Here is a 281,958-nt window from a genome sequence, read left to right as displayed (position 1 = left end):
GTGATTCTGAACCTCAGCAGATTCAGTACGAACAGACCGCAGTGGCATTTGACTTGATTTGGTTGGACGTCTTGACGCTTAGCTGGTGTGTGTGTGTGGAATCTCTTGAAATATTTGTAAGAAAGATGAAGATTCACAGATTTATGATGTTTCTGCCTGTGGATGTCATACTGTAGTGTAGTTCCTGATCTTAACATTCCTCTTAGCGGTGAACCATCCATCAATAGAAATCCAGATGTATTGTGTTAATAACAATGAATTTAAACTGAAGTGAGGAATTTCCCGTGTTGTGCTCGTCTGAAAACCGGAGGTGTCTTGACTGAAGGATCCTGAGGAAGAATAGCAGCAGATAATTACAACAGCTCTTGTCAGTAAATGATACTGTTTTATTAAATTCCCATTCATTCTTCCTCTACTCTGATCCAACATACAGGATGTTTAGTTTAATGAACTTCTTGTTCTTATTCTGAGCAGAAATGTGTCCTCATCCTTTGAAACTGTCCATCAATACAATAGGAAAAGGATGCAGACACGTTTGGAGCTCTGTGGGCTGATCCTCGTGACAGCAATGCTAACGTGTTTGAGTTTTTAGTATAAAAAAATCGTGATCGATAAGTCTCTTATTTACAATTTATTACACAGAGAAGGGATTTAAAATAACTAGCTCACAATGACGTGCTTAAGAGGTATAACGCTTATCAGTTTCATCTTAGTTTAATGTTTAGCAGCTAATATTTTGCTAATTAGACCAATTCAGTGTTTAGAGTTGTGCAAGTGAAGCAGACAATGGAAGAAACCTGAGGGGGGCACCAGAGGAAAAGTCAGGGCCTCAATAGGAAGTCAGTAGGTTTCATTCTTACTATGGATTTCAAGTATATACATCAAAGCTATCATCTGTTGAATTATTAATTCAGAGTTGGACAATGTGGTGATTCAATTGGCTGACTGAGAGAGTGACATTTCCATCCCAAGATCACGGCCGGTATCTGGGGAAAAAAAATACAGAAATTAAATTATATGATCATTAATACAATTTTTTAGAGACAAGGTGTTTTTGATTTCTCAGAGAATAATTCATGGATCTTGATGAAAATCTGATGTAGAGAATTTAAATGTCATTTCATAAGGGGACCGTCAGGCCTTGGCAGAGGTGTACGCTCTACTGAATACCCTTCTAGTTATAGTAGTAAACTAATAAACTATCTTGCCCACCCAAAACAAAAAGGATTAAAAAATCTATTTACATATGTCACAATGAATAATTATCAATTATACAGTATCGCCTCAATGTCCTTTGTTTGACAAATGCCTCCCGCACCTCTATTAAAAGGTTCTATTCTATTCACACTGTATTTGACGTCCTCAATAAAATACCTGTGTTTGACTTCAGATCAAATCATTAATAGAATAAGAAGAACTGAAGGGAACAAACACCTGATGCCCCCGAGTCAAATGAGTGAGTTCACCAAATTTTAATGTGAGACTTGCAGAGGAGTAATTACTGACTGTGCCTCTATCATCATCCTCCAGGTAAAATACAGGCTGGTGCTGCACAGTTTATCTTTTTCAGAAGAACAGGGTCAGTGAGGGGTAGCCTGCCAGAGAGAAGGGGTTGGTGGAGGGAATTTCTGAGGCGTTATATCACCTGTTCCCAGACTGCCTGTAAAGTTTCTCAGCACACACTGGAGCAAAGTCACTTTCCTTAACTCACTGCAGTTATAGCTTCAAATATACATTTGAAGTTCTTGAGGGGAAGGCTGAGGTTTGAGAAGGATCAATGTGATCAAAGTGTCTGTCACATGGCCCAAAAGTGTGGCTACAAAGCGGCCTTTGTGTCTGACAAAGACTTTTTGTCCCAGGATTCTCAAAAAGTGACAATTTTCTCAACGGACTATAGAGAGAAGGACGAGAACAATCATGTGAAGAATACAAAAACGCGAGGAGATGTTTAGAGAATCGATTTTTCTTTTGTGCATTTAGAAGCAAGATGTTATTACAAGGTATAGTGCACACTGACATAATTGATATTTTTGATTTGGCATGAGGAGAAGGGATGAGGACAAAGTATTTAATAGCCTTCCTCCATTTTGTTGCCGCAAATGCAAGTGTCTTTTACTTGACAGGAAATTATATGGCTGGTAGAAATCTATCAACTAATTTCATCTGTTTGTGTGTGAAATGGATTTCTTGAAAACTGTTCATCTTATCTGCTTCACTCTTGACATGTATATTGTGCATTGTCAAATTTGGTGTGATTTGGGCCTGCAATGCATTCAAGAATAATAAATATACATGACAACATTAATGCTGTTGTCGATCATGAAAACATCATTAAATCCTAATTGGTATTTTTGAATTGCTTTGAGCAGGAGGAATGAAGCATTTAGGAACCTTCCTACTTTCTTACTGTACTGTACTGCCACAATTCTTACTTTTCTTGTACTGAACAAGATATTAAATGGCAGGTAGAAATAATTGGAACAAGCATAGCACTCAGAGAAGCACATACCTCCATTTTCTTTTTTTATCCAGATCCATTTTTTCCCCTTGGAAATTAGTGAAAACATCGAAAGAGACCTCCCAATGTTGTTAAAAAAAGTAAACAAAAATTCCTTCAACCACCCCCTGTTCTGGACCCCTACCAAAATGTAATGGGGTCTTCCCTGACCCATACCACAAAGAGTTTACATTTACATTGAGGGCATTTAGCAGACGCTTTTGTCCAAAAGGACTTACAATAAGTACATTTGTCTCAAGAGAGAAACCACAACACATCACCGTCGATGGAATAAAACGAAATATAGAAACAACTGCCAAGCACGCATCTGAGGATCGTAACTGCTGTTTAACAAGTTAACAACAAACTAACAGTTTCGTGGTAATCCAATCAGCAGTTATTGTGTAATTCTTCTAAGTAACAGGCAGACAAACAGATGAAAAAAAAAGATAACCTTATTACATTAACATTATATTCTTTACATAAAAAACATTCTCTCCAGTCCTACTTTTAGCAAAGACTGGTGATATTAAAGTGTCGGATTAGTTTCAGTGTATCATGCATGCAGACCCATTTTTTATAAAGTCTGAATAATCTTTTTTTATTCCCGGGTGGATAGTTTTTCCTTGCTCTAGAGCTTTGTCCTTTTCTGTCTCAGTCTGTGGGTGGTACTTTCATAATAAGAGGAGCGGGTTCATGCACAACATGTGGTTGTTTCTGTCTGATAACTTTATCAGTCTGTCTCATGAGGTCAGTGTCTGTGCTTGTGTGTGTGCATAAAATATGCACACTTAAAATGGAAAGAGGACAAATAAGCTAGGCGACTCTCTGATCACTTCCCCGGAATTCTTATTTTCAGCATCTGCCCGTAGGAGTGACTTAGCCTGCCGACACGATTTCAATGACTTGGCGTGGTTGTTATCTACAAGTGAAATAGGCATGAAGCCAAGCTATACATAACTATCACTTTATCTTTCCCTGTAATTTTTCTGTGATTAATGTGTTTCTGTCTGTTCGGGTCTTAGTGGCACAAGGCAAATGTCTGAACTCTCCTTGGGAATCCTGGCACTCTGCCTGGGAACCCTTTTTCAGTGCAAGTCAAGTCAAAGCCAGAGAAATAAGACACAAAATGGATCAACTCACCCCTCTATGTGCAGAATATCATACCACAGCCTTACCAGATACACAGAGAGAGAAATGGAACATAAATGTCTTGTCAGTGCTATAAAGTCAGCCTCACAAAAATGTTTTTCAAATGATATCAATGTTACTGTTATGACACTTCTGATGGCATAATGTCTCGGGATACTAGAAGGGCCTAACACTGCACAGAGCAGGGTGTGTGGTGTGGCAACACAAGTAAACAAACCAAAGTTCGGGTAAAAGGAAGAATAATTTATTATTGAAAAATAACGCCACAGGTAACAAGGGAACTAAGAGCGGTGCCCAAGCAAAGAAATCATAAATCAAAACGTGCAGTCCTAATCTAGTGCAACAATACTCTATGCTATCAGATGGGACCAAATCTACGCATAATAAATACATGGTGTGGCACTTACTCCTTACCTAGTGAATTGTAACAGGTGTAAGGCTACTTGGTGGAAATGTATACCCATGGGTGTCTTACCTGTTCGCCTTTCCCCTGTGCGTGAGGCAAAATCTGAACAAAAACACTACACCGAGTACAGACCGCCAAACAAGGAAACAGAAACAACAAGACACAACTCTGTACTCATACAAATCACCCTCCAGTGAACAACACAGAAACCAAAGAAAACCAACAAGTAAACCAATGACAGTACCTCTCCCTCTCTCTCTGGCTCGGAGGAGAAATTTCTGCAAAACCCACGGTAATAACCAGCCATACCCAGAAAACGGCGCAACTCACGCCAGGTGGTGGGGACTGGAAAAGTCTCTATAGCCACTACCTTGGTCTTGACAGGACGTACCTGGCCTCTTCCTACTTGTTTTCCCAGGTAGGTGATAGTGGCCTTTCCAAACTCGCACTTGGCCAGATTCACGGGATGAATGCACAACAAGATCATCAAGGTAAGCAGTACAGTTAGGGATGTTTTCTAAAACTATGTTCACCAAGCGCTGAAATTTGGCTGGAGCATTTCGCATCCCAGAAGCCATCACAGAATACTGCAGGAAATTATCAGGCGTAACAAATGCAGAGAACTCTAACACATGAGCAGTAAGGGGCACCTGCCAGTAACCTTTCAGCAAGTCCAACTTGGTCTCACAGCGAGCAGAGCCTACTGTGTCTACACAGTCAACAAGCCTGGTTAGAGGATACGAATCTGGTACCGTTACTTTGTTCACCTTCCTATAGTCAGTACAAAACCGAAATGTGGAATCTGATTTGGGAACCAGTAGACATGGAGAGCTCCACGTACTAGAGCTTGGTTTTGCCAACTGATTTGTCAGCAGATACAAAGCCTCCTGTTTCATCACTGACAGTTTAAAAGTATTTACACGGTATGGATGCTGCTGAATAGGAGTTGCTTCACTGACATCAATATCATGCTCTAAGACAGTAGTACAGGAGGGTACATCATTAAAAAGACACAGGAACTCATGTATCAAGGATATGATATCAGACTCTTGTGCTTTGTCCAGGTGAACTGAAAGTGAAGGAAGAGCCTTTAACATCTTAGAATTCTCTAATCGAGGTGTCACCTGAGGAACATGTCTCAACTCAACATCGTCATCACCACCACAAACCTCACTTAAGCATGTCAGCAAACCCACAGGCACAGTATACAAGACAGTGGGCCCTTCAATCTCATCTTCTATATCTGTTTGAGGGTCTTCTCTAGGATGGTACAGCTTCAGCATGTTTATGTGGCAAACATGAAACTTTCATTCAATAAAGTATGGTCCGGAAAACTACGCAGAGAGTGAAGAACCAGCAATAGGTAACAGAACCAAAACCTGGTCTTCTGCTTTCAGAGAACGGGGAACAGCTTTTTGGTCAAAATGATGCTTCATTCTCTTTTGTGAGGAGGAGAGAGCCTCCTTAGCAAACGTGCAGGCAGCGTGTAGCCATTCACGGAAATGGCTTACATAGGCCAACACACTCTGCTTCGAGTCAGAACCACCTGGCTTGGCTGACATAAACTGATCTTATAAGACCTTCAAAGGTCCATGAACTGTGTAACCAAACACGAGATCAGCCGGGCACTCCAAAGGTAGAAAATAACTTGACTAGGGCCTTCACCACTGACTGAGCAGTTATTCTCGTAAGTGGTATAGCCTCTGGATAACAAGTAGCAATGCACATGATAGTCGATAAAATCTCATTACCAGATTTGGACTTAGGTAATGGTCCAATGCAGTCCACCAGCACACGCTCAAACGGCTCCCCCATCACTGGTATCGGATGGAGTGGAGCCGGAGGAATAACCTGATTTGGTTTTCCTGTAACCTGACAGGTGTGACATGTACGGCAGAAGTGGGCAACATCTTTTTTTAATCCTGGCCAAAAGAAGTGCCTAAGAACACGATCATAGGTCTTTCTGATACCTAAATGGCCAGACCACAAGTTGTCATGAGCAAGGGACAAAACCTGCTGACAATATGCTACTGGGATCACAAGTTGACGTACCACACTCCATTTTCATCCGTAACGAGGGTGAGAAGTTAACTTGTGCATCAGAAGGCCTCTTTCCATAAAGTAGACAATGTTTTATTAACTCCAACTGGAGTAACAGCAGCAAAACACTTCTCAAGGGTAGCATCCACTTTCTGTGAAGTCACTAGATGATCATGTGTGACAGATGTGCCCAGAGCACCCTTGCTTTCAGGGCACTCCCTGACACAAGCAACATTGTCATCAACTAGCTCTGATGTTTCTGATTGATCTGTGGCAAATACTGGGGCTAAGAAAGAGCAGCCAGGTCAACAACATCAACCAGCTTTCTTGACTGAGCATGTGTGAAAGCACAGGCTGGGAAAACCCAAGGGAAACTCCAGCCCAAGTCATCGGACTGAGTCTCTTGGTTCTCCAACAGCTCTAGGGTAGGCAACAATTTCCCTCCTGCCAGATCATTCCCCAATATAAAGGACACTCCCTTCACTGGTAGGGAAGGTTGTACACCTACTCTAAACACACCACTTGCTAATCCACAGCTTAAGTACATATCTTGCAATGCCACTGGTACACATCCCATTTCTATTCCCTGAATCAACAGGAAGGAGCTGTGGCTGACACAGTATTACATTACACATTGTTATTAGTATAAATTCCCTCTGCTGTTCCGTCAAAGTGTCAATGTGTGATAGAAAAGTGAATGTTACTTGTAGTGAAAAGCAAATTGATTAGTCAGTAAGACGACAAAATAGCTATAAAAGCTAGCTAGTTGTTTTTAGAAATTGAACGTAAGAATAATACAGATTATGATTTATACTGTGCAGAGGATGTGGTTATGTTCATGTCAGCTGGACCAAAGAAATGAACCCTTAAAACAGCAATATGTGCTGTAAAATGATATGCTGGGTTTTCAAAGCCTGAATAAGCATAAAGTGGGACAAGCATGTGTGTTGAGTGATGCCAACACTCTGCATGTACATATTCTGAGAGACAGTTTGGGTTGCATGGCAGAAAGAAACACAGTAAGAAGGGGTCTATGGAGGATTTGTTAGTCTCTATGTTTGATTAAAGGTTGTATTTCATATCTCAGATGCAATCAGGTGCAATTTTGGATCAAAGAGGGGGCGATGTGCAATTGGTGGTAGTGTGAGCGAGCACAATCAGTGTAATGGACTATTTTGGTCTGGTCACATTGTATTATCTGAGCTGCAGAGGCCGATATGTGGAGAAGCAGAGCTGTGATGTTGTGCCAGTGGAATGTCAAAGGTCCAGTGAGGCAGCCTCTTCAAAGACAGAGTCATGTCTGGGTATTGTTTTCTTTTTCTTGCCCTGCGAACACTTTGAGCGGCGGTGCGAAAATAAGATCGCAAACAGGGGAATTCAAGGTCCTGGGGGATTACGTCCAAACTATTCGAAAACTCAGGAGCTTCCAGGAAATAACACTGTAGTTACATCAGTGACCCTTGACTCCACCAACCATTTCTATACGTGCAGTTTGCTTTTTGATTGAAGTAAATGTCAACTTGCACTGGTCAAAAGCACAGATAGAAGCACACAAGTCGACATAAAAACAAACAGCATCATTAAAGGATCTGTTCAATAGACTGGTAGAGTACATGCAATTGTTTTTGTATATCCAGAACAAACATCAGCAGCATGTAATGTCTCTTAAGTCATGGAGACATGATTGTGTGTGCATGTGCGTGCATGCTGGGGGTTTCAATTCACACTTGTGTGAGTGGTATCCTGGCCCACAATTGGCCCCAAACTTATGAGGTCATTAATCCTCAGCAGAAAAAATACGAGAACAGCTTTCTAGTGTCAAACTCCACATCATTCTGCTCAGCGAAGGTCAAGCATCCCATTGAGGTAACTGTAAAGAAACATATTGTGAGAGGCACTTGAACATGTGACAAGTCCCAAAATGTTGATACTGACTGTATCTGCCAAAGGTTCACCCACCCACCCAGTATATTTCCTTACCTTGCAATGTCCAGCCTTGGAATTAAATATGGTGGGCCAATGTGACTCACCATACAAAAATTACCCGTTGTCTTGACTACAGAAACATTGTGTAAGTTTTGTACCATTTAGTCCAGTTACATGTTTCCTACACGTCCACATTTTCCATTTTTCCGTGTTTCCTTTCATGTGATCACATGAGATGGGAAACTACATGGGCTTCACACATTACATCTTCAAATAATGTCCTAAACCTCACCTTATACATGTTTACCACAAATGTAATACTCATCAAATGTTCACATGGAATTTAATTTGGTTTTTCTGTCAGGATTAAATTAAATAGGGTGAATAACTAAAATATTTTAGAGAAAACTAAATATGTGATGTATTTTAAACAATCAATATAAACAGAAGAAAGAAAAAAATGTTCTCATGGTCATAACTCATGCAAGTTCTGAGGAACTCCCTCACATGAACTCTGCTGTTTGCTGTTTCGGCTAATTAAAATATCAATATTTATTTTTCTACCTCTTTCCTATTGCATTCCTATTTTTTTACTCCCATTCATCCCACTGTGACCGGAATTATATTTATTCAGTTACAGAATATGTTGGGTGACCTCTATTTCATACTTGCTCTTCCAGTTTGTTCATGTATTCTTCCATTAGCACCATGCCTCCGAACCCAGATCAACATCTCTCTGCCCAATCAGTTGTAAGCGCTCACCACAGAAAGAATATCTGTGTCTTTTCCTCTCTGACCAGACTCTCTGACTGGTCCTGGACTGTTATCTACAAAACACACATCATTTATATGTGTAATGTTACATTAGACATGGGGATGCATCTGCTCTTACTACTTGAACAGCAACCCTTAGGAAATCCTGGTTGACTGTATATAAAGATGGAGACATGTCAACTTCCAACAGTGAAGCCAAATCATCTTGAAGGCCCCCTGGTGCCTGGCTGCAGTATAAACCTGGCCTCCTCTTTGTTAAAAAACTTAAAATAAAAATGTAGATGGCTTTTGACATTTTAGTTAGTTCTAATGACAGTGATGAATTTTCATGTGTTTATGTTTCTGGTAAGTTCGGTAAAATTTCATGATTGAAAGCTTAGACTGACTCATGATTGGTAGAGTGTGTGTACTGATGCAATCTCACGACTGTGGCTCCATCCCCTGATAGTTTGCAGACTCTGGAAATGTGCAACATGGTGGAGACGTGTCATCTATCTTTATAAACAGTAATTAATTGCACATCAACTTTCAGAATGGTTCATATCATAAAAAGTATATAAAGTTGGACAATGGTTGATCGCCCACTGGTGGCTGGCTGCAGTACAAGTCATAAACCCTGCCTCCTTTAAAGTCAAATTACATGTTAAATAGAATTTTCTCAAAGATGGTTTTGAAAAATGACACTGACACGAGAATGCGTGTATCTGCAGGCCACTCGGAATTATGGGCCCTTTGAATTGTCCTAGATGGTATGGCATTGGCTCATCTGCACCTTCTTCAACTAGTTGAAACACTTCATGACATGCCATAGCCCTGTCCTGGCATAGACATGGGGATGTGGAATTACTTCTTGTCAATGGCCATTTGTTTGCCTCTGAATGTATGGTATGTCCTTCTGTGTGGAACTTGCATCCATTTCCTTTAAAGTTATGACACAATTGGTCCACAGAATGCACCAGGCTCCATTATACTGTCACCTGATAATAGTTGCTTGCATGGTCTCTGGTCCACTTTTGATTAGTTGGCTTGATCTGGTATGGTTCACATCCCTGTTTTAAGCAAGTGGTGAAATGTCCACTAGTCTTGTTCAGTCAAGACGACGGCTGCACATTCTCAGAGAACTTGGGTTACATCCAGTGAGCATCTTGGCTGTGTAGATACAGCAGCATTGTCATTTTTGAGGACAAGAAACTACCTATGACTAATATCTGATTGGATAAAAATTACATAACTGACCATGACTATCAACACTGGAAGAGTTTCTGCAAATGTCAAGTGTTAAATCAGTTTGATCCATTTTGGTTACTGAACATGAGGGGAAAGATGAAAGTGAGCTTGATGCTAGATGCTGGCCAGCTGGAATGTCATGATGCATTATTATTGTGGAAGTGTTTTAAAGAAAATGAGTCAATGTTAAACAAAAATCTACTAAATGATGGTGCATATTTGGTGAGATGTAATGTGGATGTAAGATATTTTGGTATGTTTGCCTCATTTAACAAGCTTGGAAAATATGTGCACTGTCCACTCCTTTTTTGGAAAAACAGATGCAGATAAAAATGAAAATCTCTGGACACTGGTATATCATAAATGCTACTTACTGTTACTGGAAGGACCATTACAGTCAGAGGATCTGGTTGTGTGTCTGTTGTAATTTTAATAAATAATTTTAATTTTATAAGTACTGATCACTACCAGCAGTAATTTCCTGTTATATTTGGGTTAGCCAAATTCAACACACACATATATATTTGTATCTCTGTTTCTATACAAAGATATAAAATATTACCTGAGAATAATGCAGTAAAAAAATAAACACCCTTCAGGCTTTGGTATATTGGCTTTAACAGTGAGACACATTTCAAATCGTAAACTTGGGTCAGTTTTATTCTAGGTCAAATGCTCTAAAAGTTATCAGTCTATTAAGAAAAGGAAAAGGACTTGGTGCATCAACCTCTGTCATTATTGCCACTCACAGGGTCTTTGGGATGCAGCTTTGTCTTTGCTAAATATTCCCATTTATATGCAGGTGAGCGAGCAGATGGATTCTGATCTATTATCCCTTTCATTCCTACTTCATAAACACCACGTCAGAGATGATGGTGGAGATGGGGAGCAATGGGATGCTATAATTATATTAACTCTCTTCCGGAACACAACGTTAATATTAGAGGTTCTGGTAATGCATCTTCCAGTTGAATTAAGAATTAAAAAGCTGCATTATTTATCACCTGCAATCTTGGCAAAGCAACCTGGGTGAAAAGACGGGGGCTTATCGTTCATTGCTTGATAAAGCAGTTTGCCGAACTGAATAGAGTTTATACAAAGCGAGGTATATTTATGCTTTACTCTTAGATGTTACATTACATTACATTTCACTTAGCTGACGCTTTTATCCAAAGCGACTTACAATAGGTGCATTTAACCATGAGGGAACACACCCAGAACAACAAGAATCAAGTACAATTTGCTTAAAAAAAGCCAACTATGAGTGCTACATGTAAGTGCCGTATAATTGCAACTAAACTGAATATATATATATATATATATATATATATATATATATATATATATATATATATGTATAACACCAGAGTTGGCGATTGTTTATTAAACATCATCTTAATGTGAAATCCCTTTCTCACTCACTTTGGAGTGGCTTAAAAAGTTACCAAGGAAATGTTGGTTCTTCCTTCACACTCTTCATTGTAACTGAGAAAATCATGGGATGACTGAAGAATGATCTAATGTCTACATACCAAGTAAATGTGAGGAGAAATGATTTCACAAATGCAACAGGAGATAGGCCACAAAGAGATTTCACTGCCAGGTCATTGAACTCATTAATATTTAAGTTGACAAATGAAAGAATTACAAACATTCAAATGGATTAGTGCCTAGATTGTTAAACTTAAAGCATGTCAAGCTCTAATTAATTTCACTAATTCAGAAAATAATACATTAAAAAAGCAATCCTCTTGATGTTCAATGACATCATGGTATTCGCAAGATGAGAGAATACTTCAGTACATTTTCATTAATTGGGGCACAGCTGCACACACTGCAGCACCCTCAGCACAGACCTGGTCCAAGCAGCAAGGTCACATTGATCATATTTAATGTAAAGTGACAGGCAGTATAATAAAACAGCGCCTCATCGCTAATAACACATGACTCTGCTTATCTGAGCCTCAACACAGAACCTCTTTCTCTGTCTCTCTAGCCATACATAGTGTTACCACATTGTTGCTTCAAAAAGTTTCAAGCAAGAGCAGAAGTAAGAGGTTTTATGATTTCAAATCATGATCTTTCAATAAATAGGCAGAAAACATGGCAATATATTGTGTTTAAAGAAACCGTGACCTAAAGAAACTGAAGATCACGAGTTGTAAAACTCTGTAATTGCTGCGGGGGATGATTAACACTGCACATCAGCTTTATCCTCTTTAGTGAGCAGTGGGAGTAATACTTAAACCATAAATCCTTTTTTACAACCTAGGTCTAATTCGTTTTGGCCAGTATTTAATTTATCAGCACAACAGTCTGATGGGTCAAACTTGCAAATATGCCAACCAAGATATGGACTATACGCCATTGCCCAGATTTCATTCCATCCTATCATCTGTTGGATATGTTGGAAAAACAAGTCTGATCCATGGAGGCCCCATTTAGCAATTTAGAGGATTTAAGGGATCTGCTGCTAACGCCTTTGTGCCAGATACCACATAACACCTGCAGAGCCAGTCTAGGCCCCAGTGGGTCACAGCCGTTTTGGCAGCCCAAGTGCGAACCTTACAATATTATGCAGGTGGTTTTAATGTTCTGGTAAAGATCAGTTTGAGCCATTAAAATGATGTTCAGATGTACAATTACAGTCAGAATGTCTGTCTGTGAATTGTTTTCTGGCTGCTTTCATTTTCTCCTCCAAAGAAGTCTGACGACCCTGGTTATTTATATAAAATCCTCTGATGTGTTACTTACCCTGTCAGACTTCATCAACCCCTAAATGGCCCCTCATAGATGTTGAATGCACTAATTGGAAGTCGCTTTGTATAAAGGCGTTCGCCAAATGAAATGCAATGCGTCACAACATTGGTACATAAGTGTTATTATTAGCATGAATGAAAGCCAAAACTAACTAAATACTACCCATTTTAATGAGCATCAATTATCCTCTAAGTGATCAACATTGCAGCATTGGTCAGTGACGCATTTTCTATTGTTTTGACTCTGTCCTCCAACACACTAGATGAGGACTCAAACAATGGCTGTATCTAGGTGTAGCTATAGGTTACTCCTACGTTACTGTTCCTGCTATTCATCAAACAGATTGGAGCATGGCCTCTTTGAGGATGTCCCATTGGCCATGCTTTGTCAGAGATTTATTGATGTCCATTCTGTCCTGAAATGTGTGTTATGCAATTGTTTTAAGTGGCATCACAGTGCACAGGAAATTGTAGAGATCTAGATCTACTGGACTTTAAAAGAGCAATGATTAGACCTTGGTGACTAAACACATATTTATCCAATGTCCTGATGTGTGTGGTCCATCCGACTGGTGTATACTAGATATCCTGACTACTTTGTTAGCTAGATAGAAGGGCAGGAAAGAAGGAGACATCTCTGTCAGGCTTTTTGTGTAAAGTAGTGCCAGATACAGTGTATTGTATTCAAAGAGCTAACTTAGAGCTGAACCAAAGATGTTCTGAATCCACATTTTGATCTTGGTAGATGCTGTTTTAACAGGTTTACACAGACAAGTGGAGGAATGTACTTCTCTTGCCTATTTTTTGTTTTACAAATCATCAGATCAGAAGACAGTCAGGCTCTTATCTGTTACATAAATATCCTGTTTCAGGATGTGTTGCCCCACAGCTTTCAATTTCAAGATAAACATACATAAATTAACCTTTTCGGTAAAGAAGTTTCAGGACATGTTAGAGGGCCAAATTAACCACCATCTCACTCAAATGAATAGTAGACTACAGAAAAAACTGTCTTTGATATTTTTGAAGCAGACTTGTGTTCAAATTGCTCCGAGGCCAGAGCAGAAAACACTGTGTTGTCTTTGGTCCTTTACGTCGCCAATGTTTATAAACTGATTATACATTGATCTGATTTGTCCACTTAATTCACTTGTAATTGTACATTTTCTGAGGAATGTGACTTTACCGTTACAGTACAAGGGACTCATACGAATATCCTGCTTGTGGGTCATTGCTATGAATTACATTCACCATGAGAAAGTGACTGGTGCTGGTTGTACATTTTTTTACCATTTGTCTGTTTTTTTTTTTTTTATGGGTTAGCAGGATTACACAAAAACTACTCAACTACTCTGACTTTCTTGAACGTTGCAAGATAAGGCATTTTTCACATTTGAATTGATTTCTATATAATATATGTTATTGATCTTGATGGAAACAAACACAGACATATTTAGGGGATAAATGTGTATGAATGTGTGCAGTTCCATTTAAAAATCTTTTCATGAGGTAACTGTTTGGCCTTGGTTGAGATGTGCACGCTACTGAGCACTATTCTTGTTTCATTTAAAATGCATTGCAATCTAAAGCTGCACATTGTGATGAGCAAGAAGTCACTGTCTTAATGTACTCAGTATTAAAGTAAATTATTATAACGGTTGTAATCTTGGCTTATTATTTCTTTGGTGAAGAAAAGAAGAAGATGATGAGGCAGTTAGAGAGCTAGATGGTGAATCATGTTGTGCCCCTCATCCTGCTGCTGATTGCAGCATTTAAAAGAATATTGCCTTGAAATGCAGACTGAGGCTCCTTTTTCTGCACTCTGCACAGACTGTCTGCTCTGCCCAGGGAATCTTTAATTGTTGCTCTTTTCATTTGGCTTTTTAGGCTCCCCCGCTACGTGACGGACAAGACCGAAGCTTTTCTTTTCTGAACCTCCTGCTATTTGGGTGCATCTGTGTGAGCATGGCAACCAGAGAGAGCAACTGAGTAGGAAAGGTGAGTGAAAATGAAAAGAGTGAGTCATCTTTATCCCAAAACACACATCCAAATAAGTCAAAAGCAGCTCGTGGAAGAGTTGAAGAGATCTCAACACCAGAATAAACACTTTGAAGAAACTGTCCCTAGAAAGCAATATGCTTGCACACGGTTTAATCATTTTATTAAAATAAAAGGATGCAACTGCACTGTTCTCTCTGAAATCTTCCACGTGTGTCAGTCACCCTGCATAGTCTATTTTACTTACCTTTAAATGGCGTATCTGTATTTCCAGTCATTATTGGACTGTTTATACTGAGTCAACAGTCATGTCTGCAGAAAGAAAGAATTTCCTCCAGCTGATTCTCATCATTAAACATTTGCTAGAAACACCAAAGAGCTCAATGGGGTGTCGGGGAATAAAACACCCACATTAAACCAACTTCTTCTTGTATGAGTCATATCTCACATCCATTAAAGGTTCAGTGTGTAGGATTTAGGTGAAAGGGATTTATTGGCAGAAATTGAATATAAAATAATCCTAGTGGTGTTTATCAATAGTGTGTTTCATCTTAATTACACAAATTGTTGTTTTCTTTACCCTTTCTTTGTACCTTGAATACTTTATATTTACACCTGGAGCCTGTCCTCTCTATGGAGGTTGCCAACTGAAGGCTACCTCAGGTTTTCTATCATGTTTGGAAGGGTGCAACATGCAACCACTAGAGGTCACTAAATTCTACACACTGAACCTTTAAAAAAACTTTATTTGCACATGGAAGTTCTCATTTGGCCAACTTCTTGTTTGTTGTTGAAAGAAAAAACAATTCTCAACTTTTGTCCCTAGTGACAAGTGTAAAGCATCCCTAGGTCTCTTTAAAGGCGCTATATAAAAAGTTATTCTAAATATTATGAATTACAATGTTGAATGGAAATGTGAGCAATCTAAAGCTTCCTTGCTTGACACCTGCAGGAAGCAAGATAGCAGGCAGTAAGAGAATATCTCTGTAATGCAATTACCAGAGCACTCTCCAATTTGAGAGCCTCACTCAGGCATACATTCAAAGCTGGCTTCATTAAATCAAGTACAGTTGCCAGTGCATTTCTTTTAATTTAACCTCAGTTGGGAGATGCAGCTGTTTATGAATTTGTGAGCAATGTCGCAGTTAAAACAGTTGAAATTTGTTGACTTTTGCTTGCAGTACATACATACATACGGTACATTTGTGCAAATATGTACAGTTTGTACACAAGCCCCTACACATGGCCTCCGCACACCTGTCCCATGTGCACACAGTTGAATGTTCCAGAGGTGTGTGTTTCCTGAAAGCTTTGTTATAGTATTTTGGGTTCTTGGAAGACCAGCCAGACCTGTCCTGCCTGCTGGCCCCTCACATAGTGTTCCAGGTTATAAATACTAAAATGAAGCCTTCAGACAGAGGTGGTGACTGAGAGATATATTTTTATCAATAATACACTGATGTAAGATGTAAGTCAGACCCTTACTTGTTAAAAATATATAAAGGAAAGTAACACTCAAGCCCCATAGGTCTGGGACAAACAGTAAAAGGTGCTGCCTTTATTTCAAGGCACTTTAGGTTGCAGTAAAAGAAAATGTGTTGTTAAACATTTGCGTGAAAGTGCACCTAAGACCATGAGCAGATGTCTTCCTACTGCATCTGTGCCAAACATTCTTTTAAACATTTCTATTAATATTTCATAGCCGTTTTTTCTTTTGTTGTAGGTGGATAAATAAGGAGCCCAAACTAATAAATTGCTTTTAGAAACTGATTCAGGAAGAAAAAAACACATTACCATTACTGAGCGTCCAGATCTTTCACCTCTGTCATAAATAAATAAATGATGATGATAAAATAAATGTATACACATGTTTATTTGATATGTGTGTATATACATATGTTTATATATATATACTTGTGAAAATACAGTATATTAACATATGTATTCATATATAGATGTATATACACATGTATATGTATATAAATATAACTGTGTGTGGGTTTGTGTGCATGCACATATATGTGTATATACTGTATATATTACACTATTTTATTTGATATAATTCTTTTCATAACTATTCAGGGTTAAGGAAACTCAACCATTGCATTTGCTCTTCAAAGTGCAAAAATCAGAGGAACTATGTAAACGTGCTGTCATGTGATAAGGAGGGAAGCGGTCTACAGTATAAATAGTATGGCTTTCTGTCTGTGTCTGTGAGTAATTCTGGCCCCATGCTGTCCTGGACTGAACTGCCAGCTATCTGGAACACTCAGGAGTATTATTTCATTGAAATTCATAGGGTATCTGTTAATGACGAACTAGTATCACGTGCCCAGATATTTGGAGATACGATGCTATACACCACTCAGATGCAGGTGTGTAGACACATAGACATACCAACACCCAACCAGGGGCCAAGCATGTGTCACGAATTTGCAGTGTTAGGCAGACACACACACATGAAACTCTCACATGGCTCAGCCAGAGCTCCACATGCAGCATAGCTCCTCAGCCTTGCCTCACATTGCAAACCCTTTTTCACTGACCTCATGTGGGCGTAACATTGTCTCTGGAACATAGCTTGACTACCAGTTGATGCTACATCTGTCATATCTGTCATTTTTGCACGTGTGACTGTGTCCCGTTGATGAAGGCAGGGGCTTGTCATGCAGGGGAGGAGTAAAATTTTTATGCCTCCTTGGTGGAGAAAGCCAGTGGTCACTGGCATTGTGTTTTTGGGTTTTGTCTGTCAGCCTTTGTGTCCGTCCCATTCTTGGAAACACAATACCTCAAGAAATTGCCTTTCAAATTTGGTACAAATGTTCATTTGGACACACGGATGAATCATTAGAATTTGGTCAAGCTCAAGAACAAGAGAATCCTTTCACACTTGGCACAAATTTCCCTTTGACTGTTCTATTAACTAATACAATTTGGGTGGTCAAAGGTCAATCTCACTTTGGCCACACAAAACATGTTTTGGCCTCTTTGTCATGATATCTGAAGTCTGCCTTAAGGGAATTATTTCAAAAGATTCACCAATTAAATGTCATCGGTCGGAGGTAAAGGTCATGGTGACTTTGTATTATTCTGAATGCTGTGTGCCAGGAACACTGGTTGGCTGAGGCAGACAAACGCAGGGCAGTAATCCTATTTTTTTGACTTTTTTGCATGGGCTGATGAGTGACTAACTATAGCTAGCTGCTAGACAAGTGTGTTTATCAAGCCATGTTCCTGCAGCTAAACAAAATCTTAAAGGAAACACTGAATCGATTTAAGTTGTCGAGCTAAGTAACTTGGTCAACATGTGTAATGAAAGCTATGGTTGAGGCATATTGAGGCAGGGAAATACAAGATTCTGCATTATCATTGGAACGTGTCATTGGAGTGTGTTTTGAAGATTACCATTAAATTCTCAGTTCAAATATTGACCCTCTCTCAGCCAAATAGGCGTAGAGAATGGGTTGATGGATGGGGGTGGATAATTGATTTCTTGGGTCTACTTGCCTATCTGTAAAATTAACCGCATGCCGCTGGGTTCAAGTCATATGGCATTGGCTTAGATAACATGAAAGCTTGCATTGAATTTAAACCAACAGAACTCCTGTAAACTTAGTGAAGTTTTTTAGTAATGAGAGAAATGTTTCTTTATGTTGATTGTACAAAGTGTTTCTTTTCTGCGCATGGCCCAAATTAATCGGCACAAACTTGCTGCTCCAGGGGACAGTGGATACATAGGACAGTGTGGGGTTGTATCATGCTCATCATGAGGGTCATAAAGAATTCATTTTTCTGTTGATCCATGCAAAACACAAATGAAATGGATCGTATTCCCATTTCTATGTGTAGATCAGCAGACCTAAGCAGAGAAGATAGCAGTCTACATGCGTTTCTGCTTACTTTCAACCGGTCAATCAGTTCATTATAGTCACTATACATCCAACACAGTATTCACTCCCTGCATCTGTTTCCTCAAACTCACTTTCACCAAATTTCTCACAAAAGGGTCCTTCAAGACGCCTGGGACCTGAGAGAGTGTTAAAAAGCTGCCCAGTGTTGTCAAGCTTCAATCCAGCTGTCTGACCCATTGTTGTCAACAAAACCTCTCCCAGCTCCAGGGTGCAATGGTGGAATACAGTATCTCTTGCTGTGTTGTTATAGACTTAAGTGTATAGGTCACTAAATCTATTCCAGGTCCCTCTGTGATGCTGGTTTCCATGGCCGCCCGTCATTACAGAAAGATGCAAAACCTTGTATAGGAAGGAAAATATGTTAATTTCCTAAAGGAAATGTTTTGGAAAAATTGCTGAGAAAATTATGGCGTTAGCGAAAGGGTGGAGTCAGTAACAGCACATGCAGCATACAATTCTGACCTGTTAGTATCTGACCTTAGGATATTAATGTTTGGAAAGGGTTCATCACTCACACTCAAAGACTTTATTTTCCCAAATTATACCTGCAACATCTGCAACCTGATGTGATAAATAGTGTCATGGTTTGGTTTGTTTTGGTTTTGTGTTGGCTTGTGTTGGTTTTCCTCCCTTCTCTCTTTTTTTTCTTTCAGTGAAAGTATGTGTGGTGACGGGGCGGAGCTGACCCACTTTCAGGTTGCACACGTGCATCTCATTTCACCTGCATCAAGCCTCTCCAGAAAAACCCCTCCACCAGTTCACCAGGCTGCCAGATTATTCCGTTCTGTCCCATGTGGTAGTGCACCTTAGCTTTCGGTCTTGTGAGTTTTTGTCCTTGCCAGTGAATCTTAATTAATTCCCCTTTTGTTTTTATTTGTATGCAGTGTGCCACGATTTGTGTTCCTTCGTGCCTCGGGTCAGCTCATTTCCCGTCGCCACCACCTCTTTAGTTGTTTGTCGCCACCACTTCTTTTTTCCCTCAGTTGGTAGTTGTTTTTTGTCCGTTTATGGACTTACCTTTTGTTAATAAACTCTTTTACCTTTACCTCCGTGTCCGGCTCCACAACTCGGGTCCAAACCTCACGCGTAACAAAACAGTCCATTATGGCGATATACATTAAGTTGAAGCATTGGGAACATATGGGCTAAATAAAACTAAATAAATTGATTAAAAATAAATATATTTTTTTATATACAATAGTTTAAGTTATTACCACAAATAATACTACTAATAATAATAACTTTATTTGAATAGCACTTATCTAAACAAGATTACAAAGTTCTTCACAAAATCTATTCTTCCCCTTGTAGAAAGTAAAAGACCAGTGTGATGCAGTCGTCATAGCAGCAAATCGGTAAATAAATAAGTAAAAAATGTGACCAGACTCTAATCAGCAGCAGACATGTAGGTTGACCTTTACCCACTTCCTGTGAGCGGGAGCATATACATTTTTCTTCCCTATACAAGGTTTTTTTTTGTAATGATGGGCGACCATGGGAAACCAGCGTCACAGAGGGACCTGGCAAGGTATTTAGGGGCGGGTTGAACCCCTCCACTTACAGTCAGGGCCGCTGTGATAATTATAGCTCCAGCGGGGACAATCTCGAAAGGTTATTTCCATCTGCTGAAAGGCTTGTGGTTGGGCTTCCGCTTGGCCCTCATTGAAAAAAAAAAAAAGGTAACAGGCAAGGCTTGAAGGAAGATTTATGAAGTTCATAAAGAGATACTTTTTATATGAATAAGATTAAATTAATAATTCCTATACAAATAATTTTCTACTACTATTGAAACCTGATGTTAAGATCAGTGTCCAGGTGATTGAATTTGTTTCCATTAGCATGTACCTGTGGAAAAATGGACGACCCTGTTATTTGTTATCACTGAGATATTGAATGAAACATTTTTTTTAAATGTTCAGAAAAAAATTATACGTGTTAATTGTCACTTTAATAATGTTAATAGTGTAAAATGTAAAAAAAAGCACTAGATTCATGATCACCTTGATTTCCTAATTGTTAGCATAACTGACTACATTTATCTAAATTTCTAAAGGGTATAAAACACCTCTGGTCATGTTATGATGATTATAATTGTGAATTATATTCACACAGGGCCTTTTAAGTCACTAGACAGATGGTTTGACTTGTAATAACTGCTTCTTATGGAGGTTCAGATGCCATTAATCTGCACATGTATTGATCAAGTGTTTCCTGCATCATTGTGAATTGCCAGGTGGTGATATTTGCTGTGAAACTAGTGAAAAGGTTAATGATATATAAAACAAATTGTACAACACTTAAGGAGGTGAGGTTGAACGAGCTGCCGTTTCCCTGCTCACCCAACACAATAAGTCTTTTGGATTCTCAAGGTAAGAGATAATGATGATTTATATGGGCACAAGACGATAATGAAATGTACTTGTTAATAACAGTCAGAAGAAGAGACACACAGTCCCTTAAGAGAAATTCTTGTGTTAACAGGGTAAGACATAATATGAATTCTCCTATTTTAGATGAAGAGAAACAATCACAGGCTTAAATCAATAATGTAGCCAGTTACAACAGTAATAGTAATTTAATTTCCGTTGTTTTCTGCACTGCTTTTATCTCAAGCATTAAACTGTCTCTCAGTTCTTTAAACTTGTAATAAATAATTATATAATAAATATGATAAGCTATCAATGGCTGGATGGATGGGCAATGGGCTCCTGGGCACAAATAAGGAAAGGCATACATGGGGGCAAGACCAAAGAGATTTTATTCTGTGATTCTGTGTCTCCTCATAGCATCTGCTCTGGTGGCTTTGTGGTCATTTTTCATCTCTTTCTAGTTGTTTTCCTGATAGGCCTGTTTAATAATATGTCCTTGAGCAGATCCAGTGTTATAGTTCATGGATAATTAATTATCATAAGTTAATTTTGAGCCTAGCTTTGCATTGTATAGATCATCACATTGGTGAAACAGAGAGTCTCATGTGATCATTCTGTTACAGGCAGTGACTGTAACAGAATGATCACATGCATCACCCTCATTTTACATTTACATGGTGGGACACCGCCTGTGGAAAATACAGCTTGCAAGAAAGAGTTGTTCATAATTCTCAGGTTTTCAAGTAAACCTAGAGTTCTGTTGGCATTAGTCCATAATGTTCATACATCAAAATGCTAAGGTGCAAAATCTAATTCATCTATGGCATGATGACAGAGCATTAGGAGATATTTAGTTTTTTTCAAGCAAAGGTTAAGTGGTTATAAAAACATTGTATTGTGTTGAGATTTAAGGAACAATCTTGTCCAGTCAATGTTTGACCTGTGGATGTATAACACAGAGTCAGTAGAGAGTGCAGTTGTGTCTGACCAGACAGGAACTGTGACCTAACCGGCGGTGTGAATGATGAAGGCCAGAAAACAACAGAAGAGGGTGGGTCTAGGAACTGAGCGTGGCCTAAAGGAAATAGGGTTATGGAAAAATTGATGAGAAAATTATGGGGTTAGCAAAAGGGCGGACTCAATTCACACAGTCAGTAATAGCACATGGAACATACTATTCTGACCTGATAGTATCTGACCTTTTCAAAGGGTTCATCACTAATACTTTATTTTCTGGAATTATACCTGCAACATCTGCAACCTGATGTAATAAATAGTCCACGATGGTGATATTCATTTAGTTGAAGCATTAACACATGGGTTGAAAAAGTTCTCTTGCTTGAATAAAACAAAATAAATTGAAAAAAATACAAATATTTTTTGATAACTTTGTATAGCACTAAACAAGGTTACAAAGTGCTTCACAAAAAAAAATCCATGGCAAAAAGATGAATGAAAAAGTACTCAGTTCAAATCAATTTAATTAACATAATAAGGTCAAGGTCTTAAATATAATAATATGAATGGTTATGCAATCCATGTCTTAGCTGTAGTTGAAAAATATGAGATATGACAGTTAAAATATATTTTGTATATTTTGTTGGTGGTGGTATTGACAATCAAGTTCATTTTAAAATGTCAGTGTAACACGTGCTTTTTAACACAAGATATCAGTAACAATGGAGTTCATTCACTGCTGACAGATGGGTACGTTGGCAACTGTTGCAAGTGTTGATGTACCTGCTTTTGCAATTTACGAGTGTGTGACAAACAAGTCTATCATGTGAAAAAAAAACATGAAAATGCACAAATTGTCATTCTGCTGCCTGAAGCACAAGCCTTGAAAATGTTAGCTGCAAAATCTTAATTCTTCATAACAAGCATAGCTCACTTAGCGCAGCGATCCCACATTACTCAATATAAAAAGATACATATCAGAAGTAGATAACCCAATGTTTTGATCTTGAATTTAGCAAGGCTATACTTCTAAAAGTCAACACTTTCAACTTGACTAAAAATCAAAACTGTGAATATTTTGCATTTACAGTGCAGTGTGTACTACACTATTCAGCATAGTAAATCTGTCATAAGCCTGTGAGCAAGCAGGCACACCCATTCTTAGATTCTGTGCTTCCTCTGGTGCAAAGACATTCGAGACAGAAACCTGAATGTATACATAATAATTTACAAAGTCTACACGCGCTCTCCTCAATTTACAAGCTTTTGCGTAGAGTGCAGACTTAATAATTAAGCTAAACCAGTGCAGCCTTTCAAAGTTTTAACATTCCACAGATTTGTAGCTGCTGCTGTCATCCTGCCATCCACGGTCATGTGTGCACTGTGTGTTCTTGCATGGGAAAAATGCATCTGAAGCACTTGAAGAACCTGCTTCAGCTGTCCTACTATGCAACCATCACATTATCTTAGGATCCAAATCTAAGAAAAACAAGGACATTGTCATATCTATCTTTTGCTTTATATGACAAGCCAATTTTTTTTTTTAAGCTCTTATAAAATGCACTGATGTTGGCAATCCTCATATATTTATGTTAACATCTAAAGTAACTAACATCTGTTATTTCAAACAGCTCATAAGGGTAAGAGGATACTAAGTACTTATTTGTTAACAGCTTTCAGTTTCATCGACAGGAATAATACTTAGACTAATCGCTGAAAGGTCCAAGCTCATCTGGTAGTGTTTGTAATGAGGAGAGATGAGGTTTGTAATAGGAGAGGGGAGCACAAAAGGCCACAGTGTCTGATGCCCGGTTATGATTTGTCTCATAGAGCAGTATTGATCATGTTAGTGTGGTGGTGTACAGGATGGCACACTCTCTCAGTGGGTAAAACCACGGGGCTCAGCTGTTCCTTGAAAGATGGGATTGGAGCAATATTTTCTAATGCAACCTGTACTTACTGAGGTCAGAGGGAACAAACGAAGTGTAGAGGAGCTCTCAGAAGGGCTGTTTGTGATTGAAGCTCAGTTTTCTCGTCGGTATACACGATTACAGTGGAGACCTTGATAAAGTCCCCAAGCCGAAATGCGTCTTTTTATAACAATAAAGTTGTTCTATACATTTCACGTGTTGCTATAGACATCTCATCAGTGTTTGTTTTATGTCTCTTATTGTGAACCCAAATCACGGAGCACACTTAGGTCAGTGGGATGGGCCGAGGTGAGCAGATAATCTACAAGTCCCGTGGGACAAGTACTGGTTATTTAGCGAAGTAGCTTTAAGAAATTGTGTTACACCATACAACATTTACCAATCGTACCAATGCATTAGCATGGACTCTATCAGAGCACACACCAGATCACTGTGTGTACTGTTTAAGAATGATGGAGCTTAGCTATCATCTGCAAATGGTATTAAGCAAAGAAAACAAAGAAACGTATTGATATCGTGTGGTGTTCCACAAGAATCCATTCAAGGGCTTGTATTTCTGACTTTAATGTGTCAATAACATTGTATAATATAACATGATTATAATTTGATGTAAAGTTAGTCAATTGACCAAGAAATACTCAATATGGGGTTACATTTCTAACCTATACCATACATAATTTTAAATGTTATAATGTAGAATTACCTAAATATCTGTCATAATTACAGCAAATGACAACCTGCATCCATGCCTCCATCAAATTTTAGTTTTAGTAGTCAAGTGTATCTGTTGTTTTAGAGACTGCAGTGGCCTTTTGTCAGGCCAGACCATGTCATAACCATTTTACTGCTGTGCACACACCACCTGACTGCAAATTAGTTGCATTGCATGTTTAAGTATTTGGGTCAAGATTGGGTTGAGATGGTTTTATGATATATGATATGCTTCCATAAAGTATCAGTGTCAAATGCTTGAGTTTTTTTCTAAACACTCAGTAGAGGATAAGGGAGAGACTTTAAATTAGCATGTGGGAAAAATGCCTGAGGGAGTGTTACCTGACAAAAACTAGTTTAAACTAACTGACTTACGACCACAGTTGTCCTCGGGTTATTGATCCTATATGAAGGCAGCAACATTGGTTTTTACTGTTACTGACATTATCATAAATGCATAATAAGATCACATAATCTTTACTATATATGTGTGTGAAACAGAATGACTGAGGGGAAGTGATATTTTAAAGCCTTGTCTAAGGTCTTGGTCAATGCACATTTCCAGTCACTGCACCAGAGCTAACATTAGCAGCTAACTGTGATCCTTGGGGCAGCATTTACAACTGTGAGTGTGTGTGTGTGTGTTTGTGTGTGTGTGTGTGTTTGTGTGTCTGCCTGCCTGTGTGTCATATGTTAATATTTCCGTCTCCCAGGCACATCAGCGTTTGTACTAACTGTTTTACGTCACCATTCTGCTTAATATGGTTTCCAGTTACTGAGGCTGTTGGCTGCCAGCAGGAGTTTAATACAAGGCTCCGACTGCACCCTATCTCTCTCCAAACAAGGAGAATAATCAATGCTGTGGTCAGAGTGCAACCCAGATGGTGCTGCACAACAAGAGAAACACAGGTTGACGTGGTACCAATGTATGGCAGACCATTGAGATAATGAGTGTTCATTCCCTTCCCAAAGGAGTGATGGAATGTTGTCACATGTTGTTTATCCCTGAGAACTGAAACCTGACATGAGTTATAAGATCTGTCCATTCTTTTCGTCTGTCTCTCTATTCTTCCAATTGTCTTTGTGTTTTTCACTCGCACAAACACACTCACACACACACACACACACACACACAAACACACACACACACACAGCTCCACCTCAAAGCCGAGAGTATCCAGGGTTCTCACTTCTGGGAACAATGTTTTGGCTGATAAGCTGAACAAAGAGAAAATAGTCATGCATAAGAGATTCTAAAGCAGAGGTCACCAACCCGTCGATCACGAGTGACTGGTCGAATCTGACAGTCTTCAATGTCGATCCCCCTAACTCTCTGGACTCACTGGCTGTGGTTGAGCTGCAGCTGTGTGTTGGTTGTCTGTTGTTCACATGCGGTGTGTGTCCGCTACTGGAGGCAGAGCTGCAGGTTTATCTTCTGCATTTCTGTCAATGCAAGTCGGATTATGTACGAAACCACGATGTGAAGACTTGCATCTTCCAGTCTGTCAATAACAATCAAAGCCCTGTTAGAACAAATGAATGGATTCAGAAGATGAAATGCTGGAGTGCTTTTACTTTGAAACGGGTTCAGGAAGTGTTGGAAATACGTGTATGACATAGACATTGTGGTTCACAGTAGAATAAACAGAGAAAATGATCTTTCACCTGAGTTTTAGTGTTTATCTGTTGAATTTATATCACCAACATTAATGGTTGCAACACTTTCTGTTGCCCCCCCCATAATTTGAGTACACAGGACTACTTTTATACATGTACACATAAATAGTCATATTTATAGACATAATCCCTGCAAAGCCTATGCAAAACATTGAGCTGCAGTAGCATCTCCTCTGCAAAACATGTAGTTGAACTGAGGCTAAATATTGTGCATTGAACAGATGCTGTAAATATGAATTGATATTTATGTAAATATGTGTGCATGCATTGTGCATTGAATAAATAAAGTTGCATAACTGCCTTTCTTTGTGTATATTTATGCTCATACATTTAGCATTTAACAGAACATAATGAATATCACCCTCCTAAGTGGGTTTTTGGAAGATATCAGGGTGGTAGATCTCATTACGTTTGGAATTAAAAAGTGATCATGGGCTCGGAAAGGTTGGTGATCACTGTTCTAAAGATACAAGGAGGTTAGAAATTGACAATTTAGAATTAAGTTACACACACTGTGCACATGCACCCTGCAAAAAGTAAATCAAAAGTCATCTGGAACTTTAGAAACCTCTGAAAAATGTATGATGTACACTCACATTTTCCAATCTTGTCCTGAGCTGGCCCCGTACCAATCAGATCAGTTCAAATAATAATGTCTTTCATTGCCACCTTGAAAAATTGTTTCCCAGAGCTTCTCACCTGTCATGTCAAAATATGATGTTCCTACCTGTATTTGTGTGTACACTCTTAATGGTGGGTTGAGTTTGGGTCAGAAAATCCATTATGGAGGACACAAAAACAATCAAATCATGTGCTGTCAGTACTATTTTTATTCTCTGCAGATGGCGTTGTCTGTAGATCCATGCCTGTTTGTTGATTTTTGTCCAGAGTGAAATATCCCAATAATTGATATTCATGATTTCCAGATGTTGAATCCTACTTTCTTTGTCCATCCTCTGGCTTTTTCTGTAGTCACCATTAGATGTGTTTTTTGTGAAATGTCTCAAACTACTGGATGAATTACCATGAAATTGAATGCAAACATTCATCCCTTAAAGATTATTTGTTATTATATATGAACTTATGCTGATGCTGATCCCTCAACTTTTCCTCTAGGGCCATCATCAGGTCCAATTTTCCATTTTTTCCCAGTTGTTCAGTTTATGATTTGCCAATCAAATGACAATCCCATCAGCCTGAGTGCTGCTGTGCATAAAACACCCTCATATAGCAAATCACATTGCTGTCTACTCTCAGCCGTGTTGTATATTATGTTTAAATCAGTTTATTGCCGTCAACTTCAACATTGTGAACAATACATTCTGGGAACAGATGGTCACTAATCCTCATCTTAACAAGATGAATAGCTAGACACAGCACATAACTTTATGTTTTGGTCATTTACCTTTTTATATGATCGTCTGGTCAAATAAAGAAGACGTGACAAGAATAAAAAAAGACATGTGAGTCGAGAGAGGGACTATTTGACCTTGTGACTCCGTCTCAGCATTTCATTATGTTGTCCTTGTTCGATTGCATCAATTGTTTATCGGGTATTCAAACACAATTGTCTCTCCTACCCTTTGACCAAGTAGAAGCAGAGGTGACAAGAGAGGATAAATGATTGTTAGTTTTTCCTGACAGCCCCCAAGTAAAATGTTTAGAGATTTCTCAGCAAGCAAGAGGTTGTGTTGATAGCTTTTTAATATTTGCTTGATAAAACAATAAGAATACAAATATCTCAGGATGAAAAAGAGAAACCATACACATAGAAGACAATAAAGAAGATGTCCACTTAGAAAGAAACATTTTTATATTTTTTGGTGATAAGGGCTGACGTTGCTGCTGATGTACTGTCAACAAAATCACCTGATTTCTGCCTTCTCCATGCACTACCAGGACGTCACTTCCCCTGAATATTCTGTAAATGTTCCTGTTGTTGTAAATGAGTCTGACCCCAAAAATCTCCTGCTGTCTCTATTGTAGTCTTTATATAAAATGCAAAAAAATGTATATCTGAAAATGGCTTAAAATCACAGATGAGGAGCATGTCAATGTAAAAAGTGAAGCAGCTTTACAAACTCCACTGAATAACCAAGCAGATTAAGTGGATGTTCGATCAAAACATTTCAAAAATACTATAGCACAGAAATGTATTCTGAGCATAATAGAGAAATGTTGAGCAAATACACAGACTGGAAGACAATACATGTGTTGTAAATAGCAGAAGTTACACATGTTCCATAAATAGGTGATTTGAGAACACTGGGCGTCACTCCACATAATTGCTGTTTCTATGGTTTTGTGTTGCCCAGTAAATCTCTTGTGAATTACCGAAGCGAAGCTTTGCAGCGAGGTGAGCATGAAACTGTGGTCTCTTTGAAACTGACATATTTGGGGTGAGGAGCCTGTTGCCCAGGGGTTTTCCAGAGGTTGTGTGAGACAGACTTCAAACAATCATATCTACCACATTGTACCTCTGGTCTGGTGTTGATGTTCTCAAAAACACAGAGCCATTTAAATAATACATACTACATTTGCATTAGTTACAGTTTCTAATATAATAATGCTGCATTGACCAGTCGGATGAATGAAGGAGTTTAAGTAAAAAAAAGCAACAGTTGATTGACACCAGCCAAACTGTTGCAACAAGTCACTGACCTCATTCATGGCCCCTTAGTGGTTATGCAACCTCAATTTGCTTCTTCCTCTGGGTGGTATCTGATAAGTGCTGAACAGTCTGTCTCCTGGCAGCAGAAAAGAGGAACTAGAAGTGAATGCGAGGCAGAAAAAATAAAGAACACCTCCCAGTGGCATGGTTTAGCAGCCCAAGATTAGCAATCAACGCTTCCTGTGTGCTTTGAGAGGGAACACACATATGTCAGAAAAGGTCAGTGAAGTCTTTCTTGACAGAGAGAAAGTGAGTGAAAAATTAACTGTTCAGATCAGATTGTATGTTGAACCATGAAACAAGGAATGAGACATCGCAAAAGAAGTTTTATATTTAGATTTTAGAACATTTTATTGTGGGATCACACCTACTGTGTAGGTCCTGAGAGTCATTACTACATTATTACACTATGGGTAACACCATACCCATGTTTGAACACAGCCTTCATCTTGTTCTCAACTTGACACCTGTAGAGTTGTATCTTGCTCGATTATGATGCATTTGCATCCACAAAATCTGACATATACACTCCTGAAGTGATCCAAAACACCTCTGTGGTACTTCTTGCTAAAGTCCATTTCTTCAGACCACATTGATATGATGGCATTAAGTAAGTAAATTCCAGCTCTTGCAGGTCGTAAATAGAAACGTCTTGGAGAAAAACCTAGAATCTGATCGAATGCATGGACTAAGTTCTGCCAAACAACAAAAATTGTAATGATGAAAGACATTTCAGAACAAGATGAACTACATTTGCCAAAGTTTCTGGAGAAAGTACAGGATGAAAGAGAGCGATTTGGAGCTGCTGCAGAAACCATTAACACACATTAAACAACATGCTCATCAGTTTTATCTCCTGCCTCTCTCTGTTTGATAGTGAGTCAAGTCACAGCTGGCTTACAAGGTGGGAGAGAAGGCGTCTTCACTGAAAAGTCAAAAGTTCAGCAGTTCCACAATAAACTGGGAAAGCTCAGTGAAAAGGTAATCTAAGGATATCTGGTGGTCTGGTGGTCATCAGCTAAGCTCACAGTAAACAAAATGTAACTGTGCAGGGACCTGCAGAGTCAGTGTGTTTCCTGGCTGTGATGCTTCACTTGTTTTCAACTCTGTTGCTATTTTCTCTCATTTTCATTATGGTCCAGACTTTGTTTTTTGTCCTAAATATAACAAAACAAATGCAGCGGCCTTCTCTTCATCTGTGTGTGTGTGTATGTGCATGTGTTTGAGTGCGTCTGCTGTCGGATGGGTCAAAGATTAATTAATAGCATTTATGATGAGGTAGACAACATGTTGTCTTGTTTTGCAAAGATGTGTAACCTGAAGGAAATGAACAAAGCTGAGTCTTTTTTCAGACAGGAAGCATTAGCATAAATTCACCAGAACGCTTGTCTTCCCTCAGCGATGGACACAAGCCCTGTCTAGTTTAACCTGTGATGTACAATTGCAAAGCTGTGCTATTGTACCATGAAGTCATTATGGTGATAATGGCCTCTAATTAGCCTCCTCCTGCAAGCTGGTCGCATCCTTCTCATGCTAAAATTACAGAGGTTCAGCAGAGGGGGAGCCGTTATTTTACCTTTATCTCCTTTACGTTACACAGGCAGGGTCGTTGAAGTGAGTCGGCTTTTATCAGCTGCTCAACCTCATCTTCAAAAGCTGCATGGGGTTGTTGACCTGCAAAGTTAGGGTCAGGGTGCGCACTCATGTCTGTTGGCTGCTCAGTCAATTCTGACCCTCTGGAATGGCTGAACGTGCACGATTACCGCCGACCTGGAGGACAGACAAGCACCTAAACGGTAGTCGGCACAGCACAAACAATCATTAGTGCGGAAACAATACCGAGACTTAAGTTCCCTGTTGTCCTAATCTGCAATATAAACACGGCGGGATGCAACAACACAGACGGCAGATGGTTTTTAAAGAAGCACTTTTGCCTTGCATCCCAACACTGGAACGCACGGTTGAAAATAATCAAACATTCTGGTTACTAAGTGAGTTTTACAATCTTTAAACAGGCAAAGATATCCTTTCTTAAAACATCTTAGGATGAATATTCAGGCCTCAGTCAGAAGATTTGGTGCAATTTGCTCGTCACCAGATTGAGTGGCTGTAACTATGCATGGAAAAAACCCAGTGACAATTTCACACATAGTTGCTGTTGTTGTGCCTGTCGCCCAACCACGCAGCACAGAGGACCCTCTGACCCTGTGATGATGTCCATAGTCAAAAAGTAAATATAATTTTTTTTTTTTAAATTCCATCTTATGTCACACTGTTGTTGCTGATTGTCAGCAACAACAGTGTGACATGAGACAGAATTTTAAAAACATATTTTGTGTGATTACAACACGGTGAGACTCAGACCTCACTCTTCATGTGTGTTTCTGTGTTGTTATTCTTGGAAAGGCCTTTAAAAGTGATTTGATCAAAAGACTCGCTGCTGGCTAATTTCCATTAGATTTGGTTAACATGGAAAATTTGCATTATGACTGTCAGTCAGATCAAATGATGTTGAGACTTTACCTCATCTGTCGATGTGTGTATGTAGAGTGTCGTATAGCATTATAGATTATAGCATCAAAGTGTAGTGTGTGCTATGTTCACCTTATATATCTCACTCAGGTCAACTAATCTCCCTGTAGTGGGACTAATAACAGATTATTTTTTTGTCATTTGCTGCGATTGCTGTGATTGACACTAATAGATTCATAATTTTATTCATTTAATTTAGTTTGTTTTTCAGTTTGTTGACTTAAAACTTATTCATGGCTCCATGTCTGGTCCCTCTCTTGGGAATCACAGTCACAATTAATCCATGAAATCAAAAAGAGAGCGAACACGGTCATTGGCCTTAATGGGTTCCATCTTGAGGGATTCCTAAAAAATTATCCAACCACCTCTTGTGGGAGAAAAGTGTTCTTAATGAAGCGTGAAAGGGAGTAAACATTTCTTGTTATTATCTTATTGATTTGTTGTCTCCTGACAGATTTACAATTCTTAAACTAAAAACACAATTAATATAATTATATATCCATGATACACATTTGAGATGAATACCATGATATAATTGTTCTCTCCTTCTTATGAGGAAAGTTTACATAATTCTGATTTCCATGCATATTTTCACAAAGCGCTCTCGACCTACAGTTGTTTGATATATGACCCAGCATTGGCTAATCCTGTGTTTCACTGACTCAGAGAAGCAAATATTTTATTGTAGTCTTTAGTAGCTTTGAGTGAAAAGAATGAATTTATCCTCATATAAATGTAGTGCTCTTTACTTTAACTGTTTAATTATGATTAGTAAATCCATTCTGGATTCCATGGATGTTCTTCCATGTGCCGTACACGGCGCTGTGGATGATGCAAGACAGCTGTGCTAGCACGTCTAAAGCCTACACAACAGCTGCTGAAATGAATAGTCTCTATGTCATAAATGCACACAATGTATGTTGCAGGGGAGAGATATTTCAAACTCTGTGCTTTGCTCTTTGTATCACAGCGAATATGTGTCTCCATAGGCCTGTAATTACTTCCAGATAAGTATAACAATTATTAAATGCAGCTTACTGTAGATCACAGAAGAATGACAGGGCAAAGATAAATCATTGTGAAATGAATACGTAGGACGGCTTTGACTGTCTGGATTCTTGGTAAAGTGTCAAAATACTTAGAAAGCAGCTCTCAGATTTAGTATGTTCATGTTGTTACCTAACATGTGGCTGTAAGATGAAAAATATAGGGATGCAGAAAATAAAAGGCCTGGTGATAGCAAATTGACTACACTTTTTGACAAAGGCCTCTTGTAATACCATAATGATAATGATATTATGAAAGTCCGTCAGAGGCACGGATATATAGGTATAGGTAGAAGCAGCCCACATAGGTGATGATGGCTGTGATGACGTACATATGTCATACAAAAGTCTTTTGTGCTCTCTAAATCACAAATTGAAACCAAAACTAACACAATCAAATGTCAATATGGAAACAAACACATGAATCTTGCTTTAAACTATATAACAATAGATCTTTGAGTATATCTGCCAATCTATTAAAGTAAATAGCAGTGAGTAGAATGTCAATAGATGCATAACAGTGGAGTTTAGTGTCTTCACACATGCATCTGTCATGCAGACATGTACACCCCCCAACACACTTTATAAATTCATTGTGGATTTTTCATTTGTCACTTTTTATGGGCTTGTTAATAATCTGAGGCTGTAAACGAAAGACTGGCAGGGTTGGGGATGGCTGACGCTGCTATTTTAGCTTATTTGACACGGACATTGACACAGGCCTTTTACAGTTGTGTGTCTGTCTGTGTGTGTGTGCGTCAGACTGAGGTGGTACATTCTCACAGCTTAATAAATTAGTGATAAATTATTGTGCTTGCTTTGCACACTGACAAAGGAATGGTGATTCCCTCCACTTGAGTGTGTCACTGAAACATAAAGATGTCATGGAAGCAAAACCATTCAAGAAAGTGGCTATTAATATAAGATGTATATATGTTGAAGTTACAGTCACTTCTTTAAGTGATTGAGAGAAAATCAGCCCGTGCTTTCTTTACACTCTCATAAATCACTGTAAAAGTGGGAAGAACAACGAACTGTAATTCCATGGGTCCTTATTTCCCGTTTTCTCGGTTTTGCAGATTTGCACACCTTGAGATACAAGAATTCCTAATTTAGCAGTGCACATGAACACAGACAAGTATCAATTGGTAGGTTACAGTGATGAAGCCATAAGGGATGAAGCATACGCTTAACTCACATGTGTAGGGAGCAGCCCGCTCTGAAGACTAAAGCAGGAGGTTTGAGGAGAAAAAAAGGTGAAGCATCCTCATTTCCATTCCATGAATACTAATGGCTTCAAAAACTCATAAAGGTGGTTGATAATATTGGCATATATAGTCCACCACTTTCACTCGGGCAGATATCAGAGGCGGCTGTTAATTTATTTATATCTCTATCTCTACTGTTCCACTGCCATCATCTGTCCCCCATCAAGAGTCAATGAGAAACCACAATCATCTGGAATGGAATGGCACCATGGACGTATAGGTGTATAAACCCCTCAGGATGCTGCAGACGTTTCTTTTTACTTGTATTAAAGTAGTTCACAGTGGAATGACGGGTGCTTTTTACACTTTGATGCTATAATCTATAATGCTACATAATAATGCTACACTTTACACTGACTTTTTGCTAATGTTACATATTTGTAGGCATTAATTAAATCCTCACAAGGACAGTGATGCATTCGTTTTCTTCTCATAAGGGTAAAACAAAGGTGAAAATTCAGACTACTTCACACTATCAATCAAATCATAAGTCTGCTAATTAATGCAGAATACCGTCTCTTCCAACAGGAAATTCTGCTAAACCAAAAAGGTCAGTGGGTCAATCCCAGCAATTGACCTTTAACCTTTTCAAACGTGTCTATTAATAAGCCTAATTCTATCTATGAGTGTTTCTCTTTGTGTGTCACAATCAATAAGACAGTCAAGTAAAGTGATTCCCATGAGACCAGTCATTTCTCTGTCAAGCGAAGGACTTTGGGATTTTACCCTCTCTTGCTGACTTCATCAGAGTTTACTGACCCTTGGCATAGATATTATTTTCAATGCCATCAATGCCACGCAGGGACATGTTTAATCGTTTTCCATGCTGAACTATAGTGCTGTTCCTAAAAGAGCAGAGTAGAAGAGGATGATGAAGCAAATTGAACCCTCAAACATTCATACCTTGTGAAACAGTTTGATCTGTTGTGTTAGGACACTTAAACATGACAGTTTATACCTTGTAATATCTGTGTAATATCTGTGTTACATTGATCCCACCCCTTTTTCTTTTGTTTATGTTGAGCTCTGTCTGAAAGCCACAGCCCAGTTTGTTGAATGGTACATAAAAGTAATTTTACAACCTTTTCCTCCGGCTGAACTTTATTAGGGGCAAACTTGGTGAACAATGACTTTACCCGATCCTTAACTGCTTAGTTTCACTTTACTGAAATACACAAAGTAGTTCTCCTAAATTTACATGCAACACCAACTAAGATATTTTGCACTTGCAACAGGGAGACGCGGTATTGTGGCATTGCTCTAGAAACATTTGGATTTTTAAGGTCATACACTCATTTGTTTTTGGCAGACCCCACCCACAGTCCCCCAGGGGCCTGTATAACAGAACCAATTAGTGGTCCCGGCTCAGGATTAATCCCAAGAGGAATGCATTGTTTCAATGAGGCAATGATTTGCCTCAACAATAACTCTTTGAATTGAACAGAGATTGAATGGATAGCTGACAGATCAGTTAGCAGCAGCGAAAGTATAATCACAATTAATTTTAAAAGCATTTTCTGATGTTTTCATTCATTTTTGCAAGTTTTGTCAACTGTAGAAGACGTTTAGTTGTGAGAAAATAATGGCAAATGCACCAACAGGTGAGCGTATAACATGAGAGTAGAGCACATTAGATGACAGACAATATAGACATTTTCTTATACATTTGTATATACGGAATGTATATCCAAGTAAAATCTTGAGTGTGTGCATGATTGTGTGTGTTGACAGGCACAAATACAGAGAAACATATGTGTGCCTTTCTCTTGTCTTATCACTTTTTGCTAAGTGCAACCCAGGTGCATTTATACAAGTACTGTAATCATCTTCCAGGCTTTCACTTTAATACCTCAGGATACTTTCTGTCTACTAGTGAACTTAACAGCTGTCACATTGTCGGTGATAGTTCAGCAAACGTAAATGTGTTTGATTAACTCTTTTAGCATTGACTATAACATTTTCATTCTTTTATAGTGTAATAATGTATTAGTTGTTCTTCTTAATTTAATAGTTTAACATTTTGGAAAATACTCTCAATCTGTGTCTTTATGAGAGTTTGTTTTTCAGAGAAAGAAATGTTGATGCCACTTTCATGTTTATGTGCTTTTTATAACAATAGACAAATACTAAATGTTTAACTCTGCTTCAAGGCTTTATGCTAATTTAAGATAGTTAGCCGCAGGGCCCAGGTTCATATCGACTGCATAGACATTAAAGATCAATACTCTCATCTAACTCTGCATGAAAATGAGTAAGTATTTCTTTATTTTTGCAAATCTGGCACCTCAGCAATGGTTACACCAGCGCTGACAATGGAGAATGTAGAGTATTTAGATTTTCCCCTCAGGCTCCTGAAGCTTTTCCATGGACGAATACAATGCCTCCAGGTATTGTTCCTTTCAGATTACAGGAAAAATATACTGAGGGGAGGTGGGAGGTGCTGATGGGTCAACAGGTCAGCATCACAGCTTTTTTTTAAGAATAAAAGGAAGAGTCCAACTGGAGATTTTGTGTTGAGGAGATATTATATTATTGGAAGAGATCCAAACAGAGCAATATACAATATCCAAGAGCAGACAGGATCCAAGACAGTGAGAGAGGGGGGTTATCCAAAGTGAAATGGTTTTGCTCGGGAGTATCAGGATACAGGAAGACAGATGTCACAGACTGAGGAAACCAGTCGTGATTCATTGAACATGCAGTCTCCCACTTTCCAAAACAGGACATTGAAAAGAAGTTACATTAATATTACTATGAAGGTGCATGCATAATTTTTAGCCAGAGTGATTTAGTGGTCGACTGACGTGTTTTCCAAAAAGTACTATTAAGTTCCAATATTAGTGTAGTTTGTTTTTCTTTTATGAAAAAGACAGTCGTTGAATCAATATTATGTTTCAATGTATCTATTATACATATATCTTTTGCTTAAGTAGGTAAATGCTCAGTTGTTAGCTTGCAAAGCACAGCAAAGACCCCACAGCAATCTTCCTAATCCAAGTGTTTGATGGTGCATCGCCATTTTTCTGGTCTATTCAGGGGTGAGGCTAAGCATGTTGGGTTTTACCTGTGGGGTTGCACAGGAGAGACTTGCACAAGATCATGGACACGTGTGAAAATCCCAGTATACTGGTTATGATACAGGAATAGTCAAGAGCTCATCAAAACATCTGAATTCATTCTGAGGTCTCAAATATTCATGTCCATGGAAACCTGCTAAGATAAGTAATAAAAAAGAACTAAAGTCACAATCAGAAGAATTAGAACATAGAATCTCTGTAATGCATTTTATAGTGAGACTTTGACTAAAGAGCTCTTTAATGGGTAAAGTCACAATTCCCCCAAAGCAGTAGTCTTGAGATGAGAAATCATAAGAGGAGGCAGGACACGATCACAGCTGTATTTCTTTTTGTTTCAAAGCGCATCATGGAAAATGATTTGCACCGGAACATCTAACTGACTTCGGGGTATGGAGGTACTATATGGATTTACTGGTTGGATTTGTTGTTGCGTCATTGGTCATGTGGACTGTGTGAGAGCTCATTGTGCAGTTACATGGATGAGGCACCGTGCCTGTGGCATCTGCATCCACTGAAGGTCCCAGCTGTGGGAACTATCTTCCAGGTGAGGTTGGGACAAACACACACACAGTAAAGGCTCCACACAGAACTAACAACCTCTACTTATATATCTCAACGGCTTGTTTATGATTTAGCCTCAGTACCACAATGAAGACATTATTCTTAAACCTCGCTTGACCCAACACAAACTATATTGCAACTAAACTGCTGACAACTCGTGATTTTTATCAAAGGGAACATCACCGAAATGCCAACTCAACCAGAGATGATTAATGAACATATGTTTATTGGTTGATGATGACTGAAGGGTATTGATCATTTTACTGCAGTAGAGTGAGTCACATTTTGTTGCATGGTGTCAGAAGTGAGGGACTTAACTTGTTGTCAAATCAGTGGCAGATCTAGATTTTTTTCTAAATCAGGGGCCATAAAGGAGACATTATTTACTAAGGGGCCATGTATATGTCAAACATCCCTGCACAATTCCTGAATCAATAAGGTGCACATTGAAGTCATTCCTCTTTAACTGTTAGCTCTTTCAACAAAGCCACACTGAATATATTTTGAAAATACCTCCTTTCATTAAGCACATAGTTTAAAAAAGCTAAGAATATATATATACTTATCAAATTGTCATATTTATTGTTTGTAACTAGTTTTAGTAAAAAAAACCCACACACTTCAGTCAGATTTCAGCTGGGGCCAGTTCCCCCCGGCACTGGGTTCACCCCTGTGCCCCAAGTGTGTTTGTATCAACATAGTAAATCTATGAGTTCAATTTTGGGCATATGTGATAAGCAAACTTCCCACAGGCAGGTTCCCTAGTGAATCTCCAGTCTGTTATATCCCTTTATTTTAGATGATGTGGTTTGTAGATACAAACTCAGTTCATATTTGCACACAAAAACCTGTGACCAGACATACTCATAGTAATTTAGTGGGGATGCGTCTTGCTGACTCAATAGAGGCAGTGATGAAGCGCAAAATGATGAGAGAAAAAAACCCTACTTTACATTACACAGTGGCTGATCTGTTCTTGTTCCCCTTGCAGTCTGTCAAATAATTTGAATAGGATTTCAGATACAGAAACAGAAACCACCATATCAATAGCTGAATGTTAGACAATTAGCATAAATGTAAATTTGTCCTCAAACCTAAAACTTCTTCTCTCTTTTTTTTAATGCAGTATTTGTGAAGCTGTAATATCTGTAGATACACCTTTAATGTTTTTGATTCCATTTACAGCATCTGCAAAGGCTAACCTGTTCCCTATTTGTATGAGTGCTAGAGTATTTTTCTATGAAACAACATGAATGGTAATAGTTAAATTCTCATTAAATCATAGATTGTAGACTAAAGATGGTTTAACTTGCCAGTTGGATCACTTATGCATTCAACTGTTTCCTCATACAGTCAAGCAAATTCTTTTAATATGATCCAGACCAACAGACAAGAGCTGTAATGCTCCCTCACTGCTTGGGCTGCACAACTGCACATAATACACACATTCTAAATGGAGACCTTTTAAGCTTATGTTGTTGTTATTTTTGTTTTTTTTAACAAGCATGTAACAAATGTAAGAGGTCAATAAAAAAGACATTTCTTGTGTTTGCAGTCTTTGTCCCATGCAGCCCTGCAGCAGCAGCAGCTGCAGGGACAGTGTGTTCAAACTCTCTAGAGCGCTCAGCACCCTCCGCAGGCTGGCTGTGTGATTGGCTGAGCACTGACCGTGATGTCATCACAGCACATTATAAGGGCTCTGACAAATAGTCTGGGAGACACATTAGAGGAAACACTGCTCAACAGAGGCACTGAGTGAGTGAGGCACCCAGAGATTAAGAAAACAGGGTAGACCAGTTCAAAGAGAAAGTCATAGTAGAGTGGATAGAAAATAAATTGAAGTAGAAAGAAAGGACATGTGACATGGAATACTTTACAAGAACGACCTGAACAGTCACATTTCTACTTTATATGGGAGGCACGAAACAAGACAACCTGTGGAGGTTTGTACTTTTTATTGGTTGGCATGTTTTTTTGAACAGGATGTAATAGATTTGTTTTGTGGTGTAATTCTGTTTCTTCTCTATTTTGAAAAATAAAACTAACAGCAGGCAGAATACTGCACATTTGTTACTCCTAGTTTTATATACATGTGAGTTCTGTATGAACAGTGTTGATTTCTGTTTTCATCAGGCCATTTTTACATTTTGATCTTCACCTCTTTCTGTGTGTGTGTCTGTGTGTGTGTCTGTGTGTGTGAACACATGGTGTCCTCAGATGGGAAGCACAACCCCCCCAGTGTACCTCAATGTGAGTGCTGAAATGATCAACTCATCGTCGGGCTCTGCAAAGCATGAGGATGGTTACAGTGAGCCAACAATGATCCTGCTGGGCATGATCATGTCCTTACTCGTCCTGTGCATTGTCTTTGGCAACATCCTGGTCATCACGGCAATCGGCCGCTTCCAGCGTCTCCAAAATGTCACCAACTGTTTCATCACGTCCCTGGCCTGTGCCGACCTGGTCATGGGTCTCATCGTAGTTCCTTTCGGGGCCTGTTACATCATCTTTGGCACCTGGCATTTTGGTAGTTTCTGGTGTGAGTTCTGGACAGCGACGGACGTGCTCTGCGTAACTGCAAGCATCGAGACCCTGTGTGTCATTGCCATAGATCGTTATTTAGCCATCACTTCTCCTTTCCGCTACCAGTCCATGCTGACCAAGTGCAAAGCTCGCATTGTGGTCGTGCTGGTGTGGGTGATTGCTGCTTTGATATCTTTCCTGCCCATCCACATGAAGTGGTGGATATCCGACGATAGGGAAGCTAAGGAGTGCATCGAGAACAGTGACTGCTGCGAGTTCTACACCAACATGGCCTATGCCATCACCTCTTCCATAATCTCCTTCTACATCCCTTTGGTCATCATGGTTTTTGTCTACAGCCGGGTTTTCCAGGAGGCCAAGCGCCAGCTGAAGAAAATCGACCAAAGCGTCGGACGCTTTCATAACAGCGACAACAGCACCCTCAAATGTCTGGAGACCAATAACGGACGTGCCCACAAGAAGGCTAAGTTTTGCCTGCGTGAACACAAAGCTCTCAAGACACTGGGTATCATCATGGGGATCTTCACCCTGTCCTGGCTGCCCTTTTTTCTGCTCAACGTGGTGGTGGCCATATGGAAGGTGGAGGGCATTGACCTCACTTTCAGGATACTCAACTGGATAGGTTACGCAAACTCCGCCTTCAACCCATTAATTTACTGCCGGAGCCCTGAGTTCAGGTATGCCTTCAAGGAAATCCTCTGCATGAAGAGGAACCGTCTCAGCAGCCCCGGGCCCGTGAATGGATACATCTACGACAGGCACAGTTGGCAGAGCGAGCAACAAGGGAGGAGTAAGGGCAGTTCGGAAGACAGTGACGCAAATGACGGGTGTGTGGAGCAAGGTGCGGGGGTCTGCAGTGTTGTGGACAGAGAGATGGACCCAAATGGGAATTGCAGCAAAGGCCAAAAGACTGCTACGACTGTCCTTTAAGCTTGGAGCCCTAACACGTCAGTTGATCCAGACACGTTTACACTGCTTTCATAAACTTTTCCCATTGACTAATGAAGGTAAGGCCAGTCAAAGTGACTGGCAGAGAATGTGCAGACTGCTCTAAACAAACTGTTACAACTATGTTCGGCAGGGGAAACTGTTTTTCCTCTTTGAACACAGCAAACATACTGTAAGAGATCACATTTCCTTTTGTTACATTTATCAGTTTCATTTTACATCTACCTCATCACTTCTTTTTCTTTCTTAACTTACTCTATGTACTACTTCACACAACTCCACAGGACTTAAACCAGGGCAGTTTCTCATATGTTCATTTACTCAGATAAATTAGTCTGTGGGTTATGAAATTGCAAATTATCGAGCTCCAATTGGATTTGTGTTTTTTTTTATCTTGGATTTTTGGTGAAAGATCTCACAATTTAGTTAGTATAAAATATTTTGAAATTCAAAGGGGTGTTGTGATTCTGTAAAATCCATTTAAGCACACCAAATAGGTATGGATATTAAATAATTTATTTTCATCAGAAAATGGACAAGGAGTAATGAAGGATCAAATATAGTACGATTGATGCTTTCTGTTTTTTTGAAGAAATACATTCCGATTCAATGATTATAATTTGGCTTCATTTACTTTCCAAGTCAGTTTTATTGTAATGGTTTTCTGAGAAAAAGATGTTCAACAAAAGGTGTGGCAGAATCTGTCTCTCTTTCTCTCTCTCTCTCACTCTCTGTCTGTCTCTCTCACACACTCTCTCGCTCTCTCTGTCTCTCCCTCTCCTTTCTGTTCAGTGTCGTGAGGCCCGCCTCATGATGTTTTCCAGCCTGTTGCATGGTGGGAGCATCTGCTGTCAGCAGATAGTACCAGATATATGCATATTCGCCGTTATCTACATCTCACTGGTGCAAGCTGAGAAACTGCTGCAAGCGTTTTTTTCCCTTCTTGAGCATTTGCATCTGTGCATCAAGTAAAACTTATATTTGGTACATTATAAAAGCCATCACATAAGTGTAAGGCAAACTAACACTCCTGTCCTCACTTGGTGCCAGTAACAGTTGTTCCTATTGCTAAACAAACCATGTTTGTTTATTAGATTGTGTGGTTGCTGTGTTTCAGCTTGAACAGTGTTTACTGAAACCACAGAAGCTCCTTCCTTAGCCATGGCACAAGGGTACAAACCACAAACAATAATAAACAGCACGTAGAGTCAGCCAAATGATAACAAAATTCCATGCCAAGACATGGTGGCTATGATATTCAGGCCGATAAACAGAAATAAGAAGAGCAGACAAAAAAATGTGCACCTTTGTCACCGCGCCCGGACATTTCCCAGAGTCTCCTCACTGTAAACGGATGTCTGGATATTTATGAAATCCGTCTTAACGTTTGAATAAGACACTCAGGAGTGCAATGAGCGGTCCGCTGAGTGGTGCCGCAGCTGTTCCAGTTGTTTCAGTCACTCTGCTTTAGACGCCTCTCTGCGTGCAGTCTTCAGGAAATGCTCCCAATCCAGCTGCGCCCAGCCCACTAAACACAAATAAATCCATTATCTCTGCTGTTGAGCTGGAGAATGAGATAAGTCCCCAACAAAAACAATACTAACGTGCAGGTTGTGATGAGACTTTTTCTGTAATCACCTGTCGATCTCAGGCTCCTGGGAAGGTCACTTCTTGACCCCTGCAAACAGCATGCAGGGCTTTATATGTCATTCCACTTTTCTCACACTAAATGGTCCGCAGTGACATTACTCACCAGAGGAGTCATGAAGGTGTTACTGTGGATGTGACCCCCTTCCCCCCCCCCAGACGGTTTGGCAACCTCCATGTTCTGATTAAAGTGACAGCATGCTAAATGTGGCTGCTGGGAGTTGGGGGCTGGGGATTCTCTGTCAGTCTAAATCGGTGTTAGTGACCTGTGTTTTCGTCCATGGTGCCTCTGGAGTAAGATCAGCTGACACTGTCAAAACTGTGAACTTAGTTCCCTCAAAGGAATCTCTATTTACTGTATCACTGTTTAGTCAGCGCGGTTGTCACAGACCTTAGGGACAGACGTAAATACAGTTTCATCATACGTCAGTGTTGCTCTGTGAAAAACAAGCTTTCCAGCTTTTTGATGGATTTACAGCAAAGTAAATGCAGGGGTGGAGCGCTTTTACCCCCTCCAGCATTTTCATTGTACAGTAAAGCACAAAGCACAAAACAGATTCTAGACCAAGGTTTTTGATCCATTGTATTTATTCACTCTGAATTAATCAATGCATTGACACTATTAATGAGTCACAGGATTAAAAAAAGAAATCTGTATTTAAACCATCTGTCGTTTTTAGAAGCACTTCCCAAGCTATGGTTCGCATGTCTTGCTATATATTTGTGGTGATGTGTTTTTTGTGGATTTTGGTGACACTTTCTATCAAAAGTGATCTGTTGTCATCCAAGTGGAACCGGTTGTGAGCTATATATTCACACTGCTCCCTCCTGGCAGTGGCCTCTCCTTGCATCTCAGCTGTCCCACAGTGATTCACGGTTACTGTTTCATCGATAAACCTGTATAATAAGGAATGTAACTCATGTCTTCACCTCCTCCCGCTGGAGGACACAGCGTACTTATGTGCAATGAGTCCTGAATGATTAGCTTACACTACGACATTCCAGTCTTAGAGAGAGTATAGAAATGTGGAACTTATGTGTCAGTGTAAAAGAATTTGATCTATGGCATTGATTGACACAGTTTGAAATGATAAAGGCTCAGGTTGGCTAAAGCTAATGCAATCCTCACTTATTCATCTTTGCTCCCATTGAACACGATCAGCTCCCCCACAGCGTAGATCTGATGGTTCACTCACCTACAGCAGCACTGTGTAGCACTTTCATGAAACATCTGTGGTATTTTTGAAAAAAAATGTTTGAACTATAAATAATGGCTGAAGAGATACTCTGGTTGACTTGTAACGTAATATTTTTCCCTGTTTGTGACTCAACACAAAGTTGACATGAGTTGTCGCTGCGACATCTCGTGTCGTTGATTCTGGACTGTTCTGGTAAATCGATGTATGTAAATGTGAATCTTCTATGAAAGTTAAATATCGTTACAGCCGTCACATGACAAGTCAAACCTATAATATGTGAACTTCCTTTTTTGTGGCCAGAGTGAAAAAGTCATCACTCAGCTAAATGTTTACTAAATGTTTGCAAGCTATTTTCGCACAAGTTTTTTTTATTTTCACTGTAAAGGTAACGAAGCCTGTTACAACATGTGGTGTCCTGTGATATTTATGAAAAAGCAAATGTGTATGTACTGTAACATTTGTGTTGAAATAAATTATGAACATGTTGCATGTAATGTCCTCATACATGTGTCCTTTATGACTGTTAGTAAGGAGAATACAAAGCCATTTTCAGACATGAACTAAATAAATAATACAAATCAAATCAAATTATAATCTGGAAAATGTCCCAAACATTGGGTCTGTACTTATTAAAGACATTGAAATTACGAACAGAAACATGTACCCAAAAATATGGAAAATATAAAAATCCCTAAAGGTGGTCGCAGACATGAAATCCAGATAATGTACATACAGTTCTGGTCTGGCCACATGCACAACAATGGGAAAATATCCAGAACATTCAGGCGAGGGGTTGTGCCTGTGTAGAGCATGCACCTGCGTCGGCCCTTATCACATCTACACATTAGAAAATGTCATTAGAGCACCCACTCACTCGCTATGAATTTTCCAAACATTTCCCTGACATTATACTCAAGGATTGGCAGGAGAAGATCCTGAATGTTCTGAGCAACTGACTTGGACATTTGTGTTCTCACATAAAATGCCCCTCTGGAAAATCTGTGCATGTCTAAAAGCAGCTCCATGAAAGCATCAGGATTAGGCCTGTGCAATGACATCCTGTGTCACAGTCCTGTGTCCAGAATATTATCAGAATGTTAACATCCTCCTCTTGATATTGGATGCAATGCTCCAAATAACCATAGATTATAGAGATCACCTCATTCTAGCCCAGAAATACAAGGGAGAGTGACAGTAGAGATATACAGAGCCATAAAAATCTCCGAATGTTTGGCACTTAGTCGCAGGAGTAAAAAGCTTTTTTAATGTTTCTTTCAAGCATAAAATATGAACACCGGTGATCTTAATATTAACAAGAATAGATCAAAACCTAGTGTGTGGCTGGAGCTTGGTCAGTGTGTGAAATTGAGGACGTAACGGGTCCTTTTCATGGCAGTCATGTTCACATGTCAAAGTAATACAAATACAGGTATTATTAATTACATAAATGGTGGTACTTTGTAGTTTAAACATCTCAGTACTTTAAACCTGTGGCATGTTAAAATGTGCTGTAAAAAAGCCTATACACAAAGATGTTTTTTGGTTTTGTGTGTTTGCTTGTCAGGGAAATATTAGCAACGTGAAGTCTGTTTAATGTCCGGTTCAATTGATTCTGACATTTGTGTCACAAGTGCAGACTTTCCAGATAATGTCTAGAAAACTTCAGTGTTGCAGAGCATGTCTTAATGCAGTCTGCTTAGGAATGCATTGTGATCAAAGACTAAAGGCCAAATGAGTTCAACTAATTTTGAACAGAAAATGATGAAAACTTACAGTATTTATTTTCTCTGATCTGCTTTAATCAGCCTCGCTGCTCTTTTGTCTCTCCTCACGTGAAGGATGCAGGTCCAAAAAATAGGTCATTTGGCAAAAATGACTTTACAAGACAAGTGATGACTGTGTATGTCAGAGGGCAACATACCTTCTGTAATATTTGTCTCTTTCTCTTTTTCCCTCCTACAGTTTTGACACACAAGACTGAACAGAATGTTGTGAATTTAGACCGCCAAGGCTTGCACGTTGCTGTGAGGAGAAGTGAGACTCATGTACAATAGTTCACATTTTTACGTATTTTCCCATAATTCCTGAACTTATATTTATGAGAAACTTATGTAGAACAACATGTTTTTCTTTTAACATTATAAGTGGACAAGCTTTTAGTATGAAAACTACAGACTGTATATAAAGATGGAAGACGTGTCTCCACCTCCTCCCCCAATCCAGAAATGAAGCCATAAAATCTGGAATCCGATTGCTGCATCTTGCTGAATCTAGCATTTTGAAACTTATGTTTCTCATATCCCAGAATTCCTAAACATAAGTACCTCAGCTACAATTGTTAGGCTGCTCAATTACATTTCCAAACTAACTGGTACAGCAAATCCTCATCATGGACTGTGAATAAAGACTGATGATATGACAGCTCCCCAGAAGTGAAGCCAAAGAGTTGAGATCGCTCCCTGGTGGCTGGCTGCAGTAAATTCAAAATACACATCAAGCACAATTTTCTCAAAGATTGGTTTTAATGTTTGTTCAAGTTTGGTTTCATTTGAAACGCCATGATTGACAGCTGAGACTGACTCATGAGTGGCACAGCCTGTGTATCTGCAGGACCTCGATAATGCAGCTCCATCCCCTGATCAACACTGTGCAGATTCTGGTTCAAAATGCTAGATTCAGCAAGATGCAGCAATCGGATTCCAGATTTTATGGCTTCATTTCTGGATTGGGGGAGGAGGTGGAGACACGTCTTCCATCTTTATATACAGTCTGTAGTTTTCATACTAAAAGCTTGTCCACTTATAATGTTAAAAGAAAAGCATGTTGTTCTAAAATATGAAGGATAAAGCATAGAACTGACCTTTTGTAACTAGGTAAGCTAAATATAATTATGTAAGAATGCTACAGGAGTCCTGATTTCAGCCCTCAAGGATATAAGCGTGGGAGATCAGGTATGAAAGTGCATCACAAAGTGCTTGTTAGCGTGTTGAGAGAGGAGGTGCTCATAGACTTTAGAAGTTTAATGGACACCAGAGTTCTGACAGCATTTGGCAGCTCAGTCTGCCACCGGGAAACCAAAACAAGAAGTCTGGACTGTGACTGCCTTTATGCTCAGGGATGGCAGTGCCAGACAAGAGTTGTGATTTCAGCCAATGAAACTACAGCTTTTGGCTGAAAAGACAACCTGCGTGTGTCTGCCTCTGTCTGAAATCAAAGACGTATTATTTCAAAAAATCACTATGAATTTTGACAGATTTCAAAATCTGTCAAAATTGTCATCGCAGCAAGCTGTGCTTTAAGAGGGTCAAAAGCTTGACAGACATAGCAGTGATTACAGAAAGCAGTCTATGAAAGCTGTAAACTGAAGCTTCAGCTTTGAGCCCTTTTTTGATTCTTTACACAGTAAACAAGCAGCTCATTATTCATGCCTCCCTCCTGCAGTTGAACTTCACAGCTGAACATAGCATGTGGCAGATTTATCTGCAGTGTGAATCCATCCACTTTTGCAAATCTTACGTTTACATCATCTAAAGTTCAAGTTTTCCCAAAATGCAGTTTGTGTAGTATGTACTCCAGAAATATTTTATTACAGTAACCAGAGTGAGTGTCTTCCCTGCAAATAAGCCCATGCATGGTAATATCTATCATGAAACTTTAAGGAGTAAGCTTTATGGGAGCATGACAAACAGGCAATAACTCCTTCAGAGCATGGCTCACGGCTTTCTATTCTCATACATGTTGACTGAAACATAGTAAAAAGTCAAATTAAAATGCACCAAATGGGGAAAACTGTCTGGAATGAAGGGGACTGTTTTGGTAGTATGTTCTCAGGTATGCGAAGCATGGCAGTGATATTCTGCATACAGGGTGTGAGCATGTGAAAATTTCCCCGTCTCTTTGGTGACTACACTTACCGAGGCACCACAATGTCTGCAGTCCCCTCACTCCCTAGGGCCTTAATATCACGTGTATGCGTGTGGATTTAAGCACACGCATATGGGCATCTCAAATCATAGCTTGTCCCCATCTGAAAAACTAGCTCCACCCGACCTGAGGTTATAAAAGCAAATATGTACTCAAGAGATGTGCTCCACTCAGTTTTTAAGGCCAAAGAAAATGTCTTCATGTCTTCAAAAATATTTTACTTCTCACACATGCAATGCTAGCACCAGCTTCGTTGCTACCAAAAACCAAGTGCAATTATCCCAAAGTTCTCATTTATCATTGTGTCAGGTTAATTTTTGTTTCCTGCCTGCAGTCGGCCATATGTAAGCTCAGGATATAAGAGGAAACTGCTTCTCACAGTTGATGCTCTGTTCTGTAGGAGTGAATTGTGCAGTGAATTGTACAGTTTCCCTGACAGCCTTCTCAAAATATTGGCAATGAAATACATTAAAGTTAAAGAAACACATCAATGTTCATATGACATGCAGTGCGAATCAATTCACAGAATACCAATATATCAATAAGATTTAATCATGATAACTCTGGGACAAAAGCAGAATGCCTCCTTGTTGTTCTCCAGATTGTACATCATTTAATTCATAACCTTTGTTTCCATGGTTACAATAATACACTCATGGTTAACGTCATCAAATATTGACTGTTGGAAATGGGAATTGAACAGCGGTGTCCCAAAAAACCACAACAATCCCAGTTCATCCATCCAACCTGACCCTTTGTGGACTTTGTTGCTGTATAACAGTGATGGAGAACATCTGTCCTACAATCCACAAGGAAATTCATAAATACAAAAACAGCAACTCAGAAAAACTATGAAATTCTCATAACAGTAATTTGTTGGGGTGATAAAATAAAATAACATCAAATAGTAGACTGACATGTCCTTCAGGGTGGTCCCTGTAAGCCTGTCAGAGAAAGTCAGGGAGAATTAAATACTCAGTAGATCTGGAATGTCTGGTTTACAAGAGAAATGGACAAATGATTTTTTTTTTTGTTGTAGAAAAAGACAAGTTGATGTTTGCAGTTTTTGGAACACACTAACTGATGAAAAAGCAAATATACTGCATGAGTTACAAGGACAAATGTGTCATAACATGTCCAACAAGCAGCTTTCACAAGTCTTCATTCTGACAGAGATAATATTACACAGGCAAGTTTTGTTTCAAGTGATGTGATAAGTCAAAACCTCAGTCACAGAATTTGTGATGGAGCCTTGTTGATGCTTCAGAGCTGCTAAACCACAATAAGGAAGATTGTTCCAAAGCTCCAGTTTATTCCAAAGAACTTTTGAGGAGATTACTGATATGGCTCATGACACAGATAAGGACACCACAAGGAATTTCCAGTTTTCTCACTGGCCTGCAGTTAAAGAACATATCATAGATTGCTGTTAGTGTCTATGGCCCTGATAGGGAGAAGGTACCCCTGCTATATAACAATGTCCCCTGACCTCCCCATTCGCTCCTGTCATAATTACTATGGCTACGAGAGGGCTTCATTACTTATTTTCCATGTCGTCTTCGTTTTTGCTAAAAAGACAGATGATGGCTCAAATGGTTACCACACAGAAAAATCTAACTTTAGCCCCGATTCATCCAAGTTTGTAGAACCCAGGCACTTTTTTCAAGGAAATAAAAGGTTCTTGCAAAATATCCCAAGAACGCCTGGAGGGAATTTCTACAAACTTGGTAAAAATATTCAGTTAGACTCAAAGATGAACTGATTAGATTTTGGTGGTTGAATGTTGAAGGTCAAGGTTACCTCATGTTCTTGTGAATTTGATATATCAGGAGCTCCAATAGGGAATTCCATTATATCTGACACAAACATTCAATTGGGCTCAATGATGACCTGATTAGAATTTGGAGGTATAAGGGTAAAGTTCGCTGTGACCTCACCAACTCTTAAGCAAGCCTCTTGAGAATCTTTCTAATTTGGCACAAATGTTCACTTAGACTCACAAATTAACTGATTAGATTTTGGAGGTCAAAGGTCATGGTGACATCATATGAGCCTGGCAAAAAAATGTAGGTAGGCAGGCCATGTAACCACAGGGCAGTAATTCTAGTTGTGTTTATTTCTTACTTTTCTATTTCTCCTCTCATACCCACTTGTTCCTGCTGCATATTTAGACATTAATGAGGTTTAAGTGGCTCCTGATGTTTTAGACCAAAGGAGGATAACACATGTCCAGTGTATTTGTGTAGAGTGGTGCAGCAACTCAAAGCTTACACTCAAAGCTGCATACATCTGTTGGTGGTTTTCTATGATGACAAATGCATTCTGGCTTTGGTTTACATCAGGTCAAGATGATTTTTTAACTGAGTGTAAGGGTGGTCACAGAATACGTCAAGTGCAGACAGTCCGTTGTAAGCTAATACTTTTAGCTCACAACACACACATTTCAAGTGTCAACTTCATGTTTCTAAAAGTATTAACCTATTTTCTCCATGTTGCTGCTGTCAGTAGCTGACTTTGGGCACGTCAACACCGATGAGACAGAGTTTGCAGTGTAATAATACCATTTAAAATGTGCCTATAATCTCTGTCCTCTTCTTTCTGTCCTATTATGGCTCAATTATCTGACAAAATAACTGATGTAATTTATCTACAAGTAATCAATTTGACTTAGACCTAGCTCCAGTGTATTGTATTCTTAATGGTGAGCAATTTTATTTGTTGCTTTGTCATTTTTACACCTTTCTGTAGCCAACCCTAATGCCATGTAATACTGCAGTATAGGGCTGTTTGGTTTAAGGGGTGTTTACTACTTGATGCATATTGTGCACAAAGATTCAGGAAACTTACTTTTGACGAATTTATCAACTGACACCATCCCTGCTTTAAAGTTCCATCACCGATTGGGATTCTTTCAATGGAAAGCTTATATTAACCTTGCCCCTCTTTGTTATCTCAACTTCAAACACTGCTGGACTATAATGGGAACAGTTTAGGTCATCACTTCCTCATAAATAAACAGACATGGGCTGGTTTGATCGGAAAAACGTTTTCGTCTAATGTAATGGGAAATCTTACAGTTTGTAACAATAAAAAAAAACACAAATGCAGAGATTAACGATAGTATGATTTTTTTGCAGTGTCCCATCAAGTGCAGAAATTCCTCGTCCTGAACTGTCACAGCCATGTAAATGCTCTTTATCTCTTTGACACCACAGTCATCTCCCCCAGAATTCCTTGTCATGCTCCCACTGTTAGATAAGAGACATAGATGCTTGTCAGTTGAGTAACCTAATATGGTGCCTTGGATATGGATGTAGTGTCAGGCTTGAGGGCAGAGGAAACAACAACAAATGTGTCTAAGTGTGTGTGGTCTCACCGTGGGCTTATGGTTATTGTCCAGTGAGAAAAGAAGTATACAGCAGTGAAGTCCTGACTCAACAGAGGAGCACAGCATGTGAAATGGAAGCTTTGAGTTGTGTTTAAAACACATCTTACTCCAGCGTGGCCAGTGCATTCCATCAGACTCGTGTCAGCAGCTGACACCGTATCACACAAATGGACACAAATTTCTCGATTTACGATGAGGTGTTTGCTCATACTTGTCATGGCGCCATTATTTTTTCAGTAGAAAGCCAGACTGCAGTATTTTTGCAATGCCTGTGTTTTGAATTAGATAAAATTGGAGCAAAGAAAATCTGATTCAATTTAATAAGCATTAACCACATTGTAGATAAAATAAAAAGGTTGAATACTTAAAAGATTATCCGTTATCAAACCCATGTAACAGTGCAGATATTTACAGCTTCATATTGAGGTTAGGGCTGTTGAGGAGAGACAGATGCTATCAACTTGAAAATCTGTAGTTAATACTGTGATACAAACATTAATCACAAGCCCCTGTAGTTTTTCACCTCCATCTCCAGGAGGTTATACAAGGGCTTGGCCAGCATAGATATACTGTTTGGACAGTAACCTTTCCTTAATATTACAGAGCACTCACACACTCTCCAATCTCCCATGACAGGATGAACCAGAAACTAAGCAGTGTGTTGATGTTATAAATCATTTATGTATTAACACAGTGAAGGAGTCAGTTATTATCTTCAGGGAATGAGAGGAGTGATGGAGAGGGGCAGAGCGTGGCAGAGCATGTCTCCTAAACATACGGGATATAAAGATGGACAACATGACGGCTCCAAGACAGTGAAGCCAAATCATCAGTATTTATAAACCCAGCCTCCGTCATGTTAGGGGATGGGACATGGACCAAACTAAAAAGTCAAAGTACACATTTATTAAAGTTTTTTCAAAGATGGATTATGTCTTCTCAGGTCTTTCTTATTGTTCTTATTGTCTTTCCAAATGTATTATTCAGTTATTTGATGCTATAAAAATGAAACATCATGGTTGAGAGATGAGACTGAATTGCAAGAAGGCAGCACACGTATCCGTGAAATCTCTTTTGTCCATATTTAAATACCCTCTATGGTCCTAAACTATGCAGCAGAGCATTTGTCACAGGACACTTCAACACAGTAACCAAAGCATCGTAAGTCAGTGTTAGTATCTTGCCTGTTGAGTACAGCACATTCCATTTTCGAGTCCATCCAGACACAGCTGTGGCTTTGATTCTTTCCATCATGTTGTTGGATCCTCTGTCATTTGTCACTTTCCTTTTTGACCCTCTTCACCTGCTGATATTACTCCTTCTTCTGTCATACTGAAGACAGTAGTGGCTTTTCCATTTAACCTAAAAACAATGTGGTGTGGTCTTTTTTTGTCATTCCTTATCTGGCTAAACTATGAAGTGAAGCACTGTTGTAACTCACTGATGTCACCAGGTCTTTGCTTTTGTGTTGGACCCTTTGTTCACACCTTGTTGCTTGTAGGACACACACACAACTCTCCGCCAGCACATCTGGTGTGTGTAATAATTCAGGGGATGCATCCTTCAGAGGCATTTGAAATCCGATTGCATCACAGCAGTGCTATTAGACTTTCCCATTTTGTAGTCTCCATCTAATGCAGCCGAGAAATGCGATCTTTTGTTTCTGAGAAACTAAGGCTGCATCAGGATATCCTTCCTGGCCCAACCGATCCCAGGATTCATTGTGCTTCAGAACTGTTTTTCAGAAGGCCAATGGTGCCGACAAGCGACACTTCTACTTAACCAGCTTGTAGAACACATGTAAAAACGAGACAAAAAAAACCCAGGGGCATTTAAACTTTCTACTGCAACTGCAGCTCTGTTGCCAGGCAACAGCAACAAGCTGATGACGTGATGGCAGAAAACCTCTGTAGACGAGAATGTCTCATTTCAGCTCTGCCTGTGCGTCCCCTTAATGAAGCAGACACTGAATTGGGACATAGTTCTGGAAAATTGACACGATTCTGTCCCAGTTTGGAGACTTCTTGCACCTTTTTTGTGAACTTTGTTTGAAACTGTTTCTGTTCTGGAACGTTTTGAAAGACTTTCTGTTGAATGGGCTTTTTATTTTGTGTCTTTTTCCTTGTTTTCCTTGTATTTGCATTTATATCTTTGTCGGCACGCTGAGTTATTTACCTGAGTACCTGTTTACTTTGAAGCTTTATTTCCCTGTGTGTCTTTCTCACTAAACTAGCTGTTCTTGTCTGGTTTCCCTCCTTTTTTTGTTCACCTTTCGCAATCTTATTAGATTCACCTGAGTCATAGCAACATGTGTATTTAATCTCTGTGTTCCCTCTTACTGATCGCCAGTTGGCCTCATCAGTTTTTCTGTGAGTGTTCCAGTGTGTTTTTTCCCTCTCATTTGTTTTGTGTCTTTGACCTTGCTTTTTATGTTTTGGAACCTTTGCCTTTTTTGACTGCCTTACTCTTAGGCTGACTTGCTAAGTCAAAATGAATAAACTTTGTCTCCTGTCCTTGTGAGTTATCAGCATTTGGGCTCTGACCTGTTCCTGGTCAAGAAAGAAAAAGGTCTCTCTCTACCATTTTTGTAGGATTAGCAGTTTTACACAGCCAAAATGGAAACTTTATGTAACGAGAGCTCCTATGTGTTTTTGCACTAAAGAAGAATGAAGAGAAAGCAAGTTTCTCAAATACAAAACGTATTCTAAACCTGACATGCTGCCTTCTTGCTTGTAGCTCTCTCGCATACGTGCTGTTTTTTTAAATTTTTTTATCTGACAATGTTATCTCAGAGAAAAGGAACAAACATTCCCTTTGTTTTAGGAGGAAGTCATAGGAAAAACTCTCTCATGAAACAGACTATTCATGAAGTCACATTACTGTTGGGTTTCCTGGCAGTTTTTTTTTTACATTTGCTCTCTTGCAAACAAATGAGAGTTAAAATGGAGCTGTATGCTCTCAGGGTTTCACACATAGTGTTTATGGGAATTGTTTTTTGGGATCACGAGAGAGAATTTCAGCTTTTTTGCTGCTGATGTGAAGGAGCTTCTGTGGCTCCATTCAATTATTCAACAGAGAGCAGAGCATAAACTTGTCTCCACATGGTTTAACAGTAACCATGTGAAGGCTTACACAGGAGGAATAATTCAGTGCTTGTTTTGGCACAACTGGACTTTTCAGCCTGTGTTAAACTAACGCCTGTGGGCTGAAGGCAGGAGCCCTTCAACATTAACATGCAGATCATGCATGCAAGCATTCCTTCCTTTGGCTCATTGGGTTACAACAATCTAATCCACAGCAGTCTCTCTTTTTTCGCCCTCGCCTGAACTCTCACTTTTACTTCCTTGCTTTTCTCTGCCATTTCAATTTGTGACATCCCAGCAAACATTTTGAAGTTGAGGGACTGTTGTTTGAACTTCCTATCACGACGTCACATAGACCTATGTTTCAAAAAGAGTTCCAATGTGAATGTTTCCTTCCTGGATGTTCTGGCGAGGTCAAAATATGACATTACTGTGAGTGATCTATTCTGCTAGTCTACGTACACACGTCTGCTTTCCGCAGATTAAAACATTTTTATTTTCAGATTAATGATTTAATATTTAAATGTTCTGGAATGGTGTAACACATGTCATGTTTGACCTGGACGTTTCTGCTAACATGTAGTTTTCAAGATAATCATGTTAAAAGGTCACAACCATTTTACAACCAAAATAAATCAAATGTTCTTTTGCAAAAAAAAAATCACACAGTTTTTTCTGTCTTTCTTTCTTTTTAAATGATATGTTTGAAAGAGAGGGTCTGGTTGGATCACTATTGGACATGAAAACAGTTGTGACCATTGTCTGCTGCGTACTGTGTATATACAAAAATCCACCATATAAGGAAATAAGTGAAATATTAATATAAAACTTTGTCTTACAGGTTCATGCATGAGCTTTCTGAACAATGGGAAGCTCTGTGTCATTGTTGATGTTGATTTGAACCCAGGAACAAAATGGGACTGTCCTCATCTTTTCCTCTTTGCGCCTCTCTCTCTCTCACCTGTTTTAAGAGGCTGCTGCAGCTTGTGCAATGCAGGCTGCAGCCAGATGTTGTCTTTCACTGCCCACCTCTGGCTCAAATGAGGAACAACACCACATGACGGCTTTCACAGCAAAGCACAAAATCAATGTAATGGCTCTCTCATGTGGTACTTTGAAGACATGACCAAACTAAACTCATGACTCCTTAATATCTCTGCTTCATACTCTGGGAGATCAGATTTCTAAGTCTAAGTCCTGCAGTACAAACAGAACCAAACGTTCTCTCAGCTTACTTGTGCTCTTCTCCAAAATGAGGTTGATCATGTCTTCTTCGGTCGCCCCATGGCAGTTTGTTCTGCTGAAGTTTATCGCCTTCCTTCAAGAAACTCTGTTATTTACTGTGTATCACAACACAGATACAAAAATCTGTCAAAGCTACAACCAAAACTTCACTGGTGAATGTTTGACCAGCTGAGAGAACTCAAACAGTTAATCCTCCCTGGCACAAATGTTGATTGTGTGACTCTAAGTAAAGGTACTCATGTCATGTTCGGGTTGGTCACCAAGGAAACACTTTTTGCAAATAACCTGTTAAATGTGTGTATTAAGTATAAAAAAACTTTTAAAATACTACTGGGAAATGATGCAAACTTCACATAAAACAATTTGCTCAACACATCTTGCAATTGCAACGTATAAAGCTATTAATTATATATCAAAATGTTATTGTACACTGTATATACATTATTTAATATAAACAAATTATTTAATATATATTATATTTCATTATTATAAATAATTTAAATTTAACAATGAATTGATCTCAATATTTCCTGCAGTCAGAGTCTGGGATAACTCATGACTCTGTGTCCTAGAGCGCCACTGTTGTCCAAAGTGATTAAAAACACAGCAGCGAACAGGTGACATCTTCCTTTATTACTCTGAATGTGGGAAGTGACTTTCTTTTTTAAGTCGAGTCCACATACACCATCCTGCTGTCTTTAAAACTAGCTCACACAGCGAATGTGTAGATTTAGAAGAATACAGTCCCCAACAAATAAACCAGTTTTAGTAATATGGATTTAAAACTACACATATCAAAGTTTATAAACTATTAATTATATTAGCTGCCAGTAAGATTGTTTTGACTGTTTGGTCAATGTGTTTTCGTGAGGGCCACTATTTGTCTCACATTCAAATGAACAAAAAGCACTCAAAATAACATTCTTTATGTTTGAGTCATATCTTCCAGAGATACAAATAAAATAGAGAAATCATATATTAGGAGCACAGTGCACTGTGATAACCACAGCATATCTCATACAAAAAGGCACATGCTTTGAATCAACTAAATCTCTGACAGTTTTACAGTATTGACATCATCTTTAATAAGTGCCATGTGGCTGGAACGTTGTAGTCAGGTCGATGGTCAGGAGACGTGTGACCAAACGAAGGAAATGTCAGCGAAGAAGAGAAAGTGCAGTTATATGTAGACGACACCTAAGTCCACGTGTTTGTGTCTCCAGACTCAGAATGATCTTTCTCTGTGGAGTCCTCCACACTCACAGTCTGATCTGGATTCCTGCTGACAGACTCCATGTGGTCAGCATCAGGCTGCATGTCTGTAGCGCTGACATCTTTTTGAACAGGATCTGCACAAGCATGTGTGTTTTGTTCACCCTGAATATCAGGATCAGTGTCTCTAGCATCCATGTGTCCTGTGATGTCACTGGTGGGATGAGCAGGTATTTGACTGGGCGTGCTGTGGTCAGTATCAAAGTTCGGAGTTTGCAAAGTGTCGGTGGAGCTGCTGGAGTCAGAGATCTGCTCCTTCGCTGTATCAAAAGATTCAGTAAAGGTACTGTCGCTGTACGACTGACTGGCAATGGTGTCTGTCTCACACTTGTCCACATTAGGGTATGTGTCAGGGAGATGGTGATTGTGATCGTCTTTCCCATGAGCATCTCCAATATTAGTGTCTATACAACTGATATTTTTGTCCACATGCCTCGTGCAAGTTCTCGGGGCCGAGTTTAGTTCATACATTTCTTCTTCAGGTATAGAATCGAAGATGTAGTTTCTCTTATTCAAACTGTCTTTACGTTCCAAGTCCTGCTCTCTCTGTTGACCGGCCTCGGTGCCTGCATGGTCCCCTCCCTCCTCTCCCACCAGCACTCTCTTCAGACTCTGGGCTCTGTCTCTGTACACTTGGCACAGCTGAGCGTCGGGCATGTGGTTGCCGTGGATCTCTGCAAGCTTCATGTACACCACATACAGGGCCTCTGGGTGAGTGCCATCCTCCAGGGCTGCTGCCAGAGCCAAATGGAAATAGCCCACTGCATCAAAAGCATCCTGGACAGAGAGCACAGTCAGAACAGGTCTCATTGAAATCAAACGCTCATCTTTAAATATGAAGGTTTACTTTTTGATCCCCAATGTTTTCTGTTAAAAGAACCAGATGACAGTAAAGACAACGACGCTGTTGCTCTGCCAAGATCTAAAGCCTTTCATTAGGACATGCAAAAAAAGAGTGTTTTCTTTCTTTTTGGCCAACACAGAAAAGTTCATGAATGCATCATAAAGGAAAAGTACCCTTAAAAGAGGAAATAGCTCACAGTTTAGTGAGAATATATTTAGTACCTCTACCAAGTAGATTATATTTTTGTGTGTGTTTGTTAGTTTATTTGCTGGATTAGGAAAAAACTACTTGACCAATTTCCATGAAATCCTGAGGAGGGGGTGAGGCTTGACCCAAAGAAGAATCCATACAATTTTGGTCCTGATTGGGGGCAGATCCCAGGATTTTGGAAGATCAGGCGATTTCTCAGAGAATAATTCTTCATAATAATTAAAACATCACGAGTGTGCAATTTGGTGCAGATTCCCAAAAAATAAGGGGACTATTGGACCTATTTGAGTGCCATTGTAGTTCATTCATAGTTTTCTGTTGTGTTAATAAAAAAGAAAATATTTGCTTAACATGTATTTTCCTTTTAATCATATGAACTAAATATATTTACTTTTAGTCAAGAAAAAAATTATTTTAGTTTTAGTTCTACTGAGCATTTCCTTAAGATTGTATTAGATCACTGACATTAAAGTAAAGGCATCTAATGCCTGAGATAAATTACATTCAGTTGATTTATCAAATTTAAATCTTGTGATTATATTTGTGCAACAAAAAATGTTTTGCATGTATTCTCTTTGCTCATACAACTCTAGCTCAGAAATATAATCATCCCCTGTACCTTCAGTTTGTGCAGGGTGATATTTCCCAGTCTGCAGTAGAGCTTGGTGTAATAGCGAGCCTGTGTGGGGTGCTGCAGGACTGGGGGGCAGAGGGACAGGGACTTGAGGTAGTAGTTTTCTGCCATCTCATACTGCTGCAGGCTGTAATAGATTGTGGCCAGTCGGTGGTAGGCTGTCCTCTCATTCACACGCACAGCTAAGGAAAAACAACGAAAGGCCTATATCAGCTACACCAGGTAGCTCCACATCTTCTTTGAACTAACAGACCTAATGTGCTGACTCTACTTGAGGCCACGCTTCTGTTTGGTACCTGTGTTGCTGGCGACCTGAACGGCCAAGGTGGCGTACTGCAGAGCCTCCTCCTGCTCCCCCTGGTTCATCAACAGCTCAGTCAGTTTACTCAGCAGTCGAAACTCTGAGTGGATGTCCTTGATGCTGCGCGCAAATGGCAGACTGCCGTCCTGAATCATATGTGAATAATTTGTCGAATTAGATCAGCGATGTCAAGCGGCGTTTGACATTGTAGGTTTCAGATAAATATGTTGCGTCCTCTTACCCTGAAGAAAGGCAGGGAAGCCATCTGATTTCTGTGGCCTTTAAAGTAAACGTCTCCCGCCTCCTCATAGATGCTCATGGCAAAGTGAGGGTCGTTCATCCTCAGGGCTGTCTTCACTGCTGCCTGTCAATCACATTGCACTGTCAGTCAATATAGAATGAAAGTCATTGCTGCTAAGAAACAAGGATTGTTTTTATGAACAATGCTCTTATCCTTCATGTAACTTCATTCAAAGAGTGTGTATGTATATATATATAAATGGAATACATGACAGCTCCCAAACTTGCAGCCACCTGAGATATTTTAGCTTCATTTTTGTACAACGAGAGGAAGTGGAGACTTGTCTTCCATCTCCACATACAGACTGTCATCTATTCCCTTCTCCTCACCTGCAGGTACATGTCAGCAAGCTCGTCTTCCTGAATGAGATAATATATACGTCCCACTTGTAACCAGGTCTCTGACTCCTCCTCTCTCTTGCCCAAATCGATAGAAATCCTCAGGCTCTGCTTGGTGTAGTCCAGCGACTTACGAGATGATCTGCAACACACAAAACAGAAAAAAAAATGGATAAAAATCACAGATAAGAGGATGAGTGCTAAGGAGAGGCAGACACTCACCTTTCTGTGTTGAGTGACAGGTAGAGGCTGCTGAGGATTTCCAGGTACTCCCCCTCCAGCCTTTTGTCCTTCAGCTGCCTGGACACAGACACACAGTGCTCGTAGTAGACGATGCTCTGACCGTACAGCAGCATGTCGGCATACAGCCGGCTCAGCACCTTGGCCACCACCATCTGACCTATGAGACGTAGAGCAAACGTGTCACCAATGGTTCCTGAGAATTGCATCATCATCAGCGTAATATTCTTTCTTAAAAAAGAATTGCAGTAAAAATTTAATTTGAGAGAATTTGGAGATGGTGTCACAGTTACATTGTTACATTCCACCAGAAATCAATTTTTTTTTCCAAAGGGTTTAAGGGGAGGCCACTGTTTTAGTTCGATTAGTCAGAAGGAGTAACAATGTACAGTGAGGGAACTTTAATCTGACTTTACATGTACAGTACTTACTGTGCAGGTTTCTGGCTTGTAGTGCAATTAGCAGTCCCATTTCATAGCACGCCCTGATATCCTGACTCCTCCCCCTGTCTTTGTAGCTCCGCCCCAGCCAGAGGTAGGTCTGAACGTGCTCCTCGTCTGTGGGGCTCTCCCACAGCTCATGAAAAAGGTGCATTGATCTGGTGATACAATTACCATCACAGTGAATAAGTGTTTGCGCCCCCTGTCTACATTTACTCTGACACACAGTAAGGCAGATATCTGACCTGACGAGGAAACGCTCTGCTACCCATGATGCCCCTACATCCAGCGCTAGGCAGCCCAGGTTGGCAAGAGCCAGGGCCTGGTTCCTCTGATTCCCACTCTCCCTGGAGATCATCAGGGCTGAGTGGAGATGCCATCCTGCCTTCGGGACACGGCCCTGTCGCCTCAGACACAAAGCCAGGAGGTTGTGGATCACCCCTCGCTGCGTGGGGCTGTCTGTACCCTGGAGAGAGATGCACACACATGGCGTTCATTTAAAGGAACCGATAGTGACAGTTTTTTCTGTGATGTTTGTGTGCATTAGCTGTACCTGAAGTGATGTGAGCAGTGGCTGCAGGACACTCTGGGCCCTCTCAGCCTGTCCTGTCAACACCAGCAGCCACCCAAGCAGCACAGAGGCCTCAAAGCCCTCCTCCTCATTAATGTAGCCGCCCATCTCCACAGCTTGTTGAGCACAGCGTACCGCCTTGTCCAGAGCATTGTACTGCTGGTAGACTGAGGCCAAGCCCAAACACAGGTCCCTCTGGGTCTTCATGTCCTCCCCTTGCTCAGCTAGAGCCAAGGCTTGCTGAAGGTAAACCACAATCTGGGCGGGGAGCAAGGAGGTTCCTTCCTTCCAGCACGGATTCAGGCGAACAGAGTTCCTGATAAACAACTCAATCCTCTGGAAGGCGTCGTGGAGGGAGTGGTCTTGTCTGGAGTCCAGGCTCAGAGAGGCCAGCGCTAAGTAAGGCATGTATTTACGATGATAGAGCCAGCTCAAGAGCCAGTTGAGGTCCAGGGGGACTATGGGTTGCCCCTCAACAGCAGAAAGAGAGACAGAAAGAAACTGGAGTCTCTCAATAAAGGGAAGAGCGTCGTCTGTTTTCTTGAGGAGCAGGAAGAGGCTGGAGATGAGGTAGCAGACACGTGCCTCCAGGCTCTTGTCCCCCATCACCACCGATCTCCTCAGGAGCAGCTTGAGCAGCTCCACCTCATCTGTGGAGGTAAAGGTGTGGCCAGGGAGACAGAGGAGCAGAGCGCTGGCCTTCTCCAGAGTCTGGGGCAGTTTGTCTGTCATGCGCTGTTTCAGGTAGATGGAGGTGAGGTTTGTGAAGAGGGCGACAAGGAGTGGCATGTCGGAGAAACTGTCCACACAAATGCTCAGAGCCTCCTCATAGTATACCCGTGCCTGAGGGAAACACATGTAGGGTCTGTTCAATCTATTTAAGACTGCTTTTCAGCACAGACTAAAAAATAATTGAAATATGACTAATAATAATATACAGTACAGTCCTAAATATTCTTCACTTTATTGTCCTTTATAGGCAAAATAACCTGCAGTAGTCATTGATATATTACACATCTATTTTATTAATATTACCTCAGTGATATTAATGGCAAGCTATTGCATATTGATAATTTATATTAACTGTCAGTTCAAACCTGTGAGAGCTTTAGTTTTCTGGCACAGAGCCTTCCCAGGAGAAAGCATGCCCGGCGATGTGCCCAGTGCATGCCCATCCTTTTGGCGCACTCCCTGACACTCTCGAGGTGACCCGAGAGCTCGTCCTCCGTCTTACCACTGAAGGTCACCCACAGGAAGGAATACTGCAGGTCATACAGAGGCAGGAAGTCCTCCTGGAAAAAATAACAAACAGGCAGTGACTAACTTTAGTGCAATTATAGCTATCCTTAAAATAATCCCAAAGATGCTTCTCTTAGTGAGACTGGAAATGTAAATTTAACCAAAGTGGAAATAGTGGTTAATTTCAGTGGTGAAGCTGAGATTTTTTTCAAAGATTGTAAAAATGTGATCTGGTTGACAAAACGGGAAAAGTAATTAGATAATTGTATGATGACTTTGATGGATAAAAAGAAGTGGGCTTCTGTTGGGACAAGACTTGTTTTGTCTTTTCACTGCATAATTAAATTACACATTAAAGGAAAATGCTTTTATTTGATTAGAAACTGAATTATATAAGTCAAATTTTCCACATAATATTTTTAAACTGTTTGAGGACCTAAATACTAAGAGAGAAATGTTTTCTGGTAATTAAAAAGGTTTAGGAGTTACAGGCCATACAATTATGAATTAGTTGAAAATAAGACTGAAGGTGGTGCTGGAGAGGCTGTTGCAAATGTCTAGGACAGACATAAAATTAAAGAGCAAGAAAGAAAAAAGTATTTTGGCTTCAATTATTAATGAGGTCTTGAACTGAGATTCTGCTGACCTGGAAGTGTTCACGATTGAGCAGGGTCAGCGTGGGGTCACTGATCTCAGACTCCTCCCCCTCCCAGCTGTTCTCCTCTGAGAAGAGAGGTGGATCCTCCTGGAACTCGTCCAGCTCCCTGAACGTGTCCTCCAGGGTGAAGGACAGGTGCTCGCCCTCATGGGGCAGAGGGTTTTGGGAGCGGTAGAGGGACAAGCGGGGAGAGGAGAGAGAAAGAGAGTTACGTGGGGAGGAGTGGTACGGGGGCGTCCCTCCGCTTCTCTCACTCCGCTCTGAAAGGACACTCTGACGCGTGTTTGAAGAAACCTTATGATCTATGAGGAGAGGAAAGAAACAGTATATATGAATGTAAGTGCAAAGCAAAGACATCTAGTGAGGTTTTTACAAACCTCTATGATTTGTAAAGCATTACCGTGTCTTGGTTGATTCCTAATATACAGGAAGTCAGTCTCGTCCAGTCTGTCTGGAGGCACACAAGGTAAATCAATTTAAGCATCACTTTTCCAGTTGGCAGTGGAGCTGGAAACACTGTCCAGTTTCAGTCACTCTCAGAATAAATGCAGCAACTATGTAAGAAACAAACATCAGCTGCACATTAAATACAAAATGTGACCTATGATTCAGTTATGGTTCTGGCACAACCCCGTCCTTTGAGTATCTCTTGATCAGTTGTTGTTTTTACCTAGCCTGTACACAGAGCTGATGTCAGATGAGAAGAGTCGTTCCAGCAGGCCGCAGTCACTTGGCTCAGAGCTGCACGGGTTAACCTGAGCCAGGCTGGCCCTCTCCTCTGCTGTCAGAAAGACCAATTGTTCGTCTCTGTGCAGGAGAAACAAAGGCAGCATTATCATCTCAGCTGTCTCCCCCAACGTCTTCGCCCAATTCAAAATGTCCAGACTGCAGCTACGGTAAATGGGATTTCATCAAAGATTAGTGAAAGACAATAACTAAGAGGTAGCTAATGTGGATTTGATCAAGATAAAGCGCTTCAGAGTTGAAATGATGCACAACATCATCAGACCAGTGTGCTAATGCTGCATCATGTATTATACAACAACAAAAAAGGGACATCTTACAGGGGCATGGTGTCCATAGGCTTGACGTGGGCCTTCTGTATAAAACCAGTGCGTCCTGTGGATGTGTTCGTTCCTATGAACACGCCCAGACCTCGGACCAGCAGACCCTGGACCTCTACAACGTCACCTTGGTTTAGCTGGAGCTCATCCGGCCCCGGTGGACAGTAGTCAACCACTGCTACACAGGAACCTGTGACTGTGATGTATGATGAGGACAAACACGAGATATGAGACTTCTTGAGGAGCAGAATCACACAACAGATTGTCTGATCAGGAATGTGTAGATACGATTCAATGCTTTTATACAGTACCTTATTTATATGAATTTTTTAATAGTACATTTTTATAAATTCAAAACAGCTGCCTGTTGTGACACTTTGATAAGAGCATAACTGAGATAAACGTTAAGGCTGCAGCCAAACCAAACCAAACCAAAGACCGTAAAAAGGCCAGAAATTAAGCCAAACTATACCGGATACAAGCGCTGCCATCTTGCACCTTTTGAACCAGAGGTTGTGTCCGAAATCACTCACTAATCACTATATAGTGTAAATGTATATATCTAAGTATTTATAAATGTAATTAGATGCAGAGCAGCGCATCACAGCACAAAATGGGGAAATCAAGTTTATTTCTCCATTCATAGATGATCATTCATTAAAACCAAACTCACTGGAAGAAAACTGTGATATGAACTACTGAAAAAGACGAAGCCATCTATGAAAAAAAGTTGTTTGCTTTTTAGTTAGTTCCAGGTCCCATCGATTAACACGGATGAGTTGGGATATATGACCTATGCTGTAGCCAGCCATCAGGTGGTGATTGAGACACTGGCTTCACTTTGGGTGAGCCATCAAGTTGTCTCTCTTTTTATACAGTCTGTGGTTTTTCATGAGCCAAACCTGTCTTGTCACACATTTCAACAGCTTACATTGCAGTGCCTATCCAGCACAGTGAGTCTTCTCTGTAAACATATAGTTCTGTATATGTGTGTGCGGCATTACCGATTGGATGTTCAAATTGTTCCTTTTCTGTTGGCGAGCATCCAGCAGAGCCTGGATACTTCCTCAGGAACCACCTGACCAAACAGGAAGTACAGATTAATGATTCTGTGCCCATTGACGTTTATACATTTCTGTTCAGCTCAGTTCAATCAGCCTAACATTTTGACAGGAGAATGTGTTAGTCTTACTGTTTCTAAATCAAGGAATGTAAGGAACACAGTGACTCACTGGTAGAAGGGGTAGGGTAGTGGCTGCATGGCATCAACTGGCACCAGACCATGGTTTCCTGTAGAGAGCATGGTGCCCTCCCGCATGTTGTCCTGGCCTGTGTCCTTTACCATGAGCAAGTCATTCTTTTTGAACGACAGCTGTTCTTCCTCTTCTTCATACTGCTCACTTCTCGTAAATAGCGCCTTTGCAAAGAAGGATCCTGCGAAGTGAATCACATAAACACACATCAGCAGAGAGACACAGCCAACATGCTTACCCAGACACCTGAAGTGTTTTCAAAAAGTGGTTTAGCAAAATGGCAACAGCAGAGCTGCTGCACCCTAATTCAGTCACTTGCAAATGATGGATGTTTTATGACCTCCCATAATGTAATTCCCATCACTATTTGCCAGCACTGCAGTCCTATATACATTTCCATGAAGCTTTTTGCCTCTGGGAAATGCTCAGGCGAAATAAATCTGGGTAGACCAGGCAGGAGGGAATCAATACTCATTCTAGGAGCCACAGAGGTATAACAGTTTTGCTTTAGCTGTTAATTTTATAGAACAGAAAAAATAACTAATTACTCAAATTCAGTGACATCCAGTTCTAACTTATTCAATTATACAATCATAAGAATAAAGTAAAAATCCAATCACATACCTTACTTGTAATTAGAACTTTACAGTAGAGTATAATAAAGCACATTTCATTAAAGCATGGGCTTTACATTAAAGCTCCTACAAGGAACTTTTTTCGTTAAATTTTGGCGCCTCTGTGGACAAAAGCGGTATTGTTTCCACTGTCACCTGTCGTAAAAACACATGTAGGGAGCATTGCCTTAAGCCTAGCGCGTAGCCCTGCTCACTTCCTCCGCTTCTGTTTCCTCCCCCTCTGCCTGAACATAGGCTTTTCCAGCTTGACTGCCAGAAAACGTTTTCTGACCTTGCCGGTAATCCGACTATAGACATTCAGAATGGTTTATAGTAAAAACAGTGGATCTGTCGTAGTGTTAATTGGGGTCAGTGAAAAACAATTTAATAGTAATGGGATCAAAGCAGCAGCTGGTTTCTGTTAAATGCTGCATGGTCCCTGTCATCAATTGTCTGCATTTAAAGCCAAGGCAAAAAAGAGACATTGTTCAGATTTGAGTCAGAGAGATGACAACCTATTTGGATCACAGATTCAGTGACAATAATTAATTCAAACTATTCCTATAAAGCTCTTCGATCTTCCATTATTTGACTGAAGTAGTATTACTGACCTTCCTGCAGTAAAAGTCCCAGGTACAGAGTAGCCAGATGTTCCTCATCCACGCTCACATTGATCTCCAGGTCGCTGAGCAGCTCTGGGTCCAGCCAGAAGGACTGATCACTCAAGAAGTTCTCCAAGCAGCGAGCCACATAACCTGAGAAAGAGCACACACAACTCCACAGTAAATATAACAACCCAACAACCAAACCATGTTACACAATGTGATGATAATAGTGATCAAATGAGCATCGATCAAAGTTTATCACAAGGAAGTATATTTACACTTTAACAGATTTGAGTGACAGTAGCTTTCTGAATGCTTATTGGCCAAAAGAATCACCTTTTCTCAAAGTACTTCCAATCTTTGAGAACAGCAAAGACAAAGCTTTCTTACCCAATGCTAGGTATGTTGAAAACTTCCAGATTTCCTCCACAGTCTTAAATGTGAGCACAAAGCTGTCTTTCTCAGCGTGGACAGACACCAGCCGTGCAGACAAGTCCTGCAGAGACAAAGCCTCATTTATCATGTACTGAAGAACAATCCATATCCATAAAGAGCACAATACATAAACACACAGTTTATATATCACATAGCATTATATAGACGCTTATCAAATCATAGTGCACCTACTTCTTTATTATGACATCAGAAACTAGTACATGTCTAAATATTGTCTGATTTGTCAGCACTCACTTTAAAGAGCTGGATCACGTCCTGGCTGTTGCTCTCCACCACTCGCAGTCGTGTGCGCAGCGCCTCCTGTAGGGTTCGGTCAGGATCCACACTGGAGCGCCTCCGCCCAGTGAACAACAGCGCAATTTCTGAGGAAAAAGACAAGAACACCTCTGTTAATTTAACAAATCCAATGCAAATAATAGTTGATTAGATTAGATTTGAAAAATAAATATTATAGAGTTGCATCATCGACCGTGTGAAGAATACAAGAATAAATAGAAAATACTGGTGATTCTAATCACATTTTTAATTAATTCACCACAGTTGTACAAATATGTTATTGTATTTTCTGTCATCACAGAGAAACAATTTAAAGATTTTCTTCTCTTAAAACAAGAGACAAAACTTTTAAGAGTTCATAAAGATTTCCTACGAGCACTTATGTTTCCTTCATATGCTTTGTGAGCACAATGTTGGTCCCTGGAGGAATAACGTAGCTATTAGGCCTCTAACTGGACTCTCAGTGTGGCCAATTAAATCCATTTGAGAGGAAGAACCTGGGGGAATGTGATGGATGGAGCTAAACTGCTGAGTGAGCAAAACATTAGTAGACAGGGAAATGTGCTTCATCATTATGCAAAAAAATAATAGGCATTGGGAATAGTTCTGTGTACAAAGTGTAACTAGTTTAGACTGGCTGATGTATGTACGCTGCAGGGGGCAATGGACTGTGGCGAGAGCGTCATTAAACTAACCTGAGGAGAACTTGTCTCCCAGTGACACAGTACTTCCTCTAAAGAAAGCTTCTTTCTTCTTCCAGTAGCTGTCAGGCTCCACCTCTCCTTCACCTGACTCCACCACGACACCATCCTCCTCCTCACCTCCACCTGGAAGGCCAAGTGGAGAACATACGGTACACGCTGAGGTAGAAAACTCACACTCTAAGCTGGTTAAGCCAGTGTTTGCTAAACAGCAACTGTATTAAGGGGTGTTTTTTGTTTGATAAAGACAGGTATATATAATGTGGAAACAATTTTATCAAAATGGTCATCTCAAGGGAAAGGAAAAGGTTGAATCTATCTATTCAATCTAATCTATCTAGAGCAGTGGTTCCCAACTTTTCTCGCCCAATGTACCCACACAGAAATCAACTCAAGTATTCTTTCACTGAATCCATTGATGCTAAAATGTTCTCATTTAATTCTATTTTAAACTGCATGTTTTGTAATCAATACATGTGGGAACTGTTGGGTTTCTCTATATTAAACAAGATTTTAAGGTCTTGACCAGAATGGTGCTCAGTAGAGCACATACCTCCGCCAAGGCCTAACAGTATTAAACCACTTTTGAATTAGATGGTCTTGATTTTTATTTAGATCTGCACCAAAAACATCCAACCATAATTTAGTGGATTGTTCCCTGACTCATTGCACATCGTTCACCAGGTTTCAAGATAATCCGTCCATTGTGTAATTTTGTGTTATCTTGCTCAGTGAGGAACAAACAAATGCAGATGAAAACATAACCTCCGAGGCAGATGTCAAGATAGTTGCACTACATAGTTTGATTTAACTCTGTCACTGTGGATTTGTTAAATCTATTATGGTACAATTTTACCTCCGCACATTATGATCTCAATAGTTAGAAATCTATAAATATCAGTCAGGTGGATGCCTTATAATATGGTTACAGCTGTAAAGAGGCAATGAACTTCCCCAATTGTTCCATTGTGCAGGGAGGATGTCCCAAAGACTTCCTCAGTTTGTGACCACAACACAGCTCCGTCCTACATCAGCCTCACACTTGGACTTTGTGGTCCAAACTAACAGATGAGTCGTCTGTGATAATATAAAGTGACAGAGGTTCCACAATAACCTTACTGTGTAAAACACGTTACCTTGAGTCATGATGTCATTCCCTGAGAAGGGATCATTTGTTCCCCCAAGCGTGTACGGTGGTTCCCTCCAGAGAGCGTCCAGCTCAGCAGGAGAGATGTCTGTCAGAAGCAAATCAAATCAGTGTTGGACCTGGACATAGAGAGCGCACTTACTTCCTTTTAATCAGTTCATCATGACATACATCAAATTTCATACAGTTCAAATATTGTGTAAATATATTAAAGGAATAGTTCAACATTTTGGGAAATATTCACTGTGTTGCAGATATTTAGATGAGGAGATTGACACCTCTGCAACGTTTGTACTTAAATGAAACTAAAGCTGCTTTACTACAGCATTTCGGCTTTGCATAATATAAGTCAGAAGGAACCTAACTGGGTGACAGAACTTCCGAAAGCACATTAAAGCGATGTAGTATAAAAGCACAGTGTCAAAAAGTCACTTGATGGGGGTTAGCCTATGCTAGAATGTTTCTTTGGTGAAAGTCGAAAAGTTTCACAACTAAGATTTTCCAGCACGTACAGTGAGTCCTTGCAAAATAGTAGTCATAATTGAAATACTTTGTATACAGATACAGGAAACACAGAATATATATATATATATATATATATATATATATATATATATATATATGACTTTATATATATATATATATATGACTTTATATCAAAGCAGTAACAAAAGACCTAGTTTGATGATGTCATGAAGCACCTCAGGATAATGGGAGTAGTCTTCACAGCCAATGAGAATCTATGAAAACATTAAAACCTGACACGACTCAGGTGCATGTTTTAAATTTGTATTCATTTAACGCAGCTAACAGCTATTAATAATTGTGCTCCATCACGAGTGACAAATAGCTAGCCCTAACTAATTAGCTAGCAGAGTGTTTTTCCTTCATCATGTGTCATTTGTCTAAAGTTATAGAAGACACAAGCAAAGCTCGGAGATTCCTCTGGGTTTGAAAATTGTTGGAAACATTTTGGATAGTATAAATACACATGTCAACAAAATATATAACGTAGGTATGATCATTTTTAGACCTTTTTCTTAAAAAAGAATTGTTACATATTATGTCTTTAACTTGTGGTATTTATCGTTTCTTGTAGCGTTGTGTTGTCAAGCTGTGTGCATGTGTGTGTGTGCTGACTTCCAGTCTTTAGCTTTGCTATGCTAGCACTGCAAGAGTAAAGCTCCTATTGAAGGCATTAATTTCCTCTCATTCAAATGTTGAATTATTCTTTTAAAGAAATTAGACATCCAGGAAGGGGAGAGAGAGTTAATCACACTGGGGGGATGGGTGCAGCAGTTTATACTGGGGGTCTGGGTCACTGGTTAGTTTGAGTGTTAATCGGGTATGGGGAGGTAAAACAGTGACGTTGAACACTCACACACACACACACACACACACACACACACACACACACACAAAGACACACAGACACACCCACAACTGCAATGACATCAGAAAATCCTCCGGTCTCTGTCCTGCCACTGACTCGTGAGAGCACAGCGACATGTTTTCAGACATACAGTTTCATATGTAAAGGAAACATTGTCCATAAAATGATGCCCATCATAATAATAATTTCATTAATATGGCTCATTTCTCTATTGTCAACATGCTTTGTCAGTGCACAACCACAACAGTGTTATCTTGAGGCAAAGCATTCACAACAAGACAATGGGGCACACAACTTGGTAACACAGCAACATGACATTAGGGCTGGAGAGGACAACAGCCTATTCTTGTTCATCCTACTACACACAGCACAGTTAGCACCAACAGGACTGCTTGGGTCAACACGAGCACAGTTATGCTGCTATGGTACAGTTACACACCATGCCCTGTTTACCTTCTTGGCTAAACATGTTACCCATGTTGTATATACACATAGACCTACGCTCCTGTCTATCTGAGCGCAGGGGACCGTCTCATGACGGTACTGTGGTAGCACAGAGAGCAGGCTGGGACCGACCTGTGAAGGAGGAGAGGCAGACTTTGATGAGCGGTCCACAGCAGGAAGAGTTGAGCAGCGGTCTGCAGCAACAAGACGCCATCTGGCCCAAGAGCCGGCAGCTCCCAGAGATCAATGCCATCCAATCAGTCCCCCCACCCCCCCAGCCTCTTTAACAACAATTCACTCTCTTCCTCTCTGTTGGACAAGCCCCGTTTTCCTTCCTATTTCTGTATTTCCTTTCCTGCCCTGCTCACTCCACCAGTTAGTGTTTACTGAATGAGTCTCTTCTTCTGTCCCCCTGCAAGCCTTATCTCTTCTTCTTCTATACCTGCCTGAGTCTGCTCCTATCTGTAATCCCTCTGTCTCTCACTGTCTGCATCTCCCTCCTCCCACCAGCATCTCTCTCCTCGGTAGCTGCCCAGTTAGTCAGTCAATGCATAAAGCACTCGCTGCGACTGGTATGAGTGTGTGTGTGGGGGGCAGGCCTCGGTGAGAGTTGTGTGTGTGTGTGTATGCGGGTCAGGGAAAATATGCACAGAATGTGTGTCACAAAGACAATGAGTGAGTCTTTAGCTGGGAGAATGTATTGCTGATCCACTGTAAGGCAATGCTACATGGGGACAGGCTGCAAGGTCACAGGGAGGGGGGGGTGAGAGTTGTGGCACAGATCAAGGATCGGTTTATCCACAACACACTTCAACACATCTCTGCCCTCTGCCATGAGAGGGGAAACATAAAGAGAGATAATAAGACATCAGCACACCAGGAGACCATCACATGACTAAAAGGAGTATAGATCCTTTATGCTGTCAATGACGAGGGTCAGCACTTTAACATGACTGTGAAATGTGCCTTCACTTCTCTTATGTGACACTTCATTTCTCTAAGGAAACAGCCTTATCAACAATGGCTCCTTTCAGATAGTAAATGTCTTAGTTTTATTTCAGAGAGAAAAAAACAGCTGATATTATCATGTTCTCTTCGACACACAGTGTGTGCCTGTGGTTTGATGACAGTACTCTGTAATTGGCCGGTACTGCTCCAGCACAATGTGTTCACTCAGGCAGTAACAAATCATCTGGTTAGTGCTAGAACATGATGCCACTTTGGGAGCAATGTGTTATGTTCTGGCTGTGGCATAATAATAAATTAAAGACAGTATCCATGTTTAGTTAATGTATTACAACCCATACACATAATGTATTACAACCTAGGCAATTAGAATTAAATTTTTTAACACAGCAATGACACATCATCGCCTTTGAAATCGTCTTTGTGAACTTATAGGAAACAGTTGCTTGTTTACAAATCCCTACAGACACAGACATGTCTTGTTTCTGACCACTTGTCACATGTAAATCCAACTTTCACTCTTTTTTTGCTCCATTGTGGGTCCCTACCCTCACATGAAGGAAGTCCCTGGCCCTGTAGCTGCTCATTGCTCACAAACTAGTTGCGATATTTGTCAATGTGCAGCATAATCCTGAACTAGATGTGTCCAGTGAATGTTGAATGCTTTTCCAGTGAACACAGCTCAGCTGCCTGCTGCGGCCGAAAAAACGCTATGAGTGCGGTAAGAAAAACACAGGCACTTAAGATAGCAGTTAAACAACTGAACTGAAACTCACTAAAGGTCCCTAAAGCGGAAAGGAACTGCAGTTTCAGGTGATCAATCTTTATAGTTTTATCACCACGAACTAGCCCCTCACAATTTCACTTAATTTATTCTTATGATCCAATTATCGGCTACAGCCATTTTAAAAAAGGTCTGGATGTGCAGAAGGAGTTGAAAATGATTATATTATGTTATTTTATAAAAGAGTTAAAAGATAAAAGAGTTGCAATTACACTACTCTGTGATTCAGCTTCTGCTGCATATTTAATGTCTTTATTCTGGGATGATTTTAACCTATATGAAATGTTGTAATCTTTTAGCCTTGTCCACTATGTCACTGCATTTTACCACTTTGTAGAAATATTATGATTTAAAGTCATAAACTAACAGATTGTGCTCCAGAGGAAACATTTTAAATACATTGTACAGTAAGGTTGTTTCCCTCAATCATAATTATGGCATCTAACAAACAAATTGAACCAGTAGACTATCAGGTGATGCTTTGTATGTCATGTGAATGGACAGCAGGAAGCTGCATCTTCACTGCTGTATCAGAGAAAACACCTCCCTCTGATTTGAACACAGAATTCAATATTGAATATAAAGCTTTATTATTTTAGCTGGAAGAGAAAACTGGAATACAATAAATAAGTCACTTGAGCTAGTTTAAGATAGACAGATAAACCTTATTTTATCAGACTGTAGAAGACAGAAGTATCTTAGTGTTTTCTTACATTTTTCTGTTCAGGAGATGTATATTTAGCTGTTTTTTGTTATGGTTAGTCATTCTCAGTGGTGGACTGACACCTAACTGATCTGAAAAACTCTTAATGAGGTTTGTTTATGAGTCAAGCTACAAAAACACTGTATCCTACAGGTCCTATAATACAGCCTGCCTCATGAAGGGCCCTAAAATTTCACACCCTAAGTTTGCAGCACTTTGCCTATAAAATCTAATCTTCCAACTAAAGGTCATAACATTTTACAGGGTTCCATTCATTTCAAGGAATTTTATATACTCTTCCAAAATTGGTTAAACCCATGAATCAATACAATAAAACAAAGACAAACCAACTGATTTGACGTGGTGTTGGAAACAACATACTTTAACCCTGAGACAGAGAAGCTCTACGCATGAGGCTTTTTTGTGACTTGCACACACTTGGCCACTGCATAATAATCGCTGAGCATGCTGGGAAACAAAATGCATTACGTTTCTCCCTCATCCTTCTTCTGACCGTTCCGCTGCTCTAGCACGGCGGAGACAAAGTGGCTCAAATCCTTGTCTGAGATCAGTCTCTTCATCTTGTTTATTTGTCGGCTGGATGGCCATGACTGAGTCTGAGCTGCAAACAGGCCGGAGTCATGTCGGAGCATTTCACCACACTCTGCCAGACTCCCCTGCGTGTTTTCTCATAGCGAAAAAACAGATTGTCTAATCTAATAAATACAGACCGCTCAAGGCTGATGTGTGTGGTCACATGCTGATCCTTTGTGAGCACCGAGAGCTGCACAAGGGGCAGCGGTTGTCCTCAGTGATGACCACTTTGAAACATGCAGAGATTGTTGAGCAAACAGTGCAGTCTGATTTGTGGTGATGCTGTGTGAGCTTCTATCATCTTGGCTAAACACCTGTGGCTCTACCCGTTGTTTTCTTGCTGCTGGAGCATCGAAACGTTTCCTCTCCAGGACTGATGCTTTACTAAAATCTCATAGAAACAATGTGATTACAGACACGTGAAGCCACAGTACGGGTTGACGAGTTCCTGCGACCGCATACCATAACTGACCTCCACACAGTCTGAAACCACAGCAGAAAGCCTGCACTGAAGTTGTGACACTCGGCCGTCCATGACAATAACATTCAACCCTAATAAGAAACATATGGAGTCAGCGGTATCCGCCTGTGTTCACATGCATGCCAGGCATGGATTGTTTGAGGTGTTTGTGACTCTGTAAGTGTGTATGTGTTGGTCTGTGAGTGCAGTCTGGGTTTTTTAGATTTGGAGTATGCAGTACAGGACTTAGTGGAGAGTAATATGAGACAGGGGTTTGGGGCTCTAAGTTTAGACGAACCTCCTGTTAGCTCACTCGCATGCCTGTGTGTCCAGGGCAGAGCTCCCTGCAGGGAGATTCCCACACTGTTGCTTACCGGCATTTGTGCAAAACATTTTACAACCATAACTGCAAATTCATCAGGCTTCATGGATCATTTTTATTTCCACATTATAGCTTAAATTCAATAGAAATAGAAAAGTCACTTGTATAAATCTATTTGTTTGCTCTTCAGGAGACTTTGGAGACATTTACACAAATTAACTAGTTACTGACGAGGAAACTACATAGTATCTTTCATCCTTCAACCTGGTGCCTGACAGCAACTTTATGGTTATGTGACTAAGTACAAAGTACAGCAGTATTAAACCATACAACAAAGTTCAAACAACAACAAACAACAGCTCTTACCTCTGTGTTTCCTTCAGCTCTCCCTTCTCAAGTCATTCCTCAAGTGTGCGGCAGAATGTGTGTGTAATCTGTGTATCTGTGTGTGTGTCACCATTTAACCGGTGAATTGTATCTCATGACAGCTGCTGAAACTGTCGCCATTCTCCACTGTCAGCCAAAAGAGCACAGGAAGGGAAAAGCAGAACAAGAAAATATGAGAGTGTAAGTCTGTGAGAGTGTGTGTGTGTGTGTGTGTGTGTGTGTGTGTGTGTGTGTGTGTGTGTATGCCCCTTCGAGGGCTGCAGAGTCTACCCCAGACAGCATGTCACTGACTGAGGAAGTTTAGCACTTAACTCCTCCCATCATTTCTGTGGGACTAGGGTAAAGCCCCCCCCTTTTTTTTCTCTCCACACACACACACACCCTCTCACTGTCAGAATGTGGAAACGTATGACTCTACTGGACTGAAGTGGTGCAAACAGGCCAGGTTATTGTTACCTTATTTTTTTTATTTTTTTACCTTACCCAGGTAATTATTTGATACCCATTCAGAATCAAAAGCACCGTAAGCACATTTCCTCATTCTACAACACCAGTCACACCAGTTTCTTCTGACGCACTGCAGGGGAGGACAGCAGATTACTGCTAGGCCACAAACAATCAGCTGGTTCATACAATTGTTCTGTCCATACCTGAGGAATCACTCTTCTTCATTCCTAAGGTGCAGAGCCTTTACACTCACAGCTCTGCCCATCGAGTCACACTCACAGCACTAACATTTCACTCAATGTACTAAAAGAGTTTAACCCTATGTGCTAGATGACAGCACAAAACAACAGGATATGGTTGTGACCCCCTTTTTTCAATCTTTGACACTCTTTTATTTTCTGTTTGTGTGAGGGGACATAATAATCCCCAGGCCAGTAGTGTTTCTCTTTCTGGTTGGGTTTTTTCCCCCCTCTGCTTAGTTAAATATAAACTCTGGAACTGATTGTGTATCCCCAGCCTCCAGTGCACCGTGACAAAGTCACCCTGAACGCAGAATATCAGCCCCGCGCTGCACATGTGATCATGCAATTGGCTATGCACGGCTGCAGGACACAGACCATTTATTCTGCTCTGTTTGCAAAAGTGTGAGTGTGTGTGTGCGAGGTAGATAAAGCCAGGGGAATGTGGTTATATTGAATGGCAACAAATTACATATAGACAGGAATGGGTGGAGATAATAGTCTAGCATTACACCGTACCTTCCCCAGGCCATGTGGCAGGACAAAGGGCAAGGATTGAGAGGGTTAGTGAAGAATGCAGCCTATTGCTGATCGCTGCAACTGATAGTGGACACAGCCTGAGCAGAAAAACACAGAGTGGACGATCGGGCCGCACAGTGTGGCAGTAACATCGTCGTGTCATGTGCTCAGTGGGTCAAAAAAGGTTGTTATTTGTCCTCAGAGTTGCTGTTTTTATAATGTTTGTTGTCAGTGCTAATCAAACAATTTCCATTCAGAGGAGATGGGGTGATGTCAACAGTGTGGGAGTTCATTCCAGTAATAACACACACCAGGAGATGTTTGTCTCTCTTGTCGATCAAGGGGCACTGGCGCCCTTGCATACGGTGACAACACTGCGTTGACCCGGCGGCCTCCTGCTTTCAGTGCACAGGAAAGGAAGCTTCCTGTTTTTCTGCCCCATCAGTTTCACAGGACAAAAGCACAACGCAGGGCTGCCACAAGAGCACAATCAGCAGCCGGTGCACGTCAGCCCCACAGGGCACCTACATACACCCGGGTGAAGACAGTTTTTATCTGTCAATCATTATTCATATTGACCATAATCATCTTTGACCAGGGCACAGCCAGTACAACATACACTCTTCCAGGAGACTCATTCGGTTATACCATTTAGTTTTTCATGAAGGTGACTGTGTGTCATTTGTTCATAGAACAGAACACAAATCCTCCCATACTTAATGTTTACTTGGCGGCATGATTAATTGATGAGAGAATGATGACTTGATCTTGAGCCTGTCAGGGACCTTGATGTTTGCTGTGAATTTATAAATAAGCTTTTCCTATGTAACATCGATACCTTATCCTCACAGGTGAAGGTGATATGAAACAGTGAGGGAGGAGAACAGATTAAATGACAAACAGAGGTCATCTTGAACCACGAAGATGCGGAAGTCAGGAGGTAAGATTGAGCTGGGCAGCAGAGAGAGAGAGAGAGGGAGAAGAAGAGAGGGAGAGAGTGAGGCGGTCGTCACATCCCTCTATTGTCCAGCTTCCTCCAAGCTTCAAAACCAGGGCTTCCTCAGGACACGGGACAAGGTATTTGGTAAGTTTAATATAATACACATAAACACACACAGACACACACGAGTTTGCACAGCTCTCCTTATGAAGACTTTGCATTGACCCATTTATTATGAACAACAATTCACATTTAACCCTTAACCTTAAACCTAAGTCCTAAAGATGATACAAACCAACACAGAAAGACAGTATAACTATGACCTATATTACTTATTATGTATATTTGATTTCCTTTATTCCATTAGTATTATTATCATTGAAATTGATTGTACTGAAAGAGAGAGTGAAACTAATCAAACAAAGAAGTGCTACTAAACTGCATGTTGTCATCCTAATGATAACATCTAACATAACTTATGCATAGATAAGAAAATGAGTCTCTTTCTGAGTTTCTTTCAGTTAGAAATCTTTTCTATCTTTTTTTCAAATGTTCTGGTGCTCTCAGATGTCCCCTTCAGTCTTCAGAACCTCTCATCTGTCAGGTTCTTGTCCTCCTGAACAAACGAGGTGAGACTGGACTAAAAGACAGAGCAGCTGCGTGTTTGACCATTAGATGGAGATCTATCCACACTGAGGCCACTGAGCTCATCCACTATACACAGCCCAGTCTTCTGTTCAGCACAGGGTCAGAGTGGAGCGTGTCCCTCAACACTTTCTCACTTCCTCACTTCACCTCCTCCCCTGTCTGCGGCTCCAATAATCCAATTAACTAATTTGCTGACGCTGATTTTCCAGAAGGGGGCGGTGTCATGATAGTTTTAGCAACAAGCCCAGCCTAGCAGCACAACTGAAACACACAGTCCACTCAGAGAGAGAGCCACACTCACACAATACATATGTTTAAAGGTTCTCAGTGTGGTCTGTATTTGTATGCACACATCTCAAGTGACGGTGTCTTTACTCAGATTTAGTTGAAGTTAGAATTCTGCAGATTTTGTGAAACTGTGTCTGAGCTCTCACCTCATGTCAGATATGAATTAACACTGAGACTAATGACTTTTGGGCACTTCCCACTTCTTGCAGTGTGATGTAGGCCATAGTGTCCTCAGAGCGTTCAGCAGCTCAGAGTGACGTCGACTACTCAGGATTAGATGAGAGAGGAGTCAAGTTCACCACACATAGACACAGTAATACCGGAAGTACACCCAGCCTTACTTTCACAATAAAATCAATTTACCTTTTCATAATTGACATCAAGTAGATAACTTTTTGTCACTTTTATGGAATGACATATTTCATGATCAGTACAAGCGTGTACTTGACTTGTCTGCTGTGACCAGTGGCTGGTGTTGCAATGCAGATTAAATTTGTTGACAGAAATAAGACAACAAAAGTGTAAAGATAAGATCAGATAAAATTAGATATGATAACATAAGCTTAATTGATTCAATGCTGGAAAAATCCAGTTGTTACAGCAACACACAGTCAAAAAAGGAATATGACATGAAAACATGTGAAAGTAAAAACAATAGAATAAAAACAGGCAATGAAATAAAATGAAAATAAAACATTTGAATCAAATATAAATACAGAGAATATGTACATGTACACCTCTCACTAAAGATGGAAAAAAGTATTTGAGGAGAAAACTTTCCAACTCCCTAACATTGGATTTTATGTCATAATTTGTAAACTAAATAGACAAATGCAACCTCAATCTATATATAGAGATAACATGAGTATAAATGGCTATTTATGTATTTTAAGTGGGGTGTTATAATCTCTTATGTGACTTAACAATCGATTGTAGATGTCTAAATATTTCAAATTGAAATTGAAAGACTTTGTCTTGTGAGTATCCATATGTTGGGCTTAGCCTATATATAATAACTGATAGTAAATATTTATGAATTTATGAAGTATTTAAAACCTAATGTGTAAATTATGTAACATTAATGTACCATTTGAATTGAATTGAATTATGTAAATGTAGGATCGCCTCGAGATAACATGAAGTAAAATGAACGAATTGCTATTCATGTATTTTTTTAAGTGGGGTGTTTTGATATATATATTTAAATGTAACTAAATAATTAATTGTTGATGTCTAAATATTTCAGTTTTACGTGTATAGTGAAAAGCATTGGTTTTATCTTGTTTTTGTCTTGTGAGTTTCTCTAAATTAGGCTTAACCGATATAATAACATCTGATAAAGAACATTAATGTACTAATTGAATTGAACCGATTCATATAAATGGGGGTTATTCAAATTGGTGTTTTTTGAGTGGCTTCGGTCTGGCCTTTTCAAAAATAATACACAAATTTGGAATATCTATTAAACCTAGCTCACACCTTGATTGAGATATGTGTTTATTTCGGGGTATTACAGGCTGTTCTATATATAATCTATATTACATAGATTAAATGTTGTATATTTTCATGGATAAAGTCCACTATGAGATCGACTTGAGCGTGTTTTATTTTAAAAGGGGAGGCCGCGGAGCGTTTCCTGTGAGTGTGTTGACGGCGCGTGCGGGGCGCACGGTGACAGCGCACACGGTCAGGAGGAGCGCGCGCGGCGGAGCTGGCGTGAGCCCGGAGCGGAGAAGGTGGAAGTGAGCAGCGCTGTGAGCTGGTGTGTGTTGTGATGTGATGTGTGTATCTGCACCACTGAACAGAAACACAACAACTGGAGCTTTATCTGGATTTTACCTCCTCTGGAAATATCCCTTCATCTTTTCTTTTATATTTATATTAGTAAACCGTGTGCCTTGCTGCATGCGCGCACCTCCTCACAAATAGACTGGGAGCAGAGTGAGGAGCATCATCTGCGTTTTGCTGGATGTCCCCTTTATAATTAGCCTCCTTGTTATTTGCGAGGAGCAAAGTGCTCCGCGAGGATCTGCTCCTGCTTGATGGGATTATTTCCACCGGAGCCGCTTTGTTTGAGATAAGAATCATCATGAGTTCCAGAGGTAAGTCCATCCGTGCGCGCTTTCCTCTCTCCACTTGACGCGCAGGGACAATACAGTGTAGGTGAGAGCAGAGGGGAGAACTACTACAGAACAATGGAAGCATATCACCCAGTGTGCAACGACAGATTAGAGATGATGAACCTTTTTAAAAGAAAGATTGAATTCATTTCACCTGTAAAAAAATATTAGATTTACAATCGTATAGAATTTACCAGTTTATCCAAAAACAAATCCACAAGGCCGATGTGAGAATCCGTGTGAGCCAAGTGGAGCAGGGTTGGAGAGGGCACAGGGGAGCCAAGAATATCTGGAGGTCAAAGTAGCATTTGAGTTCAGGTGACATATTTGGGATTCCTCATCCACATATGACAGCTGTTGCTCAGGCCCTCTAAATGTCTCCTTCTTCTCCTCCATCACTCCTCTTTCATCTTCTTCCCTCCTTCCACACCCTTTCTCTCTTGGTGAGACCACCCAGACTTTCAGCTGCTGCCTCTGCGTTAAAGTCCATCTGTCTGTCCCGTCCTCATGGAGTATTGGCACATGGGTGACGCAGCACATGGCAGCCCCAAGGGCCCCTGTCATACTTTACCCCAGAACGGCCAGGGGTTGGGTGGTGGTGTTGGCGGTGGTGGGTGGGGGCAGCAGTGATGCTAAGCTGACCTTGTATCAGCTGACTGTGACCCTGATCCTCTGTCAGCTGAATCAGGGCTTTCCCCCGGCAGGCCTGTCTGGCTCAGCTGTGTGTGTGCGCTCACATGCACGCCTCTACTCTTACAACTTATCACCAGTTGATTCACGTCAGAGTGCTTGGATCCTGCCAGGTTGACTTTTTAAGAACCAACCCACCCTCCTTACTCCCCCCAACTCTGTCCCTCAGCTGTCAGGAAGGCAGTTGGGAGCTGACGTCTTCCAGGGTTCTCAAGGAACTGATGGTGTCAGGGCACCATCATTCCCGCTCCTTGTCCTCCGTGTCTCTGTCAACAGGAGAGAACTCGGGTATCACTGCATCATTCATAATCTCGCCTGTCGTTGTGTGGCACTACATTATTCATCCACTGCTCTTAACCCTCTGGTACGGTGGCCATGCCTGACTGCCGTGTTGTGGTGCCATGCTGTGCGTGCCGTCGGGGAGTGGTGGTGTGGCGTCGCAGCTCCGAGATTGTTGGGGAAAATGTGTAGAATTCTTTTGTTAAGCCTCAGAACGCTTTTCTCAGCTGACACCCGGCGGAGGAGGAGGAGCACGTGGGGCCATGTGTGTGGAGAGCACTCACACGCTCATGATTTAAAAGCATGTGCTCAAACAGGATCCACACAAACACACCCGCATCACTCATCAATAACAATGTGTCAACCTGTGGTTTACAGTGTGTGTGAAACTGTGTGTGTGTCACAGCAGGCAGATGGTGGTGTGACATGTGTCCATACTCTGGCTCGAGGCAACACAGCTGAGGAAAGAACATCCTCCTCTCCTCTTCCTCTCCTCTCAGGCAAACATATGTTCCCCTCCGACGCGCTCAAGGTTTGGACATGAATGGGCCTGTTAGGCTGTAGTGTGTGCCGCGTTTTCCGCTGCATTGGCTGTGATAGCCCAGAGGCCACCGACATGCACAGAGTAATTACAGACAGCACTGACTGTCTGTCTTCATCTTCTGGGCCTTCTATCTCTCATGGTCACTGGGCTTTCTCTGTGTATTTGTGTGTGTTGTGTGTCTGGTCACTCTCTCTTTTTCAGCTGTCAAACAAGAACAGGTGGAAAGGACCTTAGTTTAAAATACTCATATATTCCCACTCTAAGAAATACTGATAGATGCTATTTCACAAAATTTGTCCGAACTGATAAATCAGAGCATTTCCGTGATACAGTGAAAGTCGAGTATGTGTGTTTCAGGGGAGTGATAAAACGCATGTTGATCAATATACTGATCATTGAGCTCAGGGACCTAAAGGGAACTACAGTCATACATCACAGGCAGCACTGCCACCTCTCTCCTCCTGTCTCCTTCTCACTGTAGAGCGCAGACTTCTCAGGTGTCACAGAGATTGAATGCTGTAATCAGGACTTTAAAACTTCTTACACAAAAAGTCTTATCACCAACTTTACACTCAATAACCTGAATTATGATCTGCCTTCTCGAGTTATAATGTAGTGCTGTGATTGATACCCTGACTCAAACCAGCCTGGCCTTTTCTATTTGCACCATTTAAAGCTCGACGTGATTTTGTTTACTTTTTTCCCTTCCACTGTTTGTATTGGTCACTCGTAATGGACCAAGATTATTTGTTGCTGTTTGCTGCGTTATGTTAATAAAACTTTCATACATTACCTCATCCGTGAACTTGATTTGCTTCTGAGTCTATTCAGGGAGATTTTATTCAGAAATGATCCAACGCTGCTTCATGACATCATCAAACTATGTCTTGTGTTATTATTTTGATTGAGAGACCCCTAGCAACTGAAGTTAAATGTGACCCCCTCGTTCACCTCTTTATATTGTTTGCTGGTTTTACTATATATTTATTGTGTTACTAAGTGATCACAAACAGATTTTTCGATGGCCCAACACTGCCACACATTGAGTCCTGTTTTGACTCCTGCTCCTCCTCCACCATGCTGCTTCTCACTGTTTTTCAGATGCCTCCTGCATGAAAGAAAGCCTTTGATAGGGACATGTGATATGAAAGGGAGTTTTGTGTCTCCACTGTTGCCAATAGGCTTGCTCATTGAGGGAAATGTTGGGTTTGTCCATAATGTCATGAGGTCTTGGTCTTACGATGTAAAGAACCATGAGATGATTTAATGTTGTAATTTGATGCTTAAAATTAAATTGAATTGATATAATACAATTTGACCTATCTGCACAGCCATCTAGTACAATATTATTATAGTATTATGCTTTTGGTTGTATGTAGCATTGATCCATGTTTTAGGGTAAACCAGGTTTAAATGTCATAAAATGTCAAAAACTCTACAATTCTCTTGCAAAGTAGATTGGGGATTTTCCTCAAGATTGATCAGTCGTAATTTTCCTTAAATGTCACCTTGAGGTTAACATTCTCCAGCAGTGGTAAATAATACCAAATACCAAATACCTGCAAAACTAGACACTGAGCTGTGCTTTTTGTTCAGAGCTAATGTGCAAATTTTATCTCATTAAAGCCGTTTTCAGATATGATCTCCATCAATTGTTTGGACAATTGAACCTGGAACATTCTCCAGAGTTTGCCTTTCACATATGAAGAAGACAGCAGGAGATTTTGCGAGTCAGACGTGTTTGCAAAAACAGGAACCTGTCGGGAACATTCATGTGGCTGGGTAGAGGTTTTGCATCTTTTGTGTGTTGGAAACGTCATCAACATGCCCAGTCAATCTGGGACATTTTCCTGCTATATTCCTATATGAGCTCACTCAGACATTCTCAGAGGGACTGTATGTGACAATGCAAATGTCTGAGTCAGTTGCTCGGCACAGCAAAAACGTTTGCATTCTTTTAAACAGTTTCTCTGAAAAAATTCTGGAGAGTGTCGGGAGTTTAGCACATGAAGCTAAGATGGTTGACATGGCGAACAATACTTGAAAAACATCAGTGTGTTAGCGTTGTGAGAATATTTGCATGTTTACATTAGCATTTTGCCTGTTGAAGATGGTAAAGGAAATATTAGAGTCACAGCACTATGGTTGTATGCCTCCACCGACCACTGCCGTTTCTGTGTATATATTTCTACATACTTTATTTCCAGATTCCTATAAAGGTCACTGTGACCTTTACCATTGACAAGTGAAACATAATCACTTTATCTTTGAGTCAGAGTGACAACTGATCAAAATTGGAAGAAACTCACTCAAGCACTGTAGAGACCTCACATTCAAGAGGGCAAACACGTTTTCTGAAGCCACTGTGACTTTGACCTTTGACCCCTGTAATCGAATCAATTCATCATTGAGTCCAAGTGAATTGTAACAGTAAAAAAATTCCTTACATACAGTCCTAATATGTCACATTTACAGTCACTGTGACCTTTATCTTTGGCTACCAACATGAAATTCAAGCTCAAGTAAATGTTTGTGCCAGATGTGAAAGAATTCCCTCCAGAGATACCACATTAAAAGGGGAAAAAAATTGCTTTGTTAGGTCACAGTGACCTTGACCTTTAACCTTTGACCACCAAAATCTAATCTAAGATCACCCTTACTTCCACATGAATATTTGTACCAAATTTAAGGAAATGCCCTCAAGGCATTCTTGAGATATCACGTTCATAGGAATGGGACAGATGGACGTACAACTCGAAATCATAATGCCTCCAGCCACTGGCTCGTCATAAATTATTTAAATAAAATTTCTCATGTTTTGAGAAGTGTCAATAACTTAAAATAGAATAGAACCAAATAAATCGATCAGCTTGTCCCTAGAACTGGCAGATGGATCAATAAATGTCAACTGATTTGCTGCATATTTAGTCTGCAGCCATGTGACCTTTGGCATCAGTGAGTGACTGCAAGTAATATGATAATTATTTTAAAAGGTTTTGCTAACATGTCGGTGGACAAGATGTCAGGGAGTCCAGTATATCACCAGAGAAGGTCCTCTGGGTACCATGAATATTCATTTTGAATATCATGGCAATCCAGTGAGAGGAGTAGTTGGACGAGTGTGAATGAATGGACAGATGACCCACTAACAAACATGCTCTAGAAGAGGAGGGGGGTGCTGCATGTATGATTCCTGCTCTTCTCCCTCATCAGGTGAGAAAAGGTGGGAGCTGCACAGATGCAAACACAGATGCTGGGATGAATATTCATGCAGGCTTGTACCTGTGGTTATGTATTTACACACCAGCATAAAATCATGTTATTCAGTTGCTGCTACAGTCCTGTGGTTACTAAACCGGTGTTTGGTAAGATTTTAGTGAAAATTTAAGTAAATTTAATTTTGGAGATTGCATAGAAATATCATTGGCAGTTTCATCTTTAATGATTTGATTTGTTTTTTATTCTAATGAATAGAACGAACAGTAGCCGTCATTCATCATATACTGTATGTTGTGTCCTCGAGGTTGCTGTCTCCATGACCTTGGCTTCTGGTAGGATGGAGTGATCATTCAGACTGTCAGCAGCGGTCTGACCCTTCTCTCTCACCATAGAGTGACAGTATGTTTGTGATGCCGCTGGACACTACCAGGGCTCTGATGAATGTTCCTGCCCAAGGTCCTGACAGAGATGGAGGGAGATAAAGAGAGGACAAGGGACTGGGGGAAGTGCAGGGGGAGAGCTGATCTTTGGTTACGTTAGATTACACACAGGGAGGACATGGTTGTTGTGAAGCAGATCTCATGCTCCTGTTCTGTTTCAGACTGCTTGTCAGGGTTTGAGTAGTATTGAGTAATGTTCCTCTGAGCCCGACTGACCCAATGGATGTAGCATCAGTGGTGTCGTCCATGATTCTCTGAAGGAATGTTGACTGAATCTCTCAGTCACTGGAGCCAATAAACCTCAAGGTTTGTTGTCACAGGAGGTTGTGTCGAGTCATCCATCTTCATCTGACTATTCAAATACACTTGTGTTTGAATCAATCCTGCAGTCTACACAGGCTACTTGTGTTTTATGTTTACTTTTCACACGTAGAAATGCTAAAGTCTGCTTTAGTCCATTATACCTCAAGTGATTACAGTGATTGTGTACTGAGCTCTGAACGCTGCCGACACAACTGTCACAGTGACTGAACGCATCCTGTGTGCCAATACAGATGGAGGAATGATGATGTTGCTGATCTGTTATTGTTGTGCTTTCACTTTGTGGGTTGTGTGAACTTTGACATTAAGGTTGACCCTGGGTGGAGTTGTTAACATATATAAATATATTTTTACACAAGTTTTTGGGGGGTTACCCATTGGGTATCCGTGGTACCGGACCTGTTGCAAAAACTTCAGTCCTACTGCTGAACATGTGTTGTCACAAAATAGTCTTCTAATAAGTTGCTCCTGTAATAGTCTTATGAATACACAGCCTTTATGGCAGAACTCCTCCACTTTGGATTGTCAATATTAGATTGTGAAAATGTAAGTTCTTTATTCCAATTGAATAAGAAGCTTAATTACTGTGACTAGGTTGAAAAGACATGATTTAAACCTGGTGAAATCTTTCTACATGAGATCCCTGTGTCCAGAATTCATTCAGTTCATTATTATAACTGAAGATGTGTGGACATGTGAGTAGAAACAACACAAAACTTTAGAAAAGCAAACCTGTGTTAGAAAGCAACAGATTTTTTCCTCTGATAATTCATGGCCTTTGCTTTGCTTCCCCTTTGAGTCTTTGCCCTACTCCCCTCACTCGTCACCACCAATCTCCCAGCATCCCTTGTGACTGGAGCTCCCGGCGGGCTCTTCCCCAGGGCTGTCAGATCAGGGGCAGAAATAGCAGCAGCCCTATCAGTCCCCCGAGGGATGCTGGCAGCCTCTCTGACCCCAGCCCTCTTCTCATCACCTGTCTGCTGGAGGCTGTATTCTCCCGGTGCACTCGCCACTGATTTGGAGTCAGTGGATTACACCTGTAGTCTGGTGGCTAACATTGGAGGAATGACTCAACACCTCAGAATGGGGGTTGGGATGCAGGGTTGTTCGAGAGGTTCCTAATAGGATGGGGAGAGCTTGGCTGCCTTCAATGAGAACAACCACTCTGACACAATTAGACAGAGTTACGTAATGCTTCAGCTCCTGAGCTGATTGTGTACCTGGATCCTCTGCTCCGTCATGGCCTTTTTGTCATGTGGGTTCAACAAGTTACATAAGCATCTCATTAATTAGAAGCTACTTGTTGGAAAATACCTCGCCTCTGCTTTGAAGACTACACTCCTGTATAACAATGCCAGAGGTTTGTTTTGATCCAATTTAGAAGGTCTGCATTGTAATAAATGTTGTGTGTTTCGACTAGGTGTTGGCACAGAGGCAGTCAGACATACCTGTTGGGATCAGTGTTGCTCCTTTGGTTTTAATAGACTGCCTTCCTTTATCACACATAGAGAAAAACTCAGTTTGAAGGGAGTGTCATTATTGGGACCAGTAGCACTTATCAGGCAGGGCAGTGTGTCCCAGCGGAGCTGCCAGCATTGTGGGTAAAACAATGAACTAACAGAGACTTGAGTGTGGGAGATTGGGAGTGGGAATTAATCATGCCTGCATATTTCCATTGCCCACAGTTCTGTTTTGTTCAGGAAAGTAAACAAGTGCACTCATGCAAACATTTCCTTCTGCTCTCATGGATGTATGCCCTCACACTGAGCCTACACCGTGCGTATAATGCGGTCGGGCTCGGATAATGCAAAGGCTTCTCAGACTTTTTTAAGTGCCGAGAGTCCTTTGAGATTAGCCCAGTGAAAGGGAATCAGAAGGATGAAGCAGGATATGTCATTACACCCCTTCCTCCAAGTGTAGGATCGCTCAGATGCTCCTTCAAGAAGGGGCTGAATAAGAGACGTTGGGAGCCTGGTTGCAGGAGAATTTATTGCCACAAGGAGAAGATGAACTACTAAAGAGCCTGTAACAGCCTAAGAAGTCTTAGAAACATTTCCCTCACTCGTTTAAGATCAAATGAATTACTTTGACCTTAACACCTTGTGATTGCATTTATTCCATTAGCCTACTGATAAAGCTGCATGTGAGAAATTCCCTTCCTGACAATGTGAAATCAATGACATGTAGTCTAATGCATAATTAGGTAAGGGGATCCATCCACTCTCTGACATGATGCAGCAGTGTGTGTGTCTGTGTGTGTCTGTGTAATTGTGTTAGCGCAAATGAGTATGCGATAAATAGAGAAAGTGCGAGCGAAAGCCTGGAGCTTACCCAGCTTACATACTGTAGGTGTTAGACCTCCGTTTCACAAGAAGTGTTAACAGAGCTATTCACTGATCTCATCGTGTGAACTGCACACGGTCTCTAGTGTATCATATCGCTGCATTCATTGGAGAAATGTTGGGAAATTAAAATCTGTTTTGTTAAGATTAATGGGAGAAACCGTTGTCTTATCAGGTTCACATCTGTGTAATGATAGATACCAATATCACTTTATTACAATGCAATGCACTTTATCTGTTTCAGATATTATGATATGCCAGAATATACATTTCTATATATGTATTCCAATCACTGGATGGTACTGGAACCTTACCTGCTCCATGTTAGTTTATAGGACATGGACCGAACTAAAAGCACACATGGAATATATTTTTCTCAGAGATGGTTTCTGTCACTTTACATTGGTTTGTTCTTATCACACTGATGTTGGTTCAAGTGCTTATGTTTCTAATAAGTTTGCTTCTAAATAGTTGTTTGATACTAAAAACTGGGATCAACTTAATGATTGACAGCTGAGGCTAACTTGCGATTGGTCGAACACGTGTATTGACGGGACATTAGTTACCACTGCTCCAACCCCTGATCGCTACTGCGCAGACTCTGACTCCAAATGCACAAGCTTGTGTCGGCATATTTAAAGTTTTGGCCTCACTTCTGGATGGTGGGAGGAAGTGGAGATGTGTCATCCATCTTTATATATAGTCTGTGTTACAGACTAATGTTTATAGCTCTGTCCTTGACTATTTCATTAGGAGAAGTTCACATTTTAACAACACAACTTGTTGCCAGACAAACTAATTAGTCCTCATCGTAAAAGCCAAGTGAAACCTTGTGTTTCTTTGTAAGCTGAACACAAAGCAGTTTATAATGTATGTTTTTTTTTCATTGCAGAATATTAAATGTTTATTTTTCTATCATCATCAAGGGTCGACCGGTGGTGAGCGGAGCTCTGGGCCGATCCGGTGCCAACGATGTCGGGAAATCTGTAAAGGAGAGGTGGTGCGAGTCCAAGAGACCCACTTTCACGTCAAGTGCTTCACCTGCACCGGTAAGAAACGGCAACTCGATCCCACAACACAGCAAACATTAGAGTTGACAAACAGCTGTAGTGATCAGACAAAACGAGTGTTGTCTCGCTAAGTCCTCAGGCCTGGGTGGCTCTGGTCGGAAATGTTAAACGTGGGACTCAGGTTCCAGTGGTAGAATGCAAACAAACTATCTTGGTCTTTACAAATACACACACACTGACACATATACTCAGCGTGCCCTCATTCATCCGTCTCCTACTGTACACACTGAGTGCTACTATTAGCCCACAGTGGGGATTGGAGAGGATCAGAGGTGCGTTGCAGGGGACTTATGCTCCTGCTAAGTTAGCTTGTTATTGCCCTGCCAGCTCGGAGCGGATTTTCCCTTGTATGCTATGGTCTAATGAGACTATCTTCACCAGCTTTGCAGCGCTACAGGTGAGCAGGTGGGCAAGTGACCTAAAGTGGTGTCACTGTGGGAAATACATGTCCAAGAAATAAAACTTGATTAGAAATAACAATGGACCTCTGTGACCAAGATGGCAAAGGTTAAAATAACTTGAACTTCAAATCAACCTTTGCTCACATTTGTGTATTTTGTATGCAAAATGTATTTCATGCTGCGAGTTGTTGGTGTGACTATCAGAGTAAATTATAGGAATCTGGTGGATGAGATGATCTTTTGTTTTGATTCAGCGAGGAAAAACGTTTGAAATAATAACTTAGGGTCCTTTGTGAGCACAGAGCTAACGTTCAAAATTGCTGACATTTGCACAGAGTTAAACGCCGGTCTGAAAGGGGCTCATGACAGTCATGTATCTGAGCTTTGCAAATTGTGAATCAAAGAATTGAGAAATGTTATTTGTCATGCTGCTATGTGGCCTGAAGCAAGTGTTCGCGTGCTATTTCTAAAGGAAGGAGAGTCATGGGATGCTTTTCAGATGAGTTTGAAAAAAACGTGATGACATGTGGACTCAACAGCCATCTTTAAAGAATGGTTGGTTTGTTTTCAGTGAATCATATGTTTGCTTGAAATTTAACACACATCCAGATAACCCTTGTGCATACATACTAAAAAAAACAGGTTTACAGCTTTATATCAAATAGATACTACAGACTTAAATGTGTTTTTGAGCTGTAAAATAAATAGCATGTCTGTTTATTGATGAAATCCGTGCTGGTTTTAATATCACATTTATTACCAAAGGTATTCAAATCTACATTTATGGGTTAAACATAACGCTATCTAGGGTTTTAAACCATTTTGGACCTTAAGGGCCAATTCTTATGTAGAGACCAACATTTGGGATGTCACTACATAATAACATTTATATGTATTTAAAGAAGTTAACGCCCTTTAACAAAAGATACACGTTCACCCTGCCTCCAGCGTCCGCTCATGAGTGGGAATCCTGAAAGCTGAGCTAATTTTTTGATCTACGTTGAACCCTAAACCACTCCATCATCTACCATTCACGGACATCCACCGTCCTATCCTGCCCCTCGCCTGTCTCTCACACCGCTGGCAGAGACAGGTGCCTGGGCCAGCAGGTGGAAAAGCTCGAGACCACTGGTCCACTTAAACACTTTAGCCCCAGCTCTCTCTGCACTTGCTGCCTGCGTGGTGTTTCAAATTGCTCAAGACGACCGTGGAATGACATTTCTGTCGCAAAAGTGTGTGTGCTGCTACTGGAGTCGTCGCTTGACACCTTAGACAACTTAGCTCTAGCAAGCTGTGTTATGATGTCTGTGTGTGAAGTATACTCAAAAATATTTTAACAATAACAAAACTGTTAAAAATTATCTATTATTTTATTTTATGCTTTTTAGGGCCAATTTTGTGTTTTTTTCACAGTGTTTTTGTGTAATTTATTGAAATGTATAATTCAGTCCCATATGAAGTATTATAATCTTTGGAAGTTTTTTCTCCACTTGTTTGTGGATAAAACTTAAAAATGACTCAGTCACTGTGGGCTTTTTTCAAAGCTGTTTTTTTTCAATAATTTAAGTCTTCAGCAGCTGTTGGAGGAGAAGAAGCTGAGTGAGTTGGGTTTGTGTCATTGTATGAGCATCACTCCACTGTCGTTCAGCACTGAGCTGTTCTACACTCAAACTCACTGAAGTCTATTCATTGGAGGCTTGTTGTTGTTACATGTTCCCTACGTGTCGCCACAACACATGAAAACACAAGCTCATAGAGCGCAAATACACACATGCATACGAGCGTGCGCAGCCATACGTGCATGCATGCTCGCTGTGAGTTGTGAGGGGTTGCTGTGGTAACGGTGTGAAGGGGGCACCCGGGCCCTGGTTGGTGGATATTCTCAGCATCTCTATGGTGCTATTACCCAATCAGAAGGCTGTATTCTGTGCCCTGGAGAAAAAGGGTGTGTGCGTGGGGGGGTGAACACAGGAAGCGAGCAGACAGGAGGAGAAGAAGAAGGGGGATGGGGGTGCTGTTTGTCGCCTAAACATTACATCATCACTCGAATGTAACACTAGTCTGCCTCTCCTCTTCCTCTCAGCCTCTTCGCTCGCAGCCTCGTTAAAGTAATGGAAAACTGTCATTGACCAGCATCACGTTAAACACACCTATCAGACAGCCCTCCCCCCTCTCCTCTTCCAGAGAGCTCTCCTCTTCCCATGAGGCAACGGGGCGTTATTGTGCGGCCAGGCTCTGCCACATCCCTGCCCATAATGTGCTCTCCTGCATGGGCCTCTGCACAGCCAGCAGTTTTCCAAAGCTTTTATTGTAAACCCACGCTCAGGCACACAAACGTGTTGCATGTTGTTTTGAACTTCATAAACTCCATCAACTCTGTTTTGTCTGTGTCACTATTGTCTGCTTATCACCAGCTCCTCTTGTATATTTTCTGAGGCTGAGTAGCAGGATTACTCTATTTTCTATCTCTCTTTTTTGCTTTTCTTTCAGTTTTTCTCCCTCTCCCTCAGTTTTTTTTGTCGCTCCCTCCCCTCCTTCTTTCCTGGTGACAGTCACCCAAGCATGAAATCAATTTCTCATCTCAGGACAGGATGACATTGGCATGCAGGGTGTGCGATTTGGAGGCTAATGGCTAAACTGTATTATACAGTCGCACCAGAGTGACAATCCACTGTCACCTGTCAATTGTCTTATCTGTCTGATGTGTTTATAAACTCTGTGATTGGGGTGTGTGTCAGCATTTGATTTCCTTCTTGGGGATCAGCATGTCTACCCAGGTTACTGACCTTGACCAATGATATTGTGTCCTCCACAGTTCATTCATGCATGGTTTTTTTCACCATGACATAAAATCTTAGTTATTTCCCCCTTTTTCCTTCCTCTCCTCTTTTTTCTTTCCTTATTTCTGTCTCCTTTTTTCTCAAAAGGGCTGACTCTGCCCCACACGATAGATCACTTTAACTAAAGCAGATACTCTGTGAGCGCACACGTTCACTTAGCATGTAAAAAACACCTACATCCATCGTGTCTGCTCTTTCTAAAGCCACATCGCCTTCCGGATGCCACATTATCATAATTTCCCTCTCATGCATTAGTCAGAAGAAGAACAGATCACTAATCATGTGCGTTTAACCTCCCATTTGAACCCATTATACAGCAGCTGATCATAATATGAAAAAAAAAGCAGCCAAGCAATCAACTCAGAAGTCTGTGGAAAAAGCTGGAGACAGAAGCCGTCTCACAGCTTGATGCATCAACTCCAGACACAGAGAAGGCAGTGGGGGTGCATTTTGTGATTTTATGTAGATCCCGTAGCACTTCTCAGTGAAGCAACGGGCTGGTGGCGTACGGACGATGTGGTGTTGTATTACCAACAGACAGGCTGACTCGTGCATACTGGCCCAATGACATAGTGACCACACTTACCCGGCCTCTGAAGCATAATAGGAGCTTGTGGATTCCAGCAGACACGGCCAGGTCTGTCAGCGGCACGAGTGCAAAGCTTATTCGCTTAAACCGAAGGCAATATAGACACGTGTCTCCTGTGCAAGTTGGCTCACATGCTTAAAAAACACAGAGGCAGAGATATGTGAACTCCCAAGCACCCTAGACAGAAAAGATCATGTCTTATAAAACAGTTCTAAGGGGAGTTTTCTCACAAGGGCTCGTGCATCGTTCTCTCTTCCTCCCTGGACCTGTTTCCATCAGTCCAGCCTCCCTTTGGATGCTATTAGCCCCCATCACTCATCATCACTGTTAATAACATGAACCCACTGTGCTGTACAGCATTTCTGAAGGGGGGGGGGGGGTGGATAGAGGGGAACAGTGGGAGGAAGAGAGGGAGAAGACAAATAGTATGAAGAATAAAGAGAAAAAAGAAAGGCAGAGAGGTTATGAGGAGAAACAGACAGAAAGACACAGCATAGAGAGAAAAAGTGGGGGGTTACAGGGAAAGGGGAGCTTCCTGTAGCTATAGCAACCGCTGGTACGCTGGTCCAATCACCACACCAGTGCCTGGTTGCTAGGGAGAGATTCCAACAGACAGAGAAGGGAGCTCGGAGGGCAGCAGTGCTTTTACCCGACAACTCTCCAGGATCCAGGACAGATGACAGGGATTATTCCTCCGCTTGTGTCTCTGAAGCACCACCGTCCAGAGGGATTTTCACACGCCGATGCCCTGCCTATTGTCTTTAAGTGTCTGTGTGTGTCTGTGTGTGTGTGTGTGTGTGTGCCACGGTGAGTTGGAGCAAGTGTCTCGCTCAGCGAAGGAATGATTTCTGAATGATAAAGAGGATCATTAAGTGACAAACCATGCTGTGTTGAACAAACACACATGCACACACCAAACCAGTGCATGTGTACACAGATCCAGAGGTGCACAAGGCCCCATCTCTGACAGTGTGGTTATCTCTGTGTGTCTTTGATCTCATTGACGCCTACCTTCCCCTCAGCTGAGTCTCTTATCAGCCCTCAGAGGGTTAAAAGCTGAAGGCCTCAGCAGCAGGGCTGGTCTGCTGGTATGAATGGACTCCACTGGGCAACCATCTGTCTCCATCAGCCACCATAGCCAAATGCTGGGGTAACCCTGTCACTCATGCACTATTTCTCTCTGCTTTAGCCTTTAGCTGCCCCGCTCTCCCGCTCTCTCCCCTCTTGCTCTTTTCTACAATCACATCTCCTTATGCCTTGTGTCACTGTTCTTCTTTTAGCTGTGCGATGGCAGTGTCAGCTATTACCTTTGGGTCCTTTTGGTCCCCTATTGGTCCCCAGAGGATGAACTCTATTTGAAATGTTTATACAAAATATTTGAAAAAAAATATTTGAAATGAAATTAAAATATAAGGCAATACAATCTAGTACATAATTTAATAATCCCCAGATGATGAATTCTAATTACTTTGTTTAACCACTGACATTTGCTGTTGTGATGGCACCAAGTCAAAGTTTCTGTAAATCAGTACAATAGGTTGACATCAACATGAGGGATTGACACAGCTTTAACTTTCATGGTCCCCAGACAATACATCCAACTGTCTTTCATCAATCCTTTGACCCCTTCGTATGGCGACACCAGCAAGTAAACTTCTTTGATTCATAACAAAATGTGTTTATATCTATTGAATGGATTTGCATGAAATTTGGTGCAGGCAGACGTCTTAGTTTCAAAGTGGAATTATGACATGACATTTGGTAATTTTAGATAATTTGGCATTCATGAGGTTTATTGCAATGACTTTGATGATATATTACCTTTTCAACTGTTGCGTTATCAGGTCTATACTGTATTTATCAATCCATTAAACTAAGCTAAACTTAACTAAACTAAACCAAACTAATGAAATGTAAGTCCTCCATAGTGCTCATTGTCAGATGTTACTTTGTCAGGATAAACATGTTGCTGTCATTGGCATTTATCTCAGAGCACCAGGTCAGCTTGAACAGGTTCACAGGGCTGCTGCAGTGAGGACTGGAGGACTTTTGTTTCTCTTCCTGTCCGTCTGACCATTTCTTATCCCACCCTGCGTTTGGCACAACCTGTGAAAACACATTATTTACTCTTGGAGTGTTTCCTCTGGTCGGAGGGGCTTCAAACCAGGGGGCAGGGGGAGCTCAGAGGAGCCCAGGCCCCATGTTGGTAGCGCAGATGTGGGGGTGAATAGGTGAGCACCTCCCCTGCTGAAACTTGTCACTGCTCTGCTACATACAGTATGTGTCCCCTATGTTAGATTGTATGTAGCTGCCTCTATTACCCTGAAAAAAGCTAAAAATTAGCATAATGTTGACAGCAGCACTAAAACCATTAGGATATGCAAAAGGGCTGCGCTGACGAACTGTACAAAGCATGTCCATTTACCTAATAGCACACGATGAAGACCTAACAGTATCATAATGAGCTGAGGGAGAGAGGGGAGACTGGAAGAAAGGGGAGGTTGCATGGAGGTGCGCGCTGTGATAGTGAGAACAGACGATGCAAATTAAGATTAAGTGGACATCATTTGCTTCAGAGCCACAAAGACTTGGAATCCGTCTTGAAACGAAAGGACAGAGAAAGAGAAGGGGAGGAGGGGGCAGGGGTGTCAGGACTATTTTGAGGTTCTGGCCCGGGCCGACTTTGAGATGGGAATTTTAATTGCGTCTGTTGGCTGGAGATAAATACCCAATCATGCAGACCCCCTGTGGGTGTCTAATCAGTGTGGTTCTAATGACCACAGCTGCAGGCACTAGCATACATGCTAGCCTCTAATCATCAGACTTATAATCTTTAGATGTTAACTTCCTGTGATGCCAAAAAAAAAATCCCAATTCCTCAAGGAGAATCAGTATCTTGTCGTTTCTCTCATTAGAGCTACATTCACGGAAAGATCATAAAATGAGCAAACAGATGAAATGAAGTCTTTCAGTTCAGTCTTTTAAAGCTGATTATGTTTAGTTTAGGATGATGTGTCTCTGTAACATTAATTTCTCATTCAAACAAATCTTTTCATTATTGAAATTCTACATAGCTATGATTTGTGCGTGCTTTCCCACGAGAAGCAACAGTATAAATCCCTGAAAGTCAATCATGGGCCAGCGAAACCAACTCTTCTGAATCTACATCGGTTGTATTGGGCTGTTGTTTTTATGGGTGGGTGTCCGCATCATGTGGTGCTGGTTGTGTGGCTGCAACCAAAACCTTTCTTCTCAGGGCCAAGCTAAACCACATCTCTGGAGCAGCGGAGGAGACACTGAGTTTCAACCCAACTCCACCCTCTGTGCTGGCAGCTGCAACATGTGGAGGGATACGTTTAAAGCTTCTGCTTGATGGTTAGGACTGAAGGGAGTGAAGCTGAAAACTAGAGGGCTTGGTTGAAAGCAGGATTCAAAAATTGGAGGCTCTTTGAGGGAGATTTGAAGAATGTAATGTAAAAGTTTGCTCAGTCAATCTTCCCTTCATTGCTTTATTATTACTGAATTAATATTGCACTATTATTTTTTCTGGCAGATAAATTACAAGTCACTTTGCAACTGTTCAATTAAAACATTTAATGCTTCATAACCTAAGGTGAATGCCGTTCTCTAGATTGTGATGATGTATTTTTTTATTTGTGAATAGGCAATTTTTTTTTCTTTTGGAAAATCTGTTCGGGGGGGGGGGGGGGGGGGGTGCAGCAGGCAGATGCCGGATGTAAAATATAATTTCTGCTGCGGAGAGCACGTGTTTTTGTTTATAGCACATTGAGACTTCAGCTCTCTTGACATCTTCATCTTTGTCGTCTCGGGTGTGGCTCTGCTTTTTCATCCGAAGATATGATAAGGTTTCTTTTTTTAAATTTCTGCATTTGCATTTTCCCCCCACTTGCTTGTAGTGAATCCAACGGGGGATCCCCTGCTGTGTGCTCACATCGGATTCTGCTGACTTGAAACCAGGGGGCCAGGTAGAGAAAGTCCGCAGAAAGTCTGCAGGCTCTCTCTCCGACATTTGCGCTCACGCATACACCTCCGGAGTTCAGTGCATGTCTGAAAACAGCTTACTATATTTATAAATACATTTCATAGGGTATTATTATGTACTGTCAATGCCGTTAATCAGATCTGAGAATTATTTTAGGGTTTTACCCACATTAAGTAAAAAGTTAAAAAGTAAAAATTTGACTCTAGTGCTTCTCACAAACACATGAAATGTGAAGTTATCATTCCTGAAACATTTGGTATTTACAGCCACCAGTTTAATCACACCCCATCATTCATATTGGGACCTGGCTGTCTCTAGGGCAACTGTGGAAGGTTTACGTCTCCTATAGCAACTGAGGAAGGGGGACGTCCTTTGCGCTGCATCCATCCAATCATCCAGTCAAAAGAAAACAATGCGATAAGCGTTAACAGGTGAACCATCCAGCCGGAGCAGGTCCAGTCGGTCGGCTGTGATGTGGTCAAGCGTCTGAATGCTAATGAAGTGCATTAGGCTAATTGTGCAGTCATTTGAAAATTAGTCCGAGCACAGATTAAAAAGAGAGAGAGAGAGAGAGAGAGAGAGGGGAAAAAATCATAGTGGTATATCTGACCTCAATTTAGTTTTCCACAAATTATTGTTTTCGTTAAATGAACACTATGAAGCATTTCTTGTCACATGATTTTTTTTCATCGCCAAGAGCTCAGTATATGTGGAAATATTTAGTCCTCCATTCCCTTTTTCCATTAAGGCATCAGATATCCTGTGATTTGGGTTTCTGGTTAGAGCCTGAGTTAGTCTGGTTCAAACTGCAGCAGAGCCACTTTTTCAAGCTGTGTGCCATTGTTCAGCAGATCTGGAAATGTGGTCGTCACATGCGCACACTCACATGCATGTGCACAAACACACACACTTTTATAAACAAGCTATTTTAATCTATCGTTTTTCACATTCCTCCCTACTCCTGCACTTCTGCAGACGCCTCGCCTCGAATCCAATGACCCGTCACGATGATAAAGATCCATCATCATATCTCACCATACACACACTGTCTCATTTCATCATCCAATCTCTGCGTACGCTCTGTGCCATCTCATCGGGGATGGATTTATGTGTCTCCGTCCTCCTGTGGGAGCTGAGATTGTTTTGTTTTTAAGTGAGGGCCCATTGATCTTTTATTACGCCATTAAGTCAATATGCTCCACTCATAAACAGCTTGAGATTAAATGAGCTCCTTTGAAGGGTTTATGTGTGTATGCGTGTGTCTGTGTGTGTTTGTGTGTGTCTTTAAATTCGGCCTGCCAGCGAACACTGAAATCTGGTGGCCATAGGGAGCCAAGTATCGCCTGTAGCAGCAGCAGCTCCAGTCAAACATGACCAGTATGAAGCCATGTATCCGCAGTATGTTGTTGATATTCGAGGTTATTCATTCCTCGACAAGCAGAATGAGGATTTGTGTTTATTTACTAATTTAATTAACTGGCGTGTGTTGAGTGTTAATCTCATGAATAACAGTTTTTCTCTGTTGATTATATTTCCATTTTTAATGCTGTGATAATCGTTACTGTTTTGGATTCAGTAAAGAGACCGTTTTCAGGATTGTTTATTTCTTTATAGGGTATGACACTTCATTACAGTCCAACTTTTTGGAAAAAAGAAAAACATGAAATCAGTTGAGGATTCAGACTATATCCATAGTACTACTTTGTCTTTTGAAAACTGTGTTTCAAACTTAAACGATGATCTCTGTCCACACTAGCACCTCGGCTCTGTATCAGTATTAATCCACATCCATATTCACACAACTGAAAACCCATAGCACATGACCACTCACGTACACTGGACAGGCCTGTGCCTGTGTACACATGAAGCACTTTGTTGTTGCTCAAAAACAAAAGTTAATCTCTTATGCATGTAAGCAGTTGTATAAAATGCAGAATTAAACTGAACAACATCTGTTATCAAAAACAACAGGGTCAGCTAGGCTGGTAATTGATTTTCCATGTTGTGTTCTACACTGGGAGATGGAGAGGAGGAGATTTTCTTATCTTTAAACAGAAGCAGGGTGAACCAGCTCAATTCAAATAGCCTCTTTAAAGTCCCCTAGTTTGCACATATCTTCTATCTAAGTCCTACAAATCTAGATCCTTGGGCCTATTTTGTTGCCATTGGACAGAACCAGGCTAGTTGTCCTCATGTTTGTGGTATGTACTGTATGCTAAGTGAAGCTAATCCAACCAATTTTTTGGCTCAATTAAAGTTGGCCCACACTGCTGTGATTGCTCAACCGCTACCAGTGCATAAATGAATATACAGTGTATAACAATATTTGCAGTACTTTTCATTATAATATTTGCAGTACTTTTTAGGTGTATAGTTTATTATATTTTTTTGAACACTTTGAACTTTGAACACAAGTTTTATTTAATTTTCTATATTCTATTTTATTTTTTCTTGTGTAACATTTTGAGCATGACTGAAAGCAAGCGTGTGACCCAAACATTTAATTGCCAGCGACTGCTAAATGGAATTGTTGTGCACATGACAATAAAGTCCTGAATCCTGAATTGAAACTTGGATCTTGAGATGTCAGACTCCACCCTCGCTTTACCTGGCCTTGTAATTGAACATGACTAGCGGCTCAACATGCATTATGCAGATGATGTCACATCACTTCACATTGAGGTCCAGACTTTGGGCTTTTTAACTTTGCTGAACTATTAAATACACAAAAACCTAAACCCACCAAAGGAAGGAGAAAACTGAAAAAAGATCATAGGTCTCCTTTTGACACTATTATAAAACTTAGCTCTTAATGCATGCAGGCACGGATTTGTTTGACACAGCATATGACCTTCATCAGAGCCCTGTGTGTGTCAGCTCACAGCATTTTCTCCAGCCGGAGGTCACAATAACTGTCAACTCTTCCTCTTTGTAACCGCAGAGTGTAGGTAGAAACCAGACACCAGAAACCACATTGGCCACTGATCCGTGAAAATGCCTTTTAGCTATACTGTTACTGTCACTGGAATCCACTCTCAATTACACGGCAAAGTGCTGTAGCACACATTGTTTGCTTAGGGTATACAATATAGAGACACACGCACAAGTGCACAAACTACATGCTCATCTTTCACGTACACAGCAAATGATTTCCGCGTCTCTCCAATTGCTACGTAATGAGCCTGTAGTCGATGTTCTGATGATGCTGGGAACTTGCGTTTGGTTGTTTTGTCTACTTCTTCACATTATTTATCACAAATGACTTTTCCACTGATTATATCATTATATTCTCATCAGAGCAAATTGGCTCAGCACTGTCTGAAGCTGAATAACTTCCCAGCAGCTAACGTGTCAAGACACACACAGCACGAAAAAGCACCAGTGCACATGCACACAAACGTGAAAAGGAGGGTGTTCACTCTGAAAAAACACAAGACATGTGGTCTGAGGCATGTAGTAGTAAGACACTTATTACCACTGAATGTTCAGTTACTGAACTTTATTTTGAGAGCACATGACAGAAGATCTTGATTTGTTTTGACATTTTAATGCCAAAAATACCATTTCTGATACCCACAGATTTTTCCATATGTTTCAACTTTCCTGCTCTCTCTCTCTCCCCCCCCGTTCTCTCCACAGTGTGTAACTGTGATCTTGCACAATCTGGCTTCTTCCAGAAGAAGGGAGAGTACATCTGCACAGCAGACTATCAGCGTCTGTACGGTACACGCTGCGACAGCTGTGACAGCTTCATCACAGGGGAGGTGGTCTCTGCACTGGGACGCACGTACCACCCCAAGTGCTTTGTTTGCAGTGTTTGCAGGTATACACGCACACACACACCACATATATACACTTATGCACACGCTAACAAACACACAATCCTCCATGTGCAAAGCTACAGCTGGTTGGGCAACACAGGGGCAACATGAGCATTATTTGGGATTGTATTTTGCTACATTGAGACAAATTCATCAATTTGCAGCATCCTTTATTCTGTGTGGTTATTATACCGTTGCCAATACTCCATCACATGTTTATCTGTACTGTCCTGTAGTCTGTGACAAATGTCTTACTGGAAAGATGAAGCAGTCGTTTTGCTTAGTCTTGGCACAATCCAAAGAGAGAGAGCTGACCCGGTGTTTCGCACTGTTGGAGTGAGGAGAAGTAGGCCATCCCTCCTCTGACCCCCGTCAGTGTTCACTTTAAGCTGCTCCTGAACAAACTAAGAGTCAGCACCCAGTGTGGCCTCTCTTCCTGTCTCATCGTTTCACTCTCCTTGTCACTCTTTCGAGTTTCATTCAGAAAAAGTCAGATGTGTCATGTGACAAGAATGGTGTGTGGGAACACCTGTCTTGCTCGCGCTCTACCTCACTGTCTGTCTGTGTTTTTGTCCCCATGAGGTTTACATAAGAGTGATCTTATCCTCCCTCCCTCGCTCCAGGAGACTAGTGTTTGCTCGACATTGGCTGATAAACACACAGTCATGCCCAGCAGCCGTGGGCAGAGAAAACTGAACTGACACCAACTGGCCGGAGACAGTCAGTGGAGCAGTCCTGGCGCTGACAGTGATGTGTGTGTGTGTGTGTGTGTGTGTGTGTGTGTGTGTGTGTTTGTGTGTGTGTGTGTGTGTGTGTGTGTGTGTGTGTGCGTGTGTGTGTGTGTGTTTGTGTGTGTGTGTGTGTGTGTGTATGTGTGTGTGTGTGTGTGTGTGTGTGTGTGTGTGTGTGTGTGTGTGTGTGTGTGTGTGTGTGTGTGTCAGCTTATGTGGAAGAGACAGCAAGGTGCCGAAGGGTGAATCTCCTCCTTCCTGCTCTGACTGCCCTCTGTCACATCCCTCACAGCCCTTTCTTGTGCTGCCTCTCATTTTTCCCCTTCATCCTCCCCTCCTGTCTTTCTTCTCCTCCTCTTCATCTACCTCCTCATTATTCCTGTCATCATCTTCCTACTCTTAATCATCATCATCCCACCTCCTTCCTTTACGTCTCCATCATCGTCCCTCTTTTCTCTTTGTCATCACAGCCTCAGCTCCTAACGAAGGCAGAAAGCAAGTTTTACTTTTCCCTCTGTGTTTTGAAGAAGCAGCGGTGATCAAAGCCATAGGGCATATCTCTAAACCCAGAAATAGTTTCACTCCTGTAGACAGTTAAAAAAAAAGCAGGCATTAAATATGTAAACAGAGTGAATTTTTAAAGCGCTGAGAAAGGCTGACAAGGCAAGCGGGTCTTGAGGGAGTAAGGGCAGCACACAGGTAAAGACAGGTCAAATACAGACCTTACTCACTTTTCTGCACCATCATGATGTTTTGTGCCCTCGGTTTGAGCTGCAGACTGCGATAGCTACGATCACGCACTCAGATATGTAAAAGATTTAGCATGTCATGGTTGAAAGTACACGCGGATACAAACCTCGAAAAAACAAACTCGGTCTGCTCTGTTTTTCTATGTTTAGCTTTTTCGAAAAACAACTGAAGGGCTGAATTCAAAATGCACCCTTAATAGAAAATATCTTATTCGATTTAAATATACTTTATATAATCTCAATATCAATTTCACTAGAGACATGATCCTTTCAGTGTTCACCAGATTCAGATTTTGGTGGTCAAAGGTCACTGTGTCCTTTTTTTTGAACAAAGATTCATACAACGTATATATTCACTCTTCGTATGAAATTGGAATAACTTGGCTGGTGGTTGGAGTCTCTGGACGCTCAGCATATGTTAACTCAAACTTTGGCTCAGATTTTGGGACATCTGTCCTCCACAGAGCATCTGATGCCCGGGGTCTGTAAGAGTGTTGTGACAAGAAGCAGTAAAACCAGAGTTTTATTTGTTGTATAATTTGTGAGATGCTGAAATGTTGCTGCACACTTGTTTGTCCTTTCTGTTTTATGCATGGTTGTCCCTAAAATTAGAAATCACACACACACACACACACACACACACTCTCATGTCTTCAGAGGGAATTACATTGACTGACATAGATTTTCTGGAGAATTACTCTAACCTTAAACATTAGTGTTACTAGTTGCCTAAATACCCATACCTTAACCTAAACAAAACCTTAACCCAAACCTAACCCTAACCCTAACCCTAACCTAACCTAACCCAAACCTTACCTAACATTAACCTAAATGTAACCTTACTTTACTTTACCTTACTTAACCTTAACCCTAACCTAACTCTAACCCTAACCGTAAACATGTTGTCACCTTAATTTTCAATGATCTGCATTATACTTGATTTTGTCACTTAATCTTGATTTTTGTCCCCATAATGTGACTGTAAACAGATTTATGTCCCTTCTATATTAGTAATACTGGGACCCCAAACACACATTCAGACAGAATCTGATGTTCTAAGGCCTCCACAGTTGCACTGTATACATTGCCCAAGCCTTTACCCCTGCATGTGTCTGTACATCTCTCAGTGTGTTCTGCTCTCCTGTGAGCTCTGCTGGAGACTCCAGCCTCCCTCTGGGCCTTGGCTCCAGCTCCAGGCCTCAGCAGGGGAATAAAAGGATTACTGCCATCTATGTCTTTTAAACAGCCTTCCCTAAGCCTTTTAGCTCCACATTCATTCTCACATCCTCCCCTGGTCATAAAGAAATCAATCTGTCGTCGCAAATAAGCAGAGGGAAGAGAGAGGCAAAACAGTGTACCATGATGTGGTAAATTAAATGTTTGCTTCGCTGTCGTGTTGTCTGCCTGCCTGCTTGTGTGTGTGTGTGTTTACTTCTCTTTGCTATATCTTAGCTTTTAAGCGATGAGGAAAACGGTGCCCTGGTGGCAACAGCTGTGTGAGGAGTGAGCTGGGCGGACAGACGGATAGAGAAAGAGGCAGTTAGGATCAGTATGCATGCCACACAGTCTTCCTAATAAGTTTTCATTCTCAATGAGAGAGCCAGTATTCTTTTCAGAAGCCCGTGGCAGCAGCACATTATCGTCTCTTTAATCACAGAGCAGCCAGGTGCTCCTGCCACAGTCAACGTCCTATTAACCCGTTGACTGAAATGGATTTTCATGTTCATAGAGGAAGTCAGACTATATGCAGCCTGTGTCTGCAGGATTGTGGCCTGTCTGTCACCCTATCATGTTTCTGCCAGTACCCATTTGTTATTTCCATGTGTGCACTACCATGTAATGTAAACACACAGAATTGCTGCAGGAATTCTACATCCTATTGTGTGCAGTTTTTCTAATTCTCTCTCTCTCACTCTCTCTTTCTCTCTTGATTTGTTTTTTCCCTCCTCAGTAAACCCTTCCCCATCGGAGACCGGGTGACGTTCAGCGGAAAGAACTGCGTGTGCCAGCAGTGCTCGCACAAACTCGTCAAGTCAAATGAACCGATCAAGATCCACGGGCCCAGCCGTAAGTCCCACGTCCGCCTTGCTCTGTCCGCTCTGTTTAGGACCACCAGGCCTTGCAGCGCGCCGAGTTTAATGCGATGTGTCCACGGGGCCCATTTAGCTCATTTAGCTTAATCAAGTATCTGTCAGATCAGTGGTCGGACCTGTCGAGCTGATGTGCCAGCTGACAATTACGCAACACAAACTGACACATCATTCATTCATTACTGTCAACACTTAACATGCAGAGGATCTGATGCACAACTGGTGGTATATTATATTGTATTATAAATATTAATTTACATAATGAAACAAATATCCTTATAATACAGGTATGTGCAGCACAGATGTCTCCTATTTGGTGCAAAGCAGGAAAAATGACAAAGTATTATCCCACAACAGAGCTATAGTGATTGATAGTGAATCATTTGTGAAGTGTGGAACGCAGACAGCAGGCTGCCGCTCACTAGCTGTGCAGTAATAACAGATGGCAGAGAGACAGTGAGTAACTGTCCTTCCAGATCGCTCTATTCAGGAGAATAAAATCCAAACAGCTCCCCAGGTACATGTTCAGCACTCCGACTTATGAGGAGGCAGTCGATGAGACGGGACACAGAGTGCAGACACTTAATGTAATGCACTGGCTGTTACTGCCTCTTCCTCTATAATTTTGTGAAACAAGCAGAATGCAAATAGAAGCCGAGGATAGAAAAGTGTTGGAAATGCACTTTGCCAAGTGCCAAAGTTATTATTTGAAGGGATTTGAATGGAAGAAACATACTGAATTAACCTGGTGGAAAAGATTCATAAATCAAGGTTTCCTCATTTAAGCAGTTATGAAGCAAAGGAATTACATTTTATAACCCTAATCAAGTTTCATGTCCCATTCATGTGCTCGTACTAAGGATGACTCTCATCTCAATTCAAAATTTATGTAAAAATTAAATATATATGGATTTTTGAAATTATGGATAATGACTTGCTGAATGTAGTAAATCTGCAAAGAATTATGCAACACACTGTTAAGGCCTGGAATTCTTCTCATTTCATATCATACATTTTATATTGGGGGCTTCACTGTGGCCTGAGGGCTAATTGTGTTAACATTGACTGCAACATGATTGAATGCAACTACCGGTATCTACCTAGCAACATCGTTAAAGCCTAATATTTAATAATTAACATGCTACATCTTGTTTGTATCATCCACTAATAAACCAGGAAATTGTGGTTTTGTGGAAACAGACTTTTGTTGGGCAAAAGTTCACAGTTCACCCTGTTTGTTGGGCTTCATGCTAAGCTAAGCTAAGCAGCTGTTGGCCATAGCTTTGGATTCAAAGACACAAAATCACAAAAAGCAGGAAGTTACTGCTGTTGCATAGACATGCGGAGGTTAAACCTTTCCAGAGCAACTTGCAAGTATGAGAAAGCAGTGAACCAGTGAGTAGGAAAATGATGTTGAAATTATATTTTAAAACAATGCAGTTATATTTGCACTACTGTGACTGCTGAGATTTCTTTTTGTGAGAATTTTGTTTCCGCATTTTAAACAGTGACGTTGGAAAGGACGTTGTACTGTATATGGGAGAACAACCAAAGTAGTTTTTACATTAGTACATTCTCAACCTTTATTGTAACTTGGAATTACATTTACAATATGTCCAAGTACATATAATAGAGAAAACATTCCAAGTCAAGGAAGAAAACACAAATATGAAACTGCAAAATTTGCAAAGTACAAAAGCATGCGCAAAAACCTTAGGAATAAAAACATGTAAATAAATTTAAAAAAGGAATAAATATGGAGGTCAAGAGGTTGAACATGGGCCACATCTGGCCCCACCTCCTTTAGTGATGTAATACTAAAGAAAAACTCCTGCTGTATCTCTATATTAAAGATCCTGTGAAATGCAAATCAGGGTGCAATATGATCCTTAATATTTATGCCTGCTCGGAAAAAACAAGAAGCTTTAGGGAATTGATTGGCATTCAAAGCAGCAACCATAGTGCTGTATGTGTGTCAGAGTTGACAATAACCAGCAGTTTAATATTGACAGTCATTATGACTGTTTTCTGTTGTCAAGGACTTCTCACTGCTACCTTTGCCTGCAGATTTAATCAATGAATGGGAAAGTGTAGGAGTGCCAGGGGAACAGAATTTATAATCATAGGGAGGGAGCGTTATCATTGAACACCCCTGAGAACAGCATGAGTCATAAAACAGTTTGATTTGTAGAAAAAGAATACAGGGATTTCTTTAAACATTTTAATATAAAAATACTTTTTTTTTTTTTTCCATATTTGGCAAATAAAAGATAAATGAACAGTTAACACAAGAGTATTTTTCTTGTCATGGGGCCTTTAGGGTGTGGCCAGCAGTTATTTCTCCTTCAATGTGAATTGTTATGTATCATATAATGTCAGGTCACAAGCTCTGTTACATAACTGCAGAGGATCCAATACTGATATCATTCTGTGGCTTAAACAGGAACTGTATACTGACTCAGTAGTGTCTCTCAGTCTGGAGCTGAAACCCTCGCCCCATAGACTCAGCACCATCACCTCAGACTGACACTTAGATTTATTTAGTCTGTGCAAACTTTACTCAGCACTGCAGTTTTTCTTTTACTGCAAACACAGTTTGTCTTGGCTGACAGCGCCAAGTGAAGTGCTGCCTCCCTTGTGGCTCCAGGCTTCTCACAGGGGCAGTGGACCGGGTCAGAAAAGGTTGAGCTGAGCCAAACATCTTCCAAATAGAAACAAATGGACCCTTTTTTCAGAATTTTGACACCCTGAAGCCGAGCATCATTTTCAGCCTCGTCGCTGTCCTCGGTCAATAAATCTTGCCGGGGTGTCGTTCTGAGGGAAATGGAATGTGGAGTGTGTTTGTATACAGTGCATGTGTGTGTGTGTACACATTAGGAATTTACTGACTCTTCCAACATAAACACTGATCTTGTCAGGACCAGTAGACCTCATGGGGACCAAAGCCTGGTCAATAGTGGTTCTTTACATGCAAGAGTTTGAAAAGCACTGATTAAAGGTTGAGCATCTCTAGGTGCCAGGCCAAGATGGTTAGGTTTAGGCATTTAGGTTATGGGCAGGGTTAGGGTTTGGTTTAGCTATTAATTTATGAAGGTTAAGGGGCAAGGGAATGTAACACAACGATGAATATCCTCACTCAGAGAGAGGAGCAAGAGTTAGTGTGTGTGTGTGTGTGTGTGGACACAGAGACACATTCTCATATGAGGGGGATTTCATGCCCTGAGGTTGTTCCACTGATATCTGCTTCCTGCCTGCACTCAGTCATGTTAAACGGTGCTCACAGTGGAGAGAACACACAGCTCAGCAACCTCTGCATTAGACCAGCTATTGATTAAGGAGGTGGTTGTGTTAAAGGGGAAGAAAACTACACTTCGTAGCACAGGGGCTGTTTGAAGATGTACAATTACACTGTGGCGCACTCAATTTCTCTCTTTCTGCTGCTTCTATATGTCCTCTTTTCTTTTGGCATCCTTCTCCTTTTCCTTTCTTTACTCATTCATCCTTTGGCAGAGATATGATGTTAAGAAGTACAAATACTTTGTTACCTTACTTAAGTGAATTTTTCAGATATTACTTATAATTTTGAAGTTTGGTTGACTTTATATTTTCCTCCCTATATTTTAAAACAAATATTTGTATTTTCAAAATAGGCTCGTTGTTTAGGCATTTGAGGGGGATTATCTGTTTTCTTTTTTAAATTTCGCATCATCGGGGCTGCCTTACCAACATCAAGGCAGATTTCAAGAAAAGACGATTCCTTGTCATTGCATATCATGCGCAGCCTTCGTAACGGGGAGGATACTCAACCGTGGAAACGAGGCGTGGCTCTTATGTCAGTGACCTGGCATAAGAGCCAACTCGTACAACTCGGAAGAAAATGAGGAAAGCTTATTTTTAGTTTATTGTTTCTATTTTATAATAATACATATTATAAAGGTAGTCTAAGTCAAACAGTGTTTTCCATTATCTGTACTTCTGCTTAAGAATTGTGTACTTTTGCCACCTCTGTCTTTTGGTCACTATTCTTTTTATCGCACCTTCATTTTGGTTCTCTCCAGACTGTGCTGGATGTGGAGCCGAGATCAAGCAGGGTCAGTCTCTCCTGGCGTTGGAGAAACAGTGGCACGTGAGCTGCTTCAGATGTCGGACCTGCAACATGGTCCTCACAGGAGAATACATCAGCAAGTGAGTTGCAAAAAAACGATTATCTTTGATATTCTTCATATCTAGTTTTTCTCCAGAAGTGGTAAACTGTGCGTTTGACACGCTACGGCAGCTTCATTCATACTTTCTATATTACAGAGATGGAGTGCCATACTGTGAGGCAGATTACCACGCCCAGTACGGGGTGAAATGTGAGACCTGCAGCAGATACATCAGTGGAAGGGTTCTGGAGGTGAGCGTGGATTCATACATGAGATGGTTCTAACATAGATTGAGCTGCACAAAAATAAAGGAATCGAAACTGCATGGACTTTCGTAACCGAGCGTAAATAGTGTTATCAGAAATGAGCAGTCGCATTTCATCCTCAGCTCAGTCTAATTCTCGCTGTGCTTTGGGAAGGGAGCGACTTAAGATTGGGGGGTGATAACAAAAAAAAATGTCTGTCCTGCTTTTCTAAACCAAAACAAGTTCAGCTACAGTTTGTAAGTGTGATCCAGCAGAGGTCCACAAGCACAGATTCACTGTGAACTGTTCACCGGTAAGTGGACTGTATTTTGTATAGTTATACAGTTAAAGCACAAGATGCAGTTCATTATCTTGCCCAAGGACACTACAGAAAGCAGACTGGAGGAGCACCACGGTCGAGCTGCAGTGAAAGCAGGCAAAAATATGTGAAAGCCGTTGAGAGGAAAAGAAGCCATAAAAAGAACTGAGAGGAAAGAGTGAAGGGGAAAACTTGGAAATGATTAAAACTGAAAATCACATTTGCACATTGCATGCTGTTACACTGAAGCAATTTTTAATGGAAGATCCAGGAAGAGGCCGAGATGGACGAAGGGAAGACGTGAAGGGGAAATAACGATTGGAGTGATAAAGTGCAGATGATAATTAAATGTTTTGGAAGAGTCTCTGGATGAAGTCTTCTGTCAACTGCATGGTTCCTGAGAATAGGACATATAAAGATTTACTAGACAGACGGGAACACACACACACACACACACACACACACACACACACTGGGCCTTGTTGTCCCTGCACTCCTCTAGCTTGTCAGAATGTCTGGTGTAAAGTGCTTTGTTCCTGACTGTCAGCCTCTCTGGACTATTTATAGACATGGGACATTTCAGCCTTTATCTCTCTCTCTCTCTCTCTCTCTCTCTCTCTCTCTCTCTCTCTCTCTCACTCACTCAATGTGCAAATGCTTGTGTGCGTAGCTTCATTCTTTTTGCCTGTCAAATTGTGATATCATAATGATATCACTTCTTTAAAATCCAGCGTGCGATTGATTTGACACGCTCCCTCCTCAGACATTTACATTTAGGATGAGAATAATATATAGATGTCATGTGTTGGCACTTTCCCAGCTGCATTTCTATTAGTCACATTTTAACTAAAACATTTTTTGACTTATGGATTCTTCTCTGACTTGTACTGCATCCTTCCACCAAGTTCTGAGGAAATCAGACAGGTAGTTTTTGCGTAATCCTGCTAAATAACAAACAACAAAAACTAACAAAAATAAACGCAGACGAAAACAAAACCTCCTTGCCAGAAGTGAAAACCTAATAGAAAGAAGGGGATTCTCCTCTATTAAATATTTTGCTTGAAAAATAACACAAACCATTGTCATAAGAGTTGTCAGTCAGATCAATAAATCAACTCATTGTTTTAGCTCTACCTGTTTATTGCATGAAGTGACAGTACTTTAATTGTGCTTTTCAAGTTTGAGGTGAAAAAAAAAACTTAAAATATAAAGTCACTTCTCAAATTCTTAAAGTTGTACCCCTGTTGTACTAAAGTACTGTACTTCAGTAAATGCTCTCAGTAACTTTCCACTACTGAAAATCCAGACTAATCTGTCTGTGTTTGTGACTCTGTTGATGATTAGACTTGTTCCCTCTTCTGCCCAACTTTCCAGAGCCAAAAGTTGTTAGTGTAACAAGCTGTTTTAGAAAAGGCGGAGACAGGGAGACAAAAAGAGAGGAAGTAGAAGACAGAGCAGCACAGAACCTTTCTTTCTCTTCTTTTCTCCTCCTCCTCCTCACTCCTTCATTGCCAATAAATATAGCAGCCAATTAATGTCAGCGGGGAGAATGGGCGCCTCATTAGAAATGGTAACAGCAGTCGCTGAGCTGATACCTATGCGACCACAGACGGTAAACACGCTGCTGCTCGGAAGGCAGGAGACGGAAGTGCTGCATCCTCTGCTGGCTTTCCTTTCAGGGTAACCTGAGACAGACAGGGGGAAAATGACATAACACCACCGCACACAGTCAGACACACTGGTTCTGTTCGGGTAAAGCCGCTCAGGTCTCCTTGACACACCTCTTGTCAGCGGTGCGTCTATTAATAGAAATTCTCTAATGGTGTGTCAGGGAAGGTAGAGGTGATGGGACGGGGGCCACGCCTCAGTCGTCGGACACGTGTGAGACATCTCGACAGTGAAGCTGACTAATGGACAAGCGCATCTCTGTGACATCACACTGCATCATTTCACGTGTCCATTTCCACTGCGTCCATTGTTTTTGGCTTGTGGTCCCTCGGGGTCCCACTGAATGTCCAAGGACATGCATCAGACTCTTATGTCCTTCACTTACATGGCTACCTACTATCTCTGCTTCTCCCACACACACTCCTACATACTCTCCAACACTCTTCTTCATGTGACTGACCTACAGGGATCTTTGCTCTATTTATGGCGTGGGGGAGAATGGATAGTGGGCACAATCATGTGATTGCTGCATGCTGATGAAACAGCTACAGGCTGCACAATAATGTCTGTATATATAATTAGGCCAGTGGTGGTCAGGTGATATACAGCAGAAAAGATATATAGATGCTGACCTGCTGTTTAAAATGATAACACATGTTCAGTCACACCAGCTTCTTTTATCTTCTGTCCTTCAGGCTGGAGGGAAACAGTACCATCCGACCTGCGCCCGCTGTGTCCGCTGTAACATGATGTTTAAAGAGGGAGAGGAAATGTACCTGACAGGTGAAACTCGATGCCAATGCATCCGCTCACTGACACACACACTCATACACCCAGACATGTTTGTACTTCTATCTGAGTGAGGACGCTCATTGGCATAATGCATTCGCTAGCTCCTAACCCTTAACCTAACCTAAATCTAATTCTAACCTTAACCCTAAGTCTTAACCCCCAAACAACCCATTAAAGGTGGGTCCGAATATGAGGAAAAGATAGCTGCACACACACACATGCACACATACACACCCACACACACACACACACACACACACACACACACACACACACACACACACACGCCAGTGTAGACAAATGTGTGGTATGTAGGAACACCCAACACCATGTCTCTCTCTTCTTCAGGATGCGAGGTGTGGCACCCATTATGCAAGCAAGCAGCCAGAGCAGAGAGGAGACTGAGGGTGAGACAGAATTTTAAATTAATGTTTGAATAAAATTAAAAAACGCGCGCTTCCCCCACCTCTACTTTTGTGTGTTTGTATCTCACAGCACAGACGCCTGTCAGAAACCTCCATCTCTCCACCGGGCTCGTCAGTGGGCTCTCCCAGCAGGGTTATATGTGTAAGTAACCTGTGTGTCTGCAGCTTTCAGCCCTCTTTTGAGCTGCCACCAGCACGAGCTTCCCCTTAAAAGCACAACTGCTACACCAGAGACACCAGCACTACCCATAGGCGAGAGTGGTTAGGCAGCAACCTGAAACACTGCTCACTCCCTTGGCCTGTTCACTTGTCTGTGTTCTTCCTGCTCTGTTGTCATGTGATGTGGCTGGGGTTAAAAATATGTGGGGAAATTTAAAACACACTAAGACATATTGGTCTCCTTCTTTTTCCCGATTTTTTCTCATCACCAAATCAAGATTAACAAAATACAAATGTGTTACTTAGTAATTATGATGATCATCTCTAGTCATCAATGTATTGATATTTGCAAGTCGTAAAACATTCAGAAATTGAGATTCTAACTCGGCTGAATCTGGATTAAAATGAAAGTTTCTGATAGTGTGGCTCTGGGGATGGCAGCATCAGACTGAGACTTCTCTACAACTGTTGTTGTACCAAAACTCAGAGTCCCACAGAGGATGTCTCCTGTTAACTTTGTTGAACCCTTTAGTGCCACCAGTGGGTGAAATGTATCAAACACCAAGCTGGTAAAGTAGGCACTCCCAATGCACTTGCAGTTTAAATACTGTCTGTAAGGGAGTGAAATCATCAATGAAATCACATTAGGGTGCTTTATTAAAGTGCAAGATATAAATAAATATACACTACCAATTCTACCAGACCAACATGTGTTGTCTGCAGGATGATCTTCCTCAGGGTTTTGGTCCTGCGCTATTAACGTTAATTGGTTTTCCTGAGGATTGGAATTCTGAGGAAGAACTCTGTGGAATTTTTTTTAATTATAAAGCTTCAGTGATAAAGGCTTTTCATTTTTTAATTCAACTTTTATATTTCATCAAATGTCTTCTTAACATACGCACCCTGTGTGCATGTGTGTGTGTGTGAGAAAAGGCACATGCCAGGTTTATGAGATTATCAATCTGAGCACACCAGTTAGACCAGTTCCATTTCAAAAACTAGAATGCAACTCAGTGGAGTCAATACCTCCGCCAATGTTCAAAAGTCAACATTCAAATTCACTAGATCAGAATTTGTATTTGCATCCGCACCAAGTTACTGAATTATTGAGAAATTATTGAGAAATCAACAAACATTTTAGAAATCCTGCAGTGTTAAAGAAAGTGAAAAATAAAATCCCACATCGGCTCCTTGGTTTGAGTCTGATGTACCAAAACTGAATGGGCTCTTTCTGGGTCCATGTCCCATCCTTCCAATGTGTTTCATAGTAATTCATTCAGTAGTTTTTGTGTAACCCTACTGACAAAGAAACAAACTAATAAACAGACAGGGGTGAAAACATTAGTTCCTTGGTGGTGGTAACAAAGCTTCAGTCAGATGTGGAACATGGTCTAATTGTATTCTGCTGGCTGAGTGTTAATGCACGTCTCCAGTATTAGCATGTCAAGTGTTTTCTGCATGCGAGCAGGAGTCTGCTCTCTCTGCTCGGCCCTGCCCCGCTCTCGTCTCATAATCAATGACCTTTCTGTTTAAGGTGATGGATGAGGGAGGAATGCAGTGTAAGCATGCTCTCGTTTATCCTCACTCTGCTTTGCTTTAGTAAATGTTCATACATGCTGAGCTCCTGAAGGTCAACAGCTACTGTCAGGTTCTACAGCATACATATGCAATTTTGGTGAGTGCACACACATGCCAAAACTGCATATGCATGTGCAGCCGTGCGTGTGCTTCATCACTAAACTGCTAGAGTTTCCATTCTACTTTGTTACTGTGCATCGTCCATGTGGTTAATGTTGGGTGTTGTTGCTCTGCTTGATGTCTGTGGTGGGTGTATGTATTGTGTATTTGTCCTCTCTCCAGGCCAGAGTGGAGAATGAGATCCTAGATTATAAGGACCTAGCTGCCCTGCCAAAGATCAAGGCCATATACGAGGTCCAACAGCCAGACCTCATATCCTCCTCATACCAGCCCTACCACAGATACACGTCTGATGACAGGCTAGACACTTACAGCTATGGGGAGGTACTACTGTCACACACTCCAGGCCAAACATTGGTCTCAGCACTGCAGAAGAAAGTTTTTTTTAGGTGCAGTTGAAGTGTATGTGTTCATCACACTTAATTATGTGGTATTTGTTATTAATTGAGAAGAAAATCTCTTTTATTTTGGTAAATTGCGATTCAGACAAACTGGAAATTGTGATGGAAAACTGATTGAAAGCATATGATTTGCCAAGGTACAACATTTACTGGAAGTATTTACTCAGCTATCAACTTGAGAATCTTGTTGTCCATAAAACATGGTGAACTTTGTGCTTTTTGCTAGAGTGGACATAATCATTGGGATTTAAATCAAGAGGAAAATTTTGTTTAACTCAACTTCTGTTAAAATAGTGGGTATTTCTTCAAGAGGTCTGGTAAATAACTTTAAATAATGAGCTTGAACTTTTTGTGTATATTTTCTAGTCTTTGTTTGAATTTACAGATTATGGACTTTTGCAATATGCAAATAATTCAGCTTTATATCTGACTCATTACAAATGGAATAATTTGACTTTTTTGGAGATGTACTACTGAATAAAAAATACATCTTTACACACCATCACCTCTAAATCTCCCTAATGAAGCCAATGTATCCACTGATTAAACCAAAGAGATTTAAATAATTAAGTAGTGAATTTAACACAGACCTTAGAATAATACATCTTTGTTCCATGCAGCAAACTCCAACAAAAATGTTGCATTGAAGACTGTTTTTTTCTTTTTCTCCTGTTAATAAAGATGACATGTGATGTATAATATTTCATCCCCTCCTTTGCAAAAGTGCAAATAACAATTCTATTCTCTCTGCTGGTTCTCCAGTCGCTCGGGACGCTCTCTCCGTACTCTCAGGTAAGCATTCTTCCTCCCGGGGTAATTAGCAGAGCACTTACAGGACGAGTTTAAACAAGTGAGCTCATTTTGACCTGTCACTAAGCTCACTGTCTCCCCGCTGCCCCTAGCTTTTCTCTCAAGACTCATATTTCTTCTTTGTCTTTATAGGACTATGACAGCCTGGATATAAAGCAGAGGCGGTGCTCCAGTCCAGGTTACATTGACTCACCGACGTATAGTCGTCAAGGCATGTCACCCATCATGCCTCGCTCTCCACAGCACTATGTCTACCCTGGTGAGTCGAGGAAAATTTCTGCTTATAACCTTAGCATGAGTCTGTTGAATTAACATACTAAATCAACTGGATCATGACATTTGCAATGTGAGATGTACATTTAAAAAGGTTAAAGCACCCACCAAGTTTCTGAATTTTACTTTTATTTAAGAGAGGTCAATAAAAGGATTATTTAAAATGTTGTGAGAGAATTAGATGAGATGATTGATACTACTCTAAAATCTGTCCATTTAGCAGGAAGCTAAAGGCAGCAGCCACTTAGCTTAGTTAATGACTGAAAACTGGCCTGGAAGCTAATGTGGTTCTGGTTAAAGTTTACAAAATCCAGTTACTTACCAGCACCTTTGAAGTTGTGTCGTGAGGTTAAAATTGCTTTTCATGTCCATGAGATTGCCATTACCTCTAGTATAGGCAACAAATATGCCCTTATATCAGTATCAACAAATCTGCCATATTAGGGCAGAGTGTCGTTTCACTTCTCCTTAAATACTTGTTTGGCTAACTCATACGCTCAGTTGCTCCGTTGCTGTCATTTCATATAACTCTTGCACATGTGCATTGACACTGTAATAACCACAGGCAAGTCAATAACCTGTCATTACACAAGTGGAAAAGTTCCCTGATGTCACTTTTATAATATGAGTGAATGTTTAGGCTGTTCAGTTTTCATCTGCATGTATCGAGGTCCTCTCTTTCCCGCTCACGTTTCCTTTGCTGTGATTGGCTGTGGCTGGCTGCAGGCTCTGAGAGTGGCAGGAGTTCACCTTATTACAGCCAAGAGGGCCGGTCAAGCACACCCACCACAAACCAGCCCCCTAAACATTTTCATGTACCAGGTAGGAACTCCTCATCCCCTCATCGCCTTACACACTCTCATGTAGACCTATACGGCCCCTGGAAGATTTCATCAGCCATTACTCACTAATGCAAATTATTCAGAAAGGTCACTTTAAGTTCCGTGGGAAGGCGGGGGTGTACATATGTGACTATCTCGTATTTTTATACAGATCATAATTGCTCTGGCATATTCTTCCCCTCACACTGCGTCTTTACCTTCCTTTAAAACAATCTACCTCCACCGTCTCTCCTTCTTTCGTCCCATCACCTCGCCAAAAACTCACATCACCTCCTTCTCTCGCTCCTCCACGTGTCACCTCTTCATCTCCTCTTTCTCTCCTCAGCCACAGGGGACCCCAACATCTACAGGAAGCCTCCTATCTATCAGAGAACGGGTACAGTGCAGTTAGCCCCGCCTTAGCCTGCCTGTCCTGCTGTCAGTTTAGTCATGCTGTGTTTGAGTTCTCCGTGTAGATGTGTTCACAGACCTGTCGATGTTCTTCAGCAGCCCCTTGTGCTTCAGCATTGATTAGTATTGATGTCCCACTTATGATTGAAATTGAAGCCGTCAAACAAAACTAGATCAATGGAATTGATCTAAAATGTGCAAATGAAATAGAGTTCGACTCGTGCCACTTGTTCTAAAATTGATGATAACGATTAAATGGACTTGTTGCACTAGGAATGTAAAGGAGCGACATTTAGCGTGCATGCCTGCTGCTGCGTGCAGACCCCACACAGCACGACAGGTTCAGCAAATAGGGCTGGAATAGGCCGTGAATGAAGGAAAGGTTGCTCAGGCGTGACAAATGTTGAGTACTTTAGACTCTGAGGACCCACAATTCTGCAGGATAGAACAAAGCAGTGCAACAAAGCGCAGTGGAATTTATAAACTTGAATTTATATTTACTGTGGAGACTTCTTTTTATTTTCTAAGTCTAACCTGGTTAGCCAGCGACCAGTGTGTGTTTTACTGGATAGTGTGGTTGTGTTTTTAAAGGAATTTGCAGAGAACTGTTGTGCTCAAAAACAGACGAGAGCATGCGAAAGGGGAAGTCTGATTTCTTAATTGTGTGGATTTTGTCGCTCAGTCAGACAGCATGGCAGCGCTGTTAACACAAGACGCTATTTTTGCCTCTCTCCTTTTTACAAGTCATTAAACTTAAATGGAGTTCGGCCATCTTGATCGCGTGCATTGAGTATAAACATTTATAAGAAAAGATTCACTATCCCCTTGTCACGTTACAGTGGGACTTTCAGTTCAGTCACAAGACTTCAGAGCCCCTGATGGAGGATAGTTTATCTTTGTTGTTGTCCTGCATGTTGCTCTGTACCGTGTGTGTTCGTATTTGTGGGTTAGTTAGTGAACCATGTCGATCTGTGCATAGACACCCTCACCCTTCGTTGTTACTCAGCTACAATTAGTACATCACTGGCCATAATGCGTCATAGGAAGTAATGAACCTTCAGCATCTGCTGCAAACAGCAAGTTCAACAAACCTTGTTAAAACTCTGACATTCAGCCAACACTTCTCCATCAGTCAAATTGATCCCTGCTTGTACTTAATGTCTTCCTGAACGGACCTGATAATTATTTCCTCTTGTTTCAGCACTAAACATGATTGATTTAAATTCACAACAGACATTTGGAGTTGCTGTGCACATCAATGGCCCGTTGCGTACTAATTAGTTAACAAGTTTGCTACCTGTATAGGAAAGAGTCTTTATAACACCACCACGGTTTTGCTGAGTGTGTCCTTGAGCTCTGTACGGGTAGCAAATCATTCACATTGTCACATCTCCCTCTGGGACTCTCCAATAATATTTCCCTTTTTCTTTCTTACCTCTTTTTTTATTGCACCCAATCACTTTTATTCACTTCCCTTCACCTTCTGCTCCACTTTACCCGGTGACCTTGCCGCTGTAAGTATCTCCTTCCTCTCGCTGTTTCACTCACTGTCCGTAGAAAAGATAACTCACATGTCCGTCTGTACGTGTTCAGTGTTTGTTATCCCATGTGTCAGTATATTGTACAACCATACGCCCAGTGAAAGAAGAAGATGGGAACATCTGCCGCTGGTGTCATGGTGCATCATGTGTATAGGAATTCAATGGATCATGGACTGGGGCCGGCATGGCTAATGGCTAACAGAGTGAAGAACGATCTATCTGGAATTACATTGCATGTCACCCCCATTGACTTCCATTGACTGTGCTTTAGTGCAGAGAGGCATCAATATCATCGCCTCACACCACTCATGAAGCGACTGAATGCCGCAGGCTGAGCAGTAACTGAACTCACGTTAATACTGACTATTTTCACACTGCTGGCTGAAATATTGATCTTCTCTGACAGGAATGGTGGGATGATGTAAATCTCTCGCTGTTGTGATGTTCATTGTCACATTTTTACTCCTGAACACACTGCAGTGACAGTCTTATGACAATAGTTTGGTATTTTGGGAAATACACGGATTCGATTTCTTGCTGAGAGCTTTGTGAGAAGATCAATACCACTATCATGTCTCTCCATTAATATGAAGTAATATGGAGTCAGGATACGTTGAGTTTAGGTTTGCATAAAGTCTGGAAGCAAGGGAGCAGTGTAACCTTTGAAAATAATAACTAAATCCATGTTGCAATACCTGTAGTGCTCACTGGTTGACATTTTATATCTTGTTATACAAAACCAGGGTGATTGAAAATATTATGGTGCATAAATCTTTTAATTTTTCAGTTCAACATTTTTCTAAAAAGTTAAACCAACGAGATGTGAACTTATTGGTAAGAGTTAGACAAGAAGATAAATGCCACCGTCATGTCTCCCTATTTATGGAAACTTATAATGAGTCAGAATACGTATAGTTAAGGTTAGCATAAAGACTGGAAACAAGAGAAAACAACAAGTTGTGTAACAGAAACCTCTGTTTCAAATGTTTTATCTTGTTGGTTTAATCCATACAAAAACCAGGATGACTTGAAATAGTCTGGCACATAATCACCAGTAAAATTGTATCTCATGTTTGTCCCTTAGCATGAAAACTGGAAACAGCAAGTCTGCCCGTATTTAACTTATTCAAATCTGCCCATCATCCCCTCTTAAAGTTCGCTGATTAATCCAACTAAGACACTATATAGAGTTGTTTAATATTTTCAAAAATCGAGCACAGTGACTTCATGCAACTTGTCAGTTTTTTTCGTATGAAATGTTGCTTTACCTGTCTTTGTTTGAAGGAATGACGGACGTGCTTATTGGAATACATTTTTCTAATACTTTTACAATACACAAGAACCTACACACGATGCACACGGAAAAGAAAAAGCATCATGTGTCTCCTTTACACAAACATGACATGTTATTTACAGAGCTTCAGACGTGCTTGTGTTTCTCCGTTTCCTTTTACAGTAGCCTTCCTCCTCCAGCTTCCTCCTCATATTTCCCAAAATGCCAAACTATTCTTTTCCAGAATTTGGTCCTGTCTGCTTTTCTTTTCTCTCTTAACTCATCCCTTTCTTCACAGACAATCACTTGGATGCAGCCACCAAAAGCAGGACCAGCGAGGACATCCTCAGATCCTCCAGGCTGTCCACCTACTCTCCTGAGCCATACACCCAGTCAGAGTGTGACTACTACCCCTACAGCAGCTCCCCCAAGGGTAGGAAGGATCATTTCAATGAGTTTAGAGTGACAAGCTGAGCAGTTAACTCCCATAATTTTTTTTCATTTTCCACTGGACCAAACACAGACATACTGTAGGAGTGCAGTTGATTTTGTAAGTCTGTGTTGTCATATTTATTCACTCACCCACTCTGTTACTTCGTTCCACTCTGAGCTCTATATTCAAACAAGGGAATCTCTTTCATCTCTTTGCTCGCTCAGCCTATCGCGCTCCGAGAAGACGCTTCTCGACAGGAGGAGATGAAGAGAGTTGGAGTCACAGTCTTCAAAGAGTAAGAACTTCATTATTTTATGTCTCACTTTCTCCAACATGAAGAAAAGCCCCTCCTCAGAAACACCCATAAGTAACGCACCTCCTTTTCTTTGTATGGCACTTAAACAACCTTCCTTTTTGCTTCTCTCACCAGCTTTGCAATCACAGTACATTAAATTAGTAGTTTTCCCTAATGTATCCCTCCATTTTTTACCCCCTCCGTCTCCCTCTTTTCCTTGTTCTTTTTGCTCTCAGATTGGGAGTGGCATTGGGAGGATGATCCTCAAGGAGGAGATGAAAGCCAGATCTGGTTCCTATGACAATGACCCCTGGGGCAGTGCGAGGAATTCTCGTTGCGGGAGCAAGGAAGCGCTCAACACCACAGGCTACGGTACCACGGCGTACAACAACACTGTCAATGGCTGTAAGGATCCACCCTGCCCCCTATGCCTCTCCCTCTTTTGTCTGTTCCTGCAAGTTGATGAACAGCACGTCACGTCACGTGCAGCCTTTTTATGAGCCTCCACATATACTGTCATCAGGGTTTGAGGCAAGGGCGGCGGGGTTGTGGATGCAGGTCAGACAGGGTCATGGCTGCTGCAGGCCGGGTGGTTTATTGACGTGGAAAGAAGCTGTGATTGGAGAACAGCTGCTGCCAAACCTGTTGTGGCCCGGCAGCGGCAGCAGCACCAGATGTGCCCCGCCATCGTTTTGAGGATATCTGATCATTCTGAGCGTTTTAAGCTACGGAGCGTTCAACCAGGTGTTCACACTTGCCAGATGTGAATCCACCAGAGTTGTTTCTGTTCGTAAGCTTCGCTGGTCTCGCAGCGTAGTGGGGAAGCTATTTCTTCCTCTGACGCTCAGACACCAGTCTGTCTTCATCTCCATCCAACTGTCCCCCCCTTTACATACTTGGTTTCACTCCCTCGCTCCATCTCTTTCTCCCATCTCTTTCTCCCATCTCTCATCTTTTTCTCTTCTTCCACCCTCTCCTGAAATTGCCCTCTACTTTCTTACCTCTCCATCTATGCATCCGTCTATCCGTGTATCTATGTGTACCTCCCTCTCTCACTCTCACAGCTGGTGTCCCACATCCTGTTTTATTTATGAGCGGTAAGATCTCTCATTAAAGCTGTTTCTCAGATGGGAGGGAACACAACCGAACAGGACTCTGCTGGCTGCGGTTGAAAGGCAACAAAGGCTTGTAACCAGACAAGCTGTGTGGTGCGATTAGATGGTGGGAGTGTGTGGTCTGTTTTTTTTGTGCTGGTGTGATTGTATGTTTTTCAGTTTTTTTTCCCCCTGAACCAGTCTTGGCCTCTTTCTGCCTTATTGCCACTTTGATGTTTTGTATTCCTCCCAGGCCTTGACGGGAGCCCAACTTGCTCCTCTTCTGTTTCTTTGTTAAGCCTCAAACTCGACAGATGGCTGTCAAATCTCTTCAGCAATTTTCTGAATATATTTTAGGGAGTTTAATCAAAATTACAGAGAAAGATGGGGAGAGCAGGGAAGATTAGAGATGCTGCAGCTTTTGTGTTGTTGTGCAATAAGGAAGATGCCATATATACATAACTGTATGATTTCTTTATTTCACAGCTCCACGCTCTCAGTACAGCACTGACAGTGGTGAGTTTATAATTTATATGAATATTCTATAGCTGCTTTTAAATGTTTGATGAACTGGTTACTCCAGTGTTATGTGCACGCATCTGGAACATTGGGATATTTTAGTTAGTCATGAGCGCCATCTTCTGGCATTATCTAGTCACTGTTATCTGAGACAATCAATTGTAACAAATTGGATGAAGATTTTAGCAACTATTTCGTTAGTATTTTACATCTGCTTTCTGTGTTTTAGATTTTGTTTGTAAGTCGGCCTCACTACCAGGATATAGACGCAATGGCCTCCAGAGGGTAAGACTGCAGCGTGTAACACGTGACATGATAAGCTTTTCATTTGTTGTGACTTAATGTATTTCTGATCCAACTTTTACTTTTAAAACGGAATGTCTTCTTATGCATCTGCTTATCTTTGTCCTACTTCTGGCTGCTCTTATTGAACGGTCCCATTTTGCATGTGCAGCCTCAGAGTGCAGACTGCTACCAGTACCAGTACGACAGTGGCAGTGAGGTCAACTGGGGAAGCAGAGGTAATTTAATATACATTTAAATCACCTAACACTTATTAGATTGAAGCAATTAATTCAAAGCTGCTTTTCTTCTCTTGTACTGACTTGACTCTGTTTTTTTCTCTCCCAGCAGAGTACAAGGTAAGGTTTTAACATAATTACTTAATTATTTAATTCCATGCGAGCATGTCAGCCAAGTCTTGTTGTAACCTTGTCCCTGAAGTCTGATTAAGCATTGCTGCCTCTCCTTCCCTGCAGGTTTACCCCTATGAAGCCCTCATTGTCACCACCAGGGGGCGCAACAGGCTGCCCAAAGACGTAGACAGAGCCAGACTGGAGGTGAGTTATGAATATGTCCTCAGGCTCAACTGTGCTGCGAAGACGTTGGCCTGGGTCCAGTTTCAAACTGGTTGCCAAGGTTTTAGAGACACTGAAGTCCCCAGCAGAACCACACCCATGTAAGAAAGGACTGACAAGCCTAAAACCAAAGTCTTCTAAAATGAAAACAGAACAATTCTAATTTAACTTATATATTTAATAATATTTGTTGTTAATTTTAACATATAGACACCTTTGTATATTCTCTTTTTATCTTAATTTAGTTTTTGGCCTTAGAAAACTGACTTAAAGCTAGCAGTAAATTATTTACTCCTTACCCCTATAGAGGGAATTGCTGTACTCAGTGTCCAGCAGTGGAATTAAATAAGATAAAATGTACTTTCTTAACTCAGCTGTCGGCTGTTTAGACATGTAGAAACTACGTGGAATGACTCTCAGTAGAGAACATACAGTACCTTCAGTCCCCTTGAAACCACATTTAGATTCACTTCATCCAGATTTTATTTGGGTCTGCACCAAATTGCACAAACTCTGAATATCATTCTCCTAAACAAGACAGATTTTTTTCATCAAGATCCATGAAATATTCTTTGAACCGAACTGAAATGTTAAAAACACCCTATCTCACAATGTTTTGTTTTATCTGCCCCCTGACTTCACACTAAATTCACACAAATTGAAATGGATCTTCCCTGACCCACACCATATCCTTCCACCAACTTTAGTGCTAGTCCTTCCAGTGGTTTTTGTGTAATCCTGCTAAATAACCGACAGAGAGACAAAGTAACACAAATGACAACATAACCTCCTTAGTGGAGGATTGACCATCCAGACAGTAGCAGAACTCCAGACGTCCCAGTATGGAGAAACAACCTCCATCTCTAAAAGATAAGTGAGTCCTGTGGCAACATTTGCAAATCAACCAACTTTGAAATTAACACAGTGAACAAATCGAGCCCCAAATGAAGCATGACTGGGATGAGTAGCTGTTGCAATGACTGGACTTTAAGTTAAGTTGTACTCCCTCACACTAAGCATTAATGAAAAAGGCAATCACATCAGTTTAAGCTGAGGAGTTCTTTGTAATGCATGACTTCATATTACATATTGAAGTCATCAGTTACTGCCCATCACATATGTAAAATCACTGAATGTTTACTTGAACAAATATTAAATGGGATTTAACCTTGATGTTCTCAACAGTATCTACCTGTTGATAAAACAGTGTGTGATAGATCAATGTTGGACCTATAACCGTGTGTTGTCTCTGTGTTTTCAGCGTCACCTGTCCCCAGAGGAGTTTCTGCAAGTGTTTGGTATGACAGTGGAGGATTTCGACCGTCTGGCTCTGTGGAAGAAGAACGAGCTAAAGAAACAGGCTCGACTCTTTTAGCGATGCACTCACATCCACTGAACGCCGCCATAAGCAGAGCGCAGACTTTACTGACTGTAGGAAGGAGAGGGAGCGAGAAGAAGACTTCTACTCAGTGTCACTGCCATGGCTGAGAACCTGTTCTAGAGCTCCTCATACGACGAACCAAATTCTGGTCACAGCAGCGTGGACTTGTGGGATGCCGAGGGAGGGCCGCAGAGACATGATGCACGGACTGCAACTGTGGCTGTGTGCTGGGGTGGAGTGTTTGCAATAGAGACTGCAGTGTTGTGCTTTGTCCTGAGCCTGCAAGATGAAGGAAGGCCTCACGAGGGGACGTCTGTGACCAGAGCCGCAGTACTTAAAACAAATTGAGGAGAATTTTGGTTTTGCCTTATTTGTAATGCTCTCTTAGTTATGAGTGTGCAGCACCAGCAATCTGAATGAGTAGAATGTAGATACAGCATATCATTTCTGACACTTTATCAGTGCGAATGATTAGATGAGAGGAATGAGTATGTGAGCCTACAGCATCACTTTGCTTTGGTTTATAAGGATGCGTTTTGTTTACCTATTCCCCCGCTTTCGCTTTCCCACATTTAATACTGTGTACCTCTGGTTTAGACTAACTGATACACACACACACACACACACACAAAATACACAAAGCAATCTGAGGTGAACGTATACAAATGTTTGTGTGACCTGCATAGATTTGTGTGAAAATAAAAAATAAAAAACCAAAGTGAGGATGCAAATAAATGGATTAGCAGATCACTTCCATGTAACGTTCTGGTCCAGTAGTGAAGGACCATGAGTAGATGCAGTTCACTGTGCAGCTGTGTGGTAAAAAGAATGTGCAATCCATTTAATGTAATAGATGAAGGAAACATCAGTTCAGTCCTGTTCCACATTCTCCAGCTCATTGCAATACAATTATGGCTCAATGTTTTATAGGATGAGGACTGTAGTCATTCATACATTTTAATTCACTATTATTTATATTCTTTTGATTTTGATGATAATCCAATAATTTTGTAACTTCAGAGATTATATTCACTCACGGTAAAAATGCTCTGCAAGGTATTTAACACACTGACAAAGATCCAGGGTTGTTGAAGACTTTACTTCCTTTGAATACTGTTATTTTTGATTTTGTCACTAAAAATTAAACTTTGAATCAGAATCTGTCTCCTCTCATTTATATTTGTGAGCCATTCATTTCTACTATATTTAATTTAGACCACTCTCGTGTCTGTATGGTAAATTAATCCATCCTTCATGTATAGAGAGATGGATTGATGGACGGACAGTCAGAGAGATGGATAGAACTCTTTCAGGGAGGATGGTGAAACAATACTCTGTGTGTGTGTGTGTATGTGTGTGTGTGTGTGTGTGTGTGTGTGTGTGTGTGTGTGTGTGTGTGTGTGTGCATGTGCACGTGTGTGTGAGTTTAGAGCCTCCCAAACCATGGTGACAGACTCTTCTGTGCAGAATAACTTTAAAAGTTGTCTCACCTGCCTGTTTTTTCTTCAACTCTTGGGTGATTCCCCTGAGATGTTCCTCCAGGTTCAGTTTTCTCCTGATGTTAATTTTCATCTTCCCCTACAACAATCCAGCTACACCACAAATACGCTCACAAAACAAATATATTATGCCAAACACTTTTTACAATCTCATTTTTGGCATCATAAATAGTTTTTCTGTCTGCATCCCTCTTGAAATTGTTAAATTATAATAATTGTATAATTTTTTCAATAAATTACACTGTGCTTAAAAAAATTACCTGTGCTTAAAAGTAAAATATTTAATACTTAAATAATACAAACCAACACTGTACTTCATATTTAATATTTAAGACAGCATGAAGCACAGGTGCATCTCTAAATGTTTTATGATTAATAGTCATTACTCCTCTACACCAGGTGGGGGCAGTGTAGCGCCAGAAAACAACACTGGTTTTGGTAAATAAAGAAATATTGATGGAGCAACATCATACAAAGACGATAAGATGATATTTGACTGTGTGTGCTGTTCCATGAGTTTGTTGACCTGTAGCTTATATAGAGTGCAAAAAAAAAAAGAGACCATTACTCGATTCACAGGTGCAATTCAACAGTTCAACAGCCTTTTCATAAGACAGGGTTACCTGAGCTCAAACTGATGAATAAAAATATGTTTTCTTCTTCAGCATCACATAGGATCCTTAGTCTGGCTCTGGTTCAAGCCTATTTCACACCTCTTCATTATTTAGTTGCTGCTATACACAGAATTCAGACTTCTACAGGCTGCTTGAATCTTTAATGGAAACACAAATTTTGCATTTCATCATCCCGCAGTGCACTAGCAACTCCCTCTACCACAGCTCACACTGTTCTCATCATGTGTTAAAGACTTGATACTGTCCATTTGAGGAAAAGTCAAATTTACTGCTTTTGATTACATCTTCCAAAAAGTATATAACCATATAAGCCAACAGGTTTCCATTGAAAATTACTATGTAGAGTGCTTTTACATAATGTATGTTATGTATATTATGGTTTGGCTCAAAAATTGAAATGAATTATATGGTTTTCACACAGTAAATGATAATGGAATGAGAACAAAATAACACCAGAACTACACAGACAGACAGTGGTGTTGCCTCACATGGTCTCTCAGAAATAGAGACAAAGTTCAGGAGTCAGGCTGCTGGACTGTAGCTTTCACAACACCATTGTCTCAAACAGAAAAAAAGGAGGACACTGTATTACGTTTGGCTAATCTGTGAAGGTAACGCTAAAGAAATGGTGGAGCATTCCTGTGGTTTGTTGAGACAAGTTCTGTGTGTGGGTGAAGAGGGAGGGCTCAGAGTCTCAGCTGTTACACCACGGTTCACTGAATCTGAATGCATCATCTTTCAGCAGGTTCCGGTAAAAAGCATCAATACATATGCACTTTACACATGATATACAGTATGTTGATGTAATGGTATTGGTGCGTACAGTGTTCGCGTGTCCTGCTCACCCTTTGGTTTGTGACCCTTCAGGATCTAAAGTTGAGATATAGAGAAAGCTCCACATCAGCAGCTTTCAAACACAGTAGACTGAAACCCAGATACTTCTACTGAATATAAGAAAAGTCCGAGCAACACTTGTAAAAACAAACACACAATAGAAAACTAAGATCAAACATTTATTACAGTTGATAGTTATTATTCCATGTGGTGATGAGTAAATTCTTGGTCTACGTTAAATGCAATTAGACATATAACTTCTGATAAAAAAATATTATTCAGTTTAATCTTTGAAGAACACAATCATCGGTTCTTTCTGTGTTTGTGTTCCTGTTGGAAGTGTCTTCACTTTACATCTCCACATCCGTCAGACACACATACCTATACTCCTTTGTTCTCGTCCTACCTGTTTTCCCAAAAAGTTACCAAGCAATAGTTTCTTTGGCTTAGAAGACGAAGACATTTTATACACAGGAGAAAAGAGAATAAGAAATGCAGATATTGATAATGTAGGGAAAGGTAAGTAAATGAAACACTCTGCAGAATATAAGATGGGAAATCTTCGGAGAGATTACAGTTGTCCAACTATGAACTATAACAACTGCGATATGGAGGAGTCAAATATTTTGTCTGGTTTGGTTGTTCTGATGTCATTCAGATATACAGTGGCTGTCCACTCATGTGACCCCATTCATAAAGCTTACATTCATTTTTATATTGTTTATCTTATTGTATCCCTAAGCAGGTTCGAGTGTCAGTTAAGGCTTGAGGTTGTGCAGTTTCCATTTTTAAAATGAGTTTCCCAGTTGTCAGGTTGTGATGTTCAAGATCAGAAATTCAAATCAGTCTTTCATTTCTATTATCTTAGCAAAACCAGTGAGGTCATCTTAAAGAACATGAAAAACAACCGTCTACTCTACCAAGATTTGAAGAGGACACCTCCACGTCCATTGAGAAGTCCATCATGCATTCCCTTGATAATGACATCCAGAGTTTCACCATGAACACAAACGTAATCCCAACTAGCATTTTATGTAATTTTTAAAGCTCTCTTTATTCTATTTTGCAGCTTCAACATATGTACAAATAGCACATTCTAATAAAAAACACCATCTATAACACAATGTGTACTTTATTTCCAGTCTTCAGTCGAGTTAAACTTTATTGTCAATTCTACCATATATGTACAGGACATAGACAGGATCGAAATGCCATTTTGCTCTGATCTTATAAGTAGACAGAACATATAAGTATGCAACATATTAAGTATTCAAAACACAGTACAACATAGTACATAGTACAAAAGGCACACAGTGGATAGGATGACAGTAGAGCAAAAATGGATTAAGAGTCCAGAAGGTAATGTAACATACATCCACAACAACAGCCGCAGCAGCAACAACGGCAGCAGCAACAACAACAACAATAACAGCAGCAGCAGCAACAACAACAACAACAATAACAGCAGCAGCAGCAACAACAACAACAACTACAACAATTTCATGGTTTGTATGTGAAATGCATGACTTCATGAAACTCTAAACACCAATGAGATTGACGCCAGGTCCAAAATCATCCCGCCCACAGCTGTCAGTCAACATGTCCACGCCCATATAGCCAGGCAGGGATGTAATCAGAAAACACCTGCGTGTGCGCGCGCGTGTGTAGTAGAACATGACGGAGGATTAATGGAGGCAGACTGTAGGACCCAGCGGAGAGGCAGCAGCAACCACTGTATACACACACACACACACACACACACACACACACACACACACACACACACACACACACAGGACCAAAACACACACACACACAGTTTCAACAGCCTCTCACTTCTTCACCGGCGGAATGGACACAAGCGGCCACACATGTAAGTTGACTTTTCTTGATAAACGTGTGTTTGGACTGGTTTGGCTGGTTTGCGTCTCTTTGTGCAGTTTGTTAATGTGGTTCTAGAGATGCACGTTTGTCATTATGTGTGAATGTGTCACACAGACGATGACCTCTACCCTCCACTGGGTTTACTGGGGAGATAGCTGGCATTTTGTACTTTTCATCTTAAAGTTAAAGTTTGAATACGTTTCTGACATATTGCACAATCTGCTTCAGAGATATTCTGGAAATGTACGTTTTCAATCAGAAATCAATTGTCTGCCACTTCATTTGAAAAACATAATGGTGGTGCACATTTTTAAAAGTGAATGTTGCTTCTACTGAAGACCTAAAGCCACGTTCTGATCCTTGACGGATTATTGTGTTGAAAAGTAAATCCCACTCCTCCCCAGTCAATTCAAATATCTGGATGAAATGATATGTAGGGTTGTCATGGTAATCTGTGATATTTTACACCATTTGCAGTGAATCGTCCATGCAGGCCCATGGAGGATACAGTGTTTTTGTGTTTTAAAAGCTGGGAATAAGAAATGTTTTTATTCTGCTCCATGTGGGTTTTTATTCTGGGAGGGGTTCATCACATGCAGTACAACATTTTTCCTCATTGTCAAAGCAAATAAATGGAATTAGCTTCCTTGTGGGCTTTTGGCAGTAAGATTAGAAATGACAGCAGTGACAGGATGAGGTGTGGCCCAACGCAGCGTTTATGAGGATTTCAGTTTACAGCTGATTAAAGCTGTCAGATCAGTTTTTTTTGTTACTCTCAGCTGATGTTGCTGTATCATGTTACTGCTCATATAGCTGGAAACACTTGTGCGCCTCTCACAGACTGGCTGCGAGTCGCCCGGCAGGTAAACATGTGGTAGTGATTATGAGGATCAACTTTATGGACAGTTTAACTCGACTGACTGGAGGTGAAAGGAAATGGAACGAACTGCACATGGTTCTTTATCTTCTGTCTTCTTATTTCCTGCAGCTGTTTAATAGTCTCATTGCATACATGAAATAAATTAGAGACTTTATTTTTAGTCGTTTATTTCCTGTCTTTCCAGCATTGGATTGAACTATTTTCCATCCCTCCTCGGATCGTCAGTGTATGTGGATGTTAGCCGTCTGTTTAGCGTAACACAAAGTATCCAAAAGAGGATGTGTCTTTAGCCATTGTCCATATTGATAGAAACCTTAGTCTGTCACTCTCATCCCTGTCAACACACTCGCACACACAAACACACACAGGAACTTCGCTTGACTAACTTTCTATCTGAGCTTTGTGTTTTAAACCCTGCAGGAGAAAACACACGGTGAGGGCTGGTGATCCCAAGGGAGCACCCAACTGTTTGTATGCTCTTTAAAAGAATGGATTAGCTATTGTCAATATTCTTAGCCTTTGTTTTTGTTCAATAGAGCAGTGAGTAATGGTTAGTTCAGTCATCAGTAAATATATAAATGAATTACAAATAATAACAAATACTCTTGGCAAGCTCAAAATGGGGCTTTCTTCTTGTTTACTTGGTCTGAGCAACAATTATTGAAGCAGCATTCATTGACATTGTATCCACCTGGGGGCAGCACAATGAGCTGAAACTTGACTCTGACATATTGTATTATCATTATATACAAATTAAAGATGATATGGTGAATGTGGCAGCCTTATATACACCTAGCAGACATGTGCTTTGTCCTAATTCAGTGGCTACATCCTTCGGAGGCTGCATTTGAGGATGCGCTATCATGTTTTGACTAACCTGTCACATTGCAAAGGCTCCTTCAAGTGCAAATTTCAGTCCTTAGTAACGAAGGATACAACAAATGAATCTTTCTCTGGCCGACTTATTCAAGGAGTCATTACACGTGAAGCTAACAAGCTAGTTACGCAGGGGACTAAGCTGCAGTAAGTGCAGTGTCTCAAGGTAGCTGACAATTCAACAGCAAGGCTGGGACAAGCTGGTGAGGTAATGCTCTGTAGACCAGACTGATACATTTTTCATGGCATCTGCAGTTGATTCTGCCTATGAAGACCCTTCCTTTGTAGGCCGAGTTCTCCAACGGAAATGACTCCTGAATTGGGATACAGAGCATATTAGTTTATATTCAGAACCATGGTTGTGTGAACCTGATGTTTGTCCTGTATTCAATCTACATTTTTGTTCTTCACTAACACCTGATAGAAGTGTGGCTCCTAAAGCTCATTTATGCTCAATGGTAGATATATATGGCAACGTACAGAGCCTTCTGTCCGTACTCTGTCGTTTTTTCCCTTATTTGTGCATCTTCTGAAAGCTCAAAGATATGGACAAAATAGAGTAGTACCACAGGAAATAGTGGGGGCAGGGTAGCCAATAGTTCAACTATAAAACACAAGAATGACATTTCAACGATGACCGAACTTTTCCGAGGAGAGACTTTGTGAGTTGGTAACAAACTACAGGCATCTTTATGATGTAACTTCACTGGGCAAAGTGAACAGCCACTAATATCTCTTTCTAAAGAGACGCATCGTCAAAACCTCCTTCACCATCAACATGTTATTGTCAGGCCCTCTTGTCTCTGTGCTGTCCTCTAAGAGATGTATTGCTCAAGAGACATGCCAACATAAAGGACATGTGGAACTATGTGGGCAGTGATGTTGCATCGTTTTAAACGGGCATATCTCGTTTGGTACATAAAGGCAGCACGAATTATCCTCTTAGAATGCTAATGCTACATTGTAATCACTAGCCTTGTCTGATTTTAGCTACAAAAGCTGAGATAAGGTGTTAATGAGAGTTAACCGAATAAATAACTACCTAAGTCAGCATTTGCCTCAAAAGTTACGTCTGGTATTGCCTTGCTGTGTGGAGTTATACAACTTCAAGCTTGGTAAGTTTGATGAGAGGCAGGTATGAGCTTGAATGGTGGGAGACTTTTAATATGCGCTCTGCAAGCCAGCTGGAGCAGCAGCGTAATAAAGGTTTTGTTTCCACCGTCACCTCATGAGAAGCTGAGCATCAGGTGGGTGTGAGAGGGGAGAGGCTGTCCCCACTGACATGCATTGCAGGGCTGGGATTGTCTGTGATTTAGCCCTGCAGATATGATGAATTGCAGCTTTTGTCAGGATTATTTAGGTGCATACTTAATATGTGGATAAAACGGTGATCTGCTGTGGACAATCATGTGTAAATTAACCATACTGCATGGATTGAAATCCCTTTTCAATCCATGCCTTTCTTCTAATGAGATGGTTGGAGTGCTCCACATATCGACATTCCTCTGAGAGATCTGTAAAAAGAGAATCTGTGCATGTCATTTGAGATAAATAGGGAATTCATTTTTATTCAGCATAACGCTGAGTCTTTAGGCTTGTTAAGAGCTTCATTTGAATTTACACGTGTTTTCACTGGGTTTAGATTAGGAGGTCAAATGAGCAGGATTAAAATGCATTCTGCTGTCGTCATCTATCCCATGGTCAGTGAGTGACCTCACTGTGTGTGCATGTATAACACATTTCTCATTATGTACACTGCAATCTGCATGTTCATGCAACAAAAGCAGCGTTTGTGGAAATGGTTTATAACATTGTTAAAGACTGATACACTATGTTAGAGGCTGAGTGTTAAGCAGTTTTAGCTAATCTAACTACAATGTCATTGTCCTGATTGTGGACAAAAGTTTCCAGTCAGAAGAAACTAGGGCTTCAATTTGACCACATTTACATCAAAGTAAATTAATTCATATCAATCATCACTCAGTGTTATATTATTATTGCATTTAGGTGTAAAGACAGATTTTTGCTCCTAAGTGATGGTTAACTCTTCTTTATGAGCAGAGAATAAACCGCAAAACATTTTACAAAAATGAAGTTGATCAATAATATACATCTGCATCATTATATTGATGTATATCAAACTTTTAATGTATTGATATTGATGAAAAATATATTCAGATTCATATCGACATAGTTAAATTGCCCAGCCCTTGAAGAAACTCTTAAGTTTCATTGTTTTGATTTCTCTAACAGATCAGAAATTCAGACGTAAAATACTTGTGCAGACTTGCTGACACTCCTACATACAGTATTTTTGTATTACTTATATTATTATATATTTCTATATGCCCCATCATGACATTGAACTGTAAATCATGCATGTCTGCGGTGGACCAGCCCTATAAGAATGGAATTCCCCTCTGTAACCCAGTAATGAGTAGATCACGATGATTCATGTGTGTGTGTGTGTGTGTGTGTCTGTGTGTCCGTGGCCGTGTGTCTGTGTGTGGTCGTGCACATGTGCACCATGTATAGACAATGGTCATTCTCTGCACAGCTGTTTATGTAGAGTGTCCATGGAGATATGCTGCACAACATTACAGCAGGGGTCTATAGAGTGTATGTGACAATGTGGTGTTTTCTTGTGTTGCAGAGGGTGAAAAGTGACGCTGCCTGGGGTTCATATGCACACAGGTATGTACTAGCACTAATAAGAGCTGTTATTTGTTAGTTTTAATGTATGTTACTTGACAGCTATAATTTAGCACTGATATATGATTTAGTTATTATACATGTATAGAAATTTTATTTTTTTAGGCGAAAGGGAGAATCCAGGTAGATGTTCTAATAGAGCAGTGAACAAATTGTACTGACAATGTGATTCTGGACTTTTATTGACAAAACTATCTCTCTACTTACCCCACAGGCATAACTGTGTTAAATGCAACAACAAGAAGTTAAAGTTTGTAAAATGTCCTCCCTGTGTTCATTTGTAATGCAGAGATTATTGAAATGAAAACATTTTCATGAAAATACAGTTATTGAGCCCTCATCTTCACACTGCCCACACTCACTCTTTGTCTTCTATGTTCGTGAACTGTAGAGACTTTTAATCTCCATAAAACTCTCTTGATGTTGTTAGCTTATTGATCCAACAAATAATTTTTAGTATTGATGATTCAAACAAAGTTAACTACAAATACTGTCTGCAACTACTACTACTTTAGTACTTTACAGTAGTGAAACTGTGCTGAGTAAATTCTGTGATAATTGTTTAAGCTTGTATTTGAGCTGTTGTGTATTAATTCAGAGTAACATTCATCTTTTTCAATTAGGGATATACAACTTACCCTTTCAGCTTCATTGTGTCCTTTGTTGTAAGAATATTTGAAAATTGTGACATAATACATCCCCTGTTCCATCATCAAACGCTGCTTTAAAAACTGACAGTTTACATGATTATTGATTCTGGAGATAATTAACTTACTTTAAGAAGTGATTGAACGGTGGTGAAAGGGTGTTTAGTCTTAAGAAAGTGTGCAGATATATGAAACCACAACAATAAGTTAGAACAGCATTGATGAGGAGCACAGTCACTACTTTATTCTTTCTAAGAATTTGATTATATTTTGGTGGTTCCCCTTCGTATTACTAGTTGGCACAAAATACAAAGTGCACCTCAGATAATCACTGAGAATTTGTATGAAGAATACAAATCAGACAACAGCTATAAGATTTCAAGAGTGTCCTAGTTTTCTGCTGAATGACTGAAGACGTTGCTCCGGTCAAAATCCCATTAACACAAAAAATCCCAAATCGAGACAAAGCAGTTCCTTTTCCCCTTTGTGCTTGTGTGAGCCTGTAAGTGTGTGTTTCCTGGCCTGCGTGCATGTGTGTTCTGTGTATATTACCAGAGTCTGCGCAACATCAATGTAGAGCTGTACTTCCACTTGCAGAATAGCATCTTTCTCAGTGTGTGAATACTTTAGTGTGAGGGAGACATAGCATTGTGGTGATCTCATAGGACTCAGGGCAGATACAGGATCTGAATAATACTGTAGAGCCTTTGTCTGGCAGCAGGCTGAGTCAAGCCCTCTGTGCCATCCCGGACTTGAATAGATTAGATGAAAAATGGGGGAGAAGGAAGAGAAGTTGAGCAGACGGACATCGCCCACACCATGAGCGGTTTTGTGACCTTTGACCATTGACCGAAAGCCATGTTGACAAAAATGCAGATGCACATTTTGCCACCTGACCAGCTCTTTGTATATACAGTCTTGTGTGCTACTATTCCAAGATTACACCACCTCCACCTCTTTCCATGATTTACCTGCTTTTCTTTGGTATGTGGGTACATGAGTATGTCTCAGGCAGAATGAATGAAAAGACGAGGGAAAAGGAAGGAAAGACTAGGAAATCCCCTGGAGGCTTCCTGATCCTATCGGAGCACTAAATTGGCACACTGATCAGCTATTAGCACGATAGGCAGGAAGTAAAGGATTAACAGGGGGCATAAGGTTTTTGGGAGGATGAATGAGCACTGTTGCGCGAGTAATGGAACAACTTATTCTGACACAACTGTCTTTGTTAAATCATGAGCTTTTAAAGATTCCTTAGTGTGTGTGTGTGTGTGTACGTGTACGTGACACACACATCAAAAGCGTCAGTGCTCTGTCGCTGGCCTTCAAAAGCCTGATAATGCTAAAACAGGTGATCAGGGACTGCACCTACCCATAATTCTCCTACCACGTCACCATGGAAACGTCTCAGCCATCTGAAAGGTCTAATGACTTAGACTAGATTTGTCTCCCTGGGACGAGCTCAGTAGATCGGCCTAATTAGAGGGAGTGAGGATGCACGTTCAAGCTAGATATTTGTTCTAGACGTAGACTGCAGGATACATACAACCTTAATTTCAATGATGTATACAAATATGTAAAAAGCCATACAAGTGGATGCTTTTAACAAAGCCATGTTCAATCAGTTGTACCAGTCAAAACAAGGAAAGAATACTACCTGCAGTATTCACAAAACAATTCAAAGCATCTATATATCCATGGACATTTCTCATCTCTAGTATTACTATACTCTCTACACTGATTAAAATAGAGTGTAGGATCTGTAGACTGTTTTATGATAACCTGAAGCATCTCCCCGTCTACAATAAAAACAGTGGGCATAACATGTTTTTCCTCCTCTCGCCTCAATTTGTGTAACTTTACGACTCCTCCAAACCAAATAAGTTTTTCCACATGTGCCCCTCACCTGCTGCTCGTCTCCGGCATGTTATGTAAAGGGCATGTGCTCTGTATGTTTGTCTAAAATGTCCAGCAGCATGATTAATGTCCATATCAAAGCTATAAAAATGAAATTCACACTCTTGAGGGGGACTATACTGCAGTAGCTAAATAAAGCTTCGTAATAATGGCGCGTTTTAAGAGCTCCATTATATTGTCACACCTTTGAGATACAGTTGTAAAAGTAGACAGTCAATTGTATTGAGCTCAGGATTGAGACAATGCATTGAGAATAGGGTCACCAGAGACGGTACCATAAAAGTGGGAGTGGGTCAGCTGACAGGAAGAGGAAACAGACGGTTGGAGGTGATAAGTGATGTCATCAACAGAGGGAGGAAGCTCCATCTCTATAGGGAGCACATGGGGCATCGCAGTACAGTTGGTCAGTCCATTAACTAATGTAGGACAGGAAACAAGTTGGTAGCATGCTCAATGAGACTGAAATCAGTTGTTAGCTGATCAGAGTTAGCATGACATTTAAATGTCCACTCTGATGGTCTCAGCCTTATCTCTGCTTATTTGATTGTTTTATAAGACTTGGAACCGTGATTCTCCATCCATATGTGTTCGCCATTTTTTGATGTGCTTCCTTTTTCTTCGTTCTCCTGGGAATCACTGTAATTTGATTCATTTTCTCGACCCACATATTTTCATTTCTTCAAATCCAGGCTAAATTGATGACTATACTGAGCAAACAGTAGCCAAGTTTAATGTCAGTCAGGTCAGAGATGTAGTCATGCTGATTCTTATCATCTGACCATTGAACCAGAACAGTCTCTGTTTAACTTTCATGGGCTCCGCAGATATCAGAATGCCCAGACACGTTTAGTGCTGGGGGAGAGGAGAACCGTCACACTTAGAAAATGCCTGGAATCTGTCGACTGGGAGGAGATTTCATCATGATGGGGCACAGGCTGGTGAGAGAAGACATCTTTGGCACAGCTCTTAATATAATTAAATGACTGTAGCCATCTGGTTTGGCTCACCTTTGTTAGTGTGCTGGTTCCACACACACCTCAGTCATCTAAGCAGAGCCAGAGGGGTGTGATAAAGCCTGTGGTTTCTGAACCGGAGATATGACATCTCCTCATCTGTGTCTCTAAAAGCTGTGATTCAGCTTCATGTCCCAGCTTTGATGACTAAGTTGGATGGTGGTATTAAGATAACCCTCACACGGTATGAAGATAACATTCAAACCTCTCCTGTGACTTGTTAACATGATGGGAAAGTCGCGGGGTCATATTGTTCATCTGGCCTCTGCAGTGATGAGACAAAGAGAGTCTCACACTGTGTTTGTGGACACCTCAGAGTCTTCGACCTGCAGCGCTCTTTCATGTCAGATCAGGTTGGGAAATGGCTGCACTGTATACCTAACATGTCCAAAGACAATAAGGAAGAGGAGACTTCCCAGAAAAACCCAGCAGTTTTCATTAGACACTGATCTCTTGTGGAGTCACAGATGGTACTTTGAGGTTCTCACAGCAGCTTTGCCAAACAGGATTTACCTCTATATGGTTACATTTTTGTTTTGTATAACCTCTGTGAAGGAGGTTATGTTTTTATCCGTTTGTTTGTTAGCAGGATTTTGCAAAAAGTATTCAACCCATTTCTATGGGGGTGTTTATTTCTTATTTCTTTATTTGAGGATCATAATGAAAATAATCACATGAGTGTGTGCAGATCCAAATAAAAATGTTAATCTAGTGAATTTAAATGTGGTTTTATTATGGGACTGTTGGGCAGAGGTATGGACTCTACTGAGTGTCGTTCTAGTTGTATAATCAATCAAATTTCAAGTTTTATTCATTATGCAAGTTAACACAGGTTCATCAGCAGTACAATGAAAAGTGTTGGAGGAGAAGGACAGGTCAGCTCAGCAATGCAATAAGTTAATTTAAAAAAAGGACATTTAATTAAAGAAAAAACTCAATATGAATCTATTTTCTTTAGAAATTCCCAAGTTTCAAATGTGTTTCTACCGCCTATCCGGAATACTCAAATGTTACACAAACACATGAGTGCTACAGTATTTACCAAGTAGTTGTAACGAGAGGTGTATTTTTCAGTGTTGTGTGTTTCCCCATCTCCTCTGTGTATCCACTATCCTGTGTGAGTTAACAACTTTCCTGGCAGGGTCACATTTAGAGGAGAGGTTTGTCAGGGTGTGTCTGTGGCATCACGGTTAGAGGGGGTTTTGGAGAAGCTGGAAAATGCCACACGAGCCTCAGGGAAGGTCTGGTCCATGTATGAAATTAGACAGTAGGAGGACGTCCTACGTACATAATTAGGAAGTTAATTTTCCATCATCTTCACTGACAACCCTGGGATTTTTTATCCTCTGTATGACTAATGTATTATTTCGGCATTGTTCTTGTCAATGTTCATAGTTAATTCTGTATCATGTCTCTTTCTTTGAAAGGTTTTTGTTTTTTTGTTTTAAATTGTCTATAGTATAGTATAAGTATAGTAGGACAGGATGTCAAACCTTTGTTTAAAGTACCAATATGTGGAATATCTGGTCACATTAGTAGTCTCTCTTTACTTTTTTGAAATTCTTTGGTGTCTTTTGTGAAGAGTTTTGCAGAAAAACATGTTTATGGTTTTTAAAATGAGGCATCATTAAAGAAAGGCACAAAACAATGGATGGAGACAACTTTGCTATTTTTAATTTAATTACAATTCATCCAGTTGGAACCTTACAGCCCCTCTGCATGTGGGCATGTTGCAATCTTTGAATAAAAAACAGAAATGTCTACTTAGTAGGCCTGGCCTGTGAGTGAGGGTTGCATGTACGCAGTTTACTCTGAGCACAAGGCAGTGACTGTATGCCTGTCACGCTTATACGGACAGCTAAAGCTAAAAGTAATGCAGATGTATACTTCCCTAAGACATTAAAACAGGTGTCTGTTATTGGTTAGAAAAACATTTCTAAAATCTCTTTCCTTCGAGAGATGTATAGTCTACTATACTTTTATTAATTTTATTGCATAATATTTATCTTTGACATGAACTGGAATTGTGTAAAAAAATGGAGATAATTACATTGTGTGTGTGTGTGTGTGTGTGTGTGTGTGTGTGTGTGTGTGTGTGTGTGTGTGTGTGTGTGTGTGTGTGTGTGTGTGTGTGTGAGAGAGTTTGCTCTGTTGTTACACACTGCTGTGAATTTGTCAATGTGCGCTTGAGGCTTTGTTTGTGCAACGCTGGTGCCAGTGTGATTGAAGGCAGCATGTCACATCGTGCTGGGACACACGAGTCTGCCCTGAGGCAACAAGTTATCCACATGTAACTCCTGAAAAGTCTCAACTTGCCTTTACCTACATTGCACTCACTCACTCCTTTATCATTCACATTGTGTTTTCAATGCAGTTACTATACTGAAATGATCCACTGCAGCTTGATTTAAATGACTGTGATAAGGCTGCTGTACCAAAGCCTTACTGGTTGTGTCAGTGGGTTCACTGGCATCTTGTGGACGACCGACTGTGTGTACAGCTAGTTAAATGTTAATAATGTGCACTGAGGGGAAGAATGTGAAGGAATAAAGAATGTGAGTTAGCTATTAGTCCACATGTGTGTGTTTACACAGCAAGCCTTTCCCAGGTGCTATACGATCCCTGGGATTACAGCAGAGGGGGAGGGTTCAATAGAGCTTCACAGTACACACACACACACACACGCGCACAGAGCACCACCACCTTTCTACCCCACCAAAAGAAAAGAGAGGAGGGGAGATGAAGTGTGGGAGGGGATGGAGGGAGATAACAGATCACAGGGAGGAAGAGAGAGGTAAGGGGGAGTGTATATGCAGCAGTAGCTCAGCTTCAATACAAAGACTGAATAGGAAACACACACAGTGAGAGGCTTTGAATGTGGAACATCTCCTGCAGTATCTGTGTGTGTGTGTGTGTGTGAATTAAAGTTTTTTTTCTCCTCCGTGACCTCGGAAAATGGTGGGACTGTCATCCACTGCTGTTGAGGGTGAGTGTAGAAAGAACGTTTTTATAACTCAGTACATTAGAGCTGTAGGTAAATTAAGCTAAGGAAGGATTTTTGAAGATATGGAAATGTACCCAACAACGTAAAGACGTAAAACATGTCAGGTGATGTTGACTTTATGCCTTAAGCATCATGCCTGATTGATGAAATGTAGAGAAAGGCTGTAATCCTGAATTGTTGAGAACAGTTTTCCACCTAGACTTCATAATGCAGCATTGTAATTGTTTAAGGCTCTAAAGACCCGTTTTATTTTCAGTTTCATGTGTGGTTAGCTGGAATGTCTGCCTTCAACAGTATTGTGAAACGGGGCTGCAGAATGACTAAATGTTGTCACTTTAGACACACATGGGAAACTGTGTGTCTGCGTGTTTGTGTGTAAGAGAGATAAGCTTATCATGCAGCAGAGCCACATCTGCACATCTGATTGAGGTGGCATTACGCTTCATATTATTGGACATGTTAGCACAGGTGCTCAACTCGCTGACATTATCCTCCTCCACCCCCTCCTCTCTTTCACTCCCTCTTCTAATGTAAGCCTATTTTAAAACTCTGAGTCTGCAGTGTTAAACTAACTACTCCCTCTGCTGCACACACACACACACACACACACACACACACACACACACACACACACACAAGCACAAATGCACTTTGCAGAGTCTTGCACTTTTAACAACGTGAGGAATGTGTCTGGTGTTTAACAGCTATTGTCAGGGATGTGTGAGGAGGGAAATGTGTCAACCCTTTGAAAAGCTTTCGACATTCCCGTACCCATCTTTTGTGGTGTTTTTTTTGAGTGGAATATCCCCTCATAATGTTTTTTGTCAAGGCTTAAAAGAAGCTGTAATCAGAGCTCAGATTAAAGTCATGGTTTGTCCTTGGTGAAGCTGCAAACGTTTCAATTTCACCTTTGTATGTCTTTGATTAAACCTTATCCAACCTGCTTTTATGTAGTGTTATCATCATATGGGGGCTTGTGTGTAGTCTCCCTCAGGTGCTGGGCTCACAATCTGTTTAATCTGGCTTTTGAAAGACATCAGAGGGAAACACACACACACACACACACACACACACACACACACACACACACACACACACACACGGTTCCTGCAGCAGAGATTTAAAGGATCATGTGCTGTTTGAGATGTGTGGGTACCCATGTGAGAAGAGCAGTGTTGATTATACATGCATGACTGAAGGGTAGTCTTAAGTGCCTCCCATGCCAGACTTTTTTCTCATTTCAATACTGTAAATGTCAAAGCAGATAATTGGCTTTTTGGACCTGCAGCACAAGTGGATAGTTTTTTATTAGTGTGTTGTCCTACTTCATGCTGACTCCTTAAAAGCACTGCAGCCTAGATTTCTGTGAACGATTTGATTTAGTGCTGAATGGTGTAAATCTCTCTCTCTGTGCAGGGAGTGAGTCATGCTGTGGATAAGTTTCCTCCACTAGGGTAGGGGAAGCCCAGTGGTGCACTCGAGCCAGGATCTGAACAGCTGAAACATCTGGCAGAAAGACAGCATTCACTAGGCCAACAAATCCCTCGCTCATGAGTTTTCCTCCCTGAACTCCTCTTCCTTTTCTGCTGCGTGAATCAGATCTTAATTAGGTAACATCTCAGATCCCTGCATGAAAAGCACATTTATTATTTATTTCAATGGATGGAAGCTGCTCTAGTTGAGAAGATGAAGTGGATTAACATGCACAGACAAACACACACCTATTGTGTAGCTTTAACTGGGCACTGTGTCGGCCCATAGGAAGACCCACCTCAGGAAAGTATGTCTCTCTTCAAGGAGTGGGAGCAGTCTGTGTGGAGCATGTGTGTGTGTGTGTGTGTGCACACACATACACGTCTCCACGACTTCAGAGGACATTATATTGACTTACATTGATTTCCTGGAGACTTATTGTAACCTTAACCAAAGTAACTAACCTGAACCTTCGCTCTATCCTAAACCTAACCTTAAAACATGTCTGTACCTTATACTTTAATTATTTAGGTTATGAAAACTTTCTTTTTATCCCCATAAGGAAGACAAGTCCCAATAAAGTGAATGTAAACAGATTTAGGTTCCCACATCGTTTATACCTGGAACACACACATCTTACCACTAACTTTAACCAGGACTCATAAGGACTTCAGTGCTTTTTTATAGACAGGTACACTGATGTTCATTTTAGACCCACCTCACTAAATACACAAAATGTAACCCTTCCTGTGTGTTTTAGATTTTTGTGCACTTTTGTGTGTCTGTGCACGCACTGGAGTTAGTGTAGTGTAACAGGTCTTGTTTCCAAATGACCGCCCACCAAACAAAAAAGCTCTCTGACTCAGTGGCTGTCCTGTGGCTGACTCCGGGAAGATGCACGGGTCAGTGGCTCTGATGTGGTTCAACTGTGAAAATTGGCAGAGGGATTGGACATAAAAATATGAATAGTAGGACGCAGCAGTAGAGAAGAAAGATGATAAAGCCTTTTTAAATTATGGAAGAAGAAGGAAAAGATAAGGAGACGGACTGGTGGCTTTTGCTTGCGTCTGCCATGAAATCTGACAAAGGAGGAATTCAGACACACATCAGCAGCAGCGGCAGCAGCAGCGGGTCTGTTCTCAGGGTGTCCCACTGCTGTCAGAGGGAGACAGTTTATTTAAGTTTATTAAGCTGTTCTGAAAACAGGGAGTGGATCAATCCCAGCTCCCAGATCAACACATGATGTGAAGGCTCGCTGGAGGCCGGGGGGTCTGAGTCAGCTCATGACTTCAACTGTTGGATAAAGATCCCTATGAATTAAACTGCATGCTGGTTTGCTCTGGACTTTTTGGGTTTGTGCCCATTATGTTGAGCAAACATCATGTCAGAGGTGCAGCTGAACTATTTTCATGCAGGATGTTCTGTTCAAATGCTGCATAAGATTCTTGTTTTTGGTGGCTTTGTGTTCACTTTTCTTTGCTTCTGGGCTAATGAGCAATTAGCAAACCTGTTTCCTGTCACTCCTCCCTGATGTTGTTGTTTAGTCTGGTTAGTAACAGGCATACCACAGTAAGGTGTCAGATTGATATCAACAACCTGTGAAGCAAAGTGACAGAAAACACGGGAAGCTAAGCAGAATCAGCATCTTTGACATGACTCCTGGGGTTTGTTTGGACTTGTCAGCCTGACCTTTGCCCTCTCTGCCGAAACGCTGAACTTGCGCCCCCTCTGACATTTGCCCCCTGACCCTGTGCAGCCATGGAGGGGTTGGTGAATGAGCTGGGAGTTCTGCTGAAGATGCTGGACCAGGAGAACCTCAGCTCCTCCACCCAGGAGAAGAAGACATCAGTGTGGAACCTCCTGCAGCAGCTACAGCCATCAGGTCAGAGAGAAATCACTGACACAGTGACTGTTCATGCAGTATCGTGGGGAATGTTTGTGCATTTCATTGTACTGAAGTTGTTCACTAAATGTGGACTAACAGCCTATCACACAATGTTAAAGAAAATGAAAAAAAATTGGTGGATCCGCCCCCTGACCCATATCACATCCTTCCAAGTTTTGTGGTAATCCATCCAGTATTTTTTGTGTAATCCTGCTAACTAACAGACGTTGATAAAGACTCCTTCTTGGAGGAGGTAATGATTGCAGCATATGCATAATCCATTTTTTGTTTTGCATTTATCAGAATCATCTGCATCCATTCATATAGATTTGCACCCTTCCTATCCTCTAATGCTGATCATGTTGTTACCACGCAGGAAGTTATTTAATGTTTTCCTTTTTCTCAGTGCCAGGAACAGACTACATCTACATGAACTCAGCAGTTTACAGAAATGGCACCAGCTTTGTCGAGTCCCTCTTTGAGACATTTGGTGAGTTTAAGTTTCAGCACAGTGCTGCAAAACACACAGCATTGTCGTCATAGAAGCTGCACTGATTATGTTTTCTTCATAGAGAAAAGAAGTGGGAGTGTAACTGTATGTTTTCATTTATAGACTGCGAGCTCGGAGACCTGAAGGATGATGTAGATGATACCAAGGAAGACAAGAACACCCAAACTGACACTTTAAATCAGGCAAGTTGCCAAAAGTTCCACACTCCCTCTCCCTTACAATATATATCAATTACATATGAAATCCTGGAGGTTTGACACTGCTTGTGTGGGTTTGTGTTGTTTGATGTCCATCTTGTCAGCAGTCAAATCCAACTTTGTATGAAACTATTACACCTCTAAACAAATGACTTATGGAGGCAAAGCAAATAAAAATGGGGAGAGTATTCCTTGTTGTGGGGGTTTCCCGTGCACATGTCACTCTGCCAGCTGTTGGAAGTGTTAAGATGCTGGAATTCACCCAGAGTGCATGTGTCTAATTAATGGATCTCATTTTTAGGCTTTTACTCTCCATTTCTTTGATGATGCATTGTTTTGGGTGTGAAAAAACAAATCGTGCATGGTTGTGGTGGAAATTTGAGAGTTATGTTTTTGTCTCCTTTTTACAGAGCTGTGCAGACTCCCCGGCCCTACACTCAGCGGACTCTCCTCCCCCTCTGCCCACCACACCGCCTCCTGAGGAGTATTACGAGGAGGCTGTACCGCTCAGTCCTGGCAAACTGCCGGAGTACATCATCACACGAGGTCAGCATCCTCCCGCCTCACAGCCATCATGTCATTTTGCTGTAAATACCTCAAAGTCACTGCTCAGCCTTTAAAGCACACACAGGCAGAGGCAGGACGTAACGAAAATTGGTTAGGCCTGTGACGTGTTTTGGTTTACAGCCCATCTACACTGGCATCTGCCATTATCACCATAAGCTCTCTTTTGACGTCTTTGTTTTCTGTTTGTTTTTTGAATCTGTCACGTGTTGGTTACGTCGTCAACACGCCTTCTCACTTACGCTGAATCCTCCGGTAGATCTCCCTCTGTTTTCTCACATGGGCTCATTTGGACGTTATTCAGTTTAACCAAGTTTTTATTCGGGGCCTGGCCGGAGAAACTTGACAGACAGTCTGGAGCCTCTCACTTGGACATAAACGTTTCCACATACATCCCCTCTGGATAATGTCAGGAGATTATCCTGTGTTCAGTGCATGTCTCAAAGCAGCTATATTGACATACTGCACTAGTACAAGGGCACAATAAAACAAAAGCACTAATTATAGATTTTTCTCTCCCATTTGCAGTCAGGTCTAGTCCTCCCAACTCTATAGAAGACGGATATGAAGATGCTGAAAATAACTACCCCACCACCTGCATAAATTCACACCGTAAAAACTCTTGTGAGTCTTTAAGGAATTAACCCTGAAAAGAATCTGATTGCAGGATAAAAACAGACAAGAGATAAACTTAACTTCATGTTTTCTGTCGCTGCTCTCACAGACAATGATTCTGACGCTCTGAGCAGTTCATACGAGTCTTACGAGGAGGATGAGGAAGAGAGAAGCCCTGGTGTCCAACTCACTCATCAGTGGCCTTCGGATGAGAGCTCCATGCCTCCTGCCAGAGACTGTCGCATCTGTGCCTTCCTGCTGCGCAAGAAACGCTTCGGTCAGTGGGCCAAACAGCTCACAGTCATACGGGAGAACAGACTGCAGGTTAGAATTTAGACACTCATAGAAGGATAAATGCTCTTAACTTTCATATTTCTATCCTTAAACCTACAGTGTCCTATTTGTCCTCCTTTCTGCAGTGCTATAAGAGTTCCAAGGACACATGCCCGTATGTGGACCTACTGCTGCCCCAGTGCACTGTGGTCTATGCACCCAAAGACAGCAAGAGGAAGCACCATGAGCTACGTTTCACGTTGCCTAATGGCGATGCACTGGTGCTGGCAGTACAAAGCAAGGAACAGGCCCACAGATGGCTTAGAGTAAGCTGCGCTCTGCTCTGTATTCCAGCTTAGATACATATGTATGTAGTTATACAGTAACACAGCCAGGAGTCATGCTGACAATCACTGGAAGTGGGTTTGGCAAACGTCTAAAGGAATTTACTGTTAAAGGTTGACACATGTGAAATATTCCTGCAGGTTGTTAGAGAGGTGTGCGGTCAGAGCACAGGCCCTGAGGAGTCTGCATCTCCCATCAGTCCAAGAAAAACGGAACTTGACAAGGTAAGTGTGGCAGAGAGGATGTTTGTGTGAGTTAGATCCTGTCGTTTTTATCCTCAACACAATAATTCATCTTCACAGTCGAACTGAGAAAAGTCGGGAGCAGGCTGCAATTGTGTTGTCACCATCAATTTCCTTAAACAACAGTTTGGCTTGACACAGAGTGCAGTTATACCTGTGTTTGGCATCCAGAACAAAGAGGAGATGGTGTGATCGGGTGTTAAGACAGAAATTAAAGGGGTGGCAGGGAGTCGGAGTTGGAACAGGCAGATCCTCTTTTAAAATGTTCTACCTGTCATAACTTAAACTGCAACAATCACAGAGTGAGGAGAGCAGAGCCGCCATTAATTTGGTCAGAGAAACGGCAGCGGATGTTTGTGGTCATGAGAGAATGAAAGAATCCAGGATGGGTATGTGTCCCAGCTCGTCTCAGGGATAGTAATTTAGTTTTAATTCTGAAACTGTGTTTGTGTGTTTCTTCCTCAGAGGTTATCAGCAGAGAGGAACACATCAGATTCAGACAGTGTGGGTGTGTCAGCTGGAGATAACTGCAGAGAGAATGGTGAGACAGACACACACATCCTCAAATCCATACCATTTACCAGCGTTTTCCCCTACTGCGTCTCTCTCATGGTCTTCTTCAGCAGAAGGAGTTTGCTCATGTGGTCAGCTGTGGCTCAGGAGGTAGAGTGGGCCATCCACTAACTAGAGGCTCAGTGGTTCAATCCCGGTATCCATGGGCAACACACTAAACCCTCAAAGTTCTTCCAGTGTTTTAATTGCCTTTAACACCAGATCCTAATCGTCCTTGTCAATCAGTTCTTCTCTCATCATGTGATACGACTTCATTACTCTGTGATGTGACTCTGAAGGTATGTGAGGGGTTGGGCTGGACACCCGCTCGGTCACTACTCGGTTGGGCTTGGGTCGGCCAGAAACAATTATTTCAAATTACTCTCTACCCAGCTGCTGCACAGAGAATACACTATCACAAGAATTGATAACTGGTGATGTTGGTGCTACACAAGATGAACCAAACAAGTTGTATGTCCTAATGTCATAAAAATGAAACTGATGATGTTATGTAATCTATGTGTGCCTGAACACCCTGTAACACAGGCAGTACCTCCTACCATGGATACCTAATGTGTGATAGAGAAGGCACTGTGAATAGTTGCGCTGTATGAATGTGTGTGAATGTGACTTGAACTGTAAGTGGTTGATAAGAGTATAGATATATAAAAATAGTCCACTTAACATTCACACAACATGCGTGTGGAATGAGTGGAGAAGATGGGTAAGTGTTGATGTTTATAGCTCAAGACAGTTGTATGATTGCAGAATTGGATATGAGAATGTTTAAAATAACAATCTGGTTTAATCACCTCGAAGAAAAAAGCGTTGGCTCACATAAGGCATCCATATTTATTTGGATTTCAGCCACATCTTTATTATGAGTTGCCAAGGCGGATATACGAGGGCCTTCAGAAACCTCTGACTCTCCCAGTCATAATTATCACTGGGATGTGGATGTGTAGGCTGTTTACATGTCAGAAAGATAAATGCAGCATTAAGTCACAGCAAAGTTCAACACAGTTGAGTTTTCTCCATGAAAACTGAGCATTTGCTGATGAAGACCATGAGATGCAGTTGATGGCTCTGGGAAAAAAAGCTCGTATTTGTATCTTGAGTTGGGATTAGAATTTTCTCACGGGCTTTCTCTCATGTTTGAAGTAAATTTCAAGTTTCATATTCTGACCAGATGAATTTGGACAAACAGTGGAATCCTTTTGCATGTAGGCAAGGTGAAACGAGGAGCTATCGCTGCAGGACGCAAAATCACTCGCATCATCAGCTTCTCCAAGAAGAAGCCCCCTCGGCCTGGTGATCCCCGGACGCCCTTCGGCGACCCTCGTCAAGGTCAGACCCTGCCTCGCATCACTCTTCTGTTGTCACAAGTTTGTAGAGGCATCATTCTTATTTTCCCTCCTCACAACAAAGGCTACCTGTCGGTGCTGGTGAACCAGATGTGGCGGGAACAGTGGTGCTGTGTGTGCAGAGGCTTCCTGTACTTCTACCTTGACAAGGCAGACACTCGAACCTCTCTGCCTTCACTTCCTCTACACAGCTGTGAGGTGGTGCCGGGGCTTGGACCTAAACACCCTTTTGCATTTCGGATCCTACGCAACAGCAAAGAGGTTGCTGCTCTGGAGGTAGAGTACCTTGATTTTCTTAGTTCGTAGTTGCAGTACTCAGTATTTTAATATTACTTAGAGTCAAAGGACTGTGTGTGATTTGATAAGAGCTGCCCGTAGTAAATAACAGAGAATTATCACTGGACTCCGCAGATTTCCTCAGATTTACAAAGCATTTTATCACCTTTCAGCTCATCGTTTCCCTTTAGCAGGCTTCAACTTTATTGCTCTCATCAACCTTATCTTGAGCAGCATCAGCCAACTGCTTTCAAGAATGAGGCTCTGATAAACGCACTGTAAGCTTTCTGCCCAACACCAAACAGCATAAGCTGCAAGCCAGTCATTGTACATTGTACTTAGCTGCTAAGATTCAAGACATTTCCTCAGGAGGTGGTGGAGACCAAAAACTGAGCAATGGATGTTTTACTTGCCTTAATTTAGAGGCCAGAAACATGAGTTCAGAAGTTGTTTTTAAGGCTTGTTTCAGTGGCCCCATGTCACAAAAGACACTGTTTTCCCACCTGTAATGTTCAAATTCTGGAATTTCAAAACTGATTCGTCCTGTCTCCTTTCAGGCTGGCAGCTCTGATGAACTTGGACGGTGGCTGGGTGTCCTTTTGGCAGAAACGGGCTCTACCACAGACCCAGAGTCACTGCATTACGACTATGTTGATGTGGAAACCATTGCTAATATCCGTGATGCAGCACGTAATTCCTTCCTGTGAGTGAGACTGTCTGGGGGAAAGGGGGAAGGGGGGGGGGGGGGGGGGGGGGGGGGGGGGGGGGCTGGTGGTTTGAGATATTTGGACGAGGTCAGTGCAAGGCCACCAACCAGACTGGGGATGCTTTGACCTCTCTCTGACTTCCTTTGTCCCCTCTCTCTGATCCTAGGTGGGCCACCTCCTCCAGCGGTGCCTCTATAGACTCTAGAACATATGATGAGGTCCCTAATGAGGACATGCAGGTGGGTTGCATGTGCACAGACCTGCACACACTTTCCCAAAATTCACTTAAATCTCCTGTGTCATGCTTTGCTCTAATATGACAAGATTAGAGGCTGTGTGTCTGTGTGTGTGCAGCTGTTTGGGATGGTCCACGTCTGAATATGACACCCCATATCAGTCACCCACACAGACAGACAGTGCTCTGTTACACGCCTTTCAATGCCGGCTTTTTGCGGGTCAGAGACAAAGTACTGTGTGGGCACAGCAGAGAAAAAAAAGACCCAAAAAACAATCAAACTGGTGACAGCAAAGCAAGAGGTCAGGGCACTTTTACAGCCTGTAAACCTCTTTCTTAACCTCACTGCCCCGCACTTAAACACTCACCCCCTCACATCCTACAGACACAAACATACACACCTCAGCGGCCTTAAACCAATAAATCTAAAGATTAGTTTATTGCTTTGCCTTTTTTTTTTTCTCCCTCCTCATCCTTTTTTCACCCTTCTCACATTTGTCATGTCCTCCCTCCGCTCCTCTGTACTCCACCCAGTCAGGGGAGAACCGCAGGCCGCAGTCTGGGAATCAAGGGAAGCGGCGCTCAAGTTTCTCAAGCAGTGACTCCGACAGAACTAAACCATTAGTTTCCCTCAAGCGGACTGGCTCAAGTAAGTGTGATTGGTTGGTTTTCCACTGCTGTACTTCAATTGGTCTTTTCTTTAGCAAAGCCTCATGCACAGTAATTACAGGAGCTTCTTATTCAACTGGTGGATTTCAATTAGAGAGACTAACACATTAGTTTGTCAGGGAAATGTATTCTATGTCTAAGGTGCATAGAAGCTAAATGCAAATTTACCTAAGGTTTTAATTCTTGAGGCTTGTTCTACCAGCCTGCAGCCTGCACATGTGGGGTTTAGCATCTTTGTTCTTCTAGACTAGACGATGATTTACATATGCAAGTAGCTGTTGCAGTTATATTTCACAAATAAAAAAGGGGACAGTGTTACTCTCATCTGTGGGATATATGTTTTGTAAAAAATGCACTGATGTGTAGAATGGCTCTTACAAATGGATAAAAGAACGACAGTGTCTACTAGCTTCATGAATGTTTGTTGTTGTTTTCTGCCCTTTTATATGGATTGTTTCTTGTAAATGAGCCACGTTTTAGTTTAAAAATATAAAATTTAACATGTTCTTTCAAACGACAAGGCCTGTGTTATATATTTTGTACTTACTTAAGTTTTTGTCCGTTTCTGCTATAACTTCTGGGGCAAAGAAGTATGACGAAGGAAACACACACTGCTAGCCAGTCAGTTTCATGAAATCTTATTAGATTTGACTTCTCAACTTTGCGCCCCTCCATTTCCATCTATCTCTAAATACATAAATAAATTGAAACTATAGCAGCCTGCTGCCCTTTGAAGGAAACAACTAGTTTTACAGATGATCCATTATAATATAGTTGTGTCACACAGCAGTCATATATTCCAAAGCTCTAGTTTTATTGTAACTTACACTATTCATACAGTCACTTCAGTGGTGTGCCAATTCACTGACAGTCGTAAAATCTAAGCTCTCATCCGGCTCAATATTCCCTCTTCTCTCTCCTCTCAATCATCCTCTTATTTTCCATCTATAATCTCTTCCCTTCTCTCTGTGCGCTCCCATTAGCTTCACCGTGTCAGTCGGACTCTAACATTACAAATAAAGCAGTTGAGCGTCCAGGGTTTAGGAAAGTGATATTGGTGCGGTCAGACAGCTCAGTGCTCTTCTCTGCGCTGTTTCACAGCCCTTCACTGTGACACATCAAAGAGCCGGCGCTCTCCAGGGCTGAAAGCTTCAGGATGTAACCTGAGATTTATTGGACACTCACATTAGATCCGCTGGCTTGCCTCCTTGCTCTACAGGAGACTGCATGTGTTTATCTTTTATTTGTGCATCATATCTTTGTTCCCTCACAAACATTCTTGAATAATGAAAAAGGTCACATTAGAGTGCTACAGTTTTGTATGACTTGTAGAGGTGGTGTCACTCCCTTCATGTAAAGAGTTGCATATTAAACATAACAAGAAGACTGAACACCATGAGACGTTTTGTCTTCTTCCCATAACCCCTGCACGTCTGACCTCTCACCTTTGCTCCCTACCAGATGCCAACCAGTATGGAAGGTATGGGAAAACACGAGCGGAGGAGGATGCCAAGCGTTATCTTAAAGAAAAAGAGGAGCTGGAGCGGGAGAGAGATGGGATACGAAATGCACTGGTGACCCTACGACAAGAGAAGCAAGAGCTGAAGGAAGAGTTAAAGACAGCCTCTGGTACGGAGATTTGAAACAACAGATGCTACTCATATAGTTTTTGGTCATCTCTGGATTTCACTCCGAATTTTCGAAAATCAGAAAAAAGTGAACCTTTTTATGTGTTGACTGTTCTCTTTTTTGTATTTATGACATATTTGAAGGATACTCTAGTATTGAATAACGCCTGTGCACAAAGCTTGAATATCAAATGCAGACATCTCTGCTCTGTATGCGACATTGACCTCTGTTATTAAAGGGCCATGTGAGCGGAGAGTTTCCCTACAGGCCTCAATAAACCATCTAATTGCTCTTATTAAAACTAAATTCCTTCTAAATCTAATTAAATTCATCTAGTTTCACATAGTGCCACATGTACACTCTAATTTCAGATAAGCTCTATTAATTTAATATTATCAGTCAATTGTTTCTCAGTTTCTCAGTAAGTATTTGACGCTTTTATTTGTCTTATAAGATAGTAAACTGAATGTCATTGAGGTTTAAATTGTTGACTGGACTAAACAGGCGATTTAAAGAAGTCACTGTGGGATCTGGGGATAAGCACAGTAATCAATCATAAAAATAAAAGTTTGAGCAATTGATTTTTTATTAGCACACCTGGTTGAGCTTACCTGCAGCGACTTGACCTTTTGCTGCATGTCTTTGCCACATTCTTTGTCCTATAAATAAAGACAGAATATTACAAATATTAAATATTTGAAAAAAGAAACTATCAAGTCAATCACTAATATACTTTACTTTGAAAGCCATCTTGTATTTAGAGGACATGTAAATACAGATTCTACTGTCGTAGTCTTAGTTTGTCTCATTGTGTTGTATATATGTTTTATACGTCCACGTGTTTGCAGATAAGAGGAAGTCCTCCCTGAACAAACGTGTGTCCCATCTGGAGGAAGTGTGTCGAGCTAAGGAGGCAGAGAGGGTGGACCTGGAGCTGCGACTCACTCAGGTCAAAGAAAACCTGAAGAAGAGTCAGGCAGGTGGCGCGCTGGGTGCACCAGTCGAGGCTAAACCACCTGTTAAGGTATATTTTGTTGTTGCATGTGGAAAGATTTGCTTACAAGCACACCTGTGAATACATATTTCTATTTTCCTCTTTACTTTTTTGTGTTCAGGCCTCCACCAAAAAGAAGCAGAACATCTACAGTGAGTCACTGCCAGTAAATTGTGCCTCAGAAATACGCAGGAGACCTCCCTCTGTCTATGCTTCTTCTACAGGAACTGTCATGCAGAAAGCAAAGGTAACAATCATCCAGTTCTTATTTGTCTATTCTTCTTTCTTTATCAGAGAGGATGAAAAATAGAACAGCAGCATGTTTTTATCATCGAGTGAGTTTTACACAAACAAATTATCTGTCTAGGTTTGTGTGTGTTGGTGCTTTTTCATTTTGGACATTTACACCAAAGTACCTGCATGTGTGAATGTATTTTATGTGATTTTAATCAAATTGGATTCTCTCACAACACGTGGATGTTTAATTATGTTTTATTCAGCCACTATTACCTACATAACAGCAGGGCTGGGCCGTTTTTACAAGTGAATACGATATAAGAGGTATTCTCTTTGGAGACGGCAGCTACATACATCAATGGAATAGAATAGCTGTCATTTTCACAGTGATTGTACTGTTTTTCCAGATGTTTACTTGGAAACTTGAAACGAAGTCAGTGTGATAAACTACTACATTATGTTACTTGCTACTTGGGCGTTTTGAGTACGTGTAAACAAAATAACTTCTGCGACTGAGTGGAAGCCAAATGTATTTATAATTATATGTTCTCATTATTGAGTAATGCGGTGATTGCCTTTGGCTTACTTGAGTGTTGTGATAATGGCTGTAGCTTGCAGTGCTACACAGCCATTAGTCCATAAAATAAATTATTTAGCCTCTTGATTTGCCTTTTTATGTTATTATATGTAAAAATGTTGCTGTTTACAAAGCTGTGTTGTACTATTGAGGATTATTTTTATTTAGTTTGAACAATAGTGTCTAGCACAGCCATTTTGCTACATTACTATAAATTAAAAATTACTTATTTAGCATTTTTCTATATAGTTGTTTGTAGACACATTTCTCTATTACATACGACTATGCTAACTAAAATTGTTTCATTTGTTGTTATGTATATTCAGTATAGCTTATTACTACACTTGTTTGAAATTCATTTCTTGAAGTAAATCTCCTAACCTTTCTATTTCTTCAGGAATGGGAGTCAAAGAAAGGAACCTAAAAGAAGCATCATAAAAAGGACTGATGCACCAGGGTGGGACTTTTTTCAACCTGTTATCCCACAAAGGACAACATCCAAAGCACAGAAATTGACTGTAATGAAATAATTCAGCCACTAGGTGGAGGTACATCCCACTGAATACTCTCTCCTATCTTCCTCAGAGGACTTCACATTATTCATATCCAAATATTTTCATTGTCTGTGGTTCAAACAGAAACAGAGAGAAGTCGTATGTTGAAGAAAGACCCATGAAAAGTGTATTAAAGAGCACAGCAAGTGTATAGAATGCACCGTTGTCATGGAAAAACAACAGAGGATTGTGTTGGAACCAGTGTTGCATTAAGTAAAATGTGAACGTGCCACATGGGTAAGTTAAACTAAGACATGTAATGTGTTGGAAAAGAAGAGGATTAGAGGGTAGTTTAAGCCATGATGTGCCTTTTAATGTGACGTATTGTTTTTATGTTCTGCCTGTATATACTGAGCCACGACTACTGTTTTATATACTTTATTCTGTTCTACTGGACAATGTTTTCCTTCTCATCATCATGATGATTTACCCGTTATGAGTTTTCAGCTGCAGTGCTGTGGATCGATGGTGCATTCAATATTTTTTTATTGCACTCAGGTCCTCTGACATTTGAAGCTGTTCAGTGAATATCTGCCTAATTATCTGGCTGAAACCAGACCCTACATCTTCTTGACCTCGCTATAGAAAACTGATTGACTAACAAAGTGGTGCTATCAAGTGATACAAACCATCTTTCTGAACCTATTGATGTCTTTTGCACTTTATCGTTCTTCCACCTGGATAAGAGAAACCTTTTCTTATTTCCTCCTCCATAAATTACAATAGAGATTCCTTCATTAAAATTCACCAACGCATGATCAGCTACTGACTTTTAATTTCATATGAGATGCTGTGAAGTAAGTATATAGTATATGATCTCATAAAATCACCATACGAAAGCTAAAACAAGCAAAAAACACATCTACATCAGTCACTTAATGAAGGCAACTCAATGGACCACAATATAGTGTGGTGCTGTTCAGGCAGCCAGGTAACTTATTTGTTATATGGATCCGTCAGCAGTCATCACTTTTACATGTTTATCTTTTGGTAGCCATCCATTCACATGACAAACAGCTTTCAATACTGAATATAATGTAAAGCTGGTTCCTCAGCCCAAGCAGATTGATTTTCATTAATTTGTAGCCCTATTGAGGGACAAGCAAGTTTTCTATGTATGGTACAAAAAGGTTGCATGGTCAGTTGTGATCCAGGCAGTGGTGACTGGTATTGGGTCTCGAATGAGGAGGTAGATCAGCTTCACAATGGTGACATTGACTAAATGCAGCAGCTTGGAACCAGCGCTCAGAGAAAGAGATAGTACAGCCAATAGAGGATATTGACAAACAGGAACGCAGTGGGGAAGACTGTGCGGGCGTGGCGATCAATGTTGTGTGGGTTTTCCACAATGAAGACAGACGCCACCCTGCGAGACGCATCCTTCACCGAGGACAGGCTACAACCCTGTCCCGACACCTTCTCTTTGGGTCCAGTGTCGCTCATGGCATCACTCTTCACTGAGTGCTCCGTGGGCTCCACTGCGGTGGAGCTGATCACCACAGACTGGTTGGGTTGAGTGGATCTGACGATGGGGATGGAGCCATTTCCGTTGGACTCGATGAACTCCTTCAGAAGGTCCTAACAGATGGACAGAAAGATGGACTTAACAATGTCTTCATCATGTAACGTGAAAATAATGCTTTTTCATCTCATGTTTCAGTTCAAACGTTCTCACTCTGTGTAAATCCTCGATGGTCTGGTGCTGCACGGTGTAAAAGTGAGCACAGGCATACTCCAGCAGTGCGCCAAATATGAAGGTGAAGCAGATGCCAAGGTAAACATCTATGGCCTTAATGAAGCAGTTGGCATTGGGCAAAGATGTCCGGGCGCCCATCATCAGAGTAGTCATGGTCAAGACTGTGGTCACGCCTGTAGAACACATTACAATGTTGTCTTATACATAATCCTTCTATGGTAGTCAGTTCAGACATTTTTTTGCAGCCCCTCCTCATCTTTGTCAGATTTTCCACTTCCCCTTATTTATCTAGCGGCTCACTAATCCAGTTTCTGATCGGCCAGTGGTCTGAGTAAACAATCTAATCATCAAGATGCGTGTGGTTAACTATGGTTGCACTGAGGTAGTGATGTGTCAAATCAATGCAGGATAGTAGAATACATCTCTGAGCTTGATTCACTGAACTGCATCATTGGTAAAAGCTGCTGCCTTAGTTTCATAACTATGATGTATGACTGCAAGAGCCGTAGAGTTACTGGGATTAAGACAAATTTAAATGCAATAAAATTATTCTCCATTAGATGAGGGGCACAGTGGAATGGTGGTGTCTTGGTTACAGGTTTAAATCCCAGTTCAGCTGGGATCTTTCTGTCTGGAGTTTGCATGTTCTCCTTGTGTCTGGTTGGTTTTCTTTGGGGGGCAAAGTCTAAAATGTATGAATGTGGGAGTGAATGGTTGTTTGTCTGTGTGTGGTGGCTCTGAACAGAGTGTGCCTCGCCTCTCCCCAACTGCCAGCTGGGATTGGCTCCAGCTCTTCCAGTGTTGTTCTACAGTTGATTGATGCATTAGCATATGTGAATCATATATGACCAAATAGGGACAGTATGAATCACTACCTAATTCGCTTTATGTTGTACAGTGGAAGTTATTCTTCTTTTTGTGCCAAAATGATATAACCTGAACATACAATAGATTAAAAGTAATATATTGTACTGACCAATGCAGGTTCTAGCAGGCACAGAGGACTGGCTAATCCAGAACGAGACCCAGGATAGAACCACGAGCAGAATGGAGGGAACATACGTCTCCAAGATGAAGAACAACACGTTCCGACGCAGCGCAAAATGCAGCACCAGCTTTGGGTATTGTCCTGTGAAGACACATAATGAGATGTTGAAGACAGTGTGTTACATATGTGCTTTACCTTAGGACCCTTCTATATAACTCCATGGCTGAGGTGAATTCTGGGAGTTGAAGTGTTGCACCTGTTTCATACACAGCCTCCGACACTGATGTATAGTAACTCTCGATGCTGTACTGAGCCAGACGCAGCGTGTTGAGACCCTTCACTGAATCATTCCCTCTGGTCCAATAGAACACCACGTCCTGCAGGTTGTAGCCCCCTGATCACAAACAAAGAAATGAAGTCATGTTGAATCTGACCTGGCGAGCAAGACATTGTCTCTTAAAATTGATACTCACGACACTGATGATGATGAGATTGATGAAAATGGTGATGAGGAGGTGATGAGGTTGTGGTGGGGGGGCTGATGGGGGCTCACAGGTATTACTCACAGCTCTCCAGCTGCAGAGTGCACACCTGTCTGTCCATGGGATACTTGGTCAGGTCCATGTTGCAGGCGATCGTAGCCGTGATGCTGTGGTGTGTGTTCATAGAAAAAGAGAAAAAACCACATTGGCAACCTTCAAAAACTCTAAAATCGTTTGATGTACAACAGGGTAATTAATAATTGCTGAGCATGGAAAACTCTCTGCCCCTGAGCAGATAAAGACTCATATCTGAAGTGCCAACATTTCTGTGCATGAAGCATTTATTATATAATGATAATATTTTCAGGGCGTTTGAATCTAAATTCTTCTGTTCATGTATTATTTCTTACAAAGCAAAAATGTAGGTTCCTGATGTGTTGCTGCAAAAAATGTGTTATATTGGAAAAAGTCTGAGTTAAGTCAGGAATCAAAAAGCTTTCCTACTAAATCCCTCGCAGTTTCAAAAATGATCCTCAGTTCCCTGCAGAGAACTGACCTCAGTGTCCTCAATAAAGCTGTCTGGTCACAATAAGGCTTTCAGTCAGTAACACACGATAAAAGACGTCATGATACATTTCTACTTTGGCCTGGAGGGACTCTGCAAACATTCACTAACACAATCTGAACTATTTGAGGGACATGAATTCAGAGAAGTTAAACTTTATGACTGAATGATGATAAATAAGAGTTTCTTTTAAACCCAAGGCCAATTCACTGTTGATTAGTATGACAATCACGAAACAAAAAATTAGAAGAATATGTTGTTGTCTTCTTATCTTCCAACATTCTCAATGACTAACCTCCTTTCATTTTCTATTCTGTCAGGTCAGTCTTTCTCTACGAGCTCAGCCTAATCTAAAAAGCTTATCTTGTGAGATAAGCAGCATCAAATGTCAGTAAATGTCAAATCAATACATTGTAACCTCTTAGAAAAAGGTACCGAAGTGCGTATAGAACAGTCCCATTGCTGAAGATGCGTATGAGGCGGTTTTCCACCGTGACGTCATGCAGGAAGGAACGCTTGGAGTCTGGGATGAAGGTGTCCGGGATCCAGAGGAGTGACACCAGACGTCCGTCCAAACTGACGCTCTCGTTTCCAGGAAACACCAGCCTGGAATCACGCCAGCGCTGACGCAGGAAGATGGTCGCAGTGTAGTCCTGAAAAGATGATGTAAACCACCAGTCATTTGTCAAGTCATTCATTCATCTTCCCTCAGTGGCACAGAAAAGCTGATAGGGTCCCATACCATATTGATTTCGGAGATGGCATCGATACTGGCGATATCAAGGCTCATTCCAATTTCTACAGGACCCTCTTTCAAAGACAGGGAGAGAGCAAATCAGTAAATTTTCAATGAGGGGCCTTGAAAGAAGAAGGCCACTTAAAGAATGTTAATGAAACAATCACTTTTCCAGCTCCTTCCTACCATTAAAATTAGGTCTGAGGTAGCGGTTGTATCCTTTCATCAGCTTCTGAATGGTTGGCTGAAGCTGAGAGTCATTCCACTCGCCCCAGTGATGGTTATGGACCATACAAGCACTGATGCAAAAGAGAGAGAGGGACAAGAAAAGGGTGAAGGAGGAAAATGGACAAAAGCCGTTTGTATAGAGTGTTTGCATTTCCTGTCAATATCAATATCGGTGTGTGGTGTTGGACCTGAGGTCACTCACTCCTCTGCGATAGTCAGGCAGAGGATCATCAGCGTGAGCGGCTGCACCGACATTGTTGATCAGCAGGGCAGAGGTCAGCAGCTCTGGCCAGGAGACACAGGTCCACAACATGAATCACTGACCACAAATCACACATTTTAATGGGATAGAGCAGTGTCACCATAGTGTGGCAGCACCTCAACCAATACGATCACAAACCTCAGAGGAAATCTGCAGCAGAACCGTTCTCACCTTTGGGAGTTTTAATACTGGGGGGTTCTCCCTGCACCAATGCATGTCAAATTTACAGGAAGCTTGTATCGATTTCCTCCCCCGCCTCTATGAATGTATTAATGACTTCTCCATTTTGGCACACGCACTCAATGATCCAGAGGACATGGTATTTATTTTCTTTTAACTTGCGCTAACCGTAACTATGACTCTACTTAATCCTAATTTTCCCTTAATCCTAACATTACCCATGGCCTACTTTAATCCTAATCCTAACATTACCCTATTCTTGATATTGCCCTAATCATAAATTTATCCTAATCCCAGTTTTTTCCTAATCCTATTATAACCCTAATCCGAACATTATCCTAGTCCTGATATTACCTCAAAACCAACTTCACCCTAATCCTAATATTATTTTATTCCTATCCTTACTTTTCCTAATATTTATCTAATCCCAAACCGACCCTACTCCTAATATTACCCCAATGATTTACATTGTGTTGTTGTCTCTGCATGGAAGACAAATCTCCCCAATTAGACAACAGGTTTAGTTCCCCACAGAATACAGAATACCTTAGACACACACGGCAATAACCGCAGTGTCTAGATAAGGACACAGCTGTTTTTGTGTGTTTCCTACACACAAGTGTGTCCTATAGAGTATGTCACCTGCTGATGAATGTGTCCACTACCTCATGATTTATTCACAAAGCCTCACCCATAACTTTTCCTGTATGCAGCTCATCAAGTATTTCTGGTGGTTTCTCACCACCTCCCCTCTCTGTTTCAGATGTCACTGCAAGTGATTAACCCCATAATGCTGTCATACTTTCCTCTCACTAATCAGATTCTATTATGCATGTCTTTGTGTCTCCAGCTATTCCCAGAGCACAAACATTATATTGACATGTTGCTAGAACCTTAGAAAAGCAATACCATTAAATATTCAATGTATTATTTACACAGCATAGAAGAAAACTGATTGTTTTTCCATCCTAATGGCTGAAATGACAGTCACAGAACATAAGTGATAGGATATAATTATAATTTGTTTGTCTCCACATTGCAGTCATGATTATTTCATGCCAACATATTTTTCTTTTTTCATTAATTTTCCTGTGTACTACTTTGTAATTTACATGTCAGGTGATTTTTTTTTTCTTCGCCTGTTTGTGCTTCATCTTCTCTCATTCCTCTTTGAGTCCACACTTCATCAATCTTTTGTTTGTAAGTCATGTTTTCGCAAACTACAGATTAGTATATTTGTCCGCAGTATCTTTTTTCTTTTCTTTACTTTGGCGAAAAGTGGCATGCACACACTGAGAAACATCTCATCGTCTTACAAGTGCACCATTCATTCATTTTCACATTTTTCTATTTCACCTACCTGTTTCAGTCCTCTTGTTTTCTTTCTCCACCTCAGGTCACTCCTCTTCTGGCTCTGTTCCTTCCTTTGTTTTCTCCTCCACACTCCTCTGTTTTTTCCCTCTGTGATTGTTCCCCTTCCTCTACTTACCGATTAAATCTCAGCGTTTGCTCCCATTCACCAATGAATCACAGCTGCCTCTGTTATTTGGTCCTGGTGTGAGTGGCTACTGGTTGTTTCACTGTTTGTGCGTCTGCCTCTGACTCTGCACATCTGTATTCCTCTCCCCACAAAGCCACTGTGCACCCCCACAACTCCCCCTCCTCCTCTTCTGCTCTCTCCCTCTCTGTTTATGCCATTCACCCTCTCACTTACGCTGCATCTCTCCCCCTCTTTTTTGCACACACATTAACGTCAAGTTTGATTGCCTTCACCACTTCTTTATTTTCTCATTCCCCTCCTCCCACATCTTCTCCCTCCCTTTATCTCTACCTACCTTCGCTTTCCTCCCGGTTGCACCGACACCAGCACCTCCCTCTGGGCTTCAAAGCTCCCCTCTCTCCCATTCCGACATGCCCTCTCCCTCCTCACATCCAGCTCTGCAGCCTTATCTGGATAAGTTTCCTCTCCTGCCTTCGTCTTCACTTTCATGAAATACCCATGTGGCTTCTATCTGAGGTGAAAAATCCATTTTCCTCTTGCTTCTCTGCTGTAGTCCCATAAGTATAATTTCCAGATCTAACCATGGTGGTACCCACTCTAATGTCTCTTTTGTTGCTGATGTTGATTATTGGACAGGAGCAATATTGTGATATTTGAAGTGATGACTTTCACTACAGACTTAATCTCTTCTATCTCTTTGCTCTCTTTTGGCTTGGTAGCTTCAAGCTTCAATTTAAACTTATAGTTTACAGCCTGAGCCCAAACGATCCACTAGCAGGGGCTGCAGCATGCGTGGAGAAAGCCTTGGGGGTATAGTAGCATATAATACCTTATGAGATTTCAGTGCAGGCACTCAACCTGCTGCAGCCCATTCTCCAGTATAATGATTTAACTGGTCACTAACAAGCTGATATGTTGCTTTCCTGGTTTATTCAGTGCCGCAGTAACGCAGTGTTCTCACTAAGCTCTTCTATCCTCACTTCCATTCGGTGGCACGGCTGGTTCTATTCTGGAATAACAGGTCTTTTAGTATTAATGGATCAAAAGGCTGAAAAGCACCTGGAAAGAACATGAGATAATCAGAGATGCATCCACCTCCAGAATCATGTGAGTGCACACACCATCCATGACAGTGAATGAGACAAATGTAGACTTTATTGAGGCACCTGCGGGTGTGTGTAAATGATTGATCTGTGAGTTAGGGGGCTTAAGAATAATTAGACTCGGAGAAGCAGTGTCTCAGAGGCAGACAACTCAGTGTTAGTCAGCATCCACCTGGCTGCCTCTGTCTAACTGCCTCCTCCGTCAACCCAGTATCAGTATGTTTTCCTTTTTCTCTCACCACAGCGTGCACATGATATCCTTGTTCATCTATCTGTCCACCTGTCCGTTTCTCATCTATTAGCCAGCCCACTTTCCAGATTCACTTGTTTGAAGTTCCGTCTCTACCTCTTCTCAAATCATCTGACTATTTGGTATACCCAGTAGTGTGGTGACACTTTTATTTTACTTTATTTTATTTTTACTTTATTTTATTTTATTCTACTTGATTGCTTTTATAATTTTTATTGTTTTTATTTGACTATGTAATTGTAAAGCACTTTGGTTCACCGAAATGATTGTTGTAAAGGGCTGTATAAATAAAGAACATTTACATTTACATTTATTTATGTGCCAGTTTGTATTCTGGCTGCTTTAGCTTCAACATCTTGTCAAACCCAAAAATGCTTGAGGTTTGATTGTGTCTGAAGTTAAATCTGCTTGTCCAGTCTTTAGACATGTGCCAAAAACCGATGGAGCCTGGCTGAGCCTGGTTGGGACACAACTGGCAGCGTGTATGTGACAATTTGTTGTATTATTTCAGTTAAGAACAGCACAAGACATAATTAGACAATGACAAAATGTTGAGTTTAATGTATTATTTGGCTTCTTAAATTGTTACTACAGTTTTCAACAAGTACTACTGACTGCACTTTTAGCCAATTGGGAGCAAATCTCATCCATCCATGCTTTCATCCATCCACCCATCCATCCATACACCCATCCAAGAATTCCATGATCCTTCCTACATCCTCCCTTGTTATTTTCTTTCTGGCCAACACCCAATGCTCTACATATGTTTCTTTCCTATAAATCCGCTGCTTCTCTAAATCTCTTCACCTTTGTTTTGAATATATCTTTCTCTCCCTGTCTCTATCAACGAGAATTAGCATTTTGATGATACCATGTCTCAGGTAATGTTCATCTCCAAGGGGGGGAACAGAAAATGGAAATGTCATGTGCCTGCAGTTCGGTCATGTGACAAGTGGAAATGCCACAGGACTGCCCATGAGAGGGACAGAGATACATCTCTCTTAAATGACAGTGACGGCTGCCTTGTCCAGAAGGAACGAGTATGAATCAACATGGCCTAGAATTTGATCCCTCTGCGCTAGACCCCGCTCTGAGCCGGCTGTCATATCTCAGTGATTGTTGTGTCTACTTGAGAAATGTGTTCCTTCAGATAAAATGGACATAAAATTGTAATTTATCATCCTTTGTTTCTGAGAAGATTTACACACAGGCTCTGTTGGCTTGATCCTGAGGCTTTTCCTGTGGTTAATCTTTTTTTTTTGACTCTCAGTCTGGTAGTTTTAGGATAAAGCAAATGAAATCCCACCTCGCCGCTGAACTTGCTGATCTCAAAGCAGTCGACTGTCTTTATTTCAACATCCTCTTACAGTTTCTCTGATTTTAAGTATTTTTAAGTGTTTTCTAAATAAATAAATAAATCTGTGATCTGTCTACTGTGATATTAGGTGTCTGTTCCATGAAGAACTATGTATCCACTAAAGTATAATTAAAATGCTTTGAAGGCAGTGTTCGTATAGCATGACACAGCATTCTGTGTGGGACTGGGAGCAGAAACCTTTAGGAATACAAACAACCGCATGCGGTACATTAGGAAAGTACCTTATTAAAAGTACAGAACCTCGGGGGATTAGAAACAACACGACCAAATAAGAGCTGGAGGGATCGTCTGGTTCAGACGCCCCAAGGCTATTTGCATTTGATCAGTGCTCGGTGCTAAAACCGATGAGCAGTTCAGTTTTAAACATCACTTCTGAACCAAGACAGGCAAAAGGATCTGGAGTGAGTACTCAAGATGTTCCAGCATCGGAAATGCACCTAAAAAGTTCCAGGTCGGGTATTGGTGAGTATAATGTGCTGATCTGATGTCACATCTTTATGTCTTTAAAGTATATTATTATTAGAGTTTATATTTGTTGCATTCAGATAAAAAGGGTGTAATACAGTGTAATGAAAATAATCAAAATGATCTGGTGTGTGATTTTGTTCCTGACCACTGCTGTAGTTTAACCAAGGACTTAGAAAGAAATGTTCAACCCTGCTACAGAGCGCTGGTCGTCTGTTTATTCAAAGCTTATTATTAAATGTATCAATTGTCCAAATCACACTAAATTCCAAAGTGCACTTCCCTGTGCCATTAACAATACACACACCAAGTGTGAAGCCGATAAGATGAACAGGTCACAAGATATCCAAATACATACAGACAGTTGTGGAGTTAGTAGGTAAATCAGGCACATCAGTCTGTCAGCAACAGTGATACACAAAATATTAAAATAAAGAATATGGATTCTTCACGAAATCAAACTTTATCCAATGCACACTCGGTAAAGATAAAGACAAGGCTGAACTCCCAAGGATAATTTGATTCTGAATATTGAGTATTCAACATGAAAATCTCCAGCAACACCGTAGTTGAGGAAAACAGGATAAATTAAAGACAGGTCACTGCATGTTTTGACCCTAAATCCCTGTGTGCACAATGAATTCTATACAACTTGAGTGATAAGACATGCGTTAGTCTGTGGAGGAGGATTCTATCCTCTTAGCAGTTAGAGTCACACCATAATATTTTGGATTCATTAGAAGAGCAGCTGCTTTGCCGCTTTCCCATGAGGACTTGGGGATTTGGAACAGAGCCCAGAGAGGGTGAAAATCAAATAATCTAGTGCAAAATAATCTCTTTACTCCCTTAATGTTAACATCTCATTTTCCGTCTTCACCCACCTGCTACTCGAAATGGTTGGCAGCTTCAAACTTTTGAATCTCTACAACAACATGATGTGTGGTGGGATATACTGTCTGCAAGCAAATACAGTTAATTTTTTCCCCAGCTTTGTGGCCAAAGATGTGAGATCATTTTCTTGAGCAAACTGACATTGTGAATTGCTGTATACCTGAGTGAGTCAATCATTCACTGTTTGATCTAAAATATAGCTGGCAGGGCAGAGAAAATTTGCATGACTTTAACAGACTGTTACAGTTAGTCTCTAGATAATAACACCCATGAATATCTGCCTCCAATCCCGTCTTTATCAAACCATCGTTCTTTTTATCCCCAGGGATAAACTCTTACATTCTGTAATAGGCAAATCTTGTGTTGATACAATAATAATATGGATTTCACACTGTATTACATTAATCCACAATGGATTTAGGTTTTCTGTCTGCAAGCTGGAAGGAAGAAAAACTGTATGACACTCTCTCGTGGTCATGGAGCTCCTGCCTGCTCTTCCCTCAGGTCCAGCCGGGCTGTTATTAGAGCTGTCAGTGGCAGAGAAGACTGAAAGATACTCTCTGTGGACACAGTGCATCTAGACCCACCAGGAAGGAAAGCCTATCTATAATATAAGAAATTCTTTTTTTTTTACCTTATCCTAGCATAGCTTTGGGACTTCGCTACCCCCTTAGCCATTACACTTACAATTCACTTGGGAATGTGAGGCACTTCTCCACCAATTAGAGCTCACGACAATCTCAATTTCTGTCAAGGGATCATTCCACGAGCAAAATGTCGAACCAGGGTTTTTCCATTTGCAGGGAAATGCTTTTTAAATGCACATGTACATTTTTTAACACTAAGGGACTAGTGGGATGTGGGCAGGAGAAAACATCGAGGCTGAGATGTAATGTGCAGGATAATCTCCAGAGGTGCAGTGCTATACTGGAGCACACCTACGATGCCATGTGCCGGTAAATTGTGGTTTGTTTCGAAGGTTGTGGGACCAATGCTTCCGCTAAAGCAACTTTACACACATATCTGCCAACTGTAATTAAATTCACAAATACAAGAGTGACCTCATGAATAGTTTCAGGTGAATGAACAAAAGTGTTACGCCTGTTCCTTGAGCTAATTTTTTTCTTCGGTTTAAGCTGATTTTCAGTTTATGTCCTGTTTTATTTTGTTACTTACCCTCTTCTCTGTTTTACTAACAGCTGTTGGTTTGCGTATTAACACCTTGATTTCCCCTCCTTTAGAAACAGTCTGTCTTATCAGTTGACCTGTAATCCAGCAATTGTGGGGGGTAAGAGAAGATAAACTGCAGCTAATACTCTGGCTAAGAATTTAGCTACTGCTTTCAATTCAATGTTCTTCATCCTCAGATGTTCTGCTGCCTCTTCAAATCATTGTATTTCCTAAAATGCTTGAAAGGCAATCACAACATGACTGTTGTTTACTGTTGAACATTTTAAATGCTTCATGCTTGCTCTGAACCAATTTTTTTAAACCCTCCTTTCTCACACCATCTCTCTGTTCGCCATTTTCCTTTTCTCAGTTGTCTCCATCTTTATCGGTCAGTCGTTCTTCAATAAGTGCTTCAGTCTATCGAGCAGCTGAAGTGTGAATCCATCAAGCAGCCTTGCAAGTCCCCAGGATGTCTTGCTGATGCAGGTCATTTCATTGACCATAACCGTGGTAAAAGACGGGTCAAGGGTATAAGCGTATGTTAACACTCCAAGTTTGTGCAGAAACGTATTGCAAGTGAATTCCCTGTGATTCTCAGGTTCATTACATTATCATACAATTTCTATTCAAAGCATTAGCTTTGGCACCCTCCTCTCACTCCTATGCAATTTCTTGGCTGTCTTCTGTTTATCATGGCACCTCCTGCCTTCGTCAAATCAGTGTGTTGACCCATGGTCCCTCCTCCCAGAATTACCCTGTCCCCCTGGAGCAAGTCCTGTCCACTCGGCCTCTCTGCTTGAAATTCAGATGAGTGAAGTGAAGTGTCGGGAGTGGTTATCGTCTGGATCAGGGTGACATCTCATTTAATTCCACAGGAGGGAGGAGCTGGACAGGGAATACGTTCCCTGTTTTACAAGAATTGTTTATTTTGACGGTTTTCTTTTGTTCGAGAAAATCTTGATTGTCTAATACTGTTTTCGGACATTAGCTTGCCTTTCACGTATGAGAACGCAGCTGGAGATTGTCTGGGTTAGATGCGTTTAGAACAACAGGGAAATATCCGGAACAGTTAGACGGGGGTTGCGCCCAGATGAGCACACAGGAGGCAGAACATGACGTATAAATAACTCTGTGGAAATCACAGTTTGCAGATGGTGGGAGAATAAGCTATTGATCAACAGTAATGTTTATTTTCCTGCATAATAAAATGATGAAAAGTGATATACAGTTTTGCCACTGTTGCGTATTAGAAAGGTCATCATCACATCAAAAATGTTCTGCTGTATTTCAAATAAACTCACTCAGACATTTTCTGACATATTTCAGAAGGGGGGTTGGCAGAAAATTGACCTGGGAAATTCAGGAAAATGTCAGCACTTCAGTGCATTTCTGGAAAGCACTAAAGTAAATTATATTTATGGGTCAGTTGTGCATCCGTTTTTATTTCTTTCCTAAGTTTTAGTCTAAAGGATTAGTTTGTGCAGATAATCCTATTCACTTACTTGCCAACATTTTGAAGAGATCAGATGAATAGCTTAACAGCACAATCTCACAGACAGGGAACAGGAGGAAACAGCCTGCATGGCTCTGATAAATGGAGCTGACAAAAATCCTCATATGATTATTTAAAGATGAATGTTGATTTAAGGCCTGGGCTGCATTAGGAAGAACATAGTATTTACCTCTTTGAAGAGTGTGTGCATGTGTGTGTGCTTGCAAGTGGATGGTGTCTAAATAGAACCACTGCACTGTCAAATCAAGGATTTCTCCTGAAGCAGTTGTTAGACCTGACTAATTTACATGGTCCAGCGGAGACTCCTCCACCCACATACATACGCATACACATGCACACACAAACTGGTCCTCCTTTTGCCACAGGGCTAAAGACACACCAATTACTCTGCACCAGTTGATTTAACCAGGAACTGGAGAAAAGCCCAGTGGGAAGATAAAGGATCAGAGGGCTGAGGCTCTGAGCCTGCAGAAGGAATAATTAAGCACACAGTTATTTCTTTGGTGTGATGACTTCTGAGGCAATTCCAGCTAAATAGCCAATTATTGTGTAATGGGCATTAAAACTCACATAGTAACCGTTGTGGCTTTAATGCTACAATTCTTTTTCCATGATGATAAATCAATGCACACGTGAAGACACAAACAAATGAATTTTCCCTTAATAGTCAGCTCAATATGTACATTCTTGGTCTAACGGATGGTGCAATCTTCTCACGATTGAACAGAACGCTAGCTTTCGTGGAAAAAAAATAGAAAACCTTAGTTTCTATTTGAAAGCTATTCATAATTTATTCCAAAGTTCTATGTAGTTTTTCAGCAAATCAAACTCTGCTTAAATTTTTTATGAAATGTTTCCAACACCAATTGTCACTGTGCAAATGAGAAATGTACTCCCCACATATAAAGAATATAACATAATAAATTGCCTCATGTAATTTTTCTAACTTTCAAATTTGATGAGGGAGGATTTTGTACAGTTTTGACATATCCAATATTACATGGAGGACATTCTGTATGCAGATTTCCCAGTACAACAGTATAATGGCTAACTATACAATATACTGAAATACTTAGGTGAGCAGTGGAGTCCTCGTTGGATTAGCATCTTGGGAAAATATATTCTGTTTTAATGGTTATCAAGTGGAAAGTAAATTCATTTATTCCTGCCCTGGGAATCACTTGTTCTCCCCGATGTTTTCCGGGAGGGTCCCGCCTCGATGGCTTTCTCAATACAAATTATCTTTTGTTTCTCCTTGTTTTCCTTTTCTGTTCCCCCATTCCATCTCTCTTACACCTTCTTGGACACTTGTGAATAATTCTTACTCCAACACCCACACTTGTTATTCCTCCAGCCTCCTCTGTCTTCCTCTCTCATGTAATTTCCCTCATCGTTTGCTTCGTACAACCCCTCAGAGCAGAAGATAGCCCACCTATGGTGTATTGTTCTCTCCATGTTCTCTTGGGCCTCATGTATATGGAAATGAATATGGGCCCAAGTATGTGCATGTGGTGAGGATAAATTCGGGCACACTTTACATGTGATGTGGACATGTAAAGTATGTGCCTGAGATTTGGCCAGACACACTCTGGATGATTAGACAATTAACCATAACATCAGTCGCTGTACTTGCAGAGTCTAATCCTACATCTCCATTCGACAAAGTTACAGTCAATTATTCAATCGTTCCCGCTTGTGTTGTGATTATAGACCCTCTAATTGGCCATTATCAAGGAGTACAGTCCCCCAGTGGATTGATTATCTATGCTGTTCATGTATAAAAACCCTAATTTTACTCGGACAAAGCAGGTAATTAATTCACCATTGATTCTCACTTTGACCTGCAAAGATCAGCACAGTAATGAAATATCAGATGAACATGCAATTAAAAAAATGCCGGGTGGCTTTGGTATCTTCATTAACAGACCTACAGGATCTTAGTGTGGTACCTTTCTGACGCAGTGCAACATTTCATTAGGTCAAAGATGTCAGAGGTCAACACTCACACAAATGCACCACTGCATATGTGTGTGCTGCTGTGACTGCTAAATGTAAAACTGAGATTTCTTTCAGTGTCCACTAGATGGACTCTTTGCTTTCAGGATACTGCAGCTCATGTCACACCCAGTCAGGTTGCTGCTCCCTCAAGGAAAGGCAAGAAGGATCTGCTGAACTCAAGTTGTCTAAAAATACTGGAAGCATTTTGAATCATTCTTTGTTGAACACTTTTACAACTTAAGGTTTGGACATTCATTCTGCATGTGCAGACATGCTGCAGGTGTTGTTTCTTGGTTTAGGGTCAAATGCATTTGCCAAATCACACTCCATTGCACTTGGGGCCATTAACACACCAGAAAGTTATTTTCCGGCTGCTATAAAAATCAAGAAATAGAGGAAGTTCTCCAAGGCAGTTGTCCACAGCACAAGCAACATGGGCTCATGAGACAACTGTGGGGGGTGTAACATGGCAACAGGCAGTTGTAAGAAGAGATGAACTGAACTCATGAACCGTATCATCAAAACAAGAATCCAGTGCATATCCAGCTGGTGTTCTTGATATATGTGTATGTTCAGTGAGGTCAAAAATGTTGTGCTGCATGTGGACATCCATAAAGGGGCACAGGTGGACCATCACACAAACCAAAGCAGATCAGCTCACACTTGCAGACATCAAGCATAAACTTATGTTGTCGTGATACTTTCTTATTAACCTGAGACTTTTTACAGCTGCCTTAACTGGATTTACCGAGCACCAACATATTCCTTCCTCGTGTTTTTTTTGAGTTGAGAAAATGTAAATTGTGAATTAAACAAAAAATAATCCATATTGCTACTAATCCCAGGACTATTGCAGTTATTGAAGTGTGCAACTCAATTTTTATTAATACTTTATGTTTGTTCTGTCAGTTTTGTCAGTTGGGGGAAATTTGTCTTTCAGCCAGGTAAAACAGACTTGACTGATCATCCTAAGCTTTTAACAGTTTGATGGCATGACAGAGACAAACAATTTGTCACCTTGTTAATTCTTATATGGGCTCATAAAGTCCTGTCAATCTGTTTTCACTACATCAAACGTAGATCATCATAAAATGCTGCTGTTCTTTGCCAGTTGAGCAAAACTGTGGGAAAATGTCAAAAATTCGGAACACTACTTTTTCTCTCTGAAACAAGACCTGGTTCTGGTTCTACTTTGTGCCGCTGCACATATAAAGCAAACTAGTTAAAGGTTCAGTGTGTAGAATTTAGTGACATTTAGTGGTGAAGTTTCATGTTGCAGCTGAATACCCCTCAAAATAAATACCCCAAACCTAAAAGAAAACCTGTGTTAGACTTCAGTTGCCCTTAAAACTTAAAAGGTGTAAAAAAACAAAAACAAATGGCGACGTCCATGGAAAGGACCCACTCTAGATGTAAATATAAAGTCTTTAAATATTGGGGTAAAGAAAACAAACATTTGTACAATTTAGATGAAACACACTAGTGAAACCATCACTAGGATTTTTTTTTTATATTCAATTTGTGCCAATAGATCCCTTTCACCTACATCTTACACACTGAACCTTTAAGTATCAAAGACATATTTGCCTTAATCGCTCTTTGTGCAAGACTCCAAATAGCAACCGGAAAATCCCTAACGGCACCTATCTAACCAGTGGAGTGAGGACCCTTGTTTTTGTCCATGGAGTCAGAGCAGTGTGTCACAACATGCAGGTTATGCGGGTTTGGAAGACATGTCTGTCTCTTACTGTCTTCTGCTGTTATTCATGTACAATATATGTGACATGTAATCCATCATAGGTAAACTTCAGGCTCTGGCAACAACAGACTAAAGGCACTAAGGCACCATGCACTTTAAGGTGAGATGTATTGTGTCTAGCTCTACTGGTAAATTGTGGGAGAAGACTTGCCAATGTGTGTATGTGTGTATGTGTGTGTGGCCTGTTAAATCTGAATGGCAAAAATAGAGGGACATTTCTCACAGCTCAGTATTTTCCTGCGCAGCCACAAAACCATACATCTCTCCCTCTGCTCCAATGTAGAAGCCTATATATCTCACTCAAAGTGAGTGTGTGAGTGAGTTGCACCTCTGCTTGTTTACAACATAATGGAGTGTCAGTGCTTTCAAATGGCCGATGCTGCCGCAGCCTCAGTCTGTGTCAATACATCTTCTGCATGTGTGTGTGCAGCATTTACACCTGAAGCAAAGTACAACTACGCTATTAAATCAGTTTTTATAAGAGCTTTGGTGGGTCTATACATGACCATGTATTGATGAGTAAGATGAGTTCAATAAAAATCAATACAGCATTGGACCACCCACTTTTAGAACTGCTCTAGTTTGCCTACGTTTCAGATAATCCTTTTAAATATTAAGTGCTATGAGTTTCAGTTCCAGGGTGACTAGCAACAAGATGAACCATGACCATAAATTATTTCATTCTGGGCAAATTTGTACCCAAATACAAAGACAAACAAACTAGCACTTGTAAAAAAGAAAACATTAATAAACAGTGATTCTTGTGTTACATGTCCAACACCACTGCTTTGCATAATTATACTGTGTGTGAGTGATCTGATGTGACAATTCTATGAGACACTTTGTTTCAGTTCCAAATAGGCTTCTATTACAATACTAATGCAAACAACCATTCTGCTGCCTGAGGCAGAGTTGAAGGAAAGTCGAAGTCTGAAGGTTAATCGACCCATTTGCAGACAGAAACTTGATTTCTTGCTTTAATTGCTTTTGGTTTCAGTTTACTGTTAATTAATATACTGTTAAGCAATTTATCATCAAAGTGGACAAAGTTTGAATGCAAGTGCTGCTGTCTCATCCACTCTCAGACCTGGTCAATGGAAATAAATGTGAGTCTCTTCCATACAGAGTGTGTTAGTGCACACCCTGCATGCTGAAATACAGCCTCATAAAGTATGTGTGATTCAGCATCTAGAAGACGTTGATGTAATCCGCTTTAATCTGATAAAATCATTTCATTCTTGGTTTCATCCAGGAGGAATGATATTAGATAAAACTCCCTGGGAATAACATATATCTCCACTTTGCCTTTACTGTATCATCAGTGGCAATAACTGAGGTAAATATAAGACAAGACATGACAAGATCTTATTTTCACATAAGCTTTGACTGATTAATATCCTCCCAAAAAATCTCTGGACTATGCTCTACAGAATATTGTAGTGTATTTGCTTTGTTAGTCACATTATGCTGAGAAGATTATTTCTACCTGCACATGTTTTACAACCAAGGATAGAATCCTACACTGTTACCTATTGTGTATTGGGTAAAAACATATGGCTGAAAATTAAATGTTTATGGTTGGGCAACAGTGGACAGTAAAAAAAAAATCTTGGGAAATCTGAAATTAAAATTATTGTGCCATATTTAACATCAAAATCAATTCATATGAAATGTAGTCAGCCGCAGGGGGTTATTGTGAAAGCCTATGACTCAACCTCTGAGCCCTTCACTTCTACTCAAATAACTGTCACTACTGACACCAGACTAGCTGAACACATCAAAATGGATCACATGAAGACAAAAACAGCCAGTGGTGAATTTGTTCTCAGCAGCTGTCCTGCTTGTAAAAACTGCCACCATGTGTTAGTCTTTGATAGCCGCTAGCTAGACACCTCAACACTGAGGAAATGCAATGAAAGCTAAGTGAACAGAAGAGAAGAAGAGATACTTTATTGATCCCCCAAGGGGGAAATTCTTTTTACACTCATTTTTATACATGCAGTTTATTAACCCACAATCCCCCACACACACAAAGGGCTCATAGACATGCAATATATGGAGAGAGATGGTAGAGTGATGTGCAGCCACGGAGAAGCACCCTGCGAGCAATTGGGGGGTTTGGTGTCTTGCTCAAGGGCACCTCAGCAGTGCCCAGGAGGTGAACTGGCACCTCTCCAGCTACCAGTCCACCTTTCATACTTTTTAGTCCATCCTGGACTTGAACTGGCCACCCTCCGGTTCGCAAGCCAAACCTCAACCACCAAAATGGGAGGAAAAGGAGGACATAACCTATTTGAAGTATACGTAGCATTTAATGACGGGTGATGATTCGGGTCATGGGTCATATGTTAATAGGTCTGGGCGGATTCGGATTTGACTTGGAGAAAATAGCAGGTAACAGTTGGGTCTAGTACGGAGCTTTGTAGATGCGGGTTTGCAAAAATGGACCTGTGCAGGACTTTGATCAAGGTTATTTTTAACAAAAGAGTCAACGGCAAAATGTAGACAGAACTCTTGCAGGTGGCGCTGGAGAAAAGGTCAGGGATTTTATGACACATCCTTTGGTGACTATGAGATTTGTAAAAATAATTTTGTGCCAGTGCAACAAGTGGACATGTGGATATACTGATGATGGCACCAGGGGTTAAGCCAAAGTTTATAGGATACATCCTCTGGGGATCATGATACAGAATTTCATGGTGATACAACCAACTGAAATTAACATCCTCTTGGCCACACTGCTACCATTTCTTTAGAACTGACTTTATTCTCTCAATTACATCTACACTGACACAGAGCAACAACTCTGACCTACTTCAGTACTCCATATAAGCTGTTAAGAATCATTAGTCAGTACACAGGAAAATGCAAAACATAAAACAAGGAAAGAGAGGGGTTTACATAACAAGAGGGTTCCGACGTAAAGACACGTTATACCCCCCTTCTTCCTCTTCCTTCTTCTCCCTCCCTCACTGCAAAGCCCTCTTCATATCGTCATGTTTACTGCATGTTGACATGGAAAATATTTTAGGGGGCAATAGCAATGATTCATATATACACACACTCTCACTGTGCGCTGTTTGTCTTTAAACTTCACTTTTCTCCAAATCGTGTATATAAGCCATGTTTGGGAAGGGGGAGATCACTCACTGCCTTATTGTCTGGACTGTGGGACACTGGGATGCACTGCAGTATTTAACAAAGAAGGACCTGAGACATTTCTTTTCCTGTACGTGGAGAGATTTGATGAGATGTGGTGCTAAGTGGGACGTTTTTCTTTGGACAATGGCTGCTCGACATTCGTGATGGAAATGTAGGCGAGCGTCTGAATATATGGGGATTGTGGACAAGTATTTTGTTGAGCAGTTTTAATAGGATCAATAGCTTCTTGATTGGACAGCTGCTAATTCAACAACAATGTGGTGATTTTCAAAGTAACAGCATTTCATGTGTGTCTAACAGCCAGCATAGCCGAGGGGAAGCGTACCAATTCCAGGATTTTCCACTGACCTTTACAGGACACACAAAAAAGAAAAGGTTGTTCAATGACTTCTAGACCAAGAGCAAGGTGTTTCATTCTTTCTTTACCTCCATGCGTGTGTCTGGATGTTTATACAATAACAGCAGGTTGGTGATGCGGCGCTGAAGCACTGGGCATGACGACATGTCTCCAGGCTTGATGTTCTCTGCTGTCGTTTACTAAACAGCCTTGATAGGACATTACTGTTTTAGTAAATACAGAAGGCGCGTGTGTGTGTGTGTGTGTGTGTGTTTTGGGTTGATTTGGTACCAGAACAGTTAACTCTCCATTCAGGTAGCAGTTATCCAAAGAGTGAGGGAGTGCTCTTCGATCACTTTTCGAGGAATCAACCTGAACAGATTTACAAACGTCTTTTTCCGACACACAGCGAGGTGTGACATCTTTTTTCTTCTTCTTACAGAGATATAATCACAACAGTTAAAAACACAGATATCCCTCATACATAACAAACTCTCATATAATCGTTCCCTGTCTGAGTTTATATTACAAACATCATACCCTTTTATGCCCTGCACTGCACCAACGCGTACACACACGCACACATAAACGAACATGTGTGTGTAAGCCTGCATTCCGTTAGTCCGACAGGTGTGTGGAAGACTGCCACGAGCCAGGCGGCAGGTGGAGATGAGGATTTATAGATTTTAATCGTATCACCCTGTTGAGCAATAATTCCACTGCCCGAGGCGAGGAAGGTCTATAGCTACAGTAACATGTGATTGATGCTGTGCTGGGCTCCCCTCAGTCATATAGATACTGGTGTGCTCCACGCTACATGAGTATTTGTTTTCACTAGAATCCATTTTTAGTGCTCTAAAAGGGAAACTTGGGAGCAAATCAAACAGCTGAACAGGTAAGACTGTTGAGACAAAAGAGCGTAGAAGAAATATCAGGTGGAAGAAAAGATACAATACCTTGATTTTCTATCAAATTTAACAATTTGTGATATGGGTGAAAGAGGGAACCATCTGCATGAAGAAGAGATCTGCTCCAAATACAAGAAACTGACAAACAGATGAAGGGAAGTTCCGAAACATCAAGGTGTGTTGTGAGATACAAGAAAAGCAAATTGACTTAGGTTTCAGGGAGTAGGTAAGGTAAATCCCTCAGGTTTTTTTTCACACGTCTTATCAGCAAATCTCCATCTGGATTAGAGCTTTCTTCCCCCTCCTAAAACCTTGTCATCCCCGTTTGTGGCATGATTAACAGTTACAAATTTGCATCCATCTGAAACTGTCTGAATAAGAGAGCAGAAGGTGATATCTGCTGTTAATGAAGACAAAAGCCCTGTGATGTTTCTGTTGGCAGATACGCTCCAGGATCGACAGAAGCCAGAGGCCACCCCTGCTCTTTATGTCACATTTCTCACCTGCCAGTCAAAAAATTGCTGTGTTCACGTTTCATAGTGCCAAGACTATTTCAGATGGAGTGATGATATGCTGTAAAGCTAAAATCCTGTACTTACTGTACTTTCACTTTTGCCCCCCCTCTTCATACTAATCCCCCCTTTTCTTTCATCCTCTGATCCGCTTTGCAAGTGTCATGTCTGTGGCTAAAGACATCGTATTTGCTTATGAATTTGGCAAAGAGATAATCATCTGAATTAGCTTTGAGATATGGCACATTTTGAGACAGGACACTTCCATCAGAGATGTCTGCAAGTCTGGCATGGCCAGTAAAGCAAAACTTATGATCTAGTCAACCTCATCACTTGCTTTGAAATCAGTTATGCAAATGTAGACAAGTTGGCCCCCTAATCTCCGACTAATGCACTATTTATTTTCTACCAGGATGTCAAATTCCACTTGGTCTGGCTCTAAAGTGCACATGCTTAATTACTTTTTTTTCTTTCTGTCTTTCTTTTTTTCTTTCTTTCGTCCCCTCTCTCTGTGTTTAGTGTAAATGGCTGTCATGCTGCCTGTGTTTCAGGGTAAATAAAGGCCTAAGGCTGACACCAATCCAAGCATTTATATTTATTTTAATAACATGCACAGGATAACTGAAGAACTGAATGGAAGGAAACCTGCAGAAAAGTGAATGTCACAGTTAACGCACTTTGGTTATTCAAGAAACCAAAGTAACTAAAGAACTAAACTAAAGCTTGGTTGATGACAACACACATAACTCTACACACACATGGGCAATCACTGATTCACACACACTCCAGACAGTTAAAGTGGTTACTACATTTGTAATGAATGTCACACTGCACCTTTGAATGTATATAGATTTAGTTTTGTATTGTTATGTACTTTTTTCTCAAAGTAAGCTCTTTCTGCTATTGCACTGCCGAGCTGACCTGTTTCTGCTCGTCCAACACCTTTCATTGTTCTGCTGACCCTGTGGTAACTTGCACATGTCAAATAAAAGTGACTAAATATACCCAATACATATTGATCAGTGGCTTAATCGTGGACTGTAGTGTCTTTTAGTGTAATGAATATATTCTATAATGTTATGTGTACAACATATTTTATATTATATGTGTAGGATAACTGAAGAACTGAATGGAAGGAAACCTGCAGAAAAGTGAAAGTCACAGTTAATAAGTGTTTGGTTATTACAGTAACCAAAGCAGAAGTAAACTATACTCAACGTTGGCGTGTATGTATTTTTAGTGATGAAATCTGGGACTCATGTATATGAAATATAATCTTTAGATTACAGATTACAGATAGATTATAATTGCTGTATCATAACATATAGTTTTTTAAGGACCTGTGGCGTCTGCCTTCAAGACCAAGTTAAAAGGGAACTAAAAGAGAATTTAACCAAGTTCAATATTATCATGTGCAATGGCACTGAAAACTTATACTCATCTGTTTTAAAACCCTTTGTTTTATTCTATTTATTGCTTGTGTTTTCATATTTATGTATTAGACTGTAATGTGCCTTCTTGTGTGTGTTACCCTCTGTATCACTGGGACACTGCATATTGACAATAAAGGCATTTAAATGAATAACAGAACACACCATATTACTATGGATACATTTAAATATACAGTACAGGTTCTTGTTTTTTAAAGTGAACCTGACTTATTGTTGAAATTTACACTACTCCCCCAAGTCTGCTTTTACAAATGTGTATTATTATTGCTTATACTGCATATTACTTTACATATTCTCCTTTAATGACCCTTTTTACGATACATTTGTATAATACACACGTTTCTCTGTGCATATAACAATAAAGCTATTTCATTTGACTGAATTCACGCCTGTTGCTTGAGCTGGATAATGTTTGTATTTGATGCACAGTTTGGACTCCCCACTGTCAGATAACCATGTAATGGTGAAACTCATTGAGTAATTATAATACATGCATATAATATAATATAATACATACATATTATGAGCCATGTTCGGTCACTGTGTTTATTCAGCACTCATTTCACACTGCAGCATCTTTACAGCCTCTTTTCTTTTTTACAGTTGGTTCCTTTGCCCTAATAAAGCCGCCTGCATCCAGTCAGCTATATCTGTGTGCAGATCGTGTGACAGAGATGGAGCGCTGTGTTTAGCGTAGCCGAGAGACAGGGACAGGGTGCATGGGAATGTGGATTTTCACTGTTGAGCAGAACCTGTTAACTATCAATCACACACGGATCAGGTTTCACCGACATGCAAGATCTATGCTGCTGGTCATCGCTTTTCTGGCAGGACTGTTTTCTGTCAGTAAGAACTTATTGTCTGTAACTGTCTCTCTCTAGAAGGGTGGGGGACTGGTTGAGGGAAATCTTAAAGTAGCATCTTCTCCTGTTGACTTATTAATACTTCATATATGATGAGGCAAAAAATGCAATAGAAGACCTTTAAAAGCTTTTATTCATAATAAAAACACAAAATGAACAGTATACATCAACAAGGCATTTTGTACACCAAGAAAACAACAATACAAATGTATAACGTTACACGACACATAAACATATTTACACTTATTCGTATGTCAAACTACAAGACTGCAAGTTCATCGGATAGTTGAACTCAGCAGGAAACTCATTTTTATTTCACCTCCTTTTATTTCTAGGAAGCCACTGACTACACAACATGTTGTAGACAATGGTGTAATTTAACTACTCCTCTAAATGTGCTGCCTGAGCATTGTATGTGAGATAACATCAGAGAATCCCAGATAACAGTGTGGAATGGCCTGGTGTCAGCAGATCAGACCTGGAATCTGTTAATAATGAGTCAGATCTGATAGAGAGTGCCTCTGGATGGAATAAAAGCTGACTGAGGATCTGATAGAGAGGCTGAGTGTGGTTTCAGGGAGTGACACTTGTTGCCCCGCTGCGGCTGACTCGGCTGTTCCTGTGAGAATCAAAGTCTTTTTACTCTGTCACACGCTGTCGTGATCTCAACTGTCGCAGTCAGCGCAAACATAATGTTGTATACATACATTGTGTGTGTGTGTGTGTGTGTGTGTGTGTATTGTCTTCCACTGCTCTAAAAAAACACAAGTAACCAGACAGGTACACTTTCCCATTGGGTCTTTTCAAAACAAACTTTTTTCCCTTTTAATTGTCTTGTCAAACTTCTGTGCCCTCGCGATGGTAGATGATCCCTGACGAGCCTAGCATAGGGTAGAAATGCCCATTGGAGCTGTTGTACTGGCTGAGGATAGGGCTCGTGTACCCTAAGGAGGAATGGGTGGGTGAGGAGGACAGCACAGGGGGAGCAGACACTTGTGGTACCCACTCTGAGCCGACCGAGTTGGGGGAGTAGCTGCTGAAGCTTACTGGCTGTGCGGGCCTATGAGGCCCATCTAGAGGCAGGTTCATCTGCAGCGGCCTGCTCAACCCATCACCTCCCCCCTCATTAGCTGCACCGGAGGTCACTCCAGACATCTCAGACAAGAAGCTGCTCAGACACGGTGCCGGACCCGATGACGAGGGGGACGGGATCCTGTCCGGTGAGGGGGAGATGTTGAGGGCAGGGTTTCCAGAGAGTTTGGGGCTGCCCCTCTCACTGTCGCCTGACTCTGGAGCCCCCGAACTGCCTTCCCCGCCCGAGAGAGTGTCAGACTTTCTCTTCCTCTTGCGGCGGAAGTTTCCATTGTCAAACATCTTTTCGCAGTTTGGGTCAAGTGTCCAGTAGTTGCCCTTTCCTGTGATATCAGAGAGGAAAGTCCAGATTCAGTTAAGATTTTAAAACTGGGCAAACAGCTTTACAAGATACATCACACCATGAAAATGACAGCAATATAATCAAAAAGCAATGGAAATTAAGCGAATGAATCATATAAGCAATTTTCTGTTAGAAAGAATTATTTGAAACAGAGTAATAAATAAAAATAATTTTTAAATATTACCTGGGTCATCCTCGTCCCGGGGTACTTTTTTGAAGCAATCATTGAGTGACAGGTTGTGTCTGATGGAGTTCTGCCAGCCTGCTTTACTCTTGTTGTAGAAAGGGAAATTGTCAGCAACGTACTGGTAAATCTGACTCAATGTCAGTCTCCTTTCAGGCGCTCCGTGGATGGCCATGGCAATGAGAGCGGAATAGGAGTACGGGGGCCTGACCAGCTTCATCAGGTCTTCTTGTGAGGGCAGAGAGAACCAGCTCAGCTCCCCTCCTGGGCCCCCAGCTCCGGCTGGACCCAGGTAAGGCCTCTGCATGCCGTAATGCTGAGGCACAAAGGGGGGGCCGGGGTTACCAGACGGGCCGGCAGTGGCCAGGTACGGCGGCGTGTTGATCCCGGAGCCATTGAACCAGAGGTAAGGGTTTGGAGTGGATGTGGTGTAGTCGTTCAGGTCGTAGGAGGTCGGAGTCGTGCGCTGAGGACTCGGCAGTGAAGGAGGAGGGTAGTAACAGTCGCTGTACATGCTGAGCTCAGGGGGCTCCTGTCCGAGGCTGGGGAACTGAGGGCCACATCGAGGAGGAGACTGGCCCTGGGCTTCAAATGAAGACATTGTCAAGTTCTTTCTCACCTTTCTGCTGCGGAGGTTCTTCCTTTTGATATCAAACAGACTTTGTGGAAACTCTGTCAGACCCTGAGAGTTCCTTGTCCAGTCCTCTCTGGGTATTTGAATGTGAGTTGATCCAAACAATGCTCTCAAAGCTTCCCAGTGGTAGACTTCTTCCCCACCCCTTGCTTGTCTGTTTGCCCTTGGTTTATGTCAAGAAGTCACCTGTCACACCGGCTTTATCTGTTTCCCTGGAAACGCCCCATCTCTTTTGATTGGCTGCTCTCTCAGGTGAGCTCTCATTTTTTCCCCTGTGTCAGCTTACTTCAGTCACTCCACAGGTTTTGTTCACCCCCAATCAAATAATTGTCCACAACATGCTGCTCCTTTCACATTAATCCAGTTCTTTAATATGTCTTTACTTTTTAAATAATTATGATAAAAAAATTAAAAGACACTCAAATAAAATATTTATATACATATTTATTTGTTTGACTAATTGAAAATGGATAATAATTACTAGTCGGTGTACTGTAAGTGGAGGCTGTATGTTTTTACTTTTTCCAAAGAAAATGGTAGGAGAAATATTACTGAATTATTTTCATTACACTATTCAGTACCATTGGGAATACTATTGTATTATTACCTGTCGATGTAGGGGACTATTTAACTTGCATATATGTTAGATAATATTTTTCCACAATTTTAAATGTTAGCCAATATCAAATAATATACTTTGATCATAATATTATTGGCAATCCAGTGTGTCTAACTCTAAATGGTCCTGCTTGTGTCTAAATGGATTAAAACAGTTGCGTGGAAATCCCAAGACGTGACTTCCGGTTACAGTTAAAATAGAGAACGCGCAACACGTCGGTGATTTTGCTGAAGTTCTCGCGAGAGCTCCTCACTCCACAGATTTGACTGTTCCTCTGAAGAAAACGTTTGTGACGTAAGTTTGGATAAACTTTAGAATGAGATAACAACCTGTAGCCTCGCTGACCGTTCATAGAAACTGCAGCCAGGACATGTTGAAGCGGTTGTTCTTCGTGGTTTAACCTGTTAAAATCAAAAGTTAAGATTAGCTTCCAATGCTAGCCCGCATAGCTAACAGACTGCTGCCCTCACCCGGTCACCGCCAGCAAAGTAGCGGCGCTGTCAGCTAGCGTCGGTTAGCTCGCTAGTAGCCTGTTTAATGGACTGACAGCTCGATAAAAAATAAAACATGTCGGCTTGTAATTTAGATGACCGACTCATCTTCGTCCCCCGAGCGTCCTCAGGTGGACAAGGACCACATGTTGGAGCTGAACAAAGATTTAGAGAAGATGACAGAATGCGCTGAGAACATGTCAGGTGCGTGACTTGATTGTGGTTTCATGTAGCATCAGTGTTAGCCCCCATGTGTTACAGGGATTCAGGTGTATCTGACGTGTCTTATTCATATCGTCCACCTGCAGTGCAGTTGACCTGGATGGCCTATGACCTGGTGGCCCTGCGGACCAGCCCTAAGCTGGGGGCCCTCCTGCAGAGGCTGGAGGAGGCGTACGACCGCTGCAGAGCCGCTGTGTGTGGAGACCAGAGCCAGGAGCCAGAGCTGGAGGACTGTGCTGATCCTGCTGCCACTTCCCTCTCTCAGATCTGATGTTGTTGTCCAGCTCCATGCTGTGCTGAAGACAAAGGGAGGAAAGCTGTCCAAGCAGAATAAGCTCAAACTGGAATTGTTGTTTTGTTCAAGTAAATATTGTCATTGCTGTGGGGATCTAAGGGGGAAGCAGGTAGTTGGACGTACCTGCCTTTGATTACATTGAAATGAATGTATGTTAAAAACATGTTTTATTCAGTAATGTAGACTGTAGTATTTTGATTTCTTAACAGTTGATGTTAACATGGCTTATTTGTTTTGTAAGTAAGTCATTTGATCTATGTACCTTGTTAAAGTGAATAAAACATATTAAATTAAGAATGTGGACTGTTGTTTTTTTTTTTTTTAGATAAACCTCTATTTTTAACTTGCTAATGTCACTTTATTGTATATTTGACTTTTAATTTGAATGTTTGACCTTCATGCACAGTTGCATTTTGACTTTGTTAGAGTTTAATGTTTTATATAGTTTAGTTTTTACCTGTTTTGTGATTATTTTTCAGATGGAAAATACAGAGAAGAGCAGAGAACAAGCTCCCCCCTCCGCTTCTGTGGAAAACATACTCAAAGGGCTGGACTCCATGTCTAACTGTATGAATCAACTGGCATGTATGTATAAACTGTTTTATCCCCATCCACACCCTTTATAACATTGTCAGTAAGATGACCGTGATGATTTACAAATATGCAAAGCGTATGATGTAACTGTTATTCCAGATCTGAAACATGATATCCAAAAGTGAGTTATTGTACAGCTGCCCAGCTTAGCCTTTTCTTGTAGATGTCAGTGGCACGGAAGTACATGATACTACATGATGGCTGTCAGATCCCACCCCGCTGATGGGTAGATAGGAGTAACTGAAGGATTTAACGCACATAGCTTTCCATCATTCAATTTGATGTGAGGTGTGATGTCGCAACTACTTTTTTTTTTTTTTTGCCATGGGGGACAGATGTGGGCAGAGAGGCAGTCAGAGCAGTGTTCTTATTTTGTTGTCTAAATTATAACTGTGCACTCACTTTTATCTCAGAGGCTGGAAACAAACATCAGAGCTTTGTCTTAAATAAAACTTTTTAAATGTAAGGATTCATGTTATTGTGACTCTTCATGCTGTATCTCTTCTTCACAGTTTATTGTCTTGGCAATTTAAAAAAAAGAAGGAATGACTGAGACAAAACAACACAAGATGTTCTCTGTCAGATACCAGTGTTACTGCTTGTTTCACTTTCAGTTAGTTTGTAGGATGAAACTGGCAGATTATTTTTGGATACAAAAGCATAATTTATGGTTTCAAGGAAATATCATACAATACCAATATCACAATGACGTATCGTGTGTCGGTTATACATTTGAATACAAGTTTTCTTTGAAATAACTGAAGAAATAATGCAGCATATATAATTCAATATATTTATCCATTATTTAAGTCAAATATATATTATATATAACATTAGTACAGTAGAAATATAGGTCCCTTTGAAATGTATACCTCGACATGGAGACGTGGTCAAGAAATGGTCAGCAAAATTTAATTAGCATGTGTTTACATTAGGCTGTTTGCTCATGAATGCTGTAATCTTTGATGTGGTGCCTAATATGTTTTGCAAAGGGCCTTTTGGACATCTGAGAAGTGACAGCATTGTAAAATATATTTGCTTTCAACCTGCAGTGAGAACCCAGCTGAAGCAGTGTGATCTGATCGTTTGTGTTGGCTCCCCTGACAAGCTGCCGAGTCTGAAAAATCCAGGAGGCACTGAAGCAGCGGCTGCCAGCTTGACTTGAAACTGAAGCATGAAGAACAGAGGTAATGTTGTGTGTCAGGAGGACATAGTTTCATAGATTATACAGATCAGCATCCGTGTAAAAGTCTTAATTTTTCTCTAGTTCTGTTTTCCAAAAAATACATGTGAAGGTACCAAGAGAGTCAGAATTACATAACGACCTTTTATGATTGTGAATATTGTGACATTTGTTCAGATATTCCTAAAAAGGTTTCAAACAGGGCACATACACAATATGCATGTGCACAAATTAGCAAACGCACACACTACAACACGTAAACGCCCACATTAGGGCCGGTGCTGGTCAGAGTCCCACTGGGTGCAGCAGACTACATTGGCTCTCGCTTCAGAGATCCGGTCTGTGGCATCAATGAGCAGCAGCGGTATGTGTGTGTGTGTGTGTGTGTGTGTGTGTGTGGGTGGGTGTGTGATGGGTAATCATCTCCTGCACCCCAGGGAAACTGCAGCACAGCAGCATACAAAAAGAGATGACAGGGACCTAATGACGCAACGCAGCAAGTCTGCATCAAACTCTTCAAGGCCATTTCACAAGATATGAACTTAACAGTTTACTTGGAACAACATTTTCCCCTCATTATAACAATGCAGATTCACACATCGTCATTTTCACTTTGCCTTTTTGTTGTTGAGCCCACTGCCAAAGGAGTGGGAGTCTCTTGGTTATGGATTTTAATGTTGTAAACCTTGACTTCAGTGGGATCTCAGCAGAGCCTTTCGAGCTGTCCCTAACCACAAATACCCTGTCCTGAAGACAGATACACATTCACTCACACACACAATCATTTGTAGTCTCAACAGCACGTTTGTGTATATGTGTAGGTTTGTCATTCTGCTGCAGAAGAGGGATGAGATATGTGAGACTGCGAGAGACAGCGCCTGACCTCGTTCAACTCTCTGAGAGCAATTTCAGCTTGATGTCTGCTCACCTTTCCAACTTACCAACTGGAACCCAAAGCCTGGATGCAACATAAATCTTTCATAGTAAGGACCAAAAAATCTCCAAGGTTGTTTTTCTGTTGAAAAAGAAAAAGAGTAGAAATACAGAAATATGTTTTTAAAAAGTTGTTGCTGTTGTATAAGAAATGTTACTCAGGTACTCCTTGTTACCCAGCTCAGGGAATAAAATGCCATCTCTTGAATTCTCAAACAGCCGATAAAAGCGCTCGTCTGTGTCTGTGCAACGTCGCCATCTGTTGTTTCCTTAATGAAAGTGCTTAGCGTGTGATTGCACAGGAATGTTCAACCTTAACATCTTGTATACGTTCCAGTTAGCAAACTATACACAGAAATTGTGGTCTGATTGTGATTCTGCCTTTGATTGTCACCTGGTTTTGGTCCTGATATTGAATGGTTCATTCACCATAACTGGTTTTCTTGCCACCGGTCTGGGAAGAGACAGATTAATAACTAAAATAGGGTTAGGGTTTAAAAATACAACCTAAAAAACATATTTAAAAACTTGCATATTTTCATTACCCAGGATGCAGTGCTTGCTGGAGTTATAAGTTGTTTAAATTACCTGTTTGACATGTCCCTGGGTTTGGAGTGGCTTGTTTGAGGTAGTAGCCTTGACAGCGCTGCCCTCTTGTGGAAACCATGGATTGTGTGAAATAGGAATGTGGTAATATTGAGATATTAAGATTTGACTGTTGATCTGTTACAAACACAACATAATGAGCAGCATTTACGCAGGTTTAAAAGATACGTTTTTTATTGATTTGTCTGGATGTCTGGGCTTCTTGCTTCTGTCAACATTCAGATGGAACTGACCGGCTCTTGTTAACTGAACCAAACCAAATATCTTAGCTGAGAGCAAATCAAAAGAGCATTGTTACCTTCAGTAGGAAGGCGACGAATTGCATGTTGGAAGGTCCTTTCCGCAGATGAGGGGTCATGAACTGGATCCTCTTACACACAACAAATAAGTTGGCAAAATGCACACTGGGTCTGGTTTGGAAGTGAAATGCAGCAGATCCACAGACTCGTTCTTTCATGTGTGTGCAGTTCTTCGTGCACACCACCATGATTTATTTCTGTTACGTCTGGAGTCAAAGCCCTGATGTTGAGCTTCTCTTAAAGGGCGAGGTGGCTTCATGGTGTCTGCAGATGCAGGTGGCTCATAGTTACCTTCACAGGTCACTGTGTTGCTGCTCAGCTGTTTGTGGCTCAGTCAGAGCACTGATGTAGTCATCTTCTTCCTACTCCTGTTCCTAGTCATTATCAGTATCTATATTAATGTCCACAGCACAAGCGATGAGAGGGTTCAACTATCATAGAATGCATTTTTTTAATAATTAATTTTATTGCATACAGAGCAATATTAGAAAATTTTTGTGACATCGGCATAGTTTGATTTATGTCTTCTTTACTGTATTGTGGAGACCTTTGTGCTATTCTGAACAAAATATAAATATGAATAAATATGAATATATGTCCTCTAATTGTGCCTGTTTTTGTAGATTTCATTTTGGAACTTGGTGATTATTCTAGAAGTTAGATGCAAATATTCATTATGACAGTACCACTCTTACAGCCCAGTGCATATAATACAAAATCAAAGACCAGAAACTACCTTGTTTGTGTATATGTTCACAATGAACTTTTATGCTGATAGAATATTTGTTAATATTTGTGGTTTTGAGTGTTTTTTTCAATTTCTTTAACATTGTGAGATTGACCGATTTTCAACGTTGTCACAGTTTCCCCAGTGAATAATTCATGGATCTTGATGGAAAAAAATCAGGCACATTTATGAAACTGGTATCTATGAGTGTGTGTGAAATTTGGTGCCGCTTGATTTAGTTCTAGGGGATTGTTGAGCCTTGTTGAAAGTATTCGCTCTACTGAGAGACATCTAGTAATAATGTCTCGATTTGACGTATCTTTTCTACTCACTGTCTTCTTGTAGTCAGCGAGACTTTGTGGATTCCATCACATCACCTCCTCTTTAGAGGGAACATTGTTTAAACTCTTGCTTTCTTTATATATATATAAAAAAACAAGGGTCTACTTGACAGAGGGACCATTTGTTATCTTTATAAAAGCAAAGTTTAGAGCGACCTCTCTTCTCTGTACATAATCATACTGGTGTTGTGTCATCATGTTATGCACCTTGTGTGAAAAACTAAAGTAGAAAGTTTCAGTGCTCATGAGCAGTGCTTATTTTTAATGCATAAAAAATGCATGCTTGAGTTGTATAAAAGTGTGTTCGCACTCTGCAAAGACTTTCTATCTCAACACGGTTTCCTTTCACATGGATATGTAACCAGATGCACAAAGCTGTGATGGGTTTGTTGAGTCTCCTCTAACTTTTGTGTCTGCTTTTCTGAGTGGTGTCGGGATTTCAAATGCACTTCTTATTCTAATTCGTAGCGAGGCAACGTTGGAGGCCGCGTCAGATCTTGTATCCCAGCCGCAGCCTGTCCTGTGTCAGGCCTTTTGGCATCTCACACCCAGGTGAGAGAGGAGGGGAGAGGGGAAGAGGGGATGATCAATCACGCTCAGACCCCCCCCCCCCAAGACCCCAGGCATGTCTGGGTGAATACATGACTCCTCCTGGGGGGTCCTTGTAGGCGATCATCCACCCTCCCACTGTTTTCCTCTTCTGTCCTGATTGGGAAACATACCCCCAATGGAAGACAACAATCCTGCCACTGTAGTGGAGGCAGGAAAATGATGAAAATGATCACTCTAAAGCCACTTTTAAGCGTAAACAATCCTAAAACTGTATAATATTAAAAACCTGAACATTTTATAAAATATTGCTTTAAAACCGTTACTGTTAAATGTTTCTACTTTATAGGAAAAGTTTTTTTTTTCCAGCAGAAATGAATGACAACAGATGTGGTCATCTCACTTGCATCATATGGGGCCAATATGGAACCAATAATGTACCCAGTGGAGAGCTGAGATAAGGGGCGGAGCAGTGAGGGGCCTCCAGTGGAGCTAAACCTTCATTAACACACAGCAGGATAGCATGGGAAATACAGGACGTCCCCAGGAGCAAACAGACAAATGGAGAAGGATGGGAGTGAGGGTTCAGGTCTGTGAGGGTGTTACCTGTTCCTTCAAAATACATTTACCCATCGTTTATTAGGAGTTTGGTCTGTTTATTATATAGTTCTTGTGTTTTCTTAAACAAGTGCTAGTGGGCTGATGTCAACTTTTAAAGACTACAAGCAGTATTGACCCAACTGGAGCTTCCTCGACCAAATTGTTGCTTTTATTCTTCGGGATGTGTTGACCCCAGATCTCTAATGAAATGATAATAGAGCTTGTGTCACGCTTGTTTTTGTTTGATTGTTTATTTGTTAGCAGGATTAGGCAAAAACTACTGAACTCATTTCTACCAAAGTTGGCTAGATGGGGGCCTGGGAACCATATTTTGGTTTGGATGTTGATTCTTTCTTTAACTATATTTTATAACCAATAAATCAAATACTGTTATCAGACCACTTTATTTTTTTCTTTCAAATTTCTACAATCATGCGTGGGATTGTTTGGCCTGAGATATGAGCCATTTTATGTTGTAATTACGCCAAGTAAGTCAAGTTTTTAGGTTTTTTTTGTCTGTTTGTTAGCAGGATTACGCTAAGACTACTGGATGGATTGACACAAAACTTTGCAGATGGATGTGGTGAAACAAATGAGGCACATTTAGGGAACTCATATCTTTGAGTGTGTGAAATTCGGATGTATGCACTCGGAGAGTCACTAAACCCAATCATGACTTTTCTGACTTTAGTGTTGCTTCAGTTCTCGATATGGTGACTCCAGATGATCTATAATTTAGTCACCTACTTTGTTTTCACCTGTTTGTTTGTTACTTTACTGATTTCCATCAACTTGGTGTATTTAGAGAATAGGCCTGGCTCTTTGAAGAACTCATTACATTTTGTGTGGATGTGCATCAAGGGTTAGATCCAGCAATATTTTTTTCTCTTTTATTATTTTCATGTAAGTAATTTGCACATGTTATTATATACTAATTCTGTCTATATAAATAGATAGATAGTACTTTATTGATCCCAAATTGACAAATTCTTGAACACATTGGGAGCTGCTGTAACAGGCTCCTGCATGGTGCCTTTGTTATGCTAGACAGACAAATGCAGACAATATTTAATATTTCTTTCTTTATATTTACTATTAGAACAAAACAATCATGTGGGACTGTTCGGCCTCGGTGGAGGTATGTCATCTATAGAGTGCAATTCTAGTTTGCTGTAATCCCTCACTTGAGCTTGTTGTTTACTGCCTCTGCAGTAACTGATCTGTAAAGACTGTGATTCAGCCTCGTAACCACCCCCCGCCCCACTTTTCTGTTAGACCCCCACCTCTCCACCCCCCTCAAGGCATGGACCCCCTGATGAAGGTAATATCCATGCCATCACTCATTTAGCTGAGTCAGTGACAGATTTATGACACGTCCAGCTGAGAGTAAGATTTTTTAGGAGATACAGGGGGTAGAGGGGATGGTGGGAGGGGGAATGAATGGCTCCTTCAGACACAGATTGGCTGGTGGGAGGGAGGCTACTCTCAGACCTAATTCCTTGCAAATTATAAGATTAGAAATTAACCCCATTCATGGTGGAATGTGAGTCAGGGTTGTTTCCCTTGGATATGCAGTGTAGCAACTGGACCTCAGTAAGATCCAGTTTCTTTAGCTGTTTGGGCTTTTTTTTTTCCTGTGACAGATTGTCAATGTGTTTCCCCTTCCTTTGATGTATTGAAATTAGCATTTGCCTGTGGGATGTGACTGTCTGCGGATTATCAGGCCAAATACCTTCCAACTGGAAGGTGGAAATACTTCCCCTATCTTTCAGCTTTGCTGCTCTTTAGAATGAAATCAATACACATTGACATCAAAGTGGTGGTGGTGGATCAAACCTGGATCAACACCTTGGTGAAGGTGTGAAATGCACCAGGTTTATCCATGTAATCCTCTGTTAAGTGTATTCAGTTCATTCTTATTCTAACAGGCGAGTTGTGTGCATGTTGGATTTATTAAGAGAAATAATTCCAGTTGACTGGAATCACACGTTGCACTCAGGACTCTTGTTTTAGATTTTTTATTTATTTATCTAAAGTGTTCATAAATAGAAACTCAAGTGTTTATACAAGTAGACATGGAAAAAACGATAGAAAAAGTGCAAACAGAGGTTAAACAGCTGTAACATATAAAACGCATTCATGGGATTTATGTTTCATTCATTTGGGTCCACGGTATCTCCGTCTGTAGCCGTGTCCGTCCCCTGCCTCCCTCCTGGCGCACACATGTGTCACTATGACCTGGGAGCAGTCCTCACAGTTCACCTTGCAGCACCAGTGGAATTTGCAGTTGCAGCTGCTCACCACCTCCGTGCGCTTCTCCTCCACCCTCAGGCCGCACTCGTGGCACAACCTGCGGCAGCTCCTCCTCTCCCACTGGGTCAGACCGTCCCCGTGCTGCAAGCACTCCCGGCCCTCGGTGCCATACAGGCCCAGACTCACGTTCCTCCTGCAGTAGTCCGGGGAGTCCTCCAGGTAGATGAGCTCCGTCTTGTCGATGTTGCCGAACGCGTCCACGATGGCCCCGCGGCTGTCCGCGCTGTTACCGGCCCTCATGCGCTTCTTGTCGATGTCAAGCTTCTGGGCCTGACTGTGCTTGATCTTCAAGTAGTTGCCGATTTCTCTGAAATCTGACAGCTGCGTCCAGCAGGTTTGGACGCTGCAGCTCTCAGACATGCCGTGACACCTGCAGATGCGCTTCATTGTAGCCGTCACAGCCTGCAGGGAATCAGGGAAAGTAAATTAAATACAACCTAAAGCTGTGCAGTGTCGGATGAGTGATTAGTGTGTGTGTGTATATAACTCACCAGTCGTCCGGCCTCGTTGTTGTGCAGGTTGACAGCAGCTCTGGAGTCCTGACCTGTCTCCTGCGCATCCACGTACTGTTTGGAAACCCTCTCCCCGAAATCCACGTTATCACTGCAGCCACCCCACAACCAGCCACGACCACCTGCACACACGCAATAATATCACTGTAAATCAAATCACCAACTTAAAACCCACAGAGAACAGCACAAACTGAAATGCATATAATCAGAGTTAAGCTGTGTGTTTAAACGTGCTTGTCACATATGAAATATTCGGATTAATATGGGCTTTAACCCTCACCAGTTTTTCCGTTCTTTGATACATCACAGCCACAGTTGTCCAGGTCTCCCAGGCTGCAGTTCCTGGTCAGAGTGTACATGACCCCTGCTGCACTGATGGCGTGGATGAAGGAAGTCTCTCTGGTGGCTGTCAGTGAGGAGGAATGAATAATCATATTTATCCAATCAAGGTCAAAGAAATGAATTAGATTACCATAAGAAATTCCTTAATTCGTTTTTAAGCATAGCAAATACTGTTACTGCAAATGTGTCTTAAAGTACACACATGTATCATGGTCGTATTGTGTAATTAATGTGACGCAGATCTGTTATAGTCCTACATTCATATTCATGGGGCCGCATTCAGCTAATGTCAGTGTCTCCATAACATGCTTGTGGGCCGTGTGTATTATCCAAACAACAAGACACATTTTACGCACGAATGTATTTTTCTCAGTAAGGACCTTCCATGTTTACTAGAAATTAATTTTCTCAACCTACCGCGCCTCAGGCCTTTGAGCTGGGTTGCGCTGTCGGGACAGTTCCACTTATCCCAAGCAAACTGTTGCTTGCACTCCTCAATCCCGCTCTGAGCGCCCACCTGCACGCTCCTGGCGTAGGTCAGATAGGCCTGCAGGGGAGGCAGTGACAGTTCTTATATTTGGTCCAAACACATTTTAAATTAGTTATCCTCAACCTGTCAGAATAATCATAATTCTCTATTTACCTTAGGCCCCGTCATAAGAAGGTTACTGGCCACCCTGAGACGATGGAGATAGAGGATAAAGAGGATCAGTCCATCTTGAGCTTCAACAACATATAAAAGATGCAAGCAAGTAGAAAGAATCTTACCAAGTATGTCCTGGACAAATTTTGCAAAAGAGAGCCAGCAGCCAAAGTAATAATTGCACCATTTTCATCTGTTAGCCCCCAAAAGCACAGAGATCCAGTTATTTTGACCCTGCGTTCTGAAACTTTCTCTCTTAATGAATGAAGAACAAATGGGACTCTTGTGCTTTGTCGCTCATGGTCCGAGGAAGGTGATTGGCTGACGGGTTCAGGAAACGCCTTTATGCGCACTTCAAAGGGTGGCGTTATAGGCGACAGTTTATTTTCTACCCCTGTAGGCTGTGACACCAGGGCACTAATATACTAATAACGGAATCCCTGACAAACCAGACGGAGTCACACATATTATAAAAAATATTTATTACATTTTAAGTACATGGGCCTATAAAATATTAATTTTAGACATCACAAAAGACAAACGCTACAAATCCGAGAAAATACCCCCAAGCACCAACATAAACCAGTTAGCATGCGTGGAAGTTTCTCTCTCATGATACTTTGATTTATATACAGGATCCATTCATTATAGATAAAGTGCATTAAAAGGCTTCAACAATGTGAAAGTTGAAAATAACATTATTACAAATCTGTACAAAGCTTAATGGTGTCAATAATCTTGTGGGAGCTGAAATTTGATGAGCATATTGACTCAGAAGTCTCTGTAACACAGGGCGATCACTGCCTGCGCGCACTGTGCCTGCGCCTCGTTTTATTATGTGTTTTCCTCCCGCTTTCTTTACGCGCGCAGTAATATTTGGTAACAGTTTGCGTGCATTTCTCGCACCTCACCGTGCAGCACCAGTGGAACTTGCAGTTGCAGCTGCTGACGACCTCGATGCGCTTCTCCACCACCCGCAGGCCGCATTCGTAGCACAGCCTGCGGCAGCTCTTCCTCTCCCAGTGGGACATGTTCTTGTTGCCCTTCAGACACTCCCGCCCCTCGGTGCCCTGGAAGCCCATGCTCTTGTTCCTGAGGCAGTAGTCCGGGGAATCCTCCTGGTAGATGAGTTCCGTGCGAGGGATTCCACGAAAGCCGTGCGCAATGGCTCCTCGGTTGTCCGCGCTGTTCCCAGCCCTCGCAGGCTTCTTGTCCATCTCTAGTTTCTTTGCGTTCTCGTGCTTCATCTTCAGATAGTTCCCAACCTCCCTGAAGTCGGCCAGCTGCATCCAGCAGGTCTGGATGCTGCAGCTCCCGGACACCCCGTGACACTTACAGGCTCTCCTCATTGTGCTTTTGACCGCCTGCAGAGATAGTGAGGGAAGAGAATGTTATGAATGTTATTATCAGACGTGCCCTTTCTTGTCTTTCTTGACATGTGTAGTCTTGTGCGTAAATGCTGATAACATGAGACATGGGATCTCTTACCAGTCTGCCTGCCTCGTTGTTATGCAGGTTGACTGCTGCGCGCGAGTCATGTCCGCCTTCCAGTGCGTCAACGAACTGTTTGGAGATCTTCTCACCAAACTCCGCATTATCACTGCAGCCTCCCCAAATCCATCCTCTGCCTCCTGGTGATTAGAAATACACAATGTTATTCAATTGAAACAAATACAAGGTCACATAGTTCATTCAAACAGTAAACAGACCCATCTTGAAATTACCTGTCTGTCCAATTCTGGAGTCATCGCAGCCACAGTTGTCAAAATCCCCCATGCTGCAGTTCTTGGTGAGCGTGTACATCACTCCGGCCGCACTGATGGCATGGACAAAAGAAGTTTCCCTTGTGGCTGCAATAGTTGACAAAGAAAGCAAACCCTGATGTTACACATTGCTGTCAATCATATTTGACGCCATAAATAGCTGCTCATAAACTGTGCGTAAAAGGCGCGTAAACCATGCGTAAAGGCTTTTTTGGAGACGAATTATTGACAATCTCTTGAGTATCTTTGCTCTTTTTTCAGTGTATTCCAGCAGAGAATTTAACTTGATGTGTGTGCCTCTTCTCCATGGAGGTTAGAGCGCGCGGTAAGTTCCAGCTCCGTCTCTGCATTGAAGGATAAACTTCACGCGAGAACGCATCAGCTAAGCTGCGTGATGCTGGAATTAAACTCACCACCACACCATCCTGCAGCACTATGTTATGCACATGATACAGATATGCAGACAAAAATGTCTTACCACTTCTGAGGCCGTTGAGTGTGGATAATTGGAGCGTGCTCTCTGGGCAGTTCCACCTTTCCAAGGCGAACTGGTGTTTACACTCTTGTATTCCACTCTGCGCACCCAGTTGCACACTGCTGGCGTATGTCAGAAAAGCCTTGAGAGAGAAAGCAAATTATATTGTTAATTGTTATTGTATAAAAAATATGCATCTACATTAGAAAAGCTGATATATTTGAGCTGGATGTCACAAGGACACAACGTGCCCAAATAAAAAAAAAAAGACAGGAATGTATTTACCTTTGGTCCAGTCATGAGGAAATTATTCACCGTCCTATAAAGAAGACAAAACATTCAGGTTTATCCCAGGTCACTATGCCATCATCAGAACACACACATTACACTGAAATATTTTCAATTAAATCTTCCAAAAACAAATGACATACCAAGCGAATGCAAACTGAAAATGACAGCACATGGACAGAACCACAGCTGTGAGGAGATAGAATGGTCCCATAGCAGCTGAATTCCAAGCGGAGGCTGTTGCTCTATCCCAGATGAGAATATGCCAGGAGAGAAGAAGGCAACTGAAGTTGTAGCCAGACCCCACGCTGATGATATTTATTTGGCCTTGCCCCTTTGATTGACAGATTTGTCCTGCAGGTAACATTTCACTGTGAAAATGCGCCAACGACGACATTGATTGCCGCGTCCTATAGACAAATAGGAGCCGTCGGTGAATAAGTGCACTTCAAAGAAATGACGCAGACGGTTTAACAGCCCCTCATTCATTCATTCATTCACCCATTCATTCACCTGTCTTTCCCAGGCTCAAGCCTTGTAAATGTTCCCCACGAATAGAAACATATACTCATGTGGATCATATGAGTATATTGATGATGCTGGCATAGGGACATATAGGTGAAATAAAACATATCCTGCAATAATTCATTTCGGGGTTATTAAGAGGCAAGTGGGCAAACGCAATTGTTTCTCAGAACATTTATTACAAAACACTGGACATAATATATTATACTTTTTTATTTTGCACAGAGGTCACAAACACTGCACAACTTTGTGTCCTCTAAACGGCCCCCCACATTACGCGTAATGGTGCACTGAATTCAGCGGTGAGGGCTCATGTGTAGTTGAAAACGTTTGGGAAATGGCACCAGCGTCCCAGGGGGAAAGACTGCGACTAAAAGCCATAAAGTCTTTCAGGGCCTGACAGTATATAGTCATGTAAATATTTCCTCACACATCGGCGACATTGGCATCGTTGTGATAATAGGATAATAGATGTTTCCCCCAAGAAACAACATGGTGCGAAAACAGTCTGGAATTTACAAGAGCATAAACACATAAGAGCTTTAATGTTTCTGCCATTAAACAGTAAGTTAGTTTATGGGTGCGCTGTAAAATGTTTGTGCGCGATGGGGTTTGAGAGATTGGTTATATTGATCATGTGCGTAACAGAAATCCAGGATCATCCAGCGTTTAATTCTGCTGATTATCTCATCAACAGCCAGTCATCATGGTAGTTTCTGCCATATACTATGATTTGAGAAGTTAGTGATTAACATTACAGCATTTTATTAAATTGCTTACACTTGTCAAATCCCCTATTTAGCCACTCAAAATCCCTGAACACAACAATTCCACTCAGCGCCGTGGACAATAGGCGGGCGGCTGGGCGAGGTCCTCGGTGAATTGGAGGTGAGGATAATCCCCACTAATTAGATATCACCCACATTCACTCTGCAGTATGACTGAAACCTAGAGCCCCTCGTCACCTGGCCGAGAAATAATACGGAGCGATTAAAAATCAACCTGGGACGCTTCATAATTTGTCCCTGAATGACGATTTTAATGGGTTAAATGAGTTAATAACCTGCAAACAATAGCAGCCTCTGCAGCTGGGCGTGTTTCTGCACTGGTCCGCTAAACATCGAAACTCTCATCACTTGGGCTGTTGGGTGGCATTTAAAGAAATAGGTTTAATTTCCTTTATTTTCTATTACACCATTAATTCTGAGATGATCCGTAAAAATGGCTCAACTGTCAAATGCATGTGAATGTTATTGTCATTAGTAAAAAAAATCTGTAATAATAATGTGAACACTCCATGTGGATTTTTAACGTAAAGACACTTTTCCTTGATGTGAATTCCAGCAGAGCCTCAAACCTGACAGTGCTGTCGTCGGGGTCAGGACCTTTGTTAGTTACACTGTGCTTAAAATAACATGAGGTTAAAAATGCAGGTTAATTAAATTGTTGTAACAGACATTTCAGACACGTCGAGGTGCGCTGATGTGTGATTTATGGCAGCGCAGAGTGAGAGAAATGGAGCAGTAAAGGCGCAGGAGGTGACAGCTTTGACAGAGTGAAGGGAGGGTGGCAGGACTGGTGACGCCAGTCAGCCACACCAACAGCCAGTGAGGTGGAGGTTCAGGGCCATAAATGATCAGTACAGTGATCTGTTGGTGTTGCATTTGATTTAAATAGATAAGCCGAAATAAATAAATGATAAACTACATATATTGTCTTATCAGTGTGTAGCTTTTTTCAGTGAAAGTTTTGTTAAATACTTTATTTTGACATAATTGTTATAATACAGTTATTGATGATGACGAGGGATAGGCTTCAGTGGATACAGTTGTCACTACTGGTTAATCTGCAGTTCTCCATTAATATGTAATTGATTAATAGGTCAACACAATGTCAGAAAATAGTGAGAACTCCAGTTTGTCATGAGCCCAATGTAACATCTTTAGAATGCATGTCTTGTCCAAATCAGTTCAACACGTAAAGCTGCTTTATTTACAGGAATAATCAGAAATATATTTAAAACGACACCACAGCTCCTTTGGAGTTTTTGCTTGAAAATGACACAACTGATTAAATAATAAGTAATAATAAGTAATTAATCATAGTTATTATTCCAGTTCTAATGCCAAGTGAAAACCCACAAGCTTGATCAACAAGCTGTAGCAGCTGCTTTGTTGATTCAATTTTAATGAGAAGAGGACCCCACTTTTTATAATGATTTTGAGCAATTGAAACATGCAACTTACAGCTATGTGGTCAATTTATTAATGTGTGGGTTTGGTTCTATGCTTATATGTATAAGATTATTATTATTATTAACAGTATGTAGCGACCCCTTTATCTTAAACCATTATTAAATATGGACCCTGCTCATGTTTTAATCTTTGAAATCTCACAAATCTGGTGAAAACTTAAAGTGATGAAGTCTATGTCTTTGGATGTGACCCCCTTATCTGACATGTGACAGTGGTGTAGCAAACAGAAAACAAACTGTGGCTCGCAGATAAGATCAGTCCATGTTTTATAGGTGTGTGTGCGTGTGCGTGTGCGTGTGCGTGTGTGTGTGTGTGTGTGTGTGTGTGTGTGTGTGTGTGTGTGTGTGTGTGTGTGTGTGTGTGTGTGTGTGTTAGGGTCTGCAGTCTGCACATCATAGACAAAGAGGAGACAGAGAAATACACAGGATCGACTGGTTCCATGTCTTCATATTTATTTCATAAAGAAAAGTAAAAAGTTTTTTAAGAAAACATCCCACATGATTAAACTCCGATTGCTCCCATGTCTGCAGACCCCCACCCCCCACCTCAGCCTGGATGCCTGCCTTACTCTCTCTCTATCTCTTTCTGTGCTACATCACAGCACCACCTCCTAGTTTGGCAATTTGGGGAGACATGTTAGCTGTAGGCTAACTGCGCAAGACATGCACCCAGGCTAAAGCTTTTACAACCGAGTAGCAAGAGAGCCCCCTTGTGAGGGTGCCATATACCCTTACAGCACCCCAGGGAGCTCCACAGCACCCATTTTTTTCTGAAGACAAAGTAAAGTGATTGAAATACTGTGATAATCAAAACAAAGTGCTTTTTTGCTGTGGCATCTCAGCTTTCTTTTCTTCCTGTGCTCAGAAGTCAAGGTGTGGCATCGCCTTTCCTCTCTTGCTCGATGGCTGAAAAAGACGAGAAGATAGTGTTGGTCAGCAGACAAATGTTCAGTGAATATGTTTAGAGGGAGGGAGGGAGGGAGGGAGAGAGAGAGGGAGGGGGGATGCTGATTTCTGGGTTGCTGCAACATTAGCACGTTGCTGATGTTGCAGCAAATCAGCGTCTTTTTGCTGCTCTGCTTGCTGAGCGTGTGGTTTTTTGGGCGGCGCGGGAAGTGATGAGGAGCTACTGACAGGGAAATAGTTTCTAGGATTAAACATCATTCAGAAATGCAGGAGGGACACTCACTCTCTTTGGTGGGCAGAGGGTTTTTCTCTTTCGTCTCCGTCTTCTTCAGCTTTGTCTTGTCAAAACGGGCGATCTCAGTCATATCAGGCTTGTCAGACATTTCGGCTGCGAAAGAGGAGAATGATAACTGAGCACATGGGTTTGACCTTACCTGTCAGACATCATTCTGATAATGCAGCATCAAATAACTTGTATGAATCTGTGTTCGATTTGGACTGTAAATGTTAAGCTGAGCAAAAGAGCTGTCAAAAATCTAGATGGCTCTGACTGATTTCTAAAATGATCTTTTTCAAGCAGCTGCACATAAAGGGAGTGGCTACGACCTGTGCAGCTCAGACACGTCCACATGGTGGCTGCCTCCCACACATGCTCCATCTTCTCTACAAAATGGCTATGCAGCTAACATGTGCCTATCTTTTTTTCAGGCTGTCTCTTCATTCTTTTGTCTCTGCTTTTCCCTCTCTGTGAGACTGAGGTCTTTGTTCTCTTCCTCTGCATCCCCTCTCTCTCTCTATCTCTCTCTCTCCACCTTTTCTCGCCCTCCCTCTCTCTTTCTCTCTCTGCATCCACCCCTGCAGCCTCCAGGATTGAGGCGATGCTCCACTGACTCCTCTGCAGTCATAATCCTGACCTAGCCTCAGGTTCTTTGCTCATCTGTCTTGCAGTCTGGCCTGGTCACGCCTGTTTGAACCACCGCTGTGCAAAGAGGCTGCTGTGCAAATGTGACAAGACTTCACTAGCCTGCAGCCAGTCATTTGCAAACCAAGATGCTGTAAAATCGTTCTCACCAGTTTGAATTTAAAAAGGAGCCTCATAGAATCAGTTTGACATAGAAAATAGTCACACTGGGCACATGGCCAGATTTCTTAGCTTATCATTTTCTTGAAAAGAAGCATGTCGAATCATTTCTAGATTACCCTGAGCTACAAATGCTGTGCATCCACCTCCTCCAAGCCTTGACATGAACAGCAGTAGTCAGAATTTGATCTTTTTTAATTCACAGGCAAACTTAGTTATCCAAATATCTGCCCTATTGTTTCTTTACCACAACCATCATCATCATCCGCAGCATTCGTCTTTCAAAACATTCTACTGCTGCCATAAGCAGTCAGTTTCTCCTCATCCAGCCACACCCCAATCCTTTGTCTGACTCCCACAAAAACACAGTCCAGAGACAGACACCCAGACACACACAGGTGAAAGACAGACCGAAGCACAGACGGATCTTTCTTACCGGTGTTCCACAAAGCCAGTGGGCTAAAAATCCACCAGGAGAGGAGAGAGAGCAGGGAGGGATAGAGACGCAGAGATGGAGAAGGGAGAGCGATGCGGAAGCTGAGTGATTCTGCCGGTGTGTGCACGCCTGCCTGCATCCAGGGTGTGGGTATAAGAGGGAGGGAGGGGGAGGCAGAGAGAGAGAGAGAGATGGTAGAGAGAGAATTACTAAGAGCTTAGTCAGCCTTCCTCCCCGTCATCAATATTAATATTATCAGGGAAGGAGCCCCAGATAGGAAACAGCTGTGCCGTGTAGATCATCTCAGATTATGTTAAATTATTCAGGTAATAGATTGTTATTATTATCATATAGTGTTTTTGCTGAGTCGGGATACACAGCATGAGATGGCAGAAAGACGATTTTGCCTTTTTGTCATCATAATGATCCGTACAAGAATCCACATGTACTGTGAATTGTGCTTTTACGTAGTCTTTGCATCCTGCTGAGTGTCATAATGCGAAGTATGGTGTCAGTATGTGAAGTGTTGTGAGTATTTAACAGAGTTGCACAAAGATAGCACTGCACAAGAGTCTCTTTATATATAATAAGGTTTATTTTTACCAGGACGAGCACATGGCATGGACCACTGCCACATACCACAGCTTTTATAGCCTAAGCTTGTTTGCAGTGTTCATCCTTTAAAGGACCTTCATACGAATACGCACAACACAAGACGAAAACACACACATACACAAAACAGCATGAAAACAATTACACATGATGCTCAAATTTAATGAACTTAATCCTACTTGCTCTATGGGAATTAATTATAACCCATGCCGAAAACTCATGGGTATTTATATAAATAAAGAAAGTGGCATGTTCATTCTTACAAGGTTTTATATTGTAGAAAACCCTATTTATATTCTTAATGTTTTCTTTTCAATATGGACAACTATATAGCAAGGGTCACCGTCAGATACCACAGCATTTATAGCCCAAGCAGATGCTTCTCCTTAGAAGGGCTTTTGTACATATACACAAAATTCTAACTTAACATTTTCACAAAACTGCACAAAACACAGACAGGGACCTAGAACATTTACCATGAAATTCACCTAATTCATTTTTCGGCAAAAAATACTAAAGATGAGCTTCATTCAATCTCTCATATGTGAATATTTGCTGCTCTAGCTCTCTATGATAGTCAACTTATATCTTGATGACAAACAAAACAATCAATCTCAAGACATCAGCTTTAGAAATTTGTATATTTGGATTTATTTTCTTTCTATTCTGGCCTTTTATAAATGAAACGGTTACTTTTGATAATAAATAATAATAATAATCAAATATAATACAGATTAATAAATGAAAGTAATATACACTGTCAATAATAATTAGACAACACTTATTGCATTGTATTTATTTTATTGTCTTGTATACACCACATAATTAAATTCTTACTTTGCTATAGCTAACATTGACACAAAAATAAAGGTAAAACACTAAAATTAGGTTAAATACAGAATTAAAGATTTAACAAATAAACAATACAAACATGTGGCAACATTTTAGCTGTTAATAATGTAGTTTTAGCATTCATTTGTCACAATCTTTATTTTGCAATTGATCTTGATAACATCAGGCTCTAATAAAGCTGTGATGTGTGGAGCTCATGGTCGTCTCTGACATCATAAAACCTGCTGGTCTTCCCTCTTTAGTCCTCCTCAGAGGTACAGTTACAGGCTGCTGATGCCAGCCCACTGAGGACATGCATCTCACAGCAGACTGCTCATCTCAGAATAGAGATGATGAGTCAACATGACCTCAACCCCTGAAATGATCCAGTGAGCCAAGCCACTGGGTGTCCATTAATCCCTGTGTTAATGTGTTGCTTCTTATTCCTGGATGACTTTGGGTTTTACTGGACTACACCCACTTCATGATGAGGTCATTCATTCTTGTGAATGCTCTGCAAGAAACCTGCATCACCACCTGCTGGCTGAAGTGTGGAACAGCTTCATTGAGCAGCGGCCATTGAGCACGAGGGCCTCACAAACAAGATGAATAATCACATGCGGCCTTGTTACACTTGAACTCGACAAAAGGTTCGCTAAATGCTACACACAGCACCTAATCACCCGGGCTAACCTATATGTGACGGCCCAGCGGAGCTAATTATATTTCACCGCTCTCTAAATCACTCACAGACTCAGCCTTCCAGACCCTTCTCCATTGAGCTGTTTGTTTCTTTGTAATGTTGTGGGGGTGTGGGGAGGAGGGGGAGAAGATCTTTGACCTTCTCTAAATTTGAGCCGAGCCCTCCTATTAACCTTTCTGTTGGGAATTTAGCATATCTAACTCGGAGAGGAGACGCACACCAACAAAGGTCATGTTCGGCAGCCAAATGACCTGTCGGAAAAAATCTTACAGCCTGCTGCTTGTCAGCGGATGGCAATCGACCAGTAAACCTTTTCCTGGGATCAAGTATCTGTGGTGTTTGACAGTGTGGAGAGTAACAATTGTGTCGGGGAGGAGACAGTGTCCAGCAACAGCCTCAGGTATGCAGCACTGTGCAGTTTAAGATGTTTCTAAAGATGGATGGATAATTGTTATATTCATTGAATGTTATGGAGGCTTTGTTCGTGCATAGTAAAGAGTCATGCTCAAATATGGTGTGAACACTGGATGGCAGCACAGGACTATTTTATATTTTCTGGTTGAGCACGGCAATGAGGTGAACAGTCTCTAAGTGACCACCAGGGTGAGCTCATCCCCCAGTATAACATCATAACTGCCTGTAACAGCTTGGATCCTAATGACATCTTCCTGTATTTCAAATATCTGGCAAAAGAGATGCAAGTATTGTTGTTTTAAAGGTACAGTGTGTAGAATGTTGTGATATCTAGTGTTGAAATTGCATGTTGCAGCTGAACACCCCTCACCTCACCATCTCCTTCCAAACATGAAAAATAATCTGTGGTAGCTTCAGTTTAATTAAAAACTCAAAAGGTGTTTAGTTTGTCCAGTCTGGACTAATGTAAAAAACACGGCGGCCTCCGTAGAGAGGGTCCCCTAGATGTTAATATGAAGTATTTAAATATAAAGGGCCTTTCCTGGGGTAAAGAAAACTACAATTCATACAATTTAGATGAAAGAAAACTAGTGAAAACATCATGAGGATTATTCTACATTTAATTTCTGCCAATAGATCCCTTTCACCTAAATCTTACACACTGGACCTTTAAGTAAATGAACTGTATTGTAATTCATATGGAAATTAAACAGTGTCCTACATGCACTGCACTCCTGGCATTGATTTGTTGGCATGTTTTCTGTAATGCAGCTTTTAAATTCATGTTAAAAATGAACAGATTAGAGGATATGAGGATTTTCTTTCTACATTTTTGAAGTGAGTAAATAAGTTCACACCATGTTTAGTATTCAGGCGCAGGTCTCTGTGGGGTTTGTGTTTAATGTACAGGGCCGGTGTGGAAGTTTAATTGAATAGTTTGACATTTTGAGAAAATTGCTTGACGCTGGCAGGATAATTTATAAATATATGAATTTATTGCCAGGGGCTTCTTTGAGTCACAATTATGCTGATTTTGTGTTTAATTAATAATGTGTCCTCTTCAGTGTAACCTACACGATAACCTTGATGTTATTCGTCTATTATTGCACGTACTTCACTATGGATCACTTGGATTTAACATGGTTTTATTTTTGAAATTAGTCCGCTTTTTCCGTTCATGGATAAACATACTGTATAGCTGGAAGCTTATTTCATAGAATAACACACTCTCCAGAAATAGACAAATAACTGCCACGACTCACCTTTTCAAAATTAAAGCATCTAGATAATGTGTCAGTTTGTCTTCATTGGTGCTGGGAGGAGGATTTTGTGACCTTTTGGGCAGAGGCAGGCTTTTCTTGTGTCCAGTCTTTATGATAAGATATGCTAAGCTGATCCGTTTAGTGGCTGCAGCTTCACAGCGTACACACGAGAGTGGCATCAGCGTGTTCTTTTCACTCTGGGCTAGGAAGCAACTGCGTCTCAAATGTCAAACTATTTCTTCAACAATCAATTCTCCTCTTTCTTCGATTTTGCCTCTGCAAAGGAGTTTCACACCCCTGTTGGTTTGTTTGTGGGTTTGTTTGTTTGCAAACAAGGTTGTGCAAAAACTACTGGACGGATTACCACGATACCTGGTGGTATGCATCAGTGGGCGGATCCAGGGCTATTTTTCACTTTCTTTCACATTGTGAGCTCCACATTTTTGTTTAGAGAATAATTCATTGATCCTGATGAAATAATCTGACTGCTGTTTAGGAGTGTGGGCAATTTGGTGCAGGTCCAAACAAAAATCTAGATCTAGTGAATTTAAATGTGGTTTCATAATTGGACAGTTGGGCCATGGTGGAGGTATGTGCTATTTTAGTCTCCCTCCTTTTTTCTTCAAGGCATGTTTCAGTTCATTTATCCGCGGCGACAACTGTTTTCTTCTCAGCTTGGATACAGAGCGTTTGCTCTATAACGGAAACCCGTGAATTGCTAACAAGCTTAGACACATCTCTATGCTCACTTTCCATCAGCTTACGTTACTTTCCATTATCCAAATTGACAGAAGATGAATTGAAGTGTTTGCACTGCAGTGAGCTACGAGACATTGTTTTTCCACTACTAGAACTCGTGGCTGAAGTGTAATTACAAACCACATTCACACAAATTAAATCCTGCCCGGCACTTCAGATCAGCCTTAAACCAACAGAATGAAAGACGTCTAATTCTGATATGCAGAAGCCTGAGAGAATGTGTCTTTTTACTTTGTCACTCATAGCAAGAGTGCTGGCTCATCTCTTAAATACATCTGATTAGTCTTTATTCACAGAAGAATTAGCTGTTTAACAAAATGAAGCAGACAAAGAGTAGGAGAATTGCCTTAAACCCGTAGGAAGGAAGAAGGCTAACTTCTCCCCAAGATGGGTTAGGAAAGTGCACAAGACCAGATAAGAACACTCCCTCCATTCACGATCTCTCCACGACTAATGATGCAATGTTTGATTGGTGCCCCGTGTTCTATCAGCAGGCCAATGAGCTGGGAGTATATCGGCATGGAGGAGTTATCTCACCTAGCCAGCTGGGGGACAGTGACAGAGATGAAAAGAGGAGGACAGAAGCGTCGGAGAGGGAGGAGAGGAGATGGAGACTGAGATGAGGGACGAGGAAGCGAGAGAGGGAGCGATAGATGGAAGATTAGAGCGCTGCTATAAATACAAAACACATTTGTGATGCACCTTATCAGGTATCAGAGAGTAATGGCCGTGTGTGTGTGCTTGTGTGTTTACTTTTCAGGCTTTGTTTGCGAATCTCAACACATCAAAGTAAATATCCTCCATACATCGTCTCTCAACAGCATCCCTCCCTCCTCTCCTTTCTCTGGTGTTTCCCACTCTTTCTCTCAGGGATAAAATGCCATACATCAAGCTCGTGCACAAGTGAGGGCCTAGACGGATTAAGCAAATGATCAATCCTTTAAATCCATGCTTCTTTTAATTAAAACGAGCAAACGAGTAGCAAGACAAACAGATTCTCTCATTGGTTCAAACCAAACCCTAAAGCAGTATGAAAAGCTATCTCTTGTGTGTAGTGTGGTAAGTTGTTCAACGGCTGTTACAGTAAGAAGTCAGGAAATGTTCTTGGATTAAAGAAGAAGAAGAAGATTTACTTTTATTTTCATGTTTTACACTTTTTACATGCATACACGAAATTGTTCTCCGTATTTAACCCATCCAGTTGGCCCCTGTCGAAACACGCACATGCATAGAAACACACACATTGACAGATGCCATGTACACACATATACTGGAGCGTTGGGTTGCCGTTGTCAGCGGCCGGGGAGCAGATGTTGGGGGGAGGGGGGCGGTGCCTTGCTCAAGGGCACCTCGGTCGTGGTGACGAACAGCGGGAGCAGGGATCGAACCGCCAACCTTCCGGATATTGGACGACCTGCTTTTTTTCCTTGGTGTCAAAAAAAACAGATTACCAACTAAGTGTTGTGAATGGGTTCAAATTATTTCCCCTAAATTTAAGGCAGTGGAGATCAACATCAATCCAACCTAAATTAGCTTAGTTTGATTTATTTCACACAACTTAGATACAAGACAGTTTTACAAATTTCTGCAGTCTGCAACTAACAGTTAATATCATTACAGATTAACGGCTTAATTTTTCAATTGAATTAGTAAAATTATAGAAATATTGGGGAGAATACTGATCATAATTCCTGACAATTGCTTTGACAATTGCTACTGTCAAAGGGACCATTTCGACCATTCATTTTGAATCTTGATTTGTTTTCCAGATAAACATCTTTCGTGTGTTCTGTGATTTTTGTTTATGAATTGTTTCCAAAATGTCTTAATTCTCCTTTTCAATACATGTCTGAATATCAGACTCTTGGTTATTTCCACCACACTTCACACAGTGCTAATAGGAAGCCTGTATCGTATTGGTGCAGTCATGGTGGCAGACTGTACATCCAACCCTCAGACATCTACAGGCCTGTCAAACACATAAGAGATGCAAAGGAAATCCAAAAGTACAAGGACATGCAAATGAACAGTAGAGGGAGCTGAAATTACACAGTTTAATACCAGCTCATTATACAAGAAATAGAATAGTATGACACACTCTTCTAACACTGACCATCAGTGTTACAAAGTAATAAATGTAAAAGAGGAAAATATCAAGAAAGTAGAATGTCACTCAGTAGGACGCTTACTTCCACTAAGGCCCAACAGTCCCCATATGAAACCACATTTAAATTCATTAGATCCAGAATTTAATTTTGTTCTGCAACAAATTGCACACACTCATAAGTATCAGTCCCCTAAAACATGTTTTGCATCAATGTCAATGATTTGTTGTCTGAGAAATCAATGAATATGTTGAGAAACACCTGACCTCAATCTTCAAGAAATGATACAAATAATTCCTGGAGCCAAAGTTGAGTGGCTTCTACTCTGACCCATACCACATCCTTCTACCAAATTTTATGGTAATCTGTCCAGAATTTCTTGCCTTATCCTTCTTACTAGCAGACAAAAAACCAAATGCCTACAAATCCATAACCTCCTTGGCAAAGGTAATAACTTATCACAGACATAGTAATAGATTTCCACGAGTGTACAGGAAGAAGGGTGGGAGAATGTGGAGCAGGTCTGGGGGGTATTTGAGCACATGTACACATCAAGTGCAGGGATATACATATTGTATGTCAAACACCTCTCCAGCTATCAGCCCGGAGCTTTTTGTTATCCTTCATTTGTCTTTCTAGGCACTTTGCTAGTAGCCATATTGTTCAGTTATGGTCATTAATTGTTGACAATGAGCACAGGCTCACTGCTTTCCATTTTAAACAGTTGCAAACTTCAACATTTACATAGTAGTCTGTGAAGTACAAATACACAATGAAAGATTCAGAGTGATATGGTAACAGAGATGCGACTTTGGGGATGATGGGATAGCGTTGCAGGCTAAACTAGCCGGGAGCAAGCACCGGCCAACACTTAACATTCATCTTTAAAATGCTGTGCACAGCTTCTGCTTAATTCACCTGGGATCGTAAAAACCGCTCAGCACATGAATGTTTAATACCGTGTAACTTAAGTCTCGCTTGTGCAAATACATTTTTTTAAAACTTTCGGCCAAAGGCAAGCTGCAGAAACATTAAAAATCCACCCAAATGCCCATTAAAGTTTTAAACAAAATTAACACAAGCCAGCTGCTTGAATCAACGCGACACCATTTGCAGTCGTCAAACAATGTTTCTTTACTGTTCCCTGCCAGGACTGTGCCACAATCCAATAAATGCTAAAACAGGACTGGTGTGTCAGGACTTTTTGTTTTGAGGATGTCATTATTTCCTATCAAGAAACACAGTTGGGATAATACTCAGCAGCTGATCGCCTTCGTGCTTTAACACATCACTGTTGTCTTCAAAGTTTCCTCTCCTCTCACCTCCGAGGAGGAGTGTTAGTCAAGTCTCACAATCTCTGCCATGCAACTGGTATTGACCGGTCTTCCAGCTCAATCAGTTTCCTTGTTATTTTAGAGACTGACAGTTGCGATGACGCAGACACAAGCTGAGCCTTTGCTTTGAAGTCCGTCGTTAAGCTCAAAGTTCTGAGTCTGAAACAAACTCGTCTTCTTCGAGAGTCAGGCCAGGAAATAATAGCAAGTCAGACGAGAGCGAAAGCAACACTCCATGTACAAAATAGTAATAAAGCACCAGTTTCTCTTGATTATGATTATAAGTGTAAAAAGCCTTTTGTTTTCACTAGCAGGTAAGTACGTCATGCTTCTCTGGCGTATACCACGATTTGTCAATAGTCTTTGTGGACTTATACAGTAAGAGGGCTATTAGTGGTTTACTGTAACTTCACATAAATGCAGTGTGGGCAGTGTGAGTCATACTGGCTTTTCAAAAGCGAGGGCATCTGGTCATTTATAACCTAACTGTGTAAAACGTCTAAAGCGTCGAGCAAGAAAGTGCAACGTCTTCACGTCTCTGGAGCAGGTCATGGTGGACAGAAATAGAACCAGGGAGGAGACTAACTGGAGACCTGACTTTATCATCCGTAGACAAAATACATAATTTTGCAACAGTTATACATATTGTACCACAGCACCGGTAAAATAAATTCAAAAAAGACAGTCTTATATAAAGCAGCGTTAACAAGTGTTGTAAATCATTCCAGCACAGTCTGTAAGTCTGTTTGATTTAGCCAAGGCAAGGCAATTTTATTTATAAAGTTAATACACAGAGGTAGAATAACAGACAGCGAATCACACTCACACACTCTAAGCAGAAACACATACGCTGTGTGCTTCTGTGTTAATCTCATCCTCAATTCAAAAGGAGCTGTGGATCAATAAGATGATGCCTTGGTTCTTGTTACCTTGACAATGAGGAGTTGAATAAAGGATGCATGTGTTCTAATGTGCTTCAGGTTTGAAAAACAGACGCCACATGCACACAATTCCATCTTGCTCATTCCCTCTCCTTTTTCAGAACAATGGGTTCATGTTTTTTTAGGGGCCTCCCATCCACTCATGCGACCTGAGGTGTTGTCTAAATAGGTGAAATGGAGCCACGACAGTAAACTGAAAGTGAGTCTGTGGAAACGCAGGAGTTAGGCGATGGAGAACAAAACGACGGAGCCTTTTATTATTCACCTCTTTCTGCAGCGGCGGCAACAAAAACAAACCTGGTTTTGTTTTGCCGTCGCTGCTCCACACTGGGTGGATACAAGGTGACATCTGTTCAGGAATCCCTGCTCATACACCTGAAAGGCTTCGGCACTCTCTCTTCTGAAATAGAGAGATTAAAAAATAAAAAAACTCCCTGTCACTGCTTTAGGATTAAAAAACATACACAACACCGTGTGTGTGTGTGCGGCTGCATCATTGTCGGCACAATATGCTGCACGTTATCTCCACACAGCCACCTGTTTATATGAAGGGAGTCAACAAACATCATATGAATTCCAATAAGGCTCGCCCTCAGAGCACACACACTTTATCGTCATGACGCTCGAGCTGCTCACTGTAATCTAAATCCGTTATTTGAAAGGTGTGTGTGTGCGTGTGTGTGAGTGTAAGAGAGACAGGTGGAAGGTAGAAAGGTAGATTAAAACTGACAGTTTTCCGTAGTCTGAGGGTATTTTGCAGAGTGGGGTTAAGATAATGGGTCTTTAGTATCAACGAGGGATTGATCACAGGGTTAATTACCCAGAACCGTGGTCATCATGAAACTGACAGCAGGACCAGAGATTTGAGGGGACATGTTGAAAATGAAAGAGGAGGTCCTGACTTCCCAGACTTGTGCTTCTGCTTTTTCTCCAGGAAATATATTATGTGCTGTCATGGCCCAAAGTTTCAACATTCTTTTACCAACTAAAAACAAGAAGAAAAACTCTTCTGCAGCACTTTAAACATTTGAATATTCACCTCACATGCGGCTCCCATTTTCAGCAAGGAAATAAGACTTTTTAAACTGGAAACGTGTTGAGAATTAAAGCTGCTAATCCTGAGGATTAATACAATTGAGTTTGCTGGATTTTGGTAATGCCCTGTTTCCTAAAGCTTTGCCCATTAGGCACCTGCTGCTGTCACACTCCGATGGCTTCACAGGAAATTGCCTGATTTTAGGAGGACGAGCGTATGCCAGGGCATTTTGAACTGAAACAGAAAAAAGCACTCTCACTCTCAACACACACACTTACACAAAGACGGCAAAGTGAGATTTTTTTTGCAGTCTTGTCCTTTTGGTTTCATGAGCCCAATTACCAGCTTCAGTGTGTGTGTGTGTGTGTTTGTATGTGTCTGCAGGCAGGTGCGTCAGCAGACCCTGACAGACAGATTTCATGCACCACAGGCTGTGCCACAAAACACACACACTCTTTCTTGGAGTGATGGGGGGGAGATGATTGGCCCACAGCTCCTCCAGGAAGCAAACATGATGATTTAGAGGAGCCAGTTGTGAGGCAGCCACTGGCCGCTGATTAGCATTCCTCCTCACCTCACCTCCTTCAAGCAACTTGAGATAAAAACTGCAGCTACTGAACTGCCTGTTGCTGATGATAGAAAAAACACACTTGTCAGATACTTGGAGCATTTATGGGATATTTGGATAGAAAACTGATTGATATTATGCATTGTTTGCTTTAATTTTTATTTTATTATTCATTATCCATGATGTTATGTTCAGTCCACACATTGGTTTTTGTGTTACGATCTTTTTCATTCACAGCGTTTCCTAATTTTCCGATGTGACAGTGCATTTTACAGACAGGCCCCCATTAAATTACAAGACAGAGTGTGCTGCACTTCATTTTAAAACATTTGGTGAGATCATTATTGATCAAAAAAATTAAGTCAAGCTTTTAATTGAAGTTAAAATTTGAATATTTGTGATATTAGAGAGTGAAGTAAGTTTTCAAAATTCTTCGAAGCCTGACATTTCAGATTAAAATAATAATAATTAATTTGACATTAATTTGATGATAGTTTCGCACAGTTATTTCTCTTCCTACAGATTCTATTAAAATGAATTGTGTAAAATATCAATCACAGACACAATGAAAAAAACAGCAGCTGTAAAATGCTTACCTGTAGGTGGTGACACTGACATACTTATTCATCATTGGGAGATTTGAGGGGGGAATGGGAGTATTGTCGACTCTGATCTTTAGTTGAGCGTTGGATTTGTCCACCTTGACACTGGATAGATGCATCATAAAAAAGTTCTTTCATTATTTTCCTATCAGGAACTGTTTGTATACTTTCATCCACTCCACGCAGTGGTTGGATGGTTGGCACTGATTCATTATGCCAGTGTATTTCATTTTTAACTCATCATAGAGAGCTGTGGCTGTGGTGGAGATTGTTTTGTTACATGTGTAGTTAGGAGTTTTGAAACAGGACAGGCCAAAGAGGGAATTGACTGGGGCCTAGAGTTAACAGGGGGCCCGAGAACGGCCGATAATGTGAGTGCACAGCAATGACAGTTTTGTGAAAACCCCCTTAAATTCTACAATTGGTTATGTACAAGAGACAACAACAAAATCAGGGTTAGAAATCCCCCATGCAACTATCCTGCCAAACACATTTTAACTTTAGGGGTTTGGTTGAAGACTAGCACATTTAAATGAAAGTGTTCAATGGCCTGGGACGGATGTGGAGGTTTGCACTTAAATTTCACTATTTGTGTGCAAAATATGAACATTGATTATAATTTTGATGATAAAAGAATAGCTTGGTTTGCTATCATTTCTTGTCTTGGGGCAGAATGGAGTGTATAGTGTAAAGTGTAATTGAGTGGATCGGGTGGCAATTTTGTCTGAACCCGTACAAGCCTGAGACAAAACTAACCGAGCCTGACCCAATGTTTTCCCCTCTAACAGGCACATGCAATGTAAAACATCCCATTAGATGGACCTGCTAATGGGACCGCACCCGACCCAAACACAAATATCATTATCTTACCCATCAGGACCTGGGTCAGATATCAGCACTCTCATCACAAACTAGTTGCATTGGTTTGGTTTGATGTAGGGCCCCCCCACATCCCTTAAGCCTTGGGTCCTTGTAGTCCTTTGAAACCTTCCTGTGTGTAGAAGACATAGATTGTATAGAGTAGTGATTAGGGGAGAACATACTGAGCCTTTTCCAACTTGCCTCATGTATTCACCCTGATTAATCTCTACTTGGAGGAGAAATCACAGGAAGTCCATGCTGACCAATCACAGTGGCCCTGATGTGAAGCTACATTTCTGAGGAGGAGCACCAAGCCTGTATCCCCTAAAGGCACAGCTTTAAATCTATAGCTGCAGGTCTAAACAGCTGCTGCTGTCACTCTCCTCTCCCACCGGTGTTACAGGTTTAGAGCTTGTCTGATCAATGACTGAGCAGCTCCCTCTTGAGGAAACTCTGCAGGCTGCTAAATGTGGAAGTGTGAGCATGGGCACAAGTTAACTTCTGCAGGAAAAAAGCTTAAATATAAACGGCCGACCATCATCCTTTTAGGTCACCCTGGCGAAAAAAATTCTGACTTAATAAACACGAGGCATGGATCAAACCCTGTTCACCCGTTTGGTGTCCTGTTTTATTTATAAATCAATAAATCACACGCCAGGCATCTGGTCTTATTGTGCACCGGTGAGAACAATGCATCACCAAACACACATACAAATGTTCCGCGCCTGCAGCCAAGGAGGTGGAGAGCAGCGTTCAGGAGTGTTCCCTTTTCCCCCAGTCTCCTGCACGATACGGTGCATTCGTGCACATTCACAATTGCACTTTTGCTCATTCCTTTGCACTTAAATCCATACGCTACATATAAATAGGCCAGAGACAGTCCCTATCTCTGCTTTTGTTTCCTCCATGACTCCCATGTTGCTCTGACACCAGAAATTACCATTCACTTCATTATATCTACAGTGATGCCTCCACTGACCCCGTTTTCATCTCTCCAGCCCTCCGCTCCCCCACTTAGGCAGCACCATCTCCGTGTACATCACCCTCAGGGAGGAGAAGCAGTAATTACTATGCTGATACATGAGCCTGTGGTGTTGCCATAACTAGTTAAACAGCTATTTCCACCTCTTGCTACGTAGTGGAGCGCTGAAGAAGCCTCTTATATGTGCGTGTGTGGGTGGGTCCGTGCGTGTGAGTGTGTGCTGGAGTGTGTCTTATAATGAGGCTGAAGTAACACAGTGGTACATACTGTTCTTGTCACAGTGAAAGGTATAACATTGATGACAGATGCTCTCACTATGTGCTCCTGCATTGACTCACTCCCATCTGTCTCTCGGTCGGTCTGTCTCTGTCTGTCTGTCTATCTTTGTGAATGTGCGTGGGGTTTATGTAGTTACATAAGAATCCACACAGATTCCTGGGATATGCGCTGTGTTCGTCTGTGCAAAGGAGCGAGGGAGTGTTACCATGACGATGGCATTAGAAACCAACCTTACATCAAACCTTTTGCATGAGTGTGTATACTTGTGTGTACCTGTTGTGTTTGTGAGCGCTGTGCTTCTGCATTGGCTTCCATTAGAGAAGAACCAGGTTATATGGGCCTCTGGGTGCAGTGATAGAAGGAAGGATGGATGGGTGGTGACGTGGAGAGGAGAGATTTGCTGCTGGAGAAAGATGGAAAAGACAGGATGGAGAGAAAATGAGGATGCAGGGGAAGTTAATTAGAGGGAGGGAGATACTGATTGTGGACCCAGATGTTTCCAAATGGACCGTTGACAACCTCCCCTCATCTCTCCCTCTCTTTCACGCCTCTGAATGTCATTTTGCTCATACTGCGAGGAGCCTGTGCCCCTCTGCCAAAGCTATGAGTGGAGTGTATGTGTGTGTTTGTGTGTGTGTGTGTTTGTGTGGGCACGTGGCTGCTGGAGTTTACTTGCCTGTGAGTGTGCACATATGTGTCCTGACCTTCTCTGATCAGATTAGCAGTGTTTTCTCTAGCCATAGTAGCCAGTGCTACAGGGTGTGAGTCCATGCTTGACCCACAGCATGGCTCACCTCTCCACCCCCCAGGTCTCCTCCATCCCTCTTTTCTCCTCTGACACACTGACTCACTCACGGGATCAACGTTTTAAGAAATTCTGTTTAGTTATATTTAAACAAATTACTTTCATACTGGGACCATGTGCTTATTTATTTAAATGAGATCACAGCCATTGCACAAGAAGGACAATCATTAAGACAATAAAGGCTTTTTCCAAAAAATAAATAAGTTGCTCCAAGAACAATGTTTGCAGTTCAGTTAAATATCATCCTTCAATCCATATAGCCTTTACAATGCCCAGTCAAATGAATGCAAACATGGATACCTTGGAGTTTACCTGGCTATTTGAAAGCTGCAGCAAGCTGCCTCATGACTGGATTAAAATGATTAGGAGGGAACAGATGGAATAATCAGTATTGACACTGAAGCAGATTGGGTAGCAGCGATGACGAGACAGAAATTCATCTGAAGTGAGTAGTCAATTAATCAGTCGACCGAAAAATAACCAGTGACTGTTAAATAATCTTTTATTCAATAATCAATCATTATCATCATCAATTATCAATAAAAACAGTGAAATGATGGGGAATATTCTCAGATTCTCACATTAGAGGAGTTTTCCTGCTTTTGTGTCACTTATCATTTATAGAAACTGAATATTTAGAAATGAAAGGACATTTGAAAACATCTTTCTGTTTTTTTTGTGTGGGGGGGTCAGTGGTTAGGGTTAGATGATTCCATGAGGAAAATAATCAGTGCAGCCCAGGACACAATCATATTAAGGACACTTTGTCAGTGATTCAGTGTTTCCACTCTCAGTTATGTTGCTTTACTTACAGCAGCCTCAATCATCTTCTCATTCGTAGCTTTAGCAACATCTCCAACATCAACACAGCCTCTTGCATCTTTATTTTTTTCCAATTCGTCACACAGATTTACACGGACACCAATATTCTGATATTAACCTAATTGAGACAATATGAATCTGATGATCTGAACCTGAATAAGCTCATACCCAGAATGAGCAATAATCAAATGAAGTATTCTGACCTCAGTGGTATTATGTACACACGTATGTATCTTAATTGCCGTTTTCACAGTATTTTGCGCCATCAAAATACAATATATATACAAAATGTGCCCTGGGCTCAAGTGTAAGCAATAACAAGGAGTTGAGGCCTTTGTAAAATTAAAAAGAAAACACCAAGAAGCGTGTGCGGCAGTATTGTGCATTTAACTGTTTCAGGCTGTGGTTTTAACATTCTGGCGGGAACATTGGACGTAATGTTATGATGAGTGCTATGTAACATGTAAACAGGAATATGCATGTTTTTTCCCCCTTTCTTTATATCAAAATATCTGAGTGCAACACACAGTTTTAGCACAAGCAGAGCAACTGACCTTCAACTGAAAGAACATACTCTTGAATAAAAATAGAAAATATTTTTTTATATGTAATTTCCTATTAGCAGCACACGTCAATATCATCATCAAGTAATGTCTTATTCTTAATGAACTCAATAGGCTGAATATTGCTGTCCATTAGTGATGGGTGGAAAGACATTCCAGATGCCAGAAGACAAACTCAACATTTCACACACATTAGATTATAAGATTTGGGTAATAAGATTCAGTGAGAGGGCCTCTGCAATTCTATTGACTGAGAAATGGGTGATCATTTAAATGAGTGATTTGCTGCTCGGTGTCACATGAGAGTTGTTGAGCTCACTGGGGAGTAATGTAACAGAGTCATCAGATTCACATGAATGAAGGTGCGAATTGTTGTGAAACCACGAGAGTGGAGAAGTCAGAGGATCATTTCTATGGCACTTGCCTTCCGGCAGACTTCTGGCAGAAATACAACCTGATTATATATCGCCCAAACCAAATCTGTAAAAAAAATAAAATAATAATATATGAAAATACTATAATCATCCTATACAACCTGCTCTGTAGGCAGATGCAATCCTTGAAGGAAAACATCTTGAGCTACCATTGTCACAGCCTTTTACCGGAGTAGTTTTTTAGCAGTGGCTCGATGCTCCTTTTTTATGCCTAATCTCGGCAGACTGAGTTCATGTGGTCGTGTGTGAAGAGAAGGAAAACACAAGTTATTGCTCTTGTTTGGAGTTTTGTTTGACTCCCACATGGATTTGTCCCCATCTCATCAACCAGCTGCTGTTTGCTTCGGTTTCCTACACGTGGGAGCCAAATGTTTATTTTCTAACATGGTTCTACTATTGGTGTTGAAACAAACATTTGCTGTTGACCTCACTGCAATGCATCATGGGTACAATTCAACAAAACATAGCCCTGTTGATGCTATATGTAATAACAAACCTTCAGTCATGTACCATTTTTTTCTCTCTGTCATCCAGGATTTTCCAAACAGAAGCTAATGTAAAGTGGCTTATATGACATATGAGCTGTACAGCACATGATGATATCACTTGAATCACCTGTATCTTATATTGCAGATGGCAGTGAAACTTTATTGCACATAGAGAATATAGAAATAATGTCCAATGATCAATTTTGTAAAATTTGTACACGATTCCTAACCCTATATATTAATAACTGTTATTCACCTACACACGTCTGAATGTTTGAAAATTCTCTGAGAGGCTCGGGTCTGTTTCATTCACCCGATTCATTAAAGACCTGGCTATCTCTGCTCTGCTATATCTCCCACTGTTTCATCAGCTGTGTGTTTTCAGCTCTAATCATTGCAACCTCTTATCCTTACCATCCTGCAGAAAACTGTCTTGAGAGAAGTTTGACGTACTTATCGGCATTGACATTTTTAGATTGTGCAATTTACATGTGAGGCTATGGCAATAACCCGTAAACAATTGCTTTGGCATAACGAGAGCTATATGCTTCTGTTGCATTAGAAGAATTAGAAGTGGCCCAGCTGAGACAAAAGTGAGTCATTGTTTATGGGTTTATGGGTAAGATATGAATTGTGGTTAGGTTAAAGATTCAATTTGTAGAATTTAGTGACATCTAGTGGTGAAGTTTCATGTTGCAGCTGAATACCCCTCACCTCACCCTCCTCAAACATGAAAGAGAACCTGTGGTCGTCTTCCGTTGTCATAAAAACTCAAGTTTGTCCAGTTTGGGCTACTGTAACATGGCGGCCTCCGTAGAGAGGACCCGCTGCCCGTGTAAATATAAAGTATTTGATTATAAAGGGGCAATTCAAGGGTAAAGAAAACAACAATTCATACAATTTAAAAGTTGATTGATTGGCCAATTGATCCCTTTCACCTAACCCATGAACTGGTTATAGTTAAGGTAAGGCATAAGCTTTTGGTTAGGTTGTCCACAATGAATTGAAGTCAATGCAAAGTCGTATCAAAGATAGCTGCACAGACCTGTGTGGATGTGGTTGTGTGTGTGTCCGTATGGCAAAGTGCTCAACGTGTCATTCAAGGTTTAAGGTTTATCTTTGAGAGCAAGTGCACCTGGCTTAACGGTCTTTGCTGCAGGGACGGCAGGTATCTGTGTGCACACTCACTAAAGATGTGACAGCAGGTATCCACTATGGTGGGAGAGATATGACACATTATGTCCAGTGCATAAAACATTTGCAACGATAAGCTCCTCTTGTTATAGATTTTGTTTTCCACAAACACACACACACACACACACACACACACACACACAATGGGAGCAGGGGGCTTTATGTGTAGATAGAATAGAACACGGATGTGTAAGGCTGCCTCGGCCAGTTATCTTCCTCTAGTCAATGCACCACATGATGACTCCCTGAGAGGCTTGAAATTACAATCATGCTCATGTGAAGTGAAAGTATTTTGGATGAGCACATTCACCAGCACCAGCTTTTCTTTTTTTTTTTTTTTGCTCTGACATATGCTTACAAGCACACAACACTGCACACTCATATACATGAAATACACAGACACACACACACAGCACACACACAGGGCCATATGTTTGCAACTGGCTGGATAAATCATCTTGACAGCTGAACACAGATTATGAGTCCCCGAGCTCCGTCCTCAAACAGGAAGATGGCATAAATCCCCCTGAGGCGAACAGGGTAGGAGGTGGCACTGGATCCAGGAACAGAGGTGGAGACAACAGCAAACACACATTCTTATTTTAAGAAACATCAAAGAGCCCAAATGATAAATCTGTAACGCTTAATGCATGAATCAGTTTCCATCCATACTGAGTCACGATGATGTAAAGCATCATCAGGAATGATGCGAGTCATGTAACTGCTATTATAGACCAGCTCTCTATTAACATCTGGTTGGAAATGCTTTGAATCACAAGCAGATAAAGAAGGTAAATGTCATTGATTGAATTGAGAACCATTCGACAATAGAGCTAGTGAGGTTGTGGAAGAATAAATCCTGTTCAATTTCTGAATAGAGATTTTGATTATCAGCCATTATATTATATCCATCTGAGGTAGACTTACCTCGAGCAACTAGATTGGAAAACAATGTTGGACAAGCACAAGTCCGACAATTTACTTTACTTGACTACTTTCTTTGACAGGGACATTGCATAATAATAACATTTCTGAAAAGAAAAAAGACGATAAGAATAAAAGCATTGATAATACAGACACATAAAAGCAAGAGCAACAGCTGTCCAAATACAGAGATGGAACAATATATGACAACAATTAACAAATAGTAAGACAACACAATATTAATATAAGGCCTATTGAGGTGTGAACATTCCACAGAGCTACTGTGTTTTAGGAAAACTGTATTAATTGTGATGACAAGGATAAGTACTACACTCCCCACAATTCTCAGGTTCAATGGCATTGCTTCTTATAGACGGAGCTCGCGGAAAATGGAAATGCTTAGTACAACCTTGTACCGTTGCCTTTTTTCTGTTTCCCAAACTTTTTTTTGCTCAGAATTAAATCATTATAGTTGTGATTCATCTCGGAGCGGGTCGGCCTCATTCCAGGTTTCAAACTCTTTATAGAAGGATTTTCTGAAACGTCAATAGAGAAAATGAATGGAAAATGTACTTCAGGGACCCAGAGCTGTTCTAAAAATGGGCAGTCATTGTTATGCTCTATGGAGGTATTGAGTACAGTGATCTCTGTGTGTAGAGTGACAACATTCCTGCCTCTGTTCTAGCAGCCCAGGTCTCACTTGTTCATTTTGTGGTCGGGACTCCTGTGTGATCGCTGTGCTGAACCGCTCTCACTGCTCTGCCTGCCTCCGCCAAACACCTCCGCCAAACTGACATCACTGAATCCCCTCTAATGCACTGCACTAAAACCCTCCTGTGGATGTGTCACTGTGGATGATGTGTTGAAACTAGGATCAGAATTACGTTATAACAGCTGTTTTGTTGTGTGTGACTAATAGGGCTGCGACAAATATCTTGATTGCTAATCACATTGTGTCTTAAGTAATTACAAAAACCCCTGTAACTAGCACACAGTTGTAACCACCAGACGATCACTACCAAACATTTCCTCCTCCACAAAAGAAGCCATATCCCTCCCATAGTTTATTTCATCTTTGATGATCTCTGATACTACTGATGATCTCTGATACTACTGATGATGCTGCGGAGTTGTTTGTGAAACTAAAACTTAACAAGATGTGCCACGTTCCTCATTTTAACACAGGCAACAGACTGATTTTCTGATATGCCTGTAAAATGACATCTAGACTAAAAAATGTTTCCCCGCCTGAAATGGCTCTAATACTCTATCTTAATAATCAACTCATCATTACAGCAAAAATTATTCATCATGTGCCCCTGCATGAAGTTGTAAGACAATAGCATATTTACAGATCATTAGTTTGACTTTAATAATCCAACATTTACAAAAAAAACATGGTAGAGTTCTAAAATCTCAAAATATAAGTCACGGCTGAAACTTTTTCATTTAACAGTTCATTTACTTCACATAGTCTGTAATGAGCGAATGTATTTGATTAAAGAAATTAAAACAAAGACAAATTCTGATGCATGCTCTGATTTCTGATGGATGACTCTCAGCTGAATCTACAGCTCACACATAGACAGTATCACATCAGTTTTATTAAATGCAGGTTTTAATCTTCTTCTTCCAGATTGGGCCTATGAGGACATGTGATTGTCAGATGTTGCATTTCACAGTCGAGCATCGGATTCTTAATATGTCGCTACATGTTTAGTTAACAGACCTCCGATCTCCGTGATCATTTACATCAGCCTCTTTAAGAACTGATTGACAGAAACAAGAAAATCTTCTCCCTGATTGAATCTTATTTTCACAATAATGGAAATCTCATCGAGGGAATGGCTGAATTTACTCAGAGCCTCAAACATCTTAAATTGACTTTTAGTTGCAGAAACATGTCTTCAAAAATAAGTTCAGGGGAGATGTTGGCACTTTTTTTCCATCATCCTAATCCTGGACATACGCTGCGAGCATTTCACTCCAGTGATAAGACTTCCTCATTTTTTTCCTGTGAGAATAACACAGCTAAGGCCAAAGGCTGGTGAGAAGATGTTTGGCTAGAGGACATCTCCTGTTGCAAGAATGTAATTTTCCCCCTGATGCCGGAGCGGTGGTCCTAGTGGAGGATGAGTGAGAACACGGTGGCAGCATGTTAGATGCAGTGCAGCTGTGAGTACTCAAAGGTGTTTAAAATCATATGTCATTTGGTTCAGGCCTCATCTTTGTGTGTTATTATTGCCCCTGCCACTTCACACAGTTCCATAGACTGGAGAGGATTTTGATTCCTAAAGAACAACAACAGTACCAGCGAATAAATCTCTCATCAACATTCAGGTGGAGGAAAATCTGAATCTAATATTTCTCTGGTCAGCATTACACGACTGGTAAATCATCCTGTCACAAATGGTAGCCGTCATGCACTGTGATAAGGGTGGGAGTGGTTCCAGGGGAGGCAGTGCGGCTCTCTGAATCAGGATGGCACTGACCTTCTCACAGCAGGGTGACGACCAACGAGGCTCTGCCAACATGTGTATTCTGACAGTCTGACTGCATGAAATCCATTCGAAACTCACTGGGAGCCAGTTCTGCCTGAAATGAACACTCTATTATAAAAAGATACAGGGAGACAGTCAGAGTTGTTATTGTAAAGTGCAGATAAAATAGAGTAACAGCAGTCTCCCATTGTCTGGAAGTCGCAGTGAGGTTGCTAGTTTTGGTAATATGGGCCATTTTGAAGTCACAACAAGTAAACTAGGCACACAGTAAAGCGCATACCTTCGCCAAGGTCCAACAATCCCCTTAAATTTAATCAAGCCTGCACCAATTTGCACACACTCATAGATATCAGTCCTGATGTGCTTGACTTTTTTTTTTATTAAGATCCATGAATTATTCTCTGGGAAATGTGTCTTCTTTTTGTTTTGTCTCTTGCTTGTCTGAAACCCTGCAGAGAAAGTTCGGAGGATCTCAGTATCTACAGAAACCATCTTTGAAAAAAGAAAAGAAATTAATTTAATGTGTACTATTTGTTCTATGGCCCAACCACTAACCACGTTGTCCATCTTATGCATATGCAGTCTACGCCTCCACCAAGGTTCATGTCTATTAGAAATAAACTCGCTTGTAGATCAACACACATTTTCCAGACCTTAGTGTGATGTCACACTGTCATGACTTACTAGGACACATGAATAAAAGTCAGTCATTGTAAATCTTGTTAGTGACACTCACTTTTCCCATTATTAAGAGTTATCATTTCATAGAAATATGATCTAATACTCACGCCTAATAGCACATCCAGCACAGAAGTTATTATCTCTACAACCTGTGAAATGAACCACAGATATGTTTTTATTTATAACTTGCTATTGTTGGTGGAGCAAAGCACAGAGAGACTGCATGGATTTATGTTTCCCACAACATAAATATGAAGCTGCTGGTGTGTAGATGAGTAGGTGAGTAGTTTTTTTGTAGAAGGGAAATGTAATTGAAAGTGAATCTAGTATCTACAGCAACATAAGTGCTGAATCACTTTTTGTACAACAGGTAAAGTAAGTGCCTTGATGTTTTTTCTTCCACCCCAGAACAAAGCCCCTCGGGCTCCAGTGCTTCACACACACGTATACACACAAGCTGCGTGTGGGCAGCAGTATAACTTTCCCCGTCTTTATTAAGACTATTCAAATCTCCCATCTGCTCTCAGATCCTCTTCCCCCTCACTTCCCAGACCTCTTCAGCCAGGCCCCTTTCCTCTTGGCCCATTGCATTTCATCATCTCGCCTATCCCTTCTGTCATAAGTGGCCATAGGCTTTTAACAAGACGCGGGAGGCCAGTGAAGCAAGCATGGTTAAACGCTCTCTGCCCCTCCATTTCCCGCACTCGAGCGCAGTGGTGATGGAGTCTCATGTCTGGAAGCTTTATTTCCCCTGTGGGCACTCTAGCATATTGTGGGTCATTTGTAGCGCTTAGATGGCTGAGCTAGTGAGCAGATCTCCGCCTAAGCCCTCCACAGAGTGGAGCCTCAGTCTCTGACTCAGTCTGTGAGCCCACAGCCAACAAAGAGAGGAAGTATTGCGGCCGATGATCAGTTTTCTTCCACAGTGAAGGAGCCGTGTGGCGATAGGCTGTGGTGGCTGCAGTAACTAAGGGGATGTAGAGTCCACTGACATTAAATGTTCTGTGTATCATGTGAACCGTACATATATGTGCTTGTGGCAGTAAAGCACTTGGTCCTGACAACTTCAATGACTTAAAGAAAAGCCATTGTAGCAAGAAAATACACAACAGACTGTTGGCTCATCCCCATCCTCCCTGTTTGCTGTATGTCAAGCTTTCTGATCTCATGAGGCATATATGCACTTTACAATGATGATGAGCACAGATTACTGAACAAGATTTTAAGTGACATAAGTCATTTGAGTTTGCATGTGTTCCGTGTGTCTGGTTTACTCTGGCTTTATCCCACAGATGGTCATGTTGTTTCTATATGTCAGCCCTGTGATGGGTTTGTGGCCTATCAGGGGTATAATTTCTAAACCCACCTTTAAAATGTCAGCTGGGATTAGGTTCAGCCCTCTCCAACCCTCACAGAGGACTCACACATATGCGTCACTGGTTGATGGTGGGCGTGCTCGATGCTTGGCACTGGCGTGATCGTCATGACCACAATAATGAATAAAGCAATCGCAATGCAAGACGTCACCCCATTTAAATTGAATGTGCAGCGTTTCTATTGAAGCTTCCAATGCCTACCTGTCAATGCTGCATTAAAGGATAAGTGTTATAAATGATGGATGGATGATAGATGGATAAGTGAGATGGAATGTATCACCTCTGGCTGGTTATCTAAATAATTAATTGAACATTTGCAGACAAACACACTGTTTTATTTATTCCTTTTCACTGTTGCTCTATTAAGTTTAGGTTTTGGAGGAAAAGACAGAAACTACATTTCAAACACTTTATATATGATTCACTCCAGCCCCAGAGGCTGCTCCAGTGTGTCGAGACAACCACAACTATACAAATACACCGTGCCTAATGACGGTTGCTAAACTGTGCTTGGACAATAGGTTGTTGTGGTAAAAAGTTTAGTGAACAGTCAATCTGGTGTTCCCCAGGCAATGATGTTTGTAGTACAAACACTGTAACTGCAGTGTTTCATCCAAATGAAGAGCTGCTGTACAAACCATATCTGGAGACGCATCCAAATATCTGTTCAAACAGAAAATCGGCGACATGACACCAATTAGGAACAAAAACGGCAGATTAATCCACAGCATGAAAACAATTTACTGATAACATTTCAAAATCTGAGAAGGTTAATGGAGCATAATCTCCACTGCTGAAGGTGTGAAATTTTGTGATAGCACTATTCTCTGTTGTCACTCATGTATATTTGGAGGCGATAGGCCTATCTGCAGAGAGAGATACAGAGTGAGAGGGACAGGGAAAAAATAGCTTTTACATTTGTTTCTGATAAACCGGAGGCATTAAACATGTGTCAGTATCACTACAGACGTACCAGAGTGGCCCTGAGGAACAACCCGAGCGTAGCCTCTTGCCTGTGAAGCAGAAACTCGATGGAAGAGTAAGAAATCAAGACGGATGAACTTTGTGTATGAGTGAAAGCTTTGTTACCTTTATTACGTGACACAAGTGTTAAGTGGGGGCAAGCGAGCTCTCTACGGCGCCAGTGTTGTTCTAGAGAAAAGTGCATAGACGACAGTCCTCACACAATATGTCAACAAACATCAGCCTCATTACTGAGCCTGGCTCTGTTCATTAGTGTCAGAAGGAGTTTGTTTTGCTTTTCTTCTTTGAACAACTACATCGATTTGTGTGTGGGCACATCGCTTTTGTTTGTGTGTGCAGAGATGTGCATGAGTGGGCATATAGCTTGCATATATGTGCATGTCTGTGTCACTGTACGCTGCAGTCCCGGTGGAGATGCACTGAGCACAGTGTGGTTCGTGTTTGAGCGGCACCTGCTCTGTGAGGCTGTTAGCTGCAGCCTGTCCTCTGTGATTTTAGCCATGCTCATTATCCAGCCCAGAGCTGCCTCCTCGCTGATTGAGCCAAAAACCCTAATGGAGGATAATGAGCCACACAGTTTCCCCCGCTGCCTAGCAGACATGGAGCAGGTACTGGGTAACTAGAGAGTCACGGTGCCGCAATCCCTGAAAATCCGTCGATATGGAAGAAAAAAAAAGAAACCAAAAAGAAAGATGTGGATGATGTGAGTTGTGTTTCATCCCTATAAAGTGATTATATATGATGACTCTGCTTATGTGCGTTTCACTTAAACCTTTTTGTCATAACATAACTTTTTTGGAAACCATAGTTACAGTCTAGATTAGTGCCTGCATTGCTCTCCCAGAGATTGCTGCAGTAACCCTCATTGTTCGCAATCCGATCTACCAGCATCCACAAAGGACAACAAACATTTCTCGTCTAACTCTGCTGTCGCTGGAGGCTAAATTGGAACAAGTAATATCAAAGTGTCCCGCTGCCTCCTCTCCCGTGCTCTGTTCAGATCTAACATCAGTCAGAGGTTTGTTGGACCTGCAGGTTTAATTTAAAACTGAGGCATCTGATCTGAAAGACTTAACTTGGCTTCTGATCAATGCAAAAAATGTTGCATAACATTGTATGTAAGTGTGAAGGGGGAGCTTGGAGAGTTTCATGGAGGGCAAGTGGAGTGCCGCTAGATGTGAGTGCAGAGGGATGAAGGCAGAACAGGGATGCAAACATTGTGGTTTTGCACTGTAGCTGCTTTAAAGACCACAGGCTCTAAGGGACCTGGCTCCAGTGGAAAGTGGAACATCATTCAGAGTTCTCCTGATTCTAAAAACACAGAATAGATGGTCAAATGACAGCAGACCTCGTGGAACCTCCCCCCATGCACAATGATAATAGAGTAGTCTAAACACAACCGCATATTCTTGTATTCTGATTTCCTCATGCTATTATTTAGGCTGCGACAGACTTTAAATTCCCATTCTGCAGCACAAAGCAGCGGGCGATTCCCCTACTAGGCGAGTCATTCTTTGTGTGTCGTGTCAGTTTGGTGTGAATAGGAGATAATTAGAAGCTGCATCCTTTTATGCCGGGGATCACTATAGAGACCCAACAAGTGGCATCATGCACTTGCTGCTTTCAAACTGATCTGCCTTACTCACTTTTCTTGCCGCTGCCACTTTGGCTGAGTGGTATGTACATTTTTGTGTACGTGTGTGTGTGTGTGTGTGTGTGTGTGTGTGTGTGTGTGTGTGTGTGTGTGTGAGTGACTGTGTTATGCTGTGAAGAGGTTATTTGTGGCAGACTACTGTGGAGCCTTTGTTTCCCTTGTCTCTTTGCTTCTGACAGAAGGGGGAAAGAACTCTAGCACACTGTGCTTTGATCACATACTGGAACAGCTTCATACAGATAGAGGGAGGGGGAGGCGGGGGAGTGATGAAGAAGTGGTGGGGAGAGCAGAGGTGGAACAGACGGAGATACTGGTGATGGAGCAGAAGGAATGAGATGGTAGAAAAAGCTTCTGCTGCTAATAAAAACTCAAGAGTTTAGTGACTCCGAAATCACCGAAAAGGGAATAAAAAGAGGTGCAAGGTAGAGTGACAAGATAAACCAGAGAGATAAGAAACTGAAAGTGCTCCAGCCTTGACACTGAGGTGCTGGAAACAGACCAACCAATAAACACACCATTTTGGTTTGTTGTTTGGTAATGTGTGCAGCTCTTCTGTGTTTGCATCATGTCAATCACAGTTTTCTAAAATTGTTCAATTTCTATTTATTAGTAAGACAAACACCCTGAGGTGAATCTAATTTTCAGGAGGGTCCTTTACACAGAAACACAAAACATAACAAAAATCACAGGAATACACTTCAACTCTCCCATTGCCTCACCCACACCCACTGGTTCCCCAATAATGTATCATGCATAAAATACACAGGTATCCTCATATCCATGTAAGGCTTGAAACATATGTTAACATGAACCTGCACATGAGAAATAAATACCATTCAATATTTTTAGACTCATCATTGAAATAGGAGTAAGTTATTGATTAACATAGGACTCAGAATACCTCCACCAAGGCCCATCAGTCCCCGACTGAAACCACATTCAAATTCACCAGATCTCAGTCCCATAGTCATGAGTCTGTTTTTCATCAAGATCCATTATTTATTCTTTGACAAATCAACACATATGTTAAAAAAATCCCCTAACAATGTTGAATACAGTGAAAGAAAATTCCTTGATCTGCCCACTGATCCAGTTCTGCACCAAAATGTATTGGGGTCTTCCCTGATCCAACCTTCCCCCAAGTTTCGTGGTAATCTGCCCTGTTGGTTATGCGTAGTCCTGCTAACTAACAACTAAACAAACATAAAAGCACAACTGCAGATGAAAACACAACCTCCATGGCAGAGTTTAGAGGCAGGATGATGAATGAAAAGAGGTGAGACATCAGAGAGAACTGAAAACTTTATTCCAGTCGGTGTAATGTGTACATACTTTAACTGTCTATCTATTACTTTAAACTATTTCCACCAGTTTTTACAAAAAGCATCTTATCCATTACTTCTGGGGGTTTTACCATTTATATGTTACATTGAGCTAAGTATTTAAACGATTTATCCATCAGAGGTATTTTAACATTTATCGATTTTATTAACTAGCTGTTTAGATCCATCTGCTCACTTGCAAACTATGTTTTAATTGGTAAATGACTGTATTTATAAAACACTTTTCCAGTCTTAATGACCATTAAAAGCACTTTACATTACATAGCACATTCACCCATCCTGACACACAGTCACACTATGCTTTTATGTCTTGTGCTTTGTCCATCAGTCACGAACATTCTTTTGATTGGCACGGCGCACAACCCTCGCACACACTCAATGGGAACATAGATGGAGTTCAGGTATTCCAACTAACTCAATTAAATTGTTTTCTTTTTTCGTCAAACTAATTGAGCTATTCCAATTTTCTCCATGAACTCCCTGGCACCTGTAGAAGTACTCCTGGGGTGCAAGTACACCTGCCCGTGCTAATCAATGCCTCATAAGAAAAAATAATATTGTGTACTGCGTATTCACTACAGGACCGTATCGTATCATTTGTCTTTTTCTCTCATCAGGTAAAAACAATGAACCTCTTAATTGCATGGCTGTTTCCAAATAGCATTTGGAAACAGTGACTATTGTGAGTTGTAGCCCTGCAGTCACCTTCATCCTGAAACCAAATTAAACAAAGAGCTCTTAGAACATTATTATTATGCTTATTATTTTTTCATTCTCTCAGAAACCAACAAAACAAACCAAAGAGCACTTTAGCTATCATACAGACAGAAAACCATATAAAGTAGTCTGGCCTCCTTTTTTTTAATGAAAGATGTATTGTCTGATTTCATTGTTCAATGGGTTCAACAAATGTTTGCACAAGCCCCCTCCTCCTTCACCGCCATGTGTGTCAGGAGAAAAAACCTGAGAGGAAAGAGTACACGATATGTATTAATGAATTATGTCTGCTATGTCAGCAACCTCCTGAAAGCTATTTTTCCTTCCTTCGCTGTCGGCCATCTGTGCAGGGTTTGTTTTCACTGCTGACTCCTCTGCTTGCATTTAGCTGTGGGGTTATACAAACACAGCCAGCAGCTAATGAAATATGGTGATAGATGTCACAGCGCTTGGTCCAGACGCCTCTGCATGCTTCCAGCTTTCGAGAAAGAAAACACGGCGTGTCACCACATCCACCTGAGGAGAATACACACCGGTTTAATATCTTCAGTCCAGTTATAGCTCTGTCAAAACACACTCAGTCGTATTTTTATTATTTACTACATGTGCGTTTAAAGGCAATGGTGCAGTGACAGAAAGATTCGGACTATTTCCTTCTCTCTGTATAATTTATAATATAATACACTCTTTTAGAGGCAGGTTGTAGATTATAAACTGTGGCATGGGGAGCTCCATGTGTGGGAATGAATCGATTTGAGTTTTCCTTAACATTCCCACGTCGGAGACAAATGTGGGTGGGAAGAAATACAATCTTGCTGAAAAAGCTTTGGTTTTTTAAGCTGTTGTGTGAATGAGACCTGCACTCATTTTAACCTTTAATGATTAAGTGAATCTGCAGTTTATTAAAGGCTCAGGTTAATATCTCAATTTGATAATGAATGACGGATTATTAAGTGTATTTTTGCCTGGAATTGCTCACACAGACAGGTAACAGCTGGGGGACAGATGTTGCCATCATCATTTGAGTCTATGCAACTCTCTGTAACATACAAGGTGGCTGTGCATGTGTGGAGTTTCTGTTCTAGTCACTTCCCAGAGTCAATACATGTGCTGCTAATTATTCATCCTGTGGATGTACATTACTTGCAAATCCATAAAGCTGTATTTGCACTATTTATCCGTTTGCATTGTAATTATTCAGTGCAGCTCCTATCAGCACCTTACCTGTGCCTTTATCCCTACATTATATTTGCTTGTGTTTTTCTTATGTTTACTTCGCTTTAGCTTTTATCCGTTGTGTTGCTTGTGTATTTGTACGGTCTGAGAGTCGGCTATGATCTGTACGTGTGGTGCAGAAACTGACATGAAGTAGACTTTCATTAATGGTTGTTTGTCTATGTATGTCGGCCTTGTGACAGACTGGTGACCAATCCAGGGTGTACCGCCTATTGCCCAATGTCACCCCTCAATCTTATCAACATTTTGCTGTCCACCTGTCATAAGCTACAACATCAATGTATTCTAACACATTAAAACCATGATGGAAACATCATTTAGCATAGTCCAACATTCAAACATACATTGACTGTTGTACAAATGATATTAGCCTATACATAGCACGTCATTATAACACACAAGGACATGTGCTGAAGTGGCTGTAACAAACATCATCACTGGACCTATAGAAGAGAGGTGCTAATGCTAGTTAGATCCCAGTCTTTATATAATATGAAACAAGCTAGTTAGTCTGGCTGGTCCAGATTCCACAGTTTATATCCAGTGGTGCTTGTTGAAAAATGGGGAGAAAACCTTCCACTGTAATTGTGTTTGTAGAGCTATACATCTATCCAGGAGCGTGCATGTTTCTGTGTGCACATTTGTATCCACTGTACTCACTTTACTATTGTGACCAAGAGCCCAAACTCCCATAAATCTGACATGAACGCTCGGAGGAATGATTGCTGCTTTCCCACAAGGCCGAGGACCAGATCTATCAAAATCTATCTCAGGGGTTTTGGTTTCTGCCTGGGGGAGGGGGGAGGGGGGAGGGCAGGGGCTCTGGTTCTGCTGTCTGGATCTCTGTGGCTGTGGGGCTGCAGGAGATAAAGAGTTGTTGCAATCAGTTGGTTCCGTGTTAGGAAAGTGTCGCGTGTCTCTGGCCCATGCTGACAGATAAGAGTATACATGCCTTTGCTCAGATTGCCTCGGCGGCTCTTCGCTGCCAGAGCAGCAGGGAGGGCAACTCTTCCCGGTACATCAGGAACACGAGACATCTGCAGTTGTCAGGTGGAGGTATGCATTTGCTAAGCACATTCCACACCTTGGTAAAACCCACTGAGCTATGGTATCTGTCCAACTTTCATTTGCTTTACCAGATTTAACACCATTCTGTCTTCTTTAGCTTTCCGTTTGATTTCCTTTTCTCTTTGGATTATAGGCAGTTACTAAGTGTCCCCCGCCACGGCGCCACCCCCCAGAAAAAACAAAAAAAACACTGTTAAATGTATTTACCACAGGTCTTAGCCCACAGGGGGTGTTTTTCTATCGCCCCAGCGCTTCATTCACTCCATTTTCTTCTAAGTAGCCTTGAACTGTAGCAACAGAAGCAAACAAGGTTAAGAAAACATGCCGAGAGGAAATGTCTTCTCGTCTAATGCCAAGCAAATTTCTTCGACATCTTGAAAGCCAGAACGCAGAGGCTAAAACTACAAGCAAGCAAACAATTTGTTCTGAGATGTTCAGACGCAAATTGCTTATGAATTAGCACTCAATGTCAGGGGTGAGGGAGAGACTTTCTCTCTGATCATGCGCTATTACTGACAGATGGAAACCAGCCTACGCCCGATCAGACAATGCTCAAACTCAGGTCACTCCCACTGTGGCATCAGCGGTGGCAGGAAGCACAGAGTAATGACAAGCGCTTTTAAATATAACAAGCTTTTGTCCTATTTAGGATAAGGAGGAACACTCACAGGAAAGCGAAGTGTACATTGTGCCCAAATGATTAGGAGTCAGACAACTGATTTGATGGAAAAATAAAGAGGATTAATAACTGGAGTTTTTTCAACGTCACTAAAACTGAGACTGTTTTCTATGTCCGTCAGTGTGGGACTGGTAAAGCATCATGTTGTTTTTCTACCCAGAGGGTTTATTTCCCTAATATTGATTACACTAATTACACATTAGTGATTAAGAGCTAAAAACAGTAAATGGCCAGGCATCTCTCGAAACAAAACAACGGAGCTGAAATTATGTTCAATAAAACCCAACCTACGAACTGGAGCCATCATCAAATGAGACACACTAATAATTTAAAATGAGATGTCACTAATCTGAAAAAACAAAACCCCTCTCTGTTGCTCTCGCTGCAGTCTTACATTGCATGTAATTTGACAACACAAAATATGGTTGACTGCATGCCACATGTAAACAACACCATTATTTCACTTGATTGAAGCTGGGTTGCAGGACTTTTACATGTTAATGAATGTCAGTTAAATTCAGTGCAAACAATGTCACAGAATGCTGATTAATCCCATCAGTGCCAGGTAAAGCTCCCTGGACACATAATCAGGTCAGTTGTTGGTCCAATTCAGATTTGAGACTGATCTGAACAGATTTTCTGCCAAATGATCCTGTTGTGTGAGGGGTTCACAGACATAATCTCAATGTCACAGAGTGACTGTTTCAAACATCGGGGAGATTCGTCTACTATGAACAGTTGGGCTAGATAGCAGAATAGCACAATAACCAATGAGAGCGAGCCGACCGGGAAGCCTCACAGAAACCAAAACATGGCCACCTTCAGCATAAACTTGGACCAGGTTAACTGTAGAAAAGGACTATACACAAGGATGTTACACGAACAAGCACAACCAGCTGACAACACCGAAAGAATATTTGGAGTTGGCTATGTAGCTGTTTCATTTACTCTACCTAAATAATGAATTCCTATCTTGGAAATGGAAATTTCAACGTATCAGACAGTGTTTGTGTAATTACTCTCACTGCCAGAAGAGGGAGACAAAAGCACTACATCGAGTCTGAACCAGTGATAACATGTCCTAAAGAATGTGGACTAATTACTTGTCCCTTTCGTCCAGTGTCTCAGAGGAACTACACTTCTCATCAGAAGACAAAAGCTGGATTCATTTATTATTTAACGACTTGTAGAGAACCAATACAGAATGTCAACGACTGTAATTGATCCAGTATCATGGACATTAGTGTCTGCTGCGACAGTGATTTAATTGACGAAAGGACACTTAACTGACAAAATTAGAGCTGGGATCAATATGGCGGACCTGGAGATTCACTGCTGCTCATGATAACCAGATTCCCATCCACATGATGAAGTGAACTGAAGTAGGGTCAAGCCTTTTGCTTAATGACACACGAGAATGAACACGGAGCTAGACACGATGGTCTTTAAACGTCTGGTGTTAATAGTAGATTACAGTTCAACAAAGATTTTCCATTTGGACAGTATTGGACAAAATCCACATATCTATGGGAGAACATGTGGCACACAGGAAGTGGTGTTTTTCACATCAGCAGCTTTTTGCAAATTGAAGAAGAATGTGGTTGTTTGAACAGCGACAAAGAATATTTACTACCAAACGTTTTCTGCAGTAAAATCAACTAAAATCAACTTTTAAATCACACGGGACTGTTTTTGATAAACAGTTTGAATATTGGCATTTATGACAGATAATCTGTTAGTGCAGTGACTAATCATGATTATTCATCATTTAGGTCAGAATATGTCAAACATTTACTGTTTTAGCCTCTCAGATGTAAGAAGTGTCCCTCAGGCTGTTTCATTGTAAATTGAACATCTGTGACTTGAACAATTGATCAATTGAACACTCCTATTTGGTATTGTCTATTGAAACAAAAGCTGCTTTCATAAGAAAGCAAGGACATTTCCCCCACCTGGTATGAAGTGCATTTTCAATTTGTGTGCTTGAAAATCTGCAAAATGAATCAATAAAAGCAAACTGCCAATTTCCACATAACAGTAGTGGATACAAATGCAAATGTATTTGTACATTTTCTTCTCCAAATTTTACATTAACTTTTAAATATGGGTTAAATTAGCTTAACATTCAGGCAGAAACTTCACCAGTGATGTTACATTAGCCCACTGGCTAAATTGAGTGTCACTTATCTTTTTAATGAATACTAATTCTGGTCTTCATTCATTAGTAGTAAGAAGTCTCTGTGTTTTACACTGTGCTGGAGTTCGCCTGCAGCTGTAAACTGTAGCTGATAAGCTGTTTTCAAAGTAAAAGCTCCATGACATGCTGTCATTATGTATCATGTAAAAACTGGTTGGTGAATGTTTGTGTATGTTGATTTTTGTTTGAATACCTGTCTTTAACAAACAAGTGGACACAGACGTGGTCACTGGACGTGGTCCAGTAACCTGACTGATTGAGATGTGGATGACTTGAACACTCTGGGATGAATGTCACGCACGGACCTGAGGGGGCAGAAGTGCATTAATCTGAAGCTTCACTGTCGAGTGAATGATCCTGTTCTCTCAAAGTCATGGGGAAATGAAGACAGTATTTTAAAATGCAAATGTCTGGTTTTTATTATGAAATGTTGAAAAGAATGCATTTTCCCACCACAAAAGGATTATATGACGGAGATTTGCCAATTACTTGTTCACACCTCGGAGGAGATGAGGACCAAAGAGAGAGAGAGAAGAGTGGAGAGTGAGTGATGTAGGAAGAAGAAAGGAGCTCTCTGATAAATGAGACAGAAACAGTGCTGATAGACTGAGGGTAGATTAAGCAGGAGGTAGACTGTTTCATTGCCACCACCAGCAACAAATCCCCAAATAATAACTGCACCCAATTTCATCAGAGTGTTTCAAAATAAAGAAATAAAGGAGTGCGGCTTAGGCATCAAAGCGTGAAAAATCCCTCCGTGGTTGAGAGCTGGATGCCAGTGGTCTCCCTCCTGGTATAATGGCAGATCTTATCAATGAGGGGGGGCATTTTGTTGGCAGGATTACCCAGGCTTTGTGAAAGGGGATATTCATTAACTCCTGTTGACATCTCGCAGAGCGATCATAATCCCCCTGAGGAGCAGAGGACGGAGCATGTGAACCGGAACAGAGGCTTTCTGCTGCTCAGTGGCGCCAAGATGTAGCCATCCTTGTACAGCGCTGAGAAATGCCAAAGGTTCACTTGCGGAAGAGTTCTCTGCCCGGCAAATACAAAGGCCACTTAAGCGGTAAATAAAATTAGACTGTGAGCACAAACCATAAAAATCCTTTGTGTGGCATCTGAAGGCCACCATGTAGGTTTCTTAAGGGAGATTCGAAGATTGGATGTTTTTTTACTGCTTGGCAACGTCACTATCGGCAGCTGAGGCCACAGAGGTCGCGCTATGGTCAAATGAGAAAGCTGCAACCCTGACTAAATGTCTGTTAAGAGAACAGGCCTCCAAAGACCTTAGTGTGCCTGAAACTAAGTCTGTGTTGGTCGGACAGTGTTTGCAACCCCATACTTTTCCAACATTGGAACTGGGGCAGACTGTTCTGACAATTTCTGAAGCATTATGATGCATTTTTTCCTCCCTTTTGTATGATGAGAGACAGTGTCTGAAGGTTTGTGCTGTTGTCTTAATTAAACATATTTGATTGTTGGCATTCTCAGACATGATGAACAACTTCCTTCTTAAGCCATCATATTTTTGCTGTTGTTATTGGTACCCTCACAAACTTTACCTCACATGGCTGTTGCAACAGGGTGGGCAAAACAAGCTGAGAGGGGGCCTCTGAGGTTCATTACATTAGCCAACAGCAATGACAATTTTGTGAAACACCATTCAAATCCATGATCGACTGTGTACAAGGAAAGCATGGTTAAAAACCTCCTAACGAGGCCCCATGTCATTCACTTTCTGTCAAAAGCTGCAAAATCTTAGTTACTTTACTCATCAAATATTATTCATGCGTATGCACAGTATGTAATTTGTTGATAATATTGAAAGTAGTAGAATTGTTTGTAGTTTGAAAAGATATCGTTTGGTATAATGTGTAATGTTTTGGGGGAATATTTGGTTTGGTTCAATGTAGGGCCCCCCAGGTTCCTTTTCAATTCTTGAAACACCCCTGCTGCCAAAATTACAATTTAGTAAATATTGGGCAGTCACCCATCTCAAAATCGTTATTGCTTTTTAAGATATATTGTAATTTGTGTGTGTGTGTGTATTCGTGCATGCATGCATGTGTGCCTTGGGGGGTGTTTTTGTTCGTATAGAAAGTGCTGTATCAATGATATGATTCCTTGGTTGGTTGGCTGAATGATTAATATATTGACTGAATGATTGATTGAGTTGTTACCAGTAGAGAAGTAGTGTCTGTCTGTCTCTGGTTAGAAATCAGAAACCATTATTGATTACATTGTTTCCATTTTACTCAACCTTTATCGTAGCATATGATGTTGTATGGAGCCATATTGTGTCGTCTTACTCCTACACTCATTCCACTTCTCTCACCTGGTGACGAGACGACTGCTGTATAATTCATAATGTCGTGTGTGGTTCTGACATTTGCAGCCAGTCTCCCTGCCAACACACAGAAAAAGGTTTTTTGCTGGTGTGTTTGATATAAGCTATTGTTTGCGTGTATCTGTGAAACTAAGGTCTGTTTCGGGTAATTCATGTGGGCTGTAATTAGAGAAAAATTAATTTCACTGATGGAATTCCACTGAGATTAGTTATGAATAAGAAAAGCACTAATATGGGAAGCCCTCGCATTGTCCGTCTCTGCCCCACCCCCTCTCACTCAGCAGGCTTCATCCAGTGTCCACAACACCATGATGAAATATGCATCAGCTGTCTCCCCTCCCCCTGTTTCTCTGTCCTCCCCCTTTTCACCTGTGGTCGAGCAGAAAACTAGACACACACACATTCTTTAAGCGCCACGGATCTCTTACCTCACCAACAATTTTTAATAACTTATTTATGAATGTAGTGACAGAATACAGTTTAAAAGACATTTTGATGGAAATGTATATATGGAAACGTGTAGACTGTATGATGAGGTTAAAAGCTTCACATAAGCTGACGTTGAGTAGTGACTGTTTTTGACAAACTATGCAAGGGACAGATTGATGCTGAACATTTAATCCAAAAGGATGTGAAAAAGTTGAAATTGTTACAGTTCTGACCCACTTCTTCACAGTTCTTACGCAGTACATGTCTGAAAACTGCTGTAATTGTCCACTTTCCTTGTTGCACTCTGACATATTTACTTTGACTGTTCTACAGTAGCCACCAAGCTTGAAAAATCAGAACAATATCATTATTTTCACTGATAGTAGACGACAGATGATTTTTGGGAAGGCCCGTGACATTTGTTCACTGTATAAGAAGGTGCAGCTTATAAAAGGAGACAACCACCTGACAGTATTCTCCCTCCCTATTACTTGTAGTCTACAATTAAGTGTGACTTGACCAGTTAGTCTTACCATAGAGACTGGAGGCAGCTCGGTGTAATGAGGGAGGTGGGTTAATTGCAGCAAGTCAGGGGTCAGCGAAGAGATGTTAATTGCAAAGTATGAGAAAGGGAGCGAGAAATCTTTCGGAACTTCTGTGAACACAAAGACACTCGGCTGTAATGACTCTACCTGGCTGTTTAATCCACTTGTATGCTCTCACCCAGACAAATCCAACATAACCCAAAACCTCTCACCAGTAAAGAAAGGCCTGCCAATCATCTTTAAGAGTGTTCATGTATGAAACGTGAAGTCACACTGGTGTCTCCTCTCACACAAATCTCTTTAAGTGATTCACCATTCAGCTCCCGCCTCAGTGATTAGGCCCATTAAAGCTCTTTTAATGGGACAATCTCATTGAAGTGATTGATATTTGGGGAGAGGAAAGCACAGCTCCTTTGGGGCCGGGCTCGGCTAGAGTTTGCAAAAAAAACAAAAAAACCTCCTTGAAATTAAAAAATGTCTCAGCTAGATTTGGGCAGAGAAAGAGTGGGGAAATGAAGGGCCATTAGCAAAGCCAATTATGAATTAAGCAAGCCATACATTGGACAGCAATTAAGAAATTTGCAAAAGTAATTACCTTGTGGAAAGATGCACGTGTGGCTCTCACTTTTTGTTTGTATGCTTTTCTATATATTCTTGAAAATTGAGAATTCAGAGGAAATATACTCTAACGGTGTTTGTAGTTTATATTATTTTGGAAAGATGATAAATATTTCCCCTTCTACATTAGTTTGGGAGGAGCAGGTAGCATTGTGAAAACAGCTCCAGGCCATAGACTCAGTCTACCTTCCTCTAATTCTGATGCCTGCAGGTAGGTAAAGCCTCTGGCACCCCAACTGTAGTGATCCTCAAAGGTACTGATACTGTGTGCGTGTTTGTGTGTACGTGCAGCCACGTGTTTACTATATTCAAAGCAATTCCTCATTCTTTGGTTGTATGCACACTGCACAGCTACCTGCAGCCATTTGTTTTTTTGTGAAATGCCACACCGCCTTCATCTATCACAAACAATCTCAGCAGATTAGTTGTTGGCGCACAAGCAATTTATTTACCACCGACTAAGATAAATCATAGTGCATTTATTTTTAACTACACTGTTCTGCCCGTCTCAACTGCAAACAAAAAAAAGTTGAACAAAGTTACAGGACATAAATATTGCTTCGTAATATTAGTGGAATAGTGAAATAATAACAAAAAACAACTTTCTAGTATTCATATTATATTGTTCATATATGATGGTATTGCATTAATTTTAATCACTTAATAAATTAATGCAAAGTGAGAGTGTTCACAAATATCCCTCGGTCTTTACAAGTTCAAAGTTTGAACTGAGGACCGTTCAAACAGGCCTACAATTTTATTCCTAAGACCATCCACAATACATACAGAGGCCCCGCTGAAGCAAACACATTAAGAAAACCTCCTAATTAGTTGACAAGAACACATGTACTGCAAATACTTACAATGCAACCAATTAAACCAAGGTGATGCAAGATGACAGAAGTGTCTCCAGGGGAAGCAGAAGTGATGAACAGGCTGGGACACATTAGCTCATGTTAGTGGCTGCATTTGAAGACCGATTGCGTCACATCCACCGAATTAGAAGTCTCCTTCAAATACTGCCAACAAATGCGTCCCTCCACCTCAGAACAACGAAAGCTCCACCGGGTTGATCCTTCCAGGCCCAACATATCCCATAATTCATTGCACTTAGTGACAAACAGTTTTACAACGAGGTAATGGTGGCAGCAAGCGAGGCGGAAACATTCAAATAATTAATTTGTCAATGTTAGTACACAAACGAACAGCTCATGATAAACAAAAATATCTTTCAACTTTCTTTTATCAACCAAAGATCTTTTTCCTCTGTAGCTCTGTTGCTAGGCGACGGCTGTTAGGGTGGGACAATATGCTGATGTAATAGGAAGACCAGAATGTCTTATTTCAGTCCAGCCGACGTGGCTGCTGAAGATTGCAGCCGATATCTGTTGCGTAGTCCACGTCCTTCGAAGGATGTGGCCCTTGACTTGAGACATGGCTGTTGTTCAGTTTATGGCTCAAGTGACTAAAGTTGTGTGTTGGAAAATCAGTTAAAATGTGAGTGACCCAGCCAGGTCCGTAACTTTATTGTGTCCCCAGGAAACGGTTACAGTATTGTATTTCACTGAAATATTTTGGAGGGCCTGTATTTAAAAAACGCAAATGTCCCCAGAGCTCTTTCTGCCACCCCCCTGGTAAAATGTCAGGAAAATGTCAAAGTGAGTATACAAAATGTCCGGAGAATTCACATGTGAGCGAGCTTGTTGATGATGTTCCAAACATGTGACAGATGTAAAACGGACAAAAAGCAAGAAGAATACAAATATCTCAGGATTAAAAAGAGGTGCCATACACGGTGACGATGACTACTTAAAAAGATGACGAGATTCAAGAGCTTTTGGTGATACGGGCCCAACTGTAAACAAAAACACATGGTGGAGTTTATACTTAATGTCATGCCACCCCCATGTGTTTTGTCTATTGGCATGTATTAAGCCACAGTGCGTTTATCCCCCTGTGCCAACGTGCACATTTCTCTGTGAAATCTCAGCACCTGTGAGAGATCAAGTGAAATTCAATATGGTGAGAGTTTCCAGTGTTAGCGTAGAAAGGCACTTGAGGAACAACATGACACACTGCGATGCAAATCTTTCCATAGAAAAGATGAGGTCACAAGACTGAGATGACAGATGGGGACAGTGATGCAGCATTTTCTTTGCCACCAGCAACTCAATGTTAGGACAATATTTAAGTTTATATTCCCTGTGTTTTGGATTGGAAGACTTCTTTTAGAAAGTGGTCTCAAAACTTGCATCAATTGTGGCCTGAAAACCTTGCACATGTAATGAGTGTTTTTTGTTTTTTTTTATTAGTGTGTACATGGTCGTGGTTTGTTCCCAGTAGAATACACAAATGACATGAAGTGAGCATGAGAGTGAGAGGGGTGTGTGTGGGTGTCTTGTCCTACTTGAGTAGGTGGATTAAGAAGGAGAATGAAGAGAGCCCTTCTGATGAACCTCATATTTATTTCATGACACAATTCTTCAGTAAATAATTTCTGCTCCAGAGTTTACCACCACAGCATCCTGCCCGTGCTGCCTCGTGCTCCTGTTTTACAGATCTCATCATATTCTATCCCTGACCTCTCGAAGATTAGTTATCAGTCGGTCTATGGCTTGTTTTTACTTCTGTACATTTCCCATATCTATCTCCTGTCTCTTCTCCACATCCCGTCTAGATTTCTCCGTATCGATTTATTTCTCCCTGTTCCTCCAGCCCTCTCACTCTTCTCTCTCTCTCTGCAGCTCGTCCAGCCTTCTCATGTCTTACCCTTGGTTTGTTACATAAGCGCAGCACGCCTCCTTTTCATCTCTTTCGCGCTCATTGTTTTCTATTGCCATGGCGATCTGATGCTGACATCACAGTAACAAGTTTTACATCTCCTAACAGTACAGTTAATCTCCTGGATTGATCCGCTGCTCACAAATCATGGGATTTATACTGATTGCAGAAGCTTCATGGGATATTTTATCTTCATTGCCCCACTATCTATGCTCTCAGCCGCTCACAGCTTTCTGCATAATTTCTACATTTCATACCGCCATGAGCGCTGGGTTCAAGAGGATGCACTTGCATAAGAGCTTTGATGTCAACTATTTGTTTGGATCCCGACCGAAAAAAAAACTTTGTGTAGTTTCCTCTTCCTCCAACATCAATGCCCGTCACAGAGCTGCATGTAGCCTGAGGTTTAGGGTTTTGCTCTGAGCTAATCTCTATTGGTGTTCAAAAGCTGAAGGCCCACTGACTCCAGCTTGCTGACTCTTGCTCCACTGTCTCCCAGCAGCCTGTTGCCATGGTTACCTCCGCTCAGTGGCAGGCCGAAGCAGCAGCCTAATGTAGGATACAACCTCCTTCACTAAACACTGGTGCTTTTGTTTCGTTGTCATAAGCCACCTCCTCGATGCCTTCTGCTCGTGCCTCTTAAACTGTGAGCTGGCTTTTGTGGCGCTGCCTCGGAGGTGCAGGGAAATCTCAGGTGTAAATGACATGTTTGTGCGCACTCGCAATTTTGTGAAAGAGCCATGCGGGTTCAGTGAGACAAAAAAAGACCATCAATTTAGCTCTGCTTGACTTCATCAAATGCATGCCCCCGGCCAAGTAAGCATTCTCAGTGTGTTTGAAGCGAGGTCTGTGTAGATACGCTTCAGATTTATCCCAGCAGGAAGAAGATAATGACCCGTTGGATGTGTCCTTGGAGAAATGAACAGAGAGAAAAAGAGAAAGTGGAGGAGTTGGTGGATATCATGCAGAACATACACAGCTGAGGGGTGGTTTGAAAGTGAGAATTGTTGAATAAAAACAAAGGGAACCACTTGTTTATGCAACAGTTGAATTTCGTAGATTCTTATGGGATACAGAGCAACAATCAATTTATTAGAAGTGGTTTTGAATTGATCTGACTCTCTGATGGGTTTACTCAAGGCTTTTTCAAAGTTTAACACTAGGACCTGCACTCGCACAAAATCACAGTGACTTCACAAACTGGCACCAGTGAAAAATAGGCAGAATTAGCCGTTGGCAGTTTATTATTACATAATTAATGGATGCAAAGACAACTATTTCTGGATTACATTGGTGTTTCCATGATTTATCTGTGGATCTATGGACTCTTCCTCTTCCTCCAATAAAGAGTCCTGCACCAGTCTACTTTTGCAAACCTGCAAGTGCACCAAAAGTATATCGGACCTGAGTCATTATGCGCTCCAAGTCAATGCTGGTGTCATATGGCTTTCACAATAAAATACATCCTTGTGGCTGACTAGGTTTCATACAAGTTTATTTAGGTTTTAGAAATATTGCGCAATTGTCTCATGTGTAATCCCCCCCCCCCCCCCCCCCCCCAAAAAAAACATACTTTAGTTCTTACCCACTGCATGCCTACCCATGTTGATTTAATTTGTATGCCTACCTGTGGCTTTAAATAAAAATACTTTTACCTGTGACGCAACTTTTTACTGTGGGTACCCAACCAGATGCAGGACTCTGTTGGAAAAGATGATATCCTCAGAAGGTCATAAGAAATCCCAAATATCATTTCAGGGGTCAGGAACTACAGGTTTTATTAACTAATCACAATCCATAAGCTGTGTGTCACAGCTGCAGCCAAACCAGTAGACTAAACCAGAACCAACTCCTTATTTTAAAACACACACCTGTCCCTCTCGCCTCAGGTCTCTACCTGCACGCCCCCTCCTTCACCACACCTCACAGTTTAGTTTACACTGACAATAAAACTGTCTCTTTTTGTGACAAATGATCTCTCATTTCCTCCTTTGGAACAAAAAGCAGGCAGATTATGTCATTCATCCGCCTTTTCTACCGTTTGTAAAAGTAGAGATGCTGAATATGCAAAATTGGCATCTGGCTCAAGTGCTTTTGTAAGTACACGCTGTACGTTTCTTAGAAACACTTCGCTGTTCAAAAGTGCATGGAAACAGTCAGTGTATATAGCAAAACAAAACAAAACAGGATATTAAATAAGTATAAACAAACATAATGAATTATATGCCCCCTCTGTGTTGGATAATGAGGTCATGGGTTATTTAAAATCACCAGGATGGATTGAGGGGCAAAAAGAAACAGGCAAATCTTTTAGAGGGAAAAATAAATCTCTAGCCTCCCTCTCGCCCCAGGCTCATTGTCATCCTTAACAGTTTCATGTATTATTAACATGTTGGAGCAGAGGAGCAGAGCCCACCACGCTGCCTCCAATGATCACTGATGGTTAGCTCTACTTCCGAGCATGGGAGGAGGAGGAGGAGAGAGAGAGAGAGAGAGAGAGAGAGAGAGAATTTCCCTCCCTCTCACCCAGTGGCCTAAATTCACAGCCAGGTGGATCTCGGCCTTGACAACCTCACCCCCTCCAGGGCTATGCCTCATGCGTTTTGTGTCACAACCGGACCAACTACAATCTTTCTGTCCACCTCGATTCCTCGCCATGAGATATCATTGCCATGGTAATACCACGAGAACATCTCTTCTCGCCGTCAGTGTAATTTGAGCTTATTTGCATTCAGTTTTTTTTTTTCTGCACAGACAAAACGTTTCCACATCTTGTTGAGTCTTTACAGGTTGTTGTACATTGTAGAGGATATTTTTCATTTGATTTGGCAAGAGAAAGACGCGTCAAATCCACCCACACTGTCTCTTTTGTTTGTTCATTTCCCAGCTTGTCACACAGTGGTCTCCAGTGTGGTTTGAAATGAATGCGTCCAAGCATTTCTCGATTTCTATGCTACAAATAAACATTAAAAAAAGAAACCCTAATGAATTGGAGGGAGGACACGTTCAATAGAAGAGGTATAATGGAAACATTTCAGCCGTGAGTAAAATCAACCTTTGTCTATCGAGCAATACTTCATGAACCTTGAGGAAAAACTCACACATCACAGATTAACTACAGGGAAATTATCTTGGCTCTGTGAATCCAAAAAGCCGACTCTCAGGCTCAAAATGGGAATGAGATGTCATTGTTTCCTTTCAGTTTAACCCAAATTCGCACAGAGGGGGGATAATGTTGAACAGGCAACTGAGATTAAAGCTAAAACAATCCCGCCGTTATCTCAGCCATTCAGCTCCGCCAGGTGTGAGCTGACCTCTGGGTAATTTCCTCCCTAATTACACCGCGTGCCACCATTTATGAAGCGTAATGACGTTATCTCCCTCACCTCTTTGCTGTTGATACACGGAGGCAAACTAGCATCAATCAAAACGTTGTGTTGTAAAATTCAGCGGAGAGATGCTTGAAAAAAAAAAGGAACAGGATATGGTCTTCTCAGACATTTGAAATGCACCTGAGGAATGAAAAGGGGCACCAAGTTTTTTGAAATGTCAAAGAACACACGAACCAAATTAAAAACCCTTTCCAATTCACCCTGCTCAGTCAAGTAAGACATTCTATTTACTCTCTGACTTTTTTTTCTTGATTGAAGGTTTGTATCATTTTTTCCATTAAAACAGTAACTGCAACAGAAGCCCCTCAGAGGTGTTAGGAGCGGTATCGTAATCAATATGTCATGTAAACTGGTGCAGAGGTGTGAGAAACAATCTCCCAGATGGTTGATTCTATAAAGAATATTTAAAAGCAAAAGTTCCAGGTTAAATTCAAGGTGTAAGAAAAACTAATTTAAAATCATACTGACTATTTAAAGGTCCAGTGTGTAAGATTTAGGTGAAAGGGATCTATTGGCAGATATTTAATGTAGAATAATCCTCATGATGTTTACACTAGTTCCTTTCATCTAAATTGCATGAATTGTAGTTTTCTTTACCCCAGAAAAGGCCCTTTATATTTAAATACTTCATATTAACATGGAGGGGGTCCTCTCTACGGAGGCTGCCATGTTTTTTACATTAGTCCAGACTGAACAAACTAAACACCTTTTGAGTTTTTATGACAATTTACGGCTACCACAGGTTCTTTTTCATGTTTGGAAGGGGAGGGTGAGGTGAGGGGTGTTCAGCTGCAACATGCAATTTCTACAGTAGATATCACAAAATTCTACACACTGTACCTTTAATGAAGCAACCTCACACAAGAGCATACTGTTTATTGTGCTTTATACTGTGCATCTAGACAAATATGTTAATGTAAACAATCAAACATTGTAGAGAACTGTATTTCCTAGAGGCTCCAGGCCATCATGCGTTGAGAAAGAATTGTTTCAAAGCAAAATCATTACCCCCTTCTCTTGCTAAGAGCTATGAGAAGATCAGTAGCAGAAAGTTGAAGCTATAGAGACAGGTAGAAATGTACACTCTTCATCTTTAACTCCTGCTTTTGTCTTCCTCTGTGTAATAAAGCATTTAGGACCTTTCCACTGAATCTCCTATACGCTGCAGAGCATCTCCAGTCCAGTTGAGGTATTACTTCATTCATTATTATGGAAGGTGGTTTTTGTAATAAATCGTCTGATGCAGCTGAAGATGACTATGGGAAATGCTCCTTTCTGTTGTGTTGGTCAGCTCGAGGGATTTTTATTTTATTCTTTCGTTAATCTCAGTGTTTGGGTTTTACCACCTGAAACTCTCTTCTGATTCACTGCCATTGCTGTCATCACTATTGTCGCCAAATCCAAATGAGGGAAAAAGCTCTGAAACAAAACCCTCTGTACGCTACACAGTTACTGACTAGCTGGTGAAAACAGTGAAGCACCAAAGCCAGATATTTCCTTCAGAAGATGGTGGAGACCAAAGCTGAGCTAAAACATTGTGTGTATTTCATCTTCATAAAGAGGTAATATGTTGATATTGGGTTTAAAAATGTGTTTAGGGATTTCAAGTAGCCTAATATATGTTAAAATTAGGTCAACAACAGTTGTGCTTTATTAACTGTTTATTTGTCATTGATCTCAAAGTATTTTCATGTCTTCAGAAAATCCACTCGAATAAAAGCACTTGGGTCAGAGATGATTTTAGGTTTTTATCATGGCACTTTTGAGGTACTCTAACTAAATGTTATAAATAAAATGTTATAAATAAAAAGTGGACTTCAACACTGTGCAGGAGAGCTAATCAGTGAAAATTATACATGCCTAAGCAGGGATCCTGACCATGCCCATTACCCTATTTCTTGCACTCAGACATGCATTAGTGGAAACCAAAGTGAGGCATTACTCTATCTTGAGGTGGGATTATTCTTTACTGCCTGGCTTGTGAGACATTATAAAGAGAAAAAGTGAAGAATGCTGATTTGGTGTCCTGGGTAAGCTGCCCGTTCAAAACTCGCAAATGTCGCTCCGCAGTCTCTACAGACTTTTTCCACCTGGCCTCCTAATGTAAGTATAAGTATAACTATATACCTCCCACTGTGTTTTGCATGTGTGAAAGGCAAAGTCTGGGTAAACTCTGTATCCAATTCTCCGGATTTTACCCACAGGTCATGTCTGAAAACGGCTTTAATGACACAAGTAAATATCCAATGAATTAATTGATTAACCAAATTGCTTGACAAGGTTTCACAGTCATCAGTGGTAGTGTTGTGACCGCACTGTGAAGACAGCTGTAGCTAAGCCCTGTTAAAGTGGCTGATGTGGTGGGTAAAATAATAATCTGATGAGAGCAGTTTGTCCCAGAGCTGTGAAAAGATAAATCACAGTGGTTAGAAACATGAGTGCCTTTGGAGTCTCTATCTCTACCTATTTCTCTTTCGCTCTGGCTCTCGATGTCTTTTGGCCTACATTCAGAAACATAGAGGGCGCCATGACAACAGCTTTATTAATCACATCAATCATCGGTAACACCATGGCGACCAAAGGGAGCTTTAATCGCTTCTCACCAAGCGGACTATTCCTTTCCTGAGAGGCTCATCTCAGTCTGCATTAACGTGATGTGTGTGAGCATGTGTGTGTGAATGTGTGTGTTACTGTGTGTGTTACTGTGTGTGTTACTGTGTGTGTGTGTGTGTGTGTGTGTGTGTGTGTGTGTGTGTGTGTGGGCGTGGGCGGGAGGAAATCTGATTGTCTGTCACTTTATTCTCTATTTACTGAGCACATATGGGAAAATAAGTTATTTCCTTGAACTTGTCTATTACAGTTGCCCAGAAAACTTTGTTATTTGGCTTTCTTTTGAAAAAGAAGTCAAATGTTGCCTGTTTGCTTTATATCATCACTATATTATAACCTATACCCACACTGCCCTGTGGATTGTGGTAGTGGGCATGTGTTCATTTTTGCTTTTTCATCTTGACCCCATGGTTTCAACTAATGCAAAGCAGGCACTGTGGATTGTCTTAATATTTGAATTGTAGCCATTCCAGCATCGGTGAGCTGCTATAGCCTGGAGCTGTAGACTTGTCTTGTTTAATCATAGGTCTTCTTGAAGTGAGAACATTTACAGCATATAATTCTTTGGTGTATTTTTTCCACCGTCATCCTTTTGAAGTTTCAAAAAGGTCAGGGAGTCTATCTTCAGTCTATGCTCTTCACAACTTTTCTATTATCTTTTGTTCAATTAAAATGTTCAATTCAATTTTATTTGTATCGGGCCAAATCCCAAAATACATTATCTCAAGGCACTTTACATAGTAAGGTTGAGACAATATTATACATAAACCCAACAGTGCCCAAAGAGTATACGCACTTGGTGACAGTGGAGGGGAAAACAACCCTCCTTTTTAAAGGTAGGGTTGATCATTTCTTCCAGAAACAATTGTGTGTGTTGAAATCCTCTTCATGTGCTGCTAGCCATCAATAAATAAAGTTGTCTGAAAAAAGAAAAAAGAAATGATTTAATTTGTTCTGTCATTAAGCTGCCTGCATGTTCACACCTGCCCATGGTCTCACTGCACATGCCCACAGTCTTCAGCCAGAGAGACATACACTGTTGAAGCAGACGATAGCCAGCAGTCAGCGAGCGAGTCATGGAAATGTCGGCTTCCAGCAATTGTCTGACAGTGCCTGCTCATGTTTGAGGGTTTAGCTTTGACGAGAGAAATGTAGCCTGCTTTTGCTCTGTTCCAGGATTACCAACCTCTAGCCTTAACAGACGAGACCTCCAGCAGAACCAGACTCGATGTGGGCCATCTGCCTCAACCAGTTGGGGTAAACATAGAAAAAAAGGAGGAGTGTCTGGAAAGGGGGGACAAAAGACAGAGCCCATGGAACATTTGCGTAACCGTCATATTTAAGCTCTGTCAGACTGGTTGTTATGATGAAAATCATAATAGCGATACTTAGACAGTGATATTCAGATGTTCAAACACACCCATTGTTTTTCAGATTTATTTTACAGAGGACAAAAAAGGCAAAGAGTAAAACTTCAACCAGACTATCTTTTGTCCTCCTGGTTTAACTTTGACCGATTGTTCTTAGTTCTCCTGTGCAGTCTGAGGTTTGATGCAATACTCTGGGTGTTCTCACTTGCTTTAACCTCTTTATACAGAAGCTACCTGGGGTTTTATTTCTGTTGCATTCAGTGCTATCGGTTTGTACTCAGCAAAAATAAGTGAGAAGATCTTGCACCTCGCAGCTAATCTGAAAAAAAACTCTCAGCTTGTCACCTTAACCTATCTGACTGCTTCACCACTTCCCCCCATTTTTATGAATTGTCCCAAATGGAACCTGGCCAGCGAAAATAGGTCCAGTGTGGGAATAAGCATAAGTGGTAAGCCTGTCATACTAGTTGTTTCAAAGTCCTGAGATATTATCAGTTATTTTGGTGCATTTGAACCAATTGTACCAATGGATGCAGCCACAAAATTAAAATCCAAATTTGATGGTTTTTCTTCAATAATAAGTCATTACACTTCATTGAATGTGCTACTTTTGATTGATTTGTTTATTTTTTGTTCACCCATGTTTTTTCTGGCCAGATTCTCAGTTTTCTTGGAAACCACAGACCCTTGCAGGCTTGAATGCTGAATTGCTGTGTCGTTGACTCTCATCTTTTAGCTGTATCATCAGTCAAAATAATATTTTTATGGAATCTCGCCACATAACACCTTCTCATCTTTTTGGACATCATTTCAGCTCTGCCACTTCAACATTTCTGCCCGAGTCTGAGCCAGTCCGTGCAAACCTGCTGTGAAGTTCCCGTTTCACAGAAACATTTGCATAATATTATTTCTTTGTTGGGGTGTGATTCCATGGCAAGCATACAATGCCTCATTAATTAAACATAAAATGATAGGCATTCCTCACATCATGTTCAGTGTCAGCTGAGTAGGCAGATGGTTCATGATTTCTTAATGGGGAGAGATACTTAACATGATATGCTGACTCCATTGACAGATCAATGGTCATGAGGAGGTGAAATTAATTGTATTGCTCTGGATGTGCATTGTTTTCCAAATGGAACTGTTTGGCAGAATGCCACACTACTTGCATGCTATGTATTAAAAAGTAAAAGCTTCAAATAGTTGTTCGGAGTCGAGAGAGTAAGCTTCCTGCGACTAATAAAAAGAGATTGCCTTGTCGGAGTTAATACCCAAAGGAATGCAACTCAGTCCGATGAGAAATTGACATGAAAAGAAAAACTGTACACCCGTAATTGGTTGAAGACATCTCTTTGTTACTGTGCTCAAAGGCTCTGATCAGAGTTCTGGCGTCTGTCAGAAAGGCTCAGGGCAAACCAAGGCTGTGGGCAAGACTCCATCTGAAAGCCTGTGTTGGGTAATGGCACAGTCTCAACACATGTCTCTTTGACTCTCATCGACAGAAGAGAGGCATGCATACATAGCAGCTTCCGAAAGTATTCAGACACTTTCCCTTTTTGCACCCTTTAATGTGATCTAGATTTAATCATAAATCGATAAACGTGCCAGTTGTGTCTAGAAATTAGTTAAATTTTAATCAACAACTGAAATCCCTCATTTACAATAGTATACAGACCCTTAAGTCCCAGCGGCAATTGCACCTTAAAAGTCTTTTTGACTACAAACACTTTTGAACAGATATTTTCCCCTACGTTTAATAAAACCCCAAAACATTCCACACTACCTTCATTTAACAAAATATCCCCGTCCAGACATGAAAACACAAAAAAATCCTGACAACAAACTGAACCTGCATGCTGGGCCGGTAAAAAAGTGTACATCAACTATCTGTTAAAAGTCAGAGAAGAATGATGCAGTCCAAGTTAAATAAGTTGAGATGCCTGTGAATGCAGGTAATGTGGCGCAATGATGAATTTAGCTGCAAACTTTAGATGTAGCAGTGCTGACCAAACGTAGAGAAACTGGTAAATAGCAACCATTGTTTTTTCTGGCATATGCTCAAGTAAATTGTGATGTCATCATTTCCCAAATGCTTCCTTTTACAAGTACAGATACACAGAAACTTGAGTTCTTGAAGTTTTAAAACTCTTTGAGTGTGGACACGAGGCCCAAACATGGAGAAAAAAGTTAGATTTTCAAAATATCTGCATTAATGGGGACAGGGCACAAGTCTTTACAAGCTTTGCACACCTGGATTTGGGCAGTTTATCTAGTTTTTTCTGGCAGATCCTTTCAAGCTCAGATTGGATGGGAAGTGTTGGTGAACTGCCATCTTCAGGTCTTCAGGCGTGTTTAACAGTGGGCTTTGGCTGGACCACTCGAGATCAGTCAGACATTGGTTCTGAAACTGCTCCAGCCTTTTCTCTGTGTATGCTTTGGGACATTGTCATGCTGATATGTTAACTGGTTCTATGCACTGTGGAGCAGGTGTTCTTCTTGGACCTCTCTTGGCTGAATTCATCCTTCCTTAATTTCGGAACACTGTCTCTGTCCCTGTTGCTCTGAAGCACCCTCACAGCAGGATTCTGCCACCACCATGCTTCACCTTAGGGATGGTGATATCCAGTTAATGAGCAGTGCCTGGTGGTCACCACACATAGTGCTTGGAGTTTGACCCAAATGCTTCAGTTTTTGTTAGACCATAGGTCCCCCATAGCCTTGAATTCATTTTGGGAATGTATGTGCACCTCAGGTGAATAGCAGTATAGGAAAAAATGTGAATTACAGAAAGCCAATAGCAATAGAAAACTAAGGCTGATTTAAGGGGTGTCTCTGTTTATCAGGGGCTTGCGAGTTGTAGGATCATGCACTATAAGCCTGTCACTTCTCAGACTGGCAATACCTCCCTCTCTCGTGCAGCTCCATCTGTGGTTTTAGGTCTTGATTGTTTTTCCAGTCTCAGAGTAGTCCTCCTTTAAGAAGCCGTTGCTCCCCTCCAGGGACTTTGCTATTTCCTGGTTGCTTCCCCTCTCGCTGTAAATTAGGCTTTGTTAACCTTGTTACCCCATTCTCTGTACTCGTTCTAGCTCTGTTGCTTATCTTTAGACATTTTGTCTCTGATGATTTTCCTGAATTTTTCTTATGTTGCAGCCAGTTTTTCATCAACTGTTTTGGGAATATGATCAATACCAATGTTGTTTTTCCTGAATTGATTCTCCAGGTAGTCATCTTTACTTTGAGTTGACAGTTGTTGATGTTTTCCTTCATAGAGCAGAAATCTCTCACAACATCAGCCAGCCGCATCCCCATATATACGTGCTCTGTTTTGAAGTCATGCAGCTCTACCTGGGCATACTGTGGGTTGTTTTGTAAATCCTGGATTTCCTTCGTCATGTCAAGTCATCCCTTTGCTTGATGAGTTGAGGATCAACAGTGTGAAACCTTTAAAGCTTGCTTCCTCTTGGCTTTTCATCTTAACACAGGTCTCACTGCTTGTCCAAAAGACTGGATACCAAACACTGTGAAACACAGTTCTCACGATAGACAGGATAGTGACCAGGTAGCCCCATATTTGACTATTATTAGACTTCATGGCTCCAGTTACTGTGAGGATGGCAGCAAGATCTAAAAACAAACTAATGCACTCAAGCAATACCAGCAACATATGGGAGACATCACAGAAGCTGCTGCTATTTTTACAGTCCACTGATGCACTGTTGTTTCCTTCTTTCATATACCTCATGCATTTAGTATGAGACAATAACTTACAAAATAAAAATAGAATCTGAAGCACATGAAGCACAATACACTGATCAGTGATATAAATGATGGTGACATCATTGACAATTTGCAATGATGCGTTCCTAATCGAAATTGTAAATGCTGCAGTTATCACCAAGATACATTTTCACAAGGTTGGGCTCACAGTGAATGATTTTGGGAGAGAATCAAGTTTTCTGTGGTTTATTTCTATTCCATTCTACTGTGTTGCCTGTTTGGCTGCCACAAGGCTTACTGCCTGTGGACCTAATGAAGTTTGATTCCTGCCCACACCTCATTGCTCCTGGGGAGTCTCCAGAGTCTATACACACACACACTAACACACACACACACACAGAAGCAAGTCTGGGCAGCTATCCTTGTTAGGACATTGCAATGACTTCCATTCAATGTGGACAGCCTAACCTTAACCCTGACCAATTCATACCTAACTGTAACCTCAGAAATGAAGTTCTGTCACATTAAGACCGTGCTTTGGTCGCAATGAGGTCTACTGGTCCTGATAAGTTCAGTGTTTATATATAAAGTGGTATCAAAAATGAGTCTCTGCGCACGCACACACACACACACACACACACACACACACACACACAAATACAAATGTACCTCTCCGTTGACATTAAATTCGTTTTCTCATGTAAATGTTTTGTAGTTTGACAGTTTAACAATGGAAGTCTTAATGTTACACTAACCCTTCACATCACCTCTTAATGAGGCAGATGGTAGATGTCTCACTGTCACTTTCTCCATGTTTTCTAAGGCATTTTATCTTCTTCTCTCGTTTGTCTATTTTTCCCACTTCTGATTCTAACAGCTCCAATAACAGTCTTATCTCTGTTCCTCCATGTAATTTGTCACCGACCCCCCCCTACACACACACACACACACACACAGACACACACACTTTCCAATCATGCAGCGCATGACTGCTAGGCATAGCTCGCTGAGACGCGTTAATGAAGGTCACTGGGCCACTCCACACTTGTGGCTACTTCCACTGGGCTCTCACCTAACCTCTTTACTCCTCCTCAACCCCTTAGACAGGCCTCCTTGAAGGCTCCCCGATGACCCCCCACCTCACATTAGCCTATCGGTTTCATTTGAGCCGCAGTCAACGAGGAAGTCCTCAACTTGAAGCTGACAAGTCTAGACACATTTTTATTTTTGTTTTCACTTTGCATTTATCTGGGCGGAGCTGTTGGGAGCAGAGGTGATCTGGAATGAGGCCTCAAATCAAAATATAAAAATAACATGGTAGTGGTTTGTTGAAGATAAATCTGCAGCAGGTTCAGGTATGTACAGTACAATAACATCATTTCAGCATTTATCTTCAAAACCTTTGTCTTCATTAGAGTAAATCTTTTTCAGTCACTGACTGCCTCGATTCAACTAAAGGTTTCCTAACATACTGTATTTACCTCATTTACACCATTTTTATTATAATGTGATTTCGGTGATCAGAGAACAATCGAACAGAGCTTGATCACATGGTGTGAAGGCAAAGGAATAGTTTGATTCATACATTCATACAAGTGCTAAAATCTCAGCTTTGATATTGGCTCATTTAATTAAAAGTAAAATACTTGGTGACAATGACAAGATCGTACGTTTAGCAGACTAAGCACATACATTTGATTATCAATAAAAACTAATGTGTGGATGCTAGTTACCTACACAGTCTTTTATTATGCAATTTATCTTTGTCATATTGTGCAGTGGTGGAGCTTCATCTCTATATTAGTGACTCTAGGATTACAGAGCCACAGCTCATACGGCTGCACTAATGCTTGGTATTCATTTCATTGGAAGCCTGACAGTATACGTTTATACACGCTTCAGTGTAATCAGATGATCTTAATTCTTTTGTCGTGGTTTGGATGTGGCAGAATATCTTTGTTCCCCTAATTGGTGCAGTATAATGCAGATGCACATGGAGATGTGTGGTAATGAGTTCTCTCTGGATTAATGGTGTGTCACTGCTACTACTACTACTACTCTAAGGATTATTGTTACAGTCCACTGTTCTTGCTCGAACTCTGTCTCATTCTGACCTGAAAGAATAAAAATAGCTCATAGAGGAAATCCTGAGGAACTCCGCACATTCCTGTGACGTCTACTAATTGACTTTATTTCATAGTAATGTTTGGAGACAGAGATTTGTGAGCTATTAACACAGGCTCGACCTTTTTCTTACATCACGTCACCACGGGGGAGAGGGGGTTGACTGGGACGTGTGTGATTTAGCTGTGGTGAAAACTCTGGATTCATTTCGTCCTTAAGGAATTTCTAAATGACAACTGATTGTCTCCAAAAGCCTGAAGCTAAGATATGATAGGTGAGCTAGTAGTACCATCTCACTCGCTCACTGGAGACTAAGGGAATGTGACTTGTTCTTCCTTGAGAGCTGATTATACAGCACCAGAGGATGAAGATTTTTTTTCCTGCTAAGAGTGAGACTGCTCTTCAGATTGCACCCTGATTCACAAAAAAGATTTCAACTGTTTTTCATGTCTTTGTCAAAGTGTTTTTTGTTGCTCCCAGGTGGAGACAGGCTGGAACACGGCAACATCTTGAAATAAGAAAAATGAGAAGAGAGAGGAATAATATTAACTAAACAAATCAATAGCACATTCCAGCCTCCAGGAGGCCTCCTTAAAAAGAGTTATACTCAGAAGCAGTAAGCATAGGGTCCCCAGCCAACTCTAAATCGTTCACACACACATGCATGCTCACACACACATAGAAAATCACTCTTCAATGGCCTCACAGTAGCTGCCTGTGGAAGCTAATGGCACAGTAAATCGAATGAAGCAGGGTGTGTGTGCGTATGTGATATGAGGGCGATCCGTTTCTCCAGTGATAGGAAATTTCATCACCGGAGCAATAAGAGGAAGAGAGGATGAATACGATGTTCTCGTTCAGTTTCCACTCAGGCTCTTTGCACCTCAGCGAGAAGAAAGAGCAGCGGCTGTGTGTGAATAATAAAGCTGAAGCCTCCCTGATTGCTAATCAAATATGACTGATGATCGAGAATTACTGTCATTTGTCAGAGCTATGATGTCTCACTGTAGAGAGCTGCTCTGAGTGTTATCATCTTCTTTTGAATGCTGCATTGATTTATTATCAATTCAATAATGCATTTGTAGCAAATGATACAAAATCAACCTTTAATCAGATAAGTGGTACCATGTAAAATAGTAAAACCTCACCATGATTCAGCCTTTCACTTCTCACTTCTGTGCATTTACATTCAATTTAAAGGTGTAGAATTTTGTGATACCTAGTGTTGAAATTGCATGTTGCAGCTGAACACCCCTCACCTCACCCTCCCCTTCCAAACATGAAAAAGAACCTGTGGAAGCCTTTAATTGTCATAAAAACTCAAAAGGTGTTTAGTTTGTTCAGTCTGGACTAATGTAAAAAAACATGGCGGCCTCCGTAGAGAGGACCCCCTCGATGTAAATATAAAGTATTTAAATATAAAGGGTCTTTTCTGGGGTAAAAAAAACTACAATTCATACAATTTAGATGAAACAAACTAGTGAAAACATCATGAAGATTATTCTACAATAAGTTTCTGCCAATAGATCCCTTTCACTTGAATCTTACACACTGGACCTTTAATACTCTTTCATTGTTAGTTGCAGGTTAATTAAAGAATCAGACTCCATGTATATGCAGGTGATATATTGCAATGCACTCTCCCAGCTGAGGTTTAAGCTTGGCTACCAGAACATTAACAGAAGCAATATAACGTTCCCACAAGGTAAAATTTCAATGGTCCCCATGCAGTTCATTAGTCTCACTAATGAACTGCACAAATGAGCTGTTTGTGTGATTCTTTACAACCCAGACACACAATAGAATTGATGTTTAGAGAATCTGCAAAATTGGAGAATACATTTTGTTTTTTATGTCCTGTGTCAGTATCTTTTAAAATTCTTGCCATCTGCACATGGCAACAGTGAAGTGAGAATGGAAGTTGTGACTAATAAGCCATATGGTCAAATTTAGGGAAATAAAGCTCTCAGTTGAAGTTAGGGGATCAATCTCAGAGACCATCTTACAACAGCCAATAATTGGGGGCTCCGGGGTAGACAGTGGATATCTGGTCCAAGGCTCAGTCTTCCGTTTACCGTACACTGTGTATACTCACTCTTTTATCACTCTGGTTGAATGTTTCTACACTCAAAAACATACACATTCAGGTGCTAATCTCTAGTAACGTATATCTGCATATGAATGCAGATAAATCAAAAAGAAGAGAGCCGATGCATTTCAGTCAATGTGTTCCTTCTCTTTTGTTCTCTACATAGACAGTTTACCTGCAGGCAACCAAAAGCTGCTCAAATGTGATTGGCCAAACTAGAAACAGAACCCAGAAGACCTCCAGCTCATAACTCTTGTCTCCTGCGTACAGATGCTGCATCACAAGTAGAATCTATTCATGGAGATGAGGGAAAGATAATTGTGAGCGTTTAAGGTGAATGTTATTTGCAGGTGTGTGACAAGATCCTTTTCCCCTTGCTACGTAGAGGATTCTGTTGCTGCTTCCTGCATTGACAGATGGACATTTGCATGTAGGAATTCTGGATTGGAAAGATCAATGGTTTATGGTTGAACTGTAAAATATCAAGCCTTAGTTATACATCAGTATTTAAATTTTTATACTCCCTAATCTCAGTATTGGCATCAGCACCCAAACTCCATATCAGATGAGCTCTAATGCAGATAATGTTTTTTACCTCTTAGCTGAAATAATACTGTGGCACATTACAAGGAAAAATAGTTTTCACCACTGCAGTGTTTGGAAGTCAATTCAGTCTCAGTAACACACCTTTCAAATGTCCAGTGTGTAAGATTTAGGTGAAAGGAAACTATTGGCAGAAACTTATTGTAGAATAATCCTCATGATGTTTTCACTAGTTTGTTTCATCTAAATTGTATGAATTGTAGTTTTCTTTACCCCTGAAAAGGCCCTTTATATTTAAATACTTTATATTTACATCGAGGGGACCCTCTCTTCGGAGGCCACCATGTTTTTTACATTTGTCCAGTCTCGACAAACTAAACACCCTTTGAGTTTTTATGACAACTGAAGCTGCCACAGGTTCTTTTTTCATGTTTGGAAGGGGAGGGTGAGGTGAGAGGTGTTCAGCTGCAACATGCAATTTCAACACTACATATCACTAAATTCTACACACTGAACCTTTAAATACCTGGGACGGAAAAATTACTGAAATAAAATTTGATTCAATCAGAGGGTCCCAATATAGTAACAAGAACTCTGTGGTTGTTAGAAATGTGTCTGTCCTTAAAATAAACCATTTGCCTCATTTTTACCAAATAGTTTTAGTTTCTAAGGGACTGAACTCAAGGTTCAAATCCCTTTTGCACATTCTTTTTTTCATTTTTATTTCCAGCACATCTGAGCCACTGAGAAGTTTACAGGCACACATAGATTAAAAACAACAAGACTGTTTGAGATGCAGTTTCACAAACAGTGAAACAACAACATGATGAGTCGTTCTTTGTTGTTTACTGTAATACAGTATAATGTTTGAATGGATGTAACTAATGGAAGCAGAGGGAGAAATGCAGAGGTGGGAGATGGAGGACTCCAGCGCACGTGACGGTAATGATCCCTCAAGTGTTCTGCGGTTGTTTCTACTTCTGTTTACAGCATGTCAGCTCTATGCGGGCACCAGGAACCGAGGCTGACGGTCTAAATTTAGACCTCTCTTCCTCCGCCTAAAAGTTGAGTAAGGCTCCTGAGATCCTAAACTGGATACTGAGCTACTGGAAAAGTTCCTGCAGTTAATTGTCTTGTTTTGGGAGATACCTCTGCCAGGCACCTGCATAAAAAAATCTGTTTTGCATAACTTTGCACTGTGGTTGAGCTCGAGAGTTCCAACTGAGCCTTGTAGTTGAACTTAACCGGTGTTGCACATTGGACCCCTCTAGCTCAGTAATTCCCAAAACAGGGGGTCATAGGAGAGTGAGACGGGGGTTGCAAGATGACTTCCAGAAATTATATAACATTTAAAAGCATTTGAAAATAGCATATTTTAGCCATAGCCGAATAAAATCATGGGAGTTGTTGCCTTTACCACCAGTTCCCACAATCATCTTCGGTCAATCGGTTGCCCAGTGTGTTTGCGTTTTACTGTTGTAAACGACAATGAATAATCAGGATCCAATATGAGTGACCCATACAAATGGTCAGCAGTGTGGTTTTCCTTCACAACACATTGCAGTTGTGGAAGTTATTGCAGAGAGGGGTAAAGCCAAAGGTAAAACCGGATATGCCAAAATGAAATGTCCCATTACCTTTAATAAGATTTCTCTGTTTGAATATTGTTGGAAACATTATGGATAATTTCAGTACACAAGTCAACAAAATATAAAATAAGTCTTGTTCATTTTAATGAGGAATTGCTGCATATTTTAACTTAAAACCTTGAATCCATCCCTGTGTATGAAAAGTGCTTTATAAATAAATCTGCCATGCCGAAATGTAATCTTAATCTTTGCATGCCTCAACCAAATCTAGGGGTATAATGGGTTTTGCGGGTCCCTAGCGCCTTTATTCTGTTTTTAATACCATAAAGTTCAACAGTTTCAACACCTTCACAACACATATCCTCCACCCATGAGCCATGTTTCATTGTGACAAACAGGCTGAGTTTTTCTGGGCCGCTGCCACCCCTGATTTGTGACGGCCCCCTCAGCCTCAGCACTCTTTCTTGTCAACTCACTAATTCTCTCCTGCTCAGCCTCAGGTTGACTCCCGCTTCCATTAAACTCACATAATCTATGGCCACTGAGGTTCCCACTCTATAGAAAAGTGCTCTACACTTGTGTAATTACCTAGGATTTTCATTTTCTATGTTCCTCTGTCTGTCTCAAGGGGTCTCCCTCTGTAGCAAAAGGAACAATTAATTTTGGGTCACCGCTGTGGGGAATATGGAAATTAAAACTGTCTCGCTTGGATTATTCCTACTAAAATAAAGCAGTTTGATTATTCCCTGTAGAATTTCCTCATTCACTCCTCTCATTTCCCTAACCTTTAGCAGCCTTGATAACGGATGACCAAACTATTGACAGGTTTGAGGGGACAGGGAAACTATAAAACTCTAGAACCATTATCTTAAAATAACACAACTAAATTTGTAAAACTCTGTTAGCAATGGACAGAGTGGATGATACACTTTTTAAATCCCTGCAGGTTCCTTTAATCAATGTCTGGGATGTCATGTGAGATCACTGTACCATACATACTCAACTAGCCCAGGAGATGCTGCAAAATAATTTGTGTTAGCTTGTTTGTAATTTATGGAATATTTACTTATTATTTATTGTTATATAGTGAGAGATTTGAAATAAAGCGATAAAAAAGATCTAAATCAAGGATGTTCTTCACTTAAATTTTTACTGAGACAGAACCATCTTCCCTGTTGAAACTTGGTGCCTAAATTACCCAAATTAAACTGCCAACAGGAGATTCTTGTGTGATCATAGACATGCTAGCAGCAGCTAATGTAGCCTTGAGCTGCTTGTAGTTGGAGTTCCACTTTGACTATGGATGAAGAGACAAAGCTCGTCTATGGTGTGAAAACCTAGTGGCAGAACAGTACTGTAGTAATGACAGTAACAGTAATGTTTTGAATTCTAAACAGTCTATGCTGGTAATTCTTTGTAAAATAAGTCTAATTAGTGAAGAGTGATAAGGAGAAAAATACACCAAAACATCATGTTAACCTCCAATACCATCCATTCATCCATTATCTATACCACTTGTCCTTAGAGGGAGAAAGGCACCAGTGAACTGTAAGGTTTAAAGTGAGAACCTTATTGCAGTGAAGTGACAGTCCTGACCACTGCATCACTGTGCAACGCAGATATAATATCCTTATTCAATAATAGTTTTTTTATAGTCAGGGAAAAGGCACAAATGTATTTTTTGATGTTCCACACATAAATGCTTACTTATGCTCTTTGTAGAACTTGTGACACAAAACCAAAAGCAGGATAACAACTGAGTTTGTTGCAGCGTTTAATAACACTGCATGGATCACATGCAAATCAGTCTTCTGGCCCAAGGCCTCGATGAAGCACGGGCGACTTTTTGCATCATCAAGTGTACCCAGACCTCAGTGCAGCAGTTGGACACACCAACAACAGGATGGACACTTTTGTCCAAACGATTACTCTTAACCATTGGTAGAGGTATACTCTCATTTATTGATGTGCTCAGGGGCAAAACAGCCTTAAATCTACCTAGATACTCTGTCCCATCAGTTATCACAGCAGCCCCTCTTTGTCTTCTCCTCCAGTATCTTTGGAAAGTATGGCAGCAGGTAAGTGAGTGTACACCACAGGCACCCCTTCACCACTGCCACCCTACCCTGCAATGTAATTAGACCAATCCTGATGGTTAAGACATGCTCCGAATTCTATTAACCTCAGCAGAGAGAAGGGGGGGAACCTCTGAACAACCCTGATGAAATATTTACTGGTGAGATTTACATGCTCAATAGGACAGCGTGCTTCAGGAGAAGTGGAGGATGGGAGAATGCGGAGGTTCACTGGCGTTCATCATCATTAGATAATTGATAAATACTGTATATACATACATACAATTTGTATGCATATTGCAACAAGCAAAAATCAAATGGGGAAAAAACAAGTGTTAAATGATGCGGTTAAATTGAGCATATTTACATAAGTTGGAAAGTGCCTAATTCAAATATTATTTCTACCTAAAATATTTAAAGAAATAAACAGACCTACTTTATGTAACAGAAACATGCAGTAACATTATCCCCTTCTAGCTCTGAATTAATGGCAGTATTAGGAGCTGACGTACAGTACATAGGCCTTGGACTGACTTCTGTCGACACAAAGGACATTTCTCACCAAAGGCAATGTAGCCAAGCTTGTTAACTATGTGGAAAATGTCATACCCGTGCTTTTCTGTCTGGTGCAGTGATGAAAAACAATGCATCTGCCAGTGCAGAAAGGTGCAGTTTGTTTGACTCTGTCTCTCTCAATCCACTTTTGGGATCACAGCGAGATTCTCAGAGCGTTTAATTTCCTCATCTTAGCAGCAGTCAGCCTCTCTAAAGAGAGCATTAAAGTGCTGTCGCATGAGGTGAAATCTTGATGCGTTGTCAGTTCTTGAGACAGAGATAATGGAATTTGAGCTCAAAGGGGAAAATGAAAAAAATTATACTGAGATAAGTATTCCAATTTTGCTATCACACTTTTAATTAAAAATCTTCCGTTTTGATCGCGCACATGAATTTGCGGTTTAAATGAGGGTAAGGTGGTGAGCAAGGTCAGTCTCAACATTGAAGACCCATCAGAAAAAAATCTCATTAGAGAGGCATTCTTATTTGGGGGGGTTGTCTGTTACCCAAAGGAGGTGAACTACATGTTTCGACTGATAATGATTAGATTCTCTATGGGGGTTAAGGGTTTGAGTGTGTTTAGTTTAAATGTACAAGTGTGAGTGCATGAGTGTTTGACCTAGGTGTTGTAAGATACACATGTTTGTCTTCAGCTGTTTGTTGAAAGACTGCACTGAAGGTTAAACTGGGACCCACAGTCAAGACTCACTCATTTTGTATTTGCTAAAGATTTTTTACTGTAAAATATCACAGTCACCACAGTTTAAAAAGAGTTGCAAGAATTGAAATTGGCCTAAATTGTTTTTGGATCAATTATTTTATTTTTGTGAAAAAATATAAAACTAGAACAGCCCTCAACAGCACAAACCTCCACCAACTGTTTAATTTAATTAAAAGAAGCTGCATTAAATTGTGAACATTAATTGATATCAGTCCAAACACACAAACTATTCCCTGGGAAATTGTTGATGATGTAAAAAAAAGCCCTATTACACAATGTTAAAGAAAGTAAAGAATTTCTGGATCCACCCCATGAAAACATTCCATTGAAAAGAATACAGTACAGTACAGTATGGCATAATCCACTTTTGTTCAAGGAGCCTTACCATTTAATTACATGCACTTCACACACACACACATACAATTATATAATTACATTATTTAATTAAACAGGTAAACTGTTGGATGCACCACTTTCTGCCATTAGCAGGAGAACAGCTGTCAGCGCTGACAGACACTGTGTTCATCTGTTGCTGTTTCCCTGCAAGTGCACATCCTCAGATCATTAAGTATATTTCCCCGACATCCACTGTGCTCTTTTGATGCATGCACATACAGTACAAGCAAACGTGAGCAGATTAAAACAATATTGGAAGGAGGAACAAAACGTGGATGGCACCGTTGATACAGTTTATTACTTCTCTAGGGCCACCATGAAAAGACGATGTAAGGAAATGGTGGACCTGTTGAAGTGAAGTAACAATGGATAATAATTTCTCTTCTGTCAAGTTTCCACCTACTGACTATTTATCTCAACTTGAAGCTAATAGGCTAGAGATACACAAATACAAAACGCTCAGGCATCTAGCCTTCATCAGGGAGTCAAATAGATCACCTTAATCTGAGTTGCAGTTTCATATTGGCTGAATAGCAGTACATTAAGGAACCATTGCTTTAAGTGATCTGTTTGACTCCCTGATGAAGGCTACATGCCGAAACAAAGTGCAGCTTTGTTTTTAAAGGTCTGCTTGACCATGCCATGACAATAAATGTAGCAAACTAGCTCAAACCTCATGACAAAATCGACTAACTTTTGGTCTAAAGTATTTGACACATTTCAAATGGCTTACAATCTTCTGGTAAATCCACATCCCCTTTCTGCCCTATTTTCATATCCAAACTAACAAAGAGCTCTCACCTGAAGTAAAACATGCCATGGCCTTCTGCACCCTGCTGGCCAGGCGTGTAAAACAGGAAGAAGGTTTTGCCCCCATCTTATGATCGGTGGATGAAAGAGGGTCTACACTATCTAAAGCTGGAAAGGTTTAGGTTTTCTCTCAGAAGTTCTTTGAAGAAATTTGACAAAGTTTGGAACCCTTTATTGTCCCTCATAGACTCTCTGGATAAAGTACCTGAGGAGTTGGATGGCTGAGCCCTGGGGCACGATTGTCTATATCCTTTTTTATCTTTTTCTTTTCCTTTTCCCTTTTTATAATTTAATTTAATTTAATTTTACCTTATTTTTCCCTTAGTATGTGTTTTTAGTTTTTGCCCATTTTTATTGCGTCTATCCCTCAGAGATGGGGCAGGAGGTGGCATTTCAAGGGGTAGGAAAAAACAACAAAAACTTTGAAAAGGCATTGTTTCTTGGACTTTCTCTTGTTTCTTGTTCTGTGCATCATTGATGCTCAATAATATATATATGGTCTGAAGATGCCCTACAAGTCTGTAAAATAAAAGGATTTGGGATTTTGGGTCACCAGCTGGCTTCTTCTGCATTGAAACTGTACCTGAGGCTCATATGTGAGATATGATTTACAGCCCCACTCCATACCAGGAGAGCGAAACGAACAACAACAACAAATAACTGCGTATAATTTCACACAAGCAGAGCGAAAGTTATTAAATTGGGGCCCATTTCAGTCTCTACCCTCAGATATCGCTGGTGATCATCTTTCACCCAAATTATTTCTCTCCTCCCAGCAGTCAGTCCCACCTGTTCAGCCGCTACCGTCTAATTGAGACTTACTGGATGTTGTCAACCAGCAAGGGAGCATTAATGAACAAACTGCTGTTGGGCCTCTAACTATGCTAAGCTAGCTCAGAGCTTGGAAGCTGTGGAGGGCAGGCACCTTGAGCTGTTTTCCCTCCCACCCCTCAGCCTTCCTGGGGCGGACGCCAGGCCTTTCATCCCTGCCCAGGCCTCCTGCCAACAGAACAGTGAATAATTCACCACCTTCTGGATGGATCACATGTAACAAAGTCTCTGCTTATTCAAGCATTCATGTCGACACGTCCGGATACTTATTCCTTCTCAAAGAAGAGATGTTTTCTCCGGAAAGACTACGAACGGATGTCGAGAGCGAATAACATTTAAAAAACATTGAAGAATGAGCAAAAACAAAGTGGTTGATTGAAGATTTCCCTTGTGAAGTTTTAATCACAAAAATGTCGTCCCAATTTCTGTGTGCATCTACTATCACTTTTAACCTTGACAATTGGAATGCCCTTTTCCTTTCCTCCAAGGATACTGGATGAACAAAAACAACCCAATTCTCTATTGACAATTTAAAATAACCTGCTTTCTCCTGCTTTATTTTAATTTGCTTTAAGAGTATTAGGCTCATTGAAAACAGATCAGTGTATATTCGTCTTGATTGGCCGCAACACTCCCTGAAGCCATGTGTCTGAAGAATTTGCAGATTGTGTTAATGTTTTTGACGCTTCCCTGTTGCAACATGAATACTCTTCATGGTGCATTACATTCAAATCAATGGATAAAAAGAAGCCGGAAGTGAAAATAAATGATGGGGATGGAAACATGCATAATTACTATGTCAGCATATAGCCATATGCTTCTTGGCAGCATAATGAAGACACTCCAGAGAGAGAGAGATAAAGAGAAAGAGAGAGGTAGGACAGAATAAACACAAAGGGCTGCAGCAGTTTCTGGACAATAAAGACAAGATGTCAAAGTCACAATGCAAACACTCAATATAAATGAATGTAAATGTTTTTTGTTTTTTTTACACCAGTTGACCATCAGAATATAATCGTGAATGCAGCTGCTGGCTTCATATATTTTATGCCCCAGTCCCGGTTGTAGCCAGTAGCTGAAGGCATTTGGGTACATTTTGGATACATCAGTGCTGAAAACTGTCCGTCCTGAACAGAATATCTCAAGAATGCCTCTAGAGAATTTCTTCAAACTCCAGATGTAAAGCTTTTAAAACTGTGAGCTACAAAACATATTTTGGACTTGTGAACACTACAGTTCTTAAAATTTTGGAAAACATTTTTACTTGGACTCAAAGATGAACTTATATTTTTTTTTTTTGGTGGTCAAAGGTCAAGGTCACTGTTACCTTATGTTCTGTGAATGTGATATATTAGTAACACCCAGAGGGACCTTCATCAAATGTGACAAAAACTTTACTTGGACTCAAAGATGACCTGATTTAAATTTGGAGGTCGAAGGTCACGGCCACTCTGACCTCAGAAAACCCCTTTTTGCCTTGTGAAAAAAAATGTTTTTGATACATCAAGTCTGCTTTGAGGAAAATTCTTCAGATTTTGAAGTCATCCCTCAGACTCAAAGATTAATTAGGGCAGTATTAGGGCTTTAAAAAATCAAACCCAAATGCTTCCTAGCATCCCCCATTTTCATAGCAAATGCAATAGGTCAAGCTGATGCACGCCCTGGATCCTCTGATTGGCATCCAGACTTTATATTTTGAATTAGAAGCACTACAGTTTACGAAATTTGCCCCCCCACTTCTGAATGAATGTTTTGAATAAAAAGTGACCGCTCTAATCGGTATTGATAATTTTTTACTCCCTAATTTAGCTATCTGCATCGGCTCCCAAACATTCAAATCAGCTATGTTCTATCTGTAACTGTCTTGTTTCCTTGACTTTTCTTTTCACTTAAATTGTGTATCTGTATAAGTGATGTGAACAAAGTCACACATATCTACACAGTTCGCCTGTAGCTTTTAAATAATTGTGACTGTTTTGACAGGATGCATGATGCTTGTTTCAAAGACCTGTGAATTTCTGTCGATTTCCTTTCTTCCTCTTTTTCTAAATTAAGTGGTGTTTTATTTTCCAGCTGTGGGCTCTTAGAAATAATCAGATGTGACCTCTTTAAATCTCACAGCACTCTAACATGTTGAGTGGCACAAGCACAAATGTACGACTCGGTCTTCATTTTCATATTAATAAAAAAAAAAGTGGGCCTTGAGCTGCCTTATATCATCTCTCCCGTCTTCAGCTTGGATTAACAATTTCTTGCTTAATTTTTTGGGTCATGGTATTATATGTGTATTCAGGGAAGCTGTGACCTTTGCTGCGATGTGTAGGCCTTTTCACAAGTTGCTGACACTTAGAGTTCTTGATATGAACTAATGCCTCAGGGCCACATCCTTACATGTCATATTCTCTGGTAAATGTGGTTTGTAATATATTTTTCACAGCTGTCTAATCTGCATTATTAGTGATATGACAAGATTTACAATGGTACTTTGAATGTGCTGTAACTGACATATACTTATTTCAGTTTTTATGTACTGCTGTTGGAAATCTAATTATTTCTTTTTTAGGGAACAAATTGTTGTCTCAAAAGCTGGAGGATGTTTGAACTCAGGTCCTGACAGAACATTAACCTGAGGCCATTTCCTGTCTCATTGAGTAAGGCCTCTCCTTCAGTGTGGTTTCCACCAATAAAAACATAAACACAGGAAAACACTTAATAGAACATATGCTGAACCCACTGACCAAAACCAGGGCAGAGTCCATAGAATTTATTAGGTGATTGGGGAATTACTTAAAAGATTAATTTTCACAGGACATGTGTACATTGTTCAAATGAAAAGACTTCATACTTCATAGAGAAGAGGCTTACAGCTTAATACAAACGTACAGTGGCTAACACTGAGGATTCACACATGAAACATGGAGATGAAGAAAAACATCTGAAGCTTGAAATAAGGTTTTGAAGGGAGATTGTGTTTGTGTGTGCTTGTGTGTTGAATTTGCAGAAAGAAACAATATTCTATAGTTTTAATATTTTGTAAAAAGTCTTGAAGTGATTATATGATATGAGCCATGTTGGGTGACATAAGTATATTTGTGTTTTTTAATACTGTTCAATTCAAATTCAGATCAATCAAATTCCTACAAAGTGTTTTGTTTTTTGATGTTTCAGCCCATGTTACATGACAAAACAGACAGTCCTCTAATGCTCTGATGTCACATTTAGACCTCTGGATTCTAGGTCAAAGCCAATTGCCTCACATATAAAGATTAAGATCCCTTTTAATTAAGATTCCTTTTTATTAAGGAGAAACAACTCTCAGCAGAATCAGACTCTACCACCATTAGTAGATAACGGCTGCACGAGAATCTTTTCATTTGACAGTCAGTAGACCAGCGCTTCACAGCAAAAATACTTTCAAAGAACTTAGTTCCACTGGATCACCTGCATTCATCCAACATGGAGAAGATCAACTGCTCAGTAGACAAAGTAAGTTTTGTTCTTAGCAGGAAAGACTTCAGGTTAAACTGTTTTTAGTTTTATCCACAAATCACAATTGTCATTTCTTTCTTCATTTTACTTTACTGTAGTTTTACAGACTTTAAAGCAGACGTGTGTAAATGACAGATAATCGTTCAGCTCCGTATCTTTGAAAATTTCTGAAGTGAGTGTGTTTTGTGTTTTTACCTGTTATATGCATATTTGTGTCTTTCAGTCATTTGAACAAAGGCAGTCTTATGATACTGCCCAACATAATGGGTGCAGCGTTACCATAATGCTGCAGGCCCTCCGCCAAGCCCTGCTCGACTCAAAGAGGGAGAACAAGGAGCTCGCTGCTGAGAATGCAACTATGAAGGAGCAGGTGGCAGAGATAACTGCTCTGAGGAAGGAGGCAGCACATCGCACTGCTCTGGCTGCAGAAAAGGCTGCATTTAAGAAGCTGGCTGTGGAGAAGCAGGCAGCTCTGAAAAAGCAGGCAGCACAGAACACTGCTCTGGCTGCAGAAAACTCTGCATTAAAGAAGCAGGCAGCTATGAAGGAGCAGGCGGCAGAGATAACTGCTCTGAGGAAGAAGGCAGATCAGAACACTGCTCTGGCTGCAGAAAACGCTGCATTTAAGAAGCTGGCTGCGGAGAAGCAGGCAGCTATGAAGGAGCAGGCGGCAGAGGTAACTGCTTTGAGGAAGGAGGCAGATCAGAACACTGCTCTGGCTGCAGAAAACGCTGCATTTAAGAAGCTGGCTGCGGAGAAGCAGGCAGCTATGAAGGAGCAGGCGGCAGAGGTAACTGCTTTGAGGAAGAAGGCAGATCAGAACACTGCTCTGGCTGCAGAAAACGCTGCATTTAAGAAGCTGGCTGCGGAGAAGCAGGCAGCTATGAAGGAGCAGGCGGCAGAGATAACTGCTTTGAGGAAGGAGGCAGCACAAAACGCTGCTGCAGCTGCAATACAGTCTGCTCTGAAGAGGCAGCTGACTGTTGAGAATGCTGCTCTGGATGAAACCCTAGACTCTTCTGTCTCACAGCTGTGTGAACAAGATACAGAAGAAGAAGGCAAAGGAGGAGAGAAAAGAACAGAAGAAGAAGGAGAAGGAGGAGAGAGAAGGGACAGAGAGAAGGAACATGTTCAGTTTTCTCTTTCCATACTGGCGCTCGTCCTAATTTTATCTCATCTTCCCTCTACCTCAACCATCCCCTCATCCTGACTCCGGCCCATGAGCCCATGAGGAGATTCTATAATTATAAATCCTTCTTATGGTTGCTGGAGCTCGGTTTACATAGTAACTTGTGTTGTCTGCTTTCTTGGCTCGTCTAGGGGAGTGAGTGTGACTTTGTCAAACTGCGGATGTGCTAGTGGTATTAAACAGCTGGCTTTGCTCAGATCAGCCTACAGCTTTGATCCCAGGGTGCAAATACATTTAAAGGTCGATAAATGTCATGGCCATGAGGAGCCTTTCTGTACTGAAAACAAATTATGTCTCAATCTCGAGCCCTGTCCCTGGTTTTGTTTCGATGTTGCTACATTAAATGAATCAAATTAAAGGTGTTTGATCAGCACAAGTAAAGACTCAAACTTCCATTTCTGTGAATCAGGCAAGCTGATGTCTAGAAATGTATATTTATTAAAAAAATATATAAACGGACCAAAGCTTTAAATTATCCTAAGCTTAGGGTTTTTAAATTCAGGCTGATATTTTCAAACTGGTACACACACATGTAAGGAACATGTGGTGCAGACAGTTTGAGGACACACACTGTGTTTGTATCTGGAGGAGCCCTGGCTGATCCGAACAGACCCCACAGCTGACAGCAGCGTTCCCCAGATGGGTTGCCTGAGGCTGGGGAAGGAAGGAGATGCAGCCTTGGCTGGGCAGACTGCAAAACCCAGCAAGTGATTCATCATGCGTGTGTAATCAACATGATAAGTGTGGCAAAGTGACACCCCCCCCTCTTTAAGAAAACAAGGAAAAAACGACTTTGTGATTCTCTTGAATAAAAACATAAGGTCCTATATTATTAGGTGATGGTGGCTGGTGTGGAAGTAAATCTAACCTTGATGAATAATGAATAAAGTATGTGAGAGACTTTATTTTGGCACGGCACTCACTAGCACAGGGGAATGGAAGTTTTATTGAACTTTAATCCATCCTAAGTAAAACTCTTATTTTTACAAATCGTTAATGATATTTATTGTGCACAGGTTAATGTTAATTTATGCTGCCTTAACATACAAAAAGAGATGACCGTTTCAATCCACATAACCCTTACTCCCCACGGACCTTAATACATCCACTAGAGGGCAGCGCATAGATGAGAGTTTCTGACAATAACAAATATGGCGATGTCGGAGAGGGATACGTTATTGTGTAATCCCACTGCTGCCATAACTTTTGTTAATTTCCCAAACTTGGGACAATAAAGGAATTCTGATGTGCCTCTTCAGTCCTTGTCCCTGTGTTTGGGTGAAGTAACATCACAGTTGCTGTATACAAAGTTCTGCTATCATTGGAATTTCCGCCTTGTGTCATATGGTCATCACGCTGAAACTATAGGCCACACTACCCTCCATAAGCTTTCAGAAGACGTACACAAAAACTGACAAAAAATAATGCAGAAAACTGGCAGTTTCCATATACGTTGAGTATAAATGAGCCTTTATAGTGTGCTACTGCAGAGGAAAAATGTTAATGCTTAATAAGATATGGTTACAAATACCAAGCCAGAAGTCAATCCTGATTTAAATGTGGTTTACTGTAAGTTATGGACTTTATAGGAGATGGTGAGTCAGATCCACTTAAAAATGCATGAGACTACAGAGAGAGACAGTGATTGAACGAGAGCGACAGTAAGTGATGATGAGGGAACGGGATGAAAGAGGGCAGAGAGAATATTGACCAACCAACTGGACATCACAACAAACCCAAACTCAGATGTTCAGAATTGCCTGTCAGAGGAAACAGTGTGATGACATTAGGGAGCAGACATCTTTCATTTCACTCTCTTAGCACCCTATATTATGGGATAAATCATTTTAATGCTCCCCATATGTGTCCACACAAGCAGACCTCTAGTGAGGAGGCTTATCCTGCAGTGGATTATTATTATTATTCATAGACTTGCACTTCTCTGGAAAGAGCCATTAGTTTATACTGTATGTGTGGGGAGAAGCATGCGGTGAAAAGATGCCGGACATAAAATTAGCTTTTGTTAAAATAATCTATGAAATTTTGACCAGAGAAAAAATAAACCTTGACATATTATTGACATTATTTTCACATAGCTTGAAAAAAAACTGCATTGAATTATTCATTTCACAGTACTCTTAACGTTACATTACATCACTTTTAATTATTCACAACTCAACAAGAACATGTGATGTAATTTCTGCTCTGCTTTAATAACAACCTCAAGGTTAGGCTTCTTCTTCTATGGTTTTTTTAGGGCTGACGTTCTTCTTTTTCTGGCGAATTCATGCTACTGCATCAACAAACACGAAACACCATCTCTAACTGGTTTGTCCGATCTGGGCTACTGTAGCAACATGGTGATGCAACATGGCAATGTCCATGGGAGAGAGAACAACGGTATATATAAACAGGCTCATTCTAATGTAGCAAGAAACCTGTTTCTTATTTTAGGGTCATTGCACAGTTACTATAACATACATATGAAAAGTATATCCTGTTCCTCTGGACGACATGTAACTTACATGAAGATGCCTGAAAAAAACTAATGTATGTAAATAAATACTTGGGGGGTTTGTGAAAAATATACCACATCCACTTTCTGTACTGGATTCAAATCACTGCTGTTATATTAAAATAACATCACTACGGTTGCAATAGATGACAACACTAAAGGTTTAGCAATACCTTGCATTTACAAACACTGTTTCATTAACAGCGGAGAGACAGTGTTTCAGTTAGAGCCATATTTTCCAAGTCGCGTCATGGTGATACCGCAAAGTGTCAGACATGTGATTGTTTTCTTCTCCTGCAAGACTCCGATAAGTGCAGATATTACTGATCGTGATCATGAAGGAAGTTGTAGTCTTCTCTCTCTTCACTGATACACATCAACAAACCTTCTCCTTTATACTATCCACTCTCCATCACTGTTACTGACAAAACACAGCAAATTCCACAGCAGTTGTGTTCTGTATACAAACAAAAGCAAAATAGATATATTTATACATTTTTGTAAATATTTATTGATCATATTAAATATAATTTTTTCTTGTTTCAAGAATAATCATTGGAAGGTAAGTAGGTTATTGGAAAAAGTAATTAGATCACTTTACAGATAAGCAATACGTTCCTGACCAACAAAGATTGTTTCTTTACTTTTGGGCATTCTTCTCTCCCTCTCTGTCTTTGCCTTTCATCACATTTCCCTCCATGTATTATTTGACCTGCCATTCCTATCTCATGGTGTTTGCTATTTTTCTCCTGTAATCAGACACACAGATTCATCTCTGTCGCCCTCAGACAACACCTAAATCAATTTCCCAGCACTCTCCCACCTCGGAGGGCTGCTGTCAGGGCTGGCACCTTGCAGCTCCACACGCACCTACAGTTTATGCAATCGCACACACTTTCTCCCGCTTCTCCCTACAGTCAGTAAAGCACATAGACAGGTACATAAAACACACAGACACACACACGCACGCTCATACCTGTGATTCACCACATCACTGTTCTCTAATGTCTTACTTGCTTCATCTTTGCAACATCCATTTGTCACTGCTGACAGGTCCTGGCAGCAGCATCTATCCATCCTACCTTCATCCTCACCACGTCAGCCCACACTCTGCTTTCTCAACCCTGACCTCTTCCCCCTCAGCTCACTCTTGTTTTGAACTTGTAAGAAAAAGGAGAGGATTGTAATGTGGCCATTGGTAGCCTTACTAATGTGGGGTCATGTCTTCACACGGTTGCCCCAGCTTTGATATCAGCCAGCGCGTTACGATGAGAAACATGAGATTTCGGGTTGAGCAGTTAGCCAACCCAGCCAGTCAGCTGTGAACAGTGTGTTGGCCAGAGCATGTGATGCTTAAGCGAGGACGACTCGGCTCAGGCTGGCATCCTGTGGAGAATCACTTAGACATGGTGTCATGGCTTGTGCGTGTGTGTGTGTGTGTGTGTGTGCGTGTGTGTGTGTGTGCGTGTGTGTGTGTGTGTGTGGCTGCTATGTGACTGTTGTGGAGCCGCATTTAACATGTTAATTCAAATAGAAAACACAATATCAGCGTGTTCTAGTTTTCAGTGTAGGTTTGTAAGGATATTAATGTTAGCATTTATTTCTTTATTGCTGTGCTAAACTCGACTCTTAAGGCCTTTGCCCATCAACAGTGATGCAAATTAACACATTTCGTTGCACTGATGCGATTATGCGGACTGAAAAATATCTCACCTGGGAATCATCATCAAGCGATGTCGAGGTGATGTTCCCTTCTCTTGATAAAAAGAAAAAAAGATGAGATGCACCAAATGAAAACAACTTAATGAGTTTGATTCTACCAGAGCAACTTCAGGACATATTTCAGGTTGTCCGTCACACAGTTTGAAGAACTGCTGCAACACCAGGCACCAAGATCATAGTTTAGATCGAGTATTTAATTTGATGAAGGTCCTGTTCTTTTGTAAACTAGCCCAGCTGTGCACAATTTTTTTTTTCATTATCTTCGACAGGAGTTGTGTCACCTGTGGTCAGATGCATCAATGTCATTTGCGGTGACTGGATACAGGCAATACATACAGGCTTGTAACATTGAGTCACTTTGTTACGTGCGTGGCAGTTGACCATGCCACAGGGCTCTCACCACAGCAGCCAGAGACAAACCATTCAGGTTTTAACATCTTTATTTTAAACTTTTAAACAAAACTCTCCAAAATATAAACTTAGAGAGCCCAGCAGTTTCTGCTGGGGCTTGGCTTTTCAGCCCAATATTTCTGTCTCTCCGCCTCCGTCCTTGTCTCTCCGTGTCTCTGTCCAGTGTGTGTGTTTTTCGAGGCAGCTCTTTTAAACCTGAGGATCAATCAGCTAACAGCTCTCTCTCGCGCTGATTGATCCTCTGTGGTGCAGGTGAAGGTGCTCTCCCAGCCCTCTCACCTCCAAAATGTGCTTTAGGCATGTTGTTAAATGAGTGCTGTTTCTGACTGTTTGTCTGTAGTGAATATTGAAATTCAAGCATACTTTCCACTAAAGAGTAGAGACCCCCCTCAGCCAACTGCATGATCTATTTTTATAGCACCTTGATGAATAAATATGCATCTTAATGAGTACAAAATAATATTCTTGAAAGTTGCTTTACAGTTGAGTCCACACGTTGCATGAAGTAATTAAAGTATACCGTATTTGTTAATTAATGTATTTTATGGCTTTATGAATGACCTTATTAGCATAGTTGGTTAGGTGTAATATATCACACTGATTATACCCATTCATTAATTACCTCTCTACCCCCAAAATGTTAAACGTGAACATGAGGTGCTTGATCCTGCAGAAAATAATCACAGCATAGAGGGAAAGAGGCTGGATAATGAAAGAAGTGGAGTTATCTGCAGTTGTAACCTTAAGAATAGTACTGCTCCACCACCTTGTTCATCTCCTCCTGCTTCCTCTATTATTTGTTCACACAGATATACAAACTGTGCATGTGTGTGTGTGTGTGTGCTTATTTTAATCAAATATTGATCTGAAAATCAAAGACAGGAGTAGAGTTAAAGCTCCCTCTCCATAAGTCAACACCTCAGGGAAATAATTGTTTAATTAATTTTTTTTTGTAATTTACTTTGTTTAATTTTGTATGCGTTAGAAAGACAATAAATATCCTACAGTGTCTTCAGGTCTAAAATTCAATGTGTAGATTCACCTCAGGGTTAATCCTATGAAAGCAAATGCGACCCACCACTGGTCCACTAGCCTGTTGGACATTCACTATTGGTTATTAAATGAACATTTGTTATTACATCATCAGGGGGTATTCACAAGTAGTGTTGGCAACTTATCGAGCGCACATTTAGCACTATACTTATTGACTTTGCAGACGGAGGGACAAACCTTTGCTACTTTTTCTAGAGCAGGGTCGCCACAACTGCCCCATGAGTGCTTTCTCTCTGCAGACATGCCTCTCTATGGTCTTTGCAGGTCCAGGCCACACTGGATGTGTGAGCAGTGTGTCTGAGTCTGGTCTTGCTTTTTATTTCAGTGCTCATGTTGTGAGGTTTGAGAGGCCACATTGGTTTCAGGAGACACGAATGAGCCGTGCTGCTCTTCTAGAGAGTCTCTCTGAGTACTCTGTGTGGGTCACGACAACAAAGATTATATAAAAATAATCTTTATTCACAGTTTCAATGCTTATCTGCCAAAAGGCATAGTGCTCTATGCTGTGTTTTTTTTCCTTTCAACACTTTTGTTGTGGCCTCCATTATTTTTGTTCTCTTAATGTTTTATTGGGGCTGGAAAAAGTGACTCACTGTGACCCATTGTTATAATTGTGCCACTTCTTTCTTTGCTTTAATGTTGGAACCTTTGCTCACACCTTGTTGCTTGGTGACACATGAATGTAATAAACTTGAGCGATTTTGCACTTTACTTAAAAAATGTTACAATACGAAGTAAAGCCCAAAAAATGAAAACCAGACCAGGCAGTTGACTAAATGGACATTGATCACGTGTGATAAAGCTGTAAAGATTACTACAACAGAAATAAAACTAATACAATCACTGTAAATAATGTGAATTAAACATTTGCAAAAGCTCTAAGAAAGAGAGCTAAAGAGCTTGTGTGTCTTAGTTCAGTGGGCAGAGAGTTTCAAAGTGCTGGGGCTCTGATAGCAATAGCTCAATTGAAATTGTCACAAACTGCGACCTGGGAGTAACCAGCAAGGCACCATCAGCAGAACTCAGCGGTTGGGTGGACACGTATCAGCTCAGAGAAACTGATGGCATTCTTAGCAGGCACATCGTGAAAGTGGATTTCACAGCCATAACAAAACACTGGGTTTGGTTCATTATTAATATTTATTTGGAAACTTTTTTTTTAGAGGAGTTGATTTCTTATCTAAACTTAAAGTTTTTGAGCTTTTAAGTTTCCCTTTTGCATGTGTTAGTTTCTTTCTGTGTCTGATGACAACAGAGGTTCATTAAGGAAGTTGATCAAAGACTCCTAGCCTTCTCCTTTTCACTCATACACATCAAGGTTGGGCTTTCCCTCTGCAGGCAAACCTTTTCTTTGTTTTATGCATGTCGTTTATTTGCACGTAAGCTTGACGAGAATGCTCTTTGAGAAATCATTTTTACCTCCGCAATTGGAGGTTATGTTTTCATCAGTGTTCATTTGCTTATTAGTTAACAGGATTATGCAAAAAAAGCAAAAAAAATGAATTACCATGAAACTGGCAGGATGCATTATGGGTCAGGAGAGAGTTGTTGTTGTTTCATTTTCTTTAATATTGCAAAATAGGACGTTTTTCTACCTTATTGAGAATTTCTATAGAAATAATATAGAGACCATGATGAAAAAAAGAGACTGTCTGATAACACAAAACAAAAATGAGAGCAAAAATGAGAGCAAATGTATTAGCAATTTTTCTGTGTAAAAAAATATACTGTATATGTGAACACAGAGAGAAAGAGAGAAGCAAACAGCTAAAGGGCTGAAACTGGCTGACACCAAGCATCATGAATATGCTAAATAGCGTATAACGTGATCTAGTGACATTTAGCAAGATTACAAGCTTTAGCTCCTTTCTATTTGTGGTGCTTATAAATGCATCCTCAGTTTTTAACATTAACCATACACAGTCCAGCCATAATCTAGGTTTTGACCCAGTCTTGTTATTCACATATCTTTATCTTTTGCTGTTAACCAGTATTTTAACTCCCTCTAACTCCTTTGCAGTTTTGTTTAGTACAATGCCACGGCCCCTTGAAGATACTGGATAGATGGAGGCAGTGTTGTGGTTATATTTGCAGCAGCTTTGAACTGTTTGGGGTATGTGGCGTCAGAATATTCCTCTCTGAGGCTGTGAGTCATCACTGTGTGCTCAGTGAAATCTTTCTACTTGGCTTTTCAATTCTACTCACGGTCATAATACTTGTCAACACGAAGGCATTTAACAAAGAAGCCTTGCCTCCTCCTGACAGCGGCAGAAACAAAAGGATAGTATCTGGTCTTTGTAAACACGCTGCTGCTGACTCACAAGGCAAATTGAATGTATCTCTTTGGGAAACTGCTGATTTGAAGCACAGAGCTGGAATTGTTCATAGTGATCTAAAATTGTTTTGCAAAGATTTGAAAAAAACACAGATTTGATCTGAAGGGAGAAAAGCTGCACATCATGCAAAGCAATGGCCAGTAATTGTGTTGGCAGTGATTGATAGTGATGTGATGAAGCAAAAGGGATCATAAATCACATGTGACAGCAGTCATGGAAAAAGGCTAGCAGACATGCACACATGAAGGCATCTTACATCCTGAGATTTTGTCGTTGGCTAAAGCTCTGTTTGCTCTTTCATTCAAAATGTATCAAGTGATCCACTGAAGCTTTGTGGCACCATTCAGCTGGAGATGTTTTTCTTTCCATCAGGTAGCATGGTGAATACGCTTCTGCTTCACGAACCAGATCATTTTAAAGGGCCAGTCCGTAGATTATCTTAATATACTACACAACACAGCTGTACGTCCTGTTGTCTTTAAAGAGTGTCTGTGTGTGTGCTATTGTTCAGCTTAGTCTCTGGATAAAAAGACCCCATTAGCAAAAAAGTTCCACCCATGCATCTATATTCTATACCACTCGTAGGGTTGCAGAGAGACTTCAGCCTGTCCAGGTTCCCTCAAGTTTAAATATTTTTAAATGTATTCATTTTACAATTTATTTATAGCCCATACTGCAAAATCCATGGTCTTTGCAAAGATTCAGTTTGTTCAGCCAATTGAGTGGTAAACTTCAAAAGTTGCAGATTAAACAGATTAAAAATTACAAATTTTCCTCATTGTGTTAATAATGCATGTGACCTTATTGCCAGTCTGTTGTTGAAGCCTGACTACACTTCAAATAGTGCCATCCATGGTTGGAATTAGGTAAATAAGATTCCTTAAAATAAAATATTCAAGTATATATCTCTGAAACAGTAAGGGGTGTTTTAGGGCACTTAAACCATGTCTAATCCTTTTCAAACAGTGTCAGTGCTGTTGTTTGGCGTTACACACAAATGTAATATCCTGAGCACACAAAGACTCTTCTAGTCATTGACTGACGTGTACTGATGACGATGGCACCAGATGTCAGAAGCATGTGAGGATGAATGTCGGGGGAGGTAGATGTTCTATTTTAATGTTGACTGCAGTGCTTCTTCAAACTATGATTATGATTTACATGTTTTCAGTAAATATTTTCTAACTTGTACTAATGTGACAAAGTACATTAAAACTAAACTAAAAAAAGAAACCAATAAGCCTCTGGATTTCCTTTAATCTGACGTTAAGAATAAGTACTGCAGGAGCCACTGGATGGAAATATCAAGATTGGATTTAGGATTAAGTTAAATACTTTACAACAATAATTTACATAAAAGACCTGGAGACCTTCAATGGACATAAAACAGTTGAAGATAATAAATGGAAAATAAAATGGAAATAAAAACTAATGTAAAAAAATGTAAAATGTGAGATAAAACAAGAGTCTGAAGAATAAGACCACTGGGTAATAGCAAGAAATTGAAAAAATAGCACTAAATAATAATAATGATTACTACCGATGACTATGAACTACCCACTTAGCTTGATACCTCATATTAGCTTCATTTGAACTTTTAAGTATATTTTTGCTAAAAGAGGTGTTGAATTTGTCAGATGGTTTTACAGTGTGTATGCATGTAAATGATGATGCCTCAGAGCCAGCATGGAGAGGAGTGGTTACTCTGGGGTCCCAAAAGTCCTCCATTGCGCATACTGTCTGTCATGTGAGTATTGCCTTCAGACATATTTAAAAAAGTCATGCATGTTGATGTGAAATTTAAAATGTGACCTTGACCGTATTTGAGAGAAAAGATGAAACTGGATGAAACAGCATGTCAGATTCAATTTCATGGTTCTGCATGATATAAATGTATCTATATGTCAGCCCCGCTCCGTGAACCATGGTGGTATCGGTATCTCTACACTCCACTGGTTTGTTTGGCAATTTGAGTACAAGCATATATTGGTCCTTGTTAATGTTCAAGGGCTTCAGGTGGTTGGGAGTTACATTCCCCTGTATGTGTGTGTGTGTGTGTAGTGCCTCTTGTGTGGTAGAAGGATGCACTTTCATCCTTGTTCCTAATGTAGCAACACGATTATCAAGGAGCACTAGACTTTCGGCTCAGCCTGCCGAAGCAGTGCATCCCCCCTTCCCGCATGTGTTTTAAGATAAAAACCCTCAGTAAACTATATTCTGGCTTCTGATACCCACATCCCCTGTAAAGCTGGGCTCTGGAACAGTGATCAAGATAAGTCTGGCAATTTTACGCAGCAGCACTCCAGTAGAGCTGAAGGGAAAATAAATTCTTTACATCTTGTCCAGCCAATGCTCTGCAAGGGAGCACTAAAGAGAAAAAGGCATTTATTAACAGGAGTGCTGCTCTCAGCAATATGTTGGTACTTTAACACCCAACAAATGGTATAGAGGTGTATTAACAGCATTGTTACACCCAAAGGTCCATATGGGCTGTTTCTACCTGCACTTGATATCGATTGGTTTGTAGACGGGTGTACGTCTGATGTCGACCTGTTGTCAATTCAGCTCTTGTACTCACTAATCATTTTTTAATACAGGGCATCAAAAAAAGTTGTTTTTCTGTTGAATAGAGAAAACAAATGAACCGGTTCACTTTTGTTGATTTCGTTGCCCCTGTGATATCATTATGGTATTACTGCCATCACAATTAACATCCTCATCGTTCTATGAGCCTCTTCCACTTCTCTTTCTTCTTCTATTGTTTAATGCTGTCTCAACTCCCTGCAGTTGGTCCGAAAGTCCCAACTATCACATTGGGAAAAAAACAATCATGGTTCAGTTTGATCCCGACCAGGACCACCTTGGTCTGACTCTTTTGGTTGTGGGTCTGGACCATGGTCCTAGGCCCTCAGACTAAACTGAAAATTATGAAGGTCTGGACCAAACAAGGTGGGTGTAAACGCTCCCAGGATTACTCAGGATATATCTGTTAAGATGTAAAATATACAATCAACCTTTGGAGCTTGTTGTACATTTCTGGAGGTGACCTTGATGCAAGAGTAATGTTTCACTATATTGTGGCAAGTGTCATTTAAAGGGCTACAAAAGGTTTTACTGCCTAAACCTACAACTGCCTTGTAAGACCTCTCTCCTCGGAACTGGATATGCTGAAAAGCCACTTCTTTGTGTGCCTCATTGTATTGTGTAGCAATAGGCGTTCATGGGTAATTTCACACACTCATAAAAATGTTAATCTTCAATGATAATAGAGTTCAATAATTTGATCTGGCATGGTAAAACATCTTTGTCTGCTCAGCCCTTTCCTTCTCCCTATCTGTCTCTGTCGCTGCTGCTCTCTTTCCTTTTTCCTGGCTTTTTTCAACTTGTGGCTACAAATTTATAAAGTATAAATTCTGCAGCAGAAACCACTGTCATGCATGAAATTGCATTAGCTGTAGCTTTGACTTCCTGGCTGAAGCCACGGTTCAGAAACGTCTAATGGAGGCTTTTAGGCAGGGTAACTTTCAGACGGTTCAGGTCACAGGGTCAGTGGGATTGACTGCCTGCTGAAGCCCCTCTCTAGGGGGAGAGTTAGCACATGCCCATGTCATCCAGCTTCCATCAGCATTAACTCAGGCTGGTTGTGTGCAGATTAGTCAACCAGGTGGAAGACAAGGGTCAGTGTGATGGTCATATAACTGCTAAAAAATACAAGTGTGCTGGTTGTGTGGAAGAATGTAAAGATAAAGAAATAACAGTTTCAGTTTGATGACTTGCTTGTAATTGCTTGGATTAAGGATGAAGATAACTGTTGCTTGTTTAGCTTGACAGTGTTTGCTGGCCGTACTCCAAAATGAGTGCAATCATCCAAATTCTCCAACCTGCTTCTACCCATTCATTATTGTCTTTACAAGGAACAACATCCTGCATCGCAGCACAAGCACAAATGTTGGATTTGCTCTGTTAGGGATGGCTGTGTTGGTCTTTCAGTCAGCAAGTCCACCTTGTCACAGGAGGGATTACTTTGGTTTTCCATGAATTTTTTACCAATATTTTCATTGTCGCCTGACGATGAATCCTACAGACATGGTTGATGCCCTGACTTGTCCTTGCTCTTTTTTGTTTTTATTTCAATATCTTGACAGGTATTGGATTGATTTCCTTGAAACATCCCACCCTTGTTCGTGGCTCAGGTGGTAGAGTGGGTCCAGTAATCTGGTGATCTAACTAATGCACTGAGTGGGTTTGAATTTTAAAATACAGTGGAGCTAAGGGGAGATGGGCTCCCCTGAAAAGGACATGAGCTCTCCTGAAAGCCTACTTTGAAATATTTAGAAACATCACCCACTATTGTTGTAGGTTACAGACTTAAATCTGCTTTAAAATATGTCAGTGTGTTTTTATCATTAAAATACCAATTTCTACAACATGTTTTCACTAATTAACACAATACTGTGTCTGCTCCTGCTGTGGTTACCCATCTGTGACGGCATTGACCTCAAGTCACATATCCTCTAACACTACATCACCTTTTTAATATGCCGAGTTGGCAGACCGATGCTGGCTTGCTTTTTTCGTGGTAGTAGGTTAGAAAGGAAAGCACAGGAAAGTGACGGGAGAGCCATTGAGTGAGAGACTTACAAACAGAATGCTTTTTGCAACACCCTGCAACTGACTGTTAAATGGAGCACTCTTTCATGTATGACATGATTAGAGACACCACCTGAAAATAGACATTCCCCAATAGCCACTGTGTAATTCGACCACTGTGTGGCATTTACAGTCAGTCTCTGTTTGGCTACTAAATTGTTCTGCGTTAGAACATTACTTAAGAATATTAAACATTACATTCAGTGATTCAGCTTGTTCAGTTGCTAATAGTTGAGTTACAACAGACAGTTTTGGCCTTGGCAATGGATATACAAAGTTTAAAGAGCAATTGTTTGCAGCTTTGACAAGTTAATTGAATGTGACTCTCGGGCAGAGGCATCAAGTGAATAAAGTGAACAGCTCCTGCACTGATTTACTTCCCCAAGACAGCTTGATAAAACTGAGTTACTTAGGGGAATCAGTCCTCCGACCGCTAGGTATTAGTGCACACAGTTGTTTATGGTTAGCACAGGAACAGCACAAGGCAGCAACACATTATGCCCCCTAATAGTCTTTCAATTGGATCTCAAGCCATAGTCATTACCGGCCGTGAGTGTGTGTGTGTGTGTGTGTGAGAGAGAGAGAGAGACAGAAGAAGGGAGGGAGAGCAGAGGTAGATGTCCAAATTGAGCTCCCCATTAATATCACATTGTTTAGTCACTTTAAGCAGAAGCAACACAACTGTATTTCTTTGTTTTGCATAAAAAGCAGAATACTAAATTCTTATTCGTAACGTACGTTACTTTAGCATCAATAATGAACAGATTAGTTCTGATGATAGCTGATCATGGAAAAGAGGAGGGGGATTGCTCTGTGGTCCACGCATGACAAATGAGCATGAAAACATACTGTACGTCAGAGCCGCCCCCGAGATAAAGAGCAGAGGATGCATCACTGGTGACTTTGACGGGTACATTAGAGCACTGATTCACACTCAGCTTGAGGAATGGTTCCAAATCATTTTCTCACTGACATGTAACCAGCCCTGTTTACTCAGCAATAAAAGGCCTTAAGCAATTAGAACAATGTTAATCAATGAGCAAAGAGGATTATTTCACTGCAGGGGTTTCCTACGCCGAAACATTTGTTAGTGAGTAGACTAACCACAGGAATCTTGTTAAAATCGTTTTCAACAAAGAAAATAGACACTCGATTTATAAATTTGACTTGGGCCTGATTACATTTCCAAAAGGACTAACAAGGTTTTTGGGATTGTAACATCCTTAAATCCTAGGATTCATGTGTAAGAGATTTGATATATTTCAGATCCAGAAGCAGAACTCAGACCCTGGTGAGAAGCTGAAAGAGGATTTATTGTGAACGTAGCAGAAGCAGAGCAAGCAAAGGCGAGAACTGGAGATGCATGAGAGGCGGGCAGCTGCTGTATAGCAGAGTGGTGAAGGCGAAGATAGAGAGAAGCTGTGTCGGAGATTCTGAGCAGCAGACAGGCAGAGACAGGAGGACATACGTTTCAAGATATAACACCATGGAGTACAAAGTAGAACAAAACATGAGGAAGCCAAAGAGTTTGTACCTCACAGGTAGACTGAACAATGTGGTGGTGACTGGAAAACCAGGGTTTAAAGGTCCAGTGTGTAAGATTTAGGTGAAAGGGATCTATTGGCAGAAATTTAATGTAAAATAATTCTCATGCTGTTTTCACTAGTTCATTTCATCTAAACTGATGTTTTTACATTAGACCAGACTGGACAAACTAAACACCATTTGAGTTTTTATGACAATTAAAGGCTACCACAGGTTCTTTTTCATGTTTGGAAGGGGAGGGTGAGGTGAGGGGTGTTCAGCTGCAACATGCAATTTCAACACTAGGTATCACAAAATTCTACACACTGTACCTTTAAGGCAGGACTCACACGTATGTGGGGGCTTCAACCAAAACACTGCTCCTTCACTTTGAATTGTGACGACATGCGTTGCTGAACTGCATTGTGTCTCTGTTGCATCGCTGTGCACACAAAATCTACGGCAGAAGTTGAGAACTTTTTATGTAGTAACAGATGCACAAGCCAATCAAATCATGTTTAAACAAATCCTATAGAGCAAGGCGCTGGTGAAAATGCGAAAGAGGAGGCAGAAGCAGAACCTAGTGCGTATTTGGTTGTGGGTTTTATTTCCTGAGTACTTCTTTTAAATATTACATCTAGCATGGATGTTAGCTTAAAAGCCAGCTGTGTGTTACTGTTGTCATTATGATGGTCGCACCAGCACTGAGCGTTGGGCACAACCACAATCAAGCATTAACACAACACATAGGTGTGAGCCCAGTGTACTTACTGCAGCCTGATAAGAGGATAATGACCTGGCAGATGCATTGAGGAGAAAGAATAGAATGAAGCAGGTGATGTGCAGAGAGGATCATCACAACCAGAAAGGGTTGAAAAGAATGAGAGACAACAGAGGAAGCACAAGAGAAGCATTTTAAACCTGGATCCTTGGGCATCAATACCAAACTTCAGTGCAATCTGGCCATTGTCTGTTGTGTTGCTTTTCTTCAAGTGTTGGATTGCAGGACAGATCATGGCTCTGCTAGAGAAGACAACTTTAGAGAGGCTCGGCCACAAAGACTTGGCAATTGTAATTTTCTCTGTCATCTGCTGTGGTGTGGGTGAGCCCTCATGTCTGGGAGTGACTGAACTGAATTTCTTTTGACTGGCCCAGTAGTGTATGACAGACAAAGATTGGCTATGAGTCACCAAGCTTTCTGTCTTCCACTCTTGTATTGTGGCCCTTTAATATAAATACTCCAGTGGTCTACTTTCATAGTCTATTAGAAGACTATTAACTTTGGGCCTCAGGTGGAAATAATTAAGCCTTATTGTCTTAAGGAAAACCAGGAGAAAAAAAAGGGGAGAGCATTGATAATGTTACCTTCAATATGATTGATGAGGGGAAGGATGGAGGACAGGTGAGGGCATACAATAAAAAATTCACCTTCCTCAGCTAAAAACCAGCAGCTCGAGAAGTGAAGCTGGGGGGTTAAAGAGGTGAGAAGTCTCCCATTGTGACAGGAGTGGGGCCATTATCACGCAACAGCCATGGGTATTAAATTGAG

At 40.9% G+C, this 281,958-nt stretch overlaps 10 protein-coding genes across 21 annotated transcripts; 4 read left to right on the top strand and 6 right to left on the bottom strand.

Moving 5' to 3' along the window:
• Positions 1-39,197: 39,197 nt before the first annotated feature.
• Positions 39,198-44,315, top strand: adrb2a (adrenoceptor beta 2, surface a). The gene is made up of 2 exons (XM_020081938.2): positions 39,198-39,433; positions 39,708-44,315. Exon 2 carries the CDS (start codon positions 39,708-39,710, stop codon positions 40,962-40,964), a length of 1,257 nt encoding a protein of 418 aa, XP_019937497.1. The 5' UTR covers positions 39,198-39,433; the 3' UTR covers positions 40,965-44,315.
• An 11,765-nt stretch (positions 44,316-56,080) lies between these two features.
• Positions 56,081-74,977, bottom strand: sh3tc2 (SH3 domain and tetratricopeptide repeats 2). 5 transcript variants are annotated; one of them, XM_069531605.1, is made up of 23 exons: positions 74,665-74,804; positions 70,479-70,601; positions 68,622-68,751; positions 67,480-67,611; positions 66,743-66,870; positions 66,443-66,548; positions 66,059-66,202; positions 64,813-65,014; positions 64,585-64,658; positions 63,581-63,776; positions 63,187-63,323; positions 62,917-62,967; positions 62,505-62,818; positions 61,717-61,911; positions 60,602-61,462; positions 60,294-60,514; positions 60,040-60,206; positions 59,591-59,768; positions 59,360-59,510; positions 58,971-59,093; positions 58,725-58,875; positions 58,414-58,610; positions 56,081-57,517 (listed from the first exon to the last, which is right to left on the bottom strand). In XM_069531605.1, exons 3-23 carry the CDS (start codon positions 68,629-68,631, stop codon positions 56,666-56,668), a joined length of 4,590 nt encoding a protein of 1,529 aa, XP_069387706.1. In that variant the 5' UTR covers positions 68,632-68,751; positions 70,479-70,601; positions 74,665-74,804; the 3' UTR covers positions 56,081-56,665. The 5 variants fall into 5 exon arrangements, with proteins under 5 accessions (XP_069387706.1, XP_069387704.1, XP_069387705.1 ...); XM_069531603.1 differs by having other exon boundaries at positions 68,622-68,720; XM_069531604.1 differs by lacking the exon at positions 70,479-70,601 and having other exon boundaries at positions 68,622-68,720; positions 74,665-74,977.
• A 2,065-nt stretch (positions 74,978-77,042) lies between these two features.
• Positions 77,043-124,734, top strand: ablim3 (actin binding LIM protein family, member 3). Of its 4 annotated transcripts, XM_069531713.1 has the most exons (23): positions 77,043-79,868; positions 88,648-88,770; positions 100,264-100,447; positions 103,877-103,992; positions 108,074-108,200; positions 108,318-108,411; positions 111,088-111,175; positions 111,533-111,591; positions 111,680-111,751; positions 113,629-113,790; positions 114,630-114,659; positions 114,810-114,936; positions 115,677-115,772; positions 116,118-116,168; positions 119,313-119,429; positions 119,654-119,724; positions 119,961-120,129; positions 121,305-121,334; positions 121,567-121,622; positions 121,792-121,858; positions 121,968-121,978; positions 122,096-122,176; positions 123,456-124,734. In XM_069531713.1, the coding sequence occupies exons 1-23, from the start codon at positions 79,856-79,858 to the stop codon at positions 123,567-123,569; spliced, it is 2,058 nt and encodes a 685-aa protein (XP_069387814.1). In that variant the 5' UTR covers positions 77,043-79,855; the 3' UTR covers positions 123,570-124,734. The 4 variants fall into 4 exon arrangements, with proteins under 4 accessions (XP_069387814.1, XP_069387815.1, XP_019962616.1 ...); XM_069531714.1 differs by lacking the exon at positions 113,629-113,790; XM_020106288.2 differs by lacking the exon at positions 116,118-116,168 and having other exon boundaries at positions 77,045-79,868; positions 119,295-119,429.
• A 3,512-nt stretch (positions 124,735-128,246) lies between these two features.
• Positions 128,247-154,136, top strand: afap1l1a (actin filament associated protein 1-like 1a). Of its 4 annotated transcripts, XM_069531761.1 has the most exons (21): positions 128,247-128,416; positions 132,837-132,877; positions 140,893-141,086; positions 142,706-142,831; positions 143,241-143,324; positions 143,448-143,527; positions 143,953-144,088; positions 144,635-144,730; positions 144,831-145,045; positions 145,141-145,320; positions 145,480-145,563; positions 146,047-146,122; positions 147,361-147,480; positions 147,562-147,773; positions 148,331-148,476; positions 148,647-148,719; positions 149,250-149,364; positions 150,846-151,013; positions 151,862-152,037; positions 152,129-152,254; positions 153,219-154,136. In XM_069531761.1, exons 4-21 carry the CDS (start codon positions 142,708-142,710, stop codon positions 153,243-153,245), a joined length of 2,238 nt encoding a protein of 745 aa, XP_069387862.1. In that variant the 5' UTR covers positions 128,247-128,416; positions 132,837-132,877; positions 140,893-141,086; positions 142,706-142,707; the 3' UTR covers positions 153,246-154,136. The 4 variants fall into 4 exon arrangements, with proteins under 4 accessions (XP_069387862.1, XP_019939815.1, XP_019939805.1 ...); XM_020084256.2 differs by lacking the exon at positions 140,893-141,086 and having other exon boundaries at positions 128,248-128,416; XM_069531762.1 differs by lacking the exons at positions 128,247-128,416; positions 132,837-132,877 and adding an exon at positions 139,301-139,458.
• On the bottom strand, positions 153,738-160,425 carry gabrp (gamma-aminobutyric acid type A receptor subunit pi). Of its 2 annotated transcripts, none has more exons than XM_069531763.1 (10): positions 159,873-160,425; positions 158,259-158,355; positions 158,029-158,141; positions 157,849-157,916; positions 157,542-157,759; positions 156,626-156,708; positions 156,316-156,453; positions 156,048-156,200; positions 155,051-155,244; positions 153,738-154,953 (listed from the first exon to the last, which is right to left on the bottom strand). In XM_069531763.1, the coding sequence occupies exons 3-10, from the start codon at positions 158,132-158,134 to the stop codon at positions 154,621-154,623; spliced, it is 1,293 nt and encodes a 430-aa protein (XP_069387864.1). In that variant the 5' UTR covers positions 158,135-158,141; positions 158,259-158,355; positions 159,873-160,425; the 3' UTR covers positions 153,738-154,620. The 2 variants fall into 2 exon arrangements, with proteins under 2 accessions (XP_069387864.1, XP_019939837.1); XM_020084278.2 differs by having other exon boundaries at positions 158,273-158,355; positions 159,873-160,424.
• Positions 160,426-177,888: 17,463 nt separating this feature from the next.
• Positions 177,889-180,343, bottom strand: foxi3b (forkhead box I3b). Its single transcript, XM_020086875.2, has 2 exons — positions 179,393-180,343; positions 177,889-179,188 (listed from the first exon to the last, which is right to left on the bottom strand). Exons 1-2 carry the CDS (start codon positions 179,991-179,993, stop codon positions 178,611-178,613), a joined length of 1,179 nt encoding a protein of 392 aa, XP_019942434.1. The 5' UTR covers positions 179,994-180,343; the 3' UTR covers positions 177,889-178,610.
• A 440-nt stretch (positions 180,344-180,783) lies between these two features.
• Positions 180,784-181,950, top strand: syce3 (synaptonemal complex central element protein 3). The gene is made up of 3 exons (XM_020078551.2): positions 180,784-180,939; positions 181,232-181,340; positions 181,445-181,950. Exons 2-3 carry the CDS (start codon positions 181,232-181,234, stop codon positions 181,627-181,629), a joined length of 294 nt encoding a protein of 97 aa, XP_019934110.2. The 5' UTR covers positions 180,784-180,939; the 3' UTR covers positions 181,630-181,950.
• A 7,561-nt stretch (positions 181,951-189,511) lies between these two features.
• On the bottom strand, positions 189,512-191,543 carry LOC109624357 (protein Wnt-8-like). Its single transcript, XM_020078949.2, has 6 exons — positions 191,421-191,543; positions 191,296-191,329; positions 191,070-191,199; positions 190,591-190,716; positions 190,290-190,432; positions 189,512-190,200 (listed from the first exon to the last, which is right to left on the bottom strand). The coding sequence occupies exons 1-6, from the start codon at positions 191,486-191,488 to the stop codon at positions 189,643-189,645; spliced, it is 1,059 nt and encodes a 352-aa protein (XP_019934508.2). The 5' UTR covers positions 191,489-191,543; the 3' UTR covers positions 189,512-189,642.
• A 546-nt stretch (positions 191,544-192,089) lies between these two features.
• LOC109624487 (protein Wnt-8a-like) lies at positions 192,090-194,124 on the bottom strand. The gene is made up of 6 exons (XM_020079196.2): positions 193,965-194,124; positions 193,819-193,852; positions 193,537-193,675; positions 193,020-193,145; positions 192,784-192,926; positions 192,090-192,659 (listed from the first exon to the last, which is right to left on the bottom strand). The coding sequence occupies exons 1-6, from the start codon at positions 194,033-194,035 to the stop codon at positions 192,093-192,095; spliced, it is 1,080 nt and encodes a 359-aa protein (XP_019934755.1). The 5' UTR covers positions 194,036-194,124; the 3' UTR covers positions 192,090-192,092.
• Positions 194,125-197,030: 2,906 nt separating this feature from the next.
• Positions 197,031-199,192, bottom strand: tmsb2 (thymosin beta 2). Its single transcript, XM_069531911.1, has 3 exons — positions 199,024-199,192; positions 197,790-197,894; positions 197,031-197,506 (listed from the first exon to the last, which is right to left on the bottom strand). The coding sequence occupies exons 1-3, from the start codon at positions 199,160-199,162 to the stop codon at positions 197,469-197,471; spliced, it is 282 nt and encodes a 93-aa protein (XP_069388012.1). The 5' UTR covers positions 199,163-199,192; the 3' UTR covers positions 197,031-197,468.
• Positions 199,193-281,958: the final 82,766 nt, after the last annotated feature.

The sequence above is a fragment of the Paralichthys olivaceus genome, chromosome 9 (genome assembly GCF_024713975.1).
Source record: "Paralichthys olivaceus isolate ysfri-2021 chromosome 9, ASM2471397v2, whole genome shotgun sequence".
Taxonomy (NCBI): Eukaryota; Metazoa; Chordata; class Actinopteri; order Pleuronectiformes; family Paralichthyidae; genus Paralichthys; species Paralichthys olivaceus.
The sequence above is the reverse complement of the archived record's forward strand: the minus strand, read 5'-3'. Positions and strand labels throughout refer to the sequence as shown.

Excerpts from the sequence above, each read along its gene's own strand:
- adrb2a (XM_020081938.2), top strand. The coding sequence starts at position 39,708 with ATGGGAAGCACAACCCCCCCAGTGTACCTCAATGTGAGTGCTGAAATG.
- sh3tc2 (XM_069531602.1), bottom strand. The coding sequence starts at position 70,722 with ATGGCATTGATCTCTGGGAGCTGCCGGCTCTTGGGCCAGATGGCGTCT. Across the intron at positions 66,871-67,479 it reads GGGAGACAAGTTCTCCTCAG|AAATTGCGCTGTTGTTCACT; the intron begins GTTAGTTTAATG and ends CTTTTTCCTCAG. Across the intron at positions 62,819-62,916 it reads TAGGAATCAACCAAGACACG|ATCATAAGGTTTCTTCAAAC; the intron begins GTAATGCTTTAC and ends CTCTCCTCATAG.
- ablim3 (XM_069531713.1), top strand. Across the intron at positions 119,430-119,653 it reads CTACAGCAGCTCCCCCAAGG|CCTATCGCGCTCCGAGAAGA; the intron begins GTAGGAAGGATC and ends TTGCTCGCTCAG. Across the intron at positions 120,130-121,304 it reads CAACAACACTGTCAATGGCT|CTCCACGCTCTCAGTACAGC; the intron begins GTAAGGATCCAC and ends TTTATTTCACAG.
- afap1l1a (XM_020084246.2), top strand. The coding sequence starts at position 139,428 with ATGGTGGGACTGTCATCCACTGCTGTTGAGG. Across the intron at positions 144,731-144,830 it reads TTCACACCGTAAAAACTCTT|ACAATGATTCTGACGCTCTG; the intron begins GTGAGTCTTTAA and ends CTGCTCTCACAG. Across the intron at positions 148,477-148,646 it reads GCAGCACGTAATTCCTTCCT|GTGGGCCACCTCCTCCAGCG; the intron begins GTGAGTGAGACT and ends CTCTGATCCTAG.
- gabrp (XM_020084278.2), bottom strand. The coding sequence starts at position 158,325 with ATGTCGGTGCAGCCGCTCACGCTGATGATCCTCTGCCTGACTATCGCA. Across the intron at positions 157,917-158,028 it reads CCTCAGACCTAATTTTAATG|AGGGTCCTGTAGAAATTGGA; the intron begins GTAGGAAGGAGC and ends TGTCTTTGAAAG. Across the intron at positions 156,709-157,541 it reads ACTGTTCTATACGCACTTCG|CATCACGGCTACGATCGCCT; the intron begins GTACCTTTTTCT and ends CACACACCACAG.
- foxi3b (XM_020086875.2), bottom strand. The coding sequence starts at position 179,993 with ATGTCTTCATTTGAAGCCCAGGGCCAGTCTCCTCCTCGATGTGGCCCT. Across the intron at positions 179,189-179,392 it reads CCGGGACGAGGATGACCCAG|GAAAGGGCAACTACTGGACA; the intron begins GTAATATTTAAA and ends CTGATATCACAG.
- syce3 (XM_020078551.2), top strand. The coding sequence starts at position 181,232 with ATGACCGACTCATCTTCGTCCCCCGAGCGTCCTCAGGTGGACAAGGAC. Across the intron at positions 181,341-181,444 it reads ATGCGCTGAGAACATGTCAG|TGCAGTTGACCTGGATGGCC; the intron begins GTGCGTGACTTG and ends GTCCACCTGCAG.
- LOC109624357 (XM_020078949.2), bottom strand. The coding sequence starts at position 191,488 with ATGAAAATGGTGCAATTATTACTTTGGCTGCTGGCTCTCTTTTGCAAA. Across the intron at positions 191,200-191,295 it reads TTCTTATGACGGGGCCTAAG|GCCTATCTGACCTACGCCAG; the intron begins GTAAATAGAGAA and ends CCTCCCCTGCAG. Across the intron at positions 190,201-190,289 it reads ACAACGAGGCCGGACGACTG|GCTGTGACGGCTACAATGAA; the intron begins GTGAGTTATATA and ends GATTCCCTGCAG.
- LOC109624487 (XM_020079196.2), bottom strand. The coding sequence starts at position 194,035 with ATGGGACCATTCTATCTCCTCACAGCTGTGGTTCTGTCCATGTGCTGT. Across the intron at positions 193,676-193,818 it reads TCCTCATGACTGGACCAAAG|GCTTTTCTGACATACGCCAG; the intron begins GTAAATACATTC and ends TTCTCTCTCAAG. Across the intron at positions 192,660-192,783 it reads ACAACGAGGCAGGCAGACTG|GCGGTCAAAAGCACAATGAG; the intron begins GTAAGAGATCCC and ends CTATCTCTGCAG.
- tmsb2 (XM_069531911.1), bottom strand. The coding sequence starts at position 199,162 with ATGCAGGCAGGCGTGCACACACCGGCAGAATCACTCAGCTTCCGCATC. Across the intron at positions 197,895-199,023 it reads ACTGGCTTTGTGGAACACCG|CCGAAATGTCTGACAAGCCT; the intron begins GTAAGAAAGATC and ends CCTCTTTCGCAG. Across the intron at positions 197,507-197,789 it reads CCCTCTGCCCACCAAAGAGA|CCATCGAGCAAGAGAGGAAA; the intron begins GTGAGTGTCCCT and ends CGTCTTTTTCAG.